General features: G+C 44.1%; 3 protein-coding genes and 2 non-coding genes across 6 annotated transcripts; 3 read left to right on the plus strand and 2 right to left on the minus strand.

Moving 5' to 3' along the window:
• Window positions 1-339: 339 nt before the first annotated feature.
• MATN2 (matrilin 2) lies at window positions 340-167,462 on the plus strand. 2 transcript variants are annotated; one of them, XM_054498282.2, is made up of 19 exons: window positions 340-590; window positions 19,685-19,852; window positions 62,393-62,962; window positions 73,254-73,376; window positions 92,697-92,819; window positions 110,097-110,219; window positions 125,757-125,879; window positions 134,892-135,014; window positions 138,356-138,478; window positions 138,730-138,852; window positions 147,805-147,927; window positions 149,260-149,382; window positions 152,457-152,579; window positions 158,644-159,057; window positions 161,699-161,851; window positions 163,479-163,550; window positions 164,278-164,412; window positions 164,797-164,895; window positions 166,904-167,462. In XM_054498282.2, exons 2-19 carry the CDS (start codon window positions 19,711-19,713, stop codon window positions 166,957-166,959), a joined length of 2,871 nt encoding a protein of 956 aa, XP_054354257.2. In that variant the 5' UTR covers window positions 340-590; window positions 19,685-19,710; the 3' UTR covers window positions 166,960-167,462. The 2 variants fall into 2 exon arrangements, with proteins under 2 accessions (XP_054354257.2, XP_054354256.2); XM_054498281.2 differs by having other exon boundaries at window positions 363-590; window positions 164,335-164,412.
• A 5,483-nt stretch (window positions 167,463-172,945) lies between these two features.
• RPL30 (ribosomal protein L30) lies at window positions 172,946-176,789 on the minus strand. The gene is made up of 5 exons (XM_054498286.2): window positions 176,702-176,789; window positions 176,542-176,594; window positions 176,138-176,283; window positions 173,848-173,978; window positions 172,946-173,041 (listed from the first exon to the last, which is right to left on the minus strand). Exons 2-5 carry the CDS (start codon window positions 176,560-176,562, stop codon window positions 172,992-172,994), a joined length of 348 nt encoding a protein of 115 aa, XP_054354261.1. The 5' UTR covers window positions 176,563-176,594; window positions 176,702-176,789; the 3' UTR covers window positions 172,946-172,991.
• Window positions 173,284-173,415, minus strand: LOC129043297 (small nucleolar RNA SNORA72). The gene has a single exon (XR_008504389.1). It is a non-coding gene; the product is annotated as a small nucleolar RNA SNORA72 (small nucleolar RNA).
• Window positions 176,790-177,207: 418 nt separating the features above from the next.
• On the plus strand, window positions 177,208-222,294 carry ERICH5 (glutamate rich 5). The gene is made up of 4 exons (XM_054498284.2): window positions 177,208-177,340; window positions 192,005-192,229; window positions 218,295-219,248; window positions 221,501-222,294. The coding sequence occupies exons 2-4, from the start codon at window positions 192,172-192,174 to the stop codon at window positions 221,623-221,625; spliced, it is 1,137 nt and encodes a 378-aa protein (XP_054354259.2). The 5' UTR covers window positions 177,208-177,340; window positions 192,005-192,171; the 3' UTR covers window positions 221,626-222,294.
• On the plus strand, window positions 180,046-180,152 carry LOC129043278 (U6 spliceosomal RNA). The gene has a single exon (XR_008504374.2). It is a non-coding gene; the product is annotated as a U6 spliceosomal RNA (small nuclear RNA).
• Window positions 222,295-226,796: the final 4,502 nt, after the last annotated feature.

Raw genomic sequence — 226,796 nt, forward strand, 5'->3', positions numbered from 1 at the left:
CGCAGATCATGACCCCAAGTTCTAGATACAAGATTCCTGCCATGTCTCCTTTCCCCCAGAAGACCCCTCCCCGCACTCCCACCCCGACAGGCCCCTAAAGCTGCCTGTGTTCTGTGCCTGCGGCTCCGGACCCCTGGAGTCTGATGCCCGCCTGGGCTCAGGCACGGACAAAGTGGAGCCAGGTGGCAGCAGGCAGGGCGCGCCGCCAGAGTGCCCAGCTCCCGGGGCTGCCCACAGGGTGGGGCCGCCCTCGCCGCCGCTCCCTCTCCGCGCCTTCCCCATCCCCAAAGAGGACACCCCTCCTTCCGCCCGGCCCGCTCCCCACCCTCGCCGCGGCACCGCCTCCCCAGCCGCCCGCCCTTGCCCAGCGCCTCCCAGGCAGCCAGCGAGCGAAGGGAGCGCTCTGGGATGGGACTCGGAGCAAGCGGCGGCGGCGGAGACAGAGGCAGAGGCAGAGGCTGGGGCTCCGTCCTCGCCTCCCACGAGCGATCCCCGAGGACAGCCGCGGCCCACGGCGAGGCGAAGAGGCCGACGAGGAAGACCCGGGTGGCTGCGCCCCTGCCTCGCTTCCCAGGCGCCGGCGGCTGCAGGTGAGCGCGGCGCGCTTTCCCCCGGCTCTGCGCGGCCGGGCGGCCTCGAGGTGCAGGCGGACCGACCCACCGACAGACATACCGAGCCTGGGCTGCCCAACGCGCAGGCGCCCTCCTCAGGCCCGCACTGCAGCCCCCAGCGCCCCGGGGCCCCGGCGCCTTCGACCCTTCCGAGGACAGCGGGAGAGGGAGAGCGGCGCTGCCCGACCCCTCGGCGGGAGAAGTCCCGTCACCCCGGCCGGGAGAGCTGGGCGCGCTCCCTGCGCAGGACGAGCCGCGTCGCAGCCGCCCCGGAGTGTCCCGTGGGGGCGCTGTGGCCCGCAGCGGGGACGCCCAGACCCCGGCCACGGCGACCCAGGGAAAGGGAGACCTGTTGAGCGGGTATGGGGCGTGATTCCTATTCCACCGACAGCCGATGGCTCCCTCTTCCCTCTTCGGAACCTGGTATTTTCATGCCCGTGTCATCTGGATTTTGTTCCTGGGTCTCTATGGCAGCTAAACCTCCAGCTTCCCTATAGTGTGGAGGAGGGAGAGAAAGGGGAAGGCATTTTGTGGTAGTTGCTAGAAACCCCAGAACAGTTTGGAGCCGTTTGGGGAGAGGACAGAGGAATGGGGACTGTCCCTGGTAGGGTCTCCAGGACTGGGGGCACAGGAAGGTGCTCTCCTCAGGGACACTCGCGCCCACCCTGAACAAACCCAATTGACCAAGTTTCAATTTGTCATAAATCAGGAAGCCACAATGCATCTGCACCAAGCACACTTACAATCAGCCTTTAAGGAATGGGGCAGTCAAGAGACTTCAGGGACCCGTGGTCGAGAGCAGAGACTGGGGTCAGCCTGCTTGGGTTTCAACCCCAGCTGTGAAGTTTACAGGGTTGATAACTTGAAGGTACCCAAGTATGCCTCAGTTTCCTCATCTGTCTAATGAGGATGGTAATACCCACAGAGCTGTGGGCATTAAATGAGATATGGCGGCCGGGCGCAGTGGCTCACGCCTGTCATCCCAGCACTTTGGGAAGCCTGGGCGGGCGGATCACCTGAGGTCGGGAGTTCGAGACCAGCCTGACCAACATGGAGAAACCCCGTCTGTACTAAAAATACAAAATTAGCCGGACTTGGTGGCTCATGCCTGTAATCCCAGCTACTCGGGAGGATGAGGCGGCAGAATCGCTTGAACCCGGGAGGCAGAGATTGCAGTGAGCCGAGATCGTGCCATTGCACTCCAGCCTGGGCAACAAGAGCTAAACTCCATCTCAAAAGAAAAAAAAAAATATGGCAAGTAAAGTCCTTAGAACATTTCCAGGAGCATTCTAAGATTAGGTGAGCTCCATGGCTTGTCTTTGCAGAAATAGCAAGGAGCTGCTATGAGCAGTGAATGCACCTCTTCCCCAGTTCAGAAAGAGAGGCTCTCCATGGGTACGTGAGGGTGGCAGATAAGCCACGTGTATTCAACTGGTATTTCCATGCAGGAGTCCACACCGGTGCAGTTCTCCTTGCTTGCGGGGGACAACCTCATAAAACCATGTCAAAATACCAAGATGGGTTTATGGCCTGGAACGTTTCCTCTCAGCCCCTGAAACTTGGCGCTTAGAATCCTCTGTGGAGAACGAGATACTTGTGGCTCTCACCTTGCATTTTCCTATCTGTCCACACTTTTTACTTTTATTTCTGCCAATAGAATTCAGTCTCAGGCCCCCAAGTTACCAGGACACTGTCTTCTATAAATTGGGGCTCTGGGGTTTCTTGTTCCCAGGCAACCCAGGGCCATCAAGGCCTGAGCTTGCTTGTTGGAGGTGTCAGAGCAGAGTCCAAATCCGAAACACCCCCGAGCAGCTGTCATGCCCTAAGCTCTTATCAGCGAGTGCCGTATGTCTTTGTTTAGCAAAAGGTAGTTAAAAGTGTGGCCTGAGATTTAAAGAAAAGGAGAGATGTTTGCTCTTTGAAATAAGAGAGCCATTGGAGGTTCTGGAAAAATAATTCTACAGTTTGTCTAGAAACAGTTCTGACTGGCACCTAAGAGAGGGCAAGGAGTGAGATGGGGAGAGGAAAAGGGGGAGAGACAGGCTTAGGCCTCAAGAAAAGCAGGCCGAAGAGGGTATGACAGGTGTAACACTGGCCCGAGCAAGGTGTTGGGTGTGAGGCTGGACAAGCAGTGGGAGAGGTGAGTGGTTTCAGACCACTCAAGTTGGCAGACAGCCTCTAGTGCTGCCCCTGGCACTCGCTGCCCTCTGATCTGTAGCACATGCAGGAGCGTCCCTTCCAGGGATTCCCCGTCTTCTAGGAAAGCTATGGAGAACTCCCCTGTTTAAAGCATATGGCAAGATAACTCAGGAGGGCCAGGGAAAGAGGGAGGCTGAGCATATGCCAAGGGGAGAATGGGGAATGTCGTTGCTGTTGCTAGTGAATGGTGCCAGGGAGGTCCTTCCAAGGGACCACTTGCCACTTGGAGCTTCAGCCCATGAGGCCATCCTTGAACCCTGCCATGTGGCACGGCAGACAGCCACCACTGCCTGAAGGGGGCTCAGATGGAATGGCAGGGCTGGGCTGTTGTCAGTAATTGGTGGTAATGACTTTGACACTGGCTTTGACATGGATGAGATGGAGTTGGGGTACAACCCAAAGCATACTGCTCTTGGCACCCAAATGACCTGGGTTGCAGTTCCAGCCCCTCATACCTGCAAAGATTTTGGAAAGTTACTTAGACTCTCTGCCTGACATCTGTTTCTTCATCTGTAAATGAAGAATAGGATATTTTGGGAGAATTAAATTAGTTAACACATGTTCAGTGCCTAGCTCAGAATAAATGCTCAATATTTGTTAGCTATACTTATTATTATTGTCTGAGCCTCGGTTATATCATCTGTCAAATGGGTGTGATACTATATCATAGGGATGTTGTAAGGGTTAAATGAAATAATGTGAATTTATGCAACAGTATGTGAAGGGTATAAAGTACTCAAAGTGAGTCAGTTGAAATGGAAAATTTCACAAAATACCTGCATGTAAAACTCAGTGGCTGAGGAGGTGGATCAGCTAACATTTTTGGAAAGTTATTCTTTTTTTTTTTTTTTTTTTTTTTTTTGAGACGGAGTCTCGCTCTGTCGCCCAGGCTGGAGTGCAGTGGCGCCATCTCAGCTCACTGCAAGCTCCGCCTCCCGGGTTCACGCTATTCTCCTGCCTCAGCCTCCCAAGTAGCTGGGACTACAGGCACCCGCCATCACGCCTGGCTAATTTTTTGTATGTTTAGTAGAGATGGGGTTTCACCATGTTAGCCAGGATGGTCTCGATCTCCTGACCTCGAGCCAGGATGGTCTTGATCTCCTGACCTCATGATCCACCTGCCTCAGCCTCCCAAAGTGCTGGGATTACAGGTGTGAGCCACCATGCCTGGACTTTGGAAAGTTATTCTAAAAGTACTGTCAGAGGAACCTGTATCTACTTACGGAAAGTGGGGCTCACTGCCCATGGGGATACCCTGTAGTTATTTTATGTTGTTGTATTAGTTGCCTATTGCTGCTATAACAAATTTCACAAACACAGTGGCTTAAAACAACCCAAAGTTGTTATCTTGTGGTTCTGAAGTTCAGAACTCTGAAATGGGTTTCACAGAGCTAAAATCAAGGTGTCAGCAAGGCTCTGTGTTTCCCTTTGTAGGCTCTTGGGAAAATGTCTTTCATTTTCTGACTTCTAAAACCTGACTGCATTTCTTGGCTCCTGGTTCCTTCTTCCATCCTCAAAGCCAGTAACAGCATCTTCCGACCCTCCTCCCCATCCTGACTCTCCTGTCTCCCTCTTACAAAACCATACCTAGAAAATCTGGGCTAATCACTGCATCTCAGAATTCCTAAGTCAATCATATCTCCAAAGTCCCCCCGTTTTTTTTTCAAGACAGAGTCTCGTTCTATCACCCAGGCTAGAGTGCAGTGGCATGATCTCGGCTCACTGCAGCCTCCGCCTCCCAGGTTCAAGTATTCTCCTGCTTCAGCCTCCTAAATAGATGGGATTACAGCCATGAGCTACCACACCTGGCTAATTTTTTATATTTTTAGTAGAGATGGGGTTTCACCGTGTTGGCCATGCTGGTTTCGAACTCCTAACCTTAGGTGATTTGCCCACTTTGGCCTCCCAAAGTCCTGGGATTACAGGCGTGAGCCACCGCACCCAGCCCAAAGTCCTTTTTGCCATGTAAGGCAACACAGTCTGGGGATTAGGCCATAGACATCTTTGACATATTATTCTATCTGCCAGAAATTTCAGAGTATTAGATTGGGCATGATGGTAAGAAAAACTATTTAGAAAAAAGAAAGAAATATTAGAGTATTAGAGAAAATGATCTAAATCAAAGAGTTTTAGCTCACTTCTGTTTAGGGCTTCTCCCTGTACCCTCCCAGTTAGGTGAGTTTGTTTTCACATCTCCTTTTTTTCTTTTTTTTTTTCCCCAAGACAGAGTTTCTCTGTGTTTCCCAGGCTGGAGTGCAGTGGCACAATCTCTGCTCACTGCAACCTCTGCCTCCCAGGTTCAAGCGATCCTCCTACCTCAGCCTCCCAAGTTGCAACACCATGCCCGGCTAATTTTTGTATGTTTAGTAGAGACAGGATTTCACCATGTTGGCCAGGCTGGTCTCAAACTCTTGACCTCATGATCCACCTGACTCAGCCTCCCAAAGTGCTGAGATTACAGGTGTGAGCCACCACGCCCGGCTGTTTTCACATGTCTTAAAGACCAAAAGCTCAAGACCAGAGGGTTCAAGGCTATGGATCAAATCTTTGTTTGTCAGCCCAGGGCTTCTTGAAACTCAGTTCAGAAGTGGCTCCTTCCTGTCCTTTTTGGGCTTTCTCCCTCCCCTTGAGTAACCCTCAAATTTGTTTCTTTTTTAGATTTTTGTAAAAACTTTTTTTTACGGAGACAGGGTCTCGCCATGTTGTCCAGGCTGGTCTCGAACTCCTGAGTTCAAGTGATCCTTTTGCCTCAGCCTCTCAAAGTGCTGAGATTACAGGCGTGAGCCACCACGCCTGGCCAGTAACCCTCAACTTTGGCCCTTAGAACAGTCTCTGTTGCCCCATCAACAGCATTTGCTGACTTTTCTAGCTGCTTCTCCTCCTCTATTTCTAGTGAAGAAGAAAAAATTTCCTCATGTCCAGAGCAAGATCTCTGTGAAGCAAATCACTCTAGTAACGTTTGACCTCCCTGAGATTCCCAGACGGTGTCTGTACTAGTTTCCTATAGCTGCTGTAACAAGTTAGCGCAAACTTAGTGACTTAAAACACAGATTTATTATCTTACAGTTCTGGAGGCCACAATTCTGAAATGGTTCTCATGGGGCTAAAAATCCAGGTGTCAGCAGGGAGAATTTGTTCCCCTGCCTTTTCCAACTTCCAGAGGCTGCACACATTGCTTGGTTTGCTTCCATCTTCAAAGTCAGCAATGTCAGGCTGCATCCTTCTCTCACTGCCACCCGTCAGATCTCTCTTCTGCCTTCCTCTTCTTCTTCTTTTTTTTTTTTTTTGAGACAAGGTTTTGCTCTGTCGCCTGGGCTGTCGTGCAGTGGTGTGATCACGGCTTACTGAAGCCTCAGTCTCCTGGGTTTAAGTGACCCTCTTATTTAGGCTCCCAAGTAGCTGGGACTATAAGGATGTGCCACCATGTCTGGCTAAATTTTTTTTTAATTTTCATTTTTTGTAGAGACAGGGTCTCTCTATCTTGCCCAGGCTGATCTTCAACTCCTGGGCTAAAGCAATCCTCCTGCCTTGGTTTCCCAAGGTGCTGGGATTACAGGCATGAGCCACCATGCCCTGACCTCTTCTACTTTTTTTTTTGAGACAGAGTCTTGCTCTGTTGCACAGGCTGGAGTGCAGTGGTGTGATCTCAGCTTACGGCAACCTCTGGCTCCTGGGTTCAAGCGATTCTCCTGCCTCAGCCTTCTGAGCAGCTGGGATTACAGGCACGAGCCACCATGCCTGGCTAATTTTTCTATTTTTAGTAGAGATGGGGTTTCACCATGTTAGTCAGGCTGGTCTTGAACTTTCGACCTTGTGATCTGTCCGCCTCGGCCTCCCAAAATGCTGGGATTACAGGCATGAGCCACCGCCTCCGGCCCCTCTTCTACTTTTGAGGACGCTTGTGATTACATTGGCCCACCTAGATAATCCAGGATCATCTCCCCCTTTTTAAGGTCATCTGATTAGCAACCTTAATTCCCTTTGCCATCTAACATCACATATTCCCAGCTTCTGGGAATTATGATGTAGACATCTTTGGAGGGCAATTATTCTGCCTGCCACAGGACCTGAGAAGGAGTTCCAAGTAGTGTGTGCCTGGGCTGCCTCATTCTTAATAACCACCCCCTTCCAGAATGTGCACAATGGCCCGCTCAAGAGAGAACACCTGTTAAACTCTTCAAAATTTCTTCTGCAGCTCTCAGGTCTCTCAATCCCTCTGTTGGTGGAAGGACCTGAGGGCAATAGAGCCTGGAACTGCACACTTTATTTGTTAAGTTAATTTTTTTCTTTTAAATCAGAGGAACATATAAAAAGGTGCACAAATCATGAGGGAAATCTCAATGGAGTTTTACAAGTGAGCACTCTCCACTGTCACATAACTGCCCCCAAGATCTGCACCAATAGCCCCCTTTGGATCCCAAATTAATTATCATCTTCCTCTAAGGCAACTACTATTTTACCTTCTATCACCATAGGTTAATTTTGTCTGCTTTATCTTACTTTATTTTTTATTTTTATTTTGCTCTCTGGATCTGTGTAGAGTATTGGCCTTTTTTTTTTTTTTTTTTTTGAGATGGAGTCTTGCTCTGTCGCCCAGGCTGGAGTGCAGTGGCTCGATCTTGGCTCACTGCAAGTTCCACCTTCCAGGTTCACACCATTCTCCTGCCTCAGCCTCCCGAGTAGCTGGGACTACAGGCGCCCGCCACCATGACCGGCTAATTTTTTGTATTTTTAGTAGAGACGGGGTTTCACCGTGTTAGCCAGGATGGTCTCGATCTCCTGACCTCATGATCTGCCCGCCTCAGCCTCCCAAAGTGCTGGGATTACAGGCGTAAGCTACTGCGCCCGGTCGAGTATTTGCCTGCTTTTTAAGCAAACTTTTCTTTTTTTCTTTTGAGACATGGTCTGACTGTCGCCCAGGCTGGAGTGCAGTGGCGTGATCCTAGCTCACTGCAACCTCCTGGCTCTAGCCAAACTCCCACCTCAACCTCCCGAGTAGCTGAGACTACAGGCATGTGCCACCACGCTTAGCTAATTATTGTATTTATTTTTTAAATTTTTTGAGACGGAGTTTTGCTCTTGTTGCCCAGGCTGGAGTGCAATGGTGCAATCTCGGCTCACTGCAAGCTCCGCCTCCCAGGTTCAAGTGATTCTCCTGCCTCAGCCTCCCAAGTAGCTGGGATTACAGGCATGCACCACCATGCCCAGCTAATTTTGTATTTTTAGTAGAGATGGGATTTCTCCATGTTTGTCAGGCTGGTCTCGAACTCCCGACCTTAGGTGATCTGCCTGCCTCAGCCTCCCAAAGTGCTGGGATTACAAGCGTGAGCCACTGCGCCTGGGCAATTTATGTATTTTTTGTAGAGACAGGGTCTCACTATATTGACCAGGCTGGTCTTGAACTCCTGAGCTCAAGCAATCAGCTCGCCTCGGCCTCCCAAAGTGCTAGCATTACAGGCTTAAGCCACTGCGCCTGGCCTACAAACTTCTTATTGAAGTATACACACAAAAAAGTACACTAATCAAGGATGCAGCTGGATTAGTTTTCATGACATAAACCCATGTGTAACCAGCATTTTGATCAATAAATAGAACATTGTCAGCACCCAGAATCCCCGCTCAGGCTCTTTCTGTGCCAAGTATAACCACAATCCTGATTCCTATGATTGTAGATACATTTTATCCATTTTTGAATGTTATTTTGTTCAATGTTATATTTGTAAATTTCTCATGTTATCATATGCCGTAATTAATTCTTTTTGATTGCTGTGTAATATCCCATTATATGGCCACACCACAGTTTTTCTGTACTATTGTTAAGGGCTGTTGAGATTGTTTCCATTCACACTTCTTTTTTTTTTTTTTTTTTTTTGAGATAAGGTCTCTCTGTGTCACCCAGGCTGAAGCACAGTGGCATGATCATAGTTCACTGCAGCCTCAACCTCCTGGTGCTCAAGCAATCCTCCCACCTCAGCCTCCCGAGTAGCTGGGACTATAAGTATGTACCACCAAGCTCAGCTAATTAAAAAAAAAATTTTTTTGGGGGCCGGGTGCAGTGGCTTATGCCCGTAATCCTAGCACTTTGGGAGGCCGAGGTGGGCGGATAATTTGAGGTTGGGAGTTTGAGACTAGCCTGACCAACATGGAGAAACCCCGTCTCTACTAAAAATACAAAATTAGCCGGGTGTGGTGGTGCATGCCTGTAATCCCAGCTACTCTGGAGGCTGAGGCAGGAGAATCTCTTGAACCTGGGAGGCAGAGGTTGCAGAGAGTTGAGATCACGCCATTGCAATCCAGCCTGAGCAACAAGAATGAAACTCAGTCTCAAAAAAAAAAAATTTTTTTTTTTTTGTAGAGACGAAGTCTCACTATATTGCCTAGACTGGTCTCAAATTCCTGGGCTCAAGTGCTCCTCCCACCTCAGCCTCCCAAAGTGCTGGGATTACAGGCATGAGCTTCTGCTCCTGGCCTACTTCATTTTGAAAGGGAGTGACTACCTACCCATATCTCAGTTGTCATAAATGCAATTCAACCTGTAGAAATTCAGGAAGGGAAGATTGTATTTAGCACTGCTGCCAAATGTGTTCATTAGGAGAGACTTAAAAACAGTCTACTGGTTAGGATTAAGTTCAGCTGCAAGTTACAGAAAAAATGAAATGACAGTGGGTTAAAGAAAGAAGTTTATTTCTGTCTTGTGTTCAAGAAGTCTGGAGACAGTGAGTGTCCAAAGTGTGTGTGGGGTAAGGCCCCATGCCCTGTGCCTGGTTGCTTTTAGCATGCATAGCTTCCATTTCCATGCAGTCTCACCCAGGATTTCGGGATGACTGCTGAGTACTAAACCAAAAAACAAAAACAAAAACAAAAAAAACAAAACCGATGTTAGAGAGGCAGGTAAGGCATTTGAAAACATTGTTTTATGGAAAAAAAAGTTTTATGGAACATTTATAAAATGAAAAAAGCAGTTTTTCTAAATTAACACGTTATTTTATAACTTAAAATGTTTTAAATATGTATTTGTGACTTAACTGATACATTATTATAAGTAGATACTTGATATTTCATCTATATCCTTTAAAATATTCAAGTTGACCAAGAAATTGTATGTGGGGTCTTCCAATCAGGAAAAATAGGAGCCAGGCATAGTGCCTCACACCTGTAATCCCAGGACTTGGGAGGCCAAGGCTGGAGGATCATTGAGCCCAGGAGCTCGCGACCAGCTGGACAACATGGCAAAACCCCACCTCTACAACAAATATAAAAACATGGTGGTGCTGATGTAGTCTCAGTTACTGGGGAGGCTGAGGCAGGAGGATCGCTTGAGCCCGGGAGGTCAAGGCTACAGTGAGCCATTATTGTGTAACTCCAACCTGGGCAGCAATGCAGGACTCTGTCTCAAAAAAAAAAAAAAAAAAGAAGTCCGGGCATGGTGGCTCATGCCTATAATCCCAGAACTTTGGGAGAGCAAGGTGGGGGAATCACCTGAGGTCAGGAGTTCAAGACCAGCCTGGCCAACGTGGTGAAACCCCATCTTTACTAAAAATACAAAAAATTAGCTGGGCGTGGTGGTGGCAGGTGCCTGTAATCCCAGCTACTTAGGAGGCTAAGGCAGGAGAGTCACTTGAACCTAGGAGGTGGAGGTTGCAGTGAGCCGAGATCATGCCACTGCACTCTTGCCCGGGCAACAAGAGCGAAACTCCATCTTAAAAAAAAAAGAAGAAGAAGGAAGACATTATCCTCCTATTACAGTCGCCTACATTCAGGCAAACATAGTATGTAGAGGAAGACATGGACTTGACTTTGGTACTTTTTGGATGCAGAACCAGGGCCATTTTGCTTCAACTAATATTTTGATAATTAATGAAAGATCAATAAATATGTTTGTTCAAATTAATAATTTAAAAAAATTTATTCACACAATTTGGTACCTAGCACAAGAAGCAAACAGAGGTGACAAGGTGTGTGCTACAGCAGACAACAAACCCATTGTCAGGGGTCTATGAAGCAGTCAGTTCTCATTAGAAAACCGAGAGAATATTTTACAGCATGAGTGACATGTGAGCTGAGGCTTGAGGACTGAATGCAGTTTCGATGAATGTAGAATGTAGAAATTTCCGGGCGAGGGACCGGCATGGATGGAGGCGCCCCGCTATGACAAGAGTCTGAGTTCTTCAAGCCCTAATGGGGAGGCTGGGGTGGATGTGGGGTCCACCATGGTCAGCGAGGTGGACAGTGGTCAGTCAAGGAGGGCCTTGAATGTTAACATTGCACAGTGAGGCCACAGGCAGATTCAAAACAACAAGGGAAGGGCCAGTAGATGAGGGACCCAAGGCAGGGAGGGCAGTTCTGAGGCTCCTGGGAGTCTGGTTGAGAAAGGGTGAGGGTAGAACATCCGCTGCAGCAGTGGGAACCATCAGGAGGCCTGGACAGGGGAGCTGTGCAGAGGTGGGAACACCAGAACTTATCCACTCACAAATGTGTTGAGGATACAGAGGACACGTGGAAGCTGGCTCCCAAGTTTCTGGCCTGGATGGCTGGGCAGATGGGGTTAGCATGACCATGAAAGGATTTGAGGAAAAGGTGACTCTGTGTCTGGACAGGCTGAATTGGCAAGCAGGCCTGCACCACTGGGTGGAAGTTACAGACAGCATCCGGTCAACATCGTGGAGAACTGAGGTCTAACATTTAGAGCTGCCTGAAGATTGTGGATGGCCTTGAATCCTAGCCAGAGGTTCTCTTCCCATTTGCTAGGGATTCCAGGATTAGGTGGAAGACAGGAAGGTACAGCCTGAAATTCACGCAGCTCCAGTATTGTATGATTCTCTGTGAACTCATAGAACAGTTGGTGTGCATACCTGGTATGCCGACAAGAGAGATCTTGGGCAAAACTATTGAGCTCGATGTCTAAGAGTTTATCATTAGAAAAATCTTTCCTTTTTTTTTTTTTTTGAGACCAAGTCTTGCATTGTCACCCAGGCTGGAGTGCAGTGGCACCATCTCAGCTCATTGCAGCCTCTGCCTCTCAAGTTCAAATGATTCTCCTGCCTCAGCCTCCCGAGTAGCTGGAATTACAGGTGTGCACCACCACGCCCGGCTAATTTTTGTATTTTTAGTAGAGATGGTGGAACAGGAATTAAAAGAAATTAAAGAATGTGTGTAAGCAGAAACTCAGTTGTATATAAGAAAACTCAATTCCCCCTGAGAAAGAGAAAGAGCTGGAGTCCTTTAAAAATTAACTGCCTGTTTTTCTGTGGCCAGTGAGCCTTATCTCTCCTCCTTTCCCAGGCACTGTGAAGACCCTGTTTCTCTAGCTGTGCAGCTGCAAGGTCACTAGACAGATAAACTCAAGTCATAAAACATGTTTTTTCTTGGAAAGTAAGAAATGTTGTAATGCATGTCTCTCAATTAATTGAATAACTGTCTTTGTTTCTTGCTGTAATATGCTTCCCCCTGCACAGATCTCCCCCACCCCACGAAATGCTTAAAAGGTAACTTAACTCTTTGTTCAGGGCTCAGTCCTTTGGATGTTAATCCGACTGGGCTGGTGCACCTAAATAATAAATATCCTCCTCAACCCCATCGGTCTGTCTGATTCCTTAAAAAATCCTGCTACAATGGGATTTCACCATGTTGTCCAGGCTGGTCTCGAACTCCTGGCCTCAAGTGATCCATCCTCCTCGGTCTCCCAAAGTGCTGGGATTACAGGCGTGAGCCGCCGCGCCCGGCCTGAAAATCTTATTCTTAACAGACTGAGGTGCCCGGGTAGAATCTTGTCTCTGCCAGTTAACAAGTTCTGAGGCCTTGGAGAGGTCTTTCCACCTATAAATCTTAGTGTTCCATCCATACAATTTGGAACTCATCCACCTCACAGAATGATTGTGGGGATCAAATGAGATGATACTGTGCAAAATGCCCAGTTCACTGGCTGTCCCATTCAGACACTTAATAAATATTAGTGTCCTGTTCCCTTTCTCTTTTTGTCTGGAGGTGGGGTTACCACTGGAGAGGGGATCTTGCCACCTTCTTCAGGATAGCAGGATCTTGCCAATGGTCTGGTTTAGATTGAGCAACTTGGCTCCCAGGCCATGCCTCTTATTTTATGGATGACTAGTTAAAGCCCAGAGAGTTGTTACCTAGGTGAGGTCATGCAGGTGTGCAGGACCAGGCCACTTGTCTCAAGGCCCACACCATACAGTTCTGGCTTTGGAGGGAATTCTATTCGCCTGTGGATTTACTTGCAACAGTGATGCTTAGAAGAACCCGTAGCTAAGACAGAATAATCTCCTTCTCTCTCTCTTCCCCCACCCCGTTGGTGAAGTTAAATGAAAAGACTCATTGTCCCATGGAGAAGAGAAAAATTGCTAAAACAAAAGTCAAAGCCGTTGTATTATTTTAAAATATTCTTCCCATGTTCCCAAATGCTTTATGGAGTCTGTTCAGACTGAATTAACCTCTCTATTTCTCAACACAGCAATTCTTCTCAGATGCCCAAAAATGAAAGGAACTGTTCTCAAATATCATTCCATTTTCCAGTTAGAAATGGGTCCTGATCTTCAAATGCTGACAGCTGTAAATGCCAAACTGAGAAACAATCATTGAGATGGATATGTGCACTGACTTATTTTTTTCTTGTTTCACTGCCATTGCAGTTTTTAGGAAAAAATCTATCTTGTCTGGTACTGATATTGCCTCACTGATTTTATGTTGGCATCTATATAGCATCCTTTTCCTATTCCTTTATTACTTATCTTTTTTTTTTTTTTTGAGACAGAGTCTTACTCTGTTGTTGCCCAGGCTGGAGTGCAATGGTGTGATCTTGGCTCACTGCAACCTCTGCCTCCCGGGTTCAAGCAATTCTCCAGCCTCAGCCTCCCAAGTAGCTGGGATTACAGGCATGCACCACCATGCCTGGCTAATTTTTTTGTATTTTTAGTAGAGACGGGGTTTCACAATGTTGGCCAGGCTGGTCTCAAACTTCTGACCTCAGGTGATCTGCCCGCCTCAGCTTCCAAAAGTGCTGGGATTACAGGTGTGAGCCACCATGCCTGACCCTTATTATTTGTCTTTTTTACAAGCCCACAGTTAACATCATAATTCCTTTTTTTAATTTATTATTTTTAATTTACTTTCTTTAAAAATATTTTATATTAAAAATATTTCTACTTAAAGGAACTTTAGAAGATTTCATGTTAGTTTTTAAGTCACTGTAAGATTTTTTTTCTTTTTTTCTTTTTTTTGAGGCAGGGTCTTGCTCTGTCACCCAGGCTGGAGTGCAGTGGCAGTGATCATGGCTCACTGCAGCTTCGACCTCCTGGGCTCAAGCGATTCTCCCACCTCAGCCCCGCCCCTGAGTAGCTGTTCTAAGTTTTCTTCCTTTGTGCCACCATGCCTGGCTAATTTTTGCACGTTTTGTAGCGATGGGATTTTGCCATGTTGCCCAGGCTGGTCTCCTGGGCAACATGACCTGCTCACCTTGACTTACCAAAGTTCTGGGATTCTGAGTGTGCACCACCATGCTAAGCCGAGGTTCCAGTTTCTTCACATCTTCACCAACAGTTGGTTATGTCTGTCTTTTAAAAATTGTTTTTTAATTTTTTCATATTCATAGGTCACTATTATACTCTTTTCAATTTTATCTATTCCAGCAGATTTGTTGTGGCGTCTTATTGTGCTTTTAATTTGTATTTTTCTAATGACTAAAGATGTTGAACGTGTTTTCCTATGTTTATTTTTCATCTGTGTATCTTCTTTGGTGATGTGACTATTCGAATCTTTTGCACATTCTGAAGTGGGTTTATCCTCTTCTAATTGAGTGATAAGAGTTTATATAGTCCCGGCCAGGCGCTGTGGCTCACGCTTGTAATCCTAGCACTCTGAGAGGCCAAGGCAGGCAGATTGCCCGATGTCAGGAGTTCGAGACTGGCCTGGCCAACATAGTGAAACCCCATCTCTACTAAAAATACAAAAATTAGCCTGTAGTCCCAGCTACTCAGGAGGCTGAGGCAGGAGAATCGCTTGAACCCAGGAGGTGGAGGTTGCAGTGAGCCAAGATTGCGCTATTGCACTCCAGCCTGGGTGACAGAGTGAGACTCTGTCTCAAAAAAAAAAATAAAAGAGTGTATATAGTCTGGATAGAAATAATGGATCAGATACATATTTTGCAAATATTTTCTACTAGTCTGTGACTTGTCATGCTATTGCACTTTGTTTGTTTGTTTTGAGACAGAGTCGCATTCTGTTACCCAGGCTGGAGTACAGTGGCGTGATTATGGCTCACTGCAGCCTCGACCTCTTGGGCTCAAGCAATCCTCCAGTCTCAGCCTCCCAAGTAACTGGGACTGCAGGTGCGTGCTAACCTGCCCAGCTAATTTTTTTTTTTTTTTTGAGACGGAATCTCGCTCTGTCCCCAGGCTGGAGTGCGGTGGCATGATCTCGGCTCACTGCAAGCTCCGCCTCCCGGGTTCACACCATTCTCCTGCCTCAGCCTCCTGAGTAGCTGGGACTACAGGTGCCTGCCACCACGCCTGGCTAATTTTTTGTATTTTTAGTAGAGATGGGGTTTCACCGTGTTAACCAGGATGGTCTCGATCTCCTGATCTCGTGATCTGCCCACCTCGGCTTCCCAAAGTGCTGGGATTACAGGCGTGAGCCACCGTGCCTGGCCTAATTTTTGTATTTTTTGTAGAGACAGGATTTTGCCATGTTTCCCTGCCTTAGTCTCCCAAAGTGCTGGGATTATGGGCGTGAGCCACTACATCCCAGCCTTTTGCCATTGCATTTTGATAAAAAGAAAGTTTTAAATATTTTTAGATACTAATGTGTTTTTAACAATTATGGGTTTGTATGTCATTATTAGGATAATATACATAAGTAAGCATAAAATCTGTCTAATATACATTAAGTGGCTTAATATGACAAAATTAGCAGTGTATACTTTCTTTTTTTTTTTTTTTTCTGAGATGGAGTTTTGCTTTTGCTCTTGTTGCCCAGGTTGGAGTGCAATGGCGCAATCTTGGCTCATTGCAGCCTTCACCTTCCGGGTTTAATCAATTCTCCTGCCTTAGCCTCCCAAGTAGCTGGGATTACAGGCATGCACCACCATGCCCAGCTAATTTTGTATTTTTAGTAGAGACAGGATTTCTCCATGTTGATGAGGCTGGTCTTGAACTCCTGACCTCAGGTGATACATCCACCTTAGCCTCCAAAGTGCTGGGATTACAGGTGTGAGCCACTGCACCCAGTCAACAGTGTATACTATTGATTGGTTTGATTACAGAATAATACCAAAAATAATAACAGCAACAACAGGCCGAGTGTGCTGGCTCATGCCTGTAATCCTAGCACTTTGGGAGGCTGAGGTGAGTGAGGAGTTCAAGACCAGCCTGAGCAACATGATGAAACCCCGCCTCTACTAAAATACAAAAAGTTAGCTGGGCATGGTGTGGCGCACCTGTAGTCCCAGCTACTGGGGCGGCTGAGGCATGAGAATTGCTTGAACCCAGGAGGCGGAGGTTGCAGTGAGCCAAGATCGTGCCATTGCACTCCAGCCTGGGCAACAGCGAGACTGTGTCTCCAAACAACAACAACAACAACAACAACAACAACAAGAAATAGCTAACACTTAAATTCAGCACTTCCTATGTGCCAGGCAGTGTTTAAAGTGCTTTAAATATATCTACGTATGAACCGATTTATTCTATATAACAATTAGGTCTACTGTTATCTCCATTTTAAAGATGAGGAAACTGAGGTCAAAAGAGGGTAAGTAACCTGCTCAGGGTTAGACAGCTGGCATTATTTTGCTTTGTTTATTTTTAACTCCTCACTCTTCACCTATCCTCAGTGCCTTTTGGTTAGCAATGGTGACTTGAAAATACAAACATTTCTTGAAATCCACAGTAAACCCAAACCACGTGCAATGATGTTTGTTTTTTGGAAATGATCACACACCGCATCATATTCCAAGTGTTGAGTGCATATGCCTCAGAGTGGAAGTGGGCCTTGAGAGCATGTTGTATACATTTTGAAACAAATAAGCCTGGACTTTTTATCTGCTCCGTTTGGAGAAAGGGGAATAGCAATAAAATAATAAATCACATATAAATGATGTAACACACTGAATAGTGTTTTATAAAATAAGGTGAGGGCATGATGGTGCACACCTGTAGTCCCAGCTACTCGGGAGGCTTGGGTGGGAGGATTACTGGAGTTCAGGAGTTCAAAGAGGCAGTGAGTTATTGTGCCACTGCACTCCAGCCTATATGACAGAGTGAGACCCTGTCCTCCCACCGCTAACAAAAACCCTGAGATGATAAATAGCAAGGCAGCTTGAAAGTAAATAGTAAGTTTAGGATTTGAGAAAGGGGCAAGATGTTCTAAGTTTTCTTCCTTTGTTCAGAAGGAATCTCAGAGTTAAAGCTATGAAAAGGGACCAATCTAATTAATAAAGAGTTTAAATAGGCTGGGTGTGTTGGCTCACACCTGTAGTCCCAGCTACCTGGAAGGCTGAAGTGGGGGAATCGCTCGAGCCTGGGAGGTTGAGGCTGCCGTGAGCCATGATCACACAACTGCATTCTAGCCTGGGTGAGAGAATGAGACCCTGTCTCAAAAAAAGAGTTTAAATGGTTTAAAGAGGGGGGTGAGGAGAGTAGTTATTTGTAATGAGCTAGTGCAGGGTCCCCAACCCCCCCCAGAATCAGTCCATGGTCTGTTAGGAACCAGGCCGCACAGTAGGAGGTGAGCAGTGGGCGAGCTCAGCTTCATCTGTATTTACAGCTGCTCCCCATTGCCTGCATTACCACCTGAGCTCTGCCTCCTGTCAGATCACCAGCACCGTTAGATCCATTAGATTCTTTTTTTTTTTTAATTGCTGCTGCACAAATTAAGGCATTAGATTCTCATAGGAATATGAACCCTATCGTGAACTGCACACTCCTTATGAGAATCTAATGCCTGATGATCTGTCACTGTCTCCCGTCACCCCCAGATGAGAACATCTAGTTGCAGGAAAACAAGCTCAGGGCTCCCACTGATTCCTACATTATGTTGAGCTGTATAATTATTTCATTATATATTGCAATGTAATAATAATAGAAATAAAGTGCACAATAAATGTAATGCACTTGAATCATCCCCAAACCACCCCCACAGCTGGGTCTGTGGAAAAATTGTCTTTCACGAAATTGGTCCCTGATACCAAAAAGATTGGGGACCCCTGAGCTAGTAGGTTCTGGAACTTCACCTCTTATGAGCGATGTAACCTTGGGCAGGTTACTTAACTTCTCTGAGTTACTCTGTAAATTAAATCACTTAATACTTAGAAGGCACTTGGCCCAGTGCCTGGCACATAGGAGATGCTGAATAAACATTCACTATTTTTAATATAATCTTAATGCATAGTAAAATTATATTAAAAAGAGTGAGCTAGTTCAATACAGCAAGTGTGAAAAACTGGACTCTGAAGGTTGACAGGCCCAGGTCCATTCCCAGGTCAATTCCTGGAAGCAAGTTGCTGAACAGTTCGCTTAAATAGTGAGGTTTTTTTTCTTAAGTTTTGAAACATGGTCCCTGCCCCACCCCTGCCCTTTCCCGGCCTCTGACAAAGAAAGAACTATGGCGTTTCATGACTTGATTTCTGGGGATTTTCCTTTCAGTTTTCTACTAATCAATGCATTGGAAAATTGACCTGCTAGTCGTGGGTTTGAATTTGTTTTACTTTTTTTTTTGAGATAGGGTCTCGCTCTGTCACCCAGGGTGGAGTGTAGTGGTGCAGTCTCTGCTCGCTGCAGTCCTGGGTTCCAGCGATTCTTGTGCCTCAGCCTCCTAAGTAGCTGGGACTGCAGGCACAAGCCACCACACCTGGCTAATTTTTGTATTTTTAGTAGAGACTGGGTTTCGCCATGTTGGCCAGGCTGGTCTCAAACTCTTGGCTTCAAGTGATCTGCCCACCTTGGCCTCCCGAAGTGCTGGGATTACAGGTGTGAGTCACCACACCTGGACTTTTTTCACTTTTTAAATAAATTAAAAAAATTTTTTGTAGAAACGAGGCCTCGCTGTGTGGACCAGGCTGGTTTCAAACTTCTGGCATCAAGCAATCCTTCTGTCTAGGCCTCTTAAAGCACTAGGATTACAGACATGAGCCATGGTACCTAGACTTGACCCTGGGTTTGAATTCTGGCTCTGACATTTGCTAACTGTATGTGACCTTGGGCAGGCCACTGACCCTTCCTGAGCCTTATGGGAATGTGGGAATAATATTAGGTAATTGAGCAAGTTAATATAGGTGAAGAATTTCGAATAGGGCCTGGCACATGGCCTCAGTCTAGTACCGGAGTCCAAGCCCATAACCACTGTGCCAACACTCTTGTAATAAATGTATGTCGGAGACAGGGAGGTTGGGAGGCTGGATATGTGATGCTGCTTTATGTCAACTACACATGAATTTTTATATGTATAATTTATATAAACTGACGCCATCTACTATTATTAGACTGAACAAATATTGTTACTTGGAACTCTCAGATATAGCATAGCTTTTTTTTGTTCAAATCCAAAATGTAAAATGTGACTATGAGTAACTGATAATGAACTTAACTGATAAGAAACTTCAGGATAGATTTTTTTCAAGTTTTCCATTCAGTCATACAGTGATTAAAGTGATGAAAATTCCAACTATGCATGCCCTGCTCAGAGTGTCCAAGAAGAGCCTACCAACGGGGGCTACTTAAGCTCTCAAAGGCCAAACACACAAATGGCATTTTGAGTACAAGAGGCCTGTTTGAACTCTGAAAAGGCGGGGCAGCGGGCCTGCAGCTCCTGGAATTCAGGGAGACCCGGAAATCTCACCCTGCCCTCTTCTTGCGTTGTGTTTGTCACAGCCTTGCCCCTCTTGCTCATCTTGAAAATGGAAAAGATGCTCGCAGGCTGCTTTCTGCTGATCCTCGGACAGATCTTCCTCCTCCCTGCCGAGGCCAGGGAGCGGTCACGTGGGAGGTCCATCTCTAGAGGCAGACACGCTCGGACCCACCCGCAGACGGCCCTTCTGGGTGAGTGGTGGTGCCCACCCCCAAAAGTGGGCAGGTGGGGGTGGTTTGGGGAGGGCTCAGGGACAGGGATTGGTGACTGTTTGGGAAGCTCTCCTTTCCCTGGGTCCTTGTTGGATGTGCTGGGCCTGGGGTCCTCACTGGTGGTGAATGCACCCGGAGTTGAGTACGTGGTTGCACACGAGTTTTCAAAATAAACTTTTCTTTGAAGCCTTTAATTGAACCTGAGGCTCATGGCTTTTCTCCAATATTCAGGGCAAGATTTCTCATCTGAAAATGTCCTTGTTGTTGGACCTATCTGGGCAAAGGTGTTATGAAAATTTTTTATTGGGTTTGCCCAGCTAGATCTGTTAATAACGCTTCCCTGCATGGCAGCAGGGAAGAAAGAGCTGGCCCAGAAGAGAGGTGGGGACATTGTGAGCTGAATCGAGGTATTAGGAATGGAAAATGCCAGGAGTCTATTCATCTGATCCAGTGAACATGTTTCCTAGAGAAAGGAAATGTCATGAAAACACACAGAAAACATGTAAATCAGCTGACTCTAAACAAGGGCCTTAGTAAGCCTGGCATGTGGAGGTTATAGGAAGGTTGGGCAGTGCTAAGAGAATGAGTTTTGGCATTGACCTGGGTTCAAGTCCTGCCTCTGCTACTTTCCAGATGTGATATAACCTCCCCAAGGCTATAGATGTGATATAACGTAGGTAATATAACCTCCCTGAGGCTCAGTTTTATCATCTGTAAAATGGAAATGTGAATGCCAACCTCGGAACATTTCTGTGAGGAATAAATGAGGTAATATACATAAAGTCTAGGTACACAGTAAGTAAAAGCTTTACCACAACTATCATTCTATTAAGTTCTTTGAAACTGTATTTGACATTTATACCTTGTTGGCCAGCCACTCGAATCTGATCCCCGGCAACGGCTACTAAGAGAACTGCCCAGCGACCTGGTAGCCTCAGTGGCGTCCGAAATTACAATCAGGGACCACAAGGACCTAAAGAGCCCTGTTTTCAGGGGTCAGAATCTTTATTGATGTTAACTAAATGAGGACCCCAGTGATAGGTCTTCTAGGTTCCTGAAAGTCCTTGTTCCCATAGTGTTGTAAACAACACTTTTGCAAATGTGAAAAGGAGTGGGAAATGTTTAGTACGTTAATTGAAACGTTTTAAAAAACAAATTCCAAGATGATAAACAACATTTCTGTCTCTCTCTCTCTCTCTATATATAAAACTGATGATGCACACAATCTCAGCTCATTGCAACCTCCGCCTCCTGGGTTCAAGCACATCTCCCACCACAGCCTCTTGAGTAGCTGGGTTTACAGGGGCACAACACCACGCCCAGCTAATTTTTGTATTTTTAGTAGAGATGGGGTTTCGCCATGTTGGCCAGGCTGTTCTCAAACTCTTGGCCTCAACTGATCTGCCATCTCCACCTCCCAAAGTGCTGGGATTACAGACATGAGCCACTACACATGGCCAAGATACCTGATTTCTGGATCACCAGCAGTAATTGCACAGTTGGGTTTCTGATGGGGCTGGTCTCAGGAAAAGCCACTACACACTTGCCTGGAAAAGCACACTGCTTCTCTGGGCTCCAAGTCTCTCTCTCCCTCCCTTCCCCCCTCTCATACACACACACAGACCACATCACCCCCACCTTCCCTGGTTGTCAGCATTCACTGTCGTCCTCCTTTGCCTAGAAGCCCATTTTGCTAAAGGCACCAACCCTGCATCCAGCATTGATTCCTTCTTCTCATTTTTCAAGAGAATGTGTCAGAGACAAAGAGGAGGATGGGACACAACCTATCTTTCCCACCCCAAGACTGGAAGTGGGCATGGGTATTTTCACTCTGTGAGCGTGAAAGTGGCTGCTCCCAGATATGCTGGAGGGCTGCTTGGCTTATGAAAATGGTGCAGTGGGCTGGACATGGTGGCTCACGCCTGTAATCCCAGCACTTTGGGAGGCCGAGGTGGGAGGATCACAAGGTCAGGAGTTCAAGACCAGCCTGACCAACATGGTGAAACCCCATCTCTACTAAAAATACAAAAATTAGCTGGGCATGGTGGCGGGTGCCTGTAATCCCAGCTACTCAGGAGGCTGAGGCAGGAGAATCGCTTGAACCAAGGAAGTGAAGTTTGCAGTGAGCCAAGATCATGCCACTGCACTCTAGCCTGGGCAACAGACTGAGACTCTGTCTCCAAAAAAAAAAAAAAAATGGTGGAGTGACAATCATGAAACCAGAAGGCAAACACTATAGCTGCGGCCTGGATTCTCAAGTGCGATCTTCTTTTTTTTTTCTTATTTTGATGGGGAACAAAAATGGAAAAGCATGCCCATTGGTAGTCCTTGCCCCGAGGGTATGACCTTCTCTTCATTCTTAGAATAGTGTAGTGTTTTGTATTTTATGCATGTTTGCTTCTCTTGGCTCTTGGACTATTTGTTCAGAATATGGCCCAGGCCACATTTCACTTTTCAGTGGCAAATCATTTTGGCTGAAGTTATGGCATCCACTGGCATGATGGATTTTACTGGTTATTTGCTTGCAAGTATGTTCCTGAAAGTTTAACAGAGTAGAAACAGCAGAATTGTTTCTTAGGTTAATTTTTTTTTGAACTTTCTGGGTTTTAAAAATGTTTATCTTTTATGTTCAAATTCAGGTCAGAGTCTCAGTAACAACTTGAGTCAGTTTGAAAAAATAACACATGTATTTATCCACCCATCCTGTGAACATCTGTAAGCTCTTCACTCGGCAGCCTGTGATGTCTGTCCACACGGGCTTATCTCTTACCTCATTCATTTATCTGGAATTTCTACTCTGTGCCAGACACTGGTTGGGGGTGCGGGGGTAGTGTTTAAGATGAATAGACACCATCAGGAGGTGCATGGAGTAGTGGAAGAGACAGACATGTGAAAAGATCATTAATTTGGTAGAATCAGTGTGCAAAAGTAGAGGCATAGCTACATTATAGCTCAACTCTGCCTGCTGAGCAGGCTTAGTGTAAGGCAGTGGTTCTCAAGCTTTGGTTTCAGGATCCTTCCTTTTACGCTAAAAATTATTTTTATTTTATTATTTTATTTTATTTTATTTTGAGACAGGATCTCACTGTCTCCCAGGCTGGAGTGCAGTAGCATGATCATGGTTCACTGCAGCCTTGACCTCTTGTGCTCAAGCAATCCTCCAACCTCAGCATCTCAAGTAGCTGGGACTACAGGCACATGCCACTACATCTGGCTAATTTTCGTATTTTTTGTAGAGACAGGGTTTCGCCATGTTGTCCAGGCTGATCTCGAACGCCTAGGCTCAAGCGATCCTCCCCCCTCGGTCTCCTAAAGTGCTGGGATTCTAGGTGTGAGCCACTGTGCCCTGCCAAAAATTATTAAGGATCCCAAAGAACTTTTGTTTGTTTGTTTGTTTTTTAAGAATCCTGAGGACAATCGAGGGAGCTTTTTTTTATGTGGGTTAGATCTATTGGTATCTACTCGATCAGAAATTTAAAAATAACAATAATAAAATCAGAATGTGTTAACAAACTATATATGTATAAAAAACTATATTTCCTGGCCAGGTGCAGTGGCTCATGCCTGTAATTCCAGTACTTTGGGAGGCCGAGGTGGGAGGATCACTTGAGCCCAGGAGTTTGAGACCAGTCTGGGCAACATAGGGATACCTTGTCTCTACAAAAATAAAAAAATTAGGCTGTGCACGGTGGCTCATGCCTGTAATCTCAGCACTTTGGGAGGCTGAGGTGGGCAGATCACTTGAGGTCAGGAGTTTGAGACCAGCCTGGCCAACATGGTGAAAAACTGTCTCTACTAAAAATACAAAAATTAACCTGGTTTGGTGGTGTGCACCTGTAATCCCAGCTACTCTGGAAGCTGAGGCAGGAGAATCACTTGAACCCGGGAGGCAGAGGTTGCAGTGAGCTGAGATCACCCCACTGCACTTCAGCCTGGGTGACAAGAGCAAAACTGTCTCAAAAAAAAAAAAAAAAAGAAAAAAAAATTAGCTGGGTCTGGTGGTATACACCTATAGTCCCAGCTAATTGAAATGCTTAGGCTGCAGGATCACTTGAGCCCCAGAGGTCGAGGCTGCATGAGTGAGCCGTGATGGTGCCACTGCACTCCAGCCTCAGTGACAGAGTGAGACCCTGTCTCAAAAAAAAAAAAAAAAAAAAAAAAGAGTGGCACCGTTTTACAGTTTTGCAAATCTTGTAATGGTCTGGCTTCATAGAAGACAGCTGGATTGTCATTTCTTGACCACTCAATCTGTCATGAAATGTTTTTGTTAGATTATATGAAAATGCATGGATATGTAGTTGGAAAAGGGAAGAGCATTTAAATAGCCTTTTCATATAATTGTGAATGTTCTTTGATACTACACCAAAACTTGACAAAGAGTAGTTTCTTGAAGGTTAGTTGCAATGTGAAATCTAAAATCAGATCAATGAACTTTTTGTTCTCTATATACCCACAAGAGAATGAGAGTATGAAAGGCAAACATTCATGTTATTATGGAAATAGTTCTGACCTCATGGATGCTCTGAAAAGGCCTCAGGGATCCCTAGAATTCCCCAAACCACACTTGAGAATGGCTGGTTTAAGGGAATCATTCCCAGTGAAGGTCCTGACCACGGAGAGCCCTGTGGGACAGCAGATGGCAGAGGCATGAGGATGGAGTGTGGCAGTGGGGCTCCGACGTGGCGCTGGGTCTGCCAGACAGGTGGTCAGAGCTGGAGATAAGCCAGCAATAATTTAGGACCTTGAGGGCTCCAAGGAAGATTTTGAGCTTCATTTTGCAGGGATGGGAGCTGTGGAGGGCTTTAAGCAGTCAACAGTGGGTGTTGCTTTGTCTTTGTACCCACTGTACTCTCTGGACAGACTTGACCTTCCTGGGTTGTGTCAAAGAGCAGGGATCTAAATAGCAGGCTGCAACAGGAGAAGGAACGAGCACCTGCTCTAGCCCAAAGGCCCCTCCAGGCCACAACGCTGGCAGGTAGAGTCGGAGAATCTGACTGTGCTGTACCCAGAACCCTTTGGACTTCGGATTCTTCCCCTTGACCAGCCTTATCAGTGGCACCCATCCCCTTCCACACTCCTCCCTAGGCCCTCCTCAAGGAGGCGCTAACTGGAAGGCATGCTGCCCCACTGCTATTGGCTGCCGGCTTCGTTTGTGCACACTTTTCCTCTTTGTTACACCACTTTCCTATGAGGAGGTAGACCTGTCTCCAGAACAACCAGTGGGGTATATCAGCCTTTTTGGAAACCTTAACCCTCCTTGCCCAAATTCCCAGAGTATTCTTATTTATTTATTTATTTTTTTAAGATAGAGTCTTGCTGTGTCACCAGGCTGGAGTGCAGTGGTGGGATCTTGGCTCACTGCAACCTCCGCCTCCCGGGTTCAAGTGATTCTCCTGCCTCAGCCTCAAGAGTAGCTGGGATTACAGGTGCCTGCCACCACGCCTGGCTAACTTTTGTATTTTTAGTAGAGACAGGGTTTCACCATGTTGGCCAGGACAGTCTCGATCTCTTGACCTCGTGATCCGCCTGCCTTGGCCTCCCAAAGTGCTGGGATTACTGACGTGAGCCGCCGCACCCGGCCCCCAGTGTATTCTTGATTCCCCCCACTCCACAAACTACTCTACAGTCAGCCAGCTTGTGGTCTCTGGTGGTGGTCTGTCTTATGAGGTCTTGTTGACATATGCATTCTTTTCTAAATTTACCAAATTGGCTGATTTTATTTCTGCTAACTAAACTTGAAAGCCTTTTCTTTTCCTAGTATAGACTCCCTTTTGGATCAATACTACACACTCAGAAGTTATGTTTGTGTTTTAAGAGAGCATTTTGTGGCAATATGGCACCAATTCTAGAAGTGGGAGACAAAGATTTAAAAGGAAGTTGGCCCCGCAGTCTGGTCGGGGGATGGTAGAGCCTGAGTTCCCTCCCACCCTACACCCCACCACACACACTGCTGGAAGAATTCCAGAGGTGTTCCAGGGTAGACACAACAGCATTTAGTAAAGTTTACTCATAATAGTTAATTTACTACTTAAAAACTAATGAAGAAAATCTAAGAATTCACCCTTTTTTTTTTTAGACAGGATCTTATTCTGTTGCCCAGGCTGGAGTGCAGTGGCACTGTCATAGCTCACTGCAGCCTGAGCTCAAGTGATCCTCCCAACTCAGCTTCCCAACTAACTGGAACTACAGTCATGCACTACCACGCCCAACTAATTGTTTAATTTTTTTGCAGAGACAGGGTCTTACTATGTTGCACAGACTGGTTTCAAATTCTTGGCCTTATGCAATCCTCCTGCCTTGGCCTCCCAAAGTGTTGGGATTACAAGTGTGAACCATTCCTCCTGGCAGAATTCACCTTACACAGCCCCAAATTCTGCTCTTGGGGAATCACAGTGTATTAAGAGACACTTATTTTCATTTTTGCATGTATCTCTAAACCTGACATCAAAATATTCATAAAATTGCAATACGTTTCATATAATGAGCTGAAACCTCCTAAGTGAGCAATGTGAAGTTGTTGGCTGCCTGGAGAATTAAATGTAAGCATGGCCTGCTCTGTGTTGCTAATGGAAATTTTTACCTAGGTTGATATTTATTAACCTTTTTTTTTTTTTTTGAGACAGAGTCTTGCTCTGTCACCCAGGCTGGAGTGCAGTGGTGTGATCTTGGCTCACTGCAACCTCTGCCTCCCAGATTCAAGCAATTCTTCTGCCTTGGCCTCCCGAGTAGCTGAGATTGCAGGCGCCCGCCACCACACCCGGCTAATTTTTCTATTTTTAGTAGAGACAGGGTTTCATCATGTTGGCCAGGTTGGTCTCAAATTCCTGACCTCATGTGATCTGCCCACCTAGGCCTCACAAAATGCTGGAATTACAGGCATGAGCCACTGTGTCTGGCTCCAACCTACATTTTTAAGGCTTAGCTGCCACTCAATGGATTTCTACATCCCAAAACAATACCTTTAATTGACTTTTATTGGCCTCCTCTGTGAAGGAGGGAAAGCAGATGCCAGAAGCCATGAGAGGCTCTGGCTGTCCAACCAACCCGTGGAAGCCACTAGTCTTAAATTTTCTGAAGCCATTTTGCCATGATTAAAACTTTTATCTTCTTCCCTGAGCTTTCCAGAGCTTTGTCCATCCTCTTCCTTCTACCTGGAATATCCTCCCCCAGACAAGACCCATTCTCATCCAGGGCCAGGTCAAATGCCGCCTCCTCCCTCTCCAGGCAAGACCTCCATTGAGGGACCACACACATTGCAGGTCCTCTGCCAAAGTGCCAACCCTCTCTGCCTTACGTTCCAAGGGGTAATAGTGATACTTACCTCAGAGGGATTCACAGTTTAGCTATTTTTGCAGTTGTCTCATTTTACTACTAGACTGTATCTTCAAGATAGGGACTGAATATTTTTCATTTCTCATAGCACCTATGATAGGCAACTCTCATTTACTGAGCCCCTGCTGTGGGTTGGGATGTGTTATCTCGCCTAATCCATAGCAGGAGCAAACACTGCAAGGTAATTATTGTTATATTCTATTTTCAGACAAGGAAGCTGAGGCTCAAATAAGTTAAGTAGTTTTGGCAAATTTGTCAAGATTTCTGCAAACCTAGACAGAAAAGGTGCTCAACCCCCAGCCCCTTTATGGAAAGGATGCATGGCTTAGGGCAGATATGCCTTGGAGCAAAGAGAAAGACACCTGTACTCTTGAATGTACTATCTTAGCCCCTGCTTCCTCCTTGACCCAGAGTTTTTGTGTAGACTATAGAACGCCCTGCCCATCTGTATTTGGAGGTGCTGCTGCAGCTGGTCACACCTGGGTTCTACTGACCTCCAGCCCTGGCTGTGGTCCTGCCCAGGGCTCAGTGTGTATTGAACAAGTAAGTGAATGAGATATGCAGAAGGCTGATTTCACCCTTATTTGAATGATTTCAATCTTGATTAAACTTCTTAGCAAGAGGTTATTTTCTTCTCCTGGACCTCAGTTCATTCATCTCTGAGAGAAGGAGGTTGAGGTCAATGATCTTTCAGTTCTCATCTAGGATGTGGTGATGTCACCAATTCCCCTGACATCCCTTCTATGTGGGAACCCTGATGAAATCCGCAGCTTTCCCTCACTGTGTCCAGGTAGGAAAGCCAAGGAGGAACCATATTCTGGAAGCCAAGGAAGGAGAAGTTTTGAGACACAGGGTGGTCAGTAGGATCAGGCAGGACAGCAGGGATGGGGCAGTGGGATCAGGTAACAGCAGGGCTGGGCAGTGGGTTCAGGCAGAACAGTGGACTGGGCAGGGGATCAGGCAACACAGCAAGGTTAGGCAGTGGGATCAGGTAATGCAGGGCTAGGCAGTGGGATCAGGAAACACAACAGGGCTAGGCAGTGGGATCAGGCAACACAGCAGGGCTGGGCAGTGGGATCAGGTAACACAGCAGGGCTGGGCAGTGGGATCAGGTAACACAGCAGGGCTGGGCAGTGGGATCAGGCAACACAACAGGGCTGGGCAGTGGGATCAGGCAACACAACAGGGCTGGGCAGTGGGATCAGGCAACACAGTAGGGCTGGGCAGTGGGATCAGGCAACACAGTAGGGCTGGGCAGTGGGATCAGGCAACACAACAGGGCTGGGCAGTGGGATCAGGCAATGCAACAGGGCTAGGCAGTGGGATCAGGCAATATGGCAGGGCTGGGCAGTGGGATTAGGCAGTGAAGCAGGGGTTCTTAAACTTCATTGTGCATCAAAAGCTCCTAGAAGGCTTGTTAGAACACAGATTACTGGGCCTTGTGCTCCAAGTGTCTGATTCAGTAGGTCTGGGTTGGAGCCTGATAAGTGGTATTCCTAGAGACCTCAGTTTGAGAACTATTACGTAGAGAAACCTACAAGGTTGGGTGGGAATGGGCAGGAGGAAAAGATACTAGGAGAAGATGCTGTGGGGCATGAGCCAGAAAGACAATACAAGATGAGTAACATCTGCAGAGAATTGCAGCTGCAGAGCATAAACTAACTGGAATCTAGGTCCAGCCCTTCTGAAGCTTTACAAATAAGCTGCTAGCATTGTCCAGCCTTATAGGGAATTGGCAAAAGGTGGGCTTCAAGCCTACATGGGAGCCAGCCTCTTACTGCACAGCAGTTAGCAATACACATCTAAAGAACTAAGTGGCTGGCACGTGTCTTTATCATCAGAATAGATTAAACAAATGAAGGTTGATACACTGAGCTTATCAAATTGTTTTAAATATAGCAAAGGTTTGTTTTTTTTTTTAAACCTTTGAAGTAAAACTGCCTCTTTTTCAGTGCTCAGCTGCAGTGCATCGTGGGCAGTACAATGACAGTTGGAAATGTGGACCCCATGGAGGGGCTGTCATGGCCGCCCTCAGCACAGACCTGCTGTTCCCTATCAAATGTATCCTCTGTGCCTATGCTCTGTTTAATATAGAAACGAACCTCTCTGTTATCAATCATTTTTTATAAACTGTATGAAGTAAAATTCTTCATTCCTATCTTGTGATTAACGCTGGGAGAATCCAAAAAGCACAGCGTCTGACCTCCAATAAGCCATAAAGTTAAAAGCTTTTCTAGGCAATGAATACATAACCTGATTTTTTTCTCCTACAGATCCTCTCTCTCCCATTCTTTCTCCCTTTCTCCTTTGTGTGAAACTCTTTCTTTATCTCTTTCCTTTTCTATAAACTTCCTTGATCTTTCCCTCTCCAGTACCCCCCTTCCTCATTCCCTTCTTCAGTTCCAGGATGTTCTCTCCTCAGCTTGCCCATGTGTTTTGCACCTGCAACTCATGTGTGTGTCAGGGAGTAGAGGTGAGGGATTATCCCTTCCGTGAGTGACAGTCACTTTTCTTTTCTTTGCTGGCTGGTGCTTTTAGGAGACAAGGTGTACAACCTTACCCCTAGGGAGCCAGTCCTGTCCCTCGTCTCTCTATCTAATGATAATAATGATAACAATAGTAGTGATGACGGCCGGGTGCGGTGGCTCATTCCTGTAATCCCAGCACTTGGGGAGGCCGAGGTGGGTGGATCACCTGAGGTCAGGAGTTCGAGACCAGCCTGGCCAACATGGTGAAACGCTGTATCTACTAAAAATACAAAAAATTAGCCAGGCGTGGTGGTGGGCATCTGTAATCCCAGCTACTCGGGAGCCCAGGGCAGGAAAATTACTTGAGCCTGGGAGGCAGAGGTTGCAGTGAGTTGAAATCACACCACTACACTCCAGCCTGGGCAACGAGAGTGAAACTCCTTCTCAAAAAAAAAAAAAAAAATAGTAGTGATGACAAGCCACCCTGTGCCAGGCACTGTGGTAGGCAGCTCACACTTCACTCTGCATGTACTATTATCCCTTAAATGTCTCATACAAGGTCATTCAACTACTGAGCAGCCAGAGGTAGAATTCAAGAAGCGAACTTGCTGTTTTCTCTATTTAAACTCTTTTGTCACCCAGGCTGCAGTGCAGTGGTGCGATCATGGCTCATTGCAGCCTCCACCTCCAGGCCCAGGTGATCCTCCTATCTCAACCTCCCAAGTAGCTGGGATTACAAGCACGTGCCACCATACCCAGCAATTTTTTTTCATATTTTTTTGTAAAGACAGGGTTTCACCATGTTGGCCAGGCTTTTCTCGAACTCCTGAGCTCCAGCGATCCTCCTGCTGTGGTCTCCCAAAGTGTTAGGATTACAGGCATAAACCACCACATGCTGCCTTCTTGAACTCTTTTCTATAACCCCACCCACGCTGTTTTATCCAGTTGAATTGGACTCATCTTTCAGGTCTCAGTGGAAGCACTTCTAATCTTCTAGGTTGGGATTTAATACCCCAACTATTGCATTCCCATGGAATGCTGTATGTCCCCAAAACTGCACTTAGCCTGTACAGCAATTGCCTGCTTAATTGTCTATGTAGTTCGTCATTGTACCAGCATAGCTGAGCAAGGTGCCTGGTACACAGCAGGTATTCCATAAATGCCTATAGGAAAAGTAAATTAACGGACTCTTCCTCAATAAATATATATATTCTAGAAATTTGAGTTGTATATTAGTTTCCTAGGGCTGCTATAACAATATACCGCAAACTGGGTGGTTAAACAACAGAAATGTATTGTCTCACAGTTCTGGAGCTAGAAGTCTGAGCTCAAGGTGTCAGCTGTGTTAGTTTCTTCTGAGCCCTCTCTCCTTGGCTTATAGGTGGCTGTCTTCTCCCTGTGTCTCCATGTGGTCTTTTCCCTCTGTACCTGTGAGTGTCCAGACTTCCTCTTCTTATAAGGACACCAGTCACATTGAATTAGGCCCGCCCTAATAACCTCATTTTAACTTAATCACATCTTTAAAGACCCTAACTCCAAATCCGGTTACATCCTGAAGGCCTGGGGCGTGAGGACTTCAACATATGAATTGGGGGCAGGGAGAGGGACAGAAGTCAGCCCATGACAAGTTGCTTTGCTTTTCACTTTCCCAGTTTGTGGAGGACAGTGTGTCATCTTTCAACATGTTTCTAAATAGCCTCTTTTTCCTTTCTGATTCACTTTATGTTCCCACTTCAGGGTGATATGAGAAATGCTGGGGAAGCATGTTCAAAGACTTGAGCAGTGGGTCACTTATTACTTTACCGTGGCATATTTCAGAGTCATTAAAGCAGCTCCAGCAAGCGCAGTGGGCTGTGCAGCCGGAATCCTAGGGCTGAAGATGGGACAGGAATGCAGTCTAACCAGGATGTGAAACCAAGTCCAAGTAAGGTTTTTCAAAAGCCAAGAATTAGAATGACTAATTCAGTCCTGTTTCAGTATATCCAGGGGAGGCTGATTTATAGGGAAAGATGAAAAGAGGACAATGTGTATATTTTGGCTGCTCAGAAGACCATGGGGCTAGACATGGGGGAGGAGGAAGTTATTATAACCCTACAGCCAGCCAATGAGTAAGAACATCAAAGAGGAAGCTGGATGGCCAGATGGACCAAGAGCTGGGACACAGGCAGGGTCTTTGAGAGAAACAAGATGAATGGATGCTTCGGACAACCTGAGTTCAGAGCCCTGAGGGGCCTTTGGAAAGGCATGATGGATTATGTGCACTGTGGGTCATTGCACCATGAGAAGTCCCGTGGGGGATGAGCCCCAGAGGCCCTTAAAGTCAGGGTGGACCATTAAGTAAACAGTGGAGGAATTTCTTCCAAGAGGGCTCAGACTTCGCAAAGGCTGGGAAGGGCTGCTTTCCATCTCCAGCTCTTAATCCCCCAGCCCTGACACTGGGGCTCGCTTGTTCCAGCCTACTTGATCCATTTATTGAATAAAGATATACTGAGAACCAGCCGGGCGCGGTGACTCACGCCTGTAATCCCAGCAGTTTGGGAGGCTGACGTGGGCGGATCACGAGGTCAGGAGATCTAGACCGTCCTGGCTAACACAGTGAAACCCTGTCTCTACTAAAAATACAAAAAATTAGCCGGGTGTGGTGGCGGGCACCTGCAGTCCCACCTACTCGGGAGGCTGAGGCAGGAGAATGGCGTGAATCCAGAAGGAGGAGCTTGCAGTGAGCCGAGATCGCACCACTGCACTCCAGCCTGGGCAACAGAGTGAGACTCTGTCTCAAAAAAAAAAAAAAAAAAAAAAAAAAGATATACTGAGAACCCTTTTATTCCAAGGTCTATGCTAGGCCCAGTGAAAGATGAGGAATCCTTAAATCTTTGGGACTTGGTGGGGTCACCGGGGAAGCATCCTCCTCTCCTAGGTACCTTTCATCTGTTTGCACCCAGATGTGGCCTGTCCCATGTGATTGTCCCACCACTGACCCAAGCAGGCCTCTCCATTCTCCTCTTCCAGTTAAAGCTGAATTTGTCTCCAAAGTGAAGAATAGGAAAACCATGAATTTTATGGAGCTTTTTAACTATGTCAAAATGGTTTCATTCTGATACACTTTTTTTCTTTTCTTTTTTTTTTTTTTTTTTTTTTTTGAGATGGAGTCTTGCTCTGTTGCCTGGGCTGGAGTGCAGTGGTGTGTTCTGGGTTCACTGTAACCTCTGCCTCTTGGGTTCCAGCGATTCTGCTGCCTCAGCCTGCTGAATAGCTGGGATTACAGGCACGCGCCACCACACCGGGCTACTTTTTGTATGTTTAGTAGAGATGGGGTTTCACCAGGTTGGCCAGGCTGGTCTTGAACTCCTGACCTCAGGTGATCCACCCACCTTGACCTCCCAAAGTGCTGTGATTACAGGCGTGAGCCACTGCACCCAGCCCTGATATACTATTTTGTTTCGTAATTTGCTTGGGTTTTATCATTGATTCATCCATTCAACAAATATGTATTAAGAAGCTACAGTGTACAAGGCATTGCTTTGGGTGCCAAGGATACTGCAGGGTCAGGCCAGGGTTACATCTGGCTCACAACCAGTCAGGCTTTAGGGTTTGGTACAAATTCCACGGCCTCAGGCACCATGGGTGCATGGGAGCAGCAAAATAAGTCCTTAAAGAGATGGAAAACTCACTTATAAAACCATCTGGGCTTGATGCTTTCTGTAGAGGGGATATATTTGACAACAAATTAAATATCTTCAAAATCCATTTGTGCATTCAGGTTTTTCATTTCTTCTTAAGTCTATTTTGGTCATTGATATCTTTCTGAAAAATTGTCTCATTTGTCTACATTTTCAAATCTGTTGTTATAAGTTACAGCTCATAATACTGAGCTACATTTTAATAGGGAACATGTATTTTATAAATACATGTTTATAAAAAATAGGGTCCCACTATGTTGCCCAGGCTGGTCTCGAACTCCTGGGCTCAAGCAATCCTCCTACCTCAGCCTCCCAAAGTGCTGGGATTACAGATATGAGCCACTGTGCCTTGCCAGGGGACATGTATTTTTTTTTTTTTAAACAAAAAGTACCCAGTGTTAGGCCGGGTGTGGTGGCTCACACCTGTAATCCCAGCACTTTGGGAGGCCGTGGTGGGCAGATCACTTGAGGTCAGGAGTCTGAGACCAGTCTGGCCAATACGGTGAAACCCCGTCTCTACTAAAAATACAAAAAATTAGCTGGGTGTGGTGGCGGGCACCTGTAATCCCAGCTACTCAGGAGGCTGAGGCAGGAGAATTGCTTGAACCCAGGAGGTGGAGGTTGCAGTGAGCTGAGATTGCACCATTGCACTCCAGCCCAGGCAACAAGAACGAAACTCCGTCTCAAAAAAAAAAAAAAAAAAAAGAAAGAAATAAAAAAAACAAAGAAAAAAAGCAAAAAGTGCCCAGTGTTTTATTCTCATAGATCACAAAGCTCTTAGCAAAAATTCTGAGGAAACACTGAGACCTGGGGGATGGGTGTGTGTTGCTGCGAGAGGAGTCTCTATTGCCTCTTGGGTTTCTCCGATAACACCTGGCTTTTGTAGAAGATCTTCACAGTTTTTTAGAGCACCCATCCCTTGCCTTACCTCTCCTGTCTCCCTTGTCTGCCTGATGCCTCCAACTTCTCAGAAGTGCCAGGGCCAGGGCACTGCTGGGCCTATGGTGTGGGTCTACCTTGCAGTAAAAGGCTCGTTACCCACTCCCCTCAACACAGGGGTCTCCTGTTTTTAGTCAGCTTAAGAAAGCAGTCTTGTCTGTGGAGGAATGCCCAGCCTTCTTGGTGCAGATGCTGGGTTTGGGGACCCAGTTGTTTGCGGGAGTTCTCTAGGGACGTCAGTACCCAGGGAATGTGAGACTCCTGGGATGTTATAGTCCCCATGCTAGCAGGGGGAAGACACTGGGCCCATGAGCAGTTGAGTTTAGGGTAGCCAGTCCTGCTGGGACAAAGGAAAGCCTCAGATGCCAGCAAGCTTGCTGTCCAGCTATTTTCTGACAACCCTGCTTATTGCACCATGTACAGTAATCAACATAGACTTGCATCTGCTCTGAGGGGTGCAGGTGGTACTCCATGGAACACACACACGCACGCCTTCACCCACCCTTTCCTGTACCTTTGGAATTCGTGGCATAGGAACACTATATCTATTGCACTTGGGTATGGTTATAATGCCAGGGTAAAGATAAGTTTCTCTGTGGAGTACCTGAATGACAAGATCATATTTTGTGTCAGTTCCACGTGGAAGGGCTCTTCCTCACAAATATTGGAAGGGTACCAGTAGAATCTAAGCTCTAGGAAGGCAGGGTTTTTTTTTTTTTTTTTTTTGTCTGCACATGATAGACGCTTAGCAAATATTTGCTGGATGGGTGGACAAATGGAAACTGGAATGAAATGGAGATGCCTAGGTGAGTGCAGGAAGGACTCTGCCTCTCCTGGTCTTTGCCCTGTAGATGCCAAATATTCCAGGCGGGAACTGGGAAGTTGGCAGATGCTGCTGTGTAGAGACTCAGTGGAGCAAAGATTGGAAAAACATCTAGCCTGTGTCAGCTAGCAAAAGAGGGGTTTTGGGTTTATTTTGGGGTCAGAATATTACAGGAGGTACCCTGTACCCTCAGGGTTCAGAGTGTGGTTGACTAGGAGGCTCCAAAGAGTAACTGAAACCCAAGGGGACGGAGATAGGACCACTTGATCCATCCTTGTAGGTTCAGAGCTATGTCTTATCAAATGTTTTCCTTTCATGTATTAGCATGATAATGAACTCTTCCTACTTTGGTTTGATAATGTAATGGATTATATGGATAGATTTTCTAATGTTGAACCAATCCTTGCATTATTGGGGTAAACTTTACTTGATCATAATGTACTTTTTAATACCTTACTAGAATTATTTTGCTAATCTATTTTTGTATTTAGATTTATAAATTAAACTGGCTAGTATCCCGTCTAATTTTAATTTTTTGCACTGTCTGGTTTTGGTATCAAAGTTAAGGTAGCTTCATGAAAATAAATTGTTTTTGTAAAGTAGGTATTAGCTATTCCTTAAAGAGCTGGCAAATATGCTCATAAAACCATCTGGGTTGAATCCCTTCTGTAGGGGAAATATGTTTGAAACTAATTTAATTTCTTTAAAAGCCATTAGTCTATTTGACTTTTCTATTTCTTTTGAGTCTATTTTAGTAATTGATATTTTCCTTGAATGTTATGCCATTTGTCTACATTTTCAAATCTGTTGGCATAAATGACAGTTCATAATACTGAGCTGTGTTTTAATAGGGGACATGTGATTCTTTAACCAAAGGTGCCCAGTGCTTTGTTTCTGTAGGTCACAAAGTTCTTAGGAAAAATTCTAAAGAAACATTGATACCTGGGGGATGGGTGTGTGTGCTGCAGGGAGAGGAGTCTGGATTGACTCTTGAGTTTCTCTGATAATATCTCGCATATGTAAAAAAGCCTTACAGTTTTTCAACACACCTATTGCTTGCCTTATCTCTTTTGTCTTCTCAAAGTCCTTGAAATGTAGATTTTATAATGAGTCTCAATTTATAGATAAGGAAAGGCCAATCAGAGATACCAGTTTATCTATAATATAGATGAAATCAGAAGCCACTCCTAGATCACACCATTTTAATTAGAAGAGAGTTTAGAGATCATCTCATTGAGAGATTCTTAACCTGGGATCCATGGACCCCCTCAAAGTGCTCTTGGGTAGACTTCAGAGGCTCCATAATTTGGATGAGAACGAAATTACATTATTTTTCACTAAACTCTTAGTGCAATTTAGCATTTCCTTCTATTATGATTGCAAGCAACAAACACCAAAGTAGTAGCAGTACTGTGTCTCCAATAGCAATCACAGATATTTTCATGGCACATTGTAGCTGTCAGAGATAACTCAAAATATTGTTTACACTCATCACTACTTCAAAATTACACTAGTTAGTAGACCCGCCCCTTGATCTTGACATGTTACTGTACATGTTACTGTATACCAAATTTGTTTTTTAAAATATTTTGATAGCTGCAGTTCAAATAATTGGCTTCCTTTCTAATCCTTTGCATTCATTTACTTGTTTATTGTGATAAAATATACATAAGATAAAATTGACTATTTTAACCATTTATAGTACATGTTTGATGGTATTGAGAAAATTTACAATGTTGTGTAACCATCACCACTATTTCCAGAGCTTTTCATCATCCCAAATAGAAACTCTGTACCTAATTAAGCAATAACTCCTCATTCTTCCCTTCCCCACCCCCCAGTAACTTCTATTCTACTTTTTGTCTCTATGAATTTGCCTAAATACCTCATACAAATGAAATTCTACCATATTTATCCTTTGGTGGTTAGCTTTTTTCATTTAGCTTAGTGTTTTCAAGGTTCATCCATGTTGTAGCATGTATCAGAACTCTTTTTGTGGTTCAAAAATACACTACATTTTACTCCATTCACCTGTCAACGGCCACAGGTTGTTTTCACCTTTGGACTACTGTGGGGTTTTTTTTTTTTTTTTTTTTCATTTTTTTGAGACAGGGTCTCTTTCCTATCACCCAGGCTGCAGAACAGTGGCATGATCAGGGCTCACTGCAACCTCGACTTTCCTGGCTCAGGTGATCTTTCCACCTCAGCTTCCCAAGTAGTTGGGACTACAGGCACACACCATGCCTGGCTAATTTTTTGTATTTTAAATACAGACAGGATTTCATCATGTTGCCCAGGCTGGTCTTGAACTCCTGGGCTCAAGCAATCCACCTGCCTTGGCCTCTCAAAATGCTGGGATTATAGGCATGAGCCACTGTGCCTGGCCACCTTTGAGCTATTGTGAATAAGGCTGCTATGAACATTAGCACACAAGCATCATCTTGAGTTCCTGCTTTCAATTCTTTTGGATATATACTAAGGAGTAGAATTGCTGGGAAATATGGTAATTCTATGTTTAACTTTCTAGGAACTGCTAAACTGTGTTCAACAGTGGCTGCAGCATGTTACATTCCCACCAGCAGTACACGAGGGTTCCAATTTCTCCACATCCTCACCAATACTTGTTATTTTCATTAAAAAAATATTAATTACCATCCTAGTGGGTGTTGCATTTTATTTTAGCATGTAAAAACTTTATTCTGAGAAGGAGTCATGGGCTTTCCAGACTGCCATGGGGGTCCCTGATACAAATAAAGGTTAGGAAGCTAGGATGAGGGAACTCAAGAGCTCAGAGATATTGTCACATGTCCAAGGTGAGGTGATGGACTAGCAGCAGCCCAGGCATTAGAACTAAGTTTCCTGGGTCTCAAAGGAGCCCTTTTCCCTCCTACCAGATGGTCTGTTCTCATGTACATGATCCACCCCAGCCAGTGGTCAGAACTGAGTCAGAGCTGGAGCTAAGCCATTGACCAACCAGCTACTGAAGCTGAGGCCAGCACCAGACACAGACTAGATAGACATAATTAATCCCTGTTTGCAAATCACTGCAATGTAGAACTACCATGCACCACCACAGCTGCTAAATCCTTATCCAGCCTACAAACATCCACTGAATGCCTGTGTGCAGATCAAACTCCATATTCAGTTGGAGTGCTTGGGGGACACTTACGGGGACATCAACGGACAATTTGGTTTATAGGTATAAAGTTCAGGAGGGAGAAATAACCCTGTGTATGTTTCATTTAATTACAGAATAGGTGTCTTGATCTCTCGTTTCTTTGTGGGGACCCTCTATTATTTCCGCAGAGGCAGGTTCAGATGGCCTCTTGAGGCTCATCGCCCATTTTCTTTACTGAGCTCTATCAGCCTTGGCTCCTGAACCTTTCCACACTTGTCAGCTTGGTTATTAAAATAACCATAGCTGACTTTTTTTTTTTTGAGACAGAGTCTTGCTCTGTCGCCCAGGCTGGAGTGCAGTGGTGCAATCTCGGCTCACTGCAACTTCTGTCTCCCGGGTTCAAGTGATTCTCTTGCCTCAGCCCCCCGAGTAGCTGGGATAATGGGAGCCTGCCACCACGCCCAACTAATTTTTGTATTTTTGGTAGAGATGGGGTTTCACCATGTTGGCCAGGCTGATCTTGATCTCCTGACCTTAGGTGATCTGCCTGCCTCGGCCCCTTAAACTGCTGGGATTACAGAAGTGAGCCACTGTGCCCAGTCATCGTAGCTGACTTTTTTTTTTTTTTTTTTTGAGATGGAGTCTCGCTCTTTCACCCAGGCTGGAGTGCAGTGGCTCAATCTCCGCTCACTGCAAGCTCCGCCTCCCAGGTTCATGCCATTCTCCTGCCTCAGCCTCCCAAGTAGCTGGGACTACAGGCACCCGCCACCACACCTGGCTAATTTTTTTTTTTTTTTTTTTTTGTATTTTTAGTAGAGATGGGGTTTCACTGTGTTAGCCAGGATGGTCTCGATCTCCTGACCTCGTGATCCACCTGCCTCGGCCTCCCAACGTGCTGGGATTACAGGCATGAGCCACGGTGCCCAGCCCATAGCTGACTTTTAATGAGTTTTAATTCTAGCTCTCCACTGTGCAACCATGAATAAGTAACTTAACCACCCTGAAGTTCAGTTGTCTTGTTTGTAAAATGAGGATAATAATGATACCTCCCTCATAGAGTGGTTATGAGGATAGAATAAGACAATACACATAGAGGGCTTGGCACGGAGCCTGGCATAGAGTAGGCATTTCATTAGTGCTGTTATTGTTGATTTTAAAATGTATTATTAAAAGTCACTTTGACGCCTATAATCCCAGCACTTTGGGAGGCTGAGGCAGGTGGATCACCTGAGGCGAGGAGTTTGAGACCAGCCTGACCAATCTGGTGAAACCCTGTCTCTACTAAAAATACAAAAAATTAGCTGGGCGTGGTGGCGGGCGCCTGTAACCCCAGCTACTCGGGAGGTGCCTTGTGGTAAAAGATGGGCCAAGGAGTTTTTGGTTTTAAAGCGAAAGCCTGTAATCACTGTGCCTGCTCACAGGGGGATTGCTATGGCTAAGTTCATAGATAATTGGGTAGTTGGCTGAGGCAGGAGAATCGCTTGAACCCGGGAGGTGGAGGTTGCAGTGAGCCAAGATTGTGCCCTTGCATTCCAGCCTGGGCAACAAGAGCGAAACTCTATCTCAAAAAAAAGAAAAAGTCACTTTGTAAGTTGCAAAGTATGACTCTACTATGAGATCTTTACAACTAGGAATTAAGCCAGTTACGATGGCCCATGCCTGTAATCCCAGCACTTTGGGAGGCTGAAGTGGGAGGATTGCTTGAGCCCAGGAGTTCCAGACCAGCCTGGGCAACATGGTGAGAGCCAATCTCAAAGAAAACTAAAGAAAACCTAGGAATCAGAGCTTCTCATCTCTGGGCCTAAAACATCTGGTGGAGTAGCTTCTCAGGAACTGTATACTGAATGAATGAATGAGATGACATTTACTAACAGTTTTATTAAATTTTATCTTTTATTTACCTATTTGACCATCTACTATACTGACTTAAATATAAAATAGAAGTTTTTCTCTTTCAACCTTTTTTTTTGAGGCAGAGTCTCACTCTGCCACCCAGACTAGAGTGTGGTGGTGCAATCTCGGCTCACTGCAACCTCCGCCTCCTGGTTTCAAGTGATTCTCCTGCCTCAGTCTCCCGAGTAGCTGGGACTATAGGTGCACCACCGTGCCTGGCTAGTTTTGTGTTTTTAGTAGAGACAGGGTTTTGCCATGTTGGCCAGGCCAGTCTTGAACTCCTGACCTCAGGTGATCCACCGGCCTTGGCCTCCCAAAGTGTTGGGATTACAGGTGTAAGCCACCATGCCCGCACCATCCCCTCCCTGCCCCCCCCCTTTTTTTTGAGACAGGGTCTCACTCTGTTGCTCAGGCTGGAGGGCAGCGCCCTGATCTTGGCTTACTGCAGCCTCTGCCTCCCAGGCTCAAGTGATCCTCCCATCTCAGCCTCCCAAGTAGCTGGGGCCACAGCTGTGCACCACCATGCCCAGCTAATTTTTTGTATTTCTTGTGGTACAGATGGGGTTGCCCAGGCTGGTCTCAAACTCCTCAACTCAAGTGATCCACCTACCTTGGCCTCCCAAATTGCTGGGATTATAGGTGTGAGGCACCATGCCCAGTCGCTTTCAACTTTAAATCAAGTATCAGTCTTAGAATCAATTCTCTGTAGAATTTGTCATATGAGCCAGTCTGCTCTCTATTTCTATGAGTTTGGCTTTTTTAGATTCCACATATAAGTGAGGTCATGCAGTATTTGTCATTCTTTGCCTGGTTTCTTTCATTTAGCATACCATGGGGCCAGGGAAGATTCTTCTTTTGTTTTCTTTTTCTTTTCTTTTTCCCTGCTCCAGCTCAAAGGATGGGGCTGGGGAATCTTTAGATGAGTCACGGGAAGGCCTCAATGAGAAGGTGACCCTTCTTCACATACCTGAAGGCAGTGACAGGATAAGGCACCAGAATAATGTTGCAGGCAGAGAGAACAGCAGGCAGGAGTATGCATGAATTGTTCAGTACAGCAGGGAGGCCAGTGTGGCTCTTGCCGAGTGAGTGAGGGGACCACGATAGGAGACGAGATCAGAGAAGTAACGAGGGGCCTTTAGTGGGGCCATTGAAACAGCTTAGGATCTCTGAGAGAGATGGGAGCCATTGGTAAGGGAATTACATGATTTCACCTTTTTTTTTTTTTTTTTTTTTTTTTTTTTTGAGACAGAGTCTCGCTCTATCGCCCAGGCTGGAGTGCAGTGGTGCGATCTCGGCTCACTGCAAGCTCCGCCTCCCGGGTTCAGGCCATTCTCCTGCCTCAGCCTCCTGAGTAGCTGGGACTACAGGTGCCTGCAACCATGCCCGGCTAATTTTTTGTATTTTTAGTAGAGACGGGGTTTCACTGTGTTAGCCAGGATGGTCTCAATCTCCTGACCTCATGATCCGCCCACCTCGGCCTCCCAAAGTGCTGGGATTACAGGTGACTTTTTTTTTTTTGAGATGGGGTCTCACTGTGTTGCCCAGGCTGGGGTGCAGTGGTGCAATCTCAGCTCGCTGCAACCTCCACCTCCCAGGTTCAAGCGATTTTCCCACCTCAGCCTCCCCAGTACCTGGGACTATAGGGGCGTGCCACCACACCTGGCTAATTTTTGTATTTTTTGGTAGAGACGGCGTTTTGCCATGTTGGCTGGTCTCGAACTCCTGACCTCAGGTGATCTGCCTGCCTTGGACTCCCAAAGTGCTGGGATTACAGGTATGAGCCACCGTGACCGGCCGATTTGGTTTTTAAAGAATCACTTCTGCTGGATTGGGAATAGTCTGCAGAGAGGCAAAGGCAAGCAGTGCTTAGGAGGCTAATGCCATCATCCAGGGGAGGGAGATGGTAGGGTTGAGTAATCTCTGGAGTATAACAAACACTAAGGATTATTTTATTTTGTGGCAAATGTCCCAAAGCTTTCTTGAACAGTTCCAGGTTGCTGGGAATGTATAGAGACAGCTTACAGAGCACCCTACAATTTTAGCAAGGGAACTTTAGTGTAATATAAAGGCATGCAGGTTGTACTCTTGTATAGTTGTGTGTACATTGGTTGTTTACTGTAGCAAAATCATGAAGAGTATGAATTCTATAGAGTTAGAGTCTCTAGATTCAAATCATGCCTCCACCAGTTACTAACGGTGTGACCTTGGGCAAATAAATTACCCTAACTTCTCTGAGCCTCAGTTTTCCCTCTAGTAAAATCGGGACAGTGGGTTGCTGTGAGGAGTAATGAGTTACCGCGTGTACAACATTTAGCATTATACTGATATATAACCATGGCTCAATAAAATAGTAGCTATCATTATGGATATGGATATAACCATTTGTAAAGGTCAAGGAACATCTCTATTTAACTTATTTTATTGATTTATTTTTTATTTTTTTAGACGGAGTCTAGCTCTGTTGCCCATGCTGGAGTGCAAGGGCGCGACCTTGGCTCACTGCAACCTCCACCTCCCACGTTCAAGCGATTCTCTTGCCTCAGCCTCCGGAGTAGCTGGCATTACAGGCATGCGCCACCAGGCCCTGCTAATTTTTTTTTGTATTTTCGGTAGAGACAGGGTTTCACCATATTGGCCAGGCTGCTCTCGAACTCCTGACCTCCAGTGATCCAGCCGCCTCAGCCTCCCAAATTGCTGGGATTACATGTGTGAACTAATTAACTTAGTTTATTTAAAGCCATAGCATACTGGAGCTGAAAAAGAACTAAGACACTTCATTTAGTCCAACCCTCTCATTTTACAGGGGAGAATAAAAACTAGAGAGAGAAAATTCCATAGGCAAAATAAAATAAAATAAAGTTATGGTCCAAGTGCCGTGGCTCACACCTGTAATCCCAGCACTTTGGGAGGCCGAGGCAGGCGGATCACGAGGTCAAGATATCGAGACCATCCTGGCCAACATGGTGAAGCCCTGTCTCTACTAAAAATGCAAAAAATAGCCGGGCATGGTGGCATGCACCTGTAGTCCCAGCTACTCGGGAGGCTGAGGCAGGAGAATCACTTGAACCTGGGAGGTGGAGGTTGTAGTGAGCCGAGATCACACCACTGTACTCCAGCCTGGTGACAGAGTGAGACTCCATCTCAAAAAAATAAAATAAAAAATAAAGTTATGCGGCCAGTGTCACCTAGCTGATAGCAGAGTGGGGACCGGAACTCAGGTCTCTGGACTCCCAGTCTGGTGCTTTCTCTGCTATGCCACATTGCTTCCATATAACCCTTAGTGTAGCACCACGTGGGAATAAAAACAACAACAATAAAGGCTTATTTGACTCTTACTTTGCACCAGGCACTATTCTAAGTACACATATTTGCTCATTTTATCCTCATGACAACCCTATAAGGCAGGTACAATTATTGTCCCCATCTTTCCGAAGAGGAAACTAAGGGTGAGAGGGATAAAGCCACTTGCCCAGGGTGGAGAATGAGTGTGGTATGGGAGATATGGGCGGGAGGCTGCTGCCCCATTACACTGCATGGCCTGCTTCTCCCTTTATGTAACAGGGAAATTGAATCCAGTCTTTCAAGTCCTTTTTCACCCTTCAAATTTGCAGACCCTAAATGCTTTTCTATCATTGGGTCTTGAAGAAATACCATTCCACTTCATTAAAACTGCTGTCTTTTTAATTTGTCTTCATCTTAATGATCATCTACAAGAAAGACTATTTGCAGAAGAGCCTAGAAACCAAGTCACCAAGCCTGTGAGAGATTCCTGAAATGTTATTTCTGGCTTCCATAGCAACCCTAACATAGGGCGTTAAGTTTAACGGAGTCAGCGAGAGCAGCTGGAGCCGGGCATTGAAGCGCTAAGAGCACTGAGGAAACAAATCGTTGGCTCAATAGTTTTCCTTTTGTGTAATTTACTGTCCCAGTGTGTTTAGGGAGTTACGACTTCTGCCAAGTAAGAATGGAGGAAATGAAGCATTGTATCAAAGTGTACAGTGTTTCCAAGCAAATTGGAGGATGAGTACAAGTCTGTGTCTAGGGGAGTCTCTGCAGAAGATGAGGGTGGGCCTGCAGAGATGTAGGGGTGGGGAGAAGGGGCAGCTCTGCTTTCCCCAACCTTGGGTGACTAGGCCTTCAGGTGAGCTTTGTAAGGAGGACTGAGCATTCCCGTTTGCCGACCTCAGCAGAGAGTTGGGGTGATACGTGAGCGAGGCATCAAAGAGGCCAAGATGCTGAGGATGACAGAGGCAGAGATGCTGAGGCTGACGGAGCCACCAGGGCTAGTGCAGGAAACAGAGCTCTCTAGGTATTTCAGGAAGAAAAAGATTTAACACAGGGAATTCGGTTATATAGTTGTTGGAAGGGCTGGAGGAGTGGGAGCCCAGGGACCACCACGCAAGAGCACCTCACTGGGATCAGGATGCTGCTGCCACCAGAACTGACATCTGTGCAGCTGCTAAGCAGACACCAGAACATGAAGTCTGGCTGCCGCAACTAACTGGCTTTCTAAAACCTTGCTTGCTGGCAGAGCCACCATCCACCCCGCTTCATCCTTTGTGAATGTATTGAATTGGGGTTCCCCAATTCTTACCCAAAACCCTAGCTGCCTGAAAGATAGTCTGGGAAATATTGATTTTGTCCTTTTAGCTTCTGTGACACTGGAAGACTCATGGGGAGAGGTGGGAGTTCATGCCAAGTGCCAATGGACATGGACAGCAATCGCTTTTTTTTTTTTTTTTTTTTTTGAGATGGAGTCTTGCTTTGTTGCCCAGGTTGGAGTGCAGTAGCACGATCTTGGCTCACTGCAGCCTCTGCCTCCCGGGTTCAAGTGATTCTCTTGCCTCAGCCTCCCAAGTAGCTGGGATTACAGGTGCACACCACCACACCCAGCTAAATTTTGTATTTTTAGTAGAGACGGGGTTTCGCCATGTTGGCCAGGCTGGTCTTGAACTCCTGACCTCAGGTGATCTGCCTTCCTCGGCCTCTCAGAGTGCTAGGATTACAGTTATATACCACTGCACCCTGCCAATTTTTTTTTTTTTTTTTTTTTTTTTTTTTTTTTTTGCGACAGAGTCTCACTGTGTCGCCCAGGCTGGATTGAAGTGGTACAATCTCGGCTCACTGCAACCTCTGCCCCCCGGGTTCAAGCAATTCTCCTGCCTTAGTCTCCCAAGTAGCTGGGACTACAGGCACTTGCCATCATGCCCAGCTAATGTTTGTATTTTTAGTAGAGATAGGGTTTTGCCACGTTGGCCAGGCTGGCTTCGAACTCCTGACCTCATCTGATCCGCCCGCCTTGGCCTTCCAAAGTGCTGGGATTACAGGCATGGGCCACCTCGCTCGGCCTGATATTTATTTCATTTGAAATTTGGATTAAGTAGGTAGAGGAGTTGAACACCAAATAGGGATGAGTTGAAAGGGCCCATCATTGACCTAAACTATTTGCTCCACCACCTGAAAGTCCTTTGGGATTAAGTCCAGGGTTAGATAACAGAGGGGCAGAAACTCAACTCCCGGAGACAAAGGAGTGGACTTAACATTCTCTCTGGTGCCTTCTCTATTAGTATACACATAAGGAAACATTAATTTACACCCAAGAGTAGGCTGGGAGCTTGGATGGGAGGGGAAGCAGGGTTGGGGGGCAGGCCTGGAGAGATTGGCTTTGGGCTGGGCCATAGATGGAGAAGACTGAAGTCTGGGCTGTCAGGAACCCTTAGAATAAGCCTAAAATAGGAAGGGCACATCTAAAACCCTTCAGTGCTCTTCATTTGTCCTAATGAAATCCAGACCTTTTTTTTTTTTTGGAACAGGGTCTTGCTCTGTGGCTCAAGCTGGAGAGCAGTGGCACAATAATGGCTCACTGCATCCTCATCCTCCAGGGCTCAAGCAATCCTCCTGCTTCACCCTCCTATGTAGCGAGGACTATAGGCCTGCACCATTACACCCGGCTACTTTTTTTTTTTTTTAATCTATTGTAGAGACGGGGTCTCAAACTCCTGAGCTCAAGTGATCCTCTTGCCTCAGCCTCCCAAAGTGCTGGGATTACATGTGTGAGTCACTGTGCCCTGCCTGAAGTCCAGACTTCTTATGCAGGAGGCACATGCCGTGCACCCACATGGCCCTGTCTTCCCCAACTTGTCCTTTAGGACCCAGCCTTGCCACATCACCTGTGGTTACCTGGGTGCGTGTGCATCCCACTCTGTTCTGGCCTCCAGCTTTTGCATATGCTGCCCTTTTACCTAAATGCACACCCCAACTTGTTGCCTGGTCAACACCTGCTCACCTTATAATAACATAATCCTATTATAATACTCATCACCTTGTCCAGGGATCTTCCCGCACCCCCTATCTTGGGACTGGTGATCTACTCCAGACTCTAGTCACTCGTCCTTTTGTTGTTGTTTTGTTTTTTGTTTTTAGAGACAGTCTGTCTCTGTTGCCCAGGATAAAGTGCAGTGGTAATCATAGCTCACGGCAACCTTGACCTCTTGGGCTCAAGTGATCCTCCCGCCTCAGCCTCCCAAGTAACTGGGACTACAGGTGCACGCCATCATACTTGGCTTATTAAAAAACTTTTTTTTTTGTAGTGATGTGGTCTCACCATGTTGCCCAGGCTGGTCTCTAACTGCTGGGCTCAGGCAGTCCTCCTGCCTTAGCCACCCAAAGTGCTGGGACTATAGGTGTGAGCCATCGTGCCTGGCCTGCTCATGTTTTTTATGAATCTTAATGAATCTGTCTTCTCTACAGGGTTGTAAGCTCCTCCCAGGCTGAGACTGGTTCTCATACTCTATCCCTAGCACCCAGCACAAAGAGGGGATTCCTGCAATGTTTGTACAACTCAACCAAACCAAAACGATGGTAGAATTGTCTCCGAAGACAAACTTTGCCTTTGCTGGCACAGGGGTGTGGAACCTTGTGCCCTGTTATCTAACTAGCCCCTTCCTCTTTGCGTATCTACACCTCCCCTCCTCCTTCCAGGGAAAGGCCCTGAGGCTCTGTGTTTTGGGGCCTCCACCTCCTTCCTCTCCTCTCTTGCAGCCCAGCCCTGTGTTGCTATTTATTCACAGGTCTCTGCTCTGCTCTGGCTTTCACTTGCTGAATTCTCAGAAAGCAGATGAAGCAATTTATTCAGTTAAAGTGCTCCTGTGGGTCAAATGCCAGCTTGCTTTTTAAAACCTTCCTATGCTGCTTTTTAAAACCTTCCTATGCTGCTTTTTACTTTGCAGAGAGCAGAAATTACCTGTTTTGTTTCCTGGTGCTTTCTGCACTCTCTTGTATTGAGGGATGGTGTGTGTGTGTGTGTGTGTGTGCGTGTATTACAATTTTAAGATACATATCATTTCTCAATTTGAGAAAGGAAGAAAGATAGTGAGGGGGTTTGATAGAGAATATCAAAATTATTTTGTACATATTCAGTCAGCTCATTTTTTAAAAGAAAAGGTTTTAATATCACTGACTATTGTTTTTATTTTATTTTATTTTATTTTATTTTTTGAGACAGAGTCTTACTCAGTTACCCAGGCTGGAGTGTAGTGGCGCAATCTCAGCTCACCGCAACCTTCACCTCCTGGATTTAAGCAATTCTCATGTCTGAGCGTCCCAAGTAGCTGGAATTACAGGCACGCGCTAAGACACCTGGCTAATTTTTGTATTTTTAGCAGAGACAGGGTTTCACCACGTTGGCCAGGCTGGGCTCAAACTCCTGGCCTCACGTGATCTGCCCACCTTGGTCTCCCAAAATGCTGAGATTACAGGCATGAGCCACCGTGCCTGGCCTGACTATTGTTTTTAATTTTAACTTTAAGTTCAGGGGTACATGTGCAGGTTTGTTATGTAGGTAAACCCATGTGTCACAGCGGCTGGTTGTATAGATTATTTCATCACCCAGGTATTAAATCTATTACCCATTAGTTATTCTTTCTGATCGTCTCCCTCCTCCCACCCTCTGATGGGCCCCAGTGTGTGTTGTTCCCCTCTATGTGTCCGTGTGTTCCCGTCATTTAGCTCCCACTTATAAAAACCACTATTTCACAGCTTATTTGTACTTCTCTTTGTCAATTAAGAAAAAGACTGTTTGTATAGCAAACTCTGAGAGAGGACGTGAGGGGCATTTTTTAGTGAGACTTGAGCAAACTACTTTACGTTGCAAGGAAATTCAATTCATTGGAAACTTTTTCCTCCAGGACTAAACTGGGGCAGCTTTCATTTTGGCTCCCTCACAAAGAAAATTGTCCAGGGTCTGGAAACCACAGTTGTTGAACCTCATATGACGTCTCTTTTCTTTCAGCTCATGCAACATTTACTAGAGGAGACTGGTGTGATGTGGCGTGTTTTTCCTTTCCTTTTTTTTCCTTTCCATTTTGCTGGCTCATTGGTGCACACTTCCTGAGGGCCTGAGAGGGCTGTGTTCCTAGAGGAATTTATGACAGTCAGCAGGGACAACTGAAATTTGAGCTGGTGTGAACCCATAATCCCTCAGGGCCCTACTGGCTGGAGTCTCTGCTTTAGGGAGCATCATTTCTACCCAAAGATGCACTCCCATTCCCCAGCACCTTCGTAAAACAGCAACAAAAACTTACCATGGCATTGCCAAGCATATTTTGCATAAAAACTTCCCAGGGTGGATTCTATCTCCATGGGCAGATGGAATCCATCCCAAAAGCATCTTTCTCTGCCAGCACACTCACCTGTCTCTGCTCTGCAAATGCCCTTCTTGGTAGTAGCTTGTTCAAGGGTACACAGAGCAAATTTGGCAATTCTGAAATTTCAACTTTTGTTTGTGAACTTCGGCTCTGCTCAGGAAGAACTTGTCAGAATGAAGGTTGACATTCAGCCTGTATCTTGAGCATTCTTGAGAGAAGCACACAGTGCCTGGCATCTTGAATGGCACCAGCTGTTTGCTACCCAGCTCTTTGGAACAAGTGGGTCCATGAGAGAAAATATACAGAGCAGAGAGAAGACTGTGCCCGCTCTGGCAGGACAGGGAGCCTGGCTACCCCAACTTCCTTTTCCCAAGCCATCTGCTACTTTTCTTCTTCTGCAACCAGGCATCCAAAGCAGGGAGTTTGTGGGGGAAGACCCTGGAAATCACCTCCATCTGGGTGTACATTGCTACTTTTATCCTCAGTAGTTGGTCAAGAAGTAGAGTGTATTCTCTATATATCTTTATTGGGTTCATCCCCACTTATTCAGAAGTAGAATCTCTAGGCCGGGCATGGTGGCTCACACCTGTAATCCCAGCACTTTGGGAAACTGAAGCTAGCGGATTGCCTGAGCTCAGGAGTTTGAGACCAGCCTGGGCAACATGGCGAAACCCTGTCTCTTTCAAAAATACAAAAAATTAGTCGGGTGTGGTGGTGTGTGCCTGTAGTCCCAGCTACTCTGGAGGCTAAGTTGGGAGGATCACTTGAGCCTGGGAGGCAGAGGTTGTAGTGAGCCGAGACTGCGCCACTGCACTCCAGCCTGGGTGACAGAGTGAGACCCAGTCTCAAAAAAAGAAAAAAGTTTTTAAAAAGTTTTAAAAATACTAATTTTTAAAAAAGAAGAATCTCTAGCGACCGTTCAGTGTGATCTGGAGTTAGGCTGTTCTGGTTAAACATAGATTGTGCCTATTGAATTATAATTTTTCTTACCCTGCCTAGCTCTACAGTTGCCTCTATACTTGTCTCAATGACCCCTGCACTGTGAGCTTCTTGAGGCCAGGGCCTGACGGTACAGCACTAACCATTGTATTTTGCCTGTGGTGCCTTCGGTACAGTGCCTTCTATGTGCCAGCCCTGAGCCAGGCATTGATGAAAGATGGATAAGTCCAAGTCATGACCTCAAAGGTGGCTTATAGATTGATGGGACTTGCAGGCCAGTAAATACCATAAGTATTTGTGGGGCGACATCACTGCACATTAAGTTACTCACTGGGCTTACTGTCATCACGACCTGGTGCTGAGAAGGCACATTTGAACTCCGGTAGGTGCAGCAGATGAATCACTGGGGCCTGAGCGATGCCTCCCAGGGCACTGGCCAGGGCAGAGGGTGAAGTGGGGAGATTTGCACTTAGGCTCAGCTGCCAGTCAATGTGTTATCTGGTGATGGGGAGGGTAAGAGGGCTCTTCACTCTTGGCCACCTACTGAGAGCAATGGCTAAAAATGCAGGTATTAGAGTCAGACCAACTTGGGGTTTAAATCCCTGTTCTGCCACCACTCATTAGTCCCCTGACTGTGCACTTGTCACTTAACCTCTCTGAGCCTCAGCTTCCTCATCTACAAGTGGAGGGTAACAGTGCCTATCTTCTTTATTTTCTGAACCTAATTGAATGCCAGATATATCTGTCATGCACATGATCTGACAATGGAACAGAATATTTGCATCAGGAGACACAAGAGACTCCAGGCTGTATGATTGCCATATTTTCAAGGCCACTCCTGGTTTGGGGGAAGAAGGTGGCAGGACATCAGAATGGGGTGCCCTGCCACTATCTTCTTTTCTAGACCCTTGGCAGATGGTCTCTCAGGCTTACATATCCTTAGAGACAGAGTTCTCAGATTTGTTGTGCTTAGGAATCACTTGTAGCAATTACAAATGCAGATTCCTGGGCCTTAACCCCAGAGATTCTGATTCCCTGGGTCTAGGGTACAGCTGGAGTGCAGTGGTGCGATTGCAGCTCGCTACAACCTCTGCCTCTCAAGTTCAAGCGATTCTCCTGCCTCAGCCTCCCGAGTAGCTGGGATTACAGGCGCCTGCCACCACGCCTGCTAATTTTTGTGTTTTTAGTAGAGGCAGGGTTTCACTATGTTGGCCAGGCTGGTCTCGAACTCTTGACCTCAAGTGATCCACCCACCTTGGCCTCCCAAAGTGCCGGGATTACAGGCATGAGCCACGATGCCCAGCCGTCCCCACCTCTTTCTGATGTTATCGAGCTGTTGAGGATCCCAGCTGCAACCTGTTCTTTATTGTGTCTCTGCTGACCAGCATTCCCAGCCCATTCCAGCTCATGGCAGGGTATCCGCAGTCTTTCTCTTCCCTGCCCTCCCACACCCCCCACCCACATGTACATGAGCTGGAAGCTCATGTACACACCAAAGGGAATAAGCAAGGACCCAGACAGGCAGCCAGGTGCCTGGCACTAGGCCGGGTACTAGGGATTCATAGAAGATACTGCTTGTGGCCAGGTAGCTGCATGTGTGAGATACTGGTGGAAGACGCTCAGACAGAGGTAAGCAGGGAGTGTTGGGGCTCAGAGGAAGGCCATTGAGGCCAGTGGAGAATGGCCCATTAAGGAAAGGTTTTCAAAATAGTTGACCACAGGGCTGAGTCTTAAGCTGAACAGGGAGCAGAGGGCATGCCTAGCAGAGAGGGCGCTGTGTAGGGACTACAGACAGGCAGTGTGACATTGTTGGGGTATAAGGTATAGGGCAGGGAGTGGTGGCTGGTGGAGAAGGTTGAGTTCATGAGTTCATTCTCCCCTGAACATCAGCAACCTTGCCATTAGTGACCCTTAGGATGGTGGCTTTTGAAGAAATTGCTTTGATGGAATAGCTCCCCGAGACTCATGGATACTGGGAGTTTATGTATGTATGTATTTATTTATGAGACGGAGTTTTGCTCTGTTGCCCAGGCTGTAGTGCAGTGGCGTGATCTCGGCTCACTGCAACCTCTGCTTTCCATGTTCAAGCGATTCTCCTGCCTCAGCCTCCTGAGTGGCTGGGATTACAGGGGCATGCCACCATGCCCGGCTAATTTTTGCATTTTTAGTAGAGATGGGGTTTTGCCATGTTGGCCAGGCTGGTCTTGAACTCCTGACTTCAGGTGATCTGCCCACCTCAGCCTCCCAAAGTGCTGAGATTACAGGCGTGAGCCACTGCACCCAGCCCGATACTAGGAGTTTAAAGCTGTCATTGCCGGTTCTTGGGACTCAGATCAATGAAACTCACTAAAATATTCATTCATGGGAAAGTTCTGGTAGAAAGGAGAAGATTAAGGTCCATTTTTGTCAGGAGAGCCTCTCTCTGGGAAAGCCATTGATGAGATGACTGGGGCATAAGGTGGTGTGGTGGTGTGTGCCTGTAGTCCCAGCTACTCCGGAGGCTAAGTTGGGAGGATCACTTGAGCCTGGGAGGCGGAGTGATTGGGAGTGATTGGAAAGTGACATCTGGAAGACAAATCGGTTTATTTTCATAAGCTCCCTCCAGTCTGTGGGTGATGGGAAATTGGGGTGCTGTGTCAAGAGGAATCCTGTGGTTGGACTTTGATTCTGAGACCAGGACTGATTAGGGGTGTCGGCCACAGGTGCCAAGGCTGGGGACATGGGGGTGACATGCAAGGCTTGGACTTGCCATTCTGGCTCCGTATTTTATCATGGAACCAGCTGTCTCCCTTCCTTTGGTTTATGCAGTTGATTTCGAGCCCTACATGCAGGGCTTGACATTTTTACCAATTACACTTCATCTTACTAGTTTCTACTCATTATTCCATTCCTCAGAAACCCTTTCTGGGCCTGACTGTGTTACTCAGCTTATTAACAGCTCCTCCCAGCATCGTGTGCAGTGGTGTAGGGAGAACCACAAATGCCTCCAGAATTTGCAAAAATGTTTGGAAAATGTTACCAAGTGGGAAATGATTTGCTAATGAGTTCACAATATGTCTTAGACCCAATAAGTAATCCAGGGTGTCTCCCTAATATAGTAGAAGCAAGTTTTCAGAATATTCCCCAGCGGTTTTTTCAGAAAATGTGAATAGAGCACGACTGAGTCAAAGAAAGCCCTAGCTCATCAACTGCATTCTACAGTGTCAGGCCTGATGCAATGCCGCAGCTGGCGACTGACTAATAAGGGAATTGGAGAGGGGAGAATTGATTATTTCCTGGACAAGTACCATGGTGCCTTAATCAAGTGCCCTAAATGCAGGGGACTGCAGGGGAAGTCACACTGTGGTAAAAAAACAAATATAATCTAAATTACATCTGAAGTAGAGTTTCAATTACCCTTAAGCACTGAGAGCTGGTCACAGTCTGGAGGCATACAGGGACAGAAGTACCTGAGGAGGCTCAGGGGCCGCATCGCAGGTGTCTGTGGACATGCCCCTGCGGGAGCACAGTGGTGGGTGGGATCCCAGTGCTGTGTCGCACCGTCGTCTTTGCTCTCAGTCCATCTGTCTCTCTGTCTCTCTTTGACAAGCCTATGTAGTTCAAGTCTCATAAATAAAATGCGTATAGCCGGGGTTCCCAAGCCCCATGCTGTGGACCGATATCAGTCCCTGGCCTGTTGGGAACCAGGCCACACAGCAGGAAGTGAATGGCAGGTGAGCATTGCCACCTGAGCTCCACCTCCTGTGAGATCAGTGGTGACATTCCATTCTCATACAAGCGCAAACCCTATTGTGAATTGTGAATGCAAGGGATCTAGGTTGCACACTCCTTATGAAAATCTAACTAATGCCTGATGATCTGAGGTGAAACAGTCCCCCTCTTCCCCACTCTGTCCCCGGAAAATTTGTCTTCCATTAAACCAGTCCCTGGTACCAAAAAGGTTGGGGACTGCTGGCTTATTGGATGCAATTTCCTTGTATTCTGATGTGCTAGTTTTATATTCTTACAGTGGAGGATCCATACTGCTTTCACAGTTTGATGAGCATATCTCTTACAATCTTTCTATTTGTTTTGCTCTGACCCCATGCCCACCTGGCAGCCCTCCGTCATGAATGCGGTTTTACCTGGAAGCTCATGTGCTGACCCTTCACGTGGCCAGCCTTGTCTGCCTGCCCTTATTTCTCACTGAAAAAGAATGTTAGCCCTTATAGTCAGACAGTGTCTCATATGATTAGCTAGTTTACCTTTATTCATTTTTTCAGACATGGGTAAAATTGAGTACTTCAATCTTTGTTGCAGAGCACCAGGCTCTAAGACCAGGTTGGTAGAAGGATTCTATTTCATGTGCCAGTTCTGACAGATTGTTTATTGGTACTGAAAGTGCCATGTTGAAAGGATCCAGGCTGAGGGGGACAGGGCCAGAATTGATTAACAATGTCTGCCAGGGACTGAAAAAAATGGCATTGTTAAGCTTGCCTTAGAGCCTGAGAAGTCAACCATTCCCTCTCTCCTTCTCCACCAAGAGGTAGTCAACCACTCCCTTCACTGTCCTTCTCTCTCTTAGCAGGTATCATTAGAGACCTCCTTCCAGACTGGCTTGATATGTTTATATTTCTCAACAACAGCACACTGTATCTTTTTGGTCTGCCTGCTTCATTGTATTCCGTTATTATTTGTGTCCTTTTCACAGTCAGGAGTCTTTTCCTTCCTTTGTATCCCCAGGCCCTGACATACAATAGGTATGTTGAATGACTGGCTCACAACCTAAGAGTTCTACCTAATTGTTCTGCGTACAGGGAATCTGCCTTATTAGGGTCAGTCATTTGCCTCACTGAGATCCATACTACAGAGTTCTGTGGATCCTCTTGATCTGTTCCATCTAGGAATAAAACATACATTTTGCACGCCTTTTGTTTTCTTTCTTAAACTCCTGCTAGCTCGTTATGATCATGGCTTGCTGTCTCTCTGTTCTTCTCTCATCATAAAACAGCTTTAATTTTTCTCCCCAGTGTCCCTTTGAAACTCTTGGTGAGTTAGTTTTTTCTCTGTCTCTTTAGGAAATTTTAATCATGTTTTTAATCATGCTTCATAGTGTTTTGGGTCACCCTTAGGTAATTTTTAAAATCCTCTGGTTATTCCTAGTTCTAAGAAAAGTTTTAGCTCTTGGCTTACTGCTACTCTGTCCAGCATTACCCTTGTCATAATTGTTGGTGATTTCAAGATCCATATGAATCATGAATCATTTCTCCAATATCCTTGTCTTCCACCAGATCTCAGCCACTCACTTCTCTCTCTCTCTCTTTTTTTTTTTTTTTTTTTTTTTGAGACGGAGCCTCGCTTTGTTGCCCAGATTGGAGTATAGTGGCACAATCTCGGCTCACTGCTACGTCTAGCCTCCCGGGTTCAAGCGATTCTCCTGCCTCAGCCTCCCAAGTAGCTGGGATAACAGGCGCCTGCCACCATGCCTGGCTATTTGTATTTTTAGTAGAGATGGGCTTTCACCATATTGGCCAGGCTGATCTCGAACTCCTAACCTCAAGTGATCCAGCCGCCTTGGCCTCCCAAAGTGCGGGGATTACAGGCATGAGCTACTGTTCCCAGCTAGATTTCAGCCACCCTCTTCTCTTATCTCGACCCTATAATTACAGTAACTTTAATCCCACCGTGATCTCAGTTTAAACCTCCTATCTTCCCAGCTTGCCCGTACTAGTATTCCAACTCCAACAATTCTGTGACCTTATCTGGACTTCCAGTTAATTGATCCTGCTATTTTTTCACTGTCTTTCACCTCAATTCCTCTATTTCCAGCTTCCCCAGCTTTAATTCCATAGGGAATCACTATAGTCATTGTCAACTACCTTTGCCCCTTTCCTGATTCATCATTCTCGTTGGGCTACATGATAACCCTTGTTAAATTCAACTTTTACCAGCCTTCCCCCCATATCTGTGTAGCTGAATGTGGCTGTAGCAAAACATGCAACCACCTGGATTGGTCTTATATAAATTTCATAATTGCAGCCTTTAAGTAGGCCTTTAATGCGGCCTGGAAATCATACTCTAGTTCCTTAATCCCTTCACTCTTCCACTGTCCTAGAAACTGTTACAGTTTTTTTTCACTTGTATTATTACATTTTTCACGGTTCTCTTGTTAAGTGCCCACAAACCATCTGCTCCTGGGAACTTTGCTGGGAATTGATATGGAACATCACATTTTTCTGAAATCAATTTTCCTGGGTATTTGACTACTGTCCAGACTGTAGTCCTTCTATTCCCCACAGCCCCTCAAAGATCGGTGACCTCTCTCTTTCCGTCGCACCTGTCCCATCCTTCATTCTCCCCCTGGCCCTTGACCGTACTGAACTCTCCATAAGCGCTTGTCGAGGAGTGAGAACGGGATCCATCAGTGGCTTGACTTACTGGGCTGCTGCTATCCAGGGAGACAAGCATCTGTTTTCATCATATTATTGTTTTTTTGTTGTTGTTGTTTTTTTGTTTTTTAGCGCTTGGCAGGAGGTAGGCAAGTTTGGGCCATAGCTTTCAGGCCCTGAGTCCAGGCAAGGAAAGAACTGACCCCGGAGAGCCAGTCCAGCCCTGGTGCATCTTGAGTATTCTGGAAATGGCAGATCTAAAACGACAAAATCATTTCATATTCATCATGAGTATAGCTTGGTGGTTAAGAGTGCAGACTATGGAGCCATCACGATGGGTTCAGATCCCAGCTCCTCTACTTCCTAGTGATAAAAGAAAAAACTGAACCAAATTAAATTTAAAGGAGTTTAACTGAGCAATGAACAGTTTGTGAATCGGGCAGCACCCGGAATCACAGCAGATTCACAGAGACTCTAGTACAGCCACGTGGTGGAAGATTTATAGACAAAAAAAGGGAAATGACGTGCAGAAATCAAAAGTGAGGTACACAGTGGGTGGATTGGCTACAGGCTGGTGTTTGTCTTATTTGAACACAGTTTGAACACTCAGCAGTGTATGAATGGTTGAAGTACGGCCGCTGGGATTGGCCAAGACTCAGCTATTGTTACAAGTGCATACTCCTAAGTTAGGTTTTCAATCTTGTCTACTTATTAAGCTTGGTTGCAGTTTTTCCACAGAGACTGAAATATAGAAGCATGGAGTCATTCTCAGGCCATATTTAGTTCACTTTTACACTAGATAGGAGAACTCAAGCAAGTTATCTAACCTCTCTAGACTCACTGTCCTCATCTATTAAAGAAGAACAGTAGCAACACCTACTTTCTAAGGTGTGTTCTTTCCTACTTTCTAAGGTGTGTGTGAAGAATAAACAAGCCAACACCTGTAAAGCATTCAGAACAAGGCCTGGCACTAATTAAGTGCTCAGTAAATATTAGCTATAAATTACGATTATTTTCTCTTTTGAGTCTCACAACAGTATTGTAAGGTATTATTGTCCCTATTTTGCAGAGGAAGAGACTGAGGGTCACACAGGTTAAGGAGAGGCTCAAGATCATTTGGACGGAAAGTGGCAGAGGCTGGGCTTGCATGGGATCATAGGACTCTAATACTGTTTCACTTAGGATTTCAGAACCCCCTTTGGTCTCCAGATGAAATGATTTTACCCTTGTCATGGAGATTCATATTCATTCCTTCTGCAAATGTGTCCTAACTTCCCCATGCAGATGGCACCAAATATTTACAGTATGATTACATGGCCATGATTGAATTTAGCCAGAATGGGAGAGAGCTGATTAGTGACAAGGCTGCAATCTGGAGAGGAGGAAATAGTACTGACGTTGCACATTGTCATTCTGCTGGAGTAGGAATGTTGCTTAAAATTGTCCTGGCTCAGTTCCCTTTCTCTGGAAGAGTAAAAGACACTCATTTGCCCGATACATGGACTTTGGAGTCAAGCTGACAGTACTGGAAGAGCTGTTAACAGAGTCCAGATCATCACTTTATGGTTAGAGGGATGACGTTTTATTATGGGCCCACAAACCGTCTTCCAACTGTGGTTGAAAACCCTGTCATGAGAGGCCAGAAGGAAGATCATTGTATGTTCTTCTCCCAGGCCAAGGAGGCAGGATGTCCTTCATCAGAACCAGTTGTCAGCATAAGAAGAACACACATCAAGGAAATCCATTTCCTGGAAACATCTCTCAACAGTTCCCATGTGGAGAAACTGTGAAGCTTTTCACAGCAAATGTTTTAGAGTGTTCCCAGGTATTTGCAAAGCTCCTATCATAATGCTGGCTGTATTGATAATTTCCTAAGGGTGCCTGCCATGAGACGACGGAAAGGGCATCAGGTCTGACCATGGTGAGCCATGAGGGCCTTGCAGAGATAGAGTCAACTCTCTGGGCCTCAGTTTTCCTTTCTATAAAGTGAGTGACTTGGACTCTGTTGGGACCCCTCCACCTCTAAGATTCTACTAATCTATGATTCCATGAATCAAACTTCAGAAGTGGTTATGGTCCCTCATAAAATGGCAAAGATTTGGGTCCTAGAATCTATGACTCCATTAGCAGGACCACACTTCCTCTAGAACTTTTTGGCTTCGTGTTTGTCATCATCTTTTTGAACTAACTGCTCTGATTCAATCTCTTTCACCTGAAGACTTGCTTCCACCAGAATTCCATTTAATTCCACAGATATTGAATGAAGACTTTCTGTGTTTCCAACTGCATGCCTACAAAGGTATATGAGACAAGTTTCCTTACCTTGGGGAATTCCCAGTGAGATAGCAAGGTTAAGACTTTATAGAACTTCTTTTCTCCAGAGAGCTCTCTATTTCTTTGACCTGTGTGTATCCCTAGACCAGTAACATTGACTTCACCAGGGAACTTGTTAGAAATGGAAACCTACAGAATCAGAAGCTCTGGGGTTGTGGTGAACTGGTCTTAGTTTTGTTTTTTGTTTTTGTTTTTGTTTTTTTTGAGATGAAGTTCCACTCTTGTTGCCCAGGCTGGAGCGCAATGGCACGATCTTGGCTCACAGCAACCTCCACCTCCCAGGTTCAAGTGATTCTCCTGCCTCAGCCTCCTGAATAGCTGGGATTATGGGCATGGACCACCACACCCAGCTAATTTTGTATTATTATTATTATTTTTTTTTTAGTAGAGATGGGGTTTCTCCATGTTGGTCAGGCTGGTCTTGAACTCCCAACCTCAGGTGATCTGCCTGCCTCAGCCTCCCAAAGTGCTGGGATTACAGGAATAAGCCACTGTGCGTTTGGCCTGGTCTTAGTTTTTAACAAGTCCTCTGGAGAATTGAGATGCACACTTGAGTTTGAGAACCATTGAACTAGCCCTTTCAGGGACAAGCTATGAGACTGTGGTTCTGAGCCCTCAAGGGACCCAAGGACACATTTTGAAGAAAATTCAGTTACTTGGGCTGCCAGGACTTGGTGTTTTCAACTCAGAATTACAGCTTTCTTGGAACCTCCAACAACATTTTGAACCTTTGTGGTGTTTTTGTACATGTGCAGGTGTTGTGGAAACTACCCATTTGTTTTGAAGGGAAAGAATCCAATTTAGCACACAATTCTCCATGGAACTTCCAGGCTTCCCTTTAAATTGATTGTGATGCTTGGATAGATATTGACACCATGACTAAGACCCATAATAAAGGCCCAATCCAAGGAGGCTCCGCTACTTCCAAAGATCTCCAAAGGAAGAGAGTTCTCAGAGTGCGAGTCTTGTGTGAATTTCCCTCCCTTCAAAGGTGCCTTAATTAATATCCTCCTCCATGGCAGGGTCTAAGGCTGGCCCCTCTTCTCAGCAGGTAAAGATTATTGGGTTACATTCTGCCTGCAGTGAGTTCAGACATGAAGGGTGGGGCAGGTGTGGCTCTTGGAGAGGGTCTGCCTGGGTCTTGGGAATGCTCCCCCTTGTCCTCTTTCCTGGGATCTGCAGATCCATCATCTACTGCCCCAACCCAGGGCTATATGCTAAACCATAGGAGCCTTCATGAAAATTAGAAAAACACTCCCGCCTTTTTTTTTTTTCTGAGACAGAGTCTTGCACTGTCGCCCGGGCTGGAGTGCAGTGGCGCCATCTCAGCTCACTGCAACCTCCGCCTTCTGGGTTCAAGTGATTCTCCCGCCTCAGCCTCCCAAGTAGCTGGGACTACAGGTGCGTGCCACCATACCTGACTAATTTTTTGTATTTTTAGTAGAGATGGGGCTTCACCATGTTAGCCAAGATGGTCTCGATCTCCTGACCTCGTGATCCGCCCGCCTTGGCCTCCCAAATGCTGGGATTACAGACATGAGCCACTGCACCTGGCTGAAAAGCACCGCCTTAAGGTGCCTCTTAGGGTGGACTCAGCCCCTGGGGCTCAGGGCTTGGCTGGATTTCAGTTCCTCTCACCTCCTTGAGCAGGTGCCTGTGTGCAGCACCAACCACATAGCCATAGCTGTAACCCTGCTCCTACCCAGCCTAGGGCTAGATACGAGTGAAGGCTGATGGAGGGGTGGGGAGAGCCTGTACATGCAGCCAACACACATTGGGAGTTCTCAAGTGCTGGATCCTTCATTACGTCATTTCCTTAAATTCTTACAGCTGCCCAATGAGGTGGATATTGGTTGCACCCCTGTATATTTTTTTCTTTTTCTAAATTATGAAAGATTTCAAACTCTCAGTGCTCCCATGTTCTCATCTGTGCAATGGGTATGATGCTTCTTGATCCTTTCTCAAAAACTTGTTCTGAAAACCAAATGACACCATAGTGACAAAGTGCTCTGGAAATGTTAGGTTTCATATAGATCTTATCGCTGAGCCCTCAAAGGCTCACTTTCTGGGGCCTCTGTTTTGAGACACTCACCCTGGACTCACCCAGCCCTCAGGGTTATGAATGTGTATGTCAGAAGTTTGGTTTCTTGCCAGGCTACTGGTGTTTGGGGGTGCCTCCTCCCCTAAAATCATTAGACTTGTGAGGTGGCAAGGATGAGGTGTGTGTGCAGGCACTCAGGGACGAGTCACAGCCTGGCAAGCTGGCCTGGACAGGATGACTTCACGGGCCTTTCCCACTTCTCATTTTTATGACTAGCTTTACTGTTTCATTTTGGCTTTCTCTCTCTTTCTTGCAGCTGTGGTGATTAGGATTTAGGGCAAGCATTTGGGATCCCTTTTCTAATCCCTTTCAAATCCTGATTCAGCTGCAAAGTCCAGGAAGGGAGTAAAGAATGGGGAAGGAGAGACTCACCCTGGTGAAAGGCAGTAGCTCAGAATATCCGAGAAACTCCAACGGGAGTGCCCAGCCTCCACCCACTGAAGCTGGAGGCCTCTCATCTCATCCAATATCATCCTCGTACTAGAAACACAAAAGGGATGAGTTTGTCCATGGACTCAAACCTTTTACAGTCTTCTTGCTTAGATGCTTAAGGCATAATTATGGTAGTCATGGTGGTAAGGGACTTAATATTTGCCTTTTTCCAATTTAACTCTGTCCTTTGTTGAAATATTTCTTAGTCAGGTCCCCTTTTCTCCATTTCCACTACTGTCCTAGGATTAGATCTGAGTCCCCCTCTCAATGAGATTAGTCCAGAAATTGTGTAGACCATCCATCTTGCAAACCACTGCCAGACTCTCTTGACTTTTCATCATGTAACTTCCCTATGGGAGAGGTGAGTTACATAATATGTTGCTAAGATGCCCCTCACTGGTGGCATCATGTACATATTTCTCAGTCTGAAAGGAAAGGTCTTTTTAAACTGGCTTAGGCCATCTGTCCAATTAATTTCTGCCTGCAACTCCTAGTATACCCTCTACTACAAGGTCTCATCACTTATTCTGTTACCCACCACATTCATTCTGTCTTGGGCTTTGGTTCATGTGATCCACTGCATGTGCCCCTTCTCTCTAATCCAAACACCATGCATATATAAGGTCAGCTCACGTCCCATCTCCTTGACCCCAGCCCATTCATATCCCTATTCTCTTAGCAGCTATTGTCAGGACGACACAGTTTTCATGCCAGTTATTCTTTGATGGTTTTATTAGTTAATTCTCCACAGGTAGACTGGAAGCTCCTTAACTTTGGACCCTGTCCTAAGTTTCTGTTATATTCTCTGCAGTGCCCAGCCAAGCTTATGTGTCATGCAGTAAAGAATAAAATAATTTTGACCCTGATCATGTGTTTGGTTACATAAAAACTGCATTGGCGACTTTCTAGAAACTAATATGTTCATTTATCTTGCAAAAAGGATTGCTATCTGATTATAGCCAGTAGTCATGATCTTCCAGCCATGCACAAATATACCCTTATAACTTTCATGAGTGGGGAGGAAAATTGATGAAGGAGATTTCAAAGGTGATCATCAGCCCCAGGATTTCCAACAATAGCCGGTCTGCCCTGGGTCCTTAACTCTCTTTTAATGTTTTTATTCTTATTTTTATTTTTTTAATGCAATCCTGCTCTTGTTGCCCAGGCTGGAGTTCAATGGCACTCTCTTGGCTCACTGCAACCTGTGCTTCCTGGATTCAAGTGATTCTCCTGCCTCAGCCTCTCGAGTAGCTGGGAATACAGGTGCCCGCTACCACACCCGGCTAATTTTTGTATTTTTAGTAGAAGGTTTTACAGTGTTGACCAGGCTGGTCTCGAACTCCTGACCTCAGGTGATCCACCCGCCTTCCAAAGTGCTGGGATTACAGGTGTGAGCCACCACACCTGGCCTCTCTTCTAATATATTTGACCTCTTCTCTTTCCCCAGAGAGCTCCTGTGAGAACAAGCGGGCAGACCTGGTTTTCATCATTGATAGCTCCCGCAGTGTCAACACCCATGACTATGCAAAGGTCAAGGAGTTCATCGTGGACATCTTGCAATTCTTGGACATTGGTCCTGATGTCACCCGAGTGGGCCTGCTCCAATATGGCAGCACTGTCAAGAATGAGTTTTCCCTCAAGACCTTCAAGAGGAAGTCCGAGGTGGAGCGTGCAGTCAAGAGGATGCGGCATCTGTCCACGGGCACCATGACAGGGCTGGCCATCCAGTATGCCCTGAACATCGCATTCTCAGAAGCAGAGGGGGCCCGGCCCCTGAGGGAGAATGTGCCACGGGTCATAATGATCGTGACGGATGGGAGACCTCAGGACTCCGTGGCTGAGGTGGCTGCTAAGGCACGGGACACGGGCATCCTAATCTTTGCCATTGGTGTGGGCCAGGTAGACTTCAACACCTTGAAGGCCATTGGGAGTGAGCCCCACGAGGACCACGTCTTCCTGGTGGCCAATTTCAGCCAGATTGAGACGCTGACCTCCGTGTTCCAGAAGAAGTTGTGCAGTAAGTCCTGCTCCTTTGTCACTCTTCTAGAGGAACCATTAGAATTCATTCATTCATCTTCAAGTGTTCATTCTGTGTTACTATGTCCCAGGTACTGTGCTGGCAATGGGTTTTCAACAAAGGCCAAGATAAACACAACGTGCTCCAGGGGCTTACACTTTGGCCAAGGGACACATATTTTTATTTATTTATCTTTTAGAGACAGGGTCATGCTCTGTCACCCAGGCTGTAGTGCAGTGACGTGATCACAGCTCACTGTAACCTCGAACTCCTGGGCTTAGGTGATCCTCTTGCCTTAGCCTCATGAGTAGCTGGGACTACAGGTGTGCACCACCATGCCTGGCTTGTTTTTTAACTATTTGTAGAGACAAGGTTTCGCCATGTTGCCCAGGCTGATCTGAAACTCCCGGCCTCAAGCGATCCTCCTGCCTCAACCTCCCAAAGTGCTGGGATTACAGGCATGAGCACCCAGCTGAGACAGACATTAAATATATAATTATACAAATAAGTAGCTATAGTTGTCACAGTGTAATGGAGGAAGAATTCAGGACATGAAGGAGTGTGCAACCCCAGGACCTGATCTAGGCCTGGGTGCTCAGGGAGATTGCCCTGGGGAAAGGACACGTAAGCCCAAACCACAGAATGAGGAAGAGTAGATAGACAGAGTTTTTCTTCAGCACATGGAGCTGCCCTGGAATTCCCTAAGTTGGAATTCATGAGTTGGAGTAGGGATAGGAATGGAAGGGCAGAAAAAGTAACATATCTCTCCTTGGATGGTGTGGAATACCAAGGCATTTTTACCCCATGGTAGTGCTGGCAGAGGATGTTTTCTCAGCTGACAAAGAGGTCCAGCGTATACAGAGGACCAAAGTGTGGTCCTGGCAGCTCCCCGCCTGTTAAGATTGTAGGGGCCACTCCTCACCTGCCAACTCTTTCTGCAGGAAGATGCGTCTCGGAGCCCCTGAGCTGCATTCTTCTATGTTGGAAGCTTTCTTCCCTCTTTTGCTTTCTAACCCTCTTTTCCACAGGGCTTCTCTCTCCCTTCCTTCCCACGCACTTTCCAGTTATCTCTACCCCTGCTGCTGCCCCCACTCTTCTCAGCAGGTCAGCCTGCATTCTCCCCAGTTTCCTGCCTCTGCGGCTGCCTTTTTGTTCCTTCCTCCTCCAGGAGGGCAGGGGGCCAGCAGCCCAATCCAGGAAACTCGCATCCTGATTTGGTAAACAATGTCCCACCCTGACTTGTCCATTCCCAGTGGTCCCTGTCCCCTCCAGCTACCATGAATCTTTGGTGGGGAAATAAAAGGAAATAATCTATTTTTAAATATGTATTTGTAAATTATCTATATGTAAATATCTATTTGTAAAATGTAAAATATCTTTTCCTAGAGCAGAGTGGAGAATGAGCTTTAGAGCCAGACTCTGCACCAACTCCCCAGGAGAGGGCACCCAGGAGGGGGTTCTCAGAATGTGACATATTCTAGACCTCTAAGATACAGGCCCCAGGGAAGAGCAATGTGCTTTTGATGTGTATTAAACAAAATCCCCTGCTGAGAACTAACTTCAAAAAGCACAGAGATCTCATTTGTTCTTGACTCCAGAATCAAAAGATTTACTTAAGAAATCAATGCCATGAAGAAAAAAAGAACCTTTTTCCTTGCAATGCCACTTGGAAAGTGTTCAGAAGTACCATTTCCCTGGCACTGCAGAGGCCGTGTTGTTGTGGTGTGTTGTGGCCTAAGTCAGCTGGAACACTTCAATCAGCAGAACACACTGCAAACATTTTCAAGGTTTATGACTTTAAATGACTTCTGCAGAATTTATGTTTCCCTTTTCCTGAAAATATTAAAAGGGAAATTGGTTCTGTAACCATTTTGACAGTTTATTCATTTGTGTTGGAAATTTTAATGGAGGGGTTCTTTTTATAAGCCTTCTGTATTTGTCAGAAAATGGAAAGATAACATCATAAGGCTAAGGAGCTACACAATGGAACTGACCGCCCCCCGCCTCCCCGCCGCCGCACCCCCCACACCCCGCAATCCTGGTGTCGAATAGGATATACCAATGTGGGCTTGTCTGTGGAAAAACCATCTGTGTGTGCTTTATGGCAAGGCAGCAAAATGAAAAGGCAGTTTGGACTTTTCCTCCCTTCATCTTCTTTGTTATAATCTGGAAGCTCTAAGAAAACATCAGCGTTATCCCATTTGTTCCTGTGGCCTGAGAAATGAATCCTCTGAGTCCCCCCATCTACTCTGCAGGAGACAGGGCTGCTGTCTCTCACTGCACTGCACTGCTAGGCTTTGCTCAGCAGACTCAGCAGCCGTCTTGAAAGGCTGAAGAAGCCCCAGGGCCTCTTTATCAACTGCACGGTAAAGACCATAGTAACTAACATTTATAAAGCACTTTCCCTTATGTTATCGCAGAAAGCCCCAGGAGGCAGGCAGCACACTCCTGCCACTCTCTTTTTACAGGTTAAGGAACTTGCTAAGTCAATCACCTGAAAAACAAATAGCCAAGAGATAGTTGGATGCTAATTCCAAACCTCTTGCTCATTTCACTCCTCTGCATGTTGGGAATTATAATACATTCCTCTTTTAAGGTAAACCATTTTCTGGTGGCTACCTCCACAGTCCAGCCTGGCCAGGTAAACCTACCTTGCAATTGGCATTCACCTAAAATAGGTGAAACTCTGAAGGCAGCCTTCATAGGAGGAAGAGGAGCTGACTCTAGTTGTACAATCTTGAGCAAATCCTTTGTGCTCTCTGAGCCTCAGTTGCCTCATCTGTAAAATGGGGATTTTATATGCAGAAAGTAGATGAGTGAACAGGTGTTGTAAATGGTAGAGCCCTATTCAGTGTGCACTGTGTTATGTATTATTACAATCAAATACACTGAGGACCGATGGGCTAGGCAGATGGCCTCAGTTTTGATCTGCACTCAAATGATCAGACAAAAATGGTGAGCATTTTCCAAGTTGCAGATGACATCTCTGAGGTTTGGGAAGTCTCATTTGTTCCTTAAACATTCATTGAACCTGTAAACCAAAAAGTATCTGAGACAAGTCCCAATCAATTTAAAAGTTTATTTTGCCAAGGTTAAGGACATGCCTGGAGAAAAGGAACACAAAATCACAGGAACAATCTGTGGTCTGTGCCTTTTTCCAAAGATGATTTTGAGGGCTTCAGTATTTAAAAGGGAGAGAGGGAGGGCATTGTCACATTACTGAATCCACATGTTGCAAGAGAAAAGGAGCAGGTAGGGGAACAGTCAATTATATATTCCTCTAGTGCTCAGTAAATTAACACTTTACATAAGATAAGGTGAACATAGAGTAGCTACTTATGCAGATATTTAACCTTTTATCTGTAGCTATCTGCTTAGGAACAAAAGCAAAGGCAGTTTATTGCATTACTCAGCTTTTAGCTTAATTTTTTTCCTTTTGGCATAGTGATTTGGGATCCTGAGATTTTATTTTCCTTTCACAAACTATACCCCAGTAATAGCTAATCTTGTCCTGTGCTAGGTACTTTCAAATACAGTATTCCATATAATACTTAAAATAGCCCTTTGAGGCAGGTACTATCATTATCTTTTTTTTTCTTTCTAAGAGATAGGGTCTCACTATGTTGTCCAGGTTGGCCTCAAACTCCTGGGCTCAAGCAGCCCTCTCACATCAGCCTCCCAAGTAGCTGGGACTACATGTCGCTATACCTGGCTCTATTATCCGTATTTTACAGAAGTGGAAATTGTCAGGGTCTGCCTGGGGGCTCCAGGAGAGCTTTAAAGACGAGGTAATACTAATAATCACTAACATTTCTTGATATTAATGTATGCATGTGTTGTTTCAGGCTATTAGTGTATGTTAACTCACTTTATTCACACAACAAACCTGTCAAGTAGATGCTCTTATAGTTCCCATTTTATGGAAGAGGAAATTGAGAACCAAAGAGGTTAAATAACTTGTCCAAGGTCACAAACCTGTAAGTGCTGGAGCTTGTTTTTTTGTTTTTATTTGTTTGTTTTATTTTGTTTTTTGAGATAAGGTCTCACTCTGTCACCCAGGCTAGAGTGCAGTGGTATGATCATAGCTCACTACTGCCTCAAAGTTCCATCCCAGCTTGGACTACAGGTGTGCGCCACCATGACTGAATAATTTTTATTTTTTTAAAAAGAAACAATGTCTTACTATGTTGCCTAGGCTGGTCTTGAACTCCTGGGCTCAAGTAGCCCTCCTGCCGCTGCCTACCAAAGTGCTGGGACTACAGACATGTGCCACTGTGCCTGGCCTGTAAGTGGTAGAGTTGAGACGTGAGCCTAGGCATTCTGCAGGCAGAACTGAAAATCAGTGCTGCATCTGCAGATTGGGACAGGTGGTGTCTGGGTGTGATCAAGGCAGGACCTTTATCATACAGTGAGGAATTGATTAGACTCTGGAGCCAGACCTTGCTGGGTAAGAGTCCTGGCTTTGTCTCTTTGGCTGTCTGGCTGTACAATCTTGAGCACAGTGGAGGCTTTACACTTGCAGGCAGGGACTTCCCATACCAACCACAGCAAGGGAAATCCTGAGGTTGCATTCTCAGGCCACCCCTGAGACCACCAGGGAGAGGCCAGGTGCCCTGTGAATTGAGGTCCTGTCTACGAGATGACCAAAATCCACACATCCTGGAGTCTGCCATTTTTGCCACCCAGTAAGAGAAAACATGGAATCTAGGGGCTGAAAACGCTGTCCCGAGTGTTCTGGTGATTCTTGCCACCTGGGTGGGACTGCTTTTAATTAACCTCTAGGTGCTGACTTTATCAGCCTCATCTGGTATTTTGGAGCAAGGAGCCAGGCTGTTCCTACCCTAATAGCCCCACCCCACCCAGGCCAGGCACAATTTAAGGCCCTAATAGTATTCCTAGGACACAGCCTTCATGAACTGGCCTGGGCAGTCTACACTGATGGCACCCCTTTGAGGCCCTGATGTGAAGTGGGGAGGCTGGACTGACTTCACAAATGTTGAGTCTACTGTACCCAGTAATACAAGACCTCCAGCCCACCTCCCTACACTGACCACTCCTTTAGTCATTCATACAATCATTAAAAAAAGACTGTTCTTATTTCCTAGTCAACAAATCCAATCCCACCAATGACTTAGGCTGCTGATTAGTTATTCCTCCCCGCTGAACACAAGGCCTTGGCTGAGTGTAAACCCAGAGGGCCTTCTGAGAAATGAGGCTCATAGGACTGTTTCCAGCAGGCCGGTGGAGGAGGCAAGGCTGTGGTCTCCCCTTGGCTCTCACCGCAAAGGCCCGTCCCACAGAGGGCAAGGCATGAGGCCTGGATGCTCTGAAAGTCACTCAGCACTCACCCACAGCATTCTACAGATGGGAAAGTTTTATTCTAGTTTAGTGAAGATGTTTGAGATTCTTTTGGTTGAAAGTGTCAGGAATTCCATTTTTTTCTAAAAGGTGGGGGGAGTGCATTATATTACCCATGGAAACAAGGATGGCAGTTGTGAGGGTCCTGCTTTCACTCCATCCCCCCTCCACTCCTGTCCTTCTCCAGTCCACAGTCAAGAAGCATGGCCCCACCAGCCCCTGAGGCTCACTTGTTCTCAGTTTGAGCCTCCTTTTATTCAGTTCTGGTTCCTAAATGCCAGTAAAGGACTCTGATTGTCAAACCCTGTACCAACCAACAGTGGCCAGGAGTGGGACTACCTCAGACCACCACGGCGGCTCCCGGATGGAAGGTGTCTGCAGTGAGAAGGAAGGGCAGTTTCTAGAAAAACCAGGTACCAGATTAAATAATAGATGTCCGTACTGAGGTCCCTAGAGCCTGTCCATGCCTTTACTCTACGGTAAAGACATAGCCTACAAGAGCTACCTGATTTCCCAGAACTTCCCTCACTTGTTCAAGGTAGAGCACACTTGTTCAAGGTAGAGCTCTAGAGCACACTCTAGTTCCCCTCACAGTCTTCTAGCTCCCAATCCAGTGGCTTTTCCATTACACCAAGTTATAATCTTTTAGTTCCAGTTTTTCTTATGGCACATGGCCAAAATAAGCCTTAGTAATAAGCTGTCACTCTAAAACCCAATGCAATAGTTCTTTTAATTCCCCCTCCCCGCTAACTTTTTTTTTTTTTTTTTTTTTTTTGAGATGGAGTCTCTCTCTGTCGCCCAGGCTGTAGTGCAGTGGCACGACCTCAGCTCACTGCAACCTCTGCCTCCCGGTTTCAAGCAATTCTCCTGCCTCAGCCTCCCGAGTAGCTGAGCCCACCACCATGCCTAGCTTATTTTTATGTTTTTAGTAGAGATGGGATTTTGCCATGTTGGCCAGGCTGGTCTCAAACTCCTGGACTCAAGTGATCTTCTCACCTCAGCCTCCCAAAGTGCTGGTATTACAGGCATGAACCACCATGCCTGGCCTAATTTCCCCATTTGATAGGTGAATAAAGTGGAGTTCAGAGAAACCAAGTCATTTGCACAAGGTCATAGGGAGTGGCGAAGCTGAGCCTTCAGGCGGTCTATTTCCAGTAGCCATCCTCTCCCCATGATGCTGCCTGCTGCCCGCCAGATATTTTCTCTGCCTCACATCTCCTATCTTCTTATTTTGTCTGTTAGGGTCTCAGCAAGAAGACAGGCACCAGGTACATCACTTGGGCCTCCCACTCATGGCAGTGGGTGACTGCCGTGCAGTTGGTTGCCTACACACTACACTTCCTTAATTATGGAGGGAGACAGTGACATGCTGTGAGTGCCTTAGAAATGCCCTCTGCCCGTGGGTAATTTGACTCCAGCAGTCCAGGAAAAGAAGAGAGTCTTTCAGGATGCAAAGCAAATGCAAATTAAAAGTGGGATAATGATTACCCCTCACCATACGATTGTCAAAACTTAAAGTTTGATAACTCCAAGTACTGAAGTTTTGAGGGGATGGGAATCGTTAGGACCATCGTTGCTGATATGAGCTGTCTTGGAAGGCAATCAGGCCATATCTATTTTAAGTGAGACCCAGTCCTAGAGAAACCATCGTACGTGCCTTCAAGGAGACATGTTCAGGAATGTTCATCACAACACTGTGAAAGTGAAAACTTGGAAACCACCCAAATGCTGACCAATGGGGAAATGGCCAAATAAAGTGAGGAAAGTCATATGACCAATGGATAAATCAATTGGGAGGGATAAACTAGATCTAAGGTTTTGATTAAATCTAAAATACAGCTAGTTTTCATTATTCACAATAATTATGTTTTATAAAGTCACTGCAAACACTGAGTTAGAGAATACTAAACCATTGCTCCATATATTCCTGATGGAATATAGGGTTAGGTTCCTGCAATCCTAATCAACTAATCAATACAATGTCAACTAATCAATACATAGCCTTGTTTTATGTGTGTTTCTGTTTAAAAACATCTTATTTGTTTTTTGTTTGTTTATTTTTTGAGACAGTCTCGCTGTGTCATGCAGTGGCACAATCTCAGCTCACTGTAACCTCCGCCTCCTGGGTTCAAGCGATTCTCCTGCCTCAGCCTCCCGAGTAGCGGGATTACAGGTGCCTGCCACCATTCCTGACTACTTTTTGTATTTTTTTTTAGTAGAGACAGGGTTTCACCATGTTGGCCAGGCTGTTCTTAAACTCCTGACCTCAAGCGATCCACCCACCTTGGCCTCCCAAAGTGCTGAGATTACAGGTGTGAGCCACCATGCCTGGCCGAAAACATCTTATTTGATATATACCATTGATTCATTAACATCAGACCCACAGCCAACGATAACTCCTGACTGAATGAAACTTATCTAACACATATTTTCCCTGTAAGGCACATCACAGCCTTTCTGCACTGAGGAACACTAGACAGCGCATCACCATTTTAAACAGCAAAATCACTTACAGAAAGCACAGAAATGAAAAAACAAACAAACAAACAAAAAAACCGTGGTGCTAAGTAGACTGTGAAAAGGATACTCGTTTACAGAATGAAAGCTGAAAAAGAAGGCAGAGTGGCACCTTGTTCAACCTCAGCTGAGAACATCTGCACCAGGCAGCACGTTTTTTTGTAGTCTCAGTTACTTGGGAGACTGAGGCTGAGGCAGGAGGATCACTTGAGCCCCGGAGATTGAGGCTGCAGCAAGCTGTGACTGTGCCACTGTACTCCAGCTTAGGTGACAGAGCAAGAGCCTGTCTCACAAAATAAACTAAATGTAGAGATATTTTAAATTGAGTGCTCATGCACTCTGAGCATGTCCACTAGTGACCGTGAAAACGCTGTGAGTATTGGTTTGGGCTTACAAATACATTTTAGTGAGTAGGCAAATTCACAAATATGGAATCTGTGAAGAATGAGGATCAACTGAACATGTCTTCACAGTTTGACATCTGTGAAACTGGGGTGCATTTTAGATTCCATGAAATACAGTATATGTATCAACATTGATAGAATCTGTGATTAACGTTGAGTGAAAACTGAGGTGAAGGTCAATATATATAGGATGAACCTACAGATGTAAAATAAGACAAAATGCCACCAAATTCTCCTTTGCTATAAAATGGTTAGCAGGTATCTTCAGCATTCCCCAGGCACTATTCTCAACACTCTACCATCTCCATTAATTTAACCTTTTTGAGGTTCTTATGAGGTAGGTGCTATTTTTATCCTCATGTCTTATAAAGAGGTTAAGAAAATTGCACAAAGGGCTGGGTGTGGTGGCTCATGTCTGTGATCCTAATACTTTGGGAGGCTGATGTAGGAGAATCGCTTCAGCTCAGGAGTTTGAGACCAGCCTGGGCAACATAGTAAGATATCATCTCTATTTTTAAAAATGAGAAAACTTCTATTTTATTTAAAAATAATGATAACAATAAAAGAAACTTGTACAAGGTCACAAAAAAAGCTGTTTATTTCACCCTGAAGTAAAAATGACTGATTGGATCTACAAACCTTCCTAGTGTTATTTGTATCCTAACAGGAACCAAAACACAGACAATCAAACTCAGAACAGTACATTCTAAATTGTATTGTTGTGAAATAAAACAGCTTTACTTCCCTAGTTCATTTATTGCCCACCATATTTCTTACTCCAATGTAAAGAGACATAAACTTCAGATGGATTTAATCACAGCTGAGTTTTCATAAGCGCTGGATTAATGGAACTGTTCTAAGCTTTTGAGAGCTTTTATTTTAGCTTCATAAAAATATATTTCTACATATAGACATCTTTTTTGTTAATGAGAACACTTGCATAACTTGTTATGTTTGTACTGTTGCTTGTTAATTTTAAATACAATCAAGTTACATTGAGTAAAGTCACAAATTAGGACATTAAAAAAAGAAAATTTTTATGAGCTACAGACAGACTTATGCAGGAACCAATGTACCAGAAAGCTGAGGTACTTCAGGAACTAAATGCAGAGGGCAGGCATGGTGGCTCATGCCTGTAATCCCAGCACTTTGGGAGGCCAAATTGGGAGGATTGCTTGAGTCCAGGAGTTTGAGACCAGCCTGGGCAACATAGTGAAACCCAGTCTCTACAAAAAAAATTTTAAAAATTAGCCAGGCATGGTGGCACATGCCTGTAGTCCCAGCTACTCGGGAAGCTGAGGTGGGAAGATGGCTTGAGCCCAGGAGTTTGGGGCTCCAGTGAGCCATGATTGTGCCACTGCACTCCAGCCTGGGAGACAGAGCAAGACCTTGTCTCAAAAAAAAAAAAAAAAAAAAAAAAAAAAAAGGAAAGAAAAGACGCTAAATAGATATCTTAAATTGAGACATATAGATTATAGAAACATGAAACGTGTGAATGCATTTTTTACTCCAAAGTTTTGTGTATACTTTTGCATATTAAAAATTTACATTACTCTTGAAACATTATTTTGAGAAACTGTTGGTTCTTTAACACATTCTTGCTTATTTAATAGCTTTTCCTCCAGCCCCATTGCTGCTTCCTAAAAATCCACACTTAAGCCAAAGCCCCCTCTGATGCTGGCAAACTTTTCTGATTCCCCAGCCCACCACATAGGTATTATTAAGTTGAATTGGAAATTTCTTGCTTTTTTTTTGTAGATCAAAACCAATCAAGTATCAGCAATTTCATATAGTTCAGCCTAACACCGTTTCTCTTTGATTTTCCATGGCCCTTTATCTGGCCCTGTCTTGTCCATCTTGGACTGTGAGCCCCCCTTGAGGGTAGGGACTGCAGCTTATTTCTCTGAGTCCTGCCCAGAGGAGAGAGTAGGCGCTGAATAAATGCTTGCTGGCTGGAATGGAGTGAGAGAGGGCGTCACCGTTGACTTACCTTCCTGTGTCTTCCCTTTCAGCGGCCCACATGTGCAGCACCCTGGAGCATAACTGTGCCCACTTCTGCATCAACATCCCTGGCTCATACGTCTGCAGGTGCAAACAAGGCTACATTCTCAACTCGGATCAGACGACTTGCAGAAGTAAGATTGCTTTGCTGATGTATTTGTGGTTTCTTCCTCTTTCCTCTTCCTCTCTCTTCTTTTATCTGGGGTCATTTTATTCATCTGTGATGCCTCACCCACCCCAGTTATCATCTCTTGGGGACAGAAATAAAGTTTGGTATTTTCTGTTGACCCCATCACAGTGCCTAGTCCAGAGCTGGGCACATAGTAGGCCATCAGGAAGAGTTGGAAAGATAGGTAGAAGCACCATCTCAGAAATAGCCTCTTTGAATATATGAACTGGTCTCCTTTACTTCCAAGCTTGTTCTTTAGCAGGGACTACTGAAGAGCCTTTTCATCCACTGTCTTTATTAACTGTACCCTAAGGAACTGTTTCCATATTTTATTATCTTCTATAAAGCTTGGATTTAGGAAGAGTTATTAACCTCGGCTGAGAGTGATTATTTAAGTTCTGTTTTAGAGGGGTGCAGGGACTCAGTTGCTTTGGTGTGGGACACTTTATAGGTGTCCTAGATTTTAAAAAGGGGGTAAACAGATGTAAGATATTAGAACTCACATTCTCTTTTTTGGCTAAGTGCCAAAGACTAGACAGTATACTGATATTTGAGCCAGCACGAGGTAGTCTACCCCTTAAAGGGACAGAATTACTCATACACTGAGTACCATGTCCTTACTTTTTAAAGTTATGGATAAAGCCACTGAGTTAACCCACAGATGACCAGGCTACCAAAAGCAAGTCATGAGGAAGACCAGCCCACATGGAAGCAAATAAAACTCAGCTAATCTGACACTTAGTTCATGCAGTGCATAACTGTTGCCATGTGTAATTGTTGCAATGTGTAATTGTTGTCATACCTCATGGCAAGCAATTAAGCATTAATGGAAAGCAGTTTGCCCAAATGGCTGTAATTAGTATCACATTTATAGAGGCCAACCACCTTTTTCATGTTTCTTCTCACTTTTCTTCAGTTTTGGGGTTGAGTGGTTGGCTGGAGTTCTCCCTGCCCCTCAAGATTAGGTAACATCTATTTGACCCTCCAGTTCTGTGTGGCCTGTGGAAGCCCAAAGCCCTCTGGACTCTGAATCGCAGGGGTGGGGTAGGGGGTATGTGTTCTTAGGCTCCTCTCAGACCCCAGGATCCCAAGTTGAGTGCAGCCTGAATCATCCTCATCTTCCACTTGAAGATCTGACGCTTCCTCAAAATCCACAACAAAAAATCACTCCCACCAAATACTCATGGGTTTCATGGTTTCCTAAAGAACTGGGGGAGCCTGGGAAAGGTCATCTCACACACTGCTCAGCAAACAACCTGGATATCTCTTTAGACACCCCCCTCTAGACACCTCCACCTCTTCAGGTGTTCTACCTCCCCACAACCATCCTCTGGAGGCACCCTTCCTCCTCTTCAGGCATCCTCCCCTCTGCCCCAGATGCTTCTCTGGCCCATCTCAGCCTCCCGCCATCTTGCCCACTCCCTTCCTGCCCTTTCTCCTTCTCCTCTGTCTCCTTCTCCTTCTCTGTCTCCTTCTCCTTCTCTGTCTCCTTCTCCTTCTCCTCCTTCTCCTTCTCCTTCTTCTTCTTTTCCTTTGTTTTTTTTTTTAAGACAGGGTCTTGCTCTGTTGCCCAGGCTGTAGTGCAGTGGCACAATTATGGCTCACTGTAGCCTCAGCCTCCCAGGTTCAAGCAGTCCTCCCAGCTCAGCCTCCTGAGTATCGGGAACCACAGCTGCATGCCACCATGCCTGGCTAATTTTTGTAGAGATGAGGTTGCTCAGGCTGCTCTCGAACTCCTGAGCTCAAGTGCTCCATCTGCCTCAACCCCCAAAGTGCTGAGATTTACAGGAGTGAGCCACTGTGCCTGGTGCCCTTCTATTCTTAGGAGCACAAGGAATTCCTCTCCTTGTCTCATGTCCCACTGAGTGACTGGGATCTGGGAATCTGCTGATATTTATTTTCCGTGGGCTGGCCTAGCCAAGCCAGAGGAATTCTGACACCAGCAAATAAAAAATAAAATGTTCTTGCCCTAATTTTATGAGGAAGGCCCTCCCCCACACAGCAGGGTTTGCCAGACACCTCCCTGGAGGCCCTGATGTCCTCCAGATCTCAAGTACTGCTCTGGCCTTGGATTCCTCCTGCCTAGGGATGTGCCACAGGAGAACATGAAGCAGACCCTGCCTGGACTTCAGACAGACTGACCAGGGGGAGGGGCAGGGAGGCCCAGGCGGAGGAGGGCTAGGAGCTCAGGGCAGGGTTTCTCAAACTTCAGTGACTAAGAATGAGCCAGGAAACTGACTCCTGGGCTCACCCTCAGAGATGCAGAGTCAACAGGTCTGGATTTTCAATGAACTGACGAATGACTGCCACACTTTGAGATTCACTGGCCTCAGGCAGTGAGGGGTCCCAGGGAAGGGCTTAGCAGAGCTCTGCTGTCCCATCTGACCCAGCTCTCCAGTCACTCTGAAGCAGTTAAGCCATCTTAACCTTCAGCCAGACTTAGCTTAATAAATGTGCAGTGATAAAGAACAGCTCTGTCTCTTTCAGAAGAGGATAATACTAATAACTCTTTCGCTTTCCCAAAATTGGTGTACCAGGGGCCTTGGTGGAAGAACAAGGCCTTCACTGTCCACAGATCTGGGCTTGAACCCTGACCTTATCACTTACCAACTATGGCTGTCTCACTCTAAGCTGGTTATTTAAACTCCTTGACTCTCAGTTCCCTTGCCCATAAGATGGGAAGGGTGGTAACAAATCAATACCTATCTCACTGATTATGTCCTTGTTAGGCCCTGTTTTTGGTCTAGGGGACAATTAAAAGCTGTGCCAAGTGAAGGCTGTGCCATCTACTGACCCCTGCTGATGAGCAGGGACCTGTGCCTTTCAACACCGAGAGAAATTCACAATGGGCCTGGAGAGGAGGCATGTACTCCACTTCTGGAAGCTATTTCCACTTAATTTCCATGTGCTTGGCGTAGCTGGATAATCTCCCAGATGAAAAGCCATGTGGGTGACACCTCCTCCCCAAAGCACCTCTTACTCCCTAAGAAGTGCTTGCCATTCATTATTCCATACAATCATTGATTAGTTTATTTATTTTTTCATTTAACAATTGTTTTTGAGCATAAAAATGTGTCAGGCAGCATGCAAAGTACTGGAAATAAAATAGTGAATAACACAGCAATATTCTTTCTTTTTTGGAGCTCACATTTTTGCATGGGAGTGAATCAAATAAACAACCAGGATAATTGCAACCAAAAGTGACTGCAATCCACGTCCACCTCAGTGCGCAACACATGAGGTCAGGCCTAACTATAGCCACTTGTTAGGTGTTTACCAAGTGCCAGGAGCTTTCCTGAGTGCTTTATATCTGCTGTCTCATTTAATTCTCACAATGAGCTCTTAAAGTGGGTTTTATCACTCTCATTTTACAGATAAGCAAAATAAGGAACAAAAAGGTTAGACGATTTACCCAAGCTCACATGGCTAGTAATGTGATCAAACCAGAATCCAAATCCTGTTATGTCCTCGCTCTTGGCCATCATTTGAGACTGTCCTATGACCCTAGAGGACCCCCAGATGGCAGCAGGACAACCCTTCAATCAGAAAACCTTCTCCAAGCCGGGAAGACAGATAGGTTCCTCAGCCCACTAATCCCGGGGAGACTTAGAACTAATTCAGGACTAACATTCAACAGATTGTTACTTCCCCAAGTCCACTGCTAATTGCTGTGGTACTGTCATCACACAAAATAATAGTGGGAGGGCCTCTTCAGCAACTGCCTTCAAATACACACACGCATCACACTATAGAATATATATATATATGTCCCCACCATTGTATATTTGTAATTTGTGTGGAGAGGGAAAGCAGACACAGTTGATCCACACATTCTTTGAATGGTGATGGACCTTGGCTATTAGACTTCTGGCTTCCTCTCTTATGGAACTTCAGAATTCTGTCCCCTCCCAGTGTCCCAGAGGGGTGATGGTTCTTACAGAATCAGATTATTACAAAACACCTGAATCCCAAATTCAGACAGCTTGGATCAGCGGTTGAGCTGAAATCCTACTTGTCTATAATTTCCACTTTTATCTTATTTCTGCCATCTGAAGCCATATACCAAAAAGTTATTTCCTTATCCAAATAAATAGAGAAAGCCCTTCAATTATTGTAGAGTGTTATTCCCACATACTGACCCCGTTCCTATCAATTTTCTCTTCTTCAGGGGAAAAACACATCTTTTGATGACCTAGTTTTGGGTCTCTTCACTGTCCAGGTAACCCTCTTCTGGGTGGATATTAGTTGTCTAAAAAGGGCCTTTCCATTTGAAGACTAGATCAAATGCATTAAAGAATCTTAGCTTCCATCACTTCTTGGCCTTTTGGCTAAGATCAAGGTGTAGAATTTTATCTTCCAAGTTGTGTCTATATGGGCAATTTTGAATGTACTGGACCTCAACATTGTGGATTCCTTCTGCCTTTCAAAAAGTCTTCCCTATCAAAAACCATTATATGAGATATATGCAAGAGCATCAGCGTAATACTAGAACAATGGAATTTTATGTTCCTTCCTTTTCCCATTAAAAAAAATGGGGGGAAAGAAAACCTCATGAAGTGTGCCCTTCTTCACATGCTATTTCCCCTTATCCTTCCTCTTCCCAGAATTCCTGTCCTACTAACAAGAAAGAACTTTATCTTGTTTCTTTTTCCTGATATATTTTCAAAATAAGGAATTTTCTCTTTCTTCTGGAACGTTTAATCTATCTGGAAGCTGATGATAATGCAGCATTTAGAAAACTCCATTTGGCAGAAAATGTAGACTTTCTTATCCAGCTTAAATTTTTTTTTCTTCTCTCAAGAACGATACCAAATGCATTTTACTGCTTTCATTCTTTGGAAATGTTCCCAACATTATTTTTCCCAAGCTACATAAGTGATTTAATAGATTTATGTTAGAGTTTAAACAAGGAGCATGACCCAGAAAAACCACTGAATTATTAGAGAGAGATAACTATAACCAACATTCTTCATGAATTTAGATGTGAAAATTCTTAAAAATTTAGCACATAGAATTCAACAATATATAAAAAGAACAATACATCAAGACCAAATGGAGTTTATCCAAGAATGCAAGTTTGGTTTAACATTCAAAAATAAATCAATATAATTAATCATAGTGGCCAGGTGTGGTGGCTCATGCCTGCAATCTTAGCACTTTGGGAGGCTGAGCTGGGCATATCACTTGAGGTCAGGAGTTTGAGACCAACCTATCTAACATGGTGAAACCCTGTCTCTACTAAAAATACAAAAATTAGCCCGGTGTGGTGGTGCATGCCTGTAATCCCAATTACTCAGGAGGCTGAGGCAAATTACTTCATTGTATCTCTGTACACTGGCAACAAAAGTCAGAAATTGAGATTTTAAAATACCAGGTATAATGGCATCAAAAATACATAAATTAGGGATAAATTTTAAAGATGTGTACGATTTACACATTGAAAAATATAAAAGATTTCTGAGATTAATTTTAAAAGACCTAAATAAATGGAGAGATATACCCTATCATGGATTGGAAGACTTAATATGGCCAAGATGTCATTTCTTTCCAAATTGATCCATAGATTCAAAGCAATCCCCTTCAAAATCCTAACAGACCTATTTTTTAGAAATCGACAACTGATTTTAAAATATACATGAACATGCAAAAAAACTAGAATAGTCAAACCCAGTCAATTCTCATTATTCCCAGTAGTTATGATCTATAAAATATCCATAAACACTAAATTGCAAATTCTGAATCATTGCTCCTAGATGAAATACAGAGTTGAGTTCCTGAGAGCTTCCAATCACAACATTCATCAATCAATACATAAACTTGTTTGATGTTCTGTTTAAACACACGTTTTTGAGTATATACTGTTAATTCATTAACATTGAAAGCTATTGTTCGTGTTTGAACAAAGTACTTAGGAAAAATAGACAGCAGATCAGCATTACTCTTGGGGGCCATTTTCAACAGCAAAATCACCAACAAGAAGCACAAAAAGGCAAAAAATGTGGCACTGCATAGACAACAGAAAGGATGCTTGTTTATGGGATGAGAGCTGAAATAAGAAGTCAGGACATTGCCTTGTTTGACCTTACCTGGGAATATGTGTCCTGGGTGACTCAAATTTTTTGCCACTCTGTGTATGTCCATGAATGGCTGAGAAAGTGTCATGGGTATTAACTTGGGGTTACAAGCAAATTTTAGCAAGTAGGCAAATTCACGAATATGGAATCTGTGAATCATGCACATTAAACAAAGCTTTGAAAAAGATAAAGTTTGTCTTTAAATTTTGTTTAAACTACCTGATTTCAAGACTAAGTATAAAACAACAGTAATCAAGACAGTGTGGCATTGGTATAAAGATGAACATATAGAGCAATGGAACAGAACAGAATCGAGAAATAAACCCATATGTATGTGGTGAAATGATTTTTTGACAGAGTGGGAAGGCAATTCAACGAGGAAACAATAATGTCTTCAACAAATGGTGTTGCAGCAATTTAATTGCCATGTGCAAAAACGCAAGCAAACAAACAAAAGGAACATAGATCTTGTCTTTACCTCATAACATGTATAAAAATTAATTGAAAATGTATTCTAAGCCTAAATGCAAGAGCAGACACTATTAAATACCTTGATGAAACGGTAGAAGAAAAATCTTGGTGACCTCAGGTTGGCAAAGATTTCTTAAATAGTACACAAAAATCTACAAAACATAAAAGAAAAAAATCAGTATACTTAATCACAATGAAAACATTTGCTCTTCAGTACTCTGCTACTAAAATGAAAAGGCAAGCCACAGATTGGAATAAAACATTTGCAAAACATATGTCCAACAAAGGACTTTAGAATATAAGGAATTCTTAGCTCAGTACCAAGTACCAAGTATTCAGTACCAAGAAGACAAACACCACCATAAAAATGGGCAAAATATTTGAACAGACACTAAACCATGGAAGACATATGGGTAGCAAAGAAGCACATGAAGAGATGCTCAATGTTATCAGACAGGAGATATCACTATACCTCCACTAGAATGGATTTTTTTTTTTCTTTTTTGAGACAGAGTCTTGCTCTGTCGCCCAGGCTGGAGTGCAGTGGCATGATCTCAGCTCACTGCAACCTCTGCCTCCTGGGTCAATCAATTCCCCTGCTTCAGCCTCCAAGTAGCTGGATCTATAGGCACGCACCACCAAGCCTGGCTAATTTTTTTTTTGTATTTACTAGTAGAGATGGGGTTTCACCATGTTGGCCAGGCTGGTCTTGAACTCCTGAACTCAGATCATCTGCCCACCTCAGCCTCCCAAAGTGCTGGGATTACAGTCGTGAGCCACTGTGCCTGACCAGAGTGGATAAATTTTAAAAGATTGACTATACCATGTGTTCACAAAATTGGGAGCTGGAATGCTCATACACCACCAGTGGTAATGTAAAATGGTTCAGCCACTCTGGAAAACAGCTCAGCGGTTACTTACAAAGTTAGATATTTACCTATCATGTGACCCAGCCATTCCACTTTTAAGTATTTACTCAAAAGAAATAAAAGTTTATGTCTAAAAAAAGATTTGAACACAAATGTTCACATCAACTTTACTTGTAATAGCCCCAAACTGAAAACAACTCACACGTTGATTAACAGATGAATGGGTGATACATTGCAATACACGCATCCTGTATAATACTCCTCTGCAGTGAAAAGAATGCATTATTGACACATGCAGTAGCCTGGATGCATCTCCAAATCACTATGCTGAATGAAAGAAACCAGACCAAAAAAAAAAAGAACATACCATGTGTTTCCATTTGTATAAAATTTTAGGAAATGGTACCTACTCAGTAATGACAGAGAGCAGATTAGTGGGTGCTTGGGGCCAAGGAGTGGGGAGCAGCAGGGAGAGGGATTACAAAGCAGCATCAGGAAACTTGGGGGGGTGATGACTATGCTCATTATGTTGATTGTGGTGATGATATATTGATAAGCCCGATTTATCAAACTGTACACTTGAAGTATGTGCAGTTTATTGTATGCCAGTTATCACTCAGTAAAGCTGACATTCATTAATCAGAATAAGGTTTCGGAAGTAAGTAGTGGCGCTGGACCAGACTGCCTTTCTGGAATAGTTTGTTTGTGGCATCAGTGGAGGATGAGAGAAGGAATGTAAGCAGGGATAAAGTATGGAGCAATTTGATTTTCAAGCTAAGTTCCAACAGTGTCCTTTGTTGAGTAGGGGAATTGAACACAGGCTGTCAAGGGCAAAACCAGGTCATTTTAGTAAATTGGGGCTGGCAATAATGTATGTGCTGGATTAGAGGTAGAGTGGGGCAGGGATGCCTTCACTTATCCGCTCATTCATTCAATACCTGTGGATTCCCCTCTATGGGCCTGATACTCTTATGGGGTATTTTTCTTACATATTAGGGACCCAAGAAACATTCAGATCTTGGCTTCCCTTTTGCCCCCCACACAGAGAGCAGAATATAAAAGATGGAATCAGAGAACAATTCTAATCAGTCCAGTCAATTCAGTGTATGTTTCTTATGCCCACAGAATTAAGTAGGAGACCACGGCAACCATCTCAGCCCCAGGGAGGAGTTTATGACATCAGATAGGTGATGGCTGGTGGGGTCAGAGTAATTGAGACTCTGCAATTATCTGATGCAGTTATCTGATGGATAACTGCAGAGAGGAAATCTAGTTTTCAGGGCAAACAGATGCGTCCAAGAGAGAGCCCACACACGTGGTTGGATGCAGCTGGAGATGGAGAATTCCAGTTCAAGGAAAAGGCCTGGGCAGTATGTGTTTGGTGGTGGTCATTGACCCTGAAAACAGATGAAATCTTGGAGGGAGAAAGCGGGTGTGGAAAGTGAAGGTCAGGATGTGAGCTTTGGGGCAGCCCACAGTCAGAGCGTGGGTCAAGGCTAGAAGGGTGAGCAGGTCGCACGCACATGCACGCAAAGCAGCTGCCTTCACTGACAATCAATAGCAGCCACCTGAGCTGTGGCTGAGCTGCTGTGAGCCGAAGCAGTGGGCTTGCTAAATGCTGTCATCCAGCTTCCCCTTGACCCTGGCTGTCAGGCCTGGGTCTGGGAGCTTAGGGATCATTATGTGCAGTTTGCTCACCCTCTGGCTGTGCCACGGCACAGGGTTTTCTACAAAAGAAGGAATCTGGGGTGAGTAGAGCCCCATGGGAGAACTGAGCTGACTAAATGTGAGTGGACAAATGCCAATTATGAAAAAAATGTACATATCAGGGGAACATGAGCTTGAACCTTGCACAGCTTTTCCTCCGCTTGGCTGTTTTTCTGAGGACCCAGGCAAGTGGTTCTCAAAGTGTGGTTCCCCCGGAAAACAATATCAGCTTTGCCCGGAACTTACTAGAAATGCAGGTTCCCAGGCTTACCCTAGAGCCACTGAATCAGGACCTCTGGAACTGGGGCCCAGGAATGTGGGTTTTCCCAAGCCCTCCAGGGAATGTCGATGTATGCTGCAGTTTAAGGACTACTGACTTAGATGTTTTAAATAAGATCTCTCCCTGGGAGCATCCACTCAAAAGGGGGTTTATATTAAGAACATAATGTGACAACAGTTTGGAAATTGAAAAGCACTCTACAGGAGTAGGACATTATTCTTGTTTATTTATTATTTTTGTCAACCTCATTCACTCAGATTTAACTGTATTTTAAAACTTTGTTTCAGAGATTCCCCCCTTCCTCCTTTTCCCTTCCCCAAGGAAAACCAAAATCTTGTTAGTGAACAAGAGAATTGATTGAAAAAAAATTCAACTGCTGCGGGAAAGGAGGAGACTAGGCACAGCTGGAGTTTGCCTGAAAGGATAGTTTTTCTCAGTGACATGGGGTTTGTTTTGTTTCTTTCAGTGTAGAAGCACAAGGCTGATGACTCATTTACCATTGGAAGACTTTAAATCCAAACTGCAGTTGTCAAAATAAGATTAGTGCTTTCAGACATGATGAAAGAGAGGGCATGGTCTCCAAAATGCAAGCTTGGGTTTTGCCTGCATTTGTGGAGCCCTAACTCATAGCAAGCTTTCCTGTGGGAGTGGGCAGAGACCCCATCGTTTACCCAGTTGAGTGAAATGGCAGCCCTAATAACCCATTTCTCCTCTCTTGCTGTGATAAACAATTTCTGATTTCTACATCTCAGGTTAAATAACAGCAACAGCTATAAAAAGTAGAGAGTGTCTTCTAAAGGTGTTCATTTACTTTAACTCCAAAGATGAGATTAAACTGTCATTGGTGTCAACAGCAGGCAGTGCAGCTTGTCTAAAATTCTGAAATGTTGGTGAAAACCCTTTGATTTTAGCCCTGGATGATGGCCACAGACTTTGCCCCATGCTCCGTGCTCCCCCCTCAGTTCTCCCTCCTTCCGGTGTAAGCAGATGAAAGTTTCCAAGTTCTCTGGACTGAGATGCAGGCGCCAGGGTTTCTAAAGGAAGGCACTTACATTTAGGGTGCATGGGAGCCTCTGGGGAAACTGTGGTTGGGTTTGAGCACAGCTTTGGGGCTCTTGGCAGCAAATCTTCACTAATTAGTTTCACCTGGGAAGACTGAGTTATCCCTCTTAAAATTCTCCAGGCACTGAAAGAAGCGAGCAGATTTTGCTGACTGTCAGATACACGCTAATGGTTGCCCCCTGGCAAGGCATCTCTCAAATTTGGCCAGTCTTTTTGTTATGAAATTCCAAATTACCTACTTTGCTGTATCACTTCAATTTAGCATAGAACTCAAAAACCAAACTTGGCCAGAGATAGATTTTAGAACGTTAGGATCTAATATTCATGTTTGTAGGTTTTTTTTTTTTTTTTGAAACAGGATCTCGCTCTGTCTCCCAGGCTGGAGTGCAGTGGTGCAATCATAGCTCACTGCAACCTGGAACTCCTTGGCTGAAATGATCTTCCTACCTCAGCCTCCCTAGTAGCTGGGACTACAGGTGTGTTCCACTGTGCCTGGCTAATTTTTTAATTTTCTGTAGAGACAAGATGTCGTTCTGTTGCCCAGGCTGGTCTTGATCCTCCTGCCTTGGCCTCCCAAAGTGCTGGGATTATAGGTGTGACCCATCGTGCTGGCCCATGTTTGCAGCTTTTATAGGTACCCAATAAAGTGAAACTATTAGAATTGGGATATGAGCAAAATTTGGTTGAAGTTCACCTCTCTCCCATGCTTAAATAGGTATGCGCCACTGACGCTTTTCTTTTCCCCCTTGATTTAGGAAAGGAGAAGGATGCTAACATTTGTTGAATACTTACTGTCAGCCCTGCACTTTGGGAGGCCAAGACGGGTAGATCGCTTGAGCTCATGAGTTCAAGACCAGCCTGTCCAACATGGTGAAACCCTGTCTCTACAAATAATACAAAAGTTAGCTGGTATTTTGCTGGGCGCGGTGGCTCATGCCTGTAATCCCAGCACTTTGGGAGGCCAAGGTGGGCAGATCACCTGAGGTCAGGAGTTCGAGATCAGCCTGGGCAACACGGTGAAACCACGTCTCTACTTAAAATACAAAATTAGCCGGGCACGGTGGCACATGCCTGTAATCCCAGCTACTTGGGAAGCTGAGGCATGAGAATCGCTTGAACCTAGGAGGCGGAGGATGCGGTGAGCCGAGTAGCACCATTGCACTCCAGCCTGGGCAACAAGAGTAAATCTCCATCTCACCAAAAAAAAAAAAAAAGTTAGCTGGGTATGGTGGTGCGTACCTTTAGTCCCAGCTGCTCGGGAGGCTGACGTGGAAGGATTGCTTGAGCTCGGGAAGCAGAGGAAGCAGTGAGCCTAGATTGTGCCATTGCACTCTAGCCTGGGTGACAGAGCCAGACCTTGTCTCAAAAAAATTAAAAATAAATAAATAAAAGTATCTTCTGTGAGACAGATGCTTTGCCCATCTAGATTATCTCACTCAACCCTACAAATGAGATATTTAACCTTTTTATGAAAATGGAATCTCTCAAAAGTCCCTTACTTGAAGTCATCACCCAGCTGGGGCCAAGTCTGGCTCCAAAGTCGATATTCTTTTCACCTGCCTGCCTCACCCCTACCCTTTCTGAGGAGACGTCACTGACACCCTGTCCTCCCCCAGTGGTGGTTCCCTTCATCATTTTTCATATCACCTCTTTCAGGTCCAAAGAAAAATTTGGAGAAGGTCAAAATCATCTTTTCAGTTCACACTGTTAAAAATGGAAGCCTGCTCTCTCACCACTCTCAACTCCCCTTTCCTGCTTATAATGTATCACAGATTTTTACCTATTTGCTTTGTTTACTATCAATCTTCTGTCAGGGATGTGCTGCTAAATGTTTAACAACCAGGTCTCCAGGAGACAAAAGCTCTGATTTGTAGTGTCTGCCAATTTCCATGGTGTAAATACTCCCACCATGGACATTTCAAGCTACCAACTTGGCCTCTTTGAATGCAGCTGTGGGAAGAGATGCACATCATTGTCTGAGTCAGTACGAGCTGCCTCTAGCACATGACTGGCCCCTCACTGGACCATCAGCTCTATAAGGGTGTAGGAATTTTTCTGTTGTTGTCCACTGATTCACTGTTGTTTTCCCAGCACTCTGAACCATTTCATCATTGAGTAGATTTATTAATTCAGTCATCCACAAATCCTTTTAAAATTGGCCACATGTCAGATGCTAAATATTTGAACTAGCGTGCTAAGCAAGACAAGCACTGTGGCTGCCCTGTGTGGCAGGTGAAATAGACATGAAATAATTAGTTGCAAATTAAGCATTAAATTATAATTGTGATGAGGATTACAAATGGAAACTCTGAGGGAGGACTTCACCCCTAGTGGTAGGTCAGAGCTTCCTGAGAAAGCAGCCTTTCAGGTGAGTCCTAAAGGAGGTATGAGAGTTAGGTAGGGGAAAGGAGGTGAGGAAGAGGCTTGGGCATTCTAGGCAGAAGGAATGACCTTTGCAAAGGTCCCAAGACATGAAGAAGCTTGGTTTGAAAATGGAGAGGGCTGTGTAAATGGAGCAGAGAAAATAAGAGGAGGCTTGAGATAAGACTGGAGAGGTGAAGGGGTGGGTCTTGTAGCCCCCTTGGCCATCACATTAGAGTTTTTGGACTTCATCCTAAAGCAGTGATAAGCCATTAAGGGTTTTAAGCAGAAGAGAGCCAGCAGCCGATTATTCTGGCTACAGGAGAATGCTAGGCTGGGATGAATACAGGAAAACCAGTTAAGAGGTTGCCATGGCTGTTCAGCCAAGAGATGATGGTGGCTCCATGGTGGCAGGGGAGATGAAGAGAAGTAAATCCAGGATTGACTGGGTCTGAGGCGTACAGGAGAGGGAGGAATCCCATGACTTTCAAGTTTCTGTTCCCATCTTTGACACCAGGGTAAAAGTTAGCTATTCTAAAAATTCATCTTTGCTAAAGAGAAATTAAACAATACTTCAGAATCACCCCTAGCTGTCCCATTTCTGCCCAGTGACATTTATTAACTGAGACAGTGCTCTAGGCTGCCCAGCAAGGGAGGCTGTCAAGTCAACAATACATGGCTACTAAGCACTGACTGTGTGAAGTGCATGGCATTATACAGGCACCGTAAGGAACACCAAGACTTAGAGAGATGGCTCTGTCCTTCACAGAGCTTACAAGAGTAGGTAAGAGAGATGAGTTAGGAACACCTGACAACCCTGTGCTTGTGTCACATGAGCATGAGTTCATTCATCCATTCAACAAGTACTTGTTGAGCAAGGACAAAGTGTCAGGCACTGTGCTAGATACCGGGACACAGTGGATAGCAGGGCACACAGGTTCCCTAACTGTCCTGACAGCTTTTCTGGTGTCCATAGCTGGGGGCTGGCTCTGAGATGTCATTATGTTCTTGATGCGGGACAAGTGAGCCCCAAAGTGGGGCTTAGCCCATGAGGGTTCTTGGCTTTATCCAGGAAAGAATTCAAGGGCAAGCAGAGGTAGAAGTAAACAGCTTTATTGAAGAGACAGTGTTACGCCTCCATGACTGCTCCTGCAGAGCAGGGCTATCCTTATAGGCAGAGAGTAGGTAGTAGCTCAGGGCAGTTTTACAGTCATATTTATACCCACTTTTTTTTTTTTTTTTTTTTTTTTTGAGATGGAGTTGCCCAGGCTGGAGTGCAGTGGCGTGATCTCAGCTCACTGCAACATCTGCCTCCTAGGTTCAAGTGACTCTCCTGCCTCAGCCTCCCGAGTAACTGGGATTACAGGCACCTGCCACCACATCTGGCTAATTTTGTATTTTTAGTAGAGATGGGGTTTCACCATGTTGGCCAGGCTGGGCTTGAACTCTTGACCTCACATGATCCATCTGCCTCGGTCTCCAAAAGTGCTGGGATTACAGGTGTGATCCCAGTGGCCTATACCTACTTTTAATTGCATGCAGATTAAGAGGCAGTTTATTCAGGAATTTCTAGGGAAGGGATAGTAGCTCTTGGGTTGTCAGGTCATTGACACGGAGGGGGTGGTAACGCCCAGGTGTTGCCATGGCAATGGTAAACTGATATGTCACACTGGTGGGCGTGTCTTATGGAAAGCTGCTTCTGCCCCGCCCTGTTTTGGCTAGTCCTCAATTTGATCCTGTGTCCAAGCCCCGCTTCTGGAGTTGAGTCCTGCCTCCTGCCTCACTCTGAGCCCTCTTCTGGTGTGTGAATACCTCTTGCTGGGGATGAGGAGAGGCAGAGAGACTTGGAGAGAATTTTGTTCCCACCTCAGTCATCTTCTGAGGACCCCACATCTAATGGAGGAGGGTATTCTTAGGACTTTAGGGCCATTCCTCCTGGGAGGCAGGGCGTCTGGGCCTTTTTCATTGTTCATTCAGCAAATGAACTCTTATGGAGACCAAATACATGTGCTAGGACACTGTGCTAGGCTCTGGAGAGTCAAAACTGACCCGCTTATAATGGGGCAGACAGCCATGATCAAGTCCTTCCAATACCATGGGATCAGTGCTGAAATGCTAGAGCGGAGCCATGTCTATAGTGCTGTGGGGGCCCAGGGGAAGAAGCCTTAAGTCCAGCCAACTTGAAGGAGGCTTCCCACAGGAGGTGACATTTGACTAGGGTTGTGAGCCATTCACGGGGTTCACTAGGTGGAGAAGGTGGAAGGCTGTGCCAGGGGCAGGAGGAGCTCTGGACACAGTGCTTCTCATCCTTCAGTGAAATCCTCCTGGCCTCAGAGAGAAAGAAGGGCTGTTTTTCAAAAGCATAAGGAATCATCCAAAAACATCTGTATTTGTTTCAAAAGGAAATGGCCACTGCCAGAAAAACAGCAAAGTTGTTTTGTCAGAACCCAGTCTGTATTTATTGCTTTGTCTTTGTTTAATTAGATTAATCCCTGAATGGTTTCCCTTGGGTCGGTGCAAATTGCTCGTGGGCATAAATCCCCGACAATTCTAAAAACAGTAAGAAAGCACAATCCGCATGAAGCCAACTGGCAAGCTTGCTGTTTGTGGGACAGTTCTGGGATGCGAGCAGTAATCTTGCACCCACACATAGGTGTTTGGGGTTCTTTTAGTCTCTTGGAGAGGGGAGCAAGGACAACAATCACTCAGATTAGTTTAGAAGAGGAAAGCTGAACCTTAGGGTCTCAGTCATTAAAAGGGGAGACTGACTCCTGGATCTGGGCACCTTCCCCACGGAGGATTGTGGGGACCTTTTATCCGTTAGGTTCAATGACATTCAGCCTGGCGGCACACTGGGGCTACCTGGGAGCTTTGACAAACACCACTGCCCAAATCCCACCGCCTGCCAATCTGATTTAATTGTGGTGGGGAGTACCTTGGCATCAAGATTTTCAAAGATCCCTGCTGCTTCTGTAGATGGGAGCTTGCAGTTACTCACAGACTCTTCTGTGGATATCCCAGCCCGTCCTGAAAGGAACAAGCATATCCTTGCCTTTCTCTACCTACCCTGTGCAGGGAAGCCTTTTAGAAAAAAAGATTGTTCCTTTAAGGTCCTGGTTCATTGCTTTTGAAAATGGTACTTTCAAAAGGGTTCTTTTGTTACAGGTTGATTTTTTTGTCTTCCTCCATTATTATAAAAGTTCCTGTTAGAAAATTTGAAATCAGACAATTATAAATAAAAGAATGAAAAATCACCTGTATTCACGCCACTACTTGGTAACCATGGTAGGTAGGGTTCCTTCCAGACCCCTGATAGGGGCAAGGCAGCATCTGCAGTAGAGATTGGGAGGACCCAGGTGGAGAAGCTGCTGCCACCCTTCCAGAGCTGGTTCCAGCATGCTGGAGCGTCACCTCCTAGCCATCAGGGCTTCATGCAGGGAGACTGCCCACCCACTTAGGGAGCTTAGAGTCTAGTAAGAGAGACAGTACATCCATCGCTCCATAAACACATACGTAGTTAACATTACGATTCATGCCAGGAGGGAAAAGTGCAGGGGTGGGCTGACAACCGATGGGTGAGGCCAAAAGTTTAAAGAATGTTTAAAGGTCCTCACAGCAACAGGTTAATTTTCTCATCACCATTCAGGCAACCCAAAGCTATTTCAGCCCAGAACTCAGAAACCTACTGCTGTTCCCAAGAAAGCAATGCTTTTCATTGAACTTTGCTAGAGGTGCTTAAATTTTCCCAGACCTGAGAGGATCTGTGGTGCTGCCAGACTTATCCTGCCAAAGCACAACTTGGGTGAAATTGCTGGTCTCCCTTTTTAAAGTTTTTCCCTTGAGTGGTCCCCATTGCCCACTGATTGGAGTTCAGCCTACGCAGCCTGTGTGCAGAGATCCCTCTGCCTCTGGTGTCAATGGTCTTTCCCATCCTCTCTTCTGCTACTTCCCCTGGAATTTCCAGAGCAGAATTCAGCTGCCATGCCTCTCCTGCTTCCCTCTTCTGTTTACTCACGTGTCCCAAGCCTGGAGTGCCGTTTCTCTTTCTCCATACCTGCCAGCCTTTCCCAGTCCTCGCTAGACTTGTGGTAATCTGTCCCAATTCTGAACTCCCATGCTTTTCTTGCCATTTCTCTTAGGGATTTTTATCATGCCCTACCTCGCATGTTAGTTATTTAGGTGACATCTAACTGCCACTCTGGCCTTTCTGTTCCTCAAATAGTATCAGTTTGTTCTTCAGGACCTCTGCATTCACTGTTCTTTTGGCCGAAAATACTCTTCCTAAAGCTTCATATTATTAACTCCTAGTAGAATACTAGGCTGCGTGACAGCAGAAACCCCTTGTCTGTTTTGTTCACCATGATATCCCCAATGCCTGGGACATAGTATGTGCTCAACACGTATTTATTGAGTAAATGAATGAATATTGTATGATTCAGACATTTCTTATATCTCTGGCCTAGCTCATTTAGGTTTTGTCATTCTTTGATTACTCACTACAATTTTTGTATTAGCTGAAGTTTTCTTCTGGTTATGGGTGTTTTCCTTACATCTGAATCCACTGGAAATCTACATTGGACTTTCTGGTTGGAGTTCCCAATTGGAAATGTAAGATATAAACATACTGGTGAGAGGTAAAAGAATTTATACCTATAAGGCTTTTTTTTCCATCTACTTTGTTGATTTGGGAATGAAATTTCTTTTAGGAGTTTAAAACCAGAATTCTTATTTGTAGAATCTTAGACCTAAGCGTTTTTAAAATGCAATGATGTAAGTTTTAATGTTTAAAATTGTTTAATGCATTTAATAGAGATGTTGAATCAAATCAGCTTTTATCTTTTTAAAAATCAATTTGATATTTCATATTTATGTAAAAGCATAATAAACTATGAAACTCAAAGATCTAGAAGATGATATGAAAATGTAGCAATTGGATTCAGGAATTAATCAAGCTTTCTAGGTAATTAAGTTTTTTTAAATCATACCTGTTGTAGTGATAGCTTTTTTTTTTTTTGAGACAGAGTCTTGTTCTGTCACCCAGGCTGGAGTGCAATGGTGCGATCTCGGCTCACGGCAACCTCCACTTCCCGGGTTCAAGCCATTCTCCTGCCTCAGCCTCCCACCTTCCGAGTAGCTGGGATTACAGGCGCGTGCCACCACGCCAAGCTAATTTTTGTATTTTTAGTAGAGTAGTAGTTGGTCAGGCTGGTCTCGAACTTCTGACCTCAGATGATCCGCCCGCCTTGACCTCCCAAACTGTTGGGATTACAGGTGTGAGCTACCGCACCCAGCCGGTGATAGCTTTTAACCAGAGAAAATTCTCTTTAATATATGCAACCCCTTTAATGCTCTCTGATTATCTCCAGTTTTAATGGTAAAATCACTGGTACAGCTAGCTGTTTCGTGGTATCCAAGCTGTTCTCCTTGCTGGGAAATAGTGTTAGAGACTGAGTCAGTGATAGATGGAAGATGCCTTTAATCTTTTCATCCACCAACATATTCTTAGTTCTGTTGCAGTAGATGCATACTGTAAGTCCGTTCCTACATTACATGTGAATAAACAGCCACAGCTTAGCACTTTGTGGACATGTAATAAATATTTGACCAAAATAAGACCATGAATAGACATGTATCTATTTCTCCCTGGTAATGTTTTTTACCTCTACCTAACCTCTTTTGGCTTCTCCATTTTCCTCATTTGTTACTAGGACGAATACATAGAGCACAAAGAGGATTTTAAAAGAGCTTTGTCTCATTCCTTCTTATACCAGCAACAGAGCGAGATTCCGTCTCAAAAAAAATTATTTAATGCATTTCATAGAGGTGATGAGTAATTCCAACTTTGAAAAATGTGTTGGTTTTTTTTATGTTATTTATTTATTTTGAGACAGAGACTCGCTCTGTCATCCAGGCTGGAGTGCAATGGCACAATCTCGGCTCACTGCAACCTCCGCCTCCCGAGTTCAAGTGATTCTCCTGCCTCAGCCTCCTGAGTAGCTGGGATTACAAGCACACACCACCACACTCAGCTAATTTTTATATTTTTAGTAGAGATGAGGTTTCACCATGTTGGCCAGGCTGGTCTCCAACTCCTGACCTCAAGTGATCTGCCCACCTCGGCCTCCCATAGTGCTGGGATTACAGGCGTGAGCCACCACGCCTGGCTGAAAAATGTGTTTTTATATACATGCAGAAACTCACCTGGAAAGAAAACTCACCAAAATGTTAACAGTGGTTGCCTCTGGGTAGTAGGATTACAGATGGGGGGATTACAGGTGAATTTTCTTTTGTCTATTTTTTTATGTTTTCCAAATTTTCTACTATGATCACGTATCAAACCTTGTAAGACTTTTAAAAGTTACTTTGGTGAGGGCTCTGGAGTTGCTTGTTGCCTCACCCTGGGCTGGGAGCATTCTCAGGTGTGCCTGACGTTGTGTTCTAACAGCGTGACTTTGCCTCAGTCCAGGATCTGTGTGCCATGGAGGACCACAACTGTGAGCAGCTCTGTGTGAATGTGCCGGGCTCCTTCGTCTGCCAGTGCTACAGTGGCTACGCCCTGGCTGAGGACGGGAAGAGGTGTATGGGTGAGTATCCCTCCAGCTGGGCTTGGTGGGGAAGGACAAATTAAGCATGGTGAGGAGGAGGGGAGACTCATGTGTACCTCCCACATATTTGTTTCCTCACCTTTGGGTTTCCACAAAATGCTCAGTTGTTTGGTGTAGTTGTTAGGCAGAATTTGAACTTTAAAGCCTTCATTTATGGCTGAGGTCAGCGTTTTCTCATTCTGGGTCTCTAGTAAAAGGAACACTTATGATAATCCATGCAAATATAACTGTGTGTTACTGCATCTCTTGAAAAGGATCAGGTGGATTTTCTTCAACTTTGGAGGGTATGTTTGGAATGGCCTGACTTATATATACCTCAGGTGTTATACATGAAATTTACTTGGGTGGGTTGCTGAGTGACACCTCAAAGACAATGGGCAGCCTTCCTCCCTAATGTCACCTATAGCTCAGTGACAGGCCAAAGTGACTGCCAGGTGGAAGAGCCCAGCCATATGGGCTCAGCGTAATCAGACGGCATGGTCAGAGGAAACTAGCAGTAGCCTCAAACCCTCAAACACAAGCCCAGGTAATGAGGCTCAAGGGCAGTGCTTGGTTCTGCAGACATCCCCACTGTTTGTCTACAAAGCCTTTGCAACTTAACATGGTCTCATTCCTCCTTATACCAACAAACAGTGCCTGGCGGATAGTAGGTGTTTCATAAACGGAACTGAATACTTATGAGGCAGAAAATCTAGAAGGAAAAGAACTTGACTGACATCAAAACTGGAATGTAAATTTTCTGCTAAATCCTGCATTTTGTCTTCCGTGTTCTATTGTTTTCAGGACCCTATTTTATTTTGCTTCTCACAAACAGGGCATGCTTATTTTTTTTTTGCACATAGAATTTGCATTTTCCAGCACACCTTAATTCTTAGCTAGGGATATGGAAGGCAAAAACAAAACAAAACAAAATAACAACAAAACAAAAGTGTAGGTGGTAGCCTGCAATTGGCAGGTGAGTGATGAGAGTATCGTGGGTTTGTTTTTACACACTGATAGGAATGAAGGCAACCTCTGCCTCTGACTCTCATCAAAGGGCCACAAATGCAGCTGGTCGCCTGGGCCTTAGGGTTGTTTTTCTTCTTAATCTGCTGGTGGTGGCCATGATAGAGTGGCAGGGTTCCACACCCACTACCGCTAGCAAAAGAGAAGCCAACATGTATACCCATGGTTATTTTTGCTTCATTAATTTTTATTATGCAAGTAATACCTGTTCATAGAAAAACAGATGAGAAAAATCACTATTAATAGGTTATTGTATTTTCTACCAGACTTTCTCCATATAAATATCTACTTTAAAACATTTTGTTGGCCAGGTGTGATGGCTCACATCTGTAATCCCAGCACTATGGGAGGCGGAGGCAGGCAGATCACTTGAGGTTAGGAGTTTGAGACCAACCTGGCCAATATGGTGAAACTTCGTCTCTACTAAAAATACAAAAATTAGCTGGGTCTTGTAGCATGCCCCTGTATTTTCAGCTAGTTGGGAGGGTGAGGAAGAAGAATCACTTGAACCTGGGAGGCGCATTTTGCAGTCAGCAGAGATTGTGCCACTGCACTCTTGCCTGGGTGACAGAGCGAGACTCATCTCAAACAAACAAACGAACAAACATTTTGTAAAGATTTAACAAAATGAGGTCACACTGTCTATTTTGTTTTATAACCTGCTTTTTCCCCTCTACTATTTGTTAAATGGGTAGAAACTCTGAGTGCTGTTGGTCAGGAGGAAATCGAGCCATTGTGATTTAGGCTGGTGGAGGAGCTTCAGGAAACAGGATGAGGGTAATTGGTTGATTAGGACAAGGGGAGGGACAGTAGAACACAGGGCTTGCATTGGTCACAGGGAGTAGATGGGGCAGGAAGCCCACCTGGGCCCATGGGAAACTGGAGGCCACTGAAAAACCCATTTCTCTGAGTGTTTCCAAATAATTACCTGCTTGTCCGTGTGTACAGAGAACCTTTGTATCTCTGAGGATTTTGCTGTAACTTTTGGGATTTGACATTTATTGAAGAGCTACAAGCATGAGAGGGTAGACGCTGTCATTGCCAGAGAGCTTTGGCATGCTGTTTATTGGAGATGGGCATTTCTCTGCGGCTGCTTGATTGCGTATAAGAATGTCTGCATTTTCTCAGTGGGGATCCAATCCGAAGAGTGGGAAAATGGGAGAGGCTGCATCCCATTGCAACCCAGGCCTCCTCCGTCAGATGATCCTAGCATCACCAGCCTTACCACCTTTTCCCCAATGCCCTTTACAGCGGTTCACCAAGCACTCGATCTGTTAGAGGCTGGGAGTGAGATGATTAAGCAGGCAGGACTTTTGTTGCCAGTAGCCTTTCTTAGGGACTCCAAAGAAAATCCTACAAGGTTAGTTGCTGCTCAATAGGGCTATGGTGAGTGCAAAGCAAATGATAAAGAAAATAGAGGCCACAGAAGGTCAGAGAGAGACATCCTAATGGCTAGGCTGGAAGATCTGAGTGTGGAAGGAAGGGTGGCAATTGGACAAATGTCCAAGGCAGGGGGAGATATGAAGGGCAGTAACTGTGGAGGTGGCAATGCTCTTCAAGCATTAGGGCTAAGGCTGGCCTGGGAGGGGCAGGGCCAGCTCCTGGGATCTGGTAGGTCAGAGAGAGACTGTTACAGTGAAAAGGCCAAACTGAAAGCTAACCAGGTGGCCTAAGCTGAGGGCCAGAAGGTGCTTATCAAAGATTTAGACTCCAGGTACCAGACTTAGAGCAGGAAATTTAGAGGAGAGAAGAGGCTGGTGAGAACTCTGGACATACTCCATTAGTAGCTGATCTGGGATGGCCTGTGTGTAGATGGCCAGAGAACATTAGGAACAGAGTGATCATGCCTCCCAGTTAATACAGGACAATCCCAGTTTATGCCCTGTTGGCCCAATTCTTTTTTTTTTTTTTCTTTTTTTTGAGATTGAGTCTTGCTCTGTTGCCCAGGCCATAATCACAGCTTTGCAGCCTCGACCTCCTGGGCTCAAGCGATACTCCCACCTCAGCCTCCTGAGTAGCTGGGACCACGTGTGTGCACCACTGTGCCCAGCTAATTTATTTTTTGTAGAGACAGGGTCTCTGTACATTGTCTAGGCTGGTCTCAATCTCCTGGGCTCAAGTGATCCCCCTGCCTTGGCCTCCCAAAGTGTTGGGATTACAGGTGTGAGCCACCTCACCTGATGCCATTTCTTTTTATTTTTAGACAGGGTCTCACTCTGTCACCCAGACTGGAGTACAGTGGCACGACCTCGGTTCACTGCAACCTCTGTCCCCCAGGCTCACATGATCCTCCCACCTCAGACTCCCAAGTAGCTGGGACCACAGGTGCATACCACACATCTGGCTAATTTTTTATATTTTTCGTAGAGATGGGGTCTTTCTATGTTGCCCAGGAAGGTATTGAACTCCTGAGCTCAAGTAGTCTACCTGCCTCGGCCTCCTAAAGTGCAGGGATTATAGGCATGAGCCACTGCACCTGGCCGACCCCATTTCTTACCCAGCTGGCCTCATTTCTTGATGGCACATCTTGTCACTTTGAAAGGGGTTCCAGTTTGGATGATAAATTACATAATCACCCTAGTTAAGGCTGTCCAATTTGACTTAAACTGTTAAGTTCAGCAGAGAATTCCTGTATACATGAAGTAGGAGATGAAGTTGAAGACAGCAGAAGGAACTGGATTGTTAAGGGCTTTGAAAATCAGATGTAAAGCCTAGATTTTATCTCTGAAAAAGAGCCACCGAAGGGTTTATATTTGGGTGACAAATGCAAAGCTTCATTTTTAGGAAACTCAACCTCAAGGGGAACTGCAGGGTGTGTTCCAGGAGAAGGATGGCAAGAAGTGGGAAGACCAGATAGGAGACTGTAGCAGTTATCAGGTGAGAGAGGACAGGAACCAGCCAGGATTTGAGGTGCAACTGTAGGAAAGGAGAGGGAGACAGTAAGGAATGAAAGGAGGTGCTGTACATAAAGGGAACAAGGAGAAGTCAAAAGTGACTCTAGGCCAGGTACTGTGGCTCGTGTCTGTAATCCTAGTACTTTGGGAGGCCAAAGTAGGAGAATTGCTTGAGCCCAGGCGTTCAAGACTAACCTGGGCAACATAGTGAGACCCCATCTCTACCAAAAAATAAAAAAAATTAGCTGGATATGACCGGATGTGGTGGCTCATGCCTGTAATCCCAGCACTTCGGGAGGCTGAGGCGGGCAGATGACCTGAGGTCAGGAGTTTGTGAGCAGCCTGGCCAACATGATGAAACTGCGTCTCTATTTAAAAAAAATACAAAATTAGTCGGGCGTGGTGGCGGTCACCTGTAGTCCCAGCTACTCCGGAGGCTGAGGCGGGAGAATCGCTTGAACCTGGGAGGCAGAGGTTGCAGTGAGCTGAGATCGCACCATTGCATTCCAACCTGGGCAACAAGAGTAAAACTCTGTCTCAAAAACAAAACAAAAAAATTAGCCAAGCATGTTGGCGCATGCCGGTCGTCACAGCTACTTGGGAGGCTGAGGTGGGAGGATTGCTTGAGCCCAGGAGATCAATCAAGGCTGCAGAGAGTCATGTTCACACCACTGTACTCCAGCCTGGGCGACAGAGCAAGACCTTGTCTCAAAAAAAATAAAATAAAATAAAATTTAAAAAGACTCCATGATCTTGAGCTTCCGTGACTGTGAGAGTGATGGCAACAGTGATGGAAGAGTGATGGAATAGATTTTTAAAAAGATAAGGCCAAGCGTGGTGGCTCATGCCTGTAAACCTAGGACTTTGTGAGGCCAAGGTGGGACGATTGCTTGAGACCAGGAGTTCTAGACAGGCCTGGGCAACAAAGCGAGACCCTATATCTACAAAAAAATTGAGAAATTAGCTGGGCATGGTGGTGCACACCTGAAGTCCCAGCTACTCAAGAGGCTGAGGTGGGAGGGGTGGGAGGACTGCTTGAGCCCAGGATGTTGAGACTATAGTGAGCCATGATAGTGCCACTGCACTCTAGCCTGGGCAACAGAGTAAGACCTTGTCTCAAAAAAAAAAAAAAAAAAACAGAAACAAAAAAAAAAACGTTGGGGTGATAATTAGTAGTCATAGACAAGGTGAATTTTGAATTCAGGTTAGACACCACAAGGACATGTCAAGAGGAAGCAGAAAACTCAGCAATAACATGACAGAGAGAGTAGAATCAATGCTGCAGTCAGGAAGCAGCATAGTTTATTTCTTAATTTCCAGTTATTTTCTATTTTAAATATTTATGTGTCGGTTGGTTTGTTTTGAGGGCATCTAGACCTTTAAAACAGTGCTACCTGAGCTGAAATCCCAACTCTGCTACTTGTTAGGTGTGTTAGGCCATTTGCATTGCTATAAAGGAATACCTGAGATTAGCTAAAAGAAAAGGTTTAATTGCCTTATGATTCTGCAGGCTGTATAGGAAGCATGACGCCAGCATCTGCTTCTGGTGAGGGCCTCAGCAAACTTCCAATCGTGGTAGAAGGTGAAGGGGGAGCAGGCATGTCACGTGATGAGAGCAGGAGCAAGAGGTGGGGGGAGGTGACACACTCTTTTAAGACCAACCTAATCTCACATGAACTAACTGAGTGAGAAATCACTCATCACCAAGATGATGACACTAAACCATTAATGAGGGATCCACAGCTATGATCCAATACCTCCCACTAAGCCCCACCTCCAACATTGGGAATCACATTTCAACATCAAATTTGGAGGCAATAAGCATCCAAACCATATTATTCCACTCCTGGCCCCCCATATTTCATGTCCTTCTCACATTTCAAAATACAATCATGCCTTTGCAATAGTTCCCCAAAGTCTTAACTTGTTCCAGCCATAACTCAAAAGTCTCAAACTCCAAAGTCTGAAGTCTCATCTGGAGATGAGTTCCTTCCACCTATGAGCCTGTGAGATTTAAAAAAAAAAAAAAAAAAAAGTTATTTACTTCCAAGGTACAAGGTGTCATAGCACTGGGTAAATATTCTCATCTCAAAAGGGAGAAATTGGCCAAAACAAAGGGCAATAGGTCCATACAACTTTGAAACCCAGCAGGGCAGTCATTACATTTAAAACTCCAAAACAATCTCCTTTGACTCCATGTCCTGCATCCAAGGCACACGGGTGCAAGGGGTGGGCCCCCAAGGCCTTGGTCGGCTCTGCCCCTGTGGTTGCAGGGTATAGCCTCCAAGGCTGCCCTCACAGGTTGTTGGGTGCCCATGGCTTTTGCATGCTAAGGTTGCAAACTGCCAGTGGCTCTACCATTCTCGGGTCTGGAGGGTGGTGGCCCCCTTCCCACAGTTCCACTAGGCAGTGCCCCAGTACGGACTCTGTATGAGAGTTCCAACCCTACATTTCCCTTTGGCACTGACCTAGTAGAGTCTCTCTATGAGGCTTCACCCCTGCAGCAGGCTTCTGCCTGGACAGCCAGGCTTTCCAAGACATCCTCTGAAGTCTAGGGAGAAGCTGCCAAGCCTCTTTCATGCCTGCATTCTGTGTGTCTGCAGACTTAACACCACATCGTAGCCACTAAGGTTTATGGTGTGGCTTGTACTCTCTGGAGCAGCAGCCCAAGCTGTACCTGTGGCCCTGTGAGCCATGGCTGGAGCTAGAGCAGCCTGGATGTGAGGAGCAGTGTGCTGAGGCTGCACAGGGCAGTAGTGCCCTGGACCTGGCCCCCCAAATCATTTTTTTACCCTAGGCCTCTGGGCCTTTGATGGGGAGGGTGTGCTGCCTAGAAGATCTCTGAAATGCCTTTGAGGCCTTTTTCCCATGTCTTGGATATTTGCACTTGGCTCCCTTTTAGTTATGCTAATCTCTCTAGCAAGTGGTTGCTCCACAGCCTGCTTGTATTCCTCTCCTGAAAATGCTTTTTCTTTCTCTGCCACATGGCTAGGCTGCAAATTTTCCAAACTTGTACATTCTGCTTCCCTTTTACATATAAGTTCCAACTTTATTTCTTTGCTCCAGTATCTGATCATAGGCTTGAATGCTTTGCTGTTTAGAAATTTCTTCCATCAGATAGCTACCTTAGGTCATCACTGTTAAATTCAAACTTCCACAGATCCCTAGGGCATGAACACAATGCAGCTAAGGTCTTTGCTAAGGCATAGAATTGGTGACCTTTACTACAGTTCCCAATACATTCTTCATTTCTATCTGAGATCTCATCAGCCTGGCCTTTACTGTCCATATCTATCAGCATTTTGGTCACAACCACTTAACAAGTCTCTAAGAAGTCCCAAACTTTCCCTCATCTTCCTGTCTTCTTCTAAGCCCTCCAAACTCATCTGACCTCTGCCCATTGCCCAGTTCCAAAGCTGCTTCCATACTTTCAAGTGTATTAATAGCAACACCCCACTCTCAGTACCAGTTTTCTGTGTTAGGCTGCTTGCATTGCTCTAAAGGAGTACCTGAGACTGGGTAATTTATTTTAAAAAGGAAGAGTTTAATTGGCTCACAGTTCTGCAGGCTGTACAAGAAGCATGGCATTGGCCTCTGCTTCTGGTGAGGGCCTCAGAAAGTTTACAATCAAGGCAAAAGCCAAAGGGGGAGCAAGTATGTCACATGACAAGAGCAAGAGTGAGAGTTGGGGGGTGGGGAGGTGCCACACTCTTTTAAACAACCAGGTCTCATGTGAACTAACTGAGCAAGAACTCACTCATCACCCAGGGGGTGGTGCTAAGCCATTTATGGGGGATCTGTCCCTGTGATCCAATACTTCCCACCAGGGTCCACCTCTAACATGGGGGATCACATTTCAGTGTGAGATTTGGAGGGCACAAACATCCAGAGCGTATCACTAAGCACATGTCTTTAAGTCTTTAATTTCTGAGCTTATTTTCCTCACCCATAATGTAGAATAATAATATATACATTGTAAGGTTTTATGGGATTAAATAAGATAGTGAGTGACGTTCCCAATATACTCTAAGAACTTAGCATTATTATTACAATACCTACTATTATCGTAATTTCCTGTATATAGTGAAGTATGGAGTGAGGAGAGAGTGAAGGACTGAGCCTGTAGGGAGCAGGAAGTAGGGGCAGGAAAAATATTCATGAAGAAGTAGCTTAAGGCTGGGGGAGAGAGAGAAGAATCACGGAACATGATAGAAAGATAATTTCTTGGCCAGGTCAATATTAATGTCATGCTCCAGCGTGGCCAAAGGTAACAGGACTTAGAGAAAAAGCCATCAACTTGAGTCACAGATTCACCTCTGCAAACATTTCAGAACTCTGCCAGGGACTTCGCTAGGCTTGAGGAGCACAAAGGTGACCAGGAGGCCATTGATAATGGCAAAGGGGGGATGGGTAAAGGGCAGATTTCAAGAGGCAGGGAGTGGGTGACAAGAAAATGTGGGCAGAAGATTCAAACTATTTATTTAAAGAAATTTGGTAGAAGTTAAGCATGTCCAGCTGATGCAGGGCAGGCAAGTCCCAAAGTGGAGCTTAGCCTACCTGGATTCTTGGCTTTGCCCAGGAAAGAATTCAAGGGCAAGCCAGAGGTAGAAGAAAACAGCTTTATTGAAGAGGCAGTGTTATAGCTCCATGGCTGATCTTGCAGAGCAGGGCTACCCTGTAGGCAGAGAATAGCAGCTTAGGCAGTTTTGCAGTCATATTTATACCCACTTTCAATTGCATGCAGATTAAGGGGAGGTTTATGCAGAAATTTCTAGGGAAGGGGTAGTAATTGTTGGATCATTGCCCAATGATCGTAAGGGATGGTAACTCCCAGGTGTTGCCATAGCAACAGTAAATTGACATGGTACACTGATTGAAGTCTGATTGAAGGCTGCTTTCACCCCAGCCCTGTTTTAGCTAGTTCTCAATCTGGTCCGATGTCTCAGCCCTGCCTCTGGAGACAAGTCCTGCCTCCTACCTCACAGCTACTAGTGAATTTAGGCAGTAGGTTTTCCGTTTCAACACTTTCGTAGCCACTGCTATGAAAAGTACTTCTTTTCTTACCAAAACATTAGGGGTTCAGTCTAGGTCCTGTTGCTTGTTGCATGGAAAGCCATTCACTGAGACAACAAGTATTACCAGGAAAGAAGGCTTCGATCAGGTGCTACAGCCAAGAAGACGGGAGATCAGTCTCAAATCCAACTCCCTGACTGACTAAAATTAGGGATTTAGGCTGGATGTGGTGGCTTATGCATATAATCCCAGCACTTTGAGAGGCCAAGGTGGGAGGATCCCTTGAGACCAGGAGTTTGAGACCAGCCTGGACAACATAGTAAGACTCCTGTCTCTACAAAGAATAAAAAAAATCAGTGGGGTGTGGTGGTCCACACCTGTAGTCCCAGCTACTCGGGAGGGAAGACTGCTTGATGCTTGAGTCTGGGAGGTTGAGGCTGCAGTGAGCCATGATTGCACCACTGCATTCCAGCCTGGGTAACAGAGTGAGACCCTGCCTCAAAATAAAATAAAATAAATAAAATAAAAATTAGGGGTTTATATAGCAGGGAATAAATGTAACCATATGGGGGGAAACAGGAATTAGGGAGGAGTATGGAAGAGGAGTTGGTCAACACACAGCAGGTGGTTGGTTAGGCAATCATAAATGGGGAGGGGTCTGGCATGTCATTGCACAGATGCAGTGATCTGGTAAGTTTCAGCCCCTTGATACTGTCAGGGAGGCCTGATGGTTTGGTTCTTGAGAAGGGTTCTCAGATAAAACAAATGTAACTTTCTCAAGTTTCAAGACCGGAAAGGTAAATTTCTATGTTTATTCAAAATAAACCATAAACATCAGTTCTGTGGGACAGTTGGGCTGGTTTCACTTTGATTCATCCCTGAATTATTACTGTGACCTGCATGCAAATTCAGTTCTTATGGACTCAGCATTTTTTTATAGATTTCCACACGTTTGAGTAAGTGGAACGTTCAATTTGAGCACCAGAGTTCCAACTCCCTGACAGCTCATTTCGCCATTGAGAGTCCTGAATTTATTCCATATTCAATGGTGGATTGCTGACTAAGAACCTCCTCTGCTTTAGTGGAGTCCCTGAATTTATAATTCATCAGCTGCCACTAAAGTCATGTTCATTGCCATCCAAAACTATTTTTCAAAAACCATCTATCTAGATTTCTGAACATGAATTTTCTGCTGTACTTACTCACCTGGTGTTTACAGACTGTCTTTTATTTTGGGGTAACTTTGGTCCTGTTTGCATCTTATCTACCCGGGCAGATTGTAAACCCTTGAGGGCAAAACCACTTGCACTTTTCATCTTTCACAGAGTGGACTTGAAATACATTTTTCTTGAAGTACTGACTGAGGTTGATTGCAATCTCATGCATTCATGTTTTATAAAAAATATTTTCCCCGTTGACTGGTTTTTATTGACTGGTTTTTAAATTAAAAAGTCATTTTTGCTTATTAAAAAAAAAAGTCAGGCCAGGCATGGTGGCTCAAGCCTGTAATCCCAGCACTTCGGGAGGCTGAGGCGGGCAGATCTCTTGAGCTCAGGAGTTCAAGACCAGCCTGGTCAACATGGTGAAACCCTGTCTCTACAAAAATAACAAAAATTAGCTGGGGGTGGTAGCACACACCTGTAATCCCAGCTATTCAGGAGGCTGAGATGGGAGAATTGATTGAGCCCGAGGAGGTATGTGCCACCACCCCCAGCTAATGGACCAACCCCTTCTCTACCAAAAATATATAAAGAAATCAGCCAGGCATGGTGGCACGTGCATGTAGTCCCAGCTACCTGGGAGGCTGAGGTGGGAGGATGGCTTGAGTCTGGGGGAGCTGAGGTTGCAGTGAGCTGTGATCGTGCCACTGCATTAGAGCCTGGGCGACAGAATGAGACCCTGTCTCAAAAAATAAAAAAAAAAAAGAAAAGAAAAGAAATTTTCTCTGGGTTTTAAATCCTGCATTTGGAATTCCAGTTATGTCTTGGAGAAGAGAGGTTTTGTGAGTCTGACTCTGTGTGTGTGTGTCTAATGTGTGCTCAGCAAGTAAATTGGTTCTACCATTTCTCTAAATGACAAATTTGGTTTTTCTTACTTTGTTATCAGCAAACTTTAAACTCCAAATGCTCCTCTCTAAAATATACTATTTCTGCTAATGCCATTCCCTTGCAGACTGAGTCCTGCTGAGAAAACCTTAGAATTGGACCAGGTTATAAAACAGAAATAATTGATTTTAGGGTTTTATTACCTGCAGCAAGGTATCATTTATTCTTAGAGACAGTGGAGTGATTTCTCACACGTTGGGCAGAGAATGAATGTGGCAAGACTGACTTCTGACTCTGGGATCTTAGCACTTGTGATCTGGAGGTCTAAAGAGCTACAGCTGGGGAATTACTCTTTCCATTTGTTAACAAGAGTGTAGACATTTTAGGCATAAATGACTGAGAACAGATTTTGTTGAAGTAGACGAGAACTTGGAACAACAGAGCCATCGTTGAGTTACACAAGAGGTCACCTCCATACATCTGCCTTCCTAATCTTGACCTCTCTTTTTATGAGTACAATTTTGCAACCAAGAAAGTTATGTAAACAACCCAAACCACTTGGCAAATAACATTAGAGCTGAATGCACTAGAACTCTCTTGTCCTTAAAAAACTGTTCGGTTCACGTGCCTGGCAGTGGGTTATTCCATGTCTAACCACTGCACTGATGGCCTCATCTGCCATCTCCAGAAGCCTAGCAGTGTGTCAGTAGGTGGATCTCAAATTGAGATGGGATTTGACGCCTTGGAGTTTTACAGGCTGGAGACTTGGGACCCAGGAATGCATGAATCCTGCCTTGCCAATCACATCCTTCCCCTTAGTTCCCCAGAGAGCTGTGTACACAAAGAACAAAAACATTATGAGAGTCAAGATCCAGAGAAGCTCTCTTATCCCATGAATTGGGCCTGTGGTTAGCTGATTAATGGAAAACATCATTCAGAGAGGGGAATCCTAAAAATCTACATATGCAAACCCACCTTAGTCATGTTATTTTTATTTAAAACACATAAACGTATACTTAGTAAAAATCACTTTTATGCTTTTAAAAAATACTAATTTTAAGTTGAAGAAAAAATATGATATTTACAAATCTTTTTTTTTTTTTGAGACAGGGTATAATTCTGTTGCCCAGATTGGAGTGCAGTGGCGTGATCTTGGTTCACTACAGCCTCAGTCTCCCAAACTCAAGCAATCCTCCCACCTCAGCCTTCTGAGTAGCTGGGACCACAGGTGCATGCCACCATGTCCAGCTAATTTTTGTATTTTTTGTAGAGATGGGGTCTTGCTATGTATCCCGGGCTAGTCTCGAACCCCTGGGCTCCAGCAGTCTGCCTGCCTCGGCCTCCCAAAGTGCTGGGATTATATAAAACTCTTTTTTGCATAAACCATACCCATAATATGTTGTCTATGATTTTTTAGTTTTGGTTTCTTTAAATTGGAGCAAGGATTTCAAGACATCTGTAAAGCAGTCTAACAGCAGAACTCTTGTAAATTTTAATGGAAAATTTCCCAATGTTTTACATTTGTTTCATCCATGCCTGGTTCTATAGCAATTTTGGTTAGCAAATTGCTTTAATTTTTTCCAAAGCTTTCAACAAAATTTTTATTTTTAAAAACTCAATTTCTTTTAGTGCTTATATTTTATTGGTTTTTATTTTTATTTATTTATTTATTTTGAGACAGAGTTTCGCTTTGTCGCCCAGGCTGGAGTGCAGTGGCACAATCTCAGCGCACTGCTACCTCCACCTCCCGGGCTCAAGCAATCCTCCCACGTCAGCCTCCAGAGTAAATGCGACAACAGGTGCCCACCATCATACGTGGCTAATTTTTGTGTTTTTAGTAGAGATGGGGTTTCACCATGTGGCCAGGCTGGTCTTGAGCTCTTAGACTCAAGCGATCCACCCGCCTTGGCCTCCCAAAGTGTTGGGATTACAGGTGTGAGCCGCCGTTTTTTGTTTGTTTGTTTGTTTTGTTTTGTTTTGTTTTGAGATGTAGTCTCGCACTGTCGCCCAGGCTGGAGTGCAGTGGCGCAATCTCGGCTCACTGCAACCTCCATCTCCCAGATTCAAATGATTCTCCTGCTTCAGCCTCCTGAGTAACTGGGATTACAGGCACTTGCCACCACACCCAGCTAATTTTTATATTTTTAATACAGACGGGGTTTCACCATGTTGGCCAGGCTGGTCTTGAACTCCTGACCTTGTGATCCGCCTGCTTTGGCCTCCCAAAGTGCTGGGATTACAGGCTTGAGCCACCGCGTCCGGCCCCAGCTCAGTTTTTATAATATTTAAATTACTTACAATAACATGAACAAATGACATATACAGGTTTGGAAACAAAAGCAACCTTGACTCTAACAATGGCTCTCAAATTTTAGCATGCTTAAGAATCACCTGGAGGGCTTGCTAAAACACATATTCCTGGGTCCCACTCCCAGAACTTCTGATCAGTAGGTCTGGGATGGAGCCTAAGAATGAGCATTACTGACAAGTTCTCAAGCGATAGTTGATGCAGTTGGTTCACAGACCACACTTTGAGAACCAATGTTTATAAGAATACATCTCAGTCAATAGAAGAAGTATACAGGTGTCCTAGAGCCCATGTGTTCCACCAAGGCTGCTTTATCAGCATACAACCCAGCCAATGTGAGGCATGTACAGGTGTTTTTAAACAGATGTTCTAACTGCCTTGAGCGTGTAGCATGCCCTGGGTTATCAGGATTCATATGGTCAGAGGGAATGAAAGCATTGCTTGATCAGAAGTTGCTTAAAGAGTGATCAGTTAAAAGAGCGTCTTAGTACAACTTTTTTCTTAAAACACCCGAGCCAATTTGGATACTCTATTCTATAACATTCTGGAAAAGGGGAAAGTTTGGAGTATGTGGCTTAGATTCAAAGCCTCAGCCAAGCCTTCAACACCTCTCTAAATTATTACATTAGTCTAAATTACGGGGCCAGCATAATTATGGGGTATCCCTCTGAGGGACAGAAATGGCTGGGCTCAGATTATACCCCATGGTGTAAGAGAGGACATTCAAGAGAAAAGGTAGAGTGTGAGTTTCTGACTTTTAGGTATAGAGACCTGACCACTCATTACTGTAGCACCATCAATGTCCCACAAGTTGGAAGTCAGATCAGCAGCTCCTCTCTTTGTAGGGGATACTAAGAAGTGGGTGGCCATAGATAGGACTGGCTGACTGATGGCAGGAACCCATATCCAGGATTGGGAGATTTTCATGATGGTCAATCAAGCCCAGCATGAGGAAGTTGAAGCTGGGGATTGCTGACTGCTAACACCGGCCCATGCAGGCTCTGGCATGGCCAACTCCTGTGACAAACAGACTGGACCGTGTGCCAGGGTTTAGCCTTCCTCAATCTCAATATTCCCAGTGTCACCATTGATTCTTTTAATGAACACTTGGTTCTTGAGAAATGAGAAATGAACTATCGGAAGGATGTGGTGCTAGCTCAGTCTTTACATTATGACTCAACTAACTCTAGCAACCAGCTGATGTCCAATGACGTTCAGATCCTGAGATGACGTGAATGCCCTATCCCCAACATAATGACTTGTGAATTAAAACTGCAAATACTAGGTTCTACTAGAACTCTTTAGGGAGCTGAAGTTACAAAAACAATATTTAGACTGAGACTTTTTTTTTTTTTTGAGACAGAGTCTTGCTCTGTCGCCCGGGCTGGAGTGTAGTGGTGCAATCTCGGCTCCCGGGTTCAAGCAATTCTCCCTGCCTCAGCCTTCCGAGTAGCTGGGATTACAGGCACCTGCCACCACGCCCAGCTATTTTTCGTATTTTTAGTAGAGGCAGGGTTTTGCCATGTTGGCCAGGCTGGTCTTGAACTCCTGACCTCCGGTGATCCACCCTCCTCGGCCTCCCAAAGTGCTGGGATTACAGGTGTGAGCCACCATGCCTGGCCTAGACTGAAACTTAATGAAGCTTTGAAGCAAAAGAATAAACGTAACACAGGTTATTACCCTTTACAAATCTTCAGTGTTTCCCTTTGCATCTTTTTATTACTATGCTAAATATGTCATTATCTTCTCCATGCATGGTTTTGCTTTTTAAAATTTTACATATGTATTAATTTTATAGATTCTATTTCCTTGTTATTATTTACACACTTTTGATATTAATATATCCTAAAACATTGTAGGGAGTACTTTTTTTTGAAAAGGGACTGGTCTTAAGCTCCTGAGCTCAAATGATTGCCCTGCCTCAGTCTCCCAAGTAGCTGGGATTTCCAAAAACTTTTTTTTTTTTTTTTTTTTTTTTGAGACAGGGTCTTGCTCTGTCAACCCCAGAGTTGCCGCTAGGTGCACTCTCTTTTTCTCATTTCACCTCTAATCCAACAGGAATCCTGTTAGCCCCACCTTCAGTATTTACCAGGTGTATTAGTTTGCTAGAGCTATGCTCTGGTTTGGATATGGTTTGTTTGGCTTCACCAAGTCTCATGTTGAAATTTGACCTCTGTGGCCAGGCATGGTGGCTCACGCCTGTAATCCCAGCACTTTGGGAGGAGGCTGAGGCGGGTGGATCTCTTGAGCTCAGAAGTTTGAGGCCAGCCTGGCCCACATGGCGAAACCCCATTCCTACTAAAAATATGAAAATTAGCCAGATGTGGTGGCGCGCACCTGTAGTCCCAGCTACTTGGACAGCTAAGGCAGGAGGATCACTTGAACCCAGGAGGTTGAGACTGCAGTGAGCAGAGGTGGTGTCACTGCACTCCAGCCTGGGTGACAAAGTGAGACCCTGTCTCAAAAAAAAAAGAAATTTGATCCCCAATGTTGGAGGTGGGACCTGCTGGAAAGTGTTTGGGTCATAGGGACAGATTTCTTCTTATAAGAACACCAGTTATATTGAATTAGAGCACACCACCCTAATGAGTACATTTTAACCTGGTTATTTCTGCAAAGACCCTATTTCCAAATAAGGCCACATTCATAGCTACCCGGGTTTAGGACTCCAACATGTCTTTTTGGGGGACATAATTCAACCCATAACTTCCAGAACACCACTCCCCCTCATCCCCTGCAACATCCTGGTTTAAGCCTCCACCCTTCCTCTCTGGGATTACTGGAGTCACTTTCTTACTGGTTTTCTACTCTCACATTTGCCCTGTCAGTCTATTCTTGGCTCATGGGTCCAGAACCCTGCAGTGACTCCCAACTCATTCAGACTAAAAGCTGAGGTCCTTGCATGGCCCATGGGTCCCTCCTGACAGCCCCCTTCTCATCTCCCTCCTCTGTCCCTCCTCCAGCCACCCTGGGCTCTTTGCTGATCCTCCAGCCCACCAGGCAGAGTCCCACCTCCTGGCCTTCGCACTTGCTGTTTGTTTTGCCCAAGATACTCTCTCCCAGATATCCTCATGGCTCGTATTTTAGTCAACACTCTTCCTAACCACCCACCTTCTCAGAGAGGCCTTTCCTGACCACCTTTATTACATCCCACCTGCTACCCACTCCCCCACTGACCCTACTCCTATTCATTGTTTCGTTTTTCTCCAGAATTTTCTTTATCTCCTAATAGACTATACTATTTACTTATTTTACTTCTTATCTGTTCCCCACTCCCACCATCATTATCCAAATATACGCTCCTTGGGGGCTGGAATTTTGGATTATTTTGTTACTTGTTCTGTCCCTAGCACCTAAAACAGGACGTGGCCCATAGTAGGTACTCAGGAAATACTTGTGGAATTAATGAAAAATCAGCCAGTGTATTTTCTCATACATTGTTAAACCATTTACCCTTATTCAATGTTCATCTTATTTTCTAGGATTTTTTGTTGTTGTTGTAAACAATGCTATTAATAGCTTGTTGTATATAATTTCACCCTTTTCCCAGCTATTTCTTTGGGTTTCACGTCCAGGGTGAACATTGTCAAATTGCCTTCCAAAAGGATCTTTCTTAATTTATAATGCCCCCACCATTAATAACGCTGCTGCCTTTCTACCATTGGGTTTTATCTCATCTTATTTTTGCCAGTTTACTAGGTGTAAGTGCACCTTGTGATGATTTTGATTTGCAATTCTTTAACTTTTAAATACAATTGTTCACATGTTCTTTAGTTTACTTCCTATATCTTCCTATATGAATTGCCTGATATAGACTCCTGATTTTTTTTTGACGGGGGCAGAGACCTTGGGTTCATATCTGTTTATCCTACTCTTTTTGGGGGCAATAATATTAATCCTAATTAATATCTGTTATCAGTATGCCCTCATCCTACCATTCCCTTTTCTTCTGTTTGCATTTCTAATTCTGAATGTGTTTTATTCTCTCCAGCTGTGGACTACTGTGCCTCAGAAAACCACGGATGTGAACATGAGTGTGTAAATGCTGATGGCTCCTACCTTTGCCAGTGCCATGAAGGATTTGCTCTTAACCCAGATAAAAAAACGTGCACAAGTAAGTTACCTACACATGCACACACAGAGAAGTATTTGATGTTATTGCTGTGGTGACTGTGACCATGGAAATCTCTCGAGTATAGATTAGCATATAATTATGTCATGGGGGTCTAATACCTTTTGCCCCGTTCCTCTTCTGTCAGGACTTTCATGACTTGGCTTAAGACCATAGACCACTGTATCTCAACATCACTATTCAAGGAATATGATGAAGGCACCATGTGTAGGACTGTTCCTTCAGCATCTGCTGAGCATGCTGACAATCAGACCAACTTACTTCCTGCTAACTCAGCCTGACTATGCCCATCAGCACTAACAGGGCTTGAGATGTTTTCATTGAAGCTTTGTGGCTTGTGGGCTTTAGCTCTGACTCCACACAAGAAAATCGCTGAGCCAAAAAGAATCGTAAGTGGTTTCTTCTGGTGGACAGCAGTTTGCAAAGAACTGCTCATTTTTTGTTTGAGCTATCTAGTTCAATTTGATTTTAACTATATACATAAAAATCAGAATTAATTTCAGCTCCCAAAATCTGAACATAAAATTCGATAAACTAAAGATGATCATTAGTTTTGCAAAAAAGATAATAACTAGTTGCAAAAAGATTCCAAAAGTGTTCTGTTAAATATAAAGGTACACCAGGAGACTTAAGGGATTGTGTGTGGATTATTATCCTTCTATAGGGAGGATCACTTGAGAAAAGTTTGCTTGTTAAGTATTAGGGCCAAGCATTTATAAAAAGTGGACTTTCATAACAATCTAGAATAAGGTAAGGCACCTCAGAGACATGCATCAGTGAGAAAATAGGATTTTAATTCATAAAAGGTTCATGTACCTACAACCTTTCTAAAATGTATTCACTATGTAAAACAGGATACATCTGCACAAAACCTTTTTCAACATAAACTTACTTCCTACTCTTCAATACCTAAATATCAGCAGCTTACAAACACCAGAGCTGGAGGTGTGGGTGATGTGTGGAAGTATAAGGGACACATTAGGTCAAAAGCATACATTTCTGGAGCCCCAACCATGTGCCAATAGAACTGAGTAAGGCAAGGTCCTTAATGGAGAAAATACTGTGGCTGAGTCTTGGAGGTGGAGCTGTCATTCACGAGGCAGCAAAGGGTGAGGTGGGGGTTCAAGGAGAAGGAAAGAAGTTGAAGATGTGAACCAGGCAGAGAACTGTAGTCTCCGCGCCCCGTGCATGACTGGCGTATACAGTGGTTTATTTGTTTTGTTTATTGAAAGAGTAAGTAAATGAATGAGTGGGCTGCTGTGTTCCTGGTCTCCCTCCCCTTCTGAATATTCTGAACTGTAAAATAGCAGCCTGTGCTGTCGTCGTGGTTGGGGAGTTGTGGTTGTTGGGCTGATGAGTCAGTGTTCCTCATCAAAGAGGAGGCCGTGGGCTGCCAGCAGCTGGCCTTGGTTCTAATCCCAGCTTCTCTGCTTTTTCTCTTGGTGATCTTGGGCAAGTTACTTATGCCTCAGTTTCCTCAGTTACAGTACAGGATGATAATAGTGCCTACTGCATAGCATTATTCTTTCCTTTTTTTTTTTTTGACACTGGGTCTTACTCTGTCACCCAGGCTGGAGAGCAGTGATGCGATCTCGGCTCACTGCAACCTCCACCTCCTGGGTTCAAGCAATTCCCCCACCTCAGCCTCCCGAGTGGCTGAGACTACAGGCTCGCACCACCACACCCAGCTAAATTTTTTGGTATCTTTTTATAGCAATGGTGTTTCAACATATTAGCCAGGCTGGTGTGGAATCCCTGACCTCAAGTGATCCACCCACCTCAGCCTCCCAAAGTGCTGGGAATACAGGCATGAGCCACAGCACCTGGCCATAGCATAATCTTGAAGACTATATGAGGCTGGGCACAGTGGCTCACGCCTGTAATCCCAGCACTTTGGGAAGAGAAGCAGGAGGATTACTTGAGCCCAGGAGTTTGAGACCAGCCCTGGTAATATGGAGGGACCCTATTTCTACAAAAACTTTTTTTTTTAGTTAGCCAGATATGGTGACAAGTGTCTGTACTCCCAGCTATTTGGGAGGCTCAGATGGGAAGATCACTAGTTGAGCCTGGGAAGTTGGGGCTATAGTGAGTCATGATGGCACCACTGCACTCCAGCCTGGATGACACAGTAAGACCTTGTCTTAAAAAAAAAAAAAAAAAAAAAGGCTAAAAAGGGACAATGTGGGTTTCAAAGACTTTATTTATTATCATTATGTTTTTCAGAAATAGGATCTTGCTCTGTCACCCATGCTGGAATGTAGTGGTGCAATCCTAGCTCACTGCAGCTTCCAACTCCTGGGCTCAAGGAATCCTCCCACCTCAGCCTCCCAAAGTGCTGGGATTATGGTCATCATGAGCCACCACACCTGGCCTCCAAAACTCTAAAAAAAAGAGTATTTACTGTGCATATACCACGTGCCTGGGCTACATTTAAAGGTGCAAAAAACATTCAAGATTTCCACTGCAAGCTGGTGAGGGACCTTAGCCATAGCCACACTGAGTAGCTGAGTCATGGTGCCAGGAGTTATGTGACCAAGGGCCTACAGTGTGTTGCAGCCAGGACCACAGCAGGAGTTAGAGGAAGGAGACTAGTTAGACCAGAACAGGTGAGATGCTGCCTTGCAAGGATGAGGACTGGAGAAAAACACATATCCTAGCCAGTCTCCTACCTGCCTCTCCAGACTGCATGCACTGGCTGGGGTCACCTGATTTCCACCCCAGTACCAGCCCTCGTTCCCAGAGTGGCACCATCTTCCTCACCCTTTGGCTCAGCATGCTTCCTGTCCCAGATCCCCAGCCCAGGGTGGTGCAGGCAAGGAGGGTGTTGGAGGCCTGGAATCAGACCCTGGAAGTAGATACCGCAGCACAGTGGGACTGGGAGAGGAGGTTTGGCCAGGAGCCACGGGAGGGGCTGATCCAGCTGTGAGGTCTCACCAGCTAGGCAGCGAGCCCAGCAGTGCAGCTGTCAGAATCAAGATCCAGAAGTGGGCCGCCCCAATGCGTGGGCAGGGAAGAGTGCTGGGAGATTGGAGGGTTCGTGCAGGCAGCCTCAGGGCAGTACATCCCTTAGAAGAGCCCTCTTCCCACCATGCTTGGGGTGGGCAGGAGCCAGACCTGGGAGGAGGGAGACAAGAGGAAGAAAGGAGACCGAGTACTTGGAAAGCTAAGAGTAGAAGATAAGGCAAAAGCCCAGTCGTAAGAATGAAACACTCAGGAGTGCTCCAGATCTGTGGTGGGGACAAGAACTGAGAAATAGAGCCCAGTTAAAATTACAGAAACAGGATAGAGGCAGAAGCTCAGAACCGAGGCGGCCACCCTGTTAGTGAGTACCAAGGCCTCCCACCAGCTTCCAGCCAAGTCGGCCTGGTTCTAAAGATTTTTTTTAAAATTCTACTTCTTATAAACTTGCAAAAAATAAAATAAACTCAGTTTCTTAAATTTCAGCCTATATTTTTAACCAAAAGTATATTTGAAAGCGAATTCAATTAGTAAGTGTGCAATTATTGTCTAAAAAAGGTAGACTAGTCAATGTAATAAACCAAGCATGGTTAATTTATGATTAAGCCAAAATGTACATAATAGGGCTTTATGTTCATGAACCAGTACTATAATTTGAAATATGTAAGTGGTGTTCAAAAAAGCACTACCTTTATATCAATTTCTTACCCTAGAGCAGCCCATCCAAATCTAGAAGGGAGAAAGGTGGAAACACACAGGTACCATCAGTTTGCAAAATGTTAGCAAGACTTTTTTTTTTTCTGGTATTGTTATAAAACATACATAATAGAAAATTTACCACTGTACCCATTCAGTGGCATTAAATACGTTCACATTGTGAAAAACACATATCCTAGCCTGTCTCCTTCCTGCCTCTCCAGACCACACCTCCTGGCTGGGGTCACCTGGTTTCCACCCAGCTGTGACTATCCTCACCATCCATCTCCAGAACTTTTCATCATCCCAAACTGAAACACTGTACCCATTGAACAATAACTCCCCATTGCCTGCCCTGTCAACCACATTCTACTTTCTGTCTGTGAATTTCACCACTCTTGGTATTTCATGTAAGTGGGATTATACGGTATTTGTCCTTTGCTGTCTAACATATTTCACTTAGCATAATGTCCTCAAGGTTTATCTGTGTTGTAGTATATATCAGAATTTCCTTCCTTTTTAAGACTGCATAATATTCAATTATATGTATATACCCCATTTTGTTTATCCATCTGTTGATGGACATTTGGGCTCCTTCCACCTTTTGCCTATTGTGAATAAAGCTACTATAAACATGAGTGTTCAGTCCTTGCTTTCAGTTCTTCTGGGTTTTTACACCCAGAAGTGGAATTGCTGGTCCTATGGTAGCAAGACTTTTTGAGATCTAGATTGAAACCCTTATTCTTGAGCCAAGCATGAGAAAGAACAATCTCAGATATCCAGGGTCTTTTCACCAGAAAGATCTATAGAGGAGTTCAGTCTGCTGGACAGGGATTCATGTCTTTGGTAGCAAGGAGACTGTGGGCTTTGAGTCTAATGCTTCATCATCTAATGCCTGTAATGATGAATAAAGGCAATTGTGGACACCATCCTTTGCATGTGGCCATTTATTATTTTTGTGCTTGGAGGTCATTATACTCATTGTTTTTCAGTCTCCAGTAATAACTTGGTTGACATTTCCATCCTTATTTTTCAAATAAGAATGCTTTGCACAGAGTAAGGCACTGAATGAATATTTTTGTGTTTGCACTAAAAACAAAACACAGAAGGAAGTAAACTTTTTAAAGTAGAGATGGGGTCTGCTATGTTGCTCAGGTTGGACTAGACCTCCTGACCTCAAGTGATTCTCCCAGCTTGGCCTCCCAAAGTGCTGAGATTACAGGATGAGCCACCATTCCTGGCCGGAAATAACTTTATGCTGAATCAGCAATAGAAGAATTACAAAGTATCAGTTGTCAGGTTTCTTGGCCAGGGTATAGTTAACATACTGAGTGCCACTACCTTCCTACAGCCTGTAATATGCCACTTTTGTGACTCCCTATGTGCATAAATGAAACACTTTCAGCTGGAAGAGGCTTTAAAGTTCAACCTAGTTCTTGCCCAACTATCCATCCTACAATACTCTCACTGTGCCATCATCCAACCTGCATTTGAATATCCCCACTGACAGGATATTCACTATACCCCATGGTAGTTCATTCCACTTTGTATAGCTCTGACTCTTAGAAAGTGATTCCCTAGACTGAGCTGATATCTATTTCCTTGCTCTTAGAAATGAACAAAACAACTTTTGGCTACTTGCATTCTTTGTGGCCACTAAGAATGAGTCATATCAGAGTAACTTTATTTCATTTAGTAGACTAGCCAGGCATGGAAAATGTAGTAGTGACCATCTAAACTTTAATAGGCATTTGACCAATTTGTGTGTGAAGAAATTTGTGCTCAATGAATGATTGGTTGGGTTTGTAACTGGCCGAATGTCTGTAACCACAGGATGCTAATTGTTGAACTGAGATCCTCGTAGAGGGAGGTTTTTAAACAGCTTGCTGGGAAGAAGCCTTATGGAGGGATGAGAGCTGTCTTCCATTCATAGTGTCCCCCATGTTGCTTCTTGGTGTGCAATGTGTATGTATCTAAACTCTCAAAAACACACTCCAGTAAGAGTAATACCAATAACCTTTTATTCATTCCACAAATATTTGTTGAGTATCTACTGTGTCAGATATGATTGTAGACACTGAGCATGCAGTAATAAATTAAACAGACCAAAAAAACCCACCAATATCTGTCCTTATGGAGCCTACATTCTATTGGAGCAGGGTAAGAGAATACTACAGGTCTCAACAGCAAAGTAATACTAGTCTTTGATTAAAGATTTGAAGGCAGTGAGAGAGGGAGGAAACCTTTGAGGCAGAGGTAGAAATGAAATTCCATGAAATAAAATGATCTGTGATACTATCACACAGCACCAGTACAAAATGGATATGTTTTAGTCCATTTGTGTTGCTATAAAGGAACACCTGAGACTGGGTGATTTATAAAGAAAATAAGGTTTATTTGGCTCATGATTCTGCTGGCGGGAAGATTGGGCATCTAATGAAAGCCTAAGGCTGCTTCCACTCACAGCGGGAGGTGTTGTGGAGCCAACCTGTGCAGAGATCACATGGTGAGAGAGGAAGCAAGAGAGAAAGGATGGGGAGGTGCCAGGCTCTTTTTAACAACCAGCTCTCATGAGAACTAACAGAGCAAACGTACTCATTACTGTGAGGACAGCACCAAGCTATTCATTAGGGATTCCCCACCATGACCCAAACACCTCCCATTAAGCCCCACCTCCAACACTGGGGATTAAATTTTAACGTGAAGTTTATGGGAACAAACATCCAAACTGTAGCAGATATGCACACCTGAAGCTATATATATATTGTTTTCAGCAAAGTTCCCTGATTATGTTCTTCTCCAAATCACAGGACACTTCCCACATTGTTCTTTTTTGTATATTATTTGGGCCATTTTCCATGGCAACTAGTTTCACAAAGTACAAATGTACAAATATGTACATTTATTTTTAGTACTTTTTCTGATTACAAAAGTAATACAGGTTCATTGAGGGAAACTGGTTCCTATAGAAGTGAAATTCTATGAAATAAAATGATCTGTTATACTATCGCCCAGAGAAAACCACTGTTTTTGTGTTTTGTTTTGCTTTTTGAGACGGGTTTCTCACCATGTTGCCCAGGCTGGTCTTGATCTCTTGAGCTCAAGCAGTCCTTCTGCCTTGGTCTCCCAGGTGTTGGGATTATAGGCGCACACTACTGTACCTAGCTGATAACCATTGTTGATGCCAATTTGGAACATTTCTCTCCAGTCTTTTCTTAATGTATGTGTATGGATTTATTTGTATAGAGTTGAGATCATGCAGTATAACAATAAATCATAAGCATTTTGACATGTCACTTAAACGTTATCAAAAACATTTTAATGTCTGTGTAAAATTCTATTATATGTATATGTCAGAATGTGTTCAGGTTTTTTTGGCTGCTCAAATAATATTGTGATAAACATTCTTATGCTTGAATCTTTTTTTCTGATCATTTTCTTAGGAACACAACAAAAAAGGAAATTTATTGAGTCAAAGGCAATTAACATTTTTAAGGCTTTTGATACATATTCAAAATTATTTTCCAGAAACGTTGTACCGATTTATACTCTACCATCAGTGTTTAAGGGGACAATTTTTATTTTTAAATTAAATTATTTATGATTTCAATAGGTTTTAGGGGAACAGGTGGTGTTTGGTTACATGGACAAGTTCTTTAGTGGTGATTCTGAGATTTTGGTGCAACCATCACCTGAGCAGGATACATAGTACCCAATGTGTAGTCTTTTATCCTTCACCACCTTCCCACCCCAAGTCCATTGTATCATTCTTATGCCTTTGCATTCTCATAGCTTAGCTCCCATTTAAAAGTGAGAAGTGGGATATTTGGTTTTCCATTCCTGAGTTACTTCACTTAGAATAGTGGTCTCCATCTCCATCTAGGTTGCTGCAAATGCCATTCTTTTGTTCCTTTTTATGGCTGAGTAGTATTCCGTGGTGTATATAGACACTGTATTTTCTTTATCCACTTGTTGATTGATGGGCATTGGGGCTGGTTCCATATTTTTGCAATTGCAAATTGTATTGCTATAAACATGCGTGTGCAAGTATCTTTTTCATATAATGACTTAATTTCCTCTGGGTAGATACTCAGTAGTGGGATTGCTGGATCAAATGGTAGATCTACTTTTAGTTTTTTTTTTTTTTTTGAGACGGAGTCTTGCTCTGTCGCCCAGGCTGGAGTGCAGTGGCGCGATCTCAGCTCACTGCAAGCTCCACCTCCAGGGTTCATGCCATTTTCCTGCATCAGCCTCCCGAGTGGCTGGGACTACAGGCGCCCGCCACCACGCCCGGCTAATTTTTTTTTTTTTTTTTTTTGTATTTTTAGTAGAGACGGCGTTTCATCGTGTTAGCCAGGATGCTCTCTATCTCCTGACCTTGTGATCCACCTGCCTCGGCCTCTCAAAGTGCTGGGATTACAGGCGTGAGCCACCGCGCCCAGCCTACTTTTACTTCTTTAAGGAATCTCTACATTGCTTTCCATAGTCGTTGTACTAGTTTACATTCCCACCAGCAGCGTAAAAGGAATTTGTCCATTTCATCTTAACACATGGACACATGATAGAGAACAACACACACCGGGTCCTGTAGCAAGGAGCGGGGAGAGGGAAAGCATCCGGAAGAATAGTTAATGGATGCTGGGCTTAATACCTGGGTGATGCGCTGATCTGTGCAGCAAACCAGCATGGCACACATTTACCTAACAAACCTGCACATCCTGCACATATACCCTAGAACTTAAAATACAGGTTGAAGGAAAAAAAGTGTTTCTTAAGGGGGCAATTTTTAAAAATTTTTCTGATTTTCTAGGAGAAAATTTCTTCTTCTTGCTTTTTTATCATGTCTTTAATACCTGTTCTTCATAAAATTATCCAGTTATATATATCTAATTTATAAATGTATGTTTATTGGTGTTATTATTTGATTAATGAATATTTTCCAATATAAATGATTGTAAGGGACTCTTACAAATTTCATGAAGCAAGGGACTGTGCCTCTTTGTTCAACGCTGATCTTAGTGCCTGCACCATGGTAAATGCTCAGAGAATATTTACCGAATGAATGAATGAACAGGGAAGTTAACATGTCTTCATATATTAGACATTCAAGAGAGAGGGAATAATAAAGATCTGAGCTAAAATAAAAGGAACAGAAGACATAAATCAATAGAGAAAATTGGTAAAAATCAAAATGTGTTTTTTAGAAGATTAATAAAATTGATAAATGTCTAACCAGACTAATCAAGGAAGAAAGAAGAGAGAAGACACAAATTACTAATGTCAGGAATGAGAAACTGGACATCAATACATATCCTACAAACTTTGAAGGATAATACAGGCCAAGCATGGTGGATCATGCCTGTAATCTGAACACTGTGGGAGGCCAAAGCAGGAGGATCACTTGAGGCAAGGAGTTAAAGACCAGCCTGGGCAACAATAGAGCCCATCTCCACCAAAAAAAAAAATATATATGTATATATATATGTGTGTATATATGTATATATGTATATATATGTGTATATATGTATATATGTATATATGTGTATGTATGTGTATATATGTATATATGTATATATGTATATATGTGTATATATACACATACACACACATATGTATACACACATACATATATATATACAGAAAAATCATAAACAAGTTTATGCCAATAACTTTGACAACTTAGATGAAATGGACAAATTCCTTGAAAGACACAAACTACTAAAGTTTACCCAAGAATACATAGAGGCTGGGTATGGTGGCTCATACCTGTAATCCCAGAACTTTGGGAGGCTGAGGTGGGAGGATTGCTTGAGGCCAGGAGTTCTAGATCAGCCTGAATAACACAGCAAGACCCCATCTCTACAAAAAATAAATTAACTGGGCATGGTGGCAAGTGCCTGTAGTCCCAGCTACTCGGAAGGCTGAGTCAGGAGGGTTGCTTGAGCCCAGGAGGTTGAGGCTTCAGTAAGCCATGATCACACCACTGCACTCCAGCCTGGGCAACAGAGTGAGACCCTGTCCCCCCACTGACCAAAAACAAAAGAATATAGTCTGAATAGATCTCTATCTATTAAAAGAAATGGAATTTGCACTTTAAAACCTTCCCATAGAGAAGACTTCAAACCTAATTGGCTTAACTGGTGAATTCTACCAAAAATTTGAAGAAAAACTATTACTAATTCTACACAAATTATTCCAAAAAATTGAAGAGGAAAGAACAATTTTCAACTCATCCTATGAGGCTATCATTACCCTGATACCCAAACCAGAAAAGAAAGACATAAAAAAAAAAACTATACACAATTATTTCTCATGAAATACCTGCAAAAGTTATTTAAACAGTTTCTAGCAATCAAATTCAACAATATATTAAAAAGTACAATACATCATGACCAAGTGGAATTTATTCCAGGAATTCAAAGTTGGCTTAACATTCAAAACTCAATCAATCTAATTCATAATATTAACATACTAAAAAGTCAAAACCATATGAGCCATCTCAACAGATGCAGAAAAAGCACTGGATACGATCTGACATTCATTTTTTCTTTAAATAAACTTTCAGCAAATTAGGAATGAAGGTGGCCAGGCGCGGTGGCTCACGCCTGTAATCCCAGCACTTTGGGAGGCCGAGGCAGGCGGATCATGAGGTCAGGAGATCGAGACCATCCTAGCTAACACGGTGAAACCTGTCTCTACTAAAAATAGAAAAAATTAGCCAGGCGTGGTGGCGGGCACCTGTAGTCCCAGCTACTCGGGAGGCTGAGGCAGGAGAATGGCGTGAACCCAGGAGGCGGAGCTTGCAGTGAGCCGAGATCGCACCACTGCACTCCAGCCTGGGTAACAGAGCAAGACTCTATCTCAAAAAAGACAAAGCAAACAGAATGAAGGTAACTGCCTCAATCTGATAAAGTGCATCTGTGAAAAAACCATCAGCTAACATCATACTTAATAATGAAAGACAATGCTTTCTTTATCAGATCAGGAATAAAACAGAATGTCCACTCACACCACTTCTATTTAATATTGTACTGGAAGTTCTAGCCAGTGCAATAAGACAGAGAAAGATAAATAAATGGTACCTAGATTGTAAAAAAAAAAAAACCATCTTTATTAACAGATAACATGATCACTTGTGTAGAAAATCCAATGGAATCTACCAAAAAGCTACTAGAACTATTAATAGCAAGTGAATTTATCAAGGTTGCAGGACACAAGATCAATATACAAAAATAAGTTAGTTTTATATACTTACAATGGACAATCAAAATATGAAATTTAAAAAATACCTTTTCAGGCTGGGCATGGTGGCTCATGCTTGTAATCCCAGCACAATGGGAGACCAAAGCAGGTGGATCACTTGAGGTCAGGAGTTCGAGACAAGCCTGGCCAACATGGTGAAAGCTTGTCTCTACTAAAAATGTGAACATTAGCCAGGCATGGTGGCAGGTGCCTGTAATCCCAGCTACTTGGGAAGCTGAGGCAGGGGAATTGCTTGAACCCAGGAGGCAGAGGTTTCAGTGAGCTGAGATTGCACCACTGCATTCCAGCCTGGGTGACAGAGCAAGACTCTGTCAAAAAAAAAAAAAAAAGACAACCCATTCAATAAAAATGGGAAAAATATTTGAATAGACACTTCACCAAATAATATATGGAGATGGCAAAGAAGCATTTGAAAATGTATTCAACAACATTATTCATTAGGTAAATACAAAGTGAAGTCATGTTGAGATAATCATACCCACTAGAATGACTAAAATTACCAAGTGTTGATGAGGATACGGAGCAACTGGAACTCTCATAAATTGCTGGTGGGAATGTTTAAGCAGTTAAGCATACATGTCCCATATGACTCAGCCATTATGCAAGAGGAATGAAAGCATATGTCCACACAAAAACTTGTGCATTAATGTTCATAGTGGCTTTATTTGTGATAGCCCCAAACTGGAAACAGGTAACCAGCCCTTCAGCAAGTGAATGGATAAACAAATTGTGGTATAATCACATAGTGAAATACTACTCTGCAATAAAAAGGAACAAACTATTGACACACATATGAATATGGATGAATCTCAAAATAATTATGCTGAATGAAAGAAACCAGACAAAAAAGAATACATACTATATGATTACATTTATTTAAAATTCCGTGGGGAGATAAAAAAAGAAGATAAAAAATAAAATTCTAGAAAATGCAAACTGATTTTATCTGGATAGAAGGTAAATGGTTATTTGGGACTGGAGAGAGTGGGGAAGAATGAATTAGCAAGAGACGGGGAAAGTTTTGAGAGTAATGCATATTCTCATTATTTTGATTGTGGCAATAGTTTCATGGCAGGATACACATGCAAAATGCATCAGATTGTTTTTCTTGAGTATGTGCAGTTTGGTTTTTGTCAATTATACCTCAAAAAAACTAAAAACAAGTAGAAGAGACTGTATTATTCCAAAATTTCTATGTCATAAAACACAAAGAGAGGCTGTGGAAATGTTCTGGCCCATCACTATCCTATGGGACACTCTGGTTGATGGAAATTCTGTTTGCATCATACAATACAGTAGTCAGGAGCCACACGTGGCCACTGAGCACTTGAGATACAGCCAATGCAACCCAGTAACTGAATTTTTGTTTCGTTTTGTTTTGTTTGTTAGAGACAGGCTCTTGCTTTGTTGCCCAGGCTGGAGTGCAGTGGTAAAGTCATAGCTCATAGCTCACTGCAATCACCAACTCCTGGGCTCATGAGATCTTCTGGCCTCAGCCTCCCTAGTAGCTGGGACTACAGGCAGGTGCCACCATGCTCGGCTAACTTAAAAAAATTCTTTTTCTGCTGGGCGCAGTGGTTCACGCCTGTAATCCTAGCACTTTGGGAGGCCGAGGCAGGTGGATTGCCTGAGTTCAGGAGTTCGAGAACAGCCTGGGCAACACGGTGAAACCCCGTCTCTACTAAATTACAAAAAATTAGCTGGGTGTGGTGGCGTGCGCCTATAGTTCCAGCTACTCGGGAGGCTGAGGCAGGAGAATTGCTTGAACCCGGGAAGCGGAGATTGCAGTGAGCTGAGATCGTGCCACTGCACTCCATCCTGGGCAGCAGAGCGAGACTCCGTCTCAAAAAAAAAAAATTCTTTTTTTAGAAATGGGGTCTTGCTATGTGTTGCTCAGGCTGGTCTCAAATTTCTGGGTTCAAGCAATCCTCCAGCCTCAGCTTCACAAAGCATTGGGATTACAAGCATGAGCCACCACCCCTGGCTGAATTTTTATTATTTCATTTTAATCAATTTTAATTTAAATAGACATATTAGGCAGCATGGTTCTAGATTAAGGGAGACTAAGCAGATATGAAAACGAAATATAATCTCTGACCCTAGACTAGATCCTGTACTGGAAGGTGAAAAATGCTATGAAGAACATAATTAAGTCAACTGACAAGATTAGAATATGGATGGTAGATTAAATATAAGTATTGTATCAATGTAAACTTACGAAATTTATAACCATACTGCAGTTATATAAAAGAATATTCCTCCTCTTAGGAAACACAGACTGTTTTTAAGGGAAAGGACCAGAATGTGTGTAATGTGCCCTCACACAGGTCAGAGAGATGACCAAGTAATCATAGCAATGGGGTAAAATGTTAACAAAGGTGAATGTGGGTAAAGAGTATGTAAGTGTTTCTTGTACTATTTTTATGTTTGTAACTTTTTGTAAGCTTGAAATTGTTTTCAAAGAAAAAGATTTTTTAAATGCCTTTATGTATGACTATGGTATTACAATTATATTGTTTATAAAGACTCCCAGTGTTCTAAAGCTACATTATGAAGCATTTATGGACAAAATAATACAATGTCTGGGCCAGATGTGGTGGCTCACTCTTGTAATCCCAGCACTTTGGAAGGCCGAGGCGGGTGGATCACGAGATCAGGAGTTCAAGACCAGCCTGGCCAAGATGGTGAAACCCCATCTCCACTAAAAATACAAAAATTAGCAGGGCATGGTGGCAGGCACCTGTAATCCCAACTACTTGGGAGGCTGAGGCAGGAGGATTGCCTGAACCTGGGCGGCAGAGGTTGCAGTGAGCCAAGATTGCGCCACTGCACTCCAGCCTGGGTGTTAGAGTGAGACTCCATCTCAAAAAAGAAAAAAAAAATTAGTCAGGCATGGTGGCATGCACCGGTAATTCCAGCTACTCAGGAGGCTGAAGCAGGAGAATTGCTTGAACCGGGAGGTGGAGGTTGCAGTGAGCCTAGATCGTGACATTGCACTTCAGCCTGGGTGACGGAGCGAGAGTCTGTCTCAAAACAAACAAAAATAGTAATAATAATAATAACAATACAATGTCTGGGGTTTGCTTCAAAGTAATGTGGGGTCTTACTATAGAGAGTGGGGACATAGCTGAAAGCCAAGCAGCCATAGATTGATTCTCCTGAAGCTGGGTGATATGTACATGGATTTATTATACTACTCAGTCCGTTTTTGAAATTGGACGTTATTGTATATTTTGCTTAACATTTCCATAAGTTTAAATTGGGAAAAATTGGCATCTTACTCAACATTTTTTCCTTTCAAGAATATTGTATATCTTTCCCTTACTCAGTTTGTTTCCTCTGGTATGGATTGGGAACTCTCATTTATACCAAATTATTTATTAGGAAGATTATTTGTGCAGTTCAAATGTTCTTTAAATAATAAAAACCCTCATGAAAACAAAGACTCCTTTTAAGATTCCATCAGTGGTCGTTTATTTCAAGCAATTTTAAACAATGTGTCCAAGTTCCACTATGGGAAAATACTTTGCTCAGATTCTGCAATAAAAGTTTCTTTCCATATTTAAAAATACTTATACAAAAAATACAAAAAAAAGAAAAACTAAAGAACAAAAACAAAATAACAAAAATAAAAATACACAAGTAAAATTTCATTATGACAAATTTCATGAAATACTTTTAAAAAAATATTTTGGTTTCAATTAGTGTATCCCTAGAGATCACATTCTCTGTGAATCTTGAGGTAAAGATCCTATTTATGTACAGCTGAGCCCAGTGAGGTGTTTTGAACTCAGAGTATTTATGCCTTTCACTCCTAGGCCTTATTTTTCCCAGGATATGATTTTGTGTCTTATTGTTTGGCTTATTGTTTGATGGGTTTAAGTGGTTTGGAGTTTGGCTTTGGGAACGTTTAATTGTTTTAATTGCTTAAATTCGATAAAACACTCAGCTAAACCATTCTCAGCCTACAGTCTGGCAAATACCGCATTTTCATTTTAGTGGCTCTTACATGAATCAAGACAAGGAAAGCATGTTCACAAATTCGTTTGTTGCATAAACGTTTTACAATATGTCACGAAGTTTGTCTTTGCCTAGCAGAAGAGTCCAGGTATAATAATAATAATAATAATAATAATAATAATAATAATAGAAGAAGGAAAGGAAGAAAGAGAGAGAGAAAGAAAGAAAGAAAAAAGAAAGGAAGAAAGGAAGGAAGGAAGGGAGAGGGAGAGGAAGGAAAGAAAGAAAGAGAAAGAAAGAAAGAAAAAAAGGAAAGAAAGAAAGAAAAAGAGAAAGAAAAGAGGGAAAGAAGAGGAGGAGGGAGGGAGGAGGGAAGAGGGAGGAGGGGGAAGGGAAAGAGGAAGGAGAAGGGGGAGGAGGGGGAGGAGGGAGGAGGATGGAAGAAGGAGAAGAAGGAAAGAAGGCGAAGAAGTTTCTCTTAGGAAACATGGAAGTAGCTTTATTGGGAGACCCCTTCATGGTGTGACTCTTTGAGGTGTGGGATTTTACCTATTTGGGAAAATAAAGACTGGAAATCCCTGGTTTTCCTATGCTAGCTTTATTGATTGGTTTGCCATTCTTGTGATTTTTCCTTCTTGACAGAGATAGACTACTGTGCCTCATCTAATCATGGATGTCAGCACGAGTGTGTTAACACAGATGATTCCTATTCCTGCCGCTGCCTGAAAGGCTTTACCCTGAATCCAGATAAGAAAACCTGCAGAAGTAAGTTACAGTGGGAGTTGGAGAAGGGCTTGTTCTGCTAAATGCTCCTCTAGTTAGTTTCCCTTTCCATGCAAATCTTAAGCAAGATGTGCCTGTATTCAGCATTGTGTCTATTAACATTATTCTCCCCTTTATTTTACTTTTTGGCTCACTAGATCCTATTATGTGGATGATTTTTAGATATTGAATAGGTCTGGCCATTAGATTCAATTAGCCAAGTGGACCCAAGCTGAAGCTCCCACCTATGTGAAATGCAGGTGCAGTCTCCCTCCCCCTTATTCCCATAGCACTGGGGTCTTGGAAAAAGAAAAGAATGGGCCCAGAGATGAGAGGTAGAAGGAGCTGCTTTCTTCTACTCCTGCAAGATAAGACACTTGATGGATGCTAAGAGGGAAGACATTGAAGCTTTATTCCCTTTGATAGGATAGAAGAAGCAAAATGAGACTCTAGGACATCCCAGCAATATTCAAGGGGTACAGGGTGTCAGCGGGATGATATTGTGGATGTGCTGAGTGCCTCAAATGCCTGTCATCTAGCACATCAAGGGGCATGATTGGGGATCTGAGCACAGGCCCCAGAGGGCACCTGTTTAAGACAAACCATTCCTGAGAGACTGCTAGAATGGACGGCCCACAAGGACAGAGATGATTATCTTTTTCTTGCTGCTGACTTCTCAAAAGCTCAAAGAGTGCTTGGCATTCATAGATGTGCACAATGTTTGCTGAATGGGAATGAGTAAGTGAATCTTTCTACGATGTATCATCCTGGAGAAATTGAGGGTATTTTTTTTTTTTAATTCTTCAATCTTGTTAGAAAGATAGCCTTTTTTAGGCGTGCAAATTGTGAATTTTTTTTCAGAAAGTCTTTCCCTAGTCAGTCCACACTTATGCACACTGAATTGTTTGGGGTCTGTTGACAATGTCATTCGTAGAACTCTCTGGAGCTTCCATTGAGGGATGTAATTTTCTGTATGCTCCTTCACCCATTTCTTCCTGATAGTGTGTACAACAGTGTTCTGCCTGGCAAGACTGCGTTTTCAAAGGTTTCACATATATCTTTTTTGAAAAGCACCATGAGCTGTTTAACTAAATCCAGATGAGTCACATTCTGCTCATAGCACAGATTAACTTTCATACTCATTCTAGCAAGTGTTAAACCGTGTATAGTGGCAGACGGTTGCAAATCCCGGATTTTGAAATGGAGCCTCTCTTATAAAACTATTCCCACTGCCTTGTGAGGGTACAAACCCTGGACACATTCAAGCATTAAATGAAAATTTTAATGGAGAGCATTCAGAATGTGAAAACAATTAGATAAGCTATTTTCCATAAGACCACACATGCCTGCAATAGGTCAGAGGGCCAACTTTTCTGGTCTGGCCACTCCTCTGTGCTATTTACACCTTTTTCTAGGAGTGGGTGTGTGAGGGACTGGCTGCACCCAGGGGAAATCACTCCCAGGTGGACTCATATTTGCAGACCCAAAGCTCTTCTGTGGGCGGTGATTAGATCTGGTTCAGCTCAGATGCTCATTGCAAGCTTCCTCATGTGTTACTAATGGAGGGGAAAAAGGAAACAAGTTAGGCTTGGGGCCATGGGCGGAGGACATTTTCTTGACGTTCTGCATCTCTTACCAACCATCTGAGTCCCTTAATTTCTGCTACTCCCTCCACACCCTTCCTGGAGAGGCACTTGGAATAAGAGAAGGTCCAATGCAATGCAGGCATCATTATCATGGGAAGAAGACTGAGAACAGAAGGGAGAGTAGAGAGGGAGTGACTGGGAGTGGTCTGAGCGCTACAGATTGGTCTCCAGGTGGGCTTGTTTGCAAGCTAGCTGTGGCCCCGACCAGAGTCCCTAATGCTCATCCATGTATATTCAGTGGGTATAGCACCTCTTTAGCCAGGCTCCGTACTTTTTCATCCAAGAAAAATGAAATTTGTTCCTAAAGGCCAGTGTCCTCATCAGCCCTCGCCCAACGTCCCACCTCATCGTTACATTTTCCATTGTCTTTGCTGTGAACCCAACCCTGACTCCTGAGGTCAGCCTGCAGGAGCGGCCCTGACTTCATGCTTGCACTCAGTCCATTAGGGCAGACAGCTGTAAACGGAAGCGAGTGCTCACTGTCTCTCTGGAGCATTATGTGGATGAGGGAAGCCAAGAAATTGGGTTTAAAAATCTGGAGTCCGTTATTAGAAGCCTGAGGTCTCTTGAGTGATCTGAGCATTACAAATCTGCAGCCCAGGATACAGCTATTTACGTTTAATAGGAGGCTGATGGATGTGGGCAATTTTCAAATCTAATGTGAAATCTATTTGTAAAGGATTTTGATGTCATTGAAATTAAACTGGGGGAAAAAAGATCAAGGCAGAATCCTACTGAAGAAAAGATTCTTGGCCAGGATTTGTTCTTGCACCTCATCTGGGCACAATTTCTCCTCCTGGAGAGTGCTGTCATCAGTTTAAGGCATGAATTATTAAGGCAGTAGTGCAAAGTACAGAAACTGCGACTGCCCTGCCTGCCCAGGTAGAGCCCTAGGGCCAAATCAGATGTGGGTTCATCCCCTGTGCTGGGCTCCAGGATCCCTGATTCTGGTACCATGATGAGCGCTCTCAAAAATCGGTGTGAAGCCCACGGGTTCTACTGAGCCAAGAGACATGATGTCCAGGCTTGGCAATGTCACTCCTATTGGTTATGTGACCCTGAGCAGCTAATTTCTACTTCTCAGGACCTGGATTTCCTAAACTGTAGGAACAGGACTTCCTGCCTTAACACCCTGTTGCCTCTCCAGTTTTTTTGAAACTTACTATCTGTGCACTCAGCTGGTATCAAAATGTACTGCCTGGGGTCACTGATCTTTCATGGTTTCAGTCTTACCTCCTCAGGGCTCCAACTCTTTCCCAAGTTAGCACTCAGAAAGATCATTTGATTTGTTTTCTGACAGTCCTGTCATCTGACCTCACAGAGCTTTAGTGGACACTCCAGGCCTTACCAGATTAAGTTGTGTCCATCCTGACCTGTGGGTGCCACATCAGAGCACCTATCATGGTACCAGATACAGGATGCACAGTAGGTCCTCAATAAATATTTAGTGAATGAATAAGTGAGTGAGTGAATATCTAAGAAGCACACACATGAGGAAATATGACAAAATGGTGGTGAGAAGGCAAAGAGCCACAGTTAAACCGCTGCTAAAAAGAACCATTTGGAGATTTTTTTTTTTTTTTTTTTTTTTTCCAGACAGAATCTCTTTCTATCGCCCAGGCTGGAGTGCAGTGGAGCAATCTTGGCTCACTACAACCTCTGTCTCCCAGGCTCAGGTGATTGTCTCACTTCGGCCTCCCGAGTAGCTGGGACTACAGGCGTGCAACATCATGCCTGACTAGTTTTTGTATTTTTAGTAGAGACGGGGTTTCACCATGTTGTCCAGGCTGGTCTCAAACTCCTGGACTCAAGTGATTCTCCCTCCTCAGTCTCCCAAAGTGCCGGGATTACAGGCATGAGCCACCACGCCCAGCCGAAAAGGGTGGTATTTGAATAGCTGTCTGCCAGACTGCTGGGTGATAACCTCTTTAAGAATCTAAATGTTTTTCAGTGGAATTATCTCATGTGTAAATCATTCTTTAAAAAAAAAAAATCTTGCTTGAAACATTATTTACTAATTTATTTTAATTTTTTAAAAATGTTTTTCTTTTTATATTTTTATTATATGTGCTGCCAAAGCGAGCGCTCCTTTTTATATTTTTAAAATTGATATAACAGTTGTACATCTTTTTGGTATTTATTTATTTTTTTAAATTGACAAATAAAAATTGTACACTTGTACACAATATGTTGTTTTGAAATATGTAAATACAAATTTTTCTTAAAGACAACATTGGCTTTTTTAGTGTGGCAAAAAATATATATAACATAAAATATACCTTTTAACCATTTTTAAGTATCTAGTCCAGTGGTATTAAGCACATTCACATTATTGTGCAACCATCACCACCTTCAATCTCCAGAACTTCTTCACTCCAAACTGAAACTCTATACCCATTAAACAATAATTCCCCAGCTCCTCCCCCTCCATCTCCTGGCAGCCACCAATCTACTTTTTGTCTATGAATTTGACTATTCTAGGTGCCTCATATAAGTGGAATCATAGGATATTTGTCCTTTTGTAACCAGCTTATATTGCTTGACATAATGTCTTCAAGGTTCATTCAGTTGTAGGACATGTCAGAATTTCCTTCCTTTTTAAGGCTGAATAATTTTCCATTGTATCTATACATCGTCCTTTATACTCATCCTTTCATAGACTCCTGGGTTGCTTCCACCTTTTGGCTTTTATTTATTAATACAGCTATGAACTTGGGTGTGTATACCCAGAAATGGAATTGCTGGATCATATGGTTAATTCTATATTTAATTTTTTGAGGAACCGCCATGCTGTTTTCCACAGTGGCTGAATGCTGGGTTTTAAAAAGAGAGTTGACTAAAGATCATTTCACCTTTCCCTGATGGTGTAATGGAGTGATTCCTACAGGCACTAGACTGTGGGCCCTTCCTGTTCTGTGTTTGTCTGTCTGTCTGTGGCTGGTGTTTTATTGCCAGGCCTATTTTCCTCCATCGAAGCTCTTGGCTTGTTTCCTGGCACTCAGTTATGGCCTGCACAGGTGAGGCTGCTGATGAGTTTCAGGTAGATGAATGGAAACTGCACACAGCTAACAATATCCTGCCTCTCCTCACATGGGAGTGAGTTCCAGAGAGAGTGCCAAGGGTCAGTGACACAGCAAGGTGATGTCTCTTCTTCTAGGCCAGCCCTGCATGTGGTGGCCTTCTCTGCATGCACTCTGTCTGCAGCCATTCTGCTCATACTCTGGGCATGAAGCAAACTCCAGCCACCAGTCACCTGGGAGGGCACATCATGGATTTTTTTTTTTTAATTTTAATTTTTTTAAAGGCGGAATCTCACTCTGTTACCCAGGCTGGAATACAGTGGCGCGAACTTGGCTCACTGCAACCTCCATCTCCTGGGTTCTAGTGATCCTCTCACCTCAGCTTCCCAAGTAGCTGGGACTACAGATATGCACCACCATGCCTGGCTAATTTTTGTATTGTTAGTAGAGGCGGGCTTTCACCATGTTGGCCAGGCTGGTCTTGAGCTCCTGACCTCAAGTGATCCATCCACTTCAGCCTTCCGAAGTGCTGGGATACAGGCATGAGCCACCGTGCCCAGCCAGATCCTTTAACAGACCCTTTGAGGGGTCCCTCAGGTCTGGGTCCCACTAACATTTCCATTTTTACTAGCAGTGGATCTTGATCAAGTTATTAACCTCGCTAAACCTCAATTTCTCAGCTTTGAAATATGGATAACAGGCCGGGTGCGGTGGCTCACGCCTATAATCCCAGCACTTTGCGAGGCTGAGGCGGACGGATCACAAGGTCACAAGATCGAGACCAGCCTGGCCAATATGGTGAAACCCCGTCTCTACTAAATGTATAAAAATTAGCCGGGCATGGTAGCGGGCACCTGTAGTCCCAGCTACCCATGAGGCTGAGGCAAGAGAATTGCTTGAACCCAGGAGGCAGAAGTTTCAGTGAACCGAGATCACACCACTGCACTCCAGCCTGGGTGACAGAGCGAGACTCTGTCTCAAAAAAAAAAAAAAAAAAAAAAAAAAAAAAGAAATATGGATAACAATCACACATATCTTGCAGGGTCAAATGAAGTTATGTTTGACATTTAGCAGGTATTTAAGAAATGGCGGCAGCTATGACGCTATGATTATCATCACTAATGTTACTATCAGACTGCCACTAATAGTGAGAAAAATAAAGATGGCATGGTTCCTGCTCGTGGAACTCAGTCTAGTGAAAGAAACAGATTTTGAAGCATCACAGATACAAAACATACATAACCATTGTGATGAATGCTACGAAAGAGAGGTCCTGTAGAAAGAACTGACTTTATCTGGGAGGTCACAAAGGATGACAAAATGACGTTGAGCTGACTGTGAAGGAAGATAGAGGTTAGTCAGTGCAGCAAGGAGCCACTGAGACAAGAGGGTGACGTGTCATATCTTCAAGTGATTTGTGGATGTGAGCTTCGTCAAATAACTTTTGGGCAGATACGTGGTAAAAATAAAATCTATTCATTACTTCATGATTTCAGATCATTTCCCCTGATTCAGTTATGGTGCTTTTTGTTCACACAAAACAGGAAATCCAATTAATGGTGTTTTAAGTCAGAAGGACATTTATTTTTTACCTAACAAGTCCAAAGGTGGTTGGTCCCATGAATGGCTCAGTGACTCAGTGATATTATCAAGAACCCAGACTCTTTCTTTCTTTCTATTCTGGCAAAGCATGTTGCATTTACATTTTCATCCTTGTCACCTCTTGGTTACAAGACGGTTGCTGCAGCTCCCAGCATCATATCCTTGCACTACAAGACTCAAAGGCAGAAAGGACAGAGGGCAGGGAAAAGCATTTCTCTTTATACAACTTTGTCTTTTTTTTTTTTTTTTTTTTTTGAGACAGAGTCTCACTCTGTTGCCCAGGCTGGAGTGCAGTGGCACAGTCTCAGCTCACTGCAACCTCTGCCTCCTGGGTTCAAGCGACTCTCATGCCTCAGCCTCCCAAGTAGCTGGGATTGCAGGCGCATGCCACCATGCCCAGCTAATTTTGTTTTTTTGTTTGTTTGTTTTTAGTAGAGGTGGGGTTTCACCATGTTAGCCAGGCTGGTCTTGAACTCCTGGCCTCAAGTGATCTGCCCACCTTGGTCTTCCAAAGTGCTGGGATTACAGGCATGAGCCACTGTGCCTGGCCACCTTTGTCTTTTCAGGAAGAAAAATCTTTCTTGAGGGCCCCCAGTAAGCTTCTTATGTTTCATTGGTCAGAACTAGGGCATATTCTCACCCCTTGACCAATGACTGACAAAGAAGAACATGGTTGCCACGCTGGCTTAGACCAGCCACGACTCATGCTCGGGGGTCATGGGGTAATGATTATTGGCGAGACAACCAACAGTGTCTGCCACATCCCCAGAAAAAGAACAATGCTGTGCAGTTAAACTGATCCAGCCCAGCCAATGAGGTCGGTGGTGACATTTTCCCGCAACATCAGTCTCGTAATGCCTCTCCACAAGCTCATTTTGTGTCCTTTTCCAGTTCTCTGTCTCCCCTGGAGCCTGCTATGTGTGGAATCTTATGGCTTTAGCATTTTCTACCAGGAAAGGAATTGCTTATTGGCTCATGGTTATGACACAGTTTCCATCTGCTGGCAGAAACACAGCATGGATAGAGTGACCTTACCATAGGACAGAATTGCAGTAGCCTGGAGCAGCATCAGAGATGCGCCTCCTCCAGTCCCATGATACGATGCCAGCGTGGTCTCAACAGAGCAAGGCAAAGCATTTGGATCCTTCTTCATGAAACTGCCAACCCCTGCCTCCCTAAATAGCTGGATATTTTGCAAGATCACCTTTTGTTTATTCTGCCTCATGCCATCCAATGTCACTGTCAGATGTCACTGTAGACAGAAGCTCTCTACATGCTTTGAGCCCTAGTGATTGGGTTAACTTGAGAGAGATACTGGATTTTCTTAGCTTTTCCATCTTTCTTGGAAGGAGGTAGGCTGGGGAGTGTGGCTCTCACCCCAGCTCTCAGCTCTTTGGCCACTGACTCAGTTCAGCTCAGCTCAACTGAGCCTTGGCTTGCTCTTTGGCCATCAAAGAGGGAAAATGCTGGAGAATCCACAGGTATACTTCAGGTGCCAGGCCCTCTTTTAAACAAGCTCCTGGAGAGCAGGAGCTGTTTTCTCTGTGTCCTGTAGCTCACCTGGTTTCCCGAAGATTTAGTGAAGTTTGCCTGCATTTCCACCTCTACTGCAAAGTCTTCTTCAAGACATAACCCTGGCCTTGTCACCTCCACCAACATTCTCACCTCTAGTCACCTGTTTAGAGCCTTCACTGATCCATCCTGGGGCTTGCAAAGCCCGCACGACCAGTCATGCTCAGGTGGGCCAGCTCCCTCTGCCTCCCAGCCTCATCTCTCTCCTCACATTCCAGCCATACTCAGCTCCTCACAGCTCCCCAGGCATGCCCCTTGCCCTCATCCCCAGGCATTTGTATTCACTGTCCCCTCATCCCCAGGCACTTCTGTTCACTGTCCCCTCATCCCCAGGCATTTGTGTGTGTTTGCTGTCCCCTCATCCCCAAGCATTTGTGCTCACTGTCCCCTCATCCTCAGGCGTTTGTGTTCACTGTCCCCTCATCCCCAGGTGTTTGTGTTCACTGACCCCTCATCCCCAGGCTTTTGTGTTCACTGTCCCCTCATCCCCAGGCATTTGTGTTCACTGTCCCCTCATCCCCAGGCATTTGTGTTCACTGTCCCCTCATGCCTGGGCGTTTGTGTTCACTGTCCCCTCATCCCCGGGTGTTTGTGTTCACTGTCCCCTCATCCCCACGTGTTTGTGTTCACTGTCCCCTCATCCCCAGGTGTTTGTGTTCCCTGTCCCCTTATCCCCGGGCATTTGTGTTCACTGTTCCCTCATCCCCAAGCACTTGTGTTTTTTGTCCCCTCACCCTCAGGTGTTTGTGTTTGCTATCCTCGAGTCCTCATGTTCTCCTTCCTGTTGAGCTCCCTTACCTATGGAACTCCTCCTCCTCCCTGGGGCCTCCTGTTGGCCTTATCTCTTCTTGGAAGACCCTCTCACCCCAGGACTCAGTGAGGCCCCTGCTCTGTGCTCTGCATTGTCTTTTGGTTGCTGTCCTTGTCTGACTCCTCACCAGAGCCTGAACCCATTGAGGCAGGGCCTCCATCTTAGTCGTCATTAAATCTCTGCATCTAGCTCAAGGCCTGGCACTTGGCTGGCAGACAAACAAATGAATGATCTGTCCCGGCTTGCCTCAGCAGGCAGCACCCACCAGCCCTCCCCGTGGGGGCTCATGGGAGCCCTGAGGGGCTGCCATCAGCCCTGGAAGAAGCCCAGAGTCTGAAGGAAGGTCTGCCTTTCTTCCCCTCAGGGATCAACTACTGTGCACTGAACAAACCGGGCTGTGAGCATGAGTGCGTCAACACGGAGGAGAGCTACTACTGCCGCTGCCGCCGTGGCTACACTCTGGACCTCAACGGCAAAACCTGCAGCCGTGAGTGTACCCTAGGGGTGGGGTGCTGATGAAGGGTGGGGTCTACTCACAGGCGCGGGCGGGCTCACTAGCAACCAGTCATTTCTGGAGCCCCCTCAGGTTTCCTGATGGTCTGTCAGGTGTATCCTTCCTTATCCTCGGTTTCATCACCCATAGAATGTGACTATTAATACTATCGGCCTACCCAACTTGGGTTGCAAGGATTAAAAGAATTAATAGGAATAGGCCAGGCGCGGTGGCTCGCGCCTATAATCCCAGCACAGGGAGGCCAAGGCGGGCAGATCACCTGAGGTCAGGAGTTCAAGACCAGCCTGGCCAACATGGTGAAACCCCATCTCTACTAAAAATACAAAAAATTAGCTGGGTGTGGTGGCGGGTGCCTGTAATCCCAGCTACTCGGGAGGCTGAGGCAGGAGAATTACTTGAACCTAGGAGGCGGAGGTTGCAGTGAGCTGAGATTGCGCCATTGCACTCCAGCCTGGGCGACAGAGCAAAACTTCATCTAAAAAAAAAAAAAAAAAAAAAAAAGAATAGGAGTAAAATACTTAGAACAGCGCTGCTAGACGTAAGCACTCAATAAATGTTAACTAATATTAGTATTTGCTGTTGAGTGTATTTACTAGGTCAGACAGGCCTAATTTCAAATCCAACCTCTCCCACCTACTAGATGTGTGTGACCTTGGGGAAGTTATTTAACTTCTCCATGCTTTGATTTCCCATCTATGACAAAAAGCAAAACTAATAGTCGTATTATTCCCACAGGGTTTTTATAGGGAGAAATAGGAGCCATTTTGATATGTTAGCCTGGTGCCTGGCACAGGGTAAACTTCCAATCAAGGGGAACAGTTCCTATCATGGAGCCTGTGAGAGTGGCCAGTGCCTGGCGCCAGACTGGGACAAGAGGCCGGAGGGGACAGACCTTGGAAAGCAATGGGCTGCAGAGGCTGATCTGAGGGCAGAATCAAGAAACATGGGATTTTCTGAGAAGGCTTGTTTTAATTTTCTTGTGTCAGAGCCACAACAAAGCTCCACTGGGTGATGTAAATGTATGGGAACTTGCAGACTCTGCCAGCTGGGTGGCTCCATGGTTTTTTATGAGGCACCATCTCCACGGGTCCTGGCCAGCAGGGTGGGAGCGCCTGAATGTGGCAATGGACCCTATGCCCCTGGCATGTGGGAGAGGGGGCCCATCTCCATGACATAGCCTATGCAGAAGGGGCCCTTTATGTGCCTTTCCACTGAGCAAGCCCCACATCTGCTCCCCTTTGGAGATAGAGATAGATTGTGAGTGAGGACAGTGCAGCTGTTGAGCACTGGGCTCCACACTGCCAGCAGGGAAGTTTCCCAGATGAAATAAGAGGTCCAGGGCAGTCCTCAGGAAAGCGTGGCGCCTCTAGTGTCCAGAGAGAACAAAGTGCCTCGGTAAAGGCTTTCTAAGGACTGACCTCAGAGGCCAAAGGGCTTTTGAACTGAAAAGTGGTGCCAAAGTCAGTGCCTGCTGTACGTTGCCTCTGCATGTCTCTGAGTCCTTTTGAGAGGCCAGCAGGGAGCGGGTCTCCCATTCAACGGGAGATGCCCTGGTGACCGTGGATCTGTGTGTATCCTGCCTGTTTCCTGGAGTGTCAGGTCTGCCAGCTGATGGCCCTGGCAGTTTTCCCAGGGCAGGTGGTCCTGACCTGGATGAGCCCACGCAGATCACCAGGGAGATGGCCTGACTGCCCCTCCCAGCATGACTCCGGGGGCCAGAAGAGCTCTAAGAACGGACCACAAGAGATCAGGACCCTCCCTTCTCTCTGGGATCTAGTCAACTCTAAGAAAGTACAAACCAAGCTGTTTCTGTCTCGCAGTCCTTAGAGAAAGCCACAGGCTTCTGCTTTCCCTGAGGAATCAGGGAACCCAGGCCATAAAGACAGCAAGCACTTCTGAGGCGCTCACTCTGTGCAGGCAATGCCCTGAGCACTTTCCATGCGTAAAGTCCCTGCATCCTCACAGCCGTCCTACTGGGCACCCACATTCTTGTCCCTACTTAAGCAAGGGGAAACTGTGACACAAAGGGATTAAGTCACTGTCCTGGGGTCCTGTGACTAGCAAATGGCAACACTAGGATGTGAACACAGGCATGTAGCTCCCAAGATCCAGCAAGTGTTCTCAGGAGGTGCATCCACCCGTGGAATGTTCTGGAAGGCACTGGTCCCAGGCTCTGCGGGAGTCAAGAGGCCCACTTGGCAGACCTGCACAAGGCCTCCAGTGTCTGTCCAGTCTCTGGAGGTGCATTTTCTCCATAAGGGAAACCTGGGAGGCAGTCTGCAGGACTGTTAGTGGGAGCTGTTCACCACAGCTGTGTGTTCATTAGCCTTCGGCACTTGCTGCCCGGAGGACCAGCTGTGCAGCATTCGGATGCCAGGATAGGCCACACACGCAGTCCCAGGCTTTGGTTTGTTTTTTTAATCTGGATGTCCTGATGATGGGGGTAAAAAAAATAGAAATTGATTTCATTGAGAATAACAACTCTTTTTCGTTTTCAATTAGAAATGAAACTATGTGACTAATTCTTATTCAGCACTACTTGATAATAATAATGTGTTCATTAAGTGGTTTCTGTATGCTAGCTACTGTTCTGAGTGCTTTACATAATCAACCCCTTTTATTCTTACCCTATTCCTATAAGAAAGCAACCATCAGCATCCACATTCACAAGTCAGGAAACGATGGCAAAGAGGCCGTGGGACTGCCCAGAATCCATAGCTAGGAAGTGGCAGAGGTGTGATTTGAGCCCAGGTAGTTTGAAGCCAGAACCTGCATTCTAAGCACTACTCTATTAGCTGTGTGGCTTTGACCTTGACCTTCCTGAGCCTCACTTTCCTCTCTGTGAATTGGGAATTGCACCTGCTCTCAGAAGTGCCCTGAGACTGTGGATTCTGTGCGCCATGGCCCTGGCAGAGTGCTGCTGTTGTCAACACCAGGGACAGCATTTCCCAGCCATTGGGGTTGTATGGTTGTATGCTTTACCCTTCAAAGAAAGAAATGGGAAAGAAGTCTGGGCATGACGTCAGGCACCTGTAACCCCAGCTAGCTACTCCGGAGGTTGGGGCAGGAGAATCGCTTGAATCCAGGAGGTGGAGGTTGCAGTGAGCCGAGATCTTGCCACTGCTCTCCAGCCTGGGTGAAAAGGGAAAGAAAACCAACAAGCCAGGCTGATTTTCTAGAGGGATCAGCAGTGTGGGGTAGAATGATCCCTTCCCTGTGGCTTGTTATGCCTCCGGTTTTGTTTTTGAATCTTTGTTGCTGGTGGGGTATTGCCCCCTCGGCTCCTCTATGCTTTCGCGTGTATGAAAATGCAGGAGTGGACCACTGTGCACAGCAGGACCATGGCTGTGAGCAGCTGTGTGTGAACACGGAGGATTCCTTCGTCTGCCAGTGCTCAGAAGGCTTCCTCATCAACGAGGACCTCAAGACCTGCTCCCGTGAGTCCCTCCGCGCTCCTCTCGTAGGGGAAGGTTTGCACCATGAGTGAAACCTATGTAACGGCAGAGGGCACAGGTCGTGCTTGGGCACCTCTCCCCTGCCCCTTGCTCTGCTCCAGGAGATAGTGGGGATGTCCACTGGGACTGCATGCCTTCGGGGGAGGGTGGGGTGAGCATGACGGTCACTTGATCCAATCACCGTCCCCCAGAGGTCTCACTGATAAAGGGTGGCCTGGCTTTTGGTTTTGCAGGGGTGGATTACTGCCTGCTGAGTGACCATGGTTGTGAATACTCCTGCGTCAACATGGACAGATCCTTTGCCTGTCAGTGTCCTGAGGGACACATGCTCCGCAGCGATGGGAAGACGTGTGCAAGTAAGTGTCTGAAGGACAAGCGGGACCTGCACAGGCGTTCTGTGGGTGCAGGTGTGGGTGCGGGTGCGCTGCCGACGTGTATATGTGCCTGTGTGTCCTGTCTCCAGGCTTTGCTGGGCCCGCATGAATGTGTGTGACAGCATCTCTTAGCCATTGAGCCTTGGTGGCTGCTCCACCCACTCCCCTCAAGCTTCCTTGCCCCGTGCCCTGAAGTGGCTTTTTGCTGTTTCCACCTCCCTGTCATTCTGAAGCTGGACAGAGCCCTAGTCCTCAGCTCTCTCTGCTCAACCCCCAGCCAGCTAGTATGGCACATGAATAATAATAATGTGGACCCCTCACTGACTGCTGGCTGCATGCTGGGCACTGTGCTAAGCACACATGCTGTTGCATTCAGGGGGGAGATGAGGAAAAACTGTAGCTCAGATTAAGTAAAGAGCCTAAGGTCACCAGCTAGTAAGTGGTGGGTTCAAACTCTGCTGGCTGTGATTCCAAAGTCAGTCCTGGGAGAAGAGGATGCTCCTGAGAAACGCTTTGCCCTGATTGCTGATCCTGGTGATCTCACAGCACATGGTGAGGCTGGCAGTGATGTGTCCTGGGTACATATTTCCTTGCAGCTGGTCCCAAATCCTGTCTCAATTAAAAAAAAAAAAATGCTCCCAGACCTCCTTCTCTCCTTCACTGAAGAATGCTGGTGTGTTTGTTGCCCTGCAATTCTGTTTCGAAGTGGACCAAGATAAAGAATTGAAATATAGTCATTTTGAGAGAAGGGATTAGAAATGAAAGAAAAGGACCACAATTTATCTTCCCCAGCCTGCTGGTCTTTCTGGTTATAGGGCCAAGTTCCCTGACCACTGGTATAATTGTAGGCACAACCTAATTTATCCACATTTTTATATCATCTATTCATCTAGGCAGATGAGCTGGCTGCACAGCTGGGCGTGCCTCTCTATGCTGCCTGTGAGAAAATATTTCCAGTTTGGGACAGATCCTTGGATCTCAGCAAATGGGTTATCCATGTTATAGCTTTCGGTGGCTCCCCGCCCAGCTGCCTCCCAGACTGCTGCTGCAGCCAGCTCAGGGAGGGATTGGGCACAGGGGATGCAGAAAGAGGGTGGGTGTGTTGAATTGCATCGACATTGACAGCATGCCAAAGCCAGATGTAAGGGGTTTGTTGGTTTGTTTAATTCTCCATCAATTTAGATTATTCTGAGAATAAGAGGAGTCCTTCTTCTGTCCGCCTCATTCCTGTGATAATCAAGAACTGACTACAAGATGGTTGTAGGACCCTACGAAATTCTCATGAGCCCTTCTAAACAAATGCAGCTCCACCTCCTTTGAATCAGGTGCCCCTTCCTCTCCCCTGCCCAGGTCCACATCTGGATTTTGACCTGGCCACTTTTAAGTGTTGCCCATCTTCTCATTTAAAATGGGTTTCTAACCAATGGCACAATGGAAGCTTCTACATAAGTAAATGTCCAACAATGCAATGAATAGTGAATTTTGTTATTTATATATGGTTGTGTCTAGATGAGAACTTGTGAGATAATCAGATAAGTGAGGATTGTCCTCAGGAACCATATATGAGAGATGCATTTCACCCACCAGCTGATACATATGCGTTGAGCCATTCCCCTAATTGAAGACTTTCTGCCTGCTCCAGAATGATTCATTCTGACTGTCCTGTCCTGTAATAATGGGCTAGGTTTTCAGTGTGGCCACAGCTAACTGGGGGTTGGGATGTATGTTCCCCAGCTCTACTCCCGACGACAAAGGGCCAGACGACATGACTGCACCTTTTTGGTAAAGCCTGTTGGGGGGCAGCCAGGCCTGGATCAGCAGATAAGAGCATCCTTGGCTCTTTATAGAGGCAGCCTCCACTTACAGCTTTGATAGCAAGTGGTCTTAAGAATGTGTCACTCACCTTCTGGAAAGTTCTCTAAAGCGTGGAGGGGTTCCAGGGGCCCTGGGATGAAATGGGCACTGCTGTGCCCCTACCCCTTCAGGCACCTTGGGTTCTCTGGCTTCTGGAGCGATGTCCCCTCCCTTCCTCCAGCCCCCTGACCCCAAGCTCTGCTTTCCCAGATTCTCCCCAGAGGCCTTTTTGCCTCGGGCAGTTAGGTGCACAGACTCAGCGTGTGTGGGGGGAGGGGATGGGGCGATCTCTTTTACCAGCTGCAGCTGAGAGGACTCCTTCCCTCTCTAGACGTTTCCCTGAGACTGACCTTGTGCGAGGGCATCCCAGCACCAAGAAAGACTCTATAGGCCTGATGTGCATGGACCACACTGCCCACTGGCCTGCAAGCTCCTGGAGGTTGGAGGTCAGAGGCCAACATGAAATGACTGGGAGTGTGAATGGACAGAAGCCACCTGTCTTTTTGCCCCACGGCTGCTGGCACAGGGTCTGCTCCCCACTTGATAACCTTCAGTAGCTCTCCACTGTCTCCCAGAATAAATTTCCACTGCACTCCTTGATTTGGCAGAGTGCAGAACCCCCTCTTCCACTTCTTTAGCCTCACCCCAGGCCCTCCCTGAAGCCACCTCCTGTTCTTTAGCCAAAGTGGCAAGTCGCCTATTCTCTGAACAGGCCTGGTGCCTTCCAGCCCATCCCAATGTCACCCCCATGGGTAACCTCCTCTCCCACCTGATAGGCTCTCCTCTCCTCCTCCCACCCCAGGCTCTGCTGGGGCCTCTCTGCAGAGCTCTCCTGCCCAGCCTCACCCTGAGGCTCTCTGTGCACGTCTGAGAAACAGTGTGGCAGAGCAGAAAGAGTACTGAACTGGAAGCCCAAAGACTGGGTTTAAATCGTGTTGCTTCTACCCTGGGCAAGGGAATTGGCCCTCTTGGGGTCTGACTGCTCATCTCTAAACTGAGAATGGTCGTTGCTGCCTTTCAAGGCCACTGTGTGGTTCAGGGAGACTGCTGTTGCAGTGCTATGTGAACTTGTGGACTGCCGTGACCCCTAAGGGATTCCTCTTCTTGTCTCTCCTCCCAGCATCAGAACCCCCTGCACTGAGGAGACTCAGAAGGTAGCTCCTGGCATTGCTGCCTGGAGACCCATCTCCCAGGACCAGGCCTGCTCTCCTTGGAGGGGCCCCACAGATGCACAACTCTGGAAGAGGGCTGGACTCAGGAGTCCAAGGGCTGTCCTATGAGGGACTCTCCCTTCTGCAAGCAGAGGACACCAACGGGGATCAGAGCCATCAGCCTAGGGCACTGGGGGATCTCTGCTGGTGATACTCCCAGTCCAACTACCACAGGCAGATCTGCGAGGGCCTGTTAGGCTGCCTGAGGCCCTGAGCTTGGCCTTCCAGGGCTGAGGCAGGCCTAGGCAAGGCTAGGGGAGTGTCGTAGTCTACTTGGGCTCCCATCACAAAATACCATAGACTGAATGCTGTTTCTTAACCACAGAAATTCATTTCTCACAGTTCTGGAGGCTGGAAGTCCAGGATCCAGGTGCTGGCATGGCTGGGTTCTGGTGAGGGCCCTCTTCTTGGTTTGCAGACAGACAGTACCCAGCTGTGTCCTCATATTGCATGGGTTGTAGGGGGTGAGAGAGCAAAAGAGTGCAGGCAAGTTATCTGGTGTCTCTTCTTATAAGAACACTAATCCTATCAGGTCAGGATCCTGCCCTCACAACCCCATCTAAACCTAATTACCTCCCAAAGACTCCACCTCTGAATACCCTCACATCAGGGGTTAGGGATTCAGATGTGAATTTTGGGGGAAACAGTCTGTAGCAGGAAGTAGGGGGAGGGGACCACCCTCACTCTCATGTATTCACATTACAGGCTTGATGCAACAGAAGGAAGGTAGAGATTTTCCCTTATTTTGTGGGAAACGGACACATGGAGGAAAGTGATGCCTCCAAGCTGGCCCTGGTCAGGGAGTCAGTGGCAGAGCCAGGACCAGAGTCGAGTCCCCTGATTTTAGGATCTTTTGCCTAGTGTGAGATGCCCTGGAAAAGCACATCTCAGTTCAGCTGCTTCTTGATTTGTCTGAGAAAAAGCCTATATTAAGTTAGCAAAGGATTGGCTGCTCCTACTTTTATTACGAGAAAAGCCAGGAAGCAGTGTAATTCTGTCTGTCGGCTTCTGGTTACTGTCTTGGCAGATGGCCGCTGTGGCTTTCTCTCTCTGGGGTTGGGGTTGGTTTTAACGACGTCTTATGTGGAGCCCCAGACGCAGGATTGCTGTCTGTCATCACGGCGGAGGTGCAAGTCCACAGAACACGTTGCCCCACAGTTGCTCCGCCACAGACTTATGTGACTTACCTGTGTCAGCATGCAGGGCTGCTAGACAGGGACCCTAAAGATCTGTGCTACATCCTAAAACTTCTAATCATCCTGAGCACACACTGCAGAATCCATTCACGATGAAGGTTTAATTAAATACATAGGCCTGGGTCCTTATGTGTAAAAGGAGGAGAATCCATCTTTGAGAGGAAAAATGTTTTCTTCCTCCCTCTTGAGATTTCTTACATCCTTCCACCTATTTCACTGAAGTAGTGATGGCTCCTGATGGAGTCTGTGTTTACTCTCCTCTCTGGGTTTGAATCTAGGTACTTCCTTAAGCACTTGGTTCCTTTACCCTCATTCTTTACAAATATTTACGTGTACCTGCAGTGTGTGGCGTGCTGGGGATCTCTGGGGATTATGCAGATTTCGGTTTGTGTCCTGACAGTGTTTAAACCTTCTCTGGGAAGAAGGATAGCAGAGACAGCGTCCATTCCATATGGTGAGGGTGGTGATGTGGGAAGGATGGAGCCGCGGGAGCACCCCCTAGTCTAGAGAAAGAGAAGGTTAATCCGACACCCAGAGGAGGGGGCCATGGGAGCCTCCCCTAGTCTAGGGAAAGATGTTTAATCCGACACCCAGAGAGTGAGTACAGTGAGCCAGCCAGAGATGGAGGGGAAATGCTTCCCTAGGGGCCAGAGAGCGAACTGCAGGAAGTTCTGTGCTCTGAGTATGGGGTACTGAATGCGAGAGGGAGGCAGTGGGTGAGAGACAAGCCTGGGGACTCCGGCGGGACACATCACCCACCTACAGCCTTCAGAGTTACGAGAGACTTCCTGGCTGGCCTCTGTTGAGAAAATGATTTTTGTCTAGTTTGTCTTCTGAGAATCTGCCAGGCTGCCTCAGCACACTCTCTTAAGCTAGGATGATCCGTGGATGTGCAGCTGGACCAGGGACACGGAGGTCTATTTGAATATAGTCCCATCTCTGCCCCCAGGACAGCTAAGACCAGTCACCTCTGAAGGTTCAGAGATATTGGGAAAGTCACTTCCCCTCTGACCGTCAGTTTTCTCATCTTTAATGAAGGGGTTGGACTAGTTCATATCCAATGAGTTGAACTTCCAGCCCCCAAACAAGGATATTGCCTGGCTCAGATAAGTGCTCCGTAAACACTTGCTGAATGAATGGACTTATTGTGGTGCCCACCATAGTCTCCCAGGCCGAAGACACCCAGTGGTAGTGAGTCAGGGGTGGTGGCTCTCTTTGCCTGTTAGGGGACCACTGAAGCATTTTCCTGTAGGGGAGTATCTTTGCCCTGGGGAGAAACTGACTCCAAGTTGATTTCCAGACTTGGTGGATAGAAAGCTAGCGCCTATGGTCAGGAGGTTAACTATCATCCACCTTTGGCATTCTCTGATTTCCCATCCGTGGTTCTTTGAATTTATAAGTGGCCCAGAAAATCCCTGAAGGGTAGAAACTGGACATTTTGCTGAACAAATGTGAGTCGTGCATTTTGCAAGGTGGGTGTGTAGGAGAGAGTGGGAAGCCTAGCTGGCCACAAACATCCACACATCCCATGGGGTTCTTATTTAAAACATCTGCACAAAACCCCTGTGAGGTGGATCTAATTACCCTCAATTTTCAGAATAGAAAACTGAGGAAATGTTTCCTTTTGTTCAACAGGTCTTTCCTAGGGGTCTGTTAGGTGCCAGGCATTAGGGCCACTGCTAACATCTCACCTCTGATGATTCATTGAAATCATCTATGGGGCTTGGAAAAAGTCTAAAGGCCCAGGCAGCATCCCAGAAACCCTGAATCAGAAACAGAAACAGAGACTGTCTTACATTGTTGGTGAGAGTAGAGATTGAAATAATCTCTTTGGAGGATGATTTGGAAATATTTATCCACCTTTAAGTATTCATGCCCTTTAACTAGGCAATTCTGCTTCCGGATGTATAACTTTCAGGTATGCCTTCACATTGTACATAAAACTACATGCACAAGAATATCCATTGCAGATAAGGTGTGGTGGCTCAGGCCTGTAATCCTAGCACTTTGGGAGGCTGAAGCGGGAGGATCACTTGAGGCCAGAAATTTAAGACCAGCCTGGGCAACAGTGGGACCCCATCTCAACAAAAAATATGAAAATTAGCTAAGCATGGTGGCATGCACCTGTAGTCCCAGCTACTCAGGAGGCTAAGGTGGGAGGATCACATGAGCCCAAGAGCCAAGGCTGCAGTGAACTGTGATGACACCACTGCACCCCAGCCTGGGCGACAGAGCAAGCCTGTGTCTCAACAAAAAAAGAAAAAAAAGAGCCTTAGCCGAAGCTAGGAGGACAGGACTGGGCACAAGGAAGGAAGGGCTTGCTCCGAGGGGTCTGTCTGGATTATGGCTTGACAAGGTTGACATGAAAGAGCTATAGCTATTTTATTACCACGGAAAATGGAGTAGTAGTAGTATTATAAATTCATGGTAGGGGGAAAAAAACACCTCACCTCCATGGCCATCCAGTTGTCTATATCATGGATCACTCAATGTACTTTCCACTCTTACACTACGTGAGGAACTATCCCAAACTATCAGGAAATGTTCTGCATTAATAGTGAGTCTAGAATTTGCCGAGAAAAGCAAGTCACGCTCAGGGCAAACAGGAGGGTCCAACTCGGCTTTGAGCCTCCTCTGCAGCTGTAATTGCAGTTATCAACCTTTTCCCATTCTTCAAAGATTTTGGCAGTGCTTCCGCCCAAAGAAATTCCCTTCACATTTGAAAGCTTGCTGTAGAATATAGCAATGCAGTATAGTCAGAAAAAACAGGGATTTATTTATAAGATTACAATTTTTGTCTGGTTCTTTCTCTGGTTAACAATTGGTCTTGACAAGCCATTAGCCTTCCCAACCCTTAGTTTCCCTAGCTGGTGAGTGAGAATAACAACGGCTGCCTTAACTAACCCAAAGGTGGTTCTGAGGAGTCCTCTCCAGAGAGATACTGCAAAGATGCTTTACCAAAAAAAGTGTGTGGTTTGTGCCTGATTATAAAGGTCATTATGTGCTTTGGGGCCTTTATTTAATAATTCCAATTCGTGTCCATTTTAGAAATTCTACTCAATCTGAAAGGATTGAGTTAACTTTCAGAAATATGTATGGTTCTTATAAAAAGTCACCACTCACTTATCCTCAGTATTAAGCTTTTAAAGTAACAGCCTGGTTTTCACAGGTTCACAAACCTTCTAGTCCCCCAGAAGCCACCCAGCCCTATAAGATGGCAACGCCATCCTTCAGTTGCTCAGTCCAGCAACCTTGGAGTCTTCCTTGACTTTTCTGTCCTATCCATATGGGCTCTTTGTATTAATCCATGAGCAAATTTTATAGTTTCTACCTTAAAATACAGCCAGTCTGAACACTTCTCACCAGCCTGGTCTGGGCCACCAAGATCTTTGAACAGAGCTGCTCCCAGGTGTCCAAGCTCCATTCTGTGCAGAGAGATCCTTTAAAAACAAATCCATATCATGCCACTCCACTGCTCAAAACACTGCAGTGACTTCCCTTCTCTTTCAGATCTGACCCCCACTGTGAACCCCACATTGTCTGCTCCAGCCAACCTTGCTGGCCTCATCCCCTGCCAGGATCCCGGATGCTCCAGTCACAGTGGTCTCCTTGCCTTTCCTGAAACACACCAACCAAGCAGCTCCCGTTGCTGCAGTTTGCAAATGCTGTTCTTTCTTGCTGATAATGCTCTTTCCCAGACACCACCACTCACTTCCTGTCTTTCTGCAGGGCTCTGCTCAGTGTCACCATATCTGACACACCATATAAAATAACAAGCCCTCCCTACTCTCCAGCCCAGTAGCCACTCTCCATCCTCCTATCCTGCTCTTCCTCCATAGCACTTTTTCCCACATGACATATCACATATTTGTCTGTTTTCCACGCATCCCACTTCTCCTGACACCTGCTGCCAAATGTAAGCTTCACAAAAGCAGAAACTCTGTTTCGTTCATTGCTATATCCCCAGAGCCTAAAACAGTGCCTGGCTCATCACAGGGACTCACAAAATATTTGTGAACTGACTGAATTCATGAATGAATTGGTTACCTAAGTGTAATATATACATACATACATAAGTAGATATGTAAATAAGTTGATATTATAGTTACATAATAGCCAATTAGGTTAATCTTATTTTCTAACATTTATAAGTAATTTATCTCTCATTCTGTAACTTGTATTCTCATGTTTTTTGTTCATTTTTCTTGTGGAGATGATTTATATTGTTTGATTTTTATGTGCCATGTATATATTAAGAATTTTTGCTCACTTTGGGAGTCCGAGGTGGGTGGATTGCTTGAGCCAGGAATTCGAGACCAGCCTGGGCAACATGGTGAAATCCCGTCTCTACAAAAAATTAGCCTGGTGTGGTGGTGCACGCTTGTAGTCCCAGCTATCTGGGAGGCTGAGATGGGAGGATCACTTGAGCCCGGGAGGCAGAGGCTGCAGTGAGTTGAGATCACACCACCACACTCCAGCCTGGGCGACAGAGTGAGACACTTTCTCAAAAAAGAATTTTTGCTCACAGACATGCTTTATATTCTGAAATGTGTACTGTAGGATAAGGCACTGTTTTGATTCAAAGTGTCTGAAATGTCTTTTATGATTGAATAAGCCACTAATATATGAGTCATTTTCTTCTTCTGTTTCTCTAATTCCCATTTGATTCTCAGAATTGGACTCTTGTGCTCTGGGGGACCATGGTTGTGAACATTCATGTGTAAGCAGTGAAGATTCGTTTGCGTGCCAGTGCTTTGAAGGTTATATACTCCGTGAAGATGGAAAAACCTGCAGAAGTAAGTTTGTACTGGAGCTGGCTCCTACTACTATGCCAGACCACTGTGTGAAATTGCTATCCTTATCTCTGTATATATCAGTTCCTCTCAGAAGTCAATGCCACACAGCAAAATGTAATGTAGTGTCCTGGATAGGACCCTGAAAGAGAAAATGGACATTAGGGAAAAACTAAGTAAATGTCAATAAAATATAGACTTTAATTAATAATCATGTATCAGTATGGGTTTATTAATAATAACAAATGGACCATACTCATGTGAGTTGTTAATAATAGGGAAAACTAGGTGTCGGGTATATTGCAATTCTTTGCGCTATCTTCTCAATTTTTGTGTAAATCTAAAACTGTCCTAAAAATAAAGTCTATTAAAAAAATGGACAGACAAAAAAAGTCAACACCAGAGCTACTACTGAAGTTCTTCATTTATATGCTCTGTGGCAAAAAACAGTGGTTTGACAGTATACTCTAGTGGAAAGATGGACAGTCAGAAATCCAAGATTCAGTCAACTTCTGTCTCTGCCATTTATTAGCTGGGAAAGTTGCCTAACTTCTCTAAGCCTCTCTGCTTATTTATCTTTAATAATGTTGTTGTTGTTATTTCTGGTAGCACAAATCCCTCCCAAAGGGCACCTTGTGATGAAGCCAGTTTTGCCTTTCAGAAGGCAAAGCCTCTTAGATGGGGCTGCAGCCAGCCAGCCCAGGACAAGCAGCCTTAGAGTGAATTGCTGGTGTAAATCTCAAGACACATCTCTGAATAATCAAAGGGGAGTGTGTGACCCTGGTTTCCATCCGTATCAGTTATCTTTTTCTCAACGTCTCAAAGCACTTTATAAAGAGCAACTCATATTGACACTTTTGGAAGAAAAGATGGGTAACTGGAATAATTACTCTCTCATTTTTTAGACAGCACAGCTAAGACTCCAAGAAGTTAAGTGATTCTCCTAAGTCATACACTATGTCAGGCACAAAGCCAAAGTTAGATTTCAGTGCTTCTAATCTAAATTGAGGTTTAATCTCCTAAGGAATCATATCAACAGTGTTTCCATTCTGATATCAGAAACTATGTCTACAGAAAGCTGATGATGGGCTGCATTTTAACACTAAAGTAGTGCTGGTGAACGATGATGGCGAAGACGGTGAAACAGTTTGAAGGGTTAGCCCGAATTAGAGCCGCTAAACTTTGTTCTCAATTGTAACTTCCTGCCCCACGGACCACTGAGCTCAGGTGGCAGATAGAATCCATTAGCTGACTCCAGTGGATGGGTCCTCCAAGGTGAAGTCCATGTGAAATGTATGTTGTTGAAATTGTTGTAACTTGCTCTCCTGTCTTCAGGGAAAGATGTCTGCCAAGCTATAGACCATGGCTGTGAACACATTTGTGTGAACAGTGACAACTCATACACGTGCAAGTGCTTGGAGGGATTCCAGCTCGCTGAGGATGGGAAACGCTGCCGAAGTAAGTAGCCTCGAGGTGAAGAAGAACTTTTCCCTCTGTGGACTCAGACAGTTAGAGAAGTTCATTTAATCTTTAAAGTCCTCCTTTATTACCACTGTCACAAGTGTCAGTTCCTGCCTTGGGTGCTCTGAAAGTGTTTAGCTAGAGATCAGTTCAGTAGCCCCTTGCTTTTTCGGGAATTTCTCAGTCAAGGCCTGAGTTTTGGGTTCTTTGCTTCTCTTCATTTTCTGCCAGCCATCAGCCCTTTCCACAGTAGCTGTATGGGTGCCCAGAAACTCACACAGTGCTAGTCACTGGACTGAATTAGAACCTCTGCCAGCAATCACTACAAGGATTGAAGGTTAATTACAGAGCTTTCTCCTCTTGGCAGACCTTAAAAGTAAGGGCAAAGGGTGAAAGGGTGTATTCGTCCATTTTCACACTGCTGATAAAGACATACCCGAGACTGGGCAATTTACAAAAGAAAGAGGTTTGATGGACTCACAGTTCCACTTGGCTGGAGAGGCCTTACAATCATGGCAGAAGGTGACGGGCACGTCTCACACGGTGGCAGACAAGAGAAGAGAACTTGTGCAAGGAAACCCCCTTTATAAAACCATCAGATCTTGTGGAGACTTATTCACAATCAGAATAGCACAGGAAAGCCCCGTCCCCATGATTCAATTACCTCCCACCAGGTCCCTCCCACAACACATGGGAATTGTAGGAACTACAATTCAAGATGACATTTGGGTGGGACACAGCCAAACCATATCAGAGGGATTTCCTGTGGATTTTTTCTATTATTTGTATCATTTGCTTCTATAGGTCACCCAGAACAGGCTCTGAGAGTTTCATTAGAAGGTGTATTCCCCAGAGTTCTCCAGAGAAACAGACCTTCTCTATGTATGTCTTCATCTTCTATTATATATCAATATAATAGAAGACATATATAATATATATATATGTCTTCTATGGTCTGTTCTGTCTTCTATTTATATATATCATAGAAGATATATATATATATATACAGATATATGTGTGTATACTATGTATACTATGGTCTGTTTCTATCTTCTATTAATATATCATCTCCACAGGAAAAATGGACATACACACACACACACATATATATATGGTGAGAGAGGAAAAGATTGGTTGATTTTAAGGGATTGGCTCACACAATTGTCAGGGCTGGCAAGTTCTAAATCTGTAGGGCAGCCTGGAGACCCAGGCAAGAGCTGATGCTGCAGCCTGTCTGAAGGTAGTCTGGATGCAGAATTCCCTTTTCCTCTGAGGACTTCGGTCTTTTTCTCTTTAGGCCTTCAAGTGATTGGATGAGGCCCATCTACATTATAGAGGGTGATCTGATCTGCTTCACTCAAAGTCTACTGATTAAATGTTAATTGCATCTAAAAATTAGCTCACAGCATCATTTAGACTGGTGTTTGACCAAACAACTGGGCACTATAGCCTAGCCAAAGTGACACATCAAATTAACCTTCACAGTACCCAGAGGAACAGAGGGATGTCATACGAGCTCAGTGAGGTGGGCATTAGGAGAGTACAGAGCAGGGATTTTTCCCCACCATGAGATTCTGAGCTGGTAATTCCCTATTTTGGGGGGAGGGGTGGTTGACAAAGTCTACTTGCTTTTGTGACACTTTGCCCCAGTGGGCAAAATGACCCTTTTTCAATTAAGTCAAAATAAGTTCAGTTGCTTTTGAGGTTGATTTTTGGGAATTTCCTCACAGACTCCTTTGAGATAACTGGGGATATTCCACAAGCCAACAAGGCTGGGTTGGAGGGATCTCAATAGCTCGCTTCTTCCTCCAGGAAGAGGGACTCCTACCTTTAGCAAGAAGTTCTGTGTGAACGACTGACGCCTAGGATGCCTGTGGTACCCTGGCCTAACTCTGCAGGGATTCCCCTCACAACTGCAGGTTCAGCTTCACACTGCAGTGGCCCTCTTGTGGAGATTTTGTCTATAATTCTGCCCATTGTGCCGGTCTGCGCTGCTTGTTCATGCTTTTCTTTTTGTTTGTTTTTGTTTTGAGACAGGGTCTCACTCTGTCATCCAGGCTGGAGTGTAGTGGCACTATCTTAGCTCACTGTAACCTCCACCTCCTGGGCTCAAGCGATCTTCCCACCTCAGCCTCCTGAGTAGCTGGGACTACAAGCGTGCACCACCACACCTGGTTAATTTTTGTATTTTTTGTAGAGACATGGTTTCACCATGTTGCCCAGGCTGGTCTTGAACACCTGAGCTCAAGAGATCTGCCTGCCTCGGCCTCCCAAAGTGTTGGGATTACAGGTGTGAACCACCATGCCCAGCCTTCATGCTTTTCTTTCTGCAAACATCTGCATACTCACACACACACTGTTTATTCATTCAACACATTTGTTGCTCAGTAAGTTGTACACAAGGTACAACTTCTACCTCTGGAATTTGATCCTAAATCAGATTTCACCATTCCTGCTTCCTAGAGGGATGTGTTCTCACTGATTCCAATTTTGTGTGAAGCCTCTCCTTTTGAGGGCTAATGACAGGGAAGAGCCATAGGCTCTCATGCTATGGAGGAGCACTCAGGAGACAGCTGTGTCATCAACCTGTCAGATGACCGTGGGCAGCAGTGAAGCTCTCTGAGGATCTAATTCTTCATTTATACCTTGAGAATAATTATCCCTGTCTTCCTTCTCTCACAGGGTGTTGTGAGGGTTAAAGGGCTGTAAGTACTTCGAAGAGTTTAAATTACCTCACACATGAGAAATGTTCATTAGACAATCTGAACTGGAGTGTTTGGGATGTCTGTGGCAAAAGAAATTAGAAGCTAAAGCACATCTAATAATAGGATAGTAAGTCAAGGACACCTAATCACCCATCGTACCATTCAGACTCATGGGAGCTGGAGCTTTCTGAGAGGAGCTTTTTCCCTATCCTGAGTATGAGACTGAAAAAGACATTATGAAAGAGGTTTGAAGAGAGGTGTATTTTCTTTAAAAGAGATTAATTCCACAATCTCTACTCACATGACTATTCAATTCACCTGATTTCTACACTGATGGGATTGTTCAACTCCCTACATTTTCCTCAGGGAAGGATGTCTGCAAATCAACCCACCATGGCTGCGAACACATTTGTGTTAATAATGGGAATTCCTACATCTGCAAATGCTCAGAGGGATTTCTTCTAGCTGAGGACGGAAGACGGTGCAAGAGTAAGTGATCTGAACTTGGCTCTCTGCTTTAATTTTGTTTTGGAGCAACTGCTTTTTGGAGTATTTTCAGGCAACAAATCCCTCACCTCTGCTTCTCCCATAAATATAAATGCATATGCACAAATACAGACTGGGGAAGAGAGAGCTTAACTGCAGCACCTGTGAAAACACTTTCAGTTTTAATTGACAGTAAATTCATTATCAGCCAAGAGGCTAGGGTGATCGTAGGCTGAACAGCAATGTCTGCATGAGGGAGGTGGAGAGAGCTGTGCTCTGCTCTGTGCTGGAGAATTACATTCAGTTCTGGGCATGGTACTTTAGGAAAAAAGAGATGGATCAACAGTTTAAACATAAAAAAAAAAACACAAAAGAGCAAAAGGAGTCTTGAGAGAATTATTTTTTAATCTGAGAGTAGAGAAGATCTTTCTAAACATGGCATGAAATTTAAAAGCCATAAAAGAAAAACGAAGGAAAATATATAGTAAGAGAGTAAAACTGTGATACCTTTTTTTTAACCTATTAGTTACCAGAGATCAAAAAGTTTGATTCCTTATGTTGGCAAAGGTATATTGTAGTAGGGAATTATAAATGGATCAGTGGGTGTCTGAATTGGTATAACCTTTCAGAGGGCAATTTGGCAGTGTTATCAATCCAGTTCTAGAAGTTTATCTTACAGATATGTGCATGTTTACAAAGCCATGTATACAAGGATATTTTATACAGCACTATTTGTAGCAGCAAAAAACTGGAAACAAGCTAAATGATCACCCATGAGCCTGGCTGAATAAATTAAGGCACATCTATGTAATAAAACATGATGCAGCTTTTAAAACAACAAGCAGCTCTGGATGTATCCCCAAGATATTTTAAGAGAAAAAAGCATGGTGCTGAATGTTTTTTATAGTATGTTACCATCGATATATTTTGTAAAACACTCTAACATACAGTCTCTCTTTCTCTATATATGTGTGTGTGTATACCATTATATACGTATCTAATGTGTATACCCTTATACACACACACATACACATACACACACCCTTTTTCTAATATTTAAGTTTTGTTCCAAATGCATGTATTATTTTTTAGAAAAAAGATAAACACGATTTAGAAAGAATTAAGCAGCATGATCTTGTGAGGAAGTTCAGTATTATGTTAAGCAGAAAAAAATTAGGAAACTGGGGATCTTTGTAGAAAAAAAATTTTGAGGTACCAAATACCAATGTGACTGTCATCTCATTCATGATTTGTATGATCCCCCCACCCTGCCTCACCGTACCCTGGAAAGAAAGGACACTGGGAGAAGCTACAGCTCAGCACGAGGACAAAGAAGCTTTCTACCAGGGAAGCTGCATGCGTAATTAGTTCAGAGCATAAGCTTCAGCTCAGACGGATCTGGATTTGAACCCTGATTCATACCACCTGTGTGACCTTGGTCAAATTATTTAACCTCGGCCGGGCGCTGTGGCTCATGCCTGTAATCCCAGCACTTTGGGAGGCCAAGACGGGCAGATCACCTGAGACCAGGAGTTCGAGACCAGCCTGGCCAACATGACAAAACTCTGTCTCTACTAAAAATATAAAAATTAGCTAGGCGTGGTGGCACGCATCTATAATCCCAGCTACTCAAGAGGCTGAGGCAGGAGAATTGCTTGAACCTGGGAGGCGGAGGTTGCAGTGAGCTGAGATTGCTCCACTGCTCTCCAGACTAGGCAACAAAGGAAGACTCTTTTGTCTCAAAAAAAATAAATAAATAAATAAAATACAAAACTTAGCCGGGTGTGGTGGCATGCACCTATAATCCCAGCTACTTAAGAGGCTGAGGCCAGGAGATGGAAGTTGCAGTGGGCCGAGATTGTGCTACTGCACTCCAGCCAGGGTGACAGAGCAAGGCTCTGTCTCAAAAAAACAAACAAACAGAAAAACAAATTATATAACCTCTCTGAGTCCCAGTTTCCCCATCTATAAAATAAGGATAATAACTCACAAAGCCATCACAAGGAATACATTAGATCGTGTATCCAGAGGTGCTGAACAGCCGCGTGTTGTGGCTCACACCTGTAATCCCAGCACCTTGGGAAGCTGTGGTGGGAGGATTGCTTGAGCTCAGGAGTTCAAGACCAGCCTGGGCAACATGGTGAAACCCTGTCTCTACAAAAATTAGAAAAATTAGCTGGTTGTTGTGGTACGTGCCTGTGGTCCCAGCTACTAGGGAGGCTGAGGTGGGAGGATCACCTGAGTGCAGGAGGTTGAGGCTACAGTGAGTTGTGACTGTGCCACTTCACTCTATCCTGGGTGACACAGCAAGACCCTGTCTCAAAAAAATTTTTTTTAATAAAAAATAAATAAAGGCATTGAGCCCAGTGCTCACACACAATAAGTGCTCAAAAAATGATCACTATTACGATTCACAATAGCAAACACATGGAATCAACCCAAAATGCCCATCAATGATAGACTGGATAAGGAAAATGTGATATATATACACCATGGAATACTATGCGGCCATAAAAAGAAATGAGGTCATGTCCTTTGCAGGGACATGGATGGAACTGGAAGCCATCATCCTCAGCAAACTAACACAGAAACAGAAAACCAAACACTGCATGTTCTCAGTTATAAGTGGGAGCTGAACAATGAGAACACATGGACACAGGGAGGGGAACAACACACACTGGGGCCTGTTGGGGGTAGTCAGGGGAGAGAACATCAAGATAAAAAGCTAATGCATGTGGAGCTTAATACCTAGGTGATGGGCTGATAGGTGCAGCAAACCACCATGGCACATGTTTGCCTATGTAACAAACCTGTACGTCCTGCAGATGTATCCTAGAACTTAAAATAAAATTAAATTTAAAAAACAACAGACAGGCCAGGTGCAGTGGCTCATGCCTTTAATCCCGGCAGCTTGAGAGGCCGAAGCGGGCGGATCACCTGAGGTCAGGAGTTCAAGACCAGCCTGGCCAACATGGAGAAACCCTGTCTCTAATAAAAATACAAAAAGTGGCCGGGTGTGGTAGCGCGTGCCTGTGGCTCTGGCTACTTGGGAGGCTGAGGCAGGAGAATCACTTGAACCCAGGAGGCAGAGGCAGCAGTGAGCCAAGATCGCGCCACTGCACTCCAGCCTGGGCGAGAGAGCAAGATGCCATCTCAAACAACAACAACAAACAAACAAACAAAATGATCACTATTGTAATCATCAACAGCAGAGCTGTCCAAAGATGGGGCTTTCGTGGTAAGGTGACAAATTCCTCATCAGGAGAGGCGTTGAGGCCCAGGTCGAATGGTCACTGGGTGAGGATGTTGTAAAGAGGATGTAAGCAACAGCAGGGCTGGAGTAGATGATCTTTAAAGGGCTTATCCATGCCTGAAGTTCTAGAACTTTCTGAAAATTACGTTCTGAAAGCAAGTTACAGCTCCATTCCAATCTTATCAACTTAACTACCAAAAAGAAAATGCCCAAGAGAAGTGGGAATTACCCTCTGGCAAAAAAATAGCTAACAAGTGGGGCTGTCCTTCCTGTGTCTGAAAGCAAATACCTGGGCCCTGCTCTCCCTGATGCTTTTCCACTCTACCTTGTTTTGTGTTTCCCGGAGAAGGCTTCTGGACGCCATTCTGTGTGTGGGGGTTGCAAGTGCTAGTTTTGTTCTGTAAGAAAAATGTGTACAGAAAGGAGGAGAAAACAGACTCACTGCTGGAAAATTATTTCAGTATTTTTGAAATCTGCTGAAGAGCCACATGCATGCTGCCTAAGTCTTTTTTTGGTTCACTCAGGAACAGACTATGAATATAAATGAAGCTTTGAGTTGGCCTTTTCCTCTTTCACTAATAAAAGATCAATAGGTTGAGTGATGAGGAAAAGCACTTAATGGAGAAACAGAAGAACCCAATCCCCCAACATGTGCGTGCACACGCACACACACACATACACACCACACACACTATGATGTTAAGCATGTTATACTGGCCAGGCATAGAAATGGTTTTGCATGCGTGTGTCTCTACATGCTTATATTGTTGTGCCTCACTTTGAAAGATTAGACAGCTGCTTGATATATAAAATAGAATGTTTATCACAGATTGTGGATTGTTTGAAATGAGATCATCTGGCCCAGCGCGGTGGCTCGTGGCTCACGCCTGTAATCCCAACATTTTGGAGGCCGAGGTGGGTGGATCACAAGGTCAGGAGTTCGAAATCAGCTTGGCCAAGATGGTGAAACCCTGTCTCTACTAAAAATACAAAAATTAGCCAGGCATGGTGGCATTTGCCTGTAATCCCAGCCACTTGGGAGGCTGAGGCAAGAGAATCGCTTGAACCCAGGAGGCAGAAGTTGCAGTAAGCCAAGATCGCACCATTGTACTCTAGCCTGGGCGACACAGCAAGACTCTGTCTCAAAAAAGAAGAAGAAATAAGATAATCCATTTTGGATCTGCCCATTTTTCTTTTGCAGTCCTAAATAACAAAAAGCCTCTCCACACCCAAATTGCTTAACATAAAGCTTTTATTTCTGCTTACTATCGACCATCTATTAATAGTTGCCTGAGACCAGGTGCAGTGGCTCATGCCTGTAATCCCAGCACTTTGGGAGGCCAAGGCGGGTGAATCACCTGAGGTCAGGAGTTCAAGACCAGCCTAGCCAACATGGCAAAACCCCGTCTCTACTAAAAATACAAAAAACTAGCCAGGCATGGTAGCGTGTGCTTGTAATCCCGGCTACTTGGGAGGCTGAGGCAGGAGAATCACTTGAACCCAGGAAGTGGAGGTTGCAGTGAGCCAAGATTACACCATTGCAATTCAGCCTGGGTGACAGAGCAAGACTCAATCTCAAAAAAAAAAAAAAAAAAAGAGCCTGAAAAGCTTCTGTGTAAAGAATTTATGGTGATAATTTTTTTTTTAATTTTTTTTTTTTTTACGGAGAGATGCAAGGTCTTGCTCTGTCACCCAGACTGGAGTGCAGTGGCACAATCATAGCTCACTGCAACCTATAATTCTTGGGATCCAGTAATCCTTCTGCCTCAGCCTCACAAGTAGCTAGGGCTACAGGCATGCACTACCATGCCCAGCTAATTTTTCTTTTTTTAAGAGAGACAGTCACTCTGTTGCCCAGGGTGTTCTTGAACTCCTGTGCTCAAGCCATCCTCCTGCCTCAGCCTCCCAAAGCGCTGGGGATTATAGGCGTGAGCCACCGCACCAAGGCTAATTATTTTGTAAGCTTTAATAGGTCAGTAGGGTACTTACAGGTGTGCTACCCAATGAACATCACCTCATTCACTTAGTCTGTCACCACACATTTACTGAACACTTTTTTTGTGCCAAGTATTGGGGGGTGGGGCACAAATATGAATGAAACACAGTCCCTGCTGAGGAGGAACTCACAGACTGGAGGAGGTAACACATCATTAAATAATTATTGTACAATGTGGAACACTATATAGAGTACATTAGATTGTATGCAACTTGGTGTTAGGGATTGTGTCTTGGTCACTATTGCAATCCTGCTATGCCCACGGCCTTGTACAAAGCAGGTCCTCAATAAATTTTTGGTTGAATAAATTAGTAATGTTAGGGGTATATAGAAAGCAACACAAGCTGAGTTACTAGGAAGGCTCCCTGGCAGAGGTGATGGCTGAGCTGAAGAAATCTCTTTCTCCATTGACTGTCAGAATGCCAGCACTAGGGTGATGTCACCCTCCTAGAGTAAAGTTCTAGGAGTCTTTTGGGTATTGTTAAGACTCTTCAGTGTACTCTACACCCAGCTCCTCCCAGACCTGTCAGTGTTCCAGGGTACAATGTAGACTTGGTTTCCTAGACAATTGTACATCTGCCATTTTGCTTGTGAAAAAATACTATTTTTATCAATATGACAAGCCAACCATAAAAGTATATGTGAAAATTATTGTTGCTTGTGGCCCTCCCAACAACTCATCTGTCCTGTGTATTATCTAAAGAACAAAACTCGTTCCCCAAAGTGGTTATGCCTCCAATTGAAGCATCATTTTATTCTACTCTTGTGCATAAATGATTTCTTATCCAACTATGTCAACTTTCCTTTTGTTCTTATAGAATGCACTGAAGGCCCAATTGACCTGGTCTTTGTGATCGATGGATCCAAGAGTCTTGGAGAAGAGAATTTTGAGGTTGTGAAGCAGTTTGTCACTGGAATTATAGATTCCTTGACAATTTCCCCCAAAGCCGCTCGAGTGGGGCTGCTCCAGTATTCCACACAGGTCCGCACAGAGTTTACCCTGAGAAACTTCAACTCAGCCAAAGACATGAAAAAAGCCGTGGCCCACATGAAATACATGGGAAAGGGCTCTATGACTGGGCTGGCCCTGAAACACATGTTTGAGAGAAGTTTTACCCAAGGAGAAGGGGCCAGGCCCCTTTCCACAAGGGTGCCCAGAGCAGCCATCGTGTTCACTGACGGACGGGCTCAGGATGACGTCTCCGAGTGGGCCAGTAAAGCCAAGGCCAATGGTAATATGGGGTGGAGGTGCGGTTTACACCACTCAAGGTTCAGGTTTCTTAAACTCACTCAGTGGTCTCAGCTGGCCATAGGGGTAAGCTTCTTTGAGTGTACAGAAAGGCCTCCTGGCAACTGCCATTATACACCTTTACTACCCTGCCACCTAGAGGCCTTAACAGGACCCCACAGGAGTTAAATAAAGTGCTCAGGAAGGAGTCTGGCTACTAGAAGGTTAGGCTAAGCTGACTACAGGCGGGTATCCTCTCACTGTGATTTACTAGCCAATGTGTGATCTCCAGTGTAAGAATCGCCTAGATATACACAATAGTTCCGAAACACTGGTCGGCTTGCTCTAGAATCAACTGAAGAGCTTGTTAAATTGTTTCTGATGGGAACTTTTACTGTGTATATTTATTCTTGTATTTTTTAACCAATACTTCAAGCGAGCATTCTGAAAATGCAATAGCCCCTAGGGTGGATAATACTCTTGTGGTTGCAGGAGGCAAAGTTAGCTTTTCAGAAAATCAAATGAAGGAATAGATTATGACTCTAAGCTATTGTTGCTCAGTAAAGCCCAGCCTCTTCTCTGAGGTTTTGCTGACCTGAGGGTTACTTCAGTTGTACAGATGTGAAGCGTGCTTAAGGAATATGACCCTTGGCTAAAGGAAACCCAAAAGCTAGGATAATTGGTAGAGACAGTTTATGGTGAAGTTTCTAGATTCCTTGAGGGAGATAGGCAAACTTGAGGTTGTGAAGTAGTTTGCTTGAAAACTGCCTTTTTTTTTTTTTTTTTTTTTTTTGAGATGGAGTCTTGCTCTGTCGCCCAGGCTGGAGTGCAGTGGCGCAATCTCAGCTCACTGCAAGCTCTGCCTCCCGGGTTCATGCTATTCTCCTGCCTCAGCCTCCTGAGTAGTGGGGACTACAGGCACCTGCCACTATGCCCAGCTAACTTTTTGTATTTTTAGTAGAGACGGGGTATCACCGTGTTAGCCAGGATGGTCTCAATCTCCTGACCTTGTGATCCACCCACCTCAGCCTCCCAAAGTGCTAGGATTATAGGCGTGAGCCACTGCGCCCAGCTGAAAACTGCCTTCTTAAAGTACTTGTTGAGGACACACTGCTTTAGCAAGTCCTGTAAGAGGAAATAAGGTATGCACAGATCAAGGCCTCATCTAAGACTTTATGGACCCAGTGCCTAGATCAGGCCTGGCACATAGTAGATGTGTGACAACTACTTGCTGAGTGAATGAAGAAAGGAGTGAGAGTACTGGCAGTCCCACTGGTGAACTCCGTTCCTCCTCACAGAAAGGCTGGTTCACATCGACATTCACTCGCTCTCTTTGTGAAGGAGGTCATTTTATTGATACTGCGTACCTTCCTCTTTTTCTAGCCCAAGAGTGGTAGCCACAAAGTGTCCTGCCCTGAATCATCTGGGTAGATTGTAAAACTGGCTGTTCACACTAGCCTAGATTGCTAGAGCTCATGTCAAACTCATAGGCCCCCTAGTCTGCATTCTTAAAAAGAATTAGGGGAAGCATCTTGGTCTCCAGAGACAGTGGTTAGCCCTTTCATCTCACTGAGACTAATCCACCTTACCCTTTGCTCCACTCAAATGTCTCTACACATCACACAAAGACAGGTGGTAGCAGAAACTGATGTTTATTTGATTCTTGAATCAACAAGATTTATATGAGGTGACATCCTCTTATGAATTTAACTAGTCTTATGTATAGCAAACAGAATCTTAAAATAGCAGTTACCCTTTTTAGGAAGTTGTGCATAAAAACACTGGGCTCCTGGACAAATATGCTGAACTTGGTTATTGACCTTACACAGACTCAGAACAAGGCATCGTAACTCTTGCCCCTTGTCTTGAAGAGCCATTTTTAAGTACATTTTTAAGAATCTAGTCTAATAAATTAGCTAGAATAAGTTATCAGTGCTGAAAAAATTTGGACTCCAGCAGAACATATTCTTATTGTGTTTTACTTTCAAATGAAGAGTATATAGGGGAAAGGAGTCTAACGATTGATGTAAGAAAATCTTTTAAAGCAAACGCATATCCCTGTTGAAATTTAAGGCTGATCTTGGGTTTGTTCTTTTTCCTGACTTTGGGGGTTTCCAGTGGTCTGCAGATTATCCTTTTCGGCTTAGCACTTCCTCACAAAGTTGTGTCATCTTAACAGAAGTGGGCAAAAAGCAGCTTCACTTGGCCTCAGGTCACTTACATTTCCTATCCTGTAGCTTTGAGTAGAAACTAGGTTATTAGGTCATAAATTGACTTGATTCTTAGAATTCTTCCAGAAGAGATTCCCATTTAGCAAGCCATAAAATAGTGCTCATTTCTATGAATCCAGAAGGCTAATTCAGGGGGAAGTTGCAGATTTGTTAAATGGCCCAGCCCAGAGCTGAGCAACAGGTTAGTAGTCTAGCTCCCCAGCATCTCCCAGATGCCTCACTTCTCTCTTGGATCCCTCCCTTTTGCTCATAGGACCAAAATAAAAATGGTAGAAAAATAAAAAGGAAGGTTGGCATGGACCCTTCAAATCATACCACTTAACATCTAACTGGCTTTGGGTGCTGTACATACAACTTCCAGCCCCTGGGAACACAACTCTAACTAACTTGCTCTTAATTTTTCCTGCACCCTAGGTATCACTATGTATGCTGTTGGGGTAGGAAAAGCCATCGAGGAAGAACTACAAGAGATTGCCTCTGAGCCCACAACCAAGCATCTCTTCTATGCCGAAGACTTCAGCACAATGGATGAGATAAGTGAAAAACTCAAGAAAGGCATCTGTGAAGGTACTATAGCTTACGCCGAAGACCTTAGCAAACAGGGCAGCATGAACTCTTTTTTTTTTTTTTGAGATGGAGTCTCACTCTGTCATTCAGGCTGGAGTGCAGTGGCACAATCTCAGCTCACTACAACCTCTGCCTCCTGGGTTCAAGTGATTCTCATGCTTCAGCCTCCCGAGAAGCTGGGATTACAGGCACCACCACCACACCCAGCTAATTTTTGTATTTTTAGTAGAGATGAGGTTTCACCATGTTGGCCAGGCTGGTCTCGAACTCTTGACCTCAAGTGATCCAGCCACCACAGCCTCCCAAAGTACTGGGATTACAGGCGTGAGCTACCGTGTCCGGCCAACATGAACCTTTAGTGATAAATTCTCAACCAAAAAAAGTGTCTCCTTCATGGGCAGGGTCAGCAATGCCTAGAAACAGTACAAGAAGAAGGGCTGGGCACCATGGTTCCCTCCTGTAACCCAACCATTTTGGGAGGCTGCGGTGGGAGGATTGCTTGAGCCCAGGAGTTCAAGACCAGTTTGGGCAACAAAGTGAAACCCTGTCTCTGAAAAAAAATGTAACAATTAGCTAGGCATGATGGCACACACCTGTAGTCTCAGCTACCTGGGAGACTGAGGAGGGAGGATCGTTTGAGCCCTGGAGGTCACAGCTTCAGTGAGCCATGATTGCGCCACTGCACTCCAACCTGGGTGACAAAGCAAGACCCTGTCTCAAAAAAAGAAAAAAAAAAGGTGGGGGAAGCAGGGGAGGTGGGAAAGACAAAAGTAATAGCTACCATTGTTTGAGCCCTTGCTCTGTGCCAAGCAGTATAATAAGTGTTTTGACACACCAGCATGCTTCATCCTCACAAACACCCTAGAGAAATGATCATTTAACTAAAAATCAATCATTATATAAATCAGGAGAGCTGAAGTGCAATTTCAGAATATACCTATAATTGCAGTGTAAAGGGACGTACCTAGTTCTTCCAAGCCCACTGTTAAAATTAATGCCTTTCTGCATGGACTACTTGTTTACAGAATATCCGACTGCCCTTTAGACTTCAGATTTTGTTATGCATGCTTTTCTCCAGTTTACTAAGTGTGCCAGATATGCTTACAGATAGCAGTTCTGCCTATTTTTCCTTGTACTCATGTCCCCAGTTCACCAGTTAGATCCCAGTCTAAGTGCTCTGTCTTACCCCTCTAGGGAAAGAACTCTTGAGATGTGGGGTAACAGGGAGGGAAGGCCTTTCAGATTTCTGTGAGTAGACAATGTTTTGCCTCTTGATTGTTTCATTCAAGTTAAAATGCCTCAAGTGGAGCTGCTGCCACTGCAACTGAAATTCTTTAACAACTTCACCTTTTTCTCTGCCCTACTTTCTAGACATGACATTTTTGGGAGCATTCTTAAGATGTACTTAAGGGGTCCAAGCTTCTCTTACGAGAGAGAATTGCCCTAGAGTGGTCATAAGTATCATGGTAACCAACTGCTTTTTTGAATCTTTGGTGTTACCAAACAAAACCAAAAAACCTTAGGTTATGGCAGGTAGGTAAGGAGGTGGTCTGGGACCAGCTTCCTGAAGAACACACACATGCCTGTGGACAACCGTCACTTCTTTTGGTCATCTTTTTCTGCTCAGCTCTAGAAGACTCCGATGGAAGACAGGACTCTCCAGCAGGGGAACTGCCAAAAAGGGTCCAACAGCCAACAGGTACAGTTTTTAAGGCAGTGTTTTCAGAAATTTTGGTGGGTGCTTCTACCATGGTTTCCCTCCAGATAAAAGTTGTAAAGAAGTGAACGTAAGTATATTCAAATTATGATAATTAAGGCCTTTCTTCCCTCAAAAAGATAGTTAACATTTACTGTTACATTAAGCCATATTTGGTAACTAGCATTGTTTCAGGTGACAGTGTTTTTTTTGTTTTTGTTGTTGTTGTTGTTGTTTTGAGACAGTTTCATTCTGTTGCCCAGGCTGGAGTGCAGTGGTACGATTTCGGCTCACTGCAACCTCCACCTCCTGGGCTCAAGTGATTCTCCTGCCCCAGTCTCCCGAGTAGCTGGAATTACGGGCGCCCACCACCATGCCCAGCTAATTTTTGTATTTTTAGTAGAGACAGGGTTTTACCATGTTGGCCAGGCTGGTCTTGAACCCCTGACCTCAAGTGATCTACCCATCTTGGCCTCCCAAAGTGCTGGGATTACAGGCATGAGCCACTGTGCCCGGCTGTTTGTTTTTTTTGTTGTTGTTGTTGTTTGGTTTTTGTTCTTTTAATAAAGATGTTTACTCCACTGAAGGTAACAGTCTTTTTGCTTCAGTATGTCCCAAAGTAAAGCTCTGTACCAAGTGCTAGAAATACCAAGTACCTTACTCTGCTGACGGCTGTTTCATAACCAAAAGCATTATGCAGGTTTGACTGCAGTTTTCTTTCTCTTTACAGAATCTGAGCCAGTCACCATAAATATCCAAGACCTACTTTCCTGTTCTAATTTTGCAGTGCAACACAGATATCTGTTTGAAGACGACAATCTTTTACGGTCTACACAAAAGCTTTCCCATTCAACAAAACCTTCAGGTAATTCCAAGTAAAATATTACGATAAGATAACTTGATCTCAGCCATTCAGCTTGCCAACAACCTTAGCTTTAAGGAGGAAAGGAAAGAAGGAAGTAAGAAATAGTATAGAGGAAAAGAGACGAAAGAATTTAAGTAAAATGAGAACTAAAACATAAACTAAAAGAAACTCAAGTAGTGTTCCTCAGTAATCCACAGTAAGGGCCACTTCCAGTGTTGGAAGCATATACAGCGCTTTCCTGGTATTTACTGGATCTGGCTGCATGGAAAAAGTGGAACATGTCTTTCATTATGGTTTCCTCCGTATGCTGATTCATTCCTATTATTATGCGTCTGGGAAGTCTGGTGGATTCTAGAGATGAACACTTTCCATCTGCTTTCTCAGGAAGCCCTTTGGAAGAAAAACACGATCAATGCAAATGTGAAAACCTTATAATGTTCCAGAACCTTGCAAACGAAGAAGTAAGAAAATTAACACAGCGCTATATCCTTTTCTTGTATTATGCTTCTGTATGTAATGCAAATAATATTATCAAAACTTCATACACTCTATGTAGGTTTTATCAACTGAAGTCAATCCCATGAAGTCACGAAGAACAGTGAACTCCAGGAAAGGCTTTTTGCTTTAAAAAGCAGCCTGACAGGTGTTTGAGAGGCAAGGACAAGCCAAGCTTAGTAGCAACAGTCAAGCACTTAGTTGCCATCGGCTGTTCTCGGGGGCTTAGCATATTAAGGCCTGTCGGTCAGCATACAAAGTAAGGAAAAAAGAGACACTGGCCTAACTCCCTCTCTGCTAGGAAGGTGTGTAGGACATGATGAGGTCTGAAGTGCATCAAAGGTACGGTAAATATAGACAAAGAATGTTGTAGAATGAAGAGGTTTCAAACTCAGTACTCCAAATTTTCCTTTAGCCCCAAAGACCACCACAGCCACATATAGATTCAGTGTGTTGAGTTTCTGGAGGACAGGGGTGGTTTTTTCTTTTTTTCCCCTTGGCAGCAGAGATCTTCTCTATCAGCACTCTAAAAAATCAAACACTCCACCAAGGGAACAGCAGGATCCAATGATTCATTAAAACAATATTACAAATAAAAGGAATGCTTGGGGATAATAAAAGAGGATTCGGTGCTTTTACATATTGAACACCCTGCCAAGTGCTCTAAACTTAAAATTATAGTAAGCGTACTAAAGCTGGCTGATAACTCAAGTGCATCAACTAGTCTATAGGGAAATGGCTTAATTCTGAACTATCTCTGTGCCAGTGGGCTTATGTAATAAGGAACAACAGCATAGAGCAATTCCATTTCTGAAAGCTGGAAATATGCTCCCTTAAGTAAAATGAAATAATCTTTCTGAGTGGTTAATTGATGAATATGGGCTCTCATTCTGCCCTCAAGAGGGCAGACAGAGGGTATCAAGGAGCTTACAGGGAAGACCAATACCTATTCTAATGCCCTTTTCCTCTCGCTTGCCTGTCCCACCCCAAAGTTCTACTCACAAGAGACTAAAGAGGACATATTTTTACATAGGTCAGAATTCCTCAAAACTGTGGCCTTATGTAGCATCATGGTGAAACCTCCCTATTGCCCTTTGCTTCTGACTTCGTATCTTACTTTCCAAGGCCGAATTCTTTCATTGTCTTCTCTTCCCCAGATTCCCAACATTATCAATTCTGGCTCCTAGAAGTGTGCTATGGCAAACTAATTTACAAGCATTAAGGATGGAAGTGGAATCACAATTTAAAAAAAAAAAAAAAAAAAGACTGCAGCTGGGTGCTGTGGCTCACATCTGTAATCCTAGCACTTTGGGAGGCCGAGGTGGCCTTGCTTGAGCTCAGGAGTTCGAGATCAGCCTGGGCAACATAGTGAGGCCTTGTCTCTAAAAAATAATAAATAAAATAAATAAGGTCGGGCATGGTGGCTCACGCCTGTAATCCCAGCACTTTGGGAGGCCGAGGCAGGCAGATCACCTGAGGTGGGGAGTTCGAGACTAGCCTGGCCAACATGGAGAAACCCCGTCTCTACTAAAAATACAAAATTAGCCGGGCGTGGAGGTGCATGCCTGTAATCCCAGCTACTCGGGAGGCTGAGGCAGGAGAATCGCTTGAACCCAGGAGGCGGAGGTTGCAGTGAGCCAAGATCGCGCCATTGCACTCCAGCCTGGGCAACAAGAGCGAAACTCCGTCTCAAAAAAAGAGAAGAAAAACAAAAATAAATAAAATTAAAATTAAAAAGACAAATTCACACTGAGCCATCTGGCTTTGATGACGTTAAAAAAAAAAAAAAAAAACCCAAAATATTTGTCTTGACAGAATGTGTTAAATGAGTTCTACAAATTTACAAGTCAGGGTTTTAAAATACTTGACAGAAATGGAAAAAAAAACCCAAAACCTTTTATATTTCAGAAGCCAAAATTTTACGTGGATAAATCAAGTTATATTTAAATGTAAATAAAAATAGACAATTCTTCATCTTCCTTAATTTGAGATTTACTAGAAGAAATGACACAGAGAATGGAAGCCCTGGAAAATCGCCTGAGATACAGATGAAGATTAGAAATCGCGACACATTTGTAGTCATTGTATCGAGGATTACAATGAAAGCAGTGCAGAGCCCCAAAGCTCAGGCTGTTGTTAAATCAATAATGTTGTGAAGTAAAACAATCAGTACTGAGAAAGCTGGTTTGCCACAGAACAAAGACAAGAAGTATACACTAACTTGTATAAATTTATCTAGGAAAAAAATCCTTCAGAATTCTAAGATGAGTTTACCAGGTGAGAATGAATAAGCTATGCAAGGTATTTTGTAATACACTGTGGACACAACTTGCTTCTGCCTCGTCCTGCCTTAGTGTTGCAATCTCATTTGACTATACGATAAAGTTTGCACAGTCTTACTTCTGTAGAACACTGGCCATAGGCAATGCTGTTTTTTTGTATTGGACTTTACCTTGATATATGTATATGGATGTATACATAAAATCATAGGACATATGTACTTGTGGAACAAGTTGGATTTTTTATACAATATTAAAATTCACCATTTCAGAGAATGGTATTCAGTGCAAAAATTCTTAGTTTAACTTTAAATGGAAGATATGTATGTATGAGAAATGGCCAATATGCCTATGAAAAAATGCTGAATCTCATTAGTAATCAGGAAAATGCAGGTTAAAACAATACCATTTTTCACCCATCAGCTTAGCAAAAATGAGTATGTGGAAATGTGAGGTTCTTATAGTAAGAATGCAAATGGCACTCTTTGTAGAGTAAGTCTGTTGACATCTCATAAAACTGAAAATGCACACAACCCTGTAAATCTAGCAACTGCACTCAGTTGATTTCAGCACATACATACAAAGAGACCTGCATAAGAATGTTACTAGACTTTGTAAAAGTAAAAGTAAAAAATAAGGGACAAAAACATCATCAGAAGGGGAACTGATAAACTCTGGTGTAATCCATACCACAGAAATACACCACCACATGTACAGGAATGTGCTACATCTATACAAATAAATGGTCAAACTCAAAACAAAGATGACTTTAAAAAGAATGACAAAATGTTTAGCATACCATTCCTGAAAATTAAAAAAACAAAATCAAAAATGTCACAGTGAAACCCCATCTCTACTAAAAATACAAAAAATTAGCCAGACGTGGTGGTGGGCGCCTGTAGTCCCAGTTACTCGGGAGGTTGAGGCAGGAGAATGGCATGAACCCAGGAGGGAGAGCTTGCAGTGAGCCAAGATTGGGCCACTGCACTCCAGCCTGGGGACAGAGCGAGACTCCGTCTCAAAAAAAAAAATAAAAAGAAAAAGAAAAACCTAGATGGGTACCCCACTACACACCGAGGCTGTTATATACCCCATTGCCCCTAGACTACAAACCTGTACATCATGTTACTGAATACGGTAGGCAACTGTAAAACAATGGTAAGTGTTGTATCTAAACACAGAAAAGGAATTTTTCAGCCTTATTATAATCTTATGGGATCACTGTTGTATATGCCATCCATCACTGACCAAACGTCATTATGAGGTACATGACTATCAGTTCTGGCATTGCTGCCAAAGTGGCTCAATTCTACTTTACTCTCTGTTGGGTTCAGGCTCCACCTAGCGGCTCAAAAGACTGCCTCCTCCTTTTTAGCAATTAAATACCTTTCAACCTAACATTTTATCTCTCTGCCATGAGAATATATATATATATATTTTAGCTATTAAACATATTTCTCCTGGGGGAAGAAAAACCTCATGGCAAAAAAAAAAAAAAAAAGCCTCCAACCAATGCATTAAAAGCTACAGATTAATCCAAGATATTTAACTTGAAGATTGTCTAAAATATTATTTCTCCATTTTGCTTGTTTTTGCCACTTGTAAATCTCAGTGTAAGGGTTCTGCATTCCATTTTCATCACTTATTGGATTTAATCTGCAAAGTAAGGCTAATAATAATATTGAGTGGTCAGATGATTAAATGAGTTAACATATACACTATTTTGTAAGGTACTTAAAACTTTTATTATTTATTTTTTGAGATGGAGTTTCGCTCTTTCACCCAGGCTAGAGTGCAGTGGCATGACCTTGGCTCACCGCAACCTCCGCCTCCCAGGTTCAAGCAATTCTCCTGCCTCAGCCTCCAAGTAGCTGGGATTACAGGCACCTGCCACCATGCCCAGCTAACTTTTGCATTTTTAGTAGAGGAGGGGCTTCATCATGTGGCCAGGCTGGTCTTGAACTCCTGACCTCAGGTGATCAGTCAGCCTCAGCCTCCCAAAGGGCTGGCATTACAGGCATGAGCCAACACACCCGACCATATTATTTATTTTTAGAGACAGGGTCTTGCTCTGTCATCCAGGCTACAGTGCAGTGGCACCACGATAGCTCACTGTAACCTCAACCTCTTGGGTTCAAGCAATCTTCCTGCCTCAGCCACCTGAGTAGCTGGCACCATAGGCCTGTGCCACCACAATGGGCTAATGTTTTTAACTTTTTTTGTAGAGATGGGGTCTCATTAAGTTGTCCAGGCTGGTCTCAAACTCCTGGCCTTAAGTGATCCTCCTGCCTCAGCCTCCACAAGTGCTGAGATTACAGGTGTAAGCCACAGTGCTGGACTCTAAAACATTTTAAATGCTCAGTATTAACTATTATATTTTTACTCTTTAGCAGCCAAGAGTATTGGACACAAAGATGGTGCTGAGCTAAGTGTATGTTGAGTAAATGAAAAGACAGAATAAATTCTTTGCTAACCTGAGGAAAGTAATCTGGTAGATTCCCACCCCTAAACTATCTTTTGAAGCAAACAGGCAGTAGTAAATTAAATAATGGTAAATGCATAAGAAATTTAAGAACTACTATTAACAAAATTCTGAACTAGAAAGTCACAAGTGTATCAATAAGAGAATTAAGTAAATGTTTAAGCCCTAGTAGTCATTATCCACTCTAATTTTTGATAAGTGACACAAAGTTGAATACCTTGAGTCCTTGTCCTGTAGAACCTCAGTTAGAGAGAGGTAATCAATGCCATATAAAAAGGTTCTAAGGTAACTCAGAAATACCTGTTTTAGACTGGGTGCTAGGCTTACCCTCAGAACAAGCACAGGTAAGCCCAGAAAAGGGAGGAGTGGAGGAAGGAAACCAGATTCCACTGCAGGTGAAGGGAGCAGCAAGTCTAAGGAGTAGTTGGTAGTTGGAAGACAGGGGATGGAAAACTTTTCCATGACACAGATTATAATTTATCTTCCAGACGACCCAACTATTAATAGTTATATTCATAATCAGCCTAAAATATGGTTTCTTCTCTACATTCCTTTTGCTCCTACATTCCTTTTGCTCCTGCCACCATCCCATACCAACTGCAATTCTTAACACATTCTACAATATCCAGCCTCTTGAGATTTCTATTTCCATATCTAAGAGTTCAGTAGAGGTATGGAGTAAATCCAATTGGCTGCAATTTCCTACAATCCCTGAATATTAGAGCTACCCAAACACACTGCTTTCATTATAATCAGAAAACATTTTAAATGTCACCTTACACTTTCCCAGATCTTCCTGGCCAGTGACACTTTCTCTCTGACAGCAGTTTAAGAGCACTTAATCAAAGGTAACATAGGCCAGAATGAGTAAGGAATGTTTCCTGTCTAATAGCTTTAAACTTCTTGTCTCTCTAAACTTTCTTGCTGAAAGAAAGAATAGTTGTGACTGCACAAAAACATATAATGAAAAGGCAAAAACCAAATATAGCATATTATCAACTACATAGAAGGCCCTAGAAATCATAAATTTTCTAAAAAACCATCATTCCAAAATGCCTGCAGCCAAAAAACCACAACAGAAACCACGCAAAGAAAGGGTACACCAACATCTGCAATATTGTATTCTTTAGGTCACCATCCCCTGAGAAATTAAATTCGAGCTAGTCAACCGGGAGGAAAAACCCAAATAGTGTGAAAAGTCAACTTGTGGAAAAACTGACCAAGTAGATAATAAGCACACAAACTAAAGCCTTAACCATGAGATTGAAACATTTTGAACTATGAAAACAAACTAACACTATTAGAGACCAGTAGTCAGACCAAGCAATTCTTATCAAAGATTCAAATATTTTATATCACTTTGGCCACACGGGCCTCTGGATATGTAAACATGAACACCTTAGAACACTTAAAATCTTTCATATATTCAGTGACTCTTAACCAGGAGAGAAGCTAGTTTAAAAATGTGGTGATTTTGGGGGTGATTACAATGACATGGAAGGAAAACCAAGAATGAAAAATACCTGCAGAATCCACAGCCCTCCACAACAAAGAACTGTCCCATTACACAATGTCAGTAGTGCTCCCAAATTGAGAAATACTGAGTAAATGAACTGGTAAAACTATTACAAACCAGACTCTCCGAAGTATTAATATATCCACAACCTCAGATTAACTTCAGACTAAAATCATGAGCTATTCCCTTGAAAAAAACTCCTAACCCCCGACTATCAAACTGGGAACATGACCCACCCAGGGCTGTTATATAGCTATTAAGAGCTGGGGTCCTCTGACTCCAAGTGCAGTAAATGCTTGATTTTCTGCATACTATTTAGAAGGCATCCTCATTTACTGTCTCACTCATCTACCATCAAAACTTGCCTGAAAGAGGGGAGGGAGAAAAAGAGCAAGGAGATTGAGTCTAAAATCCAAAAGACATTGTCTTTTCTGACACTTCTGTGGCCTCCCTCCCTCAAAGCCCAGCTGACTACATAGGGCATACCTTACTAGCACCATTCAACTCTGTAAATTAGTATCTAACTAAATCATTATTTCCCCTCAAATTAATTCTTTCGAATGTTCCAAAAGATGTTAACATATGAAGGATTCCCTGGGACATACTCTTGGGGGATGCAGTATAGTTTCCAAAAATGTGAATACTTAACGTACTTCATAGTACATCTTTTAGGTGTATGATATAAAACATACTCGGGCAAACATGGACTTAACTATTGATGATCTGGGATTACTCAGAGATCATCCAAGTGCACCAACCACTTACCTTAGGAAAGATTATTCATTAAAGTAAAACTTTTCTTAACCTATGACAGCATTTTGGATGGGGAAACATTTCAGTTAATCTTTTTTAGCTACTCAGATTTGGTAAATTGCAATTCTGGCTAAATTCTGGGTATTTAACCTTGTTGCCTCCTAAGCATACTAGAATATAAAATGCAAACAATGTCCTGAGAATGGAATTACAAAACTTGAGCTTCCTAAACATCTAGTACTAGAAAGGAACCCAGTGCACTCCCTTTACAAAAACTAGGCCAGGAGCAGGGCTCACGCCTGTAATCCCAGCACTTTGAGAGGCTGAGGCCAGGGGATCACGAGGTCAGGAGATCGTGACCATCCTGGCCAACATGGTGAAACTCCGTCTCTACTAAAAATACAAAAAAAAAAAAAATTAGCCAGGCATGGTGGCGCCCACCTGTAGTCCCTGTTACTCAGAAGGCTGAGGCAGGAGAATCGCTTGAACCTGGGAGGCAGAGGCTGCAGTGAGCGAAGATTACACCACTGCACTCCAACCTGGGCAACAGAGCAGGACTCTCTCCAAAAAAAAGAAAAGAACAACAACAAAACCTTGGAAAACAGAAATCAGGATGTGTAACTCTTTTTTTTTTTTTTTTTGAGACGGAGTCTTGCTCTGTCGCCCACGCTGGAGTGCAAGTGGCACGATCTCGGCTCACTGCAAGCTCTGTAGCTGGGACTACAGGCGCCCACCACCACACCCGGCTAATTTTTTTTGTACTTTCAGTAGAGATGGGGTTTCACTGTGTTAGCCAGGATGGTCTCCATCTCCTGACCTCATGATCCACCTGCCTTGGCCTCCCAAAGGGCTGGAATTACAGGCGTGAGCCACCGCGCCTGGCCCAGGATGTGTAACTCTTTACTGAAAAGTCTTGCCACCACATCTGCCTCATCCTCTCTAATCCAACCTTCAGGAAATTGTACTGAAACAAAAATAGAAAAAAAAAAAATACTGAAATAGATACAATGTTTTTAAAACAAGCAAATTTTATTAAAGGAAAATTTTGCATGGTTTACTTTTCACCAGTCTGTTCTGGCATGCTTCTGATGATGTCAGAGTCACCTAAAAAATATTAAAAAAAAAAAAAAAAAAAGTAATTTTACAATTCTTTTAATAGCAACTGGTACTATAAAATTTCTCTACCTTTGGCTATCCCTTCTGTAGACAATGGTCTGCAAATTAGAACTGATTTTTTGCAAAAGTTATCACATTAGCTGTACTGTCATTTTTCTTAAGGTTGACCAAAGATAACCTAGAATCACAGCCATTATATAATCACACAAAATGATCATATAATAAAATTGGTTTATCACCAGCATTTATAAAACCAGACCTAGGGAAATAACTAGGTTTGGGGACACATGCATGGTCTTAATATAGCGAATGTTTAGCCTGTCCTGACTACTACAAAATCAGAACAGCGAGAATATTCGCAGTATTCTATGAATCAAAGATTCACAATTGGAAAACAGAATGATGTAGATTTTCGGCACTTTTTTTTTCTCAAGCTAATTTTACATGTCTGTTCTCAGGAAGCAAGAATTACTTTCTTCTGTTTTGCCAGATTATTCTCTCCTTATTTCACCTTTTACCAAATCTATAAGTCATTATTTTGTAGGTACTTCATCAAATGAAATTCATTATCTGACAGTAAAAATTTTAACTTATAATAAAGCCAATTATAAAGTACTGGCATTCATTACCAATTCTCTACAAAATACAACCACAGGATATGCCTTGCTAGATCCATATTCTATCTGAATTTAGGAACCAAAGACATTTGCGTAGTAAGAAATACTTGTCCAGACATTACATTAGAAAGGCAAAAAAAAAAAAAAAAAAAAGACTTTACGATTTAAAAAGCATACCTGGATCAATGATAGCCAGTGTGCACACTCTGTAGTATTTTCCGCATGCTGTGCCCAGTTCAATATTATTGCCACTGTAGTGATGGACACCAGTTTTAGCCAACATTGCATAGTACTCTATTTCAGATTTCCTTTGGGAACCAAAAAGGGCAAATAAATAAATGCGATACCAAGTGACTGACAGACTAAATGTTACTACTTCTTTTACTAGTGTTAATGTTGCTAAGGCCTTCAAAAAGTAACAAAATCATACATTACTCTTAAAAACATCATATTCATTATCCAATACAAACCAACATTTGTATGTATCCCTTGCAAGTGAAGGGGCAACCAGCAAATATCTACTCAACCCCTACTATGTGTAAGACAGTATCAATACTCACGGAAGAGGGTAAGATGCAAATAAACGAAAGCAAAGCATTATGTAGCATTAATAAGGGCCACATACTTTATATTTCCATGACTATCTCTAAAGTAGGTATTATGTACTCTTTTTTTTTTTTTTGAGATGGAATCTCATTCTGTCACTCAGGCACATCGTGCAGTGCCACGATCTCGGCTCACTGCAACTTCCACCTCCTGAGTTCAAGTGATTCTCCTGCCTCAGCCTCTCAAGTAGCTGGGATTACAGGCATGCACCACCACACCCAGCTAATTTTTTATATTTTTGGTAGACAGGGTTTTACCATGTTGGCCAGGCTGGTCTCGAACTCCTGACCTCAAGGGATCTGCCCGCCTCAGCCTCCCAAAGTGCTGGGATTACAGGTGTGAGCCACGGCACACAGCCCTATTCTTTTTTTTTTTTTTAATCTAATGAAACTGAGCCACAGAATAGTAAGTGGAGGATCCAGAATCTAAACCTTTAAAAGATAAGCCATTTCTATCACTATCCCCCCAGTGCCCAGAATTCTAGATGGGGAGTGATACCGTTTTAGAGTTAAAATTTCTGGCCTCACGCGTGTAATCCCAACACTTTGGGAGGCCGGATCACTTGAAGTCAGGAGTGTCAGACCAGCCTGGCCAACACGGTGAAACCCTGTCTCTACTAAAAATACAAAATTTCAGCGTCAATTTAGTAGATACTAATGGTTTTAGGAATCGGAAAGGAGTCCTATACTATCTTGCCACTCAAATTATGTGGATCCACATACCAGCAATAGTGCTACAATGTACTAGTTAAAAAAGTACCTCAAGCCGGGCACAGTAGCTCACACCTGTAATCTCAGCAGTTTGGGAGGCCGAGGTGGGTGGATCACCTAAGGTCACAAGTTCGAGACCAGCCTGGCCAACGTGGCGAAACCCCATCTCTACTAAAAATACAAAAATTAGCCAGGCGTGGTGGCGGGTGCCTGTAATCCCAGCTACTCGGGAGGGTGAAGCAGAATTGCTTGAACCTGGGAGGCGGAGGTTGCAGTGAGCTTAGATTGTACCACTTGCACTCCAGCCTGGGTGACAAGAGCGAAACTCTGTCTTAAAAAAAAAAAAAAAACCTCGGGCCCCATCCCAAATCCAATGAAATCAGAACTTGCATTTTAACATCACCCATGTGACTCCTTTGCACAGTCATGTTTCAGAAGCACTACTATAGAAGACAGGCTTTAAAGAAAGTTTCAAGGAATGGTTAGGGAAAAGCCCAACCCATGGGACGAGACAGAAAGGGCCCTCCAGGCTTTGACAGTAACTACAGACACCCTATATAAAATGCTGTAAGCAGCTTATGCATCACCACAGAAAATTTGGTCACATAGCTTATATTCTGCAAGGTCTAAGTTTCTTTGGCTTATTTACAACACCCCCTAAGTTCAATTTCAAAACAGTGAGTCAAGCATAAACCTTGACTCAGAACTGATTTAGTGGGCTAAACTAGGTGATTCTATGATAGCCTGCAACTCCATAGCCCAGCCTCAACTTTTCTTACCTAGTTTTCTGACACTAAAACAAGTTCACACAATGAAGCGTCATTAAAGCACCTCAAAGCTAAAAGAACCAAAAAAGCAGGACACAAAATACATGGAAAAAACAATGTGTCTGCTTCCATTAAACCGCGATGTTCTGTTTTCACTCCTTCCACACACACATTTCTCCCCCAAAAATAAGCTCACAGAAGGGGAGCACATGATTTGGGGGTGGGTGGGGGAGACGGGAATGAAGGGCCAAACACCACAATCGCTACCGTAATTATCCTGCAAGTGTTCGAGTTTCATGGTACTCAGATTACAAGTTTACACTCCTGTATATTCGTTCACGATGAATTCGCGGTAGGCGACGCCCGTTCAGTTTCTTCGATTACCTCAAAGCTGGGCAGTTGTTAGCGAGAATAACCAATTTCGCTTTGCCTTGTCTGATCATCTTCAGAGTCTGCTTGTACCCCAGGACGTACTTCCCACTTTTCATAACGAGTTGGAGCCTAGAGTTGATCGACTCCAGCGACTTTTTCTACAAAGCAAACATTAAATACGGACCTAAGGGCCTCGCGTGCAACCACCTCAAAACCGGACCCAGCTTTTTGAAGCCGAGCCCCTTAAACTTCCGAAGTCGAGGACCCCAAGTCATTGAGAGGGCCACTGGGATTCCCTCTGGGGCCCTCCAAATGCCAGCAGGCATGCTGTCATCCCAGTGGGCTCACATCTGCCCGCCCTGGCCGAGACATCTCTCCACGTGAATCGGCTTCCGGGCCTGGCCCGCCTCACTCACCGTCTTCTTTGCGGCCACCATCTTCCTGCCTTAGGTGCGGGACGGCCCCCAACCTAGAAGAGACAGAGGACAGGACGGAAGTTTAGGATCCGGAATCACAAATGGCAACCCGCAAAGCTCCCCGCGCTGCCTAAACCTCGGTCGGTAGGAGCCCACTCACCAACAGCAGCCGCTAAGATGGCCGGGGAACGAGAAAGGAAAGAGTTCCCACAATGCAAAGCTCTTCACGGCAGAGCCGGAACTGCAGGACCGGAAGCGGAAACAGATAGCAAGCAGAAGGGGCGGAGCAAAAGCGGGGGGCCGCTGCCCGTTGCTATTGGTACCGCTAGCTAGAATGGCTGCGCGCGCCTTACGCGGCGGATCATACCTTTAATCCCAGCACTTTTGGAGCTTGAGGCCGGAAGATCTGTTGCGTCCAGCTCAAGGCCAGCCTGGACAACATAGACCACCCCTGTCTCTACAAAAAAAATAAATAAATAAATAAGAAATTAGCCAGGCGTGGTGGCGCGCTCCAGTAGTCCTAGCTACTCCCAGCCACGCCGGAGGCTGAGGCGGGAGAGTCGCTTGAGCTCGGTAGGTCGAGGCTGCAGTGAGCCATGATCGCGCCACTGCACTCAGCCTGGGCGACAGAGTGAGACTGTCTCAAAGAAGGAAAAAAAAGAATGGCGGCGGGGGTGTTCGCTTTCCCGCTCTGCGGGCCTTTAAGCCTCTCGGCGTTGTGTTGCTGTTCTGCTGCGAGCTGCGGTCTAACGAATCGAGGCGCTTAGAACCCGGAGGGAGTTCGAAAAGCCGACTGAAGGTGAGGTGGGAGGGTCGATGAGAAGAGGCTGCGGCGGCAGCGACCACGTGCTTAATGCCGCTGAATTCATCTTTGCCCTGAGGCGCGGCTCTTGGAGAGCCTTGTGGGTGACTCCGATGCGCCTCAGCACCGGCATTTACTCTCCGCTTGGTAGAAGCAGCTGTGTCCTCACCCGTGCGGTCACCCCAGTTACCTGTCCCCTGGAGAACGGTGGCGCCCTGCTCGAGTTTCCCAAAACTCGCCTTTTGTGACTGTGTTAGCGTGAACTTGTGAGCCGAGTTTGCACTGAGAGCGCGATAAACAGGTCTAATTTTTTAAAGTATTTTCGCTGTTAACGTTGGATCTTGGTATAAATGTCCAGAGACAGACCACTGAAAATATTAGGCGCTGAAAATCCCCACCTAATCAATCAGACCAGTGGGTAAGCTATATGAGGGAAACCTCTTCCCCTCCTTAATTAAGCCTCACCAAAAAACGCGTGCTGTACCAGGAATCATTTACATATATTTATTTAATACTCACAAAAGTCCCATGAGATAGTAACCTTTTTATTGTCCATTTTACATATCTAGGGCTATTGTCAGAGCTAGGACCAGAGCCCAGGTAACTTAGGTCTCTTCACAATTAAAGTTGATTCAGGCCGAATGCGGTGGCTCACGCCTGTAATCCCAACATTTTGGAAGTCCGAGGTGAGCGGATCACCTGAAGTCAGGAGTTCGAGACCAGTCTGGTCAACATGGTGAAACCCCGCCTCTACTAAAAATACAAAAATTAGCCAGGTGTGGTGGCTTGTGCCTGCAATCCCAACTACTTGGGAGGCTGAAGCAGGAGAATCGTTTGAACCTGAGAGGCAAAGGTAGCAGTGAGCTGAGATCGGGCCACTGCACTCCAGCCTGGGCGACAAAGCGAGAGTCTCTCTCAAAAAAAGTAATAAGGCCGGGCGCGGTGGCTCACGCCTGTAATCCCAGCACCTTGGGAGGCTGAGGCGGGAGGATCACGAGGTCAAAAGATCGAGACCATCTTGGCCAACATGGTGAAACCCTGTGTGTACTAAAAATACAAAAATTAGCTGGGCTTGGTGGCACGTGCCTGTAGTCCCAGCTGCTTGGGAGGGTGAGGCAGGAGAATCACCTGAACCCAGGAGGTGGAGGTTGCAGTGAGCAGAGATCACGTCACTGCACTCCAGCCAGGTGACAGAGCGAGACTCCGTCTCAAAAAATAGTATGATTACTATTATACTATTAATTATTATACTATTATTATGAATAATAAAATATATTTTAAAATATTAATAATAAAATAAAAATAACGTTCATTCAAGTGTGTGCCCCTCTTTGATGAGAAATTAACCAAGTTGAATTAGATTATCATAGTACTTGCTTTAATATTTAGTCATAAATTACTTAACACTGCAAATCCAGATATCTGCCTTCCTCTATTACTCTAGTTGTATAAACAAACTCTTTTTGTTTTTTACTAATTTTAGAACTAACAGATAACTAGTTCTCTGACTTCAAGAAACTGAGACCTGGAGAAGTTGTGGTGCTGCTACCTGATAGAGTAAAGGTTGAAACACCAATCCGCCTTTTAATCCTGTGTTATTTTTTTTTCCTGATCCACATTTCATTTGTGGTTGTCATCCTATTATAAAAGTTGAATCCTCAGGCCGGGCGCAGTGGCTCACGCCTGTAATCCCAGCACTTTGGGAGGCCGAGGCGCACGGATCACGAGGTCAGGAGATCGAGACCATCCTGGCGAACACGGTGAAACCCCATCTCCACTAAAAATACAAAAAAATTAGCTGGGCGTGGTGGTGGGCGCCTGTAGTCCCAGCTACTCAGGAGGCTGAGGCGAGAGAATGGCGTGAACCCGGACCCGGAGCTTGCAATGAGCCGAGATCGCGTCACTGCCTCCAACCTGGGCGACAGAGTGAGACTCCGTCTCAAAAAAAAAAGAAGCTGAATCTTCAAGAGCATTTTCTATTACAATTCACCCCACATACCATTTGGCAATGTTTAGAGTCTGCCATTCACATTAGACATTCAGACATGAATCTTTTTTTTCCATTATCATCAAACATTTTTCTTAGACACTTGATATGCAAAGAACTACACCCTACCTTCAGGAGGCTAATAGTCGTGTTGAGAAGGCAAGACCTATAAAGACAATTAGTACAACTCTAACTGCCATATGAAGTCGTTGTTACAGATGTTACATGTTCATTCATTCCACAAACAGTACCATGTGCCATCACCTGTCTTAAGCCCATGGTCATATAAGATTCCTTCAGAAACCTTGCTGTCTATTGTCTGAAGGAAGGTATAAGCAAATAGCATAATATGTTTATTTAACAAATATATATGATGAATTCATCCTCACTCCAGGCACTAAGAATATACAAAGACATGGTGACTGTTCTTAAAGAGCCTACTATCTAGCTAGGCCTTAAAGGAGAGTAATATAGGAATAATTAGTTTTCTATAGACTTTCATGTACTTTTCACAAACCTTAACTCATGGTTACAATAAGCTCATAGGCATTGTTATCCTTATTTTACAAGGGCTAAGATTAGAGACAAGAGTTGTTAAATTATTTAGTAAAGGTTAGACAGGTAAGCTGAGATTTGAAGTCAAGCACTTTGCAGGATTAACTGAAATCAAGGAGGGGATGCATTCTAGTCAGAAGAGCAGAAGCAAAGCTGAAAGGTGCTTGCTTCAGCAGCATGTATACTAAAAATTAGAATGATGCAGAGAAGTTAGCATGACCCCTGTGCAGCGATGACACACAAATTCGTGAAAAAAAAAAAAAAAGCTAAAAGGAGACGAGTGGTTAGTACAATTTGGCTGGAATATAGCATTCATGAGAAGGAAGGAGAAAAAAAGAATACAAAAGAAAAGTGGAACGTTAAAGCTTTAAATGTTACAAGTGTAAGTTTGCTTTAGAGTGGAATTATAAGAAATCATCTTATGCTCAAATTTTGCTGCCTTTTCTAATCTTTTCCCAGAAATGTATTTAAATCCCTGGAAATTCCTTGTCCATTACTGAATAGCCTTTGGGAGAAGCTCTCTGAATGGAAGAGGCATATTGATCAGTGATGCCATTGGGACCTGAAAACAGTGAAGGCTCTAAAATTAAATAGCCACCATGGCTGGGCGCGGTGGCTCATGCCTGTAATCCCAGCACTTTGGGAGGACGAGACAGGTGGATCACGAGGCCAGGAGATCGAGACCATCCTGGCTAACATGGTGAAACTCCGTCCTACTAAAAATACAAAAAAATTAGCCAGGCGTGGTGGCGGGCGCCTGTAGTCCCAGCAACTTGGGAGGCTGAGGCAGGAGAATGGTGTGAACCCGGGAGGCAGATCTCTCATTGAGCCGAGATCACACCACTGCGCTCCAGCCTGGGCAACAGAGCAAGACTCCATCTCAAAAAAAAAAAAAAAATTAAATAGCGACCAGGAAAATTAAAGTTAGGTATAAAATAGGTTAAGAAAAAGGTGCTCTTGAAGGACAGATTGACAGTGTGTCAAAACGGAAAGAACATACCTATATAAGCATTTCGTATGAGGATATACAAGATGACAGTGGGTTCCTCAGGAAAATGGGATTGGAGGTTGGAAGGAGGTAGAGAAGCACTTTTTAATTATATTCCCTTCTGTGCTATTTGAGTCTTTTGGCCCAGTGATTCAACTTTTAGGAATTTATCCTACAGAAGCAGTCACAGAGTTGCTTAAAGACATGGGAACAAGAGTATTTATTTCAGCTTTATTTATTCATTTTTTGAGACCGAATCTCCCCCTGTTGCCCAGGCTGGAGTCCTGTGGTATGATCTCGGCTCACTGCAACCTCCGCTTCCTGGGTTCAAGTGATTCTCCTGCCCAGCTAATTTTTGCATTTTTAGTAGAGACGGGGTTTCGCCATGTTGGCCAGGCTGGTCTCAAACTCCTGGGCCCAAGCAATCTACCCGCCTTGGCCTCCCAAACTGCTGGGATTACAGGTGTGAGCCACCGTGCCTGGGCAGCATTATTTATAACAGCAAAAAATTAGAAACATCAAATGCTCATCATTCTTAATATACAGTCATGCACTGCATAATGTTTTGGTCAATCATGGACCACATATACAACAATGGTCCCATAAGATTATAATACATTATTTTTACTGTACCTCTTCTGTGTTTAGATACACAGATACCACTGTGTTACTGTTGTCTACAGGCACAGTAACACGCTGTACAGATTTGTAGCCTAGGAACAACAGGCTATACCATATAGCCTAGGTGTGTAGTAGGCTATACCATCTAGGTTTGTGCAAGTACACTCTGATGTTCAAACAACAATGAAATCGCCTAACAATGTAGTTTTCAGAATGAATCCTTGTCATTAAGTGATGAATGACTGTATATTTGTATAGGCATAGAAAAAAGTCTGGAAAAGTCAGATATCAAAACAGAGAGAGATGAGAAGAGTGAGCAATGAGGAAGGGACCTTTTTCTTTAGGTTTTTTTAGTACTGCTTGAATTATTTTACAGTAAGCATTAATTATTGTTACATAAAAAGTTCCTTTTTAATATTAATAATGAAGTGTTCTTTTACAATAAATGTCTCATGAAACATCAATTACACCTCAATGTAGTACTTCTCAAAGTCTGGCTCTCAGATCACCTGCATCAAAATCAATGATTCAAACTCCTGGACCCCACCTAGGCCTTTGGAAGAAATCTCTGGGTGTGGGTCCTGGGAATCTTGAGTTTAACAGTCATCCTAGATGATTATTATAATTACTAAAATTTGAGAATTAGAGACCTAAAGAATGAGATAGTCAAATTGGTTCTGAGACATGCCTGCTTAGATAGAGCTATAAAGTAAACAGTAATGATCCCTTGTATTGAGATTGAGTGTTCTACTTTCAAAGCGTTTTTTTTTTTTTTGGGAGACAGCCTTGCTCTGTCACCCAGGCTGGAGTACAGTGGTGCAATCTTGGCTCACTGCAACCTCCACCTCCTGAGTTCAAGCAATTCTCTTGCCTCAGCCTCCCAAGTAGCTGGGATTACAGGCACCTGCCACCACGCCCAGCTAATTTTTGGTATTTTTAATAGAGACGATTTTTTGCCATGTTGGCCAGGCTGGTCTCGAGCTCCTGACCGCGTGATCCACCCACCTCAGCCTTCCAAAGTGCTGGGATTACAGGTGTGAGCCACCATGCCCAGCCTTTTTTTTTTTTTCTTTCTTTTTTTTTTTTTTTTTTTTTGAGACAGGGTCTTGCTCTGTCACCCAGGCTGGAGTACAGTGGCACAGTCACAGTTCACTGCAACCTCAACCTTCCTGGCTCAAGGGATCTTCCCACCTCAGCTTCTGAGTAGCTGGGACTACAGGTGTGTGCTGTCATGCCTAGCTTATATATATATTTATCTCTCCTATATATTATATATTTATTATAGAGACAGGTTTCACTATATTGCCCAAGCTGGTCTTGAACTCCTAGGCTCAAGCGATCTTCCCATCTTGGCCTCCCAAACTGCTGGGATTAAAGGAACTTGCCTCAAAGCATTTGTTTTATTTATTTTTTGAGACCAAGTCTCACTGTTATCCAGGCTGGAGTGCAGTGGCACAGTCACAGCAACCCCGACCTCCTAGGCTCAAGCAATTCTCCTGCATCAGTCTCCAGAGTAGCTGGGACCACAAGTACATGCCACCATGCCCAGTTAACTTTTAAATTATTTCTAGAGATGAGAGCTCACCATGTTGCCCAGGCTGGTCTTGAACTCCTGGCCCCAATTGAACCTCCTGCTTAAACCTCCCAAAGTACTAGGGTTATAGATGTGAGCTGCTGTGCCAAAGTTTTTATTTATTAATTTAGGGGAGTAGATGGAAGGAGAGGAGAGAAAGGAGCACAAAGCTTTTTTTTTTCTTTTTCTTTTTTGAAACAGGGCCTTGCTCTGTCACCCAGGCTGGAGTACAGTGGCAGTGATCTTCACTCACTGCAGCCTCTGCCTCCCGGGTTCAAGCGATTCTCCCACCTCAGCCTCCCTAGTAGCTGAAACTACAAGCACCCGACACCATGCCCGACTAATTTTTGTATTTTTTGGCGGAGTTGGGGTTTCACCATGTTGGTTAGGCTGCTGTCGAACTCCTGACTTCAAGTGATCTGCCTGCCTTGGCCTCCCAAAGTACTGGGATTACAGGTGTGAGCCACTGTGACTGGCTGCAAAGCTTTTAAATATTCACTTTCCTCCAAAGTAATCAGGATAGTTGCCGTCCCTGTTTTAGAGAATAAATGATTAAAGTGCATGAGGTAACTTTTCTGAGGCACTTTTCTTTATATGATACCAAGTATCCCGTCCCAATTATGTGCTATGGTTTGAATATTTGTGTTCCTTCCAAAATTTATAGGTTGAAACCTAATCCCCCAATGCGAGTGTTAGCAGGTGGAGCCTTTAAGAGGTAATTAAGCCATGAGGGCAGAGCCCTGATGAATGGATTAATGCCATAAAAAGGGCCATGAGAAGGTTCATTGTCTCTTTTGCCCTTCTGCCTTGTGAAGATGAAGTATTCATACCTGCAGAGGATGCCGCATTCCAGGCACCATCTTAGAATAAGAATCACCAAACCTGCTGGCACCTGGATATTGAGCTTCCCAGCCTCCAGAACTGTAAGCCAATAAATTTCTGTTTATAAATTAACCAGTCTCAAGTGTTCTGTTAAAGCAGCAGGAAAAGACTAAGATACTATGTGTCCTCACTATACTTTAAAGAAAGGACTTAGTTGCTTTCTCCCAAGGATCTTACCATGATTTTGTACTGGAAACCAGTGAAGCCCAAAGCACTCATCTTGTGTCTGAATCATGACCACAACATGGGAATGCCTCCTGGGGAATCTTAACTGAATCCACTCTACCTCTCTTTGGAGACAGACTTGGGGCCTTGGTTTCTCTTTCTGTCTCTCTCTCTTTTTTTTTTTAGAGATGGAGATCTCACTTTGTTGCCCAGGCTGGTTTCGAACTCTTCCTGAAGCAGTCCTCCTGCCTCAGCCTCCCACAGTTCTGGGATTACAAGTGTGACCCACTGTGCCTGGTTAACATTTCTCTTTCATACCTGCATGACTTTGAGCAACTTTTAAAATCTCTGCAGCCAGGTGCGGTGGCTCACACCTGTAATCCCAGCACTTTGGGAGGCCGAGGTTGGTGGGTCACCTGAGGTCAAGAGTTCAAGACCAGCTTAGCCAGCATGGTGAAACCCCGTCTCTACCAAAAACACAAAAATTAGCCGGGTGTGGTGATGCATGCCTGTAATCCCAGCTACTTGGGAGTCTGAGGCAGGAGAATCGCTCAAACCCGGGAGGCGGAGGTTGCAGTGAGGTGAGATCATGCTGCTGCACTCCATCCTGGGTGACAGAGTGAGATTCTATCTCAAAAAAAAAAAAAAAAAAAAATCTCTGTAAGCCCCAGTGTCCTCATCAATAAAACTGGATAAAATAGGATAGGCCAGGCGCAGTCGCTCATGCCTGTAATCCCAGCGCTTTGGGAGGCAGAGGCGGGTGGATCACTTGAAGTCAGGAGTTCAAGACCAGCCTGACCAACATGGTGAAACCCCATCTCTACTAAAAATACAAATATTAGCCGGGCATGCTGGCATGCACCTGTAATCCCAGCTACTCAGGAGGCTGAGGCAGGAGAATCGCTTGAACCCAGGAAGCAGAGACTGTAGTGAGCTGAGATCGTGCCACTGCACTCCAGCCTGGGCAACAGAGTGAGACTCTGTCTCAAAAGCAAACAAAAAAACTGGATAAAAGAAAGATGTGTACCTCATAGTATTATTGTGAGGATCACAGTAAATATTATAGCACTGATCACAGGGCCCTGTATAGGAAAACCAGGCAGTGGATATTCCTCAATCTCACTCCTACCTCCACACCACCGCAACCCACACATACCTTCTGCAGTTAATCACAACAGAACAAAACCTATACTCTAGAGGGAGAAACACTTGCAATGCAAAAAAGACAGCCAAATTTCTTTAGTTCATGAATATTTTGTAAATACTTCCACACACATACTTATTAGAGCAGGGGCTGGCAAACTTTTTGTTGAGAACAAAATAGTAAATATTTTAGGTCTTTAGGTCCATATGGTCTCTGTGACTACTCAGTTCTGCAGCTGTAGCACAAAAACAGCCATAGACAATATGTAAAGGAATGGGCACAAATGTGTTCCAATAAAACTTTATTCACAAAATCAGGCAGCGGCTGAATCTGGCATGCAGACTATAAGATTACTATTATTAAACATAACTACTTTTAAGTCATATAGAGAATACCCTTATTCTAAAGAGATGTACATTGACATATTTGGGTGAAATATCATGAGTTCTTCCATTTATTTTCAAGGAGTTCAAATAAAAATTTATGTAGATAGGCAGGTAGAACAAATGCAGCAAAATGTTAATTGTTGAATTTAGGTGGAGGGTATATGAGTGTTCATTTTACTGTTCAACTTTTTGTAAATTTAAAAACCTTCACACCAAAAAGTTGGGAAATGTGTATGTTTTAAGAAAGGACTTTGCCATCCAGATGTTATTTTTTCTGATGCTAGTCTAGCATTTCAGAGTGACTTTGAAAGAATACCAACAGGTAAATGTTGGACAGAATTAACACAAGGCCGTCCTTTGGTTTTACTTCACCAAAATGGCCGCTCCAAGTTTCTGAGAACTCTGTATGCACCTGAAATCATTGTGCTTCTGGCTTTTACTTGCTATGAGAATTAAAAGTGACAAGCCTGCATTTCCTGTTGGAGCAAGTACTAACAAGTTCATCTGATTTGTATTGGCCCATCTACTTATTGTCAAGCAGTGAAAACTATCATATTCATTGTCATCTACTATTTAGTGTTCAGATTAGGAAGCAGCCTATTAGTGATTTGGAACTTAATTTGCCTAACTCAACCTTCATATTCTTACCAGTCATCCTGGACATTAAACATGCTCACAAAGATCAAGGGAGGGAAGGACAATGAATCCAAGTGAGAGGACCTTGTAAACTCAGTGAAAGCTCTTGGCCTTACAGCTAACTAAAACATACATAGGCTGGGCACAGTGGCTCATGCCTGTAATCCTAGCACTTTGGGAAGCCAAAGTGGGAGGATCACTTGAGCCCAGGATTTTGAGACCAGCTTGGGCAACATAGTGAGACTCCGTCTCTATCAAAAAGAAAAAAAAATTCTTTTTAATTACCCAGGCGTGGTGGTTGGCATGTGCCTGTGGTCTCAGCTATGCTGAAGGCTGAGGTGGGAGGATCACTTGAGCACAGGAGGTCAAGGCTGCAGTGAGCCGTGATCGTGCCACTGCACTGCAGCCTAGGCAACAAAGCAAGACCCTGTCTCAAAAACAAACAAACAAAACCCACAAAACATTAAAACATATATACACCTATTCAGAATTCTGAATAGGGGACAAGAGGGAATGAAGGTTACCTATTCATCTCTGCCATTTCTGCCTCCACATTAATACGGAATCTGAAATATTTCTTCAATATTTCTTTCTGTTCAGACTAGGAGTGCTCTAGACTCTTAACAGTTTTGTTTTCTGGCCTTCACACTCTACATATCCTGCTGGACTTGGTTAAAAATAGGCCAGATAATGCTTTCTCCCATTTTTTTCTAAAATGTTTTTTAATCCAAGGAAGCATATGCTTTTTATGTTCTAGGGTACAAAGAGCTCACAGTACTTTATCCACTGTTTTACTGTGGAGAAGTGACACTTCTGGAAAGTAAAGTGGTATCTAAAAAGGTTGGTCTCTTGGTTGATTTACATTTCTTAGAGTCAGTTTTTGAAATTTTAATATAACTGATATCCCTGTGTGTCTCTGTCCACAAAAGTATGAAGTTTTACATATCATTTTCAATGATTTGAAAAGTCTACAATGTACTTTTGTCCTTAATAAAGCCAGGAAGCACAAGCTAAGACATCACATGTTTTTTGCTTTTAATCAGAATAATATTAATGTAACACTGCATGTCATGCTGATCAGAAAATATCACTGATTACTTAATGGAGAAATATAAATGAAATTTTGTGATAAAATCAAAACATAAGTATGTGGAAGTAAAATGATAAAAGGAGTCCTTGGAGGTGAAAAGATTTATGAATTACTGTCTGGGATATTTTCAGCTATGAAAATCACAGTATCAGGCCAGGCTAGGTGGCTTACGCCTGTAATCCCAGCACTTTGGGAGGCCGAGGCAGATGGATCACTTGAGCCCAGGAGTTCAAAACTAGCCTGGGCAAGATGGCAAAACACCATCTCTATTAAAAATACAAAAACTTAGCCAGGTGAGGTGGCCCGTGCCTGTAGTCCCAGCTACTCAGGATGCTGAGGTGGGAGAATCACCTGAGCCCAGGAAGTCGAGGCTGAGGTGAGCTGTGATCATGCCACTGCACTCCAGCCTGGGCAACAGGAGTGAGACCCTGTCTCAAAAATAATAACAATAATAATAATAATAATAATAATAATAATTTTTTTTTTGAGACGGAGTCTCACTCTGTCGCCCAGGCTGGAGTGCAGTGGCGCGATCTCGGCTCACTGCAAGCTCCGCCTCCTGGGTTCACGCCATTCTCCTGCCTCAGCCTCCCGAGTAACTGGGACTACAGGCGTCCGCCACCATGCCCGACTAATTTTTTTTGTATTTTTAGTGGAGACGGGGTTTCACCGTGTTATCCAGGATGGTCTCGATCTCCTGACCTCGTGATCCACCTGCCTCGGCCTCCCAAAGTATTGGGATTACAGGCGTGAGCCACCATGCCTGGCCAAATTTTAATCACAGTATCAGTTATGACCTGGTATTAAGCTAGTCATCAAATAAGACTAAAGGAATAAGACAGGACAGGTAATTGTTGAGAAAGCAGTCAGGAAAAGGGGAGGTGGTATAAGTGTGTGTATTGGTTTGGAGACTTGTCAGCAGCAGAAACAAAGTAGCTCAACTAAGCAGAAAAGAAATTTAGTTTGTAGTTCAACAGGCACAGTGGCTCATGCCTGTAATCCTAGCACATTGAGAGGCCTAGGAGGGAGGATCACGTCAGCTCAGGAGTAGTTTGAGACCAGCCTGGGCAACATGGTGAAACCTCATCTCTACAAAAAAAATACAAAAGTTAGCCAGGCGTGATGGCATGCCTGTAGTCTGAGCTACTTGGGAGGCTGAGGTGGGAGGATGGCTTGAGCCTGGGAGGTGGAGGTTGAATGAGTCGAGATTGCGCCACTGTGCTCCAGCCTGGGTGACAGAGCTAGATCCTGTTTCAGAAACAAAAACAAAACCAAAACAAACAAACAGAAAAACCCACAAATGAACAAGAAGTCAGATCTGCGTATACAGGTCATGAGAGAAGCAGCACAAGTTATTAGTCACTGATTCAGAGCACACCATGCAAACTGCAGGGTGGCACCTCAATCTTACCTTGTCTGGTACTATAATTGAGTGTTGTTGTTTTTTTGACAGAGTCTTGCTATGTCACCCAGGCTGGGGTGCAGTGGCGTGACCTCGGCTCACTGCAACCTCTGTCTCCTAGGTTCAAGCGATTCTACTGCCTCAGCCTCCCGAGTAGCTGGGATTACAGACATGTACCACCACTCCCGGCTAATTTTTGTATTTTTAGTAGAGATGGGGTCTTGCCATGTTGGCCAGGCTGGTCTCGAACTCCTGGCCTCAAGTGATCTGCCTGCTTCAACTTCCCAAAGTACTGGGATTACAGTCATGAGCCACCACACTTGGCCAATTTTTTCTTTTCTTTTTTTTTTTTTTTTTTTGAGATGGAGTTTCACTCTTATTACCCAGGCTGGAGTGCAATGGCGCGATCTTGGCTCACTGCAGTATCCGCCTCCTGGGTTCAAGCGATTCTCCTGCCTCAGCCTCCTGAGTAGCTGGGATTACAGGTATGCAGCACCACGCTCAGCTAATTTTTGTATTTTTAGTAGAGACGGGGTTTCACCATGTTAGGCAGGCTGGTCTCCAACTTCTGACCTCTGGTGATCCACCCACCTCTGCCTCCCAAAGTGCTGGGATTATAGGCATGAGCCATAGACAAATATGGCAAATTTTAGGCAATTTGAGCATCAAAGTAAATAATTATGGTGTTGTAATCCCAGCTTCTAGAGGTCAAGACAGGAGAATCACTTGAGGCCAAGAATTTGAGACCAGCCTGGGCAACATAGCAAGACCCCATCTCTATTAAAAAAATTTTTTTTAATTACCCAGGCATGGTGGCACATGCCTACAGTCCTAGCTACTCAGGAGGCTGAGGCTGGAGGATTGCTTGAGCTCAGGAGCTTACGGCTGCAGCGAGCTATGATTGCACCACTGCACCCCAGCCTGAGTGACAGAGTGAGACTCTGTCTCAAATAGTTTAAAATGATGTTATTATGGGCTGAATTGTCTTCTTGGACACTTATATGCTGAAATCCTAACTCCCAGAACCTACGAATGTGACTGTACAGTATTTGGAAATATAGCCTTTAAACGGGTAATTAAGGTAAAATGAGGTTACATGGGCCCTAATCCAGTATGGCTGGTGTCCTTATAAGAGTGGGAGATTAGGACACAGACAAGCACAAGCGGGAGATCAAGTGAAGACATGGAGAAGATGGCCATCTACCAGCCAAGAACAGAAGCCCTCAGCAGAAACCAGTTCTGCTGACATCTTGATCTTTGACTTCTGATCTCAAGAACTATGAGGAAATACATGTCTGTACTTCTTGTTATAGCACCCCTAGCAAACTATCACAGATGGTAACATACTACATTGGATAGTGTGAGACTTCATGAGTGCTCACTGATGTAAGTGAATAAATGGGGGGAAGGAAAAGCACTTCCTTACTTCATAGTAGAATGGCAGCTAATCAATATAGAAGGAATAATGTAATTAGAGAATCACAGGCACAGCGTCTCATGCGTGTAATCCCAGCACTTTGGGGAGGCATAGGGAGGAGAATCCCCTGAGGTAAGGAGTTCAAGACCAGCCTGGGCAACATGGCAACACTCCCGTCTCTACAAAAAAATTTTTTTGGATGGAATCTTGCTCTGTCACCCAGGCTGGAGGGCAGGCTCGGCTCACTGCAAACTCCATCTCCCGGGTTCCAGAGATTCTCCTGCCTTAACCTCCCAAAGTGCTGGAATTACAGGCATGAGCCACCGCGCCCAGGCTCTTTCTCTCTAAAAAAAGTCCTGGCCAGGCGCGATGGCTCATGCCTATAATCCCAGCACTTTGGGAGGCTGACGCAGGCGGATCACCTGAGGTCGGGAGTTCGAGACCAGCCTTACCAACATGGAGAAACCTCATTTCTACTGAAAATACAAGATTAGCAGGGTGTAGTGGCGCATGCATGTAATCCCAGCTACTCAGGAGGCTGAGGCAGGAGAATTGCTTGAACCCAGGAGGCGGAGGTTGTGGTGAGCTGAGATTGTGCCATTGCACTCCAGCCTGGGCAACAAGAGTGAAACTGTGTCTCAAATTAAAAAAAAAAAAAAAAAAAAAGCCTGTTCTTACTGGGTGCGGTGGCTGACACCTGTAATTCCAGCACTTTTGGGATCCCACGCGGGCGGATCACCTGAGATCAGGAGTTCAAGACCAGCCTGGCCAACATGGTGAAACACCGTCTCTACTAAAAAATACAAAAAATAGCCAGACGTGGTGGCGCACCTGTAATCCCAGCTACTCAGGAGGCTGAAGCAGGGAGAGTTGCTTGAACCAGAGAGGTGGAGGTTGCAGTGAGCTGTGATCTCGCCACTACACTCCAGTCTTGGCGACACAGTGAGATTCCATCTCCGGAAAAAAAAAAAAAAGCCAAGCGCAGTGGCTCACGCCTGTAATCCTAGCACTTTGGGAGGCCGAAGCGGGTGGATCACCTGAGGTCAGGAGTTCGAAACCAGCCTGACTAATATGGTGAAACCCCGTCTCTACTAAAATTATAAAAATTAGCTGGGCGCGGTGGCAGGCGCCTGTAATCCCAGCTGCTCCGGAGGCTGAGGCTGGAGAATTGCTTGAACCCGGGAGGCGGAGGTTGCAGTGAGCCGAGATCGCGCCACTGCACTCCAGCCTGGGCAACAGAGAGAGACTCAGTTTCAAAAAAAAAAAAAAAAAAAAGATCTATTCTCTTAATAAATGTCAAAGTCATGAACGACAAAGCAAGACTGGAGGAACTACTTCAGATTAAAGCAAACTGAAGAGAGACACAACTAAATGCAACGTGCAATCCTGGATCGGACAATTGGCAAAAAAGGAACATGGAGGGTGGATTAAATCGTACTGTATCAAAGTTAAACTTCCTTGTGGTAATTGTAGTTATGTAAGAAAATAAGACTGTCATCGCACATCTAGTCTACCAATCAATAGCCCCTAGTCCCAAGGCCGCCTCGCCTCCCTGGCTCTTTAGTGATGAGTCAGATGATACCTCCCAGCGCTTCGCCCTCGCCCCCTGACATCCTCCCTATCCTTGCTTTAGGGGCTTTTCCTCTTTAACTGTGCCATACCCTCCACCGTCTCCCCTCCTGTCTCCTGGGCTCTATTCGTCCCTGCCCTCCTCTGCGTCCTGGCCCTCCCGCTCTCTGCCGCTTTGCCCTCTCAGGCTCCTTCCACCTCCTGCCAGCTCCCTTCCACCTCCTGCCAGCTCCCTTCCTCCTCCAGGTGCGCACCCGCTACCACTAGCCCCGCTGCGCGCTTGCGCTCTACGCCCAACGGAGCCGGGCTGCAGAACTGGAGAAACTTCCGCGGCTACGGGTGCGGTTGCCTTCGGATCCCGGCTTCGGGCCGACACCCGCGCGGGGCTGAGACAGGTGTCTGCGCTCCCCGCAATGGGCTGCTCCAGCAGCGCCCTCAACAAGGCCGGCGACAACAGCACGCTCCCCAGCGGTGAGCAGGGGACCGGCGCCGCCCGCGCCCGGGCTGGGGACTCGGGTGGGCTAACTCCCCGGGAGGTCCAAAGGGTGTGCCCCGTGGCCACCCCGCCTGGCAGGAGCCGGGCCTCGCCCCGGAGGATGCGAGCAGAACCCGGGACAAGGCTCGATTTCCTCCCAAATCTTGAGCGGCGCTGCTGTGACCGCGGGTGCGGCGGCCCTGGTGCGCTCCGCGGCGCTCGCTGCCAGACGCGCGGGGCCCGAGGCCGGGCGCTGGACTCACCCTGTCCGCTGATGGGATCTCGGGGAGTTGGTGTTGAAGCCCTAGGGCGGTTAGCCTCGGCATTGCCTTAAACACAGGAGAAATGTCCTATCAAGGCCTCCCAAGGCTGGGGGCCGTGGCTGACGCCTGCAATCCCAGCACTTTGGGAGGCTGAGGCGGGACGATCTCTTGAGACCAGAAGTTCGAGAAAAACCTAGGTAACAAAGCGAGATCTTCCGCTCATCCGTCTCTGCTAAAACAACAACAAAAAAGACTTTTCCCCATTTACCCTCCCATTAGCGTTTCAGCATCAAAGATGGCAAAAGATGCGGAGAATCCAGAGGAGCATTCACTCCATGAAATGGGTCCCTGCACTCTGAATAGGTCAGACACACTTTCAACTATTTTCGGCTTAAGTATCAATTGAGAAGTATGTGTGATCAAAAGTGGTCATCACTGACTCTTGCTGAAGAAACTCAACAAAGACATTTTAGCATCTGCTATATAATACCCCAGTGCTTGGCTAGATGCTGGAGATACAAGTGACCCTGTTTGTGGAGATTGAGGGTGGAGGAGACAGAAAAGAAACACGTGAAACAATTGGCTAAGGTCGTTTCTGACAGTGATAAGTACTGTGAAAAGTATAAACGCAGATACATGAATTAGAGAAGGACAGGGTTTCACAGCCGACTCACTTTTCTTAGATTTTGAATGGCTAACGTTTTGGACAATGCTATGGAGGTTAAGCAAACTCCGTCAAGCTAGTTACAGTCTTCTGCAAGGCGAACTTTAGCGGGGATTTTGTACTGGAGTGAATTCCTTTTCACAGATTTTCTCTTAGCACCTTGTGTTACTGCAGTAACAGAAATGTCTTCCTCTCTGATGTTGTTGGTAGAGCGCACCAGATGGTTACGAATGCTTTTCAAAGCTCAGCCGCTGTGTCCTAGTCAGAAATTTGTTGTGTTGCTGTTATTTTTGTAGTGTATGAGAATTTATTTCTAGTTTCCATAGATAACAGAAAGCAATGACAAGTCAGGAAGTAAACAAAAAATTAAAAACATTATAAAAGTGATTCCAAACCCCTTCTCACTGACAACAATGTGAAAAGATGGAAAAATTCATTTCTAATGCACAGTACTCACTAACTTTTCTCCTAAAGAGCCCAGAGCTTCCATACCCGCAACAAGAGGACAGAGCAAGGAGTTTCTCCGATGTTTCGATGTTTCGTGTTTTATGTTATGAAATTAAGTAGAATTTCGCATTCTGTTCTATGATACATTTTTGTGGGTTTCAATATGAAAAGCCAAGGGAAAATGGATGCTTCAGGAAGATACATTTTATTATTCTGACTTCTCTTACCCCGTGCTGTGCTTCAGTTATCCTAGGAGTAGCATCCTGGTTTAACAAGCAGAGTACTGAGTCACCATTACGTAGTTTTAAACTGATTAAAACATGTATTTCAGGGAATGTAACTCTTGGGGCAAAAGTATTCAATAGGTGGAATGCAGTTTTTAATCCTCTCAGAAAATAATGAATAACTTTATCTTTAAAAATATTTTATCATCAATATTAATAACTATTCCACGTGAGTTACACTCTTCCATTTTTTATTCTTGCTTTCATTGCTGTTCTGTTTTCATAGATGTTGTTACGGAAGAGATGTTAAAATGCCTGACAACCAGTTTTAGCCTTTAGAAAATTAACCTAATATGTGGCATAAATTGCTCAACACACATGTTGAATCAATCAACAGGTCTATTTGCTTCTAACCCTCAATCAAACAATGCTGTCTTGTAATTAGATACTATTCTGTGTTCGTCAACATTTCAGCTTCATGATCTTAGGCCCGATAAATAATTCATTCCTGTTTCTGCAGCTTGAAACTTCTTTAAATCCTATATACAACCCCAAGCTTGAGTGTACATACTTTTAGACAAAAACAGTCCAAGTTTATTACATGTCTGGTACATGCATTTATTCACTGTACTCTCAGTGCCTAACAATGCTTGGCATATAATAGGTCCTCAGTAATTATTTGTTGAATGAATTACTTCATTTAATCCTTACAACAATGTTATGACTAAATATTATAGTTGTCCTGTTTTTACAGATAAGAGTAAATAATTTACCCAAGGTCACAGGGCCTCTAAGAATCAGAGCTGGGCTTTGAACTCATATGCTTTGTTGGGCACAGTGGCTCATGCCTATAATCGCAGTGGCTCTGGAGGCTGATGTGAGAGAATTGCTTGAGGCTAGGAGTTCAAAACCAGCCTGGGAAACATAGTAAGACCCTGTATCTAAAAATTTTTTTAAAAAAATTAAAACATGTATTTCAGGGAATGTAACCCTTGGTGGTACAGGCCGGTAGTCCCAGCTACTCAGGAGGCTGAGGTGAGAGGATTGCTTGAGCCTAGGAGTTCAAGGCCGCAGTGAACTATGATTGAGCCACTGCACTTCAGTCTGGGCAACAGAGTGAGACTCAATTTAAAAAAAAAAATGAACCTATATGTTTAAACCAGCTTCTGCTAACTAGATTTAAATCTGTTTTTTGCCTCAGATCACTCTGGATCCCCATTAGGTGTGTGATCACCCACTATAAAAACAATGAAATCAATACAATAAACACATTATACTATATATTTTTTTGTTTTTGTTGTTTTGTTTCTTTTGTTTTGTTTTTTTAGATAGCGTTTCACTCTTGTTGCCCAGGCTGGAGTACAATGGCGTGATCTCGGCTCACTGCAACCTCAGCCTCCAGGGTTCAAGCGATTCTACTGCCTCAGCCTCCCGAATAGCTGAGATTGCAGGCAAGTGCCACCACACCCGGCTAATTTTGTATTTTTAGTAGATATGGGGTTTCTCCATGTTGGTGGAACTCCAGCCCTCAGGTGATCCATCCGCCTCAGCCTTCCAGAGTACTGGGATTACAGGCGTGAGCCACCATGCCCGGCCTATACTATATATATTATTTAGGGATAGAATAATCCCTTATTATGATTCTAAATATTAGTCTAATCCCTAAATAAGATATATAGTATAATGTGTTATACAAATATTACATATTTATTTTTTCTTCAAAAAAAAAAAAGACAGGGTCTTGCTATGTTGCCCAGGCTGGTCTTGAACTTCTGAGCTCAAGTGATCCTCCCACCTCAGCCTCCCAAAGTGCTGGGATTACAGGTATGAGCCACTGTGCCCAGCCTATGTTATAAATTTAAATCAGACAGCAGCTACTAGTAGGTAGACATTAGGTTGCACAGTAATAATCTATTCTACTGATTATGTGGGGACATTTGCCCTGACCCATTAGACACTGAATCTCATAGAGCTTCTTCCTATCACCTCCCAAGATGACTGACCAGATAGGTGTGTGTGTTGGGGAGAACAGAGGTGAAGACTCTGATTGTAAACAATTATTCAGTGCTCCTCAAAGTGTAGAACAGTGCCTAATATGTGGTAGTCACACATCGATTTTTATGACGTGCCCTGAAATGTGTGAGGAAAGAGACTTTTCTTTCCGAAGGATAATTAGACAGATTGAGTTTGGAATTTCTTGTGTTTGTGGAAGCAAGTTTTAAATATTAGGACAATTTCTGTTCTTTTGAGTGTCCTGAGGATCCGATACAATCTGAACACAAAGGTTTTATTGACTCCACAGACCTTAATGTGCCTGAAGGTGTCTAGACGTTCACATCCAAACCTTCCTCCCAGTGTTCCTAGCCCTCTGCTAACATGGATAATCAGTGCTCGAATCTTTCCTAATATAAATGGGATCTGTTTTGGCAGACTTCTTTCCAAGGTGTTACAGCCCAAGCACCAAACATGGACAAAGTAAATAGGTGGTAATTATTGACAAGTTCATTGCTAGGTTAATGTGTACATTTCCACTGCAGCTATAATCATTTGTTTGTTCTAACCTGAACTTTCACTAGCTGCTTGCTGTCCATGCTGCCTAGGCAATCAGGTGAAGCTTGAATTTCACACAGTTATGTGAATTGTTCTTTGTACTGCAGTCATACCTTCAGTTTTCACCCAGTATTTCACACTGTGACACCTAGTTAGGTCATCTGGTCGTAACTAGACAAAAGTTTTCCTTTTAAATTGAAGAACAAACATTATTAACATTAAATTTAATTTGTATAGGCTCTTCTTGCATATAGAAATTATATAAATGGGATTTTTTTTTCTTTCAAATGTGTGCCTTTGTGTCCTTTCTGGAGCCTGGCACTTAAATAGCATTTGGTGTGTCTTTGTGGTAGGCCTGGCGATTGCATACGGCTAATTGAAATGGAATAAAAAAGCTACATACATGGTTCAAAAATGTGAAAATATTTGGAAAAGGCAGGCCTGAAAAGTATACCTTCCACCCCATCCTCATCATCTATTTAGTTCAAATCACACCTATGAATACACACTTATTATTTTAGGGGTTGTTTTAAATATATTCTTTCGAAGTTTCTTTACACATTGCAAATATTATTTCCTTCTCTCATCTTTATTTATGAAATGTAGTGTACTATACCCACTGTTCCTCACTTTGTTTTTTTCACCTAACACTATGGAGATTTTTCCATATTGATATGCAGAGAACTTCTTTCTCCGTTTTTATACCTGCATAATAATCTGTTCCTTGATTTATTTAACCAGTCCCCCTATTGAGGGATATTTAATTTGTTTACAGTCTTTTTCTGTTGCAGACAAGACTGCCATGAATTCCTTTGTGCCTACATCATTTTGAATGTGTGCAAGTATATCTGTAGAACAGTTTCCCAGGAGTGGCATTACTCAGTCAAAGGGTGTACGCACTGATCATTTTGATAGATAACTGCCTAAATGTGTTCTGTAAGACTTGAAGCAGTTTACACTGTCATCAACAATAAAGTAAATCTTTTTCTAAAATGGAAAACTTTCAGACATTTGTGCAGCCACATCAAAACATACACATGGGATAGAAGTCAGGAGACAAGGTAGGGAGCACGCACTTGGTTTTAGGTGCTTTAGTTTGTGATCTTATTTAATCCTCACAATAGCCTTAAAACACAAACATTAGATGCACCAAATACAGCTAGAAAATGGAAGCTTAGTGCAGATAAGTCACTTGCCCTGGTCTCAGCTAGTAGGTCTAGTAAGCCTACTTACTAGATGGATGGATGGACCTGGGGTACATAGCTAATGTGTGTGACTCCAAAGCCCCTGTTCTTTTCATAACTTCCAGTTCCATCTGGGATCTGGTCCTAGTTCTGCAAGAAACTTGTAGTGTGGCCTTACACATAGAACACATGCAATCAGCTGAGTGTGGATGCTCGAGCCTGTAATCCCAGCTACTTGGGAGGCTGAAGTGGGAGAATCAGGAGGTCAAGCACGACTGTACTCCAGCCTGGGCAACACAGTGAGACTTCTCTCTAAAGAAAAAAAAAAAGAGGCCGGGCGCAGTGGCTCACACCTGTAATCCCAGCACTTTGGGAGACCAAGGTGGGCAGATCACCTGAGGTTGGGAGTTCAAGACCAGCCTGACCAACATGGAGAAACCCCATCTCTACTAAAAATACAAAAAATTAGCCAGGTGTGGTGGCTAATTTTTTACAAGTATGCACATGCCTGTAATCCCAGCTACTCGGGAAGCTGAGGCAGGAGAATCGCTTGAACCCAGGAGGTGGAGGTTACAGTGTGCCGAGATCACGCCATTGCACTCCAGGCTGGGCAACAAGAGCGAAATTCCATCTCAAAAAAAAAAAAAAAAAAAAGAGAAGGAAAGAAAAGAAGAAACGCAAGCAATAACTGTTGAGTAGTTGGATGGGTGAATGGGTGATTGACAGAGACGGGGATTCAGGGAGGTAAGAGTATTACTCAGAAAAGCAGAGGAGGAATCAGAACCTAATGAATACCAGAAACTTAAAGGTAATATTGGCCAAGATGGGCCTGGGAAGAGAGTGTTGGGTTGTGAAGAGAGCCTCCTAGCTATGCAGGAAAAGGTTAACACTGTAAAACAACGCTTGATTGTCTACCATTAAATCATGCTTCTGGGCTGAGTGCAGTGGCTCACGCCTGTAATCCCAGCACTTTGGGAGGCTGAGGCGGGTGGATCACCTGAGGTCAGCAGTTCAAGACCAGCCTGGCCAACATGGTGAAACCCCGTCTCTACTAAAAATACAAAAATTTGCTGGATGTGGTGGCAGCTGGTGGTAGCTAGGACCTGTAATCCCAGCTACTCGGGAAGCTGAGGCAGGCGAATCTCTTGAACCTGGGAGGCGGAGGTTGCAGTGGGCAGAGATCATGCCATTGCACTCCAGCTTGGGTGACAAGAGCAAAACTCCCTCTCAAAAAAAAAAAAAAAAAATCATGCTTCTGTAAGGTGGCCCCACATCCAGCTTATGTGTACAGTTTCACTTCTATGTTAATGTTTTACAGTATCAAGTTGAAAGAAACCCTGAATACGTGTGGGGGTTAATGAAAGTCTCACCAAAGCTGATAAAAACTTGACGAGGCTTCTAATCCTAGAGTGTATAAGTGTGAGGAGTACTAGGTAATTTTTTTTCTTTTTTAGAGACAGGGTCTTCCTCTGTTGCCCAGGCTGGACTGCAATGGTGCAATCATAGCTTACAGCAGCTTGGACTCCTGGGCCCAAATTATCCTTCTACCTCAGCCTCCTAAGGTGCTGGGATTACAGGCATGAGCCACTGTGCCCCACCGTAATTTTTTTTTTAGAGCAAAATGCCAGACTATAGCTCTCCAGGTGTGTTTATGTCTTGAAAGTACTGCAATGACCTCAGAAGCTTCTTCACCCATCTCAGGGCTATTGCTGTTGTTCACAGTCCTTGAACCACTTCTTGGGAATTGCCTTCGGGCTCCCAAGTTCATTCATTGTATATAACCAAGGGTGTCTGAGCTTTGTCCTTTAAGGATGAAGATTGAAAAAAACAACAATCCACATTGTTTTTATTTTATTTTTTAAGTTTTATTTTATTTTATTTTATTTTTTTGGTAGAGACTGGTTCTCACTATGCTGCCCAGGCTGGTCTTGAACTCCGGGCTTCAAGAAACCCTAGTACCTCAGTCAGACTCTCAAAGTGCTGGGATTACAGGCATGAACTACCGTGCCCAGCCCCACATGGTTTTTAGCAGCTAAAACCCCCTAGGAATTAAACCTTATGAAGGCGGGTGAAATAAGACAAGCAATGCTGTTGTGCATGATTTAGTACTACCTAAGTTGTTTATATCAGAGTTTCCCAGCCTGTGAGAATGGATTATAGCCATGCCAGCATTTCTCCTAGCCTTTAGGGCAGCCAGGTGGGATCTTGACAGCCTGAGTCATCTGAAAGCAGCTTCCTCCATTTGTTGCAGTGTGATGCACAAATATCATATTCTGTGTATGTCATGACATTGAAAAGATCAGGAAGTGTTGGTGGCCGGGTGCAGTGCCTCATGCCTGTGATCACAGCACTTTGGGAGGCCGAGGCAAGAGGATCACCTGAGGTCAGGAGTTGGAGACCAGCTTGGCCAACATGGTGAAACCCCATCTCTACTAAAAATACAAAATAAATTACCTGGGCATGGTGGTGCAAGCTTGTTGTCCCAGCTACTCAGGAGGCTGAAGCAGGAGAATCACTTGAACCTGGGAGGTAGAGGTTGCAGTGAACCGAGATTGTGCCACTGCACTGCAGCCTGGGTGACAGAGTGAGACTCCATCTCAAAAAAATAAATAAAATTAAAATTAAAATTAAAAAGGAAGTGTTGGGATGTGCATTCCAGCTGCTCTGTCATTTTCACTAGTAGTTTCTTTTGCTTAGAGATAACATCTGCCTTCAGCCACCCCAGCAAGGACTTTCGTTGAAATGTTCTCCCTAAAACATTCTCTTTGCTTATTTCTTTTCCTCACTGTTAATGATAATTATAATGAACCTTCTCTCTCTCTTTTTTTTTTTCTGTAAGGTGATTTTTGTGTGTATGCCTGTTTCTGCCTCTTCCCATTTTCTCAAGACTCTGATATAAACCACAGAGTTTCTTTTTTGCTAATTTCCTTTACTTAGTACTTAATCTACAGGTATAGCACCTGTAGACTAGATGTTATGGGAGGTTCTGGTTACCTGTACACCTTGCATTAATGTGTGGGTATGAATTTCAACATTTCATTTCAACTGAAAGACGGTATAGAGTGCTGATTAAGAATGTGGGCCTGGAGTTAGACTGGATTCAAATCCTCGTTCAGGTTCAGTTATTAGTTGTGTGACTTTGAGCCAGGTGCTGACCCTCTCCATGCTGCTTCATCTACAAAATAGGATCAACAATAGTACTTCATAGAGCTGAGGAATAAATAAGTTAATACATATAATGCACTGAGAATATAGCCTGGGCCAGGAATGGTGACTCGTGCCTGTAATCCCAGCACTTTGGGAGACTGAGGCAGGAAGCTTGCTCTTTAGGCCAGGAGTTCGAGACCAGCCTAACCAACATAGTGAGACCCCATATATATATATATATATATATAAAATATATATATATATATTTTTTTTTTTTTTTGAGGCAGAGTTTTGCTCTGTTGCCCAGACTGGAGTGCAGTGCTATGATCTTGGCTTACTGCAACCACCTTCTCCTGGGTTCAAGCGATTCTCCTGCATCAGCATCCGGAGTAGCTGGGATTGCAGACGTGTGCCACCACGCCCGGCTAATTTTTGTATATTTAGTAGAGATGGGGTTTCACCATGTTGGTCAGGCTGGCCTCGAACTCCTGACCTCAGGTGATCCATCCACCTCGGCCTTCCAAAGTGTTGGGATTACAGGTGTGAGCCACTGCACCCACCTTTTTGTGTTTGTTTAAGATCAAGTTCTAGATCCCTGAGTTTGTTGATTTCCTCACTTTTTAAATTTCTCTCTCTCTCTCTTTTTTTTTTTTTAGAGACAGGGTCTCACTCTGTCACCCAGGCTGGAATGCAGTGGCGTGATCACAACTCACTGCAGCCTCGACCTCCCACGTCAGCCCAGCAGCTGGGACTATAGGCATGCACCACCACACCTGGCTAATTTTTTTTTGTTTTTTTGGAGAGTTGACATTTTGCCATGTTGCCCAACCTGGTCCCTAACTCCTGGACTCAAGCTATCCGCCTGCCTCAGCCTCCCAAAGTGCTGGGATTATAGGTGTGAGTCACCTCACCTGGCCTTCCTCACTTTTTAAAAAGGTAAATTTATTTAAAGAAAAATGGTGACAAAAATATTAAGTCAATAATAGCACAAATGATAAAGAAATATTCAAAAATCATAAAAGTGGTATGCGAATGGCCACAGTTTATGAGACAGTTTTTCTAAGGCTACCAGGTCTTCTTATTTAGCTAGATTACTTGCTCTTATATTTTTGCTGCTATAACTTTTTTATTTTTTATTTTATTTTATTTATTTATTTTTTGAGACAGGGTCTCACTCTGTCACCCAGGCTGAGTACAGCCTCAACCTCCTGGACTCAAGTGATCCTCCTGCCTCTGCCTCCCGAGTAGCTGAGACTACAGCTGTGCACCACCATACCCAGCTAATATTTTTATTTTTTGTAAAGACAAGATCTCACTATGTTACCCAGGCTGGTCTCAAACTGCTGGCCTCAAGTGATCCTCCTGCCTTGGCCTCCCTGCTATAATTTTTAAAAATAAATTTTATTTTAGAATAGTTTTAGATTTACAGAAAAATTATGAAGTTGGTACAGAGAGTTCTCACATATTGTACACTCACTTTCCTCTTTTTTAACATCTTCTATTAGTAGGATATGTTTGTCACAATTAATGAACCAAATCTGTTACATGATTACTAACTAAAGTCCATGCTTTAGTCAGACGTTATTAGTTTTTCTCTAATGTCCTGTTTCACTTCCAGCGTCCCATCCAGAATCCCACATTGCATGTAGTCATCATGCCTCCTTCGGCTCCCCTTGGCTAAGAGTTTCTCAGATTGTCCTTGTTTTTGATGACTCTGACAGTTTTGAGGAGCGCTGGTTAGGTATTTTGTGGAAGATTCCTCAACTGGAATTTGTCTGGTATTTTTCTCATGATGACACTGGAGTTACGGGTTTTTGGGAGGAAGACCACAAAGATAAACTGCCCTTCTCATCACATCATCTCAAAGATACATGTGGTTGACCTGACTTCTCACTGCCCCCTAAACTTCTCTAGTATTCCTCCTGGAGACTCTGAAGTTTAATGATGGGCAAAAAGGCAGATTTTTATTTTTTGTTCTAATCTTCTTGAAATCTTCCAGTTTAATTATGTTCATGATTCTTGGTCAAACCTACTTCTTCCTAAGTTGCAGCTTTTTTTTATGCTTTGCTTTATGAAGAAGCTCGTTCAATTTAGTTTTCAAATGTTTACACCAGGAGGCTTAATGCTGGCCTCAAAGGTGTATCAGGTTGTGAGTGGACAACTTGTGCTTTGTTACAAGTGGCTTTTCATTCTGGAAAAGAAAATCCCCCCTTTGCTTAATGTGATCTATTATGTTTCCTAAGCATGGAACTGAAGTCATCTGAATGGCATGTAGGTGCCTAACCTGAGAGAGTGGCAGCAGCAATCAGTCAGCGGAAAGACCTTAGATCTTTCTCCTCCTGGGTCTCCCCAGTGTTCTCTCTGGTGCCAGTGGGTCTCAGGGTGCACAGAGCCCCCATGCTTGAGGCCCAAATGTCTGGTGTGAATAGGACTGCTCTGTTGTAAAATTTCAGTCTTCCATCCCAGCCACACAGTTGCTAACTGCTAACTCCCATCTCAAGCACACTTGCCTTTTTTTTTTTTTTTTTTTTTTGAGACAGGGTCTTGCTATGTTGCCCAGGCTGGTCTCCTGGGCTCAAGCAATTCATCCATCCAAAGTGCTGGGATTATAGATGTGAGCCACCAGGCCCGGCCACAGACACCTGCTTTTGACCATGGGCCTTTGTACTCTGTATTCAGACAGAGTGAAACATAGACACAGTGACCGAGTCTGGCAAGCAGCCACGTGGCATTGGTGAGGTGGGTCTGTCCGCCCCTCTTAGAGTGCAAAGCAGAGCAAGTATTAACCTTTTTTGTGAGATGGAGTCTCTCTCTCTCTGACACCCAGGCTGGAGTGCAATAGTGCAATCTCGGCTCACTGCAACTTCCGCCTCCTGAGTTCAAGCGATTCTCCTGCTTCAGCCTCCTGAGTAGCTGGGATTTCAGGCACCTGCCACCATGCTCAGATAATTTTTGTATTTTTTGTACAGACCGGATTTCACTATGTTGGCCAGGCTGGTGTCGAACTCCTGACCTCAAGTGATTTGCCCACCTTGGCCTCCCAAAGTGCTGGGGTTACAAGCACAAGCCACTATGCCCAGCCGTATTAACCTTAATTTCAGAAGAGAAATTAGAAGGCCTCTTTTTTTTTTCTCCTGATCTAGCCAAGGCAGAGGCTTAGCAAACCCAGCTAATTCTGTGAAATGAAGGAAGCTTGGGAAAAATCTCCCTCCCCAGCGTGGAGCTCACTTAAACCAGCTCAGGCCTTTGATTCATGGCTAAATCAATATCCTTATATTATCTCTCGTGCTGACCATGGCATGTTAGTGTGAGGACAGAGACCACACTAAGGCAGCAACCCCTGTGGAGAATGAAGGACATCCCCATCCAGCAATCCTGTATATTCATATAGGATTGTTCAATCCAGTTCAGTCTCTCCAAGTAGCTCCTGTATGCCTTCCCTGGTGACTCCATAGGTAACCTAATCATCTGGGGATCTTGTTAAAATACAGAAGAATCTGGTTCAGATTCTGGGGTGGAGCCCAAGATTCAGCATTGAAAAAAAAAAAATTCCCAGGTCATGCTGGTGGTGCAGGCTCTGGGACCACAATTTGCTTTTAAAAGCAGCTAAATCTTCAAAGTGGAATCAAACTTCCTTGGGGTTAAGCCTAAGCTGTGCCACTCACTAGCTGTGTGCCCCTCTTAGATAAAGATGCTATAATGGCCAGGTATGGTGGCTCATGCCTGTAATCCCAGCACTTTAAAAGGCCAAGGCAGGAGGATCTCTTTTTTTTTTTTCAGGTTTGTGTCAGCTTTAATCAAAGCTCAGTCTTCTTTTTTTAAATTTTATTATTATTATACTTTAAGTTTTAGGGTACATGTGCACAATGTGCAGGTTAGTTACATATGTATACACGTGCCATGCTGGTGTGCTGCACCCATTAACTTTTCATTTAGCATTAGGTATATCTCCTAATGCTATCCCTCCCCTCTCCCCCCACCCCATGGCAGACCCTGGTGAGTGATGTTCCCCTTCCTGTGTCCAAGTGTTCTCATTGTTCAGTTCCCACCTATGAGTGAGAACATGTCGTGTTTGGTTTTCTGTCCTTGCGATAGTTTGCTGAAAATGATGGTTTCCAGCTTCATCCGTGTCCCTACAAAGGATATGAACTCATCATTTTTTATGGCTGCATAGTATTCCATGGTGTATATGTGCCACATTTTCTTAATCCAGTCTATTATTGTTGGACATTTGGGTTGGTTCCAAGTCTTTGCTATTGTGAATAGTGCCGCAATAAACATACGTGTGCATGTGTCTTTATAGCAGCATGATTTATAGTCCTTTGGGTATATACCCAGTAATGGGATGGTTGGGTCAAATGGTATTTCTAGTTCTAGATCCCAGAGGAATCGCCACACTGACTTCCATAATGGTTGAACCAGTTTAAAGTCCCACCAACAGTGTAAAAGTGTTCTTATTTCTTCACATCCTCTCCAGCACCTGTTGTTTCCTGACTTTTTGATGATTGCCATTCTAACTGGTGTGAGATCGTATCTCATTGTGGTTTTGATTTGCATTTCTCTGATGGCCAGTGATGATGAGCATTTTTTCATGTGTATTTTGGCTGCATAAATGTCTTCTTTTGAGAAGTGTCTGTTTATATCCTTCGCCCACTTTTTGATGGGGTTGTTTGTTTTTTTCTTGTAAATTTGTTTGAGTTCATTGTAGATTCTGGATATTAGCCCTTTGTCAGATGAGTAGGTTGCGAAAATTTTCTCCCATTTTGTAGGTTGCCTGTTCACTCTGATGGTAGTTTCTTTTGCTGTGCAGAAGCTCTTTAGTTTAATTAGATCCCATTTGTCAATTTTGGCTTTTGTTGCCATTGCTTTTGGTGTTTTAGACATGAAGTCCTTGCCCATGCCTATGTCCTGAATGGTAATGCCTAGGTTTTCTTCTAGGGTTTTTATGGTTTTAGGTCTAATGTTTAAGTCTTTAATCCATCTTGAATTAATTTTTGTATAAGGTGTAAAGAAGGGATCCAGTTTCAGCTTTCTACATGTGGCTCGCCAGTTTTCCCAGCACCATTTATTAAATAGGGAATCGTTTTCCTGTTGCTTGTTTTTCTCAGGTTTGTCAAAGATCAGATAGTGGTAGATATGCGACATTATTTCTGAGGGCTCTGTTCTGTTCCATTGATCTATATCTCTGTTTTGGTACCAGTACCATGCTGTTTTGGTTACTGTAGCCTTGTAGTATAGTTTGAAGTCAGGTAGCATGATGCCTCCAGCTTTGTTCTTTTGACTTAGGATTGACTTGGCAATGCGGGCTCTTTTTTGGTTCCATATGAACTTTAAAGTATTTTTTTCCAGTTCTGTGAAGAAAGTCACTGGTAGCTTGATGGGGATGGCATTGAATCTATAAATTACCTTGGGCAGTATGGCCATTTTCACGATATTGATTCTTCCTACCCATGAGCATGGAATGTTCTTCCATTTCTTTGTATCCTCTTTTATTTCATTGAGTAGTGGTTTGTAGTTCTCCTTGAAGAGGTCCTTCACGTCCCTTGTAAGTTGGATTCCTAGGTATTTTATTCTCTTTGAAGCATTTATGAATGGGAGTTTACTCATGATTTGGCTCTCTGTTTGTTATTGGTGTATAAGAATGCTTGTGATTTTTGTACATTGATTTTGTATCCTGAGACTTTGCTGAAGTTGCTTATCAGCTTAAGGAGATTTTGGGCTGAGACAATGGGGTTTTCTAGATATACAATCATGTCATCTTCAAACAGGGACAATTTGACTTCCTCTTTTCCTAATTGAATACCCTTTATTTCCTTCTCCAAGGCAGGAGGATCTCTTGAGGCCAGGAGTTTGAGACCAGCCTGGGCAACATAGCGAGACCCTGTCTCTATTAAAAAAAAAAAAAGATGTTATAATTTCCTCAACTATATAATGGGGATAACAATAGTCCTATCTTATGGAGTTGTTGGAAAGATTGAATGAGATAATCCACACAAAGCTCCAGGCTCAGTGCCTCAATGAATGTCAACCACTGTTACCCTTCCCAGAGTAGCATCGTGGCAAGTCCTGTTTGGGTTGGTGAAGTGTCATTATATATACAGAGAGAGACATCATCTTCCTTTGTGTCTCCTTTCCTTGTTCAGTGAGATGGCTTTGATTTTATAGATTAGATTTCTATGCAAATGTTGGATTCCCTTGTGCTAATAATGACCATCCATCAATGAAACTCTCTTTTTTCAGTGATGAATGCTGTCAATAATTTCTAAAGTGATGTTTTGTGCTATCATGTTTTTGAAATAAGAGTTTATCTTATAGGAATCTAAAAGAAATTAAAGAAAATAAAATTGGAAAAGTATATCTGAAGGAGACAACTCTTTGTCATGGTTTGATGACAGACTTGCCTCTGTAGCTCTTAAAGGTCAGCCTCTCCCCTAGGCAGGCGTCCACATCTCCATGTGAGTTCAACAATTGTTCCAAGAGTACCTTTCTAATTACTAATTATGTTCTTGTTTCTCTTTCTCTCTCTCTCTCTCTTTTTCTTTTTGTAGAGATGAGGTCTCACTATGTTGCCCAGGCTCATCTCAAACTCCAGGGCTCAAGCAATCCTCCCACCTCAGCCTCCCAAAGTATTGGGATTACAGGCATGAGTCACCACGCCTAGCCTATTCTTGTTTCTCTATATTTAAATTTCAACATTAAGTTTGTCATCCAGCTTCATCGCATTTACTTTGTGATGATCAAAACGAATTCTAGATATGTAAATTCAGGTGCTTTTATTAAAAAAGAAAAGTGGTCTGACTGATTTTTATTTACCCTCAAATAATTTTTTGGTTGATAATTTTATACGTCAGTTACGTGGAATATAGCCTAAGTTCACCTTTCTTCAAAATGAGTGCCCTGTTAGCATCTGCCAGCTGATGGAATGCACACTTGGGGATTAGCATTTGTGCCGTGGCACAGAAGACAGTGTTTGTACATGCTTTGATGTGGGAAAAGGGAAAAAACATCTAGAATAATGCTGCTCCACAAATGTTGATTGGATGGATGGATGAAGGATAAAACGCAATTGAGGCAAAAGCAAAGTAAGAAAATGAGAAGGAAGTTGAGTGGACTACTCCTCTGGAGTTGACTCGTGCTACATTCTTGGTTCCAAAACCTCAAAAGCTCCAGGAACCTAGCAATGATGACAGCAAGGAAAACACCAGGACCCCCTTCCTTACAAATTCACTCAAAAACCCAGCAGACAGGCCAGTGAAGTCTTTAGGATGCCTGATATGGCATAGTCATAGGAAATATTGACAAGATTTTCTTTTTGTTGGGTAGAAACTTTTCATTTCCGATTAGGGTAATGAACTGAGTTGAAAAGCTTCCACCATAATGTGAATTTCAGGTATGTTAGCTCTAGTTCTAATCCCTTCTGTAATGTTGCCTAGTATTTCGTTTCTTTGTGTGCCTGTCACAACGGTGCTTACAACAAGGGTTCTGTTAGTTCAGCTGTCACAATGAATTTGTGCATGGATCAATTTACAACAGAATCAAGGGAGATAATGAGCACCAAAGGATTAGGCTCAGAGCAGCGTATGATTTGATGAAATGTGGAGTTCAGAAAACAGACACATCTTTAAACAAATTCAGATGTGAAAACAATGCATCTGTCTACAATATTTATTATATAATAATGTAGATTAAGCATGGAATGTCTCCTGTTTGTGGACAAAAATAAATCTCATTGCTTTTCAAGTTAGCCTGCTAGAAGAAATGATGTAATACCTTTTTCTACTTTGAGGAGGTATGGTGAGGATTCACAAAATCATACGGACAGAGTGTATGGAAATACTTGGGTAAGAGGTAATGTATAGCCACCAAGTTGTGCTTAATGAAGGGAGTAGCTATTTGAATTTCCCTGAAGACAGTAAACCCTAGGATACCAGGGACCACATTTTCCTCTTTTTTTTTTTCCTTTCTTTTTTTTTTTTTGAGACAGGGTCTCTGTCTGTTGCCCAGGCTGGAATGCAGTGGCGCAATCATGGCTCACTGCATCCTTGACCTCTGGGGCTTAAGCAATCCTCCCGCGTCAGCCTCCTGAGTAGCAGGGACTACAGGTGCATGCCACCATGCCCAGCTAATCCAAATCTTGTTACCTGCTAGAACCCCTGTGCCCACCCAGATCTTGCCTGTAGTATGCACTTGATGAAAATGTGATGAATGAGTGAAATCAAAGCCAGCAAACAGAATGAAACATTTATTTATATATAATTTATGAATGGCCTTTATTAACACCAATCAAGTTTAGTTAAATCATTGCTAACATTATGAGTACTTTTATTTATGTATTTATTTATTTTGAGATGAAGTCTCGCTCTTGTTGCCCAGGCTGGAGTGCAGTGGCGCAATCTTGGCTCACTGCAACCTCCACCTCCTGGGTTCAAGTGATTCTCCTGCCTCGGCCTCCCGAGTAGCTGGGATTACAAGCATCCACCACCAGCCCAGCTAATTTTTTATATTTTTAGTAGAGACAGGGTTTCACCATGTTGGCCAGTCTGGTCTCGAACTCCTGACCTCAGGTGATCCACCTGCCTTAGCCTCCCAAAGTGCTGGGATTACAGGGTGAGCCACCGTGCCCGGCCTACTTTTCCATTATTTATCAATAATCATGTTTTAAACTGTACCATGATAACAATACAACTTTGTAGGTCAACACTGACAACTTCATAGTGTTTAGGAGACTGTGTATCTAAGCCCTTTAATGTTGCAAGGTAGCTTTTCTGTTGCTAATTTAGCTATAGTTTATTGACAGGTCACTCCTGGTACTCAAGGGAACTTTGTGCAATTAGAAAGAGGCCTTCCCCACCAACAACACATGCACCCTTGCAGATGCACCAAGGCTGCAGTTCTGCCCCGTGCAGTGAGAAGCTTGTACAGCTGTGCGCTGCGTCCCTGTTTAGTGGCTACCTTTTCATGTCAGATACCATGCTGGGCAAATTACACACATTATCCACTCTATCAATTCTCCTAACAAGCCTGAAAGGTAAACAATATCCACATTTTACAGATAAGGAAACAGATCCAGACAGGTTAGGAACTAACTTGTCCAGATTGCACAGGTGAGTAAATACATGGCGGAGTCAGGATTCACACCCAGTGTTAGGACAGTCTCAATGCTCTGCTTTGGCTAGAGGGAGGGAGGGAGGGAGATCAAACACATTAAAAAATGAGCTTCCTTCAGCAGCTCAAGAGTAAGAATAAGCTGAGGGTTATGTAATCTGGAGCCAGAAAGGAAGTTTGAGTGGTAATTGTAGACTTTATTGTGTTCTGAGAGACGGTTCAAAACTACTTGTTTTCCAATCTTTTCATTTCTTCTTCTCCAATCTTTTCATTTCTTCTTCTCCTTTTCCTTCTTCTCCTTCTCCTTCTCATTCTCCTTCATCTTCTTCTTCTCCCCCTCCTCCTCCTGCTCCGCCTCCCTCTCCTTCTCCTTCTTCCTCGGTTGCCTGGGCTGGAGTGCACTGGCGTGATTTCGGCTCACTACAACCTCTGCCTCCCAGGTTTAGGCAATTCTCTGGCCTCAGCCTTCCGAGTAGCTGAGATTACAGGCACTCGCCACCATGGCCAGCTAGTTTTTTTATTTTTTTAGAAGAGATGGGGTTTCACCATGTTGGCCAGGCTGGTCTCGAACTCCTGACCTCAAGTGATTTGCCCGCCTTGGCCTCCCAAAGTGCTGGGATTACAGGCATGAGCCACCGTGCCCAGCCTAATCTTTCTTCTTTCACAGAAATGTACTAATATTGGAATGAATGAAATCACCTTACTTTTCTGTTTGTGCATCATAAGGCTGATCTCGAATTTCTGGGCTCAAGTTGTCCACCTGCCTTGGCCTCCCACAGTGCTGGGATTACAAGTGTGAGCCAACACACCAAGACACTGTGCATCTAATTTCACCCTTGTTTGGGCCACTATGGGAGGTATAACAAAAGTGATCCTAAGATTGACAAGATTAGTGGGTGCTAGTCTCTGTACTAGTTCTTTCTGGGTGTTATCTCATGTAATCCTCATGTCAGTTCCCTGGTTCAGTAATAACACTATTCCTACTTTACAGGTGATGAAACTGAGGCAGAGAGAGGCTTAATAAGGCTAGTAAGTGCAGGAACTGGAGTTATAATCCACTACACTGGCCAGGTGCCGTGGCTCACGCCTGTAATCCCAGCAGTTTGGGAGGCCGAGGCGGGCAGATCACCTGAGGTCGGGGGTTCGAGACCAGCCTGACCAACATGGAGAAACCCCATCTCTACTAAAAATAGAAAATTAGCCAGGCGTGTTGGCACATGCCTGTAATCCCAGCTACTCGGGAGGCTGAGGCAGGAGAATCGCTTGTACCCAGGAGGCAGAGGTTGCAGTGAGCTGAGATCGCGCCATTGCACTCCAGCCTGGGCAACAAGAATGAAACTTCATCTCAAAAAAAGAAAAAAAAAATACACTATACTATAGGTGTCCTTTTCAAGGTCATAAGGTGTCTGTCCTCTTAGAGCAGATTCATCTCTTCTAACACATAGGAAAAAGAACTTCTGAGCTATTCCTTGAGAGCTACTGCCTCTGAAATACAGCCATTTCCAAATTTAGAGTGCAATTAATCAATATAAATTACAAAGTAAATGTGGCCCTGCCCTTCTAGCATTTTCTCTGCTTTGTGTGTGTATGGTCATTTTAAAGGTATTGTGTGTCCTTTGGGCTACCACAAAAAAAATATTAAAAGACAATGACATTCTTTTGTAAAGTTTCCCAACTTGGTTGACTATTTTCAGGTTGTGTTTTATAAAAGTATACGCTGTGGACACTTGCCTACTTCCAGTGTACCAGTAAAATTGGGAAAGTTACATAAGAACTGGCCGGGCACGGTGGCTCATGCCTGTAATCCCAACACTTTGGGAGGCGGAGGTGAGTGGATCACCTGAGGTCGGGAGTTCGAGACCAGCCTCACCAACATGGAGAAACCCCGTCTCTACTAAAAGTACAAAATTAGCCAGGTGTGGTGGCGCATGCCTGCAGTCTCAGCTACTCAGGAGGCTGAGGCAGGAGAATCGCTTGAACCTGGGAGGCAGAGATTGCAGTGAGCCAAGATCGCCCATTGCACTCCAGCCTGGGCAATAAGAGCAAAACTCCAACAAAAAAAAAAAAAAAAAAGAAAAAAAGAAAAAAGAAAAGAATGAAAATGGACCAGCCTGGGCAACATAGAGAGACCCTGTTTCTAAAAAAGTTTAACACTTAGCCTGGTGTGGTGGCACATGTCTGTAGTCTCAGCTACTTGGGAGGCTAAGGTGGCAGGATCACCTGAGCCTGGGAGGCTGAGGCTGCAGTAAGCTATGGTCATGCCATTGCACTCCAGCCTGGGTGACAGAGTGAGACCCTGTCACAACAACAACAATAAAAGAATGAAAGTGAATGGATATTGTGATCATGGGTATAACTATTCTAGCTATGGCAAAAATTGACGGATCACTTGGAAAAGTTTTCCCAAACTTTTGCAAAGCTTTTTATTGTGGGAGAAAACTTAGACTGATAGCATAATATGTTTTTCAGAATGTAAAATTGTGTGGCTGTGTTTTGGGTGTGTCGGCACATTTTTTTCCCCACAATTTTTGCTCTAGGAGAATGATGCCTTTCGAATGTATTCATGATTGGCACAGGTGGATGAAAATGGTTTGTCTCATTTAACCAACAATACTAATCACTGTAATAACTATTTTACCAGAAAATATAATTTGGCAGACATCTGTGATTAGTACATTAACACATTTCCTAGTTTATTCCCAAAGGCAATTATCACCAGACCATCCTTTGTGTGATATCTAAATGCATTGTTTTCTCAGGATGAATTTCTTTTTAGACCTGAAAAATTACCTCGATTAAGTTGCCTTACTTGCAATTAATTTGAAGGCTTCATTCATGATGAGGCAGGAGGGGGAGGTGAAAAATAGCCCTCTCCTCAATTCTAATTGAGCCCTAAGTCTCATCAGGTTTTTCTTGAGTTCTGCTTCTCTACTTCCAGCTCTATTCCCTCTCTGCAGGAGGATTCACACCTAGTCCCTGAGGCAGGGTGGGGATGCAGATATTCACACACACACACACACACACACACACACACACACACACCACTACCCTCCTTATTTCCCCTCCTCACAGGAACCTCTATGTAAAAACTACCCCTTTCTCAAAACACAAAACAAATTTTTTAATAAGATAGAGAGCTCAGCTCCAGGCTGTTACATATATTTCCAGCCAAGATTTATAAGTCCAACAGCCTCCCGGATTTGCCACCAGGATGTACAATCTACAACCATCTCCAAGATACCATGCCCCAGCCTGAGCAATTCATGTCTCTCTCACTGGCCTAAATCCATCTATCCCTCTCCCCCTCCCCAGAACACATATTTTTAGAGACAGGGTCTCACTCCCTTGCCCAGGCTGAGTGCCATGGCATGATTACAGCTCACTGCAGCCTCGAACTCCTGGGCTCAAGTGATCCTCCCCCATCAGCCTTCTAAGTTACTGGTACTACAGGTTCACACCACCATGCCCAGCTAATTTTTTTTTTTTTTTTTGTAGAGATCATGTCTCGCTATATTGCCTATGCTGGTCTTGAACTCCTGGCCTCAAGTGATCCTCCCACCTTAGCCTCCCAAAGTGCTGGGATTACAGGCATGCTGTGCCCAGCCTATCCTATATTTTCTATCTCCAGCATCAGAGCTATGAACCAGTGTTTCTCTAGACCCTCCCTCTCCCTCTCTTCAGCCCCTGAACTGTCATTATGTCCAGTCATTTTTACTTCTCATTTCTGAGTCCTGTTTGTCCTGTGTCACTGGACACATTGACTTCTGTGTTGCCTGCCTCTAATTCATTCTCCAGAGGGAGTTTTTTTGTTTGTTTGTTTGTTTGTTTTTGAGTTGAAGTCTCGCTCTTGTCCCCCAGGCTGGAGTGCAATGGCACGATCTAGGCTCACTGTAACCTCTGCCTCCTGGGTTCAAGCGATTCTCCTGCCTCAGCCTCCCAAGTAGCTGGGATTACAGGTGCATGCAACCACGCCCGGCTAATTTTTGTATTTTTAGTAGAGACGGGGTTTCACCATGTTGGCCAGGCTGGTCTCAAACTCCTGACCTCAGGTGATCCACCAGCCTCAGCCTCCCAAAGTGCTGGGATTACAGGCGTGAGCCACCGCACCCAGCTGGGAGGTTTTTAAAATCCAGATTGGATTGATTCATTTCTCTGCTCACAATTCTTTTTTTTAGTTATCTTTTATTTTTATATTTCAAAAATGATCAGATTTTGGAGGCATAATTCACATACAATAAACTGTACATGTTTATAGTGTACATTTTAGTAAACTCTGGTTTATCTGTACACCATAGAAGCATCAGCACAATCAAGATTGTGCCCCTTTGAAATCTCCCTCCTGTCTACTCAATCCCAGTCTCCAAAGAGCCACCGTTCTGCTTTCTATCACTGTAGATAAGTTGGTATTTTCTAGAGTTTATATAAATGGAATCATGTGCTATGTAATCTTTTTGTCTTCTTTTACTCAGCATAATTATTTTGAAAATCATCCATGTTGTTGCACTTATCAATTGTTCATTTCTTTTTTATTACTGGGTCGTATTCCCTGGTGTGAACGTTCCACAGATTTTTTTTTTTTTTTTTTGAGACAGTCTTACTCTGTGGCCCAGCCTGGAGTGCAGTGACGCGATCTCGGCCCACTGCAAGCTCCGCCTCCCAGGTTCACGCCATTCTCCTGCCTCAGCCTCCCGAGTAGCTGGGACTACAGGCGCCCGCCACCACGCCCGGCTAATTTTTTTTTGGTATTTTTAGTAGAGACGGGGTTTCACCGTGTTAGCCGGGGTGGTCTCGATCTCATGACCTCGTGATCCGCCCGCCTCGGCCTTCCAAAGTGCTGGGATTACAGGTGTGAGCCCCCGCGCCCGGCCGTTCCACAGATTTTTTGACCTATTCGCCTGTTGATGGACATTTGGGTTGTTTCCGGGTTTGGGCTGTTACAAATAAAGATGCTATGAACATTTGTGTATAAATGTATGGGCATGTGGTTTCTTTTCTCTTGGGAAAATACCTTTAAGTTAAATGGCAGAGCTGTATGGTGCATGTATATTTATTTAACTTTTTTAAAAAGTCCTGCTAGAAATTTTTGTTCTTCGTGCTTGGAGGATAAAATCTAAACTCTTTAGCACCACCTGCAGGGCCCTCCATGACCTGGCTTCCGGGCCAGCCTCCAGCCGCACTATCCTTTCCTGAGTCCTTCAGGCTTCCCCATGTGTTCTGGAACTCGCAAACTATCTCAGCACACTCAACTCATGTGTGACTTCTTGCCACTCTGTGTACACAGGGGTCACACGGCGTTTATCGCATGGGATTGTTTTTGTTAGATTACTGCTTCTGATGGCTTCACCTGTGGTACCAGAGAGCAGAGCCTGTAGTTTTCATCTGTGTACCTAAACTGCTTTTGTACATCCCATGTTTTCATTTGGAAAGTTTTCTTTTTTTCATTATAAATAATCATTAAAGCATCTTTGGAGGTGTTGGTGAAGGTGGTAGATTGAAGATATGGATCTAATTTTGTGCCTTCCTGAAAAACCACTAAAATGACAGTAAAGAGATTTAAAAAACAGTTTAAACCCACAGAGATAGGAAGAACAGAAAAAAAGACAATAATAGAACAATACTGGAGTTTAGGAAGCAGACAGACATGTGACAGCTCACTTAACATGCCAAGGAAAGCTCAATTTGATTAGCAGTAGAGAAAACTGAGAACCACCCCGGATACCACAGGATCCTTAAAATGCTCTGGAGCTGGTGGCTTGCTTGGTACCTCTGTAAGTCCTTCATCTTCATGAAGATTAAACTGATAGGCTGTTTGATATGAATACATGTGTTCAAAAGAGAGAAAAATGGCAGTGAGTTGAATAAATGATAATATGTGAACTCCTAGGAAATGAAAAAGTATGATAATTATTAACTTGGGGAAAAATAAAAAATTGTAATAGCTTAATATATGGCTGAGTTCTTCATAGAAGACACAGTCATTATACAGACATACATTTGGATATTGATATAATCCAAATTACAACATTACTATTTTAAATAATTAATATAAAATCACTGAACTGAAAGGAAATGTGGGCCGGGTGTGGTGGCTCGCACCTGTAATCCCAGCACTTTGGGAGGCCGAGGCGGGTGGATCACGAGGTCGTGAGATCGAGACCATCCTGGCTAACAAGGTGAAACCCCATCTCTACTAAAAATACAAAGAAATTAGCTGGGCTTGGTGGCGGGCACCTGTAGACCCAGCTACTCGGGAGGCTGAGGCAGGAGAATGGCATGAACCCGAGTGGCGGAGCTTGCAGTGAGCTGAGATCTCACCACTACACTCCAACCTGGGCGACAGAGCAAGACTCCGTCTCAAAAAAAAAAAAAAAAAAAAGGAAATGTGAATGTGTAATTGGAGAGAGTGGCTGGTGGTCAAGGAGAATAGGAAAAGAGCTAAGTTTTTATCTTCCATAGTAAAAGTTAATTGAGACGGGCGTGGTGGCTTACATCTATAATCCCAGCACTCTGGGAAGTCAAGGCAGGTGGATCACTTGAGCCCAGGAGTTTGAGATCAGCCTGGGCAACTCGAACCACATGGGACCACATCTCTATTTAAAAAAAAAAAAAAAAAAAAAAAGTTAATTGAAAGGCCCAAACTGAAAAATCCTGAAGCACAATTCATTTAGCAACACAGAAAAAAATTCCTCCAAAACAGCTAAAATAATTAAAATATTTGCTTCTATAAGCAAATATTTCTTTTTTAGAAGGGGAAATGGGAGAGGAGACCTGAGTATTACTTGTTTTTAGCTTACACTAGATAAGCAGATAACTCTTTAAACTGCATGCGCCTATGACTGAGGTGGATGGTAACTTAGTGGGAAAAAAGAAGAGAAACAATCTTTGGGGAAAAAAAGAAGAAGAAAAAGATCCCCTAGAGACCCACTTTAACTTTTGACTTATTTTCTTCCAGTTTTCCTCCCCCATCATTTGTGATTTGTTTTCCCTCTTTTGCCCTCCCTCCCCTCCCTGCCTTTCTTTCAACATTGCCATAATCATACTTTATATAAAATTGATAGCTAACTTGTTGAGCACTTAATCGCACAGTAGACTTCGGGTTAATAAGTACTTTATATGCACTACTTTATTTGATCAACCCAATCATGAGTGATTTCTAAACTTATTGTATTATAATTATTTTCTTATTTTAGCATATGGTCTTCATAATCATCTTTTTCATGGTATAATAATATTCCATACCATGGAATATTTATCTGTTCTCCAACTTATTAGACTTTTAAGTTATTTTCTAGCTTTTGCTGCTATAAAGAACAATGTGGGGTGGGTGTGGTGGCTCATGCCTATATATGCTAGGACTTTGGGAAGCTGCAGCAGGAGGATCACTTGAGCCCAGGAGTTCAAGACCAGCCTAGGCAACATAGCGAGATCCTGTGTCTAAATAGAAAAGTAAAACAAAAATAAAAAAATGGAAGAATATTGGGATTATATATATATATACATATATATATATATATTTGCTCCAAAAGTATCTTCATAAGGTTTATGCTTTTAGAATAAATTTTCAAGAAGTAAAACAACAACAACAAAAATTTCCAGAAGTAGAACTGCTGGGTCAAAGAGTATTAACATATTGCCAATCTTAAACATGTTGCTTATCTTGAACTATCCAGCTCACTTTTGCATCCTTTAAACTATCATGCCTCATGCAACTCTGAGATCAATATGAAGGAGAGAAGAGAGATTCACTGCTGTTTTAGAGACAAGATTATTGGGAGCTAAGTTTCCAAGCTCATACAGTTGGAACAATGGCCAGAAGTAAAATGCATGTTTCCCTGCTTTCTGTTGATTTCTTTTCCTACTGTGCCCCCCAAATGACATGAAACTCAGGCTGAACTGTCTCTGCTGCTTCCCTTCCCAGACATCTTAGCCTTTACCTATTAGGGCTTCTCTGCCACAGTCCCTTTTCCATTTGCTGGGGGCTTTTCTGTGTTAGAAGGAAAGTAAGACCTCTCTAGCAGCCTAAGGACCTCGCATCACGAAACCTTCTAAGTTTGGGGATCTTCTATTGCCCTCCCCGCCAAAACAAAAATGGAAAAAAAAAATTTTTAATAGGAAACCTTCTAACTCTCAAGAGGAGAAAGTGTGAGACAAAGAAAAGAAGAGAGAAACAAAGTGGAGTAAGCTCAGTTAGAATCTGGGACAGGAGCCATGAAAAGATGCACAAGGAGCAAACAGGAGAAAACTGTGGTTTTGGAGGACTTCAGAGCTTAAGATGAAATGTTTGAGCTGAAGACAATAAAGGGATTTGACTTGGAGAGTGTTAGGGTCATGGTATGGCCTTTCTGTACTCAGATATATTTGGAACTGTCTTGAACTGTTAAATCTACTTTGTGATATCAATTCACTTTTCAAGATAAAGCTAAACAATAATTTGTGTTTTCTCTTTTCTTTTTATTTTTCAAATGAATAACCAAAAGTAACTGCAAATGAGCATTTTTCAACCGCAGAAGAAAATGAGTCCTGCTTTGCCCAACCAAAGCCACGTACATTGGGAAGAGAATCTACTATTGATGGCAATGTACAAAGGGAAAGCCGTCCTCCCTTACAAAAGCTCAAGGTTTCAGCAGAGCCTACAGCTAATGGTGTTAAACCCCTCCAAGAACAGCCCCTGGCCAAGGACGTAGCCCCTAGAAGGGATGCCACAGACCAATCAGGGTCCACAGAAAAGACTCAGCCTGGAGAGGGACTGGAGGAATCTGGGCCGCCTCAACCAGGTGGCAAAGAGGATGCCCCAGCAGCAGAAGGAAAGAAGAAAGATGCAGGAGCAGGGACAGAGGCTGAGCCTCTAAAAGGAAATGCTGAAGCTCAGCCTTTAGGACCAGAAGCCAAGGGTCAGCCTTTGCAGACAGCAGGAGAGAAGGACTCCCTCAGAGCAGTGGAGGCCACTGAGAATCCACAAGCTGCTGCAGAGATGAAGTCTCTAGGAACAACTGAGAACGTTCTGACTCTGCAAACAGCTGGAGAGCTACAACCTCAGGGCACAATGGGAAAGAATGAGCAGGCCCCGCTTCTAGAAACAATTTCCAAAGAGAATGAATCTCCAGAAATATTGGAAGGAAGTCAGTTTGTGGAAACAGCTGAAGAGCAGCAACTTCAGGCAACATTGGGAAAAGAGGAGCAGCCCCAACTTCTAGAAACAATTCCCAAAGAGAATGTAACACCAGAAGTACTGGACAGAAGTCAGCTTGTGGAAAAGCCTGTTATGAATGATCCACTCCATAAAACTCCTGAAGGTCCAGGAAACATGGAACAGATTCAACCTGAAGGAATAGTTGGAAGCATGGAGCATCCAGCACGAAATGTAGAGACAGGAGCATATGTGGAAATGGTCAGAAACATCCATAGTAACGAAGAGGACCAACGCATTGAAGGTAAAAGTTACGCTGGCAAACCTTTTGGATGTTTAGATGTGCTCCATAGGAGACCAGCTCTGGGGAGTGGGATGGGGTGGCTGACACACGGTCCCTGAAGTCACTTTCAGGTGGTTGAAGTTCGTTTGACCAAACCAAAAAAGCTTCTATGCCTGGGAAAGAGGCGTTCTATTAATGCTCAGTTTGTCAGCAAAACTTTTCCGAAACATCATTCTGTCCAAAATTTTAACCTAGTGTTTAAATAGTATCTAACATTGAAGGCAACATGTGAAACTTTCTGAATTTTTCCAAGTTGACACTTCATCAGGCCCCATGTATGAAATTAGGATCCAAAGTAAAGGTGAATAGATGACTACTGGAGGCCTTCACCTTCCAATGAAATGATATATACATAATGGATCTCAGAATGTTATTTTCATCTTTGTGAAGCTTATCTTAGAAAATGACTGTCAGGACAGGGTTCAGTGGCTCACACCTGTAATCCCAGCACTTCAGAAGGCAGAGGTGGGAGGATAGCTTGAGCCCAGCAGTTCATGACCTGCCTGGGTAACATAGTGAGACCTCGTTCTCCGGAAAAAAAAAAAAAAAAAAAAAGAAAGAACGAAAAAAGAAAATGGCTGTCAGTCTGCTCTTGTTCTTCTGTAGTTTTAAAATCTGTATGAGAAAACCAGAGAAAATGTACTATGTCTTAGCATATGGTGTTTTAAAATTTTAAATGTATTTTACTAGCATAAAACAAATGATGTTTACAGTGTTCTTTATTGGTGTTATAATTTAAAAAAATATATATTTTTTAAATACATAATGGCCAAGCCAGACAGGTTTGGGGGCACCCCTGGACCACCCTTTGATTTAGATACAAATTAGACTTTCTTTCTTTCTTTTTCTTTCTTTCTTCCTTCCTTCCTTCCTTCCTTCCTTCCTTTCTTTCTTTCTTTTTCTTTCTTTCTTTCTCTCTCTCTCTCTCTCCTTTCTCTTCTTTCTTCTCTCTCTCTCTCCCCTCTTCCTTCCTTCCTTCCTTCGTTCCTTCGTTCCTTCGTTCCTTTCTTTCTTCCTTTCGAGACAAGATCTTCAAGCTGGAGTGCAGTGATGCAATCACAGCTCACTATAATCTCCAATTCCTGGACTCAAGGGATCCTCTTGCCCCAGCTACCAAGTAGCTAAGACTACAGGAATGTGCCACCATGCCTGGCTAATTTTTTTTTCTTTTAAAAAATTATTGTTATTATTTTTGAGACAGTCTTGCTCTGTTACCCAGGCTGGAGTGCAGTGGTATTCTTAGCTTATTGTAACTTCTGCCTCCCAGGTTCAATCCATTCTCCCTCCTCAGCCTCCTGAGTAGCTGGGCGCCACCATCCCTGGCTAATTTTTGTATTTTTTGTAGAGACAAGGTTTTACCATGTTGGCCAGGCTGGTCTCAGACCTAGGCTCAAGCAATCTGCCTGCCTCAGCTTTCCAAAGTGCTGGGATTATAGGCATGAGCCACCATGCCCAGCTGTCCAGCTAATTTTTGAAAAATATTTTGTAAAGACAGGAGGTCTTGTTGCCCAGGCTGGTCTTGAACTCCTGGCCTCAAGTGATCCTCTTGCCTCAGCTTCCCAAAGCATTGGGATTACAGGTGGGAACCATCACACCTGGCCATGAACTTTCTATTATAATCTGTTCTACCACCATTTCTTTGGTAATTTTGCATCCTGATTTTATAGAGAGAATTTCTTTCATAAGAGTATGCCAAGACTCGAGATGTTAATTGACTCGACATTTCAGCCATTCAGAGGCTCTGAGAGAATCGAGATGATTACTTTTCTTTTCCTTTTTTTTTTTTTTTTGAGACAGAGTCTCGTTCTGTCGTCCAGACTGGAGTACAGTGGCGTGATCTCAGCTCACTGCAACTTCTGCCTCCCGGCTTCAAGTGATTCTCTTGCCTCAGCCTCCCGAGTAGCTGGGATTACAGGCTCGTGCCACGATGCCCAGCTAATTTTTGTATTTTTAGTAGAGATGGGGTTTCATTACTTTGGGCTAGGCTCCTGAACTCCTGACCTCAGGCAATCTGCCTTCCTTGGCCTCCCAATGTGTTGGATTACAGGTGTGAGCCACTGTGCCCAGCTGAGATGATTACTTTTCTTGATACCCCCAGAGAAACTTACTGCTTAGACCTGAAGATCAAGAACTGCCCCCATTAGAGACAAACTGTGGGATAATTTATGCTAATTCTAAATGTCTCTTAGTATCTCCTTTGGTTACTTTTCCAGGTGAGACAGGGGAAAAGGTGGAAACAGAGATGGAGAATGAGAAAGTGAGTGAAGGGGCTGAAACCAAAGAAGAAGAAGCAGGAGAAGCAGTGGACCTTTCAGCAGCCACACAGATAGAAGAGTGAAGCGACACAGCATGTTATCATAGAGGAGACAAAAATGGTAGTGAAGCTTGTGGTTATGTATCTTATCTTTCTACATTTACATGTTTTCTGTAAGGAGTGTGGTTATAGAGAAACTGTTGGAACCATGAGAAGGATGTTTCCGTGTTCTTGATTATATTGTTCTACAAAACTGCTAAGCCATGAACAGTTTTCTTAGCTACTTAGAATGGTTATACATTTAAAAGTATAAAAACCAAAGCCAATAAAAATTATGTGATTATTTAAGAGTGTGAGGGTGACTTTCTTCATTGTGGCCATGGGGCCATTCAGTATAGAAAATGAGACCCTAAAAAGAAAGTGTAAACCTTTAGGTACAAGTGGCTAGAGAAAGGAGTTAGCAAATTTTAGGGAACTCACAATAATAAAGTCACACAGTTATAATCATGATGGAATGAGAATGAACAACAGCAAAAATAATAGAATGAGCTATACCAAATATTTCTGTCTTGTTATAGAATTCAGAGCTGATAAGAACCTTAGGAAGTATGTCATCTACATACTTGCTCTCCTTTAAGGTTGTCAACTACCACAGATCCTTATTTATCATGGAACATTAAATACATTAACAGAATCCTTTACAAAGGATTGTAAACTCTGGTGCTCTCACAAGGTTAGACATTTTTCATGATGAAAGGCTACACATTTTCCTTGTGCCATTTTGAATCAGCTGTTGATTTTATACTCACATGAGGTTTTTCAATTGGTGTTATCCTTTTGAATAACATTAAAAGTATTTTTAATTAATTCACTTTTAAATATATTTTGGAGACAATAAACAGCAAGGATTAAAACCTAGATTGTTGCTTGTGTAGAGTCTATTCCTGGGCTCTATTCTTTTTTTCTTTTTCTTTTTTTGGAGATGGAGTCTTGCTCTGTCACCTAGGCTGGCGTGCAGTGGTGCGATCTCGGCTCACTGCAACCTCCGCCTCCTGGGTTCAAGCAATTCTCCTGCCTCAGCCTCCTGAGTAGCTGGGATTACAGGTGACCACTACCATGCCCAGATAATTTTTGTATTTTTAGTAGAGATGGGAATTCACCATGCTGGCCAGGCAAGTCTTGAACTCCTGACCTCGTGATCCACCTCCCAAAGTGCTGGGATTACATGTGTGAGCCGTTGCACCCGGCCACTCTATTCTTTTTTAGATGACTGCAATTTAATGGTAGGCTTTAACGATGGAAAAAGGCTAAGAAATCAAGATTTTAGAAGTATTTATGACATTTCTTTAGTGATGCACCACAGAGTCAGTTTTTGAGAATTCTTCTGAAGTTGGCAAGGGATTTTGGCAAATGATTGTATGTAAGTAATAAAAATAATAGCTAACTTGCCCACCAGTGAGTGCCTTGTGTTTTTGAGTATCAGAATAGAATTCTGGAAACATTTCATTTATTTATCTTGTTTGTAAATATGTATTTTTCTTTTTTAAAAAAATTTCTACTATTTCCTAAGTAAATATGTATTTTTAAGGTAACTGCTCAGATGAACTAACTAGTCTCTTTATTTTTATTTTTTATTTTTTGAGACAGGGTCTTGCTCTGTCACCCAGGCTGCAGTGTAGTGGTGTGATCATGGCTGACTGTAAGCTTGACTTCCTGGGGTCAAGCAATCCTCCCACCTCACCTCCCCTGAGTAGCCGGGACTACAGGCATGTGCCACCATGCCGGGCTAATTTTTGTATTTTTAGTAGAGACAGGGTTTCACCATGTTGCCCAGGCTGGTCTCAAACTCCTGAGCTCAAGCAATTCACCTGCCTCAGTCTCCCAAAGTGCTGGGACTACAGGCGTGAGCCACCCGGCCTAACTAGTCTCTTACTTTAGCTTCTACATTAAAATAACTACGAAGATGGCCTATAATTAATTATAAGAATATAGGATACAGGGAAAAATATATTCTCTTGATTCTGATTTTAATATTAATTTATGTTCTAACTGTAAAGTGCCGAGGAAGACAATAAAAGGAGTTCCCTGAGGAGAGGACATCATCCTTTCTGCAAAGTAAAGGCACTGGATTGTGATTGCATTGAGAGCAAGCATTGTGTTTTATGTATTTTTGAATTCAGGCATTTAGCTCCTTTAATGGAATGTGGTAGGTACTTGATAAATATTTGTTGAATCAGTAAATGAATAACAAATACCAAGGAGTCCCATTTATACTTACTTAATTAAAAAATAATACATATAAAATATAAATTTGGCCGGGCATGGTGGCTCACGCCTGTAATCCCAGCACTTTGGGAGGCCAAGGCAGTGGGTCTCTTGAGTCCCGGAGTTCAAGACCAGCCTGGCAACATGGTGAGACCCCGTCTCTACAAAAAATATAAAAAATTAGCTGGGCATGATGGCATGTGCCTGTAGTTCCAGCTACTCAGGAGGCTGAGACTCAAATCATTCATTTTCATAAAATTTTGGAAATTTATAAAAAATTCTGGTACTTTCTCTACTTTTGTCTTTATCCTTTAATGTAACTAAAACACTTTTGGAATTTTTTTTTATTCTTTTAGATAATATTCAGTTTTAACATTAAAAACCTATAAGGAAAATTTAAATATTTCACAGTATCTGAACATTCCAAAATTTAAATATTCCATCAAAATAACCTGTTAATTTTAAAAAGTAATAAATATCTATGGTAAAAGTCAAATATAGAAGGGTATAAAATAGGTAGTGAAATATCCTTCCCATATCCTTTAGTCCTTCCATGAAAAAATAATATTTCTTGTGTTTAATTCCAGAAAAAAAGGTATATATATATATACCAGGCTATATGTATATGCTAAAATATAAGTGTATATTTACATATCTACATTTTAACTTTTTTATAGATGGGGTCTTGCTATGTTGTCTATGCTGGTCTCGAATTCTTGGCCTCAGATGATCCTTCTGCCTGGGTCTCCCAAAGTGCTAGAATTACAGGCATGAGCCACCACGCTCAGCCTACATATCCACATTTTAAAACACAAATGACAATTTACATAGCCCTTGTACTGTGAAAACTGCATGTAAAACCACTGCTTGATCCTTTCCTATGTTAGAAATTTTTCCTTTTGCCTAAGACTGAGTCCTAACAGAGCAAAATGTATTCTGATCGTAGGTCCCCAGACCCTGAAAGGAGATGACCAGTTTTGCCCCCAGATTCAAAATGCACAAGATGGACAAAAGGCTTGAGTTGTTCATAGAGAAACTGCCAGCAGGGCTGGATTTTTCTATCCCTGGGGTGCTGTGCAACCACTTGGTAGTCCAGCTGTGTTCTTTTAATTAAGATAACTTCATTATTTCTGCCTAATATACCTAACTGGGATGGAAATGAACAAATTTCCCACTCTCATTCTTGGGAGTGAACATTTGCATTTATCAGCAAGGGGTGCCAGTTTGCAAATCTAGGAAATACCCAGACCAGACTCAAATTCTTGGCCAGAAGTGCCAACCCCCTGAGGCACCCACAGGGTAGAAATGTGCAGTCAATGGCTGGGTGTGGTGGCCCATACCTGTAATCCCAGCCCTTTGGGAGGCCAAGGCAGGAAAATCGCTTGAGCCCAGGAGTTTGGGACCAGCCCGGGCAATATAGGGAGACCCTGTCTCTACAGTAAATAAATAAATAAATATTTTATTTTATTTATTATTTATTTTTTTAAAAGAAGAAATGTGTGGTCAACCTATTACCTTACTGCTTTTTCCATTTAGACTGTGGAGTAAAACCTCTTACCATATTTTGAGCAGTCAAAACACCCACACCACTCTGAACAAATGGTTGATTCCACATTGGGCCTTGAATTAAGAATTGCTTAATTAAGAAAATGTTTCTTTCCACATTTAACTAATCAAAGAATGTTGGGTGGTCATGGTCAAATAATCCTAGTAGGGTTTACATTGTACTCTTTTGGCAAATACAATGGCTTGTTAGAGATGGCAAATATCTTTTTTTTTTTTTTTTTGGTCATCCAGGCTGGAGTGCAGTGGTGTGCTCTGGTCACTGCAATCTCCGCCTCCCGGTTTCAAATGATTCTCCTGCTTCAGCCTCCTGAGTAGCTGGGATTACAGGCAGGCGCCACCACGCCTGGCAAATGTTTGCATTTTTAGTAGAGACAGGGTCTTACTATGTTGGCCAGGCTGGTCTTGAACTCCTGAGCTTAAGCAATTCTCCTGCCTTGGCCTCCCAAAGTGCTGGGATTACAGGCTGAACCCCTGCACCCGGCTGAGTGTCCTACTTTTACGAAGATAGTTTGGTGATCCAATTCTGAATTCTCTTTCACAAAGGCCAGCGATGTGGACATCATAAAGCCATTCATTTGCCCACACACATTTGTAAGGTAAAAGGAGAATGACCCTCCCCTTCTTCTTTCTCCCCACACCAGATAGCAAGGCATGCCGTGTTTGAAATGCTGAAAGCATTTGCTTATAAAATGTCATTACATCTAAAACTACGTCAGCTTCTCACCTCTCCAGAGTTTATAAACTTGTGAGTGTTTGGTTATAATCTCGAGACTTTAATTGCCTAAGCAGAATCGGTGTAATTTCAGAGAGCAGCTGACAAGTATGGAATTTCTCTTCCAGTTCCTTTTAGTATCAACAAAAGTTGACATTGGTAATCCATGTACAGGCAAATTGCAGGCTTTTCGCTTTACTGGTCAGTACCACCACTCAGCACATTTATTGGGGAACATTTGAGTTGTTAAAAGTTAACAACCATATCGTTATTCTTGTGCCTAATGAAAGAGGTCTCTGGACATCAAAGCCAGGGTTTAATAACTCCCAAAGGTAGAAGAAAGGCCAACCTATATAATTCTAAAATACTTTCAGTTTAATAATGTGCTACTGAAATTAATAAACATGCTACTTCCATCCACCACTGGGGACAGAGGTCTGCAAACCTCACTAATTTCCAGAAAAAGAGTTCTGAGAAACCAACTGGGGATACCAATTTTGTTTTGAGATCTGCCTCATTTTGTTTTCTCATAGAATATAGACATTTCTAAAATTGCTTTTCTTTCTTTTTTTTTTTTTGGTTGTTTTTTGAGACAGAGCAAGACTCTGTCTCCCAGGCTGGAGTGCAATGGCACAATCTCGGCTCACTGAAACCTTCACTTCGTGAGTTCAAGCCATTCTCCTGCCTCAGCCTCCCAAGTAGTTGGGACTAC

Source organism: Pongo pygmaeus, chromosome 7 (genome assembly GCF_028885625.2).
Source record: "Pongo pygmaeus isolate AG05252 chromosome 7, NHGRI_mPonPyg2-v2.0_pri, whole genome shotgun sequence".
Classification (NCBI taxonomy): domain Eukaryota; kingdom Metazoa; phylum Chordata; class Mammalia; order Primates; family Hominidae; genus Pongo; species Pongo pygmaeus.

Coding starts and splice junctions, on each gene's coding strand:
- MATN2 (XM_054498282.2), top strand. CDS start 19,711: ATGGAAAAGATGCTCGCAGGCTGCTTTCTGCTGATCCTCGGACAGATC. Junction 138,479..138,729: donor GGACCTCAAGACCTGCTCCC/GTGAGTCCCTCC, acceptor TTGGTTTTGCAG/GGGTGGATTACTGCCTGCTG. Junction 159,058..161,698: donor CAGTAAAGCCAAGGCCAATG/GTAATATGGGGT, acceptor CCTGCACCCTAG/GTATCACTATGTATGCTGTT.
- ERICH5 (XM_054498284.2), top strand. CDS start 192,172: ATGGGCTGCTCCAGCAGCGCCCTCAACAAGGCCGGCGACAACAGCACG. Junction 192,230..218,294: donor CAACAGCACGCTCCCCAGCG/GTGAGCAGGGGA, acceptor AATAACCAAAAG/TAACTGCAAATGAGCATTTT. Junction 219,249..221,500: donor AGAGGACCAACGCATTGAAG/GTAAAAGTTACG, acceptor TTACTTTTCCAG/GTGAGACAGGGGAAAAGGTG.
- RPL30 (XM_054498286.2), bottom strand. CDS start 176,562: ATGGTGGCCGCAAAGAAGACG. Junction 173,979..176,137: donor AACAACTGCCCAGCTTTGAG/GTAATCGAAGAA, acceptor TGGTTCCCAAAG/GAAATCTGAAATAGAGTACT. Junction 173,042..173,847: donor ACTGGCTATCATTGATCCAG/GTATGCTTTTTA, acceptor AATATTTTTTAG/GTGACTCTGACATCATCAGA.